Source organism: Callithrix jacchus, chromosome 2 (assembly GCF_049354715.1).
Source record: "Callithrix jacchus isolate 240 chromosome 2, calJac240_pri, whole genome shotgun sequence".
Taxonomy (NCBI): Eukaryota; Metazoa; Chordata; class Mammalia; order Primates; family Cebidae; genus Callithrix; species Callithrix jacchus.
Genome location: NC_133503.1, coordinates 71,146,297 through 71,409,911, shown reverse-complemented (window position 1 = coordinate 71,409,911; position 263,615 = coordinate 71,146,297). Strand labels below are relative to the sequence as shown.

At 45.7% G+C, this 263,615-nt stretch overlaps 2 protein-coding genes, 2 long non-coding RNA genes, 1 other non-coding gene and 1 pseudogene across 25 annotated transcripts; 3 read left to right on the top strand and 3 right to left on the bottom strand.

Moving 5' to 3' along the window:
• Positions 1 to 15,940: 15,940 nt before the first annotated feature.
• LOC118151715 (U2 spliceosomal RNA) lies at positions 15,941 to 16,040 on the bottom strand (annotated as a pseudogene).
• Positions 16,041 to 21,357: 5,317 nt separating this feature from the next.
• MAPK9 (mitogen-activated protein kinase 9) lies at positions 21,358 to 76,117 on the bottom strand. Of its 19 annotated transcripts, XR_013532049.1 has the most exons (13): positions 75,858 to 76,117; positions 64,474 to 64,642; positions 53,420 to 53,549; positions 49,806 to 49,864; positions 45,704 to 45,842; positions 36,255 to 36,420; positions 34,904 to 34,969; positions 34,679 to 34,750; positions 29,950 to 30,132; positions 28,662 to 28,786; positions 27,560 to 27,623; positions 25,564 to 25,635; positions 21,358 to 24,199 (listed from the first exon to the last, which is right to left on the bottom strand). XR_013532049.1 is itself a non-coding variant. In XM_008989592.5 (12 exons), exons 2-12 carry the CDS (start codon positions 64,593 to 64,595, stop codon positions 24,188 to 24,190), a joined length of 1,149 nt encoding a protein of 382 aa, XP_008987840.1. In that variant the 5' UTR covers positions 64,596 to 64,642; positions 75,858 to 76,117; the 3' UTR covers positions 21,358 to 24,187. The 19 variants fall into 19 exon arrangements, 18 of the variants coding, with proteins under 18 accessions (XP_008987840.1, XP_002744512.1, XP_008987835.1 ...); XM_008989592.5 differs by lacking the exons at positions 34,679 to 34,750; positions 34,904 to 34,969 and adding an exon at positions 35,090 to 35,161 and having other exon boundaries at positions 21,358 to 24,204; XM_002744466.6 differs by lacking the exons at positions 34,679 to 34,750; positions 34,904 to 34,969 and adding an exon at positions 35,090 to 35,161.
• Positions 76,118 to 78,048: 1,931 nt separating this feature from the next.
• Positions 78,049 to 87,615, top strand: LOC118151367 (uncharacterized). Its single transcript, XR_013532050.1, has 2 exons — positions 78,049 to 78,202; positions 86,072 to 87,615. It is a non-coding gene; the product is annotated as an uncharacterized LOC118151367 (long non-coding RNA).
• Positions 83,746 to 132,300, bottom strand: GFPT2 (glutamine--fructose-6-phosphate transaminase 2). Of its 2 annotated transcripts, none has more exons than XM_035290723.3 (19): positions 132,201 to 132,300; positions 116,767 to 116,874; positions 115,086 to 115,184; positions 114,098 to 114,223; positions 109,976 to 110,034; positions 109,195 to 109,329; positions 107,018 to 107,079; positions 103,480 to 103,634; positions 102,923 to 103,040; positions 98,784 to 98,947; positions 97,233 to 97,328; positions 97,034 to 97,131; positions 96,617 to 96,737; positions 94,116 to 94,273; positions 93,040 to 93,154; positions 90,537 to 90,664; positions 88,136 to 88,303; positions 86,091 to 86,252; positions 83,746 to 84,650 (listed from the first exon to the last, which is right to left on the bottom strand). In XM_035290723.3, exons 1-19 carry the CDS (start codon positions 132,205 to 132,207, stop codon positions 84,606 to 84,608), a joined length of 2,124 nt encoding a protein of 707 aa, XP_035146614.1. In that variant the 5' UTR covers positions 132,208 to 132,300; the 3' UTR covers positions 83,746 to 84,605. The 2 variants fall into 2 exon arrangements, with proteins under 2 accessions (XP_035146614.1, XP_002744513.3); XM_002744467.6 differs by having other exon boundaries at positions 103,555 to 103,634.
• Positions 131,734 to 160,706, top strand: LOC118151368 (uncharacterized). Of its 2 annotated transcripts, none has more exons than XR_004739585.3 (5): positions 131,734 to 131,891; positions 156,652 to 156,735; positions 157,079 to 157,142; positions 158,828 to 158,925; positions 160,572 to 160,706. It is a non-coding gene; the product is annotated as an uncharacterized LOC118151368 (long non-coding RNA). The 2 variants fall into 2 exon arrangements; XR_004739583.3 differs by having other exon boundaries at positions 131,734 to 131,902.
• Positions 160,707 to 227,320: 66,614 nt separating this feature from the next.
• Positions 227,321 to 227,425, top strand: LOC118151874 (U6 spliceosomal RNA). The gene has a single exon (XR_004740277.2). It is a non-coding gene; the product is annotated as a U6 spliceosomal RNA (small nuclear RNA).
• The last annotated feature ends 36,190 nt before the right edge of the window (positions 227,426 to 263,615 follow it).

The window sequence follows — 263,615 nt, the reverse complement described above, 5'->3', positions numbered from 1 at the left end:
CCTGTGTCAGCTTTGAGGATGGAGTAAGGTGCTATTTATTCCTAAAAAGGCTGTTTCTGGAACAATGGACAGGTTAAAAACAACAGAGTCTAGCCCATTTCTTGAACAGTTAGGGAAACTAAGGCCTGGAGAGAGTGGGCATCTGCCTAGGGCATACAGGTGTATTAGAATCAATGTGGGCCAGGTAGGCTGAGCGGGAAGGTAGCAGGGCTTGGGCCAAGGCCAGGGCCAGAGGCTGGCCCTAGGGAGGGTGATGTCTGAGACCAAGGGTCAGCTATGGGGAAGGGGAGGGGGAACAGGCGGGCACACTTGGTTGGGGGTGAGGGGTGTGCTCCCAGCAGAAAGAGGCACCTCACTCTCTGCATCTTCTCTGATTATCACCCTGTGCCCCCAAGCCTAGGGTCTAGTCCCAGTGTGTCCCCGGGAGGCAGCTGGAGGTCTAGGAGGAGAGGCTGCAAGAGGGACCTCAGAAGAGCTGACCCACTCAGCTGTGTCGTTCTGGGTTCTGGGCAGCACTGAGAGACTCTCCTAATCAAGTGCAGCTCAGCAGGGAGAGGCCAGTCCCCTGATGAAGTACTTTCTCCAGCAAGTGGCTGGGCCACTGAGGCATGATTGCCCTGCTGGGAGCAGGGTAGGGGTTGCTTGGATGAGGCCAGAGCACCTGGAACATGGGCATGGACTAGCTCCTCAGTGTCCCACAGGGACGAGGGTGGCAGAGCTATGCTCTGGGACAGGGGAGAAGGCCGTGTGCCCTGAGGTCTCCTGCATCCTCTCCCTGCCAGGCCCACCACTGCCGAGAGGTTGGGCCTGTGCTGAGGAAGAGCATGAGCTGCCATCATGGCCACCACTGGGAAGCTCTCTGAGCCTCGAGGCCAGCATGGAGTTCTGCCCTGAGCCATCTGCAGCTTTGTGGGACCCCAGCTGCAGGTGCTGTGGCTGGGACCTAGGAGGCATTTGGCCCCAGCCCCTCATAGTCTACCTCATAGTCTACCCAGGAGCACCCTCTACCAAGGCCCTTCAACTGTCCAGCCCCTGCCCTGCCCAACTTCTCATTCCAGAACATACCCAGGGGCTAATCCATGAGTGAGGGCATTGGGACAGAGGGTGAGCCATCCCCAGGGCTGTCAGCTCTGCCTCCCCTCACCCCACCACTGTCCTGAGACAACTATCGGGTGGACACTTACCCAGGGCCTATGTATGCTGGGCACTATGCTGGGTGCTGGGAATATAACAGAGAGCCCGACACGGGGTTCTTGCCCCTTGGAACTCACAGTTTAGAGAAAGGAGGCTGAAAACTAACCATACAAACAAAAGAGTAAAAACAGTCATTTCAGAGAGCACTGAGTGCCATGAAGGAACCCATATGGGGGACGTGGTTGAGTACAGTGAGCCTGCTTTAAAAGGGAGGGCTCAGGAAAGGCCTCTCCAGGCACATGGGATGAGGAACTGGCCACACAGGGTCTGGGAAGAGCACTCTGGGCAGAGGGGACAACAGGGGCAAGGCCCTATGGCTGGCATGGACTTTGCATCTTTTTTGGAAAAAAGAGGCTGGAGAGCAGCTGGAGACAAGGTGGAAGGGAACAGGTCCAGGCAGGGTGTCCAGGAGGATGAGGAGCTGGATCCTGTCCTCCAGAGGCAGGTGTGGCCGCAGCTCTCCCAGCAGCATCACCAGCAGGAGGGGGTGGTGCTGTCCCCAGATGTGGGGGTCTTGATGCCCATGAGGCCTTTCCCAGCACCTTCAGCCCCTGAGTAGCTGCCCCTGGCCTGGGTGGCACATCCTGCACACGTGTGACTCTGGGAGACCTAAGGGTGTCCCACCAGCTCAGCACTGGGTTAGTGGGGCTGGAGTCCTTGATCACTAGGTGTGGCCAGGAGGGACAGGCAACAGGCCCCTGAGGAGGTGGTGGGCAGGGGAGAGCTGATGAGTACAGACCCAGGCCGGAGGCAGGGAACTGGCAGACCTAAGGGCTGTTTCTGGGGGGGAAAGCCAAAGGATTGGATGATGGGAGATGAGGAGAATGTGTGAGAAATAGGGATGGCAGGGATCCTTCCAGGGTGAATGGGCACCTTTCCCAAGAGGGTGAGAAGCCCCTTCACAGCAGACAGCACCTGCTGGGACTGTGAGGCCAGGGTCATTTGGAGGAGGTCTGGAGGCAGTGGCACCTGTGGGTGCCTGCCTGGTGTGGGTCCTCAGGGAGGGAGGAAGGAAGGACAGTGTGGGCTCCAGCAGCTGCAGGCACTTAGAGCAGGAGCCTGTGAGGCCTGGCAGCACGTCTGTCCCGGATGCTTGGCACGGCCACAGCAGGTGACTCGGAAGGGGCACCAGGCAAGGCTGCTGAACAGGATCACCAATAAAATCAGGAAACAATGAGGACAGAACTTTGGGCTCTGGCCAAATCATTTTATTAGCCAACTCATAACTCGTTCATTCTTGGTCTGGTGAAAACCCTCCAAAGTTACTGCAAGGGCAGAGCTCCAGGAGCAGTCATATTATAAGCAACCACTGGAGGGGGCCACATTTAACCATCCTTTACGGGCCAGGGCTGCCAACCCACTGAGCCTGGGCTGGGAGGAGCAAGAAAGAGGGTGTGTGTGTGTGTGTGTGTGTGTGTGTGTGTGTGTATGCATGTGCACATGTGTGCATGCATGGTATATGCAGCATGTGTATGTGTATTTGTGTGAATGTGGGCTGGTGTATTCTATGCATGTACATGCAGCACATATGTGTAATATGTGTGTCGTGTGCTTGTGTATGTAGTGCTGTTTTGTGCATGTGTGCATGCAGTATATGTGTGATGCTGTGTGCATGCATGTGTGGTATATGCATGTGTGTGCTGTGTGCATGTGTGTGGTCTGCATGTTGGTTCTGCATGCATGTGTGGATGCTATATGTGTGGTGTATGTGTTGTGTGCATGTATGTGTGTCTGTGCACACATGTGGTGCTGTGTACATGTGTGTGGCGTATGCATGTGTGTTAATGTCCATGCGTGCTGTATGCATATGTGTTGTGTATGTGGGTGTCGTGTGTGTGGTGTATGCATGTATGTGTGCTGTGTGCATGTGGGTATGTTGTGTATATATGTGTGGTACTGAGTGCCTGTGTGCTCTATGCATATGTGTGGTGCAGTGTATGTGTGTGGTATGTGTTTGTGATGTGTGCATGTGTGTGTGATGTGTTATGTGCATGTGTGTTGTGTACATGTGATGTGGTGTTTACGTGTGTATGGTGTATGCATGTGTGTGTGATTTGTGCTGTGTGCATGTGGGTATGCTGTGTGTATATATGTGGTACTGTGTGCATGTGTGTGCTGTGTGCATGTGCATGTGGTGTATGTATGTGGTATGCTGTGTGCATGAATGTGCTGTGTGCATGTGTGTGTAGTGTATGCACATGGTGTGCATGTGTGTGGTGCTGTATGCATGTGTGTGCTGTGTGTTGTGTGCATGTGTGTGTGTAGTGTATGGATGTGGTATGCTGTGTGCATGCATGTGGTGCTATGTGCATGTCTGTGCTGTATACGTGTGTGCTGTGTGTTGTGTGCATGTGTGTGTAGTTTATGCATCTGGTATGCTGTGTGCATGTGTGTGGTGCTTTGTGCATGTGTGTACTGTATGCACATATATGGTGTATGCATATATGTGGTGCTATGTGCATATGGTGTGCTGTGTGCATGTGTGTATTGTATGCATGTGTGTGGTATCACACATGTGATATCATACACATGTATGGGGGTAAATGTGGGTCTGATCTCCATCTGGGCTTGGCGCAAGGATGAAGGAAGGCATCACAGATGGGATCCCCTGGAAGCAGGGCTAGAGATATGGGTGCAGGTTATTTATGTGGGAGGGGATCCTAGGTGGCCAGCCTGGTGGCGCCCCTTTGGGAAACTGTGCAGGAAGTGTCTCAGAATTCTGCTGAGCAGAGCATTTCCCTTTGTCCCCTGTGCTTTCAGGTTGCTCCTGTATGAAGGCTGAGCAGACTTCCAGGACTTAAACATTCCTAAAGCAGAAATGCAGGAGCTGGAGGTGGTCACTGTGAGGTTCCACCACAGAGCCATTGCTCACTGTGCCGAGAGCAGGCAGGGAGCTTGAGGTACAGGTGCAAATGTTGCCGGCTGCGGTGCACCCCTCGGAACACTCAGATTCCTCTGAGTCCTCGACGTCACCCATCACCCAGTTATGCCACACCACGAGGAGGCAGGACTGGGCATCCCTGCTGGCAGTGACTCCTGGCCCCACCTGCAGAATCACTGGCATGAACAGTCCCAACTGTCCTGGAGCATGGGTTTAGGTCTGGGGAGTCCTCCTGGGTCCTGAGGGAAGCCTCCAGCAGAGTGACATCTGTAGACACAGGAAGCACCTCCCAAGGGTACTCAGTCCTAAAGCTTTGGGGAAGTTGTGACTCAGTGGGGCCATCCAGTTCTAGCTGGAGGCCAGGGATGTAACCCTCCTCTTTCCTACAGAGAACCCCAGGTCACCTGTCACACCTGCAGAGGTTTCATCTCTCCAGGGCTGTCAGATGTCACTGTGTGTGGATCACCTGAAATGCTTAGGAAAGTGAGATCTGGGTGGCCCTGCACTTGGTGTCTGTAACGAGTGGCCCAGGTGAAGCTGATGCAGGCCAAAGACGGGCAAACTCAAGAAATGCTGGTGTAGAGGGATCCAGGCTTATCATCCCCATCTGTGGCAGGCAGAATAATGACCCCTAAAGAAGGCCACTTGTTAATCTCCAGAACTGTGGATATGTCACCTTAAGTGGCCAAAGGGACCTGGCAGGTGGGATTAGGTTAAGGATCTTGAGATGGGGAGATGATCCTGGATTATCCCGGCGAGCCCAGCATAATCACAGGGGTCCTTACAAGTGGAAGAGGGAGGCAGTAGGCAATCAGGGAGGCAGCAATGGGAGCAGGGGCTGGGAGATGCTACCCTTCTGGCTTCGGAGGAAGGGGCCATGAGCAGAGGAATGGGTGACTGGAAAATGCTGAGAGAAACAGATTCTTCCCAAGGGATTCCAGAAGGAACTGGCCCTGCTAACACCTTGCTTTCAGCCCATTGAGACCAACATTGGACTGCAACCCACAAAACTGTACTGCTTTGAGCCACTAAGTTGGTGGTAATTTGTGACAGCAGCAATAGGAAAGGAAGACACCATCCCACAAGAGAGGCTGGGAAAATCAGGTGGCTCGTGCAGGTGTTGCCCAAGCCGTCCACACCTCTCACTGGCTGCCCTGTGTTGTGGGGGAACCTGTGGGATTGGGCTTGGGCTGCCCCCCTCCCCAGAGCCTGTCTGGGCAGAGTGGTCATGAAGCAGTACTGGCCTTCCCCGGGAGCTGGCTTACGGCACACATCCCTTAGGGCCCTGCCCAGACTTCTGACTCAGAGGGCTCAGGCAGGGCTGGGGAATCTGAATTTGTTAGCAGGTGTCACAATGGTTCTGAGTGCAGCCACGTTTGGGAGCCATTGCCTCAACTGTTTCCTTCTTGTACATTATAGCTGGACCTGTCCCTCTTCTCAGAAGGCTCACAGACAACTGGAATGTGCCACAGGCTGTCAGGGAGCAAGGGCACCCACGTCCTCGTGGGAATTGGCCAGGGGTGCCCAACTGTGTTTGCTCATTTAGCACATGTGAATCAGGCACCTTAGTGAACAGGCTGAACACCTGGGCATACCTGTCCACAGTGGCAAAGTTTTTAGGTTCACAGAACAGAAAACCTCCAAGCAAGAGTGAGTGGCTGCAGTGAACGTGCCACATGTGCGCCATGTGTGGAGCACTGGTGGGGGCCGTGGGCAGGAGACCCTCCAGGACTGCAGAATCCTTGGCTGAGGCAGGGCCCCTGCAGGGCTGAGACCTGGGTAGGTGCACAGGCCCTGGGTATGTTTTCATGTGAAAGTTCTAGGTAATTTAATCTGTGTGTGTGTGTGTGTGTGTGTGTGTGTGTGTGTGTGTGTGTGTGTGTCGGAGTCTTGCTCGGTTGCTCAGGCTGGAGTGCAGTGGCACAATCTCGGCTCACTGCAACCTCCGCCTCCTGGGTTCAAGTGGTTCTTCTGCCTTAGGCTCCCAAGTAGCTGGGACTAAAGGAGTATGCCACCACGCCCGGCTTTTTTTTTTTTTTTGGTATTAGTAGAGACGGGGTGTTACCATATTGGCCAGGCTGGTCTCGAACTCCTGACCTCATGATCTACCCGCCTCGGCCTCCCAAAATGCTAGGATTATAGGCACGAGCTACCATGCCCGGCCAGTAATTTGATCTTTGAATTCATGTTTTCTAAGTGAAGTTCACTGGAACCACAGCGTATGCTTGTGAAGAAACACATTCACCCTATGTGTCCACGCGACTCCTTGCTACCCATTCACACTTAGGGCTCAGGATGCCCCTGTACACAGGGTGCTGGTGGGGCGACTGTTTGTCTGCCCAGACTCAGGCCAGTTCCAGGTAGGCACATTACTGGACAACTGAGTCAGCAGGGCACTCACAGCCCCAGGATCAGAACTTGCTTCAGACAGAGATAAGGCAACGGTGTCCTAAAAACCACAAATGACCAAGTGACCTGATCATAGCCTTTCTTCTTTCCTTTTCCCTTTCCAACTTTTATTTTAGGTTCAGGGATATAGTGCAAGTTTGCTACATGGATAAATAGTATGTCATGGGGTTTGGTGTGCACTTTTATTTCATCACCCAGGTACTAAACACAGTACTTAAGGATTTTTTTCCACCCTTCTCCCACCCTCCATCCTCAAGTAGGCCCCAGCGTCTAGTGCTCCCTTCTTGGTGTTCATGTGTACTCAGTGTTTGGCTCCCACTTATACATGAGAACATGTGTATTTGGTTTTCTGTTCCTGCATTAATTCACTTAGGATAATGGCCTCCAGCTGTATCCATGTTGCTGTAAAGGACATGATTTCATTCTTTTTTACAGCTGTGTAGTATTCCATGGTGAACCACATTTATCCAATCCGCCATTAATGAGTACCTATGTTGATTCCATGTCTTTGCTATTGTGAATAGTGCTGTGATGAACATCTGCACGCATCTGTATGGTATTTTCCTTTGGGTATATAGGGATTGCTGGGTCGAATGGCACTTCAACTCTTAGTTCTTTGAGAAATATCCAAACTGATTTCCATGGTGGCTGAACTATTTTACATTTCCACCAACGGTGTATAAGCATTCCTTTTCTCTGCAACCTCGCCAGTATCTGTTTTGTTTCCTTTGGTTATTGTTTTGAGACAGAGTCTTGGACTGTCGCCTGGGGTGCTATAGTGCAGTGGTGCAATGGTGTCCTGCAACCTCTGCCTCCCAGGTTCAAGCGATTCTCTTGCTTCAGGCTCCCAAGTAGCTGGGATTACAGGCACCCACCACCTTGCCTGGCTATTTTTTTTCATATTTTTAGTAGAGACAGGGTTTCATTATGTTGGCCAGGCTGGTCTTGAACTCTTGACCTCCTGATTTGCCCGCCTCAGCCTCCCAAAGTGCTGGAATTACAGGCATGAGCCACTGCACCTGGCCTATCTGTTATTTTTAATAATAGCCATCCTGACTTGTCTGAGATGTTATCTCATTGTGGTTTTGCTCTGCATTTCTCTAACAGTGATGTTGAGCATTTTTTCATATGCTTGTTGGCCATGTATATCTTCTTTTGAGAAATGTCTGTTCACATCGTTTGCCCATTTTTAACAGGGTTGTGTTTCCCTTGTTAATTTGTTTAAGTTCCTTATAGATTCTGGATATTAGACTTTTGTCAAATGCATGTATTGTCTTCCATTCTGCATTTTTTTCTGTTTACTCTATTGATAGTTTCTTTTGCTGTGCAGAAGCTCTTTAATTAGGTCCCACTTGTCAATTTTGGTTGCAATCATTTTTGGAGTCTTTGTCATAAAATCTTTCCCGCAGCCAAAGTCCAGAATGGTATATCCTAGATTTTCTTTTAGGATTTTTGTAGTTTTAGGTTTTCCATTTAAGTCTTGAATCCATCTTGAGTTGATTTTCGTATATGATGTAAGAAAGGGGTTTTAATCTTCTGCATATGGCTAGCCAGGTATCCCAGTGCCATTTATTGAACAGGGAGTCATTTCCCCATTGCTTGTGGTTGTCAGCTTTGTCGAAGATCAGATGGTTGTACATGGGTTTATTTCTGTGTTCTCTAACATGTTCCATTGGTCTATATGTCTATTTTTATAGTAATACTGTGCTGCTTCGGTTACTGTAGCCCTGCAGTATAGTTTGAAGTTAGATTGTGTGCCACCTCCGGCTTTGTTCTTTTTACTTAGGATTGCTTTGGCTATGTGGGCTCTTTTTTGGTTCCATATAAATTTTAGAATAGTTTTTTTCCAGTGCTATGAAAAATGTCATTGGTAGTTTGATAGGAATAACACTGAATCTGTAAATTGCTTTTGATAGTATGGACACTTTAATGATATTGAACACATAATGTTTTGTGTCATCTCTGACTTCTTTGACAGTGGTTTGTGATTATCGTTGTAAAAATCTTTCACCTCCCTGGTTAGCTGTGCTCTTAGGTATTTCATTCTTTCTGTGGCTATGTGAATGAGATTGCATTCTTGACTTGGCTCTCAGCTTGGATGTTATTGGTGTATAGAAATGCTATTGATTTTTGTACATTGATTTTCTATCATGAAATTTTGCTGACGTTGTTTATCAGATCCGGGAGCCTTTGGGCAGAGATAAGAGGTTTTCTAGGTATAAAATCTCACCTTCTAAGAAAAGAGATAATCTGATTTCTTCTTTTCCTCTTTGGATGCTTTTTCTTTCTCTTGCCTGATTGCTCTAGCTATGACTTCTGGTACTATGCTGAAAAGGAGTGGTGAGAGAGGGCCTCCTTGTCTTGTACCAGTTTTCAAGAATACTTCCATCTTTTGCCCATTTAATATGATGTTGGCCATGTGTTTATCATATTTGGCTCTTATTATTTTGAGGTATGTTCCTTTGATGCCTAGTTTGTTGAGGATTTTTTACATGAAGTGATGTTGAATTTTACCAAAAGCCTTTTCTGCATCTATAGAGATAATCGTGTAGCTTTTCTTTTTAGTTCTGTTTATATAGTAAATTATATTTATTGAGTTGTGTATATTGAATAAACCTTGTATCCCAGGGATAAAGTCTATTAGATCAAGGTGGATTAGCTTTTTGATATGCTGCTGGATTTGGTTTGCAAGTATTTTGTTGAGAATATTTGCATCTATGTTCATCAGGGATATTGGCTTGAAGTTTTCTTTTTTTGTTGTGTCTCTGCCAGGGTTTGGTATCAGAATGATGCTGGCCTCACAGAATGAGTTAGGAAGGAGTCCCTCCCTTGGCCTTGATTTTAGGGAATAGTTTCAGCAGGATTAGTACCAGTTCTTCTACATGTCTGGTAGAATTTGGCTGTGAATCTTTTTGGTCCAGGAATTTTTTTCTGGCTGATAGGTTTCTTATTACTGATTCAGTTTCAGAACTCAATACTCGTCTGTTGAAGGTTTCAATTTCTTCCCAATCAGAGCCCTTCTTACTCGGGTTGCTTCCCTGTATCAGTCAATCACAGAGCCAAAAATAGTGACAGAAAAGGTAAGAGGAAGATGGGGCCACCTGTCCTTCCATTCCGTCGGTCTTCCATACCCATCAGTAAACTGCAGGTGGAGAGAGTGGGTAGAATGTGTATGGGTCAAAAAGTGACAGTAATGCCTCCCTTAACACTGGGGACACATTCTTAGAAAAGTGTTGTTAGGTGATTTTTGTCATTGTGAGAACTTCATAGAGTGTACTCACACAGACCAGATGGCACAGCCCACTACACACCCAGGCTGTGTGGCATAGCCTATTGCTTCTGAGCCACCACCTGTACAGCAAGTTGCTGTACTGAATACTGTAAGCAATGGTAACATAGTGGTGTCTATGTATCTAAACAAAACATATTTATTTACTGAGATGGGGTTTCACTCTGTTACCCAGCCTGGAGTGCAGTGGCAGGACCACAGCTCACTGCACTAGAACTTCTTGGCTTAAGTGATCCTCCCACCTCAGCCTCCTGAGTAGCTGAGACCACAGATGTGTGCCACCATACCCAGCTAATTGTTTTATTTTTTTGTAGAGGGGGGTTTCACTATGTTGCCCAGGCTGGTCTCGAACTCCTGGCCTCAAGCGATCCGCCCACCTCGGCTTCCCAAGGTGTCAGGATTACAGGCACGAGCCACCACAACTGGTCTTGAAACATGGAAAAGGTAGAATATAAATACAGTATTATAATCTTATGGGACCTCTGTCATACATGGTCTGCAGTTGACTGAAATGCCATTATATGGTGCATGACTGTAGCTGAGTTAGCCTTATGCAGCGTTGCCCTGGTAAGAATGAAATCCTTATGCATGTGTAAGCTACACAAGACACGTTGTATAATTTCAGTGATTCTGCAGAGGCATTAGATGCTTTTATATTTGTGTTTAAAACAAGCATTGAACAATGTAAAAACAGTACAGTTCATCTTACATTTTAATCATAATCTCATATCCTAAGTTTTCTTTACTTAGAATAACATTAAAAGGCACATAGAAATGCCAGGACAAGGGGAGACAGAGTGAGCGAGAAAGGAACAAAGTGCTTTAACAGTAACAGCACGACTTCCCTGATTTTCAAACCCTGCCTTTTCATTTCACTCTGGGCCCCCCAAAATTATGTAGCATGATGAAGCATGAAGTGCCTTTGCCTGGATTTCAAGAACTGCCCAGGTCTATCATGGAGGTAGGCTGTGAGGGGGCATCTGTGAGTGTGTTCCCCGACTGTGTTCCATTTGAGAACAAGCCATGAGTAAACACAGTCCAGGCCAGAGAGCTTGATGCCTTCCTATGAGAGTGCCGTGGGGTGGATGGCCTTCCATGGCCCTCCTCTCCTTCTCCCTGCTTTGAGCTTGGTAGGGTCTGAAACCAAAGAGGAGGAAGTGGCATGGGAACAAAATGGGGCGGGGGGTGAAGGACCCTCTTTATGCGATATTGAGCTGTTGTCTCTTGGCTTCAAGTCTCGCTTCTATGTGCAGCCCCGGCTGAACTACACATCTCTCCATTGTCAGCCGACTCTTTGTTGACCTTGAAAATGGAAGATTTTAGAAGGAGACAAGAAGGCACTTGCTCCTTCCTGTCATGCCGACTGTCTTGAAGGTGGCATGTGAGCAGTGGCCCTTCACGCCAACAGAGGTTGCTGGTTCCAGGCTCGACTTCATTCTGCTCTCTCACAGGGGCTACCAGCAGCCTGGCCATGCTGCTCTTCCCAGATCTGGTTCCCTCTCCGTGGGGCCCTTCTCTGAACTTTCAGGCTCTGATAAACCCAAATTCACTCTTTCCTTTATTACTTAACCCCAAGTTCCTACATTTACTTCTTTGTTGAAATACCTACTGTGGGTCCTGTTTCCCTGACTGGTCCCTGCCTGGTGACCCAACTGGTATCAGGAGTGGGGTCCTGGGAAATAGATCCTCAAAGATGGGGGAGCTCAAATCTATAGTGTTGATGAGCCAGTCAAGTGTGGGACTTTCCCAATCCTTCTTATCTCCTGCTCCCCACTTTGACCCTAGTGGAATAAAAAATTCAAGCTAGTAATAAAAGAGAGGAGGGATAGAAGCAAAATATGGGGAAGGGAAGGAATATCCCTGCCACCTTCTCTGCCTTCCTGTATATTGACTACCCCAAGCAGAAAAGGTAGAATATTGAACTCTGAATGAATATGGCAAGTTTGAATGTAACACAGCACTAGCCATTTTAATTACTAAAATGAGACAGAATTTTTTGCTTAGACTGAGTTTTCTGTTTTTTTATGAGAGACCAGAAAGGTCATGGGATCTATCAGTGTTTTCAATCAATTCCTCCCCCACTGACTGTTAAGGAGACAGGGAGTAAAATAAAATTGCCTATTAATTATGTCACATAGGCCCTGCTTATTCAACATACCGGTTATACTTGATTTTATGTTCAAACATACCTAAATTAGATGATAACACAAATAATTTAAAGCAGTGATGAGATTTAGTACAACTGTTTTTCTTTAAAATTTTTCTGTAATTTAGGAAACTTGAATATAGACTTGGTATTAACTTTAGTTTTTAAAGATATATACTGGAAAATTTAGGGGTAAAATTTAATAATGTCAATAAATTATTTAGTAAAGAAGATATATTAGTCAGCACAGGCTGCCATAACAAAGTACTACACACTGGGTGGCTTAAACAACAGAAATTTATTAAACAGTTCTGGAGGTTGGAAGTCTGAGATCAGGGTGCTGGCATGTTTGGGCTCTGGTGAGGAGATTCTTCCTGGCTTGCGGATGGGTGCCTTCTCCCTATGTTCTCACATGGTCTTTCCTCAATGTGTGCATGTGGAGAGACAGACCTCTCTCTCCTCCACCCACCCTTATAGCCTCATTGCCTCCTAAAAGCTCCAACTCCAAATAAAGTCACATTGGGGGTTAGAACTTCAACATAAGGATTTTGGTGGGAGACACAATTCAGTCAAAAGCAAGAGATATTAAAAAAACTGTTAACAACTGTTAAGCCAAGGAAATAAAAAAGAGTATTCATTATTCTATTCTCTCTTTCCTGTATGAAAGAACATTTTCATAATAAGTCAAAAGGGCCTTTGCTTCTGGGCAGGAAGTTGTGGCAGACCAGCATTCCTTCTGAAAACCAGAAAAAGCTGAACACATTTTCAAAAATCCTATTTTCAAAGGCACCAGAGAGTCATGGAAACACAAAGACTAGATGGACTAAAATTCCAGAGGGGGAAAACCCTTCCAAGGTGAACTTGGTTCTAGGCATGGACTAGGGAAAGGTGGTTAGAGAAGACAAAGGGCTACTTTTGGGAGGAAGAAAACAGCAAAGCTTTTAGCAGGTGCAGAAGATTGGAGAGTTGAGGCTAATTTCTCCCTAAAGCAATTGCTGAATTCTGAGGCTCTGGGGTGGGTGGAACCTGGAGTGGGGATGTTTAGCATACAGTAAAGAATTACTATACACTATGTACTAAATTACTGTACATTATACAAGGCCACATAACAATAGATGTCAACCCACCAATGACTCAGATACTGAAATGAGCAGATAAGGACTTTAAATAAAGTACTTTGAAGAAATAAAATAACTATGGTTCAAGAAAATAGAGGAAAAGATGACCAAACTGGTAAAAGGAGAAAAAATTTTACAGAGAATTTGAATCTCTGAAAAAGAATGGTTATAAGGCTTGAACAGGAACTTCACAAAGGAAGATATTCACATGTCAATAAACATGAAAATGTGCTTAACTTGAATAGTGTTCATGGACTGCAAATTATAACCCTACCAAGACCATTACACACCCACCAGAGGGGTGACCTTACCTTAAAACAGGAAAAGTTAGACAGCATAGGCAGCAACCTGAATTCTTATCTACCACTGGTGAGAATGTAAATGAAAAAATGCGTTGGAAAATCACTGGGCAGTATCTACTGTGGTAGGCAGAATAATGGCTCCTCAAAGATGTCCACTTCTGAATCCCTGTAAACCTGTGATTATGTTATGTTACATGGCAATGAGAACTACAAAGATGTGAAGTTAAAGACTTAAAATCAGGAGATTATCCTGAATTATATGGGTGTGCCCCATCTAATCCCATGAGACTTTAAAAGCAGAGAAAATTATCTGAGCAGAATATATGCAGTAGAAGGGAAGAGAGATTGTAAGCATGAGAGAGACTTGACATATATCTGCTGGCCAAGGGACACTTGTAAGGACTGGAGAGAGGGCTCTAGAACCAACAGTGGCTTCCAGCTAACAGCCAGCAAGGAGATGGGGACCTTAGTCCTACAACAGCAAGGAACTGAATTTGGCCAATAACCCAAAGGAGCTCCGAAGGAAGGGAACTGTGGGAACTCAGGTTCTCTTCCTGCCTCTCTTTCCCTGACTTTAAGATGGAGCCAATAATACTAACCTCATAAAATTGTCGGTATTACATCAAACATGTTCAAATATATGATGTGCATAGCTATTCTTCTTGAGCCAATTTTGGTACTTTGTATTTCTATGAATATCTGCTTCATGTAGATGATCACATCTGTTGGAACCCTGTACGCCTAGATTTATTTCTTTTCTGTTTTGCATATTACTTGCACAGATTATTTTCTTTATCAGTGCTGCTAGAGATTTGTCTAAGTTATTACTCTTTGGGGTTTTGCTAATTTTTTCTCCCAGTTTGTCTTCTGGTTTCTTGATCCTGGCTCTTTTCTTCATTATTCCTCCTTTTTTGCTTCTTTGGGCTTGCTATGTTGCTCTATTCTCTGTCTCCTGAGTTGAATGCTGAACTCATTTTTTTTGTTTGTTTCGTTTTTCCTTTATTTTCTATTTATTTTTTTAAGACAGAGTCTCACTCTGTCACCCAGGCTACTGTGCAATAGTGTGGTCTCAGCTCACTGCAACCTCTGCCTCCCAGGTTCAAGCGATTCTTCTGCCTCAGCCTCCCAAGCAACTGGGATTACAGGGGCTCACCACCACACCAGGCTAATTTTTGCATTTTTAGTAGAGTTGGGGTTTTGCCATGTTGGCCAGGCTGGTCTCAAACTCCTGACCTCGTGATTTGCCTGCCTCAGCCTCCCAAAGTGCTGGGATTACAGATATGAGCCACCTTGCCCAGCCTAAATTTTTTTTTTTTTAACAGAACAATGAACACCTTTATTACATGGGTGGAGACAGGGATGAGGATTTATTTGCCTTTCTGGGCCTTGATTTGCCTAAGATAGAACTCTAACTCCTTGCCCTCTAGCATGTAGCCATCCGCTGAGACACACTGTCTGGCCACACTGTCCTGGCCTTGATGTGATGCACACAAGAAGCTTGGCCTGCTGGAACTGCTCCTCTGGAAGACTGATGATTCTGGTGTTCTTTTTCATCATATTTCCTCTGATTTTTTTAGGTCATTTTTTGTTTAAAATTCTCTTTTTTCCTCGGGAATCAGCTTGGCCCCTTCCTTGTGGCCCAGGAGCAGCACACAGTAGGACTCATACAACCCTTGATACGGTGTGTTGTCAATGAGTATGAGGCAGTTCTTCACCAGGGTCTTGAACAGACCCTGGCCATTATTGGATACATTGTAGACAACACCAATGATGCTTGCTTTGCAATTACAACGCTCTGAGCCCCCTCAGGGCACAGTATTTTACCCCCCTGCACACAGACTGTGTGGATGTGGCGGGGGCTCAAACCTCTACTTCTTGTGGCAAGGCTTTCTCTCGCCCCTGGTCTTGTGGTGCTTGTGCCAGCTGTCCCCAGATGCCATTCACTCAGTACTGGCTGGAAAGACAAATCTGTCTTATTTCTGATAAATGTATTCAAGCCTTAGCAGGTCTTACGAAAGTAGCCACATAGTTTGTTGAAGCCACAGACTTTTAGGAATTTCAAATTTTTCCTTATTTCCTCTCTCACCTAGATTGCTTAGTGTATTGTCAGTCTCCAGATGTGTAAGATATTTTAAAATTTATTTTGAATTTTATCACATTATCCCATGATATCGATTTTGGGACTTATTGAGACTTCCTCTGTGGACTGATATAGGTGGTATTCCCCGTAAGTTCCCTGTGTTGAAAATAATTTGCCTGTTGGGTCTAGCACTCTCTCTGAGCCCAGGTGGAGCCCTGGCATTCCAGTCTTCTAGATCTTTGCTCCTTTTTCACTGGCCTGATCTGTCCATTTCTGAGAGGGGTGCATTCAAATTTCAAAACACACTTTTTGGTATTTTGTTTCTCCCCATGGTACTATCAATCATCACACACACACACACACACACACACACACACACACACACACACGTTATGTATTATACTACATGGGTGCATGTTTTGTAATTTTATATATTGTTAGGTTTTCTATTCGCTCACAGCCCTTAACTCTTTTTGATTGTGTGTTTTGGTCATGTACATTTATTTTAACTACTGGCATGTTAGGGCTTACTTATGCTTTTATTTCATTTTTCCTATTTACTATATTTTCTGGTAAGAACAGATACTATACTTGATCTTAGCCAAAAGGCCAAGAAGCAAGGATGATATATATTTTTCTCCCCTTTTCCTGAATTTCCTTCTGGCTCAAGTAATTAATTTTTATTTTCTCTATTGGTTTTAACAATTTAAAATGTTAGGTGTCCATCCCACAAACCCAGGTATGGCCCTAATCTCCTCTCACATTCCTCTGGTCTCTTTCCCTGTTTCATCTCCACCTCCATCAGCAGAGTTGGTATCATTCTTGGAGCTTTATAATTATGAAGTCTTGTGGCCTAGAAAAGTGTCCAAAGTTTCATGAGTTACTCCTTAGGCTTCTCAGAAGTCACACTGACTTGCTAGTAGTTTCTCTGAAGTCAACACAAACACATTCAGCTGCATGCAGGTAGCTCATTACAAACACTATTACGTGGCTATGTATACTTGTGTCTGTCTATAAAATACATGAGTATACATCACGTATACATGAAGTTGAGACTTTTAAAAGCCTGGTTGCTTGCAAAACATCAATGGGGAAATTAATGACTACATATCAGTATAAAGGCATGTATGTACTTAGGCATGCATGTAGACAGGATATAGCTGGTGGTGAAATAACATTTGGGGAATCTGGGTGAGGAAGAATTCTTTGTACTATTTTTGCAACTTTTCTGTCATAAGTTATTTCAAAATTAAAATTTAAAATGTAATGAGGTCAGCCAACAGGACATGGGACTCAGTTTTGAAGAGCTTCCCTGACTAAAGTTTTGGCAAGTCAAGTCTCAAAAAGAGGAATGAAAACATCAGAGAGATAAGGTGTGATGCCACCTGAAGCAGGTATGAAACCAATACCACACTTTTAGCCCTGACCACTAAAGGGAAAGAACAAGGTACGGGGCTGCCTTTTGGCTGAGGCTTACCTCAAGGCCACCAAACAGCCCTGGCTGACACATGGGAGCTCTCACTGACAGCAAAGTGCCAGCACATGATGGCAACAGGACAAATTAAGGAAATCACTCTTCCCCAAACACTCAAGAATTCTTGCTCATGGCCAGGATTGTCAACTGAGGCCAACAGCATGAAAATGGTGGATGTAATACCCCAAAGGAAGCCCACATGGACAACTTCCTCTTCACAGGGAAGAAAATGTGACTGTGTGATGGAGGCCTGGACTGTCATCACCCTAACCGGTGGTCAAGTTTAGTATCATTGGCCAGGTGTGGTGGCTCACACCTATAATCCCAGCACTTTGGGAGGCTGAAGATGGAGGACTGCTTGAGCCCAGGAGTTTGAGACCGGCATGGGCAACATAGCGAAACCCTGCCTCTAAAAAATATTTTAAAAATAAAAATAAAAATTTTGCATCACCGGCAGTGGGTTAAAAAGATATGAAATGTCCTTTGGTGTGAATAGGAAAGACACAATATCACTTAAATGCATTACAACCAAAAGATGCACGAGAACCTAGCAAAGCTTTAGCTGTACCTTCCAGACTCCAGGAAATCCTGGGGACAGGGAGCAGGTCAGGGCAAACTCTTAGAAGCAGCCACACAAAGCTGGAGGGTGCACATCCTGCAGGACACCCTACCTAGTGCTGTAAGTTGGTTCCAGATCAACCAGAAAGCAGGCGCTATGAATGCATGGGTGTTGACTAGGTCCCGGAAAAAAAGGCAAGGGATGCTCAAGGTGATAAATGTCTGAAGTTACACCCACCATGAGCCAGGTTCTGGCATGATGGAGGAATTTTTGTAGTCATCAGGCAACAAGAGAGCTGCCTGGTATTGGCTGTATGGTCTTTTGTGGAATCACAGTCACACAGCCTTCAAAACACATCACTTCTTTATTCAAGATGAAACAAAACAAAGCCAGTAAGTGTTCTGCTCTTCCCCACTCTGACCTATGGACACTGAGACAAAACTAATCATGTTTTCTAAGTGGCCACAGGATAGCAAAAGTGTGGCTATCAAGGGGGTGGCTGGCGCTCCTCCCAAGTAAAAAGAATGTACTCTGAGGTCAAGGGCATGGTGCCAAACTCATTTCTTTTTCTTGAAACGTGACTAGTAAGTGGAGCAGAGAATGATGCTGAACTGTGTTCATGCTTTCTGTGATCCATCCATCAAGCTCCTTGGTGACCTTGCAGAAAGACATCACTTCCTGTGGGCTACGTGGCGAGGCTGCTGAGCTGAACTGCCCTGCTGACAGGGGAGGCAACAGCCACATGAACCTGTCCTGATGACTGCCTGAAGGCGCTGTTATCAAGGTTGCTCATCACCATGGAGATGAAGGTTCAGGAGACATGTTCATGCCATCGGACCACAGATGTCAGGCTGGCAATGTTCATGATGATGACAGAACTGGAATTGACTGCAACACCACAAAATTCAGAAACTGAGATGGACCTAGACACAGAGTATGACATGGCTCTCAAGGATAAGGCCACCTGAGTGTGTTAATTAATGGGGGCCCTTGGAGGGTGCCCTGCTCAGGCTGTATCTGGAATACTGTGTCTACTTCTGGGCCCATATTTTAAGGGTGAAGCTGACAAGCAGGCCCTCAAGGTGGGAGGCTCTTGGAGATTTTTATTTTTAGAGAAGGGGTCTTGCTCTGTTGCCTAGGCTATAGTGGTGTGATCAATGCTCACTGCAGCCTCAAATTCCTGGGCTCAACCAATCCTCCTGCCTCAGCTTCCCCAGTAGTGGGCTTTTTTTTCATATGAGAGAGGGTTGGATGAACTCTGAGTTTAACATAGAGAAAGGAAGACTTGGAGCTTACTTTTCCAACTAACATATTAAAGCCTGCTATTAAAAGCAGGTCAGACTTGCTCTATTTTACGCAGAGGAAAGGTCTAGGACCCATGACAGAAGTTATGGGAGCCAGGTGTCAGTTCAATTTAAGAAAGAATGTTTTAACAGTTAAAACTACAAATGACTCAGTGGGAAAGGAATTCCCTTCATATGAACAGGGGCTGGGTGACCAGCTGTGAGGAACTCTTCAGGTTGATTCTTACCTGAATGGGAGTGTGACCCAGAGCGCCCCTCTGTGCATTGTACTCTAGATGCGCAAATGAAGCTAACTTCAAAGCATGCTTTAAAAGTGTGTGAATGAAATTAATTTCAAAGCACATTTATAAAAGTTATAAGAAAATCACAGGGAGTTTCAGGGGAAGAGGAGAGAATATATTTTTGGAGAATTAATTTAAAATAGGATTTTAAGTGAAAAGAGTTTATTTCAAAGCTCAGCACAGAAGTACTCCTTTGCAAGTAGGAGATTGGTTTAATGATAGCTGTGTCTTTGTACATTTCCATTTAGCTCCTGAGTTGCACATGGAGGAAGTGACGGAAATGACCCAGTTCACTGGAACAAAGTCCTTATCTTTTCTTTCTGCCATCAAGTAAGAAGGCCAATCAGTGCTGGGTCTGAGTGATGATGCCATGTTTACACTCAAGATTTGTGTACAAATAAGCCGGGGCCAACAAGGGCAGAAAAGGCAGCAGAACCCTCCTGAGGCTCTGCTCCCCCTGAGAACATCCAGGAGCTATGTCTAGAAAGGTGCTCTCTGGCCGGGCACAGTGGCTCATGCCTGTAATCCCAGCACTTTGGGAGAGCCAAGACAGATGGATTACTGGATCTCAGAGTTTGAGACCAGCCTGGCCAACACGGTAAAATCATGTCTCCACTAAAAATACAAAACTTAGCTGGGCGTGGCGGGGCATGCCTGTAATACCAGTTACTCGGGAGGCTGAGGCACGAGAATAGCTTGAACCTGGGAGATAGAGGTTGCAGTGAGCTGAGACTGCGCCACTGCACTCCAGCCTGGGCGACAGAGTGATTCCATCTCACAAAGAGAGAGGAGAGGAGAGGAGTGGGAGTGAGAAGGGGAGGGGGAGGGGAAGGGGAAGCAGGAGGGGGAAAAGAAAGAGGCTCTTTACATGGTATCTGCTGGGGTCCTGGGCTCCTCTGAAACCTTGGCAAAAATTTTGTGTTTATGGTGTTTTTCTCAGGAGAAAGTCCAGATGTCAGCGGATTCTCAAAAGTGTTTATGACTGAGAAAGACAGAAGAGTGAGATTTACAAGGACCTGCTATGAATGGGGTAGGGGCAGATCTACCACTCCTTCTTGGTGCTATGAGGTGCCCAGGCACCCCTCTTTTCTGGGGCTCAGGCCTCCTCACTGTTGTAGGGTGAGGGGTTAGACAAAATGATTCTGGATTTCCCTTCCAACTCTAAAACACCATGAAAGAGAATGGAAGAAGCAAACACTCTTGTTCACAGTGACCCTTGGGAACCCACAGCCTTGGTCATTCTAACTTCGGAGGAGCATGCAGTCTCCAGGCCTTGAAAACTTAGCCTATAAGCAGCTCCCAAAGGACTGAGACACACATACATCCCTCTTACATCTCGGTCACATTCAGCTGCAAGGAGATGTGACTGACCACTCTGTCACTGTTATTACTGATCTAGTTACCAACTTTCCTTAATAAAACAATATTGAAGTACTGCCTTATTGTCAAAGATAATCACCTTATGCTAAATTCAGATAAGTAGCCACAGAATTTTCAAGATAATGCCAAGTAGCTAATTATAAACTTATTTTGAAATATGGGCACTCTCCCTGAAAACGCCCACCCCACCTATGTGTATTACTTTAGTCAACAAATAAAAAGCATTTCAGTCCTGCCTACAGTGAGAGAGGAAAGAGCAGACAGGAGAGAGAAATGGAACTCAGACCCAGACCCCAGTATCTCAAGAAACATCTTCCTTCTCTAGAGACCTTGAAAAACACAACTGATACTCATCTCTCTGGAATGATTCTAGTCCTTTCAGGCAGAGAAAAGAAAGTGAGCCACCGAGGGTCCTTCTACTCCTGTGGTCTTAAGTACTGAACAGCCTAAAGTGCTTCAAAAACAGATGTCAGATGAACTTGGCTCACCCCATGCACAAAGCCACAAGCACCATGAATAACGTTAAGTAACATAACAAGGCTGACTGGCGAATTCTCTTGGCCACACCTCATGAGCCAACAATTACACCAGTACCCTGAATTGTACTTGCATATTGGTGAAGTCAAAACTTACTGCCATTACTTTTGAAAACACAGAGTTAGGAATCTGCAGAATATTTTCAATAAGAAAACAAACACATGTTTCTGCCTTTCAGTGTGAAATCTCTTGCCAATGTTGATTAAAAGCATTACACTTTAACATCTATCCGTGTTCATGTTAAGTCTGTCATCAGAGATGGTGATGTAGAAATATATAACTGTCCTTTAAAAAACACACAAAAATTGAACATGCTATATGTTATCTTTTAAAAATGTAGTCTGTATTATTTTTACCAACCAAAACACACATAATATATTTTATTATAAAACATTAGGCAATGTTACTTTTGAAATATGCAACCTGAAAGGTCACACTTGTATTTATTACCAGTAGGAAATACCGGAGAAGTTACATTAGAAATCAACCAGACAGACTTGTACGTCGTTATCGTGACTTACACAGCATTAAATGCAGGTTGAAGCAGCACCCACTCAGTGTTTCAGACACGGACTCCGTATGGGCAAGGGGCCCTGCAAGAGGGCTTTCATCTCTCAATACTAGGACTCTGTGTTTCACATTCCAAAGACAAAAGCAGAGCCCCGTTTCCATCTCCAGACCCATGGCTGATACAGTGTGCACAGCCAGTGTTTCTAGACTGCTGTCCTGCTCAGATGTAACTCTGTCTGCTCTCTGGACTTTGCACTTGAAATTAAGACCCGGACATAGGGGAGACAGTCACTTCCTTTTTGACTGAAAACTAAGGCAACAAATGAAACAAACCTAGTCTAAATTCCAGGATAATAATAAATTACCTGGTTTATAAAAATACATGTCCAAAATAGTTACTTCCTGGGTTGTGTACAATATAAATTACAAAAATAAAATAGAAAAGATGAAAACTTGAGCACATTTTTCAGTTCTTTAACCAACATCAGCATTTATCCATAGAGATCAGCTTGAAACCATTTGCATGGCATTAGGACCCTGGCAAATCTAGGCTCAGCAGGGAGAACCATGAAGCTGGGGTGAGGTATTTCTATGGAGCTTGTGGCCTGTCCTGGGTACACTCACCTCTACCTGGTGGAAGAGGGCTTTTCCAGGAAACCCTGTCCACACTGTCACAGGCTCCATCCGTGGCAAGTGGCTTGATGAATGCCCAGAGGAGCGAGTGAGTAGAAAGCTAGTCTGCAGGTGCTTCGTCCCCCAGTGCAGGGCAGCTCCTGCATTTTCAAATCTCTCCCTTTCCTTTGTTTTTCCTTTTAAAGATAGATTTAGTAAAGTCTTTTTAAAAAATGTGTATTAGAGAGAAGGCCATTTTAAGATGTTTATATAGATAGATAGATAGCCATGTAATATGTGTTTCCATCTCAATCCAAGTTATTATTACCGGTTTGTATTTGAAAGTGTCTAAATGATACAATATAAAAGAACTATTTCTTATTTCATATTAATTTTGCTAATCAGGGGTTCCAGTTTCCAGTGATATGACCAAACAATAAGACATAACTGGTGCAGAGAGAACCATATATTTTAGATACTATTTAGAATAAACTTCCTTATCACAGTTCCTCCTCAGACACATTCTATAGAATGTTGACCAAAAAGCTTTCAAAATAATTGAACACAAGATATGAATCAGCAACAAAATAAGCTCAAGGGAAAAAACATGGGCACAGGTAGGCAAAACGTGATCATCATAGCTCCATTTCTGCAGTGACACTTACATACTCAGTATCTTAATGCATTTTGAATAATTTACATATCGTAAAGTATCAATTTCAGGTGAGCAGTTTTAAGTCACAAAATATTCAATAATTAATCATTACTCTTTGCGGTATTTCCTTCATATCCTCTGAAGAGTTTCCCAGAACATTCATGGATTTCCCTTAGGAAAAGGAATGCCCCCAAACAATGGAAAACAACTATAGCAAATAGGCGTCTGAATCTGCCTGGCATCTGAAAACAGACCAAAGAGGAATTTATCTGCTTCTTCCAATGAAGAAAGAAAATCAAGAACGTGGTATTGGCAGAGGGAAACTGAATGAGGAAAGGTAAGTAAAGGCGAAGGAAGCACTTAGGATATGACTGCAGTGATCTCTAGTGACCATTTTGTAAAATTCTACTTCAACGTTAGGCCATGAATGCAGAAATCTATCTGCCATCATATTACTGAGATGGAGAATTATGTGCCTAATACAGAAGGTGAAGTTCTAGGTAGCATTTTAAATTCATATTAAGTCTAAAAGACTAAGAGGAAAAGAGATAAGGTAGCTAGGATTTCAAGCAGCACTAAGCAAAACTTAAAATTTTATCATGCAGTAAAGCTGAATATACAACCATCCCAGACAAGACAATTTAGAGAAAACAAGGTGTCCACATAAGTGTCTTGGTTTTAGCTGTGATAATTCTCAGCCCAAACATCACAAATATAGGAAAAGCTATATATTTTATTTATTAAATAGATTTAATTATATGTCTTCTGAAATACAAAAGAGAATAAATCATAACATAAAAGGGAGTAAGATATAATAACATCATGATGGACGATTAATAAACATAAATCAACTTTTTCTGGACAGACACCAAATTACTTAAGAGGATTAAGAGATAACTTCAGAAGCAGCACTACCTGGAAAATTATTTGGCATTTAAATACTGATTTCCAAAGTGCTAGATGGGCAAGTCCAAGCAAGCATTTGTGGTAACATGCACATATATCTCAACAGTTACAGATGATGAGAAACTGTCACTACTATTACCATACAACTCTAAACAAATTCACCTATTCTAACTGCTCACCTGAAATGATCTTGAACAAAATCTCTAGAAATGTGGCTTGCACTTTTTTTCTTCAGACATATTCTGCCTCATTTTATAATCTAAGCAGGCAATCCTATTAGATCTGAGTAGGGCAAGGCATTGTGTTTCTTACATGCAGAACATGGAGTTTTTCTGTTTGGTTCCATCAACTCCCAAGCATTTCAGGCCCATGGAGGTGAGAGTTCCTTCAGTGATGACAGGTTTACTATTTCTAACTTATCATCGACAACCTTCAAGGGGTCCCGTCGAGGCATCGAGACTGCTGTCTGTGTCTGAGGCCAGTGTCTGCTCAGTGGACATGGATGAAATGTCATTGATAGATGAAGACTGAGAAGGAGTGGCGTTGCTACTTACTGCTGCATCTGTGCTAAGAAAACCAAATATAATAAAATCTGAGGCACGACATTGCTGCAAATCCAGGCAACGAGACTTCAGGCCATTTCTTGGCTCTGTCCTTTTGCAGTTTCCCAATCCTAACTATGAGTATAAACAAGAGGTTACTTGGCTGGACTTTATAAGCTTTTCCTTGAGTCTTTCTTTGGGCCCAGAATCCCATATTTCTATGTCTTTCCTTGCAAGATTCTTGTTTTCTTCTCGGTGGCTAAACATGTGTTCATGTATAATCATGTTACCTACTTAAAAAAATGCCTGCTTCTTTCAAGTAGACATCAAAAGGAAACAGCTATATTTATCTGAAAATGCAGTATCACAAAAGGCTTAAGCCTGAATAGGATTCAAGTGTCACTAGATACTTGAATTTATAACATAAACACTAAATCTACAGAAAAAAAAGCACCAATATTCAAAGAAATCTTTTGCAATAAACAGACTGCATACTTGAAAAAGGAAAAAAATTAGTGGCTTCATATTTTTTATTGTTTTATAACTCCAGAAAACTGATATTTTAATATTTTAAAGCAAATGAAACTATCCTACTTCCTACTATCAATGTTTTAGTCTGTTTTGAATAAAAATACAACATGCAGACTCTCTGAGATCGACGTCTACAGTCTTAAATTTGTGCTTAATTAACAAGCACTTAAGTTCTTACTGAAGTTATGTAATCTCTAGATGCTTGACACATACATCATGCTGAATATAATAACATTCAAGAATACAAAGTAAGCTGTGCTCTCTGCACATCTTCACACCTGTGTGTGCATGCTTTCCAGTGGGAGTGGGAGTGAGACAATAAATATAACTTGAGCGTTTCATTTAGTAAACAGGTAGAACCCTGCAGACGTAAGTGAATACCACTAATATCAGAGTCTCTCATTATCATACAACTACCCAGGCATTAGGATTCTACAACTGTATATCAGTAGATGAAGCAGAAAAATGGGAGAATGATATGAACAATTTTCTCAAAAGAAAATCATATTCCATTTTATCTAGATTGGCATTTTGGGTGGGACCAGTACACAGAGGGTTATCAACACTGAAAAAGCTTTTCTTTCAATTTCTTCATCTGTAAATGAAGCTGACCGCAGTTATTGCAAAGATGAAAGAGGAATGTTTATAACAAAGTTCAGTGCCTGACATTATCAGTAAAACGTCATCCACCACCACCACCACCACCACAACAAGCCAAAAAGGGTAGCTATTCATAAGTGGTTTTTAAATCTGATGCTAGCCAGGCTGGCATTTCACATGTTGCTGCCATTTATAAAAGTTGAACTGAGAAAGAAAAATATCATACAATCAAACTATTAAAGCAATCACTAACCTGAAGTCTGATCTTTTACAACACCATTCTTGCTTCTTTCTTCCCAATCCATGACTTCTTTGTAAATTAGCTCTTTAATAAAAATACAAGTTAAAATGCTTACTCAGTTTCTAAACAGTTTCATTGCATCTCTAAACTCTGCTTCCAAATCAACTGGAACCACTCCAAGGGCACCATGATATGTTATTTTTAATTGTAAGACAGAGTCAATTCAGTAATATAGTCTACCTGGACCAAAATATTCACTAAAAAGTTTTTTTTTTTTTTTTTTGAGATGGAGACTTGCTCTGTCGCCCAGGCTGGAGTGCAGTGGCATGATCTCAGCTCACTGTAACTTCCAGCTCCCGGGTTCAAGTAATTCTCCTGCCTCAGCCTCCCTCAGCCTCCCGAGTAGCTGGGAATACAGGCAAGTGTCACTATGCCCAGCTAATTTTTGTATTTTTAGTAGAGACGGGGGTTCACCATGTTGGTCAGGCTGGTCTTGAACTCCTAACCTCGTGATCCGCCTGCCTCAGCCTCCCAAAGTGCTGGGATTACAGGCGTGAGTTGCTGTGGCCCATCCTATATTATATTCATGTTTGATACATTGTATGTTTTCTTTTCTTTTTTTTTTTTTTTTTTTTGAGACAGAGTCTCATGTAGTCATCTAGGCTGGAGTGAAGTGGCACGGTCTTGGCTCACTGCAACCTCTACCTCTTAGATTCAAATGATTCTCATGCTTCAGTCATTCAAGTAGCTGGGATTACAGGTGTGCACCATCATGCCTGGCTAATTTTTGTAGTTTTTGCAAAGATGGGGTTTTGCCATGTTGGCCAGGCTTGTCTTGAATTCCTGGCCTCAAGTTATCTGCATTGGCCTACCAAAGTGCTGGGATTACAGGCGTGAGCCACTGTGCTCCGACTACATTACATTTTTTCAATGACTAGTAAGGTAGCAAAACATGGAGGGAGGTTCTGGATCCATAACAGGGTTTTATGAAGTGGAGTGGCTCCCACAGAACACTATAAGGGATTGGACATTCTCACACCCATGTTTGTCTCTGGTTACTCAGGGTTCTCCAGAGGTAATCAGCAGCCACATGTGGGCTAGGAGCCCCCCACACTGGCTGAAAATGAATCCACATGTTCTAAGTCTTTTCTTAGTTTCAACTTCAGTTTTCCTCAAATTTCATTTGTAAGAAAAACTAATTACCTACTAAGTAAGTTATTAGGGATTCCTAAAATTTCAGCATTCATGAACTAACATCAGCACATTGCAAGCATTTACTGAGACCAATGAGCATGCTGTGTGTATGTCTTGCTAAGCATGGGCACACAGGTAACTGGCACTCCCACATCCCAGGACGGCCCTGGGTCAGGACCCATCATCAGTGTTGACTCACTCTAACTGTGGTTCTCAGTTACTACTGATCCTGCTTTTTAATGAAAAATTGTTAGTTCAACCTCTTCATTACATGTATAGTTTGTTGTGGGTTGTTTGGTTAATATTACAGTGGTAATAATACCTACCTGTACATTTTCAATCTGCAATTTCCCCCAAACTGGATTTTAAAACATATATACAACTACATGGCTTAAAAGAACAAGCAGAAGTTCACATGACCCCCAGCCCTGGCTCCCCATTTCTGCATATACTGGGAATTCTATAGGTAACATGCAGCCAATGAATTGGTCTCACCTGACAATTTGCAACATGTTATCAATATATGTGTGATACAATTACCAAGCTCCATTTACAAACTAATATGTGAAAAACCATGAAAAAAATATTTTTTCCTCTTGAAACATATGATAAGAAATTCATACATGTGCCTCTCTTAATTCTGTTCTCTTCAAGTTCTTTTTCTACTGGAAACTGGAAGAAAGAGGCTAAGTGGACTGCAGGGTGTTTTTTTTTTTCCCCCTTCCTGAAGAGAAATGTTACAAAATGTAAAGTTTCTGCTTTATAGGATTGGAAGAAATGTCACAAGGAAGAACAAAACAAGCTCTGTCTTTACCTTTCCATTCTTCAATTGCATGTTCTCTTTCTTCCAGCTGGGCATCATAAATTTGAGGTGGTGGCTAAAAATTAAATCATATGCAAAGTCAACAGTAATGCCTCAAAAAACAATGAGGCATTAAAAAAGGTAGAATCACTTGGAAGACTTCTAGTCTATTTATGATATGAATTTAATGTAATTCAACACATGGTTTAATAAAGATTTCTGTCATGTGATATCAGCTTTTAGAATCAAAATAGTTACGATAAACTTAACCAAAAAAGAGTTACTATGTTCCTCTTAATAATCACCTGACCTCAAAACACAGACATCTGCCCAGATGTCATTAGAAACAGCACAGGCTGTTTCCTAGAGACCCATGATGGACAAGGCACTGGGCTGGCAGCTATGGAATATCCTGTTGTTTCTTAGAACAAGTTTTACATTTTCTTCATGGGAGAACTCCCAAACTCAATGTCCAACTCATAAATGGACTGTTACAAAAGTCTGCTTATAAATTGGATTATTTCTCTATAAAACAATGTTTAAAGTGATGGTAAGATCACTGGTCATGACATAAACATGTATTTCACTAATGGCCTGAAGGAAGCCTGCTACTATGCAGTGATTTCTCTCACAGCTAAAGCTCACTCACACCGGTGCTGATACGGAAACAAGCACACGAGCACCAAACTCAGAGTGGAGCTACTCCAGAAGGGGAACCAGGAGGCATGATGCCTTTAGGGAAGGATAAACAGACGTGTGATTTTTCAGCAAGTTGTTCAGCCTCTCTGGTTGAGTGGCCTAAATAAGAGGATGCAACCAAAGCCCATGGCATAGAACAGATCCTTAATAAACTACGAGCACAAAGCAGCATTTGCAAAATGGAAATAATGGTATCACCAAAGTGTAAGTTCATTCCCGAGGTACTCTGAGCTGGAGCTCCAGCAGCAAAAGAACAAGCGACCCAGGTCTCAGACAACACTTGGCCTTTTTGTAACTGGGAGCCCCCATATGGAGAACCTGCTACCTGTATATAGTCGCTCTGGATGAACAGAAAAGAGCCAAGGAAATACAAGCCTGGCCTCTACATATAAACCTTTTCAAAACAGATACTCACTGCTTCTGCTTCAGCAGGATCATACCAAACAGTGATGTATGGGTGACGCAGAGCTTCGTCTACAGAGATTCGCTTGTCAGGATCAATCACTAACATTTTTGATAAGAGATCTCTGGCTTGACTTGCTGGGGTGAAAACAAATATTAGATTAATAAATTAATGCTGTTAATATGAAAAAAAGAATCATACAATAAAGAACTAAGTATAAAATATGAAAAAATGAATCATACAATAAAGAACTAAGTATGACAGCACATATAGAACAAAGATATATTAATTTTGAGAAATGTTTGATAGGTTCAAGATGAATCGAACCCAAACATTTTTAAGAAAAAGTCAAGTGGCCACTTTCATGACAAGCCAGGTTTCCAAATGTAGTTTTACACCTCTGGATCTGCGAGGGGAAGGGAAACCTGGGTAATGGGGAAGAGCACCAGGCAGCCTCAGACCAATATCTGGGCAGGGCCCAAGGCTGGGAAACCACAGCAAAGAAAGTGGCAATTGCTGAACTGAGGGTGGCACTGCCCACAGTGCAGGCATGAGGCAAGGGGGAGTATTTTTCTCTATGTCACATCAAAATGAAATTAGAACAGACTTTTAAACTACACAACAATCTCACATTCCCACAGTATAAAACACTCACAGATGCTTCTGGCTGGCCTAGCTGTATACAGTATTGGCAACACACTTCTTTTTTTTTTTTTTTTTTTTAAATCCACAGATTGGTATTTATGAAAAAAACCAAGTTAAATAACTTAGTTAAATATAAGTCTCACCTAGATTTTGGCAATTAAAGTTCACAACCTGAATAAGCAAAGGAAAGACTGGGGCTTTTCTGATTAAGGCATAGTTTACCTTAATGTAGATAGAATAAAATCACTTCTTTTTCCTTAAGAAACCACATTGTAGTAAAGGGTGCAGGAGAAAAGGGAGAGAACCTTTTTTATCAAATGACTATCACATGGCTTCTGACTCTAGAATCTGCAGTCAAGTTTTCTTTTTAATCTGAAAACTTTTTGAATTCCTGTTGCTGTAACTGTAACGTAAGATTATTTCAGACTGATTTGCTTATTTTTATTTTGGCCAAAGGCTTCAATTAAGCCATCTTATAGAGTATAAAGCTTCTAGACCTTTAAGCTTTCTGTCCTCAGTACCTTCACACCTCAGACGTCTGGCCTAAAATGACTTTCTCTCCCAAAGCTCACAGGTTTTTAGAATATAAACATGAAAGAGTGCAAATATCAACCTGAATAACAAAAACAAGCATAAGAAAAAAAGGATATTTTACTTTTTATTTTGTCTCGTTCAGATTCTGATGGGAATATCCAATCTGGAAAGAGTTCTTCGAATTTGATTCCAGGATACTTTGGTCTGTTTTCTACATAATTTCTCACAGTTGGCTGAAGTTTCTTCATGAACTCTGCTGATGGTGTTCCAAGTTGCTCAATAACTTTATTCCACTGATCGATATCTAAAGAGTCTCTTGAGGAAAATACAACTGAAATGCCTTGTATTCATAGTACATGCAGCAGCATCATTTGAAGAAAAGTGATATTTATACCTACCAACTAGGCCACCCCACTGGGATAAGCAGAAGAATTTTGAAATAATATTCAAATAAGATTTGGGTTTCCAAATTACACTATTTTTTAAAACTCTTACACTCTGTATCTTTGTAAACTGTGATCACAGTTTATTAAGTCAACATAATGAAGTCTATGCACCTTCCCACTCTAGTTCAAAATAAAGTTTATCTTATAACTAAAAATACCTATGGCAAAAATGATCAAACATGAAATTAGATAAACATTACATAAGCAAATTAAAATCAGTTTTCATACCAATGCTACCTTAGATTCCTTCATAGCCCTCTAAAGAACAGAGGATCTCGAGGAACCTGTGGAGAAACCTATCTGATCTCAGTTTACAGCTGGGGAACCAACCAACTATGCTTAGACTGAATCTAGTGACAGCTTTCAAATGCTGTTGTTTTATTTGGAATTGACTCTTCTCAACCATCCCAGACCTGGCTGCAATACCTAGGTAATGAATTTTATTTTCTTTCAAAGTGCATGACCTGGGTTTCGGACTCAACTCTGCACTAAACACTCATAGGCGTCAGGAGAAGTCAAGCTTCTTTGGGGGACCATTTTCTTCTGCAGACAATACCAGCTTTGCCTATTCCCAGGGTATTTGTTAGGCTTGGGATAATTGGGATTGCATGTGGGAAAGTGATACTGAAACTGTACTCAACTACAGAAGAGAATGCAAGACAGAAAAAAAAAAATAGCATAAACAGCAGCTTAAAAAAGTGGTCACTGAGGCATGTCTTAGAAAAATGAACTTACATCACCATGAAATAACCTAGTGAACAGGTACATGAACTCAGTTCTTCCAAAATGTTATGCTTCCAAAGACCTGCTTGGGTATTCAATTCACTAGTGAATTCTCCTTACTCCTATTTCATACATACTGTCAAATCAGAATTATGCCCACATTTTATTTACCTATTTAACCAAAATGTGAAAACTGTCTCATACTTTTCCCTTCTTCCATATACATGGAAGAGTCTCATTCTGTCGCCCAGGCTGGAGTGCAGTGGTGGGATCTTGGCTCACTGCAACCTCTGCTTCCCGGGCTCAAGTGATTATTGTGCCTCGGCCTCCCATTAGCTGGGACTATAGGCACCTGCCACCACGTCCAGCTAATTTTTGTATTTTTAGTAGAGACAAGGTTTCACCATGTTGGCCAGGCTGGTCTCTAACTCCTGCCTTCAAATGATTCGCCCACCTTGGCCACCCAAAGTGCTGGGATTATAGGCGTGAGCCACCGCACCCAGCCTGCCTTATACTTTTGATACCTCTTCCGCATACTCATTCCCACAGACTCCCCAGGATGCACCCACCCAGCATCTGTGTGCCATTTGCAACATAGCAACCATCTCTGATCCCCACTACACCAAGCCTGCCCAGCTCTAGACCCTAACCCTCATGCTTACCCAAAGATGAACTTCCTCAACTCTTCCTTCTCTGACATCATCAACATTTTGCACTTTACCAGTACATTCCATCACCATTCATAAATGATGGTGTTTTCTCCTATGTAAACACAACAGCTGCTTTCTTTTGGCCCCACTGCAGTCTGACTTCTGCAACTTTTTTCTATCTCCCAAATTTCAATCTAATATTTTAAAGAATTGGCAAATTTTTGTTAAACTCTGTATGACTTTTGGGAATAACATTAGGTGACCTTATAACACCATTAATTAATGACATTAATGTTAATATGTAAAGCAGGAATTTTAAGTTACTTACTAAAATGCACCAAAATGTACTCACATTTTTCATTTTTGTATTTTTTTGAAGAATCTAGCTATCACTCCATTTCGTATTCCTATTTGCAGCAAAACTTCCATAAAGACCTGCCTATACTGTGTCTGTAATTCCCAGCTTCTCATTTTCTTCAAACATATTCCCACCAGGCTTTCTTCCCTCTACTCCATAAATGCTTTGCCCATCATGGCTGCCAGCAGCCATCACGAGGCCCAGCAGCCAATCCTCTGTCCTCAACTCATGTGAATGAGCCTCCCTCAGTCACAGTCTCTAGGAGGAGGGGTCACTGGAGTGCCTTCTCCATTTCCTTTCCTATTCCTTTTCTCCTTCAACCTCAAGAAGGCTAAGTCCTGGGTCCTTGTCTCTTCCTCTCCTGCAAGCGCTCGCTACCAGTCCTGAGGCTTTAAGGTTACTGACAGATGGATGACAATCACTTCGATCTCTCTATCCCAGACCTGGCTCCTGAATTCCACTGTCTAACAGACATCTCCAAACCCTAGCAAGGCTCCTTGAAGGGTCCAGCTTCAAAGCAGATGCAGAGTACAAACCTATCTCCCTGAGCACACCCCTACCAGCCTGCTGGGGGCCTCCGCCTCTCCTCTGAATGATGGCAGCCTCTGCTCTGGTCTCTTGCTCTGCCCTGCCTTGATGAACCACCCTTAATTCAGCAGCTAGGGGGAGCCTCTTTGCACCTAAGTCAGATTAGTCACCCAGAAATGGGCAGGAAAGAGAAATATCTGCTGGGTTAATGATAAAGGACTAGAAACTAAACCAGTTGTGAGAGAAGACCCACAGATGCCCTGAGAGGTCCCCAATCCAGCATCCTATAGATGAGAGGGATGGGACAGATGAGAGGGACAGGGGAAGGGGAAAGATAATTCTGTCAAGTCCGGTGAACTTTGTTGTCTAACTCTTGTGATGCTGCAGGCAGACCATAGGTCTCCCATTTTACAGAAGGGGAAACCAAGGCTCAGAGAGGCCCTGAATTTCTCAAGGATGCATGGCTGGCAAGGGGAGGAGTCTGAGCTGGGGCCTAAGGTGGTCTGGCAAAAGTTTTCTCTTTCTCACAGGTCAGGGCAGGGACAGGAATTCCTTTTTTACCCCAGCTCACAAATGTAAAGCAAATCTCTGAGACCCTCAGTCTGACTTCTGCAACTTTTTTCTATCTCCCAAATTTCAATCTAATATTTTAAAGAGTTGGCAAATTTTTTTTAAACTCTGTGTGACTTTTGGGAATAACATTAGGTGACCTTATAACACCATTAATTAATGACATTAATGTTAATATGTAAAGCAGGAATTTTAAGTTACTTACTAAAATGCACCAAAACGTACTCACATTTTTCATTTTTGTATTTTTTGAAGAAAACATTTCTTAATAAAACAAGGAATGGCACAAAATGAATAAGAATTGAGACAAACTGAACATTAAGTAGATACTTCTAAATGATTAGCCCTGATTCCTCAACTTTTCCCTTTTTAATTAAGTTAACTTGCAAAATAAAGACTTCCTTATTTATAGGTTGAAACAAGTGAATCTGAGTTAAGGCTAAGGAAACTGCTAGAAAATTTACTAGAACAAATAAAATACTATATTTAACTTGACATATAATCTGCGATAGATAAAAATGTAAAGGAAGGTAAATGAGAGAAATAAAAACATCTTCATTCCAAGTCTGTGTTGTGAAGAATTTATATTATAAGGAGACCATCCTGATAAAATTATTAAAATCTGAAATTACTTTCCTAAAATACATACAAACACTGACTACAGAGCTTGATTTCCTTAAAAGCAACTATCAATCTGCCTAAGGATGGAGACCAATTTAAGCTTTCATAATGAAAACAAAGTCAAAGACTAATGAAAAACTAAGTGGTTAGAACACAAATGAAAAAGGGAAGATGTGAAGAACCATGTTAGGGTAAAAAATACTGAGGATGGAAGAATGGAAAATGAGGAAAGAAGCTTATTTTAATGATTAGAGTAGTTATTCTCCTTTCTGCTGTCTCTCTAATATGACTTGCTGACTACAGTATGAGTTCATCTTTTTCATTTTACATTTATTTCAACTTCCCCAGCATGTCACAAAATAACCCACCAGACAGATTTGTTTTTAAAAAATTCTACAAAATGTTAGTGCAGTAACAAACAAGAAAGTTTAACATATTGTTCCTCACAAAATTTTCATTTTAATCTTTCACTTAGGTCCTTTGTAATGTGCTTCAGTTCTTACTTTGGGGAAAAGTATTTCAATGCATAGCAATAACTAACAAAATAGTATTTAATTAAAGCACACAGGCCTATTAAATTCAGCTAGCATCTTTCCTAGTTAAATTAATGAAATAAACTAAATAATACAATATTTTCATTTAAATATCAGAATATACTTATCAAAGAGTAAATAATTTCTTCTATATGTCTAGCTATTTTTGATAAAATTAAGAGCGAATATAATTGGCTTAACTCTAAGTCTCAAAATTGTTACAGGTAGTCAAGTTAAAAATAAAGTATAAAATTGACAGTTGGTGTCTGACACTAATTAACAAATATAATAAAGCCCCCCTTAGAACACAGTCTGGAGTGGATTATGACATTGTCCTTGTGAGTGCTCGTGTAAGCAGGTGGTCATGCTGCCTGAGACATTATGGAAAGCATGGCGGGGCCAAGGTCGCGGGGAAGGATACGGTCAGTGCCTTGGAATATCACACAACCTTTCACCAGCTCTCCCATGATGCAACCCACTGACCAGATATCAACTGAAAATAAAATGAAATGATAAAATTATGAAGTGCCATGAGCAAAACAAAGGTGAGGAAAAGGAATTCTAACAGTGCACTAAACACACAAATATGGAAAAATAAATTGCTAGCTAAGGGTGAACTTTTTACACAATATGAATGATTGCTGACCTCTATTTTAGCCTTCAGTTTGTAGCAATCTGGGGTTTTAGTGCCAAAGAGTCCAATACTTTAGAGCTTAAAACAAACAAAAAACCAGAAACAAGAAGTGCCTGTGAACACAAAGCTTTTCAGGGTCATATGCCCACCCTGCCCCCAGCCTCCATGGCCAAGTGCCAGGTCCCCTGTGAAGGATACAGTCTCTTCCTGGGAACAGGACTTTATGGAGGACCATTTCTGCCATGATGCACCCGACAGACCAGATGTCCACTACCAAACACCAGGGGATTAAAAACCAGCTACAGCCCCACATCTCTTTTCTCCAAACCCCCTCCCAGAGACAAACCCAGTAAATGTCACCAGCTTGCCAGCAGGAGCTTTTGTGTACTGTGGACACCACACCAAATGAGCAGATCATTTTCTAGACTGCCCTATCAGAAAGGCAGCAGCACTCGGTGGGGGAATATGCAGCACACAGTGGCTGGCTTGCAGGACTGCAAATGTGACCCTGCTATAGGGGCCCAGACTTCCCGCCCTCATCTGTGATGCCATGCTGGTCCCCCTGGCCTCAGACAGACAGCAGAGCCCTCTAAGTGCTCTGCTGGTGGGCAGGGGGGAGAAGTGAACAGGGGATCTAGTTTTCTCTCCCTTCCACAGGAAGCACATGAAGCTGTGCCTCTCAGGGTGGGAACACATGCTACAATGCAGCAAGATAAACCTGGAGTAAAACTTGTTTCAGATGACCTGGGTAAATTTCAGTCTTTTTAAAAATAAGTTGAGAAAATACCAAATATTTGTTAATAATAATAAAAAAAAGTAAGTGTGATTTAGTTATTTTCATCAAATTTGCTAAAAGCCAAGTTTCAAAGAGCTCTGATATTGCTAGAATAAGCTAAATTTTGATGTAAAAAGATACCAATTTTACATGAAAGAGAACATGTATTAATCCATTTATATCACAAAACCAACAAGAAAAACCAATTCATGGTGCTAGAGATCAGGAGATTGGCCAGCTTCGTGGGCTGGGAGGAGGAGGGGCTATGGGGAGGCCAGAGCTGCTGGTCCTGTAGGTGTGCTCGTATCAGCTCAACTGCACACTCAGGATCTGCACACTTGGCTATAGGTAGATTAAATGTCGATAAAAAGTTCAAAATACTAATTTTAAAAGCAAAATTTTAAAAGGGAATGATTTAACCAATGGAAAAACACAATTAATTATTTATTATCTCTGGATCATGCTATTCTATATGTAACAGTTCCCACGGTCTACACCATATGGTTCAAAGGAAAGAGAAAAAACTCAGGACCACCACTAGAGCAATTTCTAAACATCTCAGCCTCTTCCAGTCCTGCCTTTACTCACCATTCTCTTTGTAGCCCATACCCAGGATGACTTCAGGTGCCCGGTAGTACCGTGTCACCACATAAGGAGTCATCATAAAGTTAGTGCACGCTGTGCGTGCCAGGCCAAAGTCAAGGATCTTCAGGGTGCAGTCTGATTTCACAACAATGTTGCTAGGCTTCAAATCCTAGGAAAGAAATAGTTTAAATCAGTAAAAAGAACAGAGCATGCTAAATAAACTGCTACATATCCGTAAGGGTCTGTGAAGCCAGTGTGAGAGTGTAGGGAGTAAACTGAACTCTGGGATTTGGGAACAATTTTGAAAAATCTTACTCTGAAATTGAAACTAAAACAAATCAGTCTAAAGAGGTCAGATGGTACCCCTTACTCCCAATGAAAACGTTCATGGCCTTCCTTTGTCCTTTCTGTGGCCTTGCAGGCCCTCAGGCTACTCAGTCTACCCTCCGTCTAAGCATCCACATGTCCCGTCCTCCACACCTGGACTTCAGTTCCCCAATACTCTGATTCTCTTCTGCTAAGGTCCTCGTGCTCACTGTCAGTCTAGGGTAGTGCTGTTAAATCGACAATGCCATATAATGTGAACCATGTGTATAATTTACATTTTCTAGTAGCCATGTTCAACAGTGTGAACAGAAATAGGTGAAATTAATTTTAATAATATATTTTATTTAACCCAATATATCCATATTATAATTTCAAAATGTAATCAACATCAGAAAAACCTTGAGATATTTTATATTCTCTTTTTGGTACTGAGGCTTTGAAGTCCAGTATGTATTTGACAACTGCAGCATGGCCACATCCTGAGTACTCTACAGCTTCCTGTGGTTGGTGGCTGCCATTCTGGACAGCACAGGCCTAGAATCCTCTAACCCTGGGATGTTCCCATGGCTCTTTCTCTCCTTGGACGAACAATTCCATCATCATCCACCTCAAGTCTTCTCACCCCCACGACTTGGATAGGGTACGCTGAATGAAGACATGCATCCTATTCCACCCCACTTGCAAAGCCTTAACACAACTTCGGCAACCTCTTCCCTTATAACTAAGGGATGTTTTTCCTGCTGATCCACCACCCTAGCCTCCTTCCTTAGGACTCAGGAATTTGACTTTTGCCTGGGGACTTCAGCCTGCAAACTCACGCTAGAGACTGCGACTTGTAAACAACTCACATCCATTCTTTTCACAAGAGTATAAAATGTGTACCTGCAATGTCAAATTGCCAAGCCACTGACACAGGGTAAAGCCCAAGGATACTTTACATGGGGAGTTTCACGTTCCATAAAACTGCCTAGCACCTGACTTTAAGACATCCCAATTGATGGGCCACAAGGGGGTTTCAGGTATGCCTCAGTGAAGGCTGTGGAACTGTTCTCAGGGCAAGCAGGAAGCCGTTTGAATATTTACAACAGTTACAATTACATTTCAATGCTGCTAAATGCTCTATTTCTAGGCTGCCTAGATTCTGTAAAATTTAAATTATAAATATATAATGTTTAAAAATGCAGTGACAATCTCTACCTGGCCCCCAAAAGAAGCCCCTAGCCCCTCCATTCCACCTCAGGGTACTGTGCAGACACCCCCAGTTCCCAGAGAGGCCTGAGAGAAAGAAGCTGGGCTGCTGCTCGACAGGAAGGAAAGCCAGGGGAGAAGCAGCCCAAGTTCAACCAGGGACTCTCCGCTGTGAGGACTTGGTCTGGAGCTAAGACCAAATGAAGCAATTTGCTTCTCGTTTCCTTTTTTTTAAAATCAAAGAATAAGTTAAGAACAAGCATTTTATGCCCATTGATAATAGACTGGATTGGAAAAATGTGGCACATATACACCATGGAATATTATGCAGCAATCAGAAATGATGAGTTTGTGTCGTTTGTAGGGACATGGATGAATCTGGAGAACATCATCCTCAGCAAACTGACACAAGAACAGAAAATGAAACACCGCATATTCTCACTCATAGGTGGGTGATGAAAAATGAGAACACATGGACACAGAAAGGGGAGTACTAAACACTGGGGTCTATTGGGGGGAAAAGGGGAGGGCCAGTGGGAGGGGGAGGTGGGGAGGGATAGCCTGGGGAGAAAAGCCAAATGTGGGTGAAGGGGAGAAGAAAAGAAAGCACACTGCCATGTGTGTACCTACGCAACTGTCTTGCATGCTCTGCTCATGTACCCCAAAACCTATAATCCAATAAAAAATTAAAAAAAAAAAAAAAAAAAAGAACAAGCATTTTAGAACACAAATTAGTAACAGATAAAATAATGTCCAATCTCACAAAAATCTTTTTTAAAAACCCAAAATGAACGCCTATTTTTAGTCTATCGTGTGGCAGCCATGGAAAGCAAGCAGCCTCAGTAATAGTGGGAGAGGCAGAAAGAGGCACCTTCTCAGGCCACAGGGAGTGTGCAGTGGGTACTTTCTCTCCAGGAAGCTGATTTCTGAGGTGTGAAATGCACACACTTCACCAGCCAGCAGGCCCTGAAGCCCAGTTCACCCAGAACTAACAGCACAGCTGCAGGAGCAAGGATGACAAGGACAGCCTAGTTCTACCAAGGACAGAAGCACCAGCGGAACCATCTCCACAGGATGCCTGCCAGCTCTGTGAACCCTAGTGTGCCAGAAAATACACTCATCTGAAGACACTGCCATCTGTCAAAAAACTGACATCACATACCGATCTGGTTAGAAAAGCACACTTCACTGCCATCTGCTGGAAGACCATGATCATAAAATCCCAAGCTTGTGTGGGTGCTCTGTGTGGCCAGTGGGGAGGTGGCTAAGGAGGTCACACGGCTTCTAGAGCTCTCCCCGTACCCTGGGACCCTCTCCAGTCACCCCCAAAATACAACCCGAGGCAGCTTCCCAACACCTCACTTCAATTTCGGGATGAAAAGAGGAAACATAGTTCTGCCCCTTCAAGTCTTGAAAATTACCAAGAACAAAGAAAACGAGAAATGCTAAGATCCAAGTGATGCCTGCATTGGGGCTGGCTCCCAAAGAGCCTGGAGCCCAACGCTGCCCTATCAGCAGTGAGGGCACCCACAGCACAAGTGGAGCAGGTGCTGGCCTCCTCCACTGCCTTTTTGACTCTGGGATCCAGACCCATTGCTTGAGAGGTATTCTAGGAGGAAGCATGTCATGACAGATATCCACTGTCTGGCCTTCCCTGGTCCTTCCCCACAGGTCCCTGTAGCCTTCCACTAGGGAACAGCCAGACATTCTGAGGATGAATGGACACAGCTCTAAGTGGACACTGAAACCTGAAGACCCCAAGCACTACCATGGCTCCTTCACTTGCAGGGTTTGTGGGGCCAGGTCTCTTCTGGCCGTGTCATGGAAGGGTGGGAATATTAGCAAAGGCTTAGAACAAAGCTGTAAGAGAACCTCACTTCCAGCCTGCATGAGTATGGGTGCAGTTTGGGCCTCTCTTCTGATCAGTGTGGAGGGTGCATTTGCCCAATCAACATGCTGGACCCGAGGCCTTTTTAATCTGCTCCAGCAACTGCACCTCGACCCACACAACAGCTGCAGCCAGGACTGCCAGTGCAGTAAGCCTGTGGCTGTCTAGAAACATTCACCAGAATCCATGAAGTTTCTTCTAGTGAGTCAGACTGGGATGCAAGAGAGACCACTGTTTCCACTCCCCTGAGGCTTCCATGGTGGCACCAATCTCCTCCACCCACCTCCAGTCCTGCAGGGTGTGATCTTGTTTTGATTTACTATCTTTGGGGCAGTTTCAGGTTTCCATTTGGTCTTCCCATGGTGATGACTCTTACTCGCCAAGCAACTCGTGTGGGGGTTACTCCAACTGCCAAGGACATCCGCTCCAGCCACACACTGAGGATTGGGGAGATGCTCACTGGGTGGCCTGAGACCCCGTGGCCCACTGAGAGCCACCAGATGCAGATGGCTTAGGAATGAAGGTCTGGGGCACATACCAGGTAAGCCAGAGCCCTGCTAATGTGAGAGCTGAACGTATGAATAACAGAAAAGCGTAAGGGAGAGAGCCAGTAGAGAGACCACAGTGGCAGGGACTACAGAGTGTCCCACTAACCTGTCTTTCAGATTTCCCCTGAGGAAGAAAGAACCATGGGCGCCACAGGAAAGCCGTTCTCAACCTATGTAGAGAAGTGGACCTGAGGTGGCCAGGGTGGACTGTGGGGGCCAGAGAAACGCGCTTCTTAGTCTCCCGCCACAGGAATGAGAGTGACAGATAGCTCAGTGCAGTGTTGGCACCCATCCTCTGTCCCTGCCAGGGCATACCTCTCACAGAGCCCTCAGCCAGGATCTGAGCAGGCAGGGGTACTGAGGTAGGCCTGTTCCTGTGTGACACTGGAGGTCCTCAGAGCTGCACCTCAGTCTGGACCAGCCCTCTGAGGGGCCAGGACTGCACTGTGTTTGACTGGCATTCGCTGCCTCCTCTGGCTGCTCCCCCTTCCTTCTCACACAGGCCTCCTCCCATCCAGTCCTTTGCCTGTCTAACCCACCACGGCATACTGAAACTGCCCACAAAAAGCCCCCACTGTATGGGGATGGGAAGCTGCAGGGCTACATCAAATGCCATGGCAGAGTGAAGGGAATGCCAACCTTCACAAATGGCCACAGCAAGGCAATTTTAACCATGACACTCAGGAAAGGCTCAGCTACTGAACCACAGGTGCTGTGGAGGTGGAACAAGGCAAGAGCAGCACTCTGAAGAGTTTTCTTTTTATTCAAAGTCCAGGTATGGAGCAGGTAGATGTCCCAGATCCCCACCTCCATCTCAGAAGTGAGGCTCCACTCCTTCCTCACTCCTGCTGGCCCTTTATGCAGAGAAACTGATGCCCGGCTTCTAGGTGTAGGGCCACAGGTGCAGCATGCACAGACCTGTGGGTACCAATAGAGAAGGTATGATGAAGCCTGTCTAGGAGAGGGCTGCTCAGTGAGTCTGTGCTCTTTCATGTGAGAAGCCCAGCCTCACCCCATGGCCCTGTACCCCATCAGCAAGGCTTACATCTCTTCACCAAGGGATTGGAGGGGCCCTTTCCAGAGAAACTAAATGGTGCCCAGAGCAACACCTGTGGCTGCCTGTGGCCCAAGAGATACCCATTCTTTAACAATCCACCCATTCTCTCAGCACTTCCAGTCAGCCTTTAATGTGTCAATCTTTCCTTTTTTCTGAGCCAAAGTCTCACTCTTGTTGCCCAGGCTGGAGTGCAATGGCATGATTGTGGCTTACTGCAACCTCTGCCTCCTGGGTTCAAGTGATTCTCCTGCCGAGTAGGTGTAATTACAGGTGCCCACCACCACACCCAGCAAATTTTTTGTATTTTTAGTAGTGACGGGGTTTCACCATGTTGGCCAGGCTGGTCTCAAACTCCTGACCTCAGGCGATCTACCTGCCTTGGCCTCCCAAACTGCTGGGATTACAAGTGTGAATCCCCAACTGCACCTGGCCGAATGCTTCAATCTTAAACATGATCCAACCAGACATTTGGGGAAAGCCTTGCATGTGACAGGGAGGGACCTAATACCCTAAAAAAGAAACTCTAGGTAGCGAAAGACAATGCAGGGAATAATAAAACCCTTTGACAACAGTTTATCCTCAGAGATGATAGTACATCCACGCAACAAGAACAGAATGATGTAAAAAGGAACTTTTAAGAGTAAATGAGGCCGGGTGCAGTGGCTCACGTCTGTAATCCCAGCACTTTGGGAGGCTGAGGCAGGTAGATTGCCTGAGGTCAGGAGTTCATGACTAGCCTTACCAACATAGTGAAACCCCGTCACTACTAAAAATACAAAAAATTTGCTGAGTGTGGTGGCGGGCACCTGTAATCCAAGCTACTCAGGAGGCTGAGGCAGGAGAATCACTTGAACCCAGGAGGCGAAAGTTGCAATGAGCCCAGATTGCACCATTGCATTCCAGCCTGGGCAACAAGAGCAAGACTCCATCTCAAAACGAACAAACAAAAAAAGAGTAAATGAGTGCCAGTTAACTCGTGCATCAGAGGAAAAGAATAAAGAATAGAGTTAAGAGCACATTCTGAAAGAAACAGTATAAATTTCTCAGACCACTACAACATATGCTTCCAGGCTGAAAGCCAAGTGCCCAGCAAAATTAATGAAAAAATGTCCATATCAAGGCATACATCAAAACATTTTAGAATCAAGGAATAAATAACTGAGTTTTAAAGTTTATAGAGATAAAACCAAACCAAAACCCAAAACCAGAGCACTTAAAAAAGGTTAGTCATCAGATATCACTAGGGCACTCTGGAGCCACACTAGATCCAGGCACTGCATCCGCCATTCTGAGCGCAACTGATCTGTAACTGAGAATTCTACACACAACCACACTACTCATCATGGGAGAGGGCAGAATAGAGTTTCAGACATTTAAGGCCTCAAAAAATTTCTTCCCCTGTGCCATTTTTAGGAAGCTTTTGGAGGATGTGTCCCACCAAAACAAGGGGGTAATCTGAGAGACAAGGATAGCAAGTAGGGAATCCAACATGGGAGGGAGAAAAAGGAAACCCCCAGAAAAACACCAAGGGAGACCCAGGACAGCCCCTCCAAGCAGGTGCAGGGACAGCCAGTACAGAAGAGAACAGTGCTGCAGGAAAGGTTCCTGAGAAGACAAAACTAATGAAATGCCCAAGACATCTCCATGCACTGAGAGATTTAGATGCCTGATAGAAGAGTTAGGGTTCAATTAGCAACAAGAACATAGAACACTAGCCCTCTAAAACAAACAAACAAAAATCTCAAACAAATAAAAGATAAGTGTTTGTTAACTCCAGGGACCAAAAGTTGAAAGGGGAAGGTCTGCTGTGCAAAGCAGTTACATGATCATGATGATGCAATGAGCCAAACACACCATCACATCAGCCAGCCCAGGAGGAGAGGGGGGAAGGCTGAGGGTGAGGGCTGTGTTGGTAAGAGTCTAAATCAGCATCTTATGCCCCAAACTGAGAAAAGATCAATGAAGAGAGAGCTAAGCATATTATTTCAATATGAAAATGATACCCAAAATAATCAGCTAAATGAACTGAAGGAGTCTGTTTCTCGGGAGAGATAAACAAGGGAGGAGGTGGCAGAATCTGTTTTTCATAAATATTTATAGAACTATTTGATCCTTGATAAAAATAAACAAACCAAGCTACTTATTCAGCTACAGTTATATACAAGATTATCCTGTCTTTGAAGAATAAAAGTTCAAAAGGACATAAGTACAGATATGTTCGTGTTAACATCAGTAAACAGAGAGGTGCCATGCAGAGCGAAGCAAGACATGCACCAGCGTGCTCTCACTGGCCATCTCCAGGTGCTGACAGAAGGCTGGGGTACTTTCATTTAGTGTTTTGAATTATATAAAGTAAAGTATATTCTTTGGTGAGATATGGGTAAAACTTTATCTTTCAAATACTTAAAATTTATGTTTTGCATTAAACCATTTTAATAAGCAAAATTAAAAGTGTGTCTATCTCTGTGCATGGCACTACAGATGGGACAAACGATGGGTGCAGTCCACACAGAACAGTTAACTTAGGGCTCCTCCCCTCCTGGGATGTGGGCAGGGGTGGGATGGCGGGGGCAGGAGGCAAGAGGGGGTTTCCTTCTTTTCTTTATACACATGTGCAATGTTTGGAACTTCCCCACAGTAAGCGTGCATCACGCTCCCACATGGACACAGATTCGGGGAGAGCCTGGCAGACCCATGGATGTGGGAAGCAGGAGGGAACAAGGTGACAGGGAGGATGCAGCAAGATGCTGGGCGGATGAGAAGTGGTGAGTAGGAGGCAGGGATGGCAATGGGGTAATTTTCTGAAGCCTTCTTAGGTTTCTAAACCTTGTGCTGGGCATACCAAATGCTTCTTTTGGCCTCATCTGACAGAGGCGGCAGGGACCCACTAGTCTGAAGCTGCAGCTCTCACAAGGTCCCCAGTGACAGGAGACCATTGTTTCTCACTTACCTCAGGGCCCAAGGGGGAAAAAGTCAGGCAAACCATTTCCCCTTATAAAATGTATAAGGCATAATGTAGTAAGACTAATAATCTGGGAAATCATTCTAAAGCATGAATTTAATAAAGTATTTAAGAGAGATTAAGAGTGCCTTAAATTATATGAAGGTCTGTGGAAATTTCAGGAAAAGAAATAGAATGGTATATCAGAAAATCTTACTTTTAATTCAGTGTTACTATTTTTAAAGCAAAGTTGCCAACATATTATTTTAACTGGCCACCTGGTGGCAACAAAAGTTATATTTCAAATAACAATACACTGGATGGCAGATTGGAGGCTGTCAGCTACCTGGGAGGACAAGAGTTATCCCTGATGCTGACCTTGGGCCACAGACCTGAGGCTTGAAAGGAGGCAAGCCTGCCCTCTGTGGGTCAGTGGGCTCTGTCCCAAAGAGAGGCCTTCACTGGCTGTGATGGAACAAATCTTTCCTGGCATAAGAGATCTGAAAAAATTAATACCACTCCACCATCTAAAACCTATCTGCTCATTTCTGTAATAACAGGCTCCACTGTTCTTGTCGCTCACCAGCTTCTTCCCCACACAGATTTCAGTTCAGCAAAACTATGATCTTTTGCTGTTGGAACATAAAATTTAATGGCAATCTGTCAATATAATTAGTATAGTAATAATTCAGGGAATGCTAAGAATACCTATTTCCGATAAAATTATATTATCTCTGCCTCTAGTCTCACTCAATATTTTAGTTGTTTTTTAAAAAAACTTTATCATGATAGTCCACTTACACAGCCCTACAAGTAAAAAACTAACAAACACTTGTAAAATTAGCTTAGAGAGAATTATATCATAGTTCCCTAGTTTATTAAATGTTTTTTTCCTGATAGTACAGTCACACTGTCATTCAAATCCCAGCCTCTGCCAAGCCCACAGGCCCTCTCTGAACCCTTGCAGCACAGGGCCAGGCCACTCCCACCAGTGATGCAGTGAAGCTGGCATGGCAGAATTTTAGGATAAGAGAAATAGATATTTGGGTCGTGATTTAAGAAAGAGAGTTCTCAAGCAGTGGTCTCACTGACTGCTTGGCCTCTAAAGTCCTTGCTCATTAAAAATGGGATTTCAAATATGGCAAAAAAATAAAATAAATAAGTGAATGTAGATAGATGGCAGTTGGAAGTTCTCCATCCTATTCTTACATTTTTTCTCTAAGTTTTACTTTAAAATTAAAAGTTTAAAAAAAAATGTATTCTTGCGCAGTATCTGACTGAGAGTGGCAGCTCACTCAGGCTGTGTTCACAGCAGCTTACCTAGCCTGACAGGTCACGTGGCTCCACAGACGCTTCCTAGAATGACTCTTAAAACACAACATGATTCCATCATTTATTTGGATTGTCAACACCAACAATTTTTTTAAAATGTTATTTTGTATGTAAAGGATTATGACAACCAAATGATTGTTTTAAAAATAAAATTCATAGATTACTACTTACTCTATGAATTATACCAGCTGAATGCAGATGTTTAATACCACAAAGCATCTGGTAAAGAAGATAGGACATTCTTTCATGATCCAACTCCATGTGAATAACCTGACATAAGTTAGCATCCATTAATTCCATAACCAAATACCTGAGGAAGAAAAGGTCATTATGTATTTGAATATTATCCAAAGTTCCTTTATGACTAAATTTCATGAAACAATAACTTACTATCTAATCACTGCACTGGCTAAAGTAAAGATAACTTGGTACAACGTAACTTTCTAAAAATTTTCCAAATAATATACACTAACAAACTTAATGTCTTACAAGTTAAAAATTAAAAAAAAAAAAAAAAAAACTTCTACAGCATGGTAAATAGAATCTCAAACACACAAATTTTCCTACTTCTTTTTTTTTTTTTTGAGATGGAGTTTTGCTCTTGTTACCCAGGCTGGAGTGCAATGGTGTGATCTTGGCTCACCACAACCTCCACCTCCTGGGTTTAGGCAACTCTCCTGCCTCAGCCTCCTGAGTAGCTGGGATTACAGGCACGTGCCACCACGCCCAGCTAACTTTTTTTTGTATTTTTAGTAGAGACGGGGTTTCACCATGTTGACCAGGATGGTCTTGATCTCTAGACCTCGTGATCCACCCGCCTCGGCCTCCCAAAGTGCTGGGATTACAGGCTTGAGCCACAGCGCCTGGCCAAATTTTCCTACTTCTTACATTTTTTGCTACTGAAATCCTTCTTACCAGCCTACAACCATGCTGTTACAAAGTTCATATGGTTCATCAACCATAACACATGTACCCTCTGGTGGGAAATGCTGATAATAGGGGAGACTCTGAATACATGGGGCAGGGGAGAGACTGGAACTCTGTACCTCCCGCTCAATTTTGCTATGACTCTAAACTGCTCTCTACTACGTGTGTGTGTGTGTATTTTATACATATATATATATATATATTTAAAAGTGATCATAAAACAGCAACAAAAAGAGCACTTGGCCCCACCCCCCAACTCCCCCATTTTTTGCTCCCTTTGCAAGCAAAATTTCCAAAGAGGTGTCTGATGTGCTATCTCCAATTCTTCTCCCGCCCTGCCTTTTTTTGAGAGCCTCGCTGTCACCCAGGCTGGAGTCAGTGGCACATCTTGGCTGTTGGCTCACTGCAGCCTCCACCTCCCAGATTCAAGTGATTCGCCTGCCTCAGCCTCCTGGGTAGCTGGGACTACATGTGCACACCACCACGCCTGGCTAATTTTTGCATTCTTAGTAGAGACAGGGTTTCACCATATTGGCCAAGTTGGTCTCGAACCCTTGACCTCATGATCTGCCGGCCTCAGCCTCCCAAAGTGCTGGAACCACAGGCATAAGCCACCAGGCCTGGCCTCCACTCGCCCCGTTTTTTTTTACATTTTCTTTTGAGACAGGGTCTCACTCTGTTGCCCAGGCTGGAGTACAGTGGCGTGACCTCAGCTCACTGTGACCTCCACCTCCCAGGTTCAAGGCATTCTCATGCCTCCGACTCCCAGAACTGAAAATTAAATACAAGAGAAAAAAAAAAATCAGCCACCATGCCTGGCTAATTTTTGTATTTTTGGTAGAAACAGGGTTTTATCATGTTGCCCAGGCTGGTCTGGAACTCCTGACCTCAAGTGATCCACCCACCTTGGGCCTTCCAAAATGTTGGGATTATAGGCGTGACCTACCACACCCAGGCTTCTCCCATTTTTTTCTTAATCCCACTTGGATCAGGCTTTTGCAGCTGCCATTCTACTGAAACTGTCCTCCTCAGGGCCACTGATGGCTTCCATGCTGTTAAATCCACTGGCCAGTCCTACAGTCCTAGCTGGTCCTGCCCTGTCCTATCTCTAACTTCTTGCTGTCAAAATGCCTAGTGACTGGTCTGTGAACCTCTTCTCTTCTCTAACCATACTCACGTCTCCTTGGTAATCTCAGTTATAGGCCATCAGCTCCTAAATGCCTACCTTCAACTCAGACCTATCTCCTGAACTCCAGGCTCATTCCTCTGCCTGCCTATTTCCAATTCCACCTCGATGTCCAACAAGCATCTTGAAGCCATGTCCAAAACTAACTCCTGATCCCACCCCCAACCCAGTTTGCTCTTCTCACAGCCTTCCTCATCTCAGTTGAGAGCTCCTTCATCCTTCATGTGCTCAAGCCAAAAATCTAGGTGTCATTCTCAATTCCTCTCTCTTATACCACACAACTTATCTATCAGCTAATACTGTGGCTCTATTTTAGAACCATTTCAGCATCCAATCTCTTCCCCTTTCACCCTTACTGTTACCTCTCTGGTCCAAACTGACCCTCCATACATAATCCCTTACCAGAACTGATGCAATAGCAGTAATTGATATTTTGTGTCCCCACCCCTTACAGTGGGTTACCAACCCAGAAGCCAGAGTTATGCTTTTAAAGCAGAAGGCATGTGAGCTCACTGCTCTGCTAAGACTCTTACTCTGACTTGCCTTAGAGCCAAAGACATCCTTACAAGGGCCTAGAGGCCCTACAGTGTCCACCCTCTTCTCTTCCCCTGCTCCCTCCTCTCGAGCCATGCTACCTCTTGATGGTCTTGGAAAACACCAGGCTGGCATCCACGGCTGTCCTGAGCCTTATCTGTTCCTTCTATCTCTATTCTACCTGTCCCCAAGTATCTGTAGGGGAATAAGATACTTGTATGTATTGTATAGATAACTTGTATCTGTTGTGTCCCCAACTTCTTTATCTCCTTCAAGGCTTTCTTCACATGTCACCAACTCACAGAGGTCTTTCCCCAGCCACCTTATTTAAAACTGCAGCCTGAAGCCCAACCCCCAGCACTTTTGATCCCCTGACCAAGCTTAACACTTTGTCCACAGCACCTAGCACATTTTAATGAAATACCCACTTTCCTCATTTATCATGTTGACTATCTATCTTTCTTGACAGGCTCCAGGGAAGCCAAGCATGGCAAGTCCAAAAGAGTGCCAGCACACAGGGGGCACTCAGATACTTGTTAACGACTAAACAAGGATGAAGTTGGACATTATGCCTCTCAAAAGATTAACATTTCATTTCACTGTTCGAAAGATGATTCTACTTAAGATTCTGGAAATAAAGAATCTTTTTTTAGTAGAGTTTCACTCTTGTTGCCCAGGTTGGAGTTCAATGGCATGATCTCAGCTCACCGCAACCTCCACCTCCCAGGTTCAAGCGATTTCCCTGCCTCACCCTCCCCAGTAGCTGGGATTATAGGCATGCGCCACCATGCCCAGCTAATTTTGTATTTTTAGTGGAGACAGAGTTTCTCCATGTTGGTCAGGCTGGTCTCAAACTCCCGTGATCTCAGGTGATCCGCCTGCCTTAGCCTCCCAAAGTGCTGGGATTATACGCAAGAGCCACTGAGCCCAGCCAAATACAGAATTTTTTTTTTGAGACAGAATCTTGCGTCTTCCCCCAGGCTGAAGTACAATGGCACAATCTTGGCTCACCGCAACCTCTGCCTCCTGGGTTCAAGCGATTGTCCTGCCTTAGCTTCCCCAGTAGCTGGGATTACAGGCATGTGCCACCAGACTTGGTTAAATTTTGTATTTTTAGTAGAGACAGGGTTTCACCACGTTGGCCAGACTGGTCTCGAACTCCCAACCTCAAGTGATCTGCCTGCCTTGGCCTCCCGAACTGCTGGGATTACAGGCATGAACTACTGCTCCTGGCTCAAATACAGAATCTTAAATAAAATTAATGACTTCATCATTTCAAATAATACTCACAAACACCTGAACCCTAAAATCCTGGCTATGAGGGACTTGAGAAAAACATTTTATAATTCAGCAAAACACAGCAGTGACATCAGTGATCCTTGTCTGCTCTGAAGAATTCTTTCCAGTCATCCTTTATCTGTTTTGAAGATGATAACCAATGAGGCACAAATAACTAAATATTACCATCAAATTTTCTAAATATTTTTCTGCAACAGAGAAAGTTATCTGTAATGTGACAAAAATGTATTGCCACCTACATTTCCTAAGTATAAAAAGCAGTTACTGTCTTTTCTAGATGTCCATTCTTTGATGTACAGTGTATTACTGAATAAAAATGATACTTACACATCTTGAAATTCTTCTAGAGTTTTTTGTGGTGTAAACACATTTAACAAACTAATTATCTGAAAAGAGAAAATTAATTATACTTCAATACGTCAGATGACTACTTGATTACAAAAATTAGGTTTAATATTGTAATATACTAAAATTGGGGAAAAAATCACAGCAGAATTCATTAATCATGATTACTGCTTTTACCAATTACATGGCATTTAAAAAAGTTAAACATCAATTAAAGGAAAGACTACTTTTAATCAAATCACTTTTATGTGTCCCTAGTAACTTAATTATTACAGAATTTAAACACATAATGTATTTTTGAACATAAAAAAGTAGAAGTTATGGGTGAAAAAACACTAAATAAGAATGTGTTAACTCTGAAAACTTAAATACTATGTACGAATTTCTAAAAAGTTTTGAAATATGAAGGCTAAGCTCATATTTTTGGCGTGATAAAGTGAAAGGACTCATGGCATCATATTTTTACTTAAAGAGGGTTAAAGAGCTGATCCTGCTGCAGGCCTCTATCCTGGCACCCTGACAAGGTTTGGGTGTCCCCACCCAAATCTCATCTTGAATGGTAATCCCCATAATCCCTACATGTCTAGGGAGAGACCTGGTGGGAGGTGATTGGATCATGGGGGCAGTTTCCCCCATGCTGTTCTTGTGATGGTGAATGAGTTCTCATGAGATCTGATGGTTTTATAAGGAGCACTTCCCACTTTGCTCCTTACTTTTCTCTCTCCCGACGCCTTGTGAAGAAGGTGTCTGCCTCCCTTTCGTCTTCTGCCGTGATTAAGTTTCCTGAGGTCTTCCCAGCCATGCAGAACTATGAGTCAATTAAACCTCTTTCCTTCATAAATCACCCAGTCTCGGGTATTTCTTTATAGCAGTGTGGTAACGGACCCCATGATGTAAACAGCGAGTCCAATGGCTTAGGCATCAAACACATAACCTCAGTTATTTCAGATGACTGAGAGAAAGATGAATTATCCAGTATATAGGATTGGGGTGATTGGTTAGTTAAAGACAAAAATAAAACTGCATCCACATTTCAATCTTTATACCAAGATAAACTCAAAATGGAACAAAGTTTTAAATCGAAAACATGAAATGGTAAAACATCAGAATATAGATAAACATTTATATAATCCTGCTGTAGAAAAACCTTTGCTAAACATGACAGGAAACCTAAGAGATCTGATTATATTAAAACAAACAAAAAGGTCGGGCACAGTGGCTTATGCCTGTAATCCCAGCACTTTGGGAGGCAGAGGCAGGTAAGAGAGACCTCGATCACAAGGTCAGGAGATCGAGACCATCCTGGCTAACACGGTGAAACCCCATCTCTAATAAAAATACAAAAAAGTAGCTGGGCATGGTGGCACGCGCCTGTAGTCCCAGCTACTTGGGAGGCTGAGGCAGGAGAATTGTGTGAACCCAGGAGGCGGAGGTTGCAGTGAGCTGAGATTGTGCCACTGCACTCCAACCTGGGCAACAGAGTAAGACTCCATCTCAAACAAACAAACAAACAAAAAATAGGTGATAAAAAAATCAGTAGGTCAACAACATAAATAATGTCAAATGGAAAAAAAAAGTAAAGAGCAATAGTTTTAATATTGCAGAAGAGACCAGAAATCCAAAAGAAAAATGGACAAAGGCCATAAAAACTCAATTACAAAAAAAAACGAAAAACTCACAAATAAAAATAAAATATCATTTATCATCTATCAAATTGACAAAAGTAAAACAAAACAAAAACAAATCAGTATGTAGTGCTGGGGGATTATGAAGTAAAAGACATTCTCAGATATCGTTGTTTTTTTTTTGAGATGGAATTTCGCTCTTGACGCCCAGGCTGGAGTGCAATGGTGCCATCTTGGCTCACTGCAACCTCCACCTCCCAGGTTCAAGCAATTCTTCCTCATCAGCCTCCTAAGTACCTGGGATTACAGGCACCTGCCACCACACCCAGCTAATTTTTGTATTTTTAGTAGAGACAGGGTTTCACTACTTTGGCCAGGCTGCTCTGAAACTCCTAAGCTCAGGTGATCCACCCACCTTGGCCTCCCAAAATGCTGGGATTACAGGAGTGAGCCACCACGCCCGGCCAATACTTTTTTTTAAGAGATGGGGTCTTGTTTTGTTGCCCAGGTGTGCCTTAAATTCCTGGCTTCAAGCGACCTTCCTGCCTCAGCCCCACAAGTAGCTGGGATTTCAGACAGAAGTCAACGTGCCCAGGTTCTCAGATACTCTTAATGAAAATATCAAACTAACAGTTTTCCTTGAGATCAATTTGTCAGTATATATTAAACCAGAAGTGTGCATACTCTGACCCAGCAATGCTGGCCAAGAAATTAATCTGGACAAATGTGCAAAAATTCGGGAATAAGAATGTTCATTGCAGCACTGCTTATAATAGTGAGAAACAAAACAATCTATCCAATAACAGGAGGCTGGCAGTCTCTTAAATTATTGTGCATCTGTGCCAGGCAGTCATTTAAAAACTGGCTTATATCTATGTTCATTAAAGTATATGAGGTTTATCAATGTGGCACAAGGAGAAAAGCAAGATGAAGAATAACATGATCAATCTTGTTTATGTACTTGTACACACATATGCATAAGAATGCTCACCAAATTGTTCATGCTAGTAATGTGTGGGTGGTGGTATTTAGGAGTTTTTGCTTTTTAAAAATATATTGTTTGAATTTTTAAAAATAATATATATTTTTTGTAACCTGAAAAAAATTTAAATAGGTAAGTAAAATAAAGCATGCATTAGAGAAATAAATTAAAACCAACTCAAGGCACAGGCTCAAAAGAAAGAAGCTCAGGAGTTTAAGACCAGCCTGGGCAACATGATAAGACCCCACCTTTACAAAAAAATTTAAACATTAGCCAAGCATATGGCATATGCCTATAATCTCAGCTACTTGGGAGGCTTAGGTGGGAGAATCACAGCCTAGGTAAGAGAATGAGACCCTGTCTCAAAAAACCAAACCAAACAAAACAAAAAAACAACAACAAAAAACCCCAAAGCTCCTTCCAGATTTAACATTTTATAATTGCCATAACATGGCAAGGTTAAGGTAATGCTCACTTACCACCAGTAGAACATACAATGTACTTCAATGTGCTTGACTGAGCACAACTTCACTTTGTAGAAACATTATTTCTCCTTAAAATTTAGTGTTCTTTGATTTCTTTGGAGCAATAGCTACTCTAAATGTAACATCATCTAATAATATGTATTTGAGACTGAGATGTTATATACAAGGTAAAAAGCTACTTATAGAACATCTTTCCACAAAATATTTACTTGTTTCTCAGTCTGATAGGTCAATACTGTTCCTATTTTACAGAAACAGAATATCAATTGATACTCCTACTTTAGTTGAGTGACCTAAATTCCTATGCACCATAATGATGTCTCTTTCTAGCTTTAATTTCCTCAATGTTTATTAAGAATTTTATCAATAAAAATAATATGTTAATAGCCACTTTTACCCTCAGTTTATCCTAGGTCTGAACTCAATGTATCTCCAGAAGACCCTGAAGATTATCACATTATTGACAATATGAAAGTACACAGACAAAATATATACATAACTTACATTTTTGTGATTGACACATTTTAAGAGGACAAGTTCACGATAAGCTCTCTTTGCATGAGTTTGATTCTGAAAAGGACGGCTTAGTTTCTTGACTGCAACATTTATCCCAAGAACTGTATCAAATGCAGCACTAGAATTAGGAAACATAATACACAATCCATTAGAATGGTTTTGGATAATACAGCACTGCCAGAATGTACACTGAATATATTATCTTTTTAATGAGTAACAAGGAAAAATCTGCTTTTTCCATTCAAAGTACTTGCACATATGAAGAGCAGAGTGAGTTGGTGAAGATGACAGGATGGAGTGACAGTTAAGATGGGGTTCAGCAATCCTTCATAACCAAGTTTTCAGAGTTTAGATTACATTCAAAACCAGGTAATTTAATATAGAGCGCATAAAACCAGTCAAGAAATGAAATCTTCAGTTTAAACAGGATAAGAAGTTGGGAAAAAAGCCGCTGGTATCCCATCTTAAAATATACGTGTATATTTTAGAATATCACAATAGAGGAAATGGTCGAGTTCATGAGAAGAATACAATAAATCTAAATTTTCTCAGACAACAGCATCTAAAAAGAAAACAAGCCAAAATTTCAGTTTAGGGGGCTCAGTCACAATGGTGGAAAAACCATAGGAAAAGGACGACAAACTTTCTGAAAGGTTGACAGGTTTTGTGGAGCCCCAAGGGAGAATAGCTGAAGGTAGTTGTTCTCTAACCCTGAGGCAGAGGACGAGGAGTAAGTATGTGCAAGTGAGTAAAGGGGAAGTTATCTTGATCAGGCTTGTTTGTTTGAAGTTGTCCAGGACCTGACCTTTGAACATCCCCTCACCTGGAGAACAATAAATGTTAATTACCTGCAGACTGTGTTTGCTCCAGGCCTTTGGCATTGTGCCTGCACCGAATAAAAGAAAGCAGCTGCAGCTTCTGGGGCTGCTCTCTGGCCACTAGAGTCAGGCAGTCACCTAGCTGCTCTTACACTGCATACCTGTGTCTGAATACTCATTTCATCCGCTGGCCAGGGTCTGTGGGACAGACTTAGCATTTCAGTTCATGGTAAATGATGAAGATACAAAATCTGTAACATAAGCACCTGCTATATAAAGTCCTTTTAGAAATATCTCCTCCTACTATAGTAAGAATAAAATTTAGAGGCTGTGTTTCCAGCATCTCAAGTTTCCTGTTGATACTGTCTTCATTTTCCTCCAGAAAACAGACATGAAAAATCAAGTAGCCTGACTGCACATTTTTAGGTTTTAAACTGGTACTAAATAGTACCATGTGTGTTATTATTAACAGCTACTAAAGGCCACCTGAGAACCTAAGTACTGATTTAAATACTGTTTCTATTTCTTTATTCTATTGAGTTTACAACATTGTTTACATTTATTCTCTTCTATTAATGCTTTTTACCAAAAATCTTGAACTTACTTCAATCTATTTTGAAGTTGAAAGCTGAATGCTGTAGCATTTGGTTAAGAAGCTATCTTACTTTAATTCAGTTCATATTATGTGTATGTCTATATACGTATGTAAATCTACACGCTCATATGCAAATTGTGCCATTTATACAAATTATAAAATGATGAGGATACATCCATTTGTGAAACAAGTCATTAATATAAGCATACCCACATATGTATTTATATTTATATATTTCTCAGACTCAAGAATTTGAAAACAAGCCAGGTGTGGTGGCTCATGCCTATAATCCCAGCACTTGGGGAGGCCAAGGCTGGCAGAAGTTAAAGACCAGCCTGAGCAATATAGTGAAACCTGGTCTCTACAAAAAATACAAAGATTAGCCAAGTTGGTGGCACATGCCTGTAGTCTCAGTTATTCAGGGGACTGTGGTAGGAGCATTGCTTAAGACTAGGGGTCAAGACTGCAGTGAGCAGTGATAGGTGACAACCTGGGTGACAGAGTGAGACCCTGTTGCCCAAGGTCTCAAAAGAAAAAAAATAAAATTTGAAAACAGATACTCTTTTTTGGTCTCAAAAGTTTTTGTCCAAAATTTCAGTTAGACAGGAGGAATAAGGTCAGGAGGTCTACTGTGCAATATGTTAATAACAATGTATTATATTCTTGAAAATTGCTGAGAGTATATTTTAAGTGTTTTCATCACAAATTTTTAAAAAGTATGTGAGGTAATGCATATGTTAATTAGCTCAATTTAGCTAGTCTATAATGTATACATATTTCAGAACAATATGCTGGACATGATAAATATATACAATTTTTGTCATTTAAAAAAAGTTTTTGGCTAAAACGAGCCAAATGGACCACGTCTAAGCATCTGAGTAGGCATAAGCTTACCCAGTTCTAGCTCCAGCTCCATGCGCAAACACCTTCAATTATTCCTGGTTTTGGTTACTGTGGTCACTTAAAGAATATATTTTTATCAGTATGTCTTCATTTATCAACTTTAGAAATGATCTATTTATCCCATTATGAAAACTGAGTAGCCACTTCCTCAAAATCCCCAATACCTATTTTTTTTTTTTTGTTCTGCTTTTTGGGTTTTCCCTTGGTTACCTCTTTAAGTAATATGCCTAATCTTCATGCTTCATCAGCTGTGAAGGGAATGTCTTAACTCCTGCATATAGGAAAGGAGACTATTCCATCATTTCTCCTCCATTTATCATATATTTATAACTAAGCCTTCTGTGTTTCTTCTTCAGGATGAGTCTAGAAGTTGAAAATCAAGACATGGAGCATGGAAGTGTGTGTGTGTGTGTGTGTGTGTGTGTGTGTGCGCGCGCACATGTAAATATCATTAACTGTCAGAGCTTAAATTTCATTTTCTAAAGATCACATGGCTCTTGCTGCCACTCATCAGAGGGTGAGACTGTTTCCAAAATCAAGGAAAAAGGATTCTCTTTTCTTACATTTCATCAACTGCTCAAACATCATGTCCTTTTTGTTTTATAATTAGACCATGATTTTTTCTAGTTTCCCCCATTTCTAATAAATAATAATCTATTAGATTTTATTAGATTTATTATTTTTTACCAATAAAAAATACCAGCTTTAGCCTATCACTAGTATTTCCTAGCTTCATACATTATCTGTTGTTTGGCTTCTATTCCACATTATTTGCAGACACTCTTCTTAAGGCCTGCCATGCAGCCACCATCCTGGGATTTCTTTTTACAGCCCCTACTCCTTCTTGTATTACACTCTTGTATTGACTCTCTTGCTGGAGTACATCCTTAAGGAATTTCCTCAGAAAAAGTGCACGGAAGATAAGACACTATTGCTCTGCCTTCACCCTTGATAATGTTTTCTGAGTTCAAAATCAGTTTTCTGACCAGGCGCAGCAGCTCATGCCTGTAATCCAGCACTTTGGGAGGCCAAGGTCAGCAGATCATGACGTCAGGAGTTCAAGACCAGCCTGACCAACATGGTGAAACACTGTGTCTACCAAAAATAAAAAAATTAGCTGAGTGTGGTGGCATGCGCCTGTAATCCCAGCTATTTGGGAGGCTGAGGCAGGAGAATCACTTGAACCTGGGTGGCAAAGGCTGCAGTGAGCCAAGATCACACTATTGCACTCCAGCCTGGGTGACAAAGTGAGATTCCATCTCATAAAAAAAAAAAAAAAATCAGTTTTCTGTGAGAACTTTGAAGGCATTGTTCCACAGATTTCCACCCTGAGTACTGCTGGTGAGAAGGCTTATGCCTGATACTGTACTGATTCCTTTGCTTCTTTTTTTGTTTCCCAGCTCAATGATTTATCAGTCAAGTTCTCTCTGTATCCCAAAAGCCTCTCTCACACCCCCAACTAATTACTGTCTTTCCTGTCCATCAGTGATAACTGCTTCTGACATGTATGATAATCATCTTCTTTTTACCAGCTAAAAGATGCACCCTGGAGGCCCCAGTTTATTTTTGCCTGTTTTTTGAAATCTTCTGTGCCTGACTTCTTTGGCTCAATATTATGAGCCTCATCCATTGTTGCTGTATGTAGCTATAACTCATTCCATCATTGCTATACAATTCCTTTGTATAACTATATCATATTACATTGATAGATATTTCTATTGTTTTTGGTTTTCGAACAATTACAAAAAAAACATGGTCATCAATCTTACTGTACACAGCTTTGGGTCCCCTGGTCATGTGTTTCTGATGAGTAAACAACTAAGAGTGGAAATGTATCCATTGTATTTTAATAGGTAATGTTGAACTCTTTACCAAAGCAGTTCTACAAATTTGTAGATCTGCCAGCAGTGCATGAGGGGTCATATCTGAGAGCTGCCTCTGGGTGGTTCCACATCCTCACCAGCACTTGGTATCACCAACAGCTTAGCTTCTAACCATTCTGCTGAGTGTGTAGTGGTATTTCATCACAGTTTTAAATTGCACTGTCCTGATGAATAACAACATCGAGTACTTTATCCTGTTTATTGGTTATTTGGGTATCCTCCTGTGACAACCTATTGACTATTTGTCTGTCTTCTTGACTGTTCTTAACATATTCTGAACAAGAGATTTTTTTCTTCAGTCATGTATCTTCTCAAATTCAAAAGTTATCTTTGTAGTTTCTCGTATTTTTTGATAAACAAAATTTCTTATTTTTAATAAAATTTTATCAATCTTTTATGATAAATTTTTTTTTTTATTAGAGATGGGGGTCTCATTATGTTGGCCAAGCTGGTCTTGAACTCCTGGCCTCAAGTGATCCTCCTACCTTGGCCTCCCAAAGTAATGGAATTACAGGTGTGAGCCACCATACCCAGCAGATGTTTTCAATGTTATGTTTAAAGAAGTCCTTTCCTACTCCAAAGATCATGAAGAAATTCTCCTATATTAATCTTCAAAGAGCTTTACCGGTTTTACGTATTTACAGCAATTCAACTGAGGTTGATTTTTGTGTATAATATGAGGTTGGGTCAAATTTTACTTTTTTCCATATGAATATTCCTATGTCCATTTATTTAAAAGACTATCCTTTCCTCATTGCTCCACAAGGCCACCACTGTTGTAAGTCCAAAGCCCACATGTGCATGATTCTGTTTCAAAGTTCTTCATGTATTCCTTCAGGCCACTGTTTCTCCTTGTACCACACAACACCATCTTGATCACCAGTTTTCCAGTAAGTCTTCCCATCTGGCAGAGGGAGTCCTCCTCCCTTCTTCTTAATGGGTGTCTTCACCATTCTAGGGTTTTTATTTTTACATATAAATTTTAGAACCAGTTTGTTCACTTACTTGTTTTTTAAGACTGTTGAGATTTGATTGCAATCACTCTAGACAAGTCTGAAAATTGAACTTCAGGGTATTAAATATTCTAAATCATGAAAATCAGATTACAGTTTTATTTCCTCCAATTTTTTTTAGCTTTTTGTATACAAGTCTTTCACATTGTTCGATTTTTTCCCCCTAGATATGATAATTTAAGTTTTTATCCTATTTTAAATGGTATCCTTTTCAAATTTTCATTTTCTATATGCTGCTAGTATATAAATATGCAATTTTTGGGGGAGGGGGTGTGTATATTGACCCTGTATCTTGCAAAGGGGCTAAACATACTCATTAATTTAACAAAAGGTGGTTTGTCCAGGTGGGCCTAATCTTAACAGAGAGCTCTTTAAAGGCAGAGTTTGCTCTGGCTCATAGAAAGAATAGGAATTCAGGGAGATGTGAGTCACAGGAAGGACTGGTCATGCCATTTTTGCCTTTAAGATGGAGGGGGTCACTTGAGAAGGAAAACAGGCAGCCTCTAGGAGCAGACAGTGGCCCCTTGCTGAAAGAGATCAAGAGATTGGGAACCACAGACAGCTATAAGAAACTAGACTCTACTAACAACCTGAATGAGCTTGGAAGCAGATTCCTTCCAGAACCTCCATCCATGAGCCAAGGTGAGCCCAGCCCAGTCAAAATCTTGACTTCAGCTTTGTGAGATGCTGAGCAAAGAACCCAGGAAAACCCACCCAGTTTCTCAACTACAGAATTATGAAATAAACAGTGGGTGTTGTTTTAAACAACTAAGTTTGTGTTAATGCATTATGCAACAATAGAAAACTATATACCTCTCTTATGTGCTCTTCTACTATTTTTGTCTCTGCAGCTTTCATTCTGGATATTTTATGCCAATCTATCTTCCAGGTCACTAATTCTCTCTTCAGTTATATCTAGTATGCTGTTAAACACATTAAATTCACAATTCAATTACTATAGTTTTTTTATTACTATAGTTTTTCTAGAATTTCTATTTAGTCCTTTTAAAAAAAGTTTTCATTTCTCCACCCAAACTTTTCATCTTGCCTTCATTATCTTGCTAGTTAGAAATGTGGATCTAATAATGCCTATATCTCCTCCTATGGATCTGTTTCTTTTGTCTGTTGTTTCTGCAAGATTTTATTCATATTGTCATATCTCCTTGTGTGCCTAGTTATTTTTGATTGTGTACTGGGCCTTGCACTTATAAAACTGTTTGCTATCTAGAAATAATTTTATCTAATATGTTGTCTTCCTCCACAAAGAATTTAAATTTATTTCTACTAGGTATCTGGGGACACTAGCAATTTTTGTTTACCTCCATACAAGTTCAGCAAATGAGATGATAATCTGAAGCTGAGTGGCAGTGCCTATATAAGGGCCAATCTCTGAGTTACCTTTACTTCTAGGAAGCAGCCTTTTATTGGTCCCAATACAAGGCAAAAGAAATTCACTAAGCACTATTAGAAAGCCCTGAACTCGAATCCCTGTCTCCTATCACAAGGCAATCCAAAACACTACTCAGTCTCTTAGCAGCCCGTTCCAGAATTTTCAAATGCCCCCAAGGAAAAGAGCCCCATATGCTGAAGCTCCCCACACTAGGCTTTTGTGCTTCCCTAGATCTTGACCTAATAACTCTTCACTAACTTACTGGCTCTCTAGGGGCAAATGCAAGCATGGGAATGTTGGGAGAAAACTGGTACAGTTGTTTCATAGGCACACTTTTAATTAACACCTCTAGTTTTAGCCACTCATTTCATTCTCTTTTTCTTTGTTGTCATCTCTATGCCCACAGCCTCTTTAGAGTTTTACTATAGCTAGGTTCTCTTCCTCACACAAATACTCTAGCTACATATTCTCACTCTACCTGCTGTATTATCTGTATCACAAGATTCAAGCTACTTTTATATTTCATAAAGTTGTTAAAACTCTCTTCCACCAATTAACTGCCCTCTTGTTATCTTTGTATAGGTGTTTGAGCCATCATCCTACATGAGAAGTTCCAAGCCACTCATTTTACAGGTGAAAATATTAAGAACCATAAAGAAACTGATTTGCCCTGGTCACAAAGAAATCTTGCTATGAGGAATAGGGCTGGACCCAGAACTCAAGTCTCCTGAATCACTGCCATCCTATGCCTCATACCATATGTCGCCTTTATCACAGAAATTTTGTTGTGAACATTGTTATGTTTTCATTTATTTATATTAATAGAAAATAAAACAATATTAAAAACCGGCCAGTACTCATGGTTGTACAGAACTTGAGGAAACAAAAAGGAATAAGCTATACCAATTATTTCATGTTAAGGCTGTAACTGTTACTTCTAAGTACTGCCAGACTTAATATTAAACACTTTTTAAAGGTTAAACATTTCATGGAATGGTTTCACAAAACAAATAATCTTTACTATTTTGTCAAAACAACTTGAGATTTTTGAAGGAGAAAGAAAAACTGCTTATATGTATGAAAGAACTGTATACATGTTTTCCCCACTAGAGCTTCAAAACCCTAACGATTATTTAATTTTACTGTAACATAGTTGGTATTTATGAATACTAAAAAATTTTCTTTTAAAATTTATTTTAGGCCAGGCACGGTGGCTCATGCCTGTAATCCTGGTTCTTTGGGAGGCCAAGGCAGGCAGACCACGAGGTCAGGAGAAGAGCCCATCCTGGCCAACATGGTGAAACCCTGTCTCGACTAAAATACAAAAAATTAGCCCTGTGTGGTGGCATGCACCTGTAGTCCCAGCTACTCAGGAGGCTGAGGCAGGGGCCTTGCTTGAACCTAGAAGGCGGAGGTTGCAGTGAGCCAAGATGATGCCACTGTACTTCAGCCTGGTGACATAGCAAGATTCCATCTCAAAAAAAAAAAAAATGTATTTTAAACTTAATTCCTAATAAATTTTACTAACATTTTTAAAGGAACAAAAACAAAATAAAAAAAAACAAAGACAACTATAAAAACAATTCAAAATTAGGAGCCAGAATATTTTCTTCTGGTTCCAACTCTTCCATTTAATTCTGTACAAGTCATAGGCCCTACCTGTTCCTCATAAAGCTCTAATTTAAATAGAAGATTAACTAGTTGTATAAACCATATACTGTTGCTATAGTTTATTTCTCAAAAATGTAAAAATACATGTGCTTGTGAATTAGTTTCCTATTGCTATTGTAATAGCCACAAACTTACTGCTTTAAAGCAACATAAATTTACGATCTTACAGTTCTAGAGGTCAGAAGTCCAAAATGCATCTTATGGGTCAAGAGGTAAGCAGGGCTGCATGGTTTCTTCTGCAGGCTCTGGGAGGAATCTGCTTCCTGCCTCTCTCAGCTGGATGGAGACTTCTTGTATTGCTTGGCTGTGGCCCCACATCACTCCAAATTCTGCTCTGTCATTACATGTCTGACTATGACCCTCCTGTTTCCTTTTTGTAAGAAGAACTCACCCAGCTAAACCCAGGATAAAACTCCCATCTCAAGACCATTAATTTAATCACACCTGCTAAATTCCTTTTGCCATGTAAAGAAACATATAAATTCCAATGATCAGGATGTAGACATCTCAGGTGGGGCCATTATTCCACATGCTACACCCCCAAAGAATCACTGACAGATGATTTTCAAGTATAATAGTGACAAAAGGAAGTTTCAGAACATACAAATCAATTAACTATACAATGGCAATGTTTTAATATGGAATATGACAGACAATCCAACTCCTCTTGTCAAAGCGTTAGCTAATCTATTGTTGAGCTTATTTTAGGAAAACCAAGCTTTTTTTCTTTTTTGAAATGAGAATGTGCCATGACTGGATTATTTCCCTATTCTACTTTGTGCCTCATAGCCTCGTGAAGGATGGAGAGAAAAGAGAAAGGGGGAAAGGAAGCTAAAATCACTTACAAAGTGTTTACTTTCCCTATTAGAACATAAGATAGGAGGATACCATAAAACTTAAAGTAAGTTATAGCTATGAAAATTGAAACTGTTCTTGAATATAACAGTTGTCTTATAGAGATAAATACAATTAACTGAAAATTGTTGAATAGGTGTTTAGTGAATATTTGTTCATTATTACTAAGATTCTAAACAGAGGTTAGGTCAGAGTCCTTGTCCTGTCAAAGTATCAGTGGTTCGAAGTTTTCAACAAGTCTCTCCATGGTACAGGCAATAAAGTGCCAAAGGCCCACATCTTGTTTTGGTCCCAGGGCTACCACTAACACCCTGTGAGATGGGAGAAGCAAGTGAGCCTTCTTCATCCTTCATTGCACCACTGATGCAGTGAGAGTTATAGTGGAGCTCATGGTGATTCTATAACATACACTATTCACATTACTACCAACCTTCAAAAGCAGGTGAATGATATGTCAGCTGGGATAAATGAAGCACATATTTAAAATGGTTACCTGTCTACAGCTACAAACAACTCCCCAAGACCTCTGATATTTCTCCCTTCTTGCTCCCTTTCTCCTTTCTCTCTCTCTCTCTCTCTCTCTCTCTCTCTCTCTCTCTCGAATGCACACACCAAATTATCTGTGTCAAATTATCATCTAATTCCAAATAGGAGATGGATTATGAATCAGAAGAATGTTTCATTGTTTATAACTTTCCATTACCATCAAAGTTTTCTAATTTGAACCATCATCCATTGACTTTAAAACTTCTTCCAGCACACTGGCTTTAAGTATGAATACAGCATGTGTCATTGGGAAGTTAAGATCACCACTACTGTAGATGCAAGCTGGGCATTCCTTCCAAACAGCCCCTTCTCCCTCCTTAGTTTCTCAAAGAAACTCTGGACTGCAATTTACTCTTAGTTACCAGGGACTTCAACCCCCTGGGCTGAACTGTTTCCCTTATCATAGGTCTCCGCAACAGAGGATCGGTTAGAAATCATTGATAAAGATTCTCCAAACCCAACATCTCTATAAGTAAACATTAACTTCTCTACCAGACCATCCAAAAGAGTTTTCTTTTTATTTCAAATCCCCTCTGTCTGCTAGCTGTAAACATTAGATGTTTAACTTCATTACAGTTTCTTTAGGCAAAAAGGTAATCTTGTTTTCATTGACCAAAAATAAAAAAAGAAAAAGAAAGAAAAATGTTCTGCTCAGAAAAATAAGGGGTAAAAAGTGTGGGAAGTGCTGATAACTGCAGTCTAGGAAACGTGAAGAGCTTTACCTTGAGCTGGCCCGTGACGCCGCAGCAGCTGACCGTCTTACCATGCAAGAGACTAAGGTTCAGGGTCAGACTAATGATTCTGACGTCCTGGGCTGGACACACAGTTGAAGTGAGACACCAAGGAAGAGACGGCCAGCCCAACCCCTCACACAGCATCCCTTCCTGGTTAATCCATGGAGTGACAATGACATTGACTGGCCTCATCCTGCCAATGAATGGCAAGGCACTGCAATGATGGCGCCTAGAAATGAACAGGAGTGATTGGGAATAAAAGGGGGAGGGGGGAAAAGGTGGCCATGATGAAGAAATGAATAAAACTCAATTTTCTGTTACAACTCACTGTCATCCCTATTACTCTGATTTCATAATGACAGGAGAAATATAAAAAAAAATGAAAGAAAAAAGAAATAAACAAAAAAGAAAACTTGCTACCTATTTAAATTCCTGCAGCATTCTAAGAATATGGGTTTGTACCCTATAGCCTGACTACAAAGAACTAGAGCAAGCAGTTGATTCAATTTAGCTCATAAACCTATAACAAAGAATTTTTTAAAAAATCATCAATGTTTCTAAATTCTGATGCTTTAGTTTTACTTTTTATTACAGCAGAAACTCAATCCACGCTATTAAAACAGACCATACTTACCAAACAATCCCTTGGGCACCAGAGCCAATCGATTTCAGCTGCTGGTAACGTTTTAGGACAGTGAAAGTTGAGTCTGCCACTTGCACACTGTAAAACTGACTGTCACATTTACTGTCGCTCATGATGTAGTGTCATGCAATATTCTGAAGGGCTGGCAAGTTTCAGATTCCTTCAAAGAAAAACAGAATGAACATGCATTCTTACTGAAAGTATACATACACAGCTCACTTAATAGTGTTCCAAACTTATTGGTATATAAGACAATGTGGCTTTAAGTTGATAAAGTCAATTTGACCAAGTTCTGAACTTGAGCAAGACACACAAAAAATGCAGACATTTCAGTGGTACCAGACCACTATGAAAGGAAGGAATTCTGAGGCCCAATAAGACCATATTTTAAGGGACTAGACTAGAAAATAACCACCTTTGTAGAGAAGAATTTATGCATTACTACTGGCTGTGAAAAGACTACATCACTCTATGCTTCTCATCAGCTTTCCCTCTGTGGAACCATTTATACCAGCTGTCTCAACTAGAGATGGGGGCATTGTTTCAAAATGATCACTTCTAGAATGCCTGAAGAGAAGTAAATGGGCCAGTCTTCTGCTCAGTGTACAGATTCAGGTTGAAGTGATGCACCAGAAAGCAAGATTCATATGCCAAAGTAACAGGCTGTTAGAGGCTTGCTGACATCAGTGTGCTGTGTGTACCCAAGCGTGTGCTCCTGCCTCAGGAGGTGGGGCCCAGAGCCGGCATCAGCTGGTACAGCCCCAGAGTCCCACATCACCACCGGGCTTCAGGGTAGATATCTGTATATGAAGAACTCTGCTGTTACCTACAGTCCATAATATTAACAGTATGAAGTCTATTCACTATGTCTGAGTGTAGACCAGCAGACCCAGAAGAAAGCAGCCTTTCTGTGGTTAAGGTATAGGCTGAGATTCCTACTCTGTAGGAGCCTGGATGATTTTCTACAGAAAACAAGCAAACAGAAATTGGTGAGTGGTTCCCAAGCTCTTATCTGATGATGCTTATTTAAAACTCAGCAAGCTATTTATTTTAGTCTTTTAAAACTATATAGCCAATAGGCCAGGAGCAGTGGCTCACGCCTGTAATCCCAGCACTTTGGGAGGCCAAGGCAGGTGGATCAGAAGGTCAGGAGCTCAAGACCAGCCTGGCCAACATGGTGAAACCCCATCTCTACTAAAATAATACAAAAATTAGCTGGGCACGATGGCGTATGCCTGTAATCTCAGCTACTCGGGAGGCTGAGGCAGAATTGCTTGAGCTAGGACCTGGGAAGTGGGGGTTGCAGTGAGCCGAGATCGTGCCACTGCACTCCGACCTTAACTACACGGTGAGAGTCAGTTTTTTGTATTTTTTTTTTTTTTAATAAAAGGGCCCCGGGTGCAGTGGCTCATGCCTGTAATCCCAGCACTTTGGAAGGCCGAGGCAAGGGGATCACAAGGTCAGGAGTTCAAGACCAGTCTGGCCAACCTAGTGAAACCCAGTTTCTACTAAAAATATTAAAAAAAAAGTTAGCCAGGTGTGGTGATGTGTGCCTGTAATCCCAACTACTCAGGAGGCTGAGGCAGAAGAATTGCTTGAACCTGGGAGGCAGAGGTCGCAGTGAGCTGAGATTGCACCGAGCTGAGATCGCACCATTGCACTCCAGCCCAGGTGACCTTGCGAGACTCCATCTTAAAAACAAAACAAAAAAACAAAAAAACCCAACGATCTAGCCAACAATAAAACCATACAGGAAAACAGGTAAACATTCTGTATTTTTTAAGACTTTAAAGTTTTCTATAGCTCCGTCAAATCCCTTGCCTTTATGTTCTAGTATCTAATATTTAATGTCAACCCAATGAGATTTTTGTGGTGATGATTTGTATTTCAACACGATGATGTCTAGGATTTTCCTTAAACAGTGAAATAAATGGATTAATAACAAATCTAAATAAAGAACTGAGTCAAATTAGTACTTTCTCCAAGTGACCACTACCCCACAGTCTTCTCCCCATCCTCCAGGTGGTGGCTGCTAGTCTGACCACTCCTGCTGAGATGTGTTAGCATGCTGGCCAGGAGTGACTCCAGGGACACCATACCACTTTAGATGCTGAACAAACACAGCTGCTCAAATAACCTGCACAGCAGGAGTATCTGTCCCATGTTACCTGGGAGCAATCTGTCTAGGGCTGAGGGAGCTAGAACACCTGCCTAGGCCACACTGCTGTGAGAAGGGGATTCAGGAGCACCCCAGGCTGGCAGGTCATTGTGCCCTGAGCTGCAGGAGGTGCAAGGCAGGTCTGTCTTGCTCACGACATCTCACACTCCAAGGACAGAAGGACAGAAAGGTGCTGGTCTTTGGGACAGCATGAGCATTCAATAAACCTTTGCTGGTCTGATTCCCCACAATGCTGCTCCATTTTACTGACATCTAAAGGTTAGCTTAATTTTCTAAAGATTAACTTATTTACAGTTTGCAAGAAGCTGAAACAATTCCACTCAACATTTAGGGGGTGCCTTTATGCAAGAAAGTGGTAAGTATTGCAAGAGATATGCCATAGTTAGCAACCAGTCTTAAGCAGCATGTAATTTACTATTTGGGGGAGAAGTGTGAGCAATGAATCCATTATCTACATTACAAGACAAGTTACAATGAGGTAAGAGTCATATAAGCAAAATGTAAACAAAATCAAAAGGCAAAAGAGATCCTACCCACTGGCAGGGGTGTGGAAGACAGGGATGGCTTCATGGAGGAGGCGGCATCTGCCCTTAGACTGTTTTGCCAGAGATGGAAGTAGAGGCACAGAACTCAAACTGACTGTGTCCAGACATGGCGAACTGCTCAGCTTAGCTAGCAGGGTACAAGTGCAAAGGATTAGAGACAACTCAGCAAAAAGGCAGGCATCCTGCTCTACTGGGGGGTGGCTGTTCCTCTGCTATGCTGTAAACAGACCAGCAACATGGTCACTTGCAAACATTTACTGAGCACCTACTGTGGATGATGAGGTACCATTCCATGACATATTGCCTGCCCTCAGTGAGTGCACACTCAGGAAGAGGCCCTATATACCAAGGGTCCTAAACCCAGTGGGATGAAGAAGATTTGGGGGAATGAGGAGAAGCAGCACAGGTAGAGGCATATTCGGAATGTGAAAAGTCACTAGGGACTTTGCTGGGTAGAGGGCGAGTGAAGCTGGAGAGAGAAAAAGAGGCCAGATCACTATGAGCCCCAGAAGCCATGCAGAGCCATCTGGCCTCAGTCCTGAGGGCTGTGGGAGCCGTCAAAGCATCACAGTTGCGGCATACGTGCTGAGGTGCTCCAGGATCCATTCCTCCCTTCTTCACTTTCATAAGAAAAGCCTCCCATTCCTGCTGGATAAATGGCTGCCCAACTAGAGATGATGCCTGGCAGCTTTCCCAGTAGCCACGTATGGCTAGATGACCAAGTTCTGGCCAGTAAGATGTGAGTAGAAGTGATGTATGCAACTTCCAGATCACTTTTATTATTTTTCTTTACAGAAAGCTGCTTGCCTTCCAATCTTTCTCCCTTGCTGCTGGCTGAGTGATCAGCTGTCACAGACCTAGAGATGGAAGTCACATGCTACAGTTGTCAAGCTGCCCACCAGCTGGATTCTTCAACGACCTTGTGGCACACAACCACCCCCCATTCAGACCCCTTGCCCACTCTGGGACTGACAGACCAATCTCAACCCTGCTGACCAACTCTGGAACTCTCCCTGCTATAACTGCTTGCAACTTATACTTGGACTACGACAAATTAGATTAGCTTCTTTAAATTTGGGGAGTATATTCAATCGTATCAGGTTTTAGAATTATTAATATAATTCCATCTCAAGATTTAAAATAGTCCAGGCATAATGGCTCACACCTGTAATCCCAGCACTTTGAGAGGCCAAAGTGGGTGGATCACTTGAGGTCAGGAGTTCGAGACCACAAACATGGTGAAACCCCATCTCTACTAAAAATACAAAAATTAGCCAGGTGTGGCAGTGCGTGCCTGTAATCCCAGCTACTTGGGAGGCTGAGGCAGGAGAATCATTTGAAACGGGAGGTGGAGGTTGCAGTGAACTGAGATCATGCCATAGCAGTTCAGCCTGGGTGACAGTGAGACCTCCATCTCAGGAATAAAAAAAAAAGATTTAAAATAATTCTAAAATTAAAATAAGGTGCCTTTATTAGGCAGAATAAAAAAGTCACCTAAGTGAGAACCTGTCAAAGCCACCTTCTCTGTCAAGCTTGGGCTTTGTGAGAGCAAGAGGAAGAACCTCAAGGCCATCTGAGAGAGTATGTAATTCAGCTATTCATGAGTCAACTCTACGGAGATATTTCAACAAAATGGACAATCAACTAAGGCTCAGAAAACAGTTTTACAAATTGGGAAGTACAAGAATTCTTCAAGAAACCACATTAGCAATACATCCAACCCTGCATTCGCTGCTTCCACTTCCCACACCAGCTGGTGTTGGCTCTTCCCCCTCAGCTCCCAGGCTATGCTGCCACTGTGCGACCAGCGCAGGGCTCCTTCTTTGCCATTTGTACACTCAGCAGTGCCCGCCAGGCTGCACTGTCACAGTCTTTGTAAGGTCTACCTCCTTTCCAGGTTATGAGTGCCTCAAAAACTGGGAGGGAACACTATAAGGAGGCTTCCTGGAGGAGGCAAGACCTGAGTTCAAGTTTGTTCACAGTATCAACCAAGGCATGAGGAAAGAGGCACTTTCATACACATCAGTGGGAGCTGTGAAGTGGTAAAACATTTTTTTTGATGGAATATAGATAATAGCAAATAAAAATGTTAAATGCACATCCTAAACTGGCAAATACAATTCTATAAATGTATCTGATGAATATGTGTTTAAGTATCCAAACATTTGTGCAAGGATGTTTGTAACACTTCTTGAAACAGGCAAAAAACTAGAAGTAATCTAAAATGTACACTGTGGATAGACTGAATAAATTATGGCACAAAAGCACAAAAAGGCCATTCAACAGAATGCAAGGACTTTATGTAAAATGTGGAAAGATGTCTAAGGTACAGAAAGAAAATACAGCAAATTGAAGAGAGCATATAATGCCTCTCTATGTAAACACACATGCACATACATACAATGCTAGCAAGTAGAGAAATAGTGGGAAATGAGAAACTGTCATTCTTCCCATTATAACTTTCTATTCTGTTTTTCTAATGTACATATTTCAAATTTAAAAAGATTAAACAAAAATGTTAAATGAAAAGCTGCAGAATGATTATTTGACACATGTATGGAAGATGGGCTTGAGGCAGATAAGGCTTGAGGGTGGGCCTGGCTCTGAGGTACACATTTATAAACACCCTCATAAAAACTAGTGAGGAGCATATTACTATCCTCACTCTGCAAATGAGGAAACTGAGGCTTAGAGACAGTAAGGAAGTTGTCAAAATTCCCAGTATGGCCCAGATTTGAATTTAGGTGTGTTTCACAATATTCAAGTTCCTCCCAAAGCACCATTCTGATATCCCTTTAGAAAGTGAAGCCATGCGTACATGGGCTGGCCAGGACCAGAACACAGGCCTGCACATTTCATCCTGCTGACTTCCCCTACCAAATCACTTTTTCTTTTAATAATGACAACGATTCAGTGATCCACAGACTCAAGTGAAGCTTTAATGTGATTAAAGCTTAAAATACCCAGGACATTCGACATTTAAATCAATTGACTGGTGTGATTAAAATCAGATTCTCACAATCACCCTCTGTTTCATTGCTTGCCACCAACATTTTTTCATTAAATTGTTCTGTTTTCCAGCTGGGCACGATGGCTCACACCTGTAATCCCAGCATCATGGGAGGCTGAGGTGGGAGGATCACTTAAGCCCAGGAGTTCTAGACCAGACTGAGCAACACGGTGAGGCTTCATCTCTATATTAAATAATAATAATAATAAAAATTTTTTAAGTTGTTCTATTTTCCTACTATAAATCTTATGGAAAAATAGCTTGGTATGGCAACCTTTCTTTGATAATCAAGAACCTTGTAGCTCTCACGACAATCCTGTGTAGTTCTTAAGCCACGATACAGAACAACTAGCATTTGATTATCACCTCACCCACTGTTGGATCCACAGGACGCTGCAAGGATCCTCACCACCAGCCCTGCTTCCAGACACCCAGGCATGCCTATTTGCCCCTCTCTATCCCCCACCCCCAGGGCCCTGGGTAAGGGCTTCTCATCACTCCTTGGACCCAGTGACAGCAGAAGCATTCTCCCAGTTCCCATTTCTGTGACTTCCAAACCACTGCACACATGCCACTTTAGAAAGAAAAATCACTTCATGTGAGAATCTGTACACAAATGTTCACAGCAGCTTTATTTTTAATAGCTTGAAACTAGAAACAACCCAAACATCCTTCAATGGGTAAATAGTTAAACTAACTGCTGTATACCCATACCATGAGATACCACTCAGCAACTACTGAAACATACCACAACTTGGGTGGATCACACGGACAGTTATTTAACGAAAAAAGTCAATCTTAAAAGGTCATATGCTGTATAACTCCATGTATATAACATTCTTGAAACGACAAAAGTATAGAGATGTAGACTAGATTAGTAATTGTTGGCAGTTATGAATGGTGACGAAAAGAGGGTGGTATGGCTGTAAGGGGGTAGCACAAGGAGATATTTGGGATAACATAGTTTTGAATCTTGACTGTGGAAGTGGTTATATGAATTTTCACATGTAAATGAAAATGAACTGTATACACACTGTACCAATGCCAAATTTCTTGGTTTAGATACTGTATTATAGTTTTGTAAATATATAACCATGGAGAAAGCTGGGTGAAGGGGACTGGGACCTCTCTGTGCCTTTTTTGCAACTTCTTGTGAATCCATAAGTATTTCAAAATAAGGAATTGAAAACAGAGAGATTTGTTGAAAATATGCAGTGATCATACCATTCTCCAGTTTGAATTCCTTCAATATTGACTGAATGCTTTGAGAATAAGATTCAGTTCCCTAGTACAGCACAGTAGATGGCAGTCCTCTGGCCCGCTCTTGGGCAACATCAAACCACCTGGGATCAGCAGATACATCCAGCTACTGCACACCTTCAGGCCTCTGCCTAAGCTGTTCCATCTGCTTGATCTGCTTGAAATGACTTCCTTCTCCTTTTTGTTCTCCTGGTCAACCTTCATCCTCCTTCAAAATCTAGTTCAAGCACCTGCTTCTCTTATATGTTTCCCCCTACAGCCTTTCCCTTCAAACTGTGCAGGGCGTGCCCCCATTTTTGCCACTTTCCCTGCATTCTTTTTAGAATGCATTGCGAGTCTACTTACACTTCTACTCTGTAAGGACAGAAAATGTGTCTGATTTATTTCTCAATCCTCTACTGATTACACAGTGGGTGCCCAGTAAATATTTGTTAAAGAAAAAGCTGAATGGGAGAATACATGTGGTGGGGCAGCTGGGAGCAGTGGTTAAGATCAGGACATTGAATCCAACTTCCGGTGGGTCTGCTACTTATCTGGGTGATGCAGGGCAAGTGATTACACTCATCTGTAAAATGGATAGGCAGAGAACCTGAGGGTACCCCTAGATAAGAAGTGCACAGCCCACTTAGGAAGGCATCTTGATGCAAGAATGCACCCTAAATCTGACCAAGCCTTGTCTAGATCCAATTATTAATTTTCAGGAAATACAGAGGAAACATATTAATTACACTGCAGAGATGCAATCAGTCAAATTCCAACTATGGAAATTCCATTGAACAACTCAATTGTGTGAACAAATAAACTACCAAGAAAACAAAGAAATAGTTCTACAGATTAAGAGAAACTTAAAAAATGTATCAACTGATCAACAATGTATGGACCTTATCTAGCTCTACCTTCAAACGATTAATGAGACTTAAAATTCATAGGGCAACTGGAAATTTGAATACTGACTGGTTATTTGATGATATTAAGGAATTATTACTTTTCCAGCTTTAAAAGAGTCAGTACCTTTAGAGACCTACCCAAGTGCAGGCTATAACTACTGTAGACCAACTGAACACCCTAAGGTTGTGCCCATCTATTTTACAGATGAGTGCAATCACTTGTTCCACATCACTCAGATAAGTAGCAGACCCACTGGGAGTCAGACTCAAAGTCCTGATCTTAACCACTATTCCCAGCTGCCCTACCACATTTATTCTCCCATTTAGCTTTGTCTTTAACAAACATTTCCTGGGCACCCACTGTGTAATTAGTATACTGAAAAATTAATGAATGAAATGACATGATATTTAGGGTTTGCTTGACAATAATTATGGGTGGTAAGTGTGCAAATCGATAAAATTAGAGATGAAACAGATTGGACAGGAGTTAAAAACTGTTAAAGCAGAACACTATTCTGTTTATGTTTGAAAGTTCCCATAATAAAACAGTTAAAATAGAAAGAATGATGTTTAAACTAGTTCATACAATCAAGTACAAAGTATCAGGAATTAATTATTTTAAAGGCAAATTATGTAAAAATGGCACCTTCCTAACCAAGTGTGAGGTATAACTACTTTATGTATTTAGACCAAAAATAGTTGCCCTACCGGCAAATCAACAGTCTTAAGAAGAAAAAAATCTGGTCTCTGTTTTATCTTATGTCTCATGAAAACAACTGGTTTACTCACTATTAACTGATTTGTCTGGTCCTTTTAAGAAAACAGGACCAGACAAATCAGTTAATAGTGAGTAAACCAGTTAAAGAAAATAAAGATTTTATTTTAAACAGACACATTCAAGTATTCCCTCTAATATTTATTTAGGGCACCAAATAAACATATTTTAATCTGTGAACAAATTAAAGTCCTGGCATCCTGAAAATTAAATTACCAGGAAAATCAAAGCTGTCCAGAGAAGACTATGCAAAAATAATATTATTTTTAACTCTGCAGGATCCTTTTGAAGGAAAAAAGTTAAATGGAAGAAAACATTAAATAGACTGGTTGTCATTCTTCCACAACAAGATAAAAGCCAGAAGAGAATACTCTGAGCTGAGGGACCCAGGAAAGAATGCTTATCTGGGGAGCGACCTGGGTTCGAATTCCACTCACCAGCTGCTTGCTTAGAAGTAGCTACTGAAACTCCTGAGCTTCCATTTCCACAGGGCTCCAGTAACAATCAAATAAGTACCTGGGCTGGTACCTGAGCAAACAGGACCTGGCTCCCCTGGCCTTAGGCTACATTTCCTGCTCCTCACAGTTCCTCCCTCCCACACAGCCAATCATGGAGGAGGACAATCCTGCGAACAAACTGAATGAATCTGTATTTGGCTTTACTCACAGCGTTTTTTACAAAAATTAATTAGCTATTGCCAACATTTAAAATCAGAATAAATATCAAGTGCTGCCTTCTTTTTTAGAGACGGAGTCTTGCTCTGTCACCAGGCTGGAGCACAGTGGTATGGTCATAGCTCACTGTAGGCCCAAAATCCTGGGCTTATGGGATCCTTCCACCTCAGCCATCCAAGTAGCTAGGACCACAGGTGCATGCCACCACACCTAGCTAATTTTTAAAAAAAGTTTTTGTTGAGACAGGGATCTCGCTAGGTTGCCCAGGCTGGTCTTGAACTCACGGCATCAAGTGACCCTCCCACGGCAGCCCCCCAAAGTGTCTGGGATTACAGGCATGAGCCATGGCACCCAGCCAAATTCCACCTTCTTCTAGAAAACTACTGGGTAAGGTTCCAGTTCTCTGGGGTCCCCATGACTCTGTGCCCTTACACCTGGCCCTGCAGACGGATTCTCAGCTCTGAAGTGGGCTACAGTCCTTCCTTGGCCATGCTCTTTCACACCTCTGTGCCTCTCCCTGCCTAGCAAATTTCTCAACACCCTCAAGCACCGCCCCGCCCCCACAACCTTCCATCTCCTTCACATTTCCATGGCATAGCCCCTGAACTACAGCAAGTGATGTACAGTCCTGGAACTAAGTGTCTGCATGCCTGCCTTCTCTACTGGGCTCCCAGGCTCTCTTGGGAAAGGGACCCTGTTGCTATCTGCCTTGTCCCTAGGGCCTGGCAGAAAGCATGACCTAGATAATGCAGAATTCAGTAAATGTCTACTGTATGTGTAGAAGAAAGCTAGAACTAACCTGTTATAAAATGTGGGATTTTTCACCACAGCTTGTTCCAACAGTTAGCAATTAAAGGGGTCAAGGACACCAAAATGTTTCACAAAATAGAACAAGCTTCCATCTGTTTACAAGTTTCACAAGTTAATCAAAAGTCACTAAATGAACAGATAAAGCAGAGACAACAGGGAGGCTGGGCCATTTCTTTGACCATTCATTCATTCATTGAGCTGATACTACTGAATACATACTGTCTGCTTTCTAAGCACTGGGGATAAAGCAGTGGATAAATCAGACAGCTATCTCTTTTCACAAAGTTACATCCTAGTGGGGGAGACAGAAAATAAACAGGCAAATAAATAGAATAGTTTCAAACCAGGTGAAAGCCAGGAATGAAATTTTTAAAATAATGAAATAGTATGACTAAGGGAAGAAAGAGGGTGGTCGGGGAGGGCCTCACCCAAAACAAGACATGTCACCAGAGGAAGAAGCAGAAAGGGCTACTTGTACCAAGATCTCGAAGAAAACTCCGAAGATGGTGAAACAGCAAATGCGAATGTCTTGGGGCAAATGTGGGCTGGCATATTCAAGGCGAGCAAGATGAGTGGGATGTGGCCGGTCTTCTGGGGTAGGGGTGTGGTGATAAGGGATGTGGGCTGGGTCCCCTCTGGCACTGCTGGACACTGAGTGTGCAATGACAATGCAAGGGAGAAGTTCGCGGGAGGCAGGAGGCTGGACGGATGGGGAGGGGGTTCCTACTCCACTCACACGAGCAAGGGTCAGCACCCCGCCCAATCTTCCACAAATGTACACCCGAGCCCTGCCCAGGCGTTTGCATACAGTCACACAGCCTGACAAAAACCGTGTCCAGAAGAGACATTTCCCCCACTTTCCCGAAGGCGAAACCGCGGCAGAGGGAGGGTCGGTGCGTTGGCCAAGGTCGAGCGGTCGCGACCCCCGGGCCCCTGGACACCCGACGCAGAGAGCAGCTGCTAGCCCCACCACCGGGAGGGATGGCGCCCGCAGACCCCACGGGCATGTTGGCCGGGCCAGGCCGGGGAGCAGGCCCGCAACCCAGGGTTGTTGACAGTAGGGCAGGAGGCGGCGACTGCGGCATCCCAGAGCACAGGGGCGACAGCCGCGGCTGCCAGGGCCCCGCAGCCCCCGGCCTGCCCCGAAGCCCCGGCCGAGCGGCTCCCCCGCCGCCCCTCCCGGCGGGCCCGGTTTGAGTAGCAGCCGCCAGGCCTAGCCCGCCCGCCGGGCTCACCTCGCCTCCCGGCCGCCGCACCACGGGGAGAGGGCGGGCGAGCAGACTGGCGGCGCTGCGTTCTGGTCACTCCAGGCTCCACGGCCCCGGCTCCGGCTCCGCCGCCGCCGCCGCCGCCGCCGCCGCCGCCCCGCCCCGCTCCGCAGCCGCTCCGCCCCGCCGCCGCCGCCGCCGCAGTAGATGTGAGGGGCGCCAGGGCGCTGCGACCCTTCCGGTCCAGCTCCCTTCGCCTCAGCTGCCGCCGCCGAGGCGCCTGGTCTGACCGACCCTCGGGCAGACCAATCAGCGCGCGGAGAACGAAGCTGATGCGGCCAATGGCTCCCGGTGGGCGGGTCGCTGGAGGGTGGCGGGGGCGGGGCCAGGGGCCGGGGGCCAGACTGGAAGTCCCAGGCCGGGGTTCCGTGGGTTCCGCGTCCACGGGCCTCTCAGCTGACAGGCCACGGCGCTCCGGTGCGCGCCGTACACGCGGTGAGCTGTAGACGTAGGCACTGCCCGGCCCACCCGCTGAGCCCGCGCTGTCTGGGCGAGGGGGCCACGGCTCGGTGGAAGAGGAGGTGGTCCACAGGACCGGGAATCAGGGTGGAGGCGCGCGGGGTTTATGCCGCGGTGTCCGCGGGGAGCCAGGCCTCAGACTGCAGATGCAGGCTCGCGGCGGCGAGGCGGCCTGGAGCGGCCCGGGAGCTCGCCTGCTTCGGGGAGAGCCCGGGGCGAGCGCTGGGGGAGGCAGGCCTGGCGTCCGGGAAGCCTCGAGTCCGGACTCGGTTGCTTGCTGCAGCGCGGCAGGAATGGGTCTATAGGGGTGTGGGTGAGGGCAGAAGTTGGATTGTAGAGGTGGAGGTGGTGCGAAGAGATGGCGGTAGACTGGTGACCCGGTGGGTCGGTGACGCAGGAGGAGAGTGCGCTTGGTGGTGGGGTGACTTAGTTGACAACATTTAAAAAGTGGGACGTGCTCAGTCAATCCTCTGAGAAGAGTGGGGGGCAGGGCGAGAAGTGTCTTGTTCAGGGCCTCCTAGGGACTGGGACCCTTTGACTCTGAGCTGCTTTTGAGGCCGGATCAGGTACTAGTGGCCTGGGGCCGTACAGGATGGGAGAGGCCGAGGCTTGGGATGTTGCCAGATCTGCGGTGAAAAGTAAAGCAGGAATCGAGGCACGGAGACTGGGCACATGGGGAAAACCGCGGAGAGCCGGACTTTGGGGACTGGAAGATGGGGACAGTGGTTGACAAATGTTGAGTGTGGGGGTAGAACAGCAATCACACAATACCAGGATCTACGGAGTGGCCAGGGCCAGCGTGGGGAGAAGGAACAAGACCCTGCAGTTGGGGAGGGGCAGGGGCTGGGTGGCGTGAAGGGTGGTTGCGGAATTTGGGGAGGGCAGCAAGCCTGTGACCCAGGTTCCAAGGGCACTGAGGGCTGGGCCAGGCCGCCTGGAGGCACCAGGGGTAGAGGAAGGGATCCAGCGTGGTGTCGCACCCCTTGGCCACCAGAGGGAGTTTTCTAAATTTGAGGATGGCTCATCGCTGCTTAAAATTCTAGCTTTCAGTGTGGCCTGCATTGAGGAGGGCCCACACCTGTCCTTATCTCAGACCCACCTGTTACGTGCCCCAGGTGCATGAGAGAAAAGAGGAAACCAGAAAATGCCAGGATCAAGGATTATAGGAAAAGAGTAAAAGCCTAGCTGTCAGAGCTGAGGTTCCACCAAGGAGCACTCATGGGTACTTCTCCTCATTAGGAAGGCGGCTGAGTGCAGTGGCTCACGCCTGTAATCCTAGCACTTTGGGAGGCCGAGGTGGGTGGATCACCTGGTGTCAAGAGGTCAAGATCAGCCTGGCCAACATGGTGAAACTTTGTCTCTACTAAAAATACACAAATTAGCTGAGCGTGGTGGTGAGTGCCTGTAATCCCAGCTATTCGAGAGGCTGAGGCAGAAGAATCACTTGAACCCAGGAGATGGTGGTTGCAGTGAACCGAGATTGCTCCGCTGCACTCCAGCCTGAGCAACAAAGCAAAAACTGTCTCAAAAAAAAAAAAAGAAAAACCCACAGAAAAACGGGACACCAGTTTCCAGCACTCCAGGTCTTGCCTCATAGCATTCATGTCATGCTCAGTGAGTAACCAAAAATCAGTGTACACATGTACACACCTATGCATATTTCACACCAAGTTTTCTGTAAGTGTTCTTTTCATTGCAGAGACACTGCTTTTTTTCTGGTTTATGAAATACAGTGAACATTTATGGCCAGAAAGCTGAGGTGACAGGGTGGAGAGAGGGGCTTTGGAACAGCATCAAGCATCCTAGTTGAACCCTCCAAGTGAAAAGATCCTGCCACAGCATACATTAACCAGGTGGGACATGTATAATACTTCTCATCTGATCTGGCTTATGGTGGGAAGAAGCAATTGAGGAAAGGCTTCCTGGGCAGGAGGAAACTTGCTGAGGCTGCCAAGCAGGTTGTGTTGGGCCTGTGACTTAGGCAGAAAGGGCATTCGGGCCCAAATTTTCAGATGAGAGGACCTGCTTGCTGTGTTCAGGGAGCCAAAAATCACCTGGTCTTACTGAGGGAAAGGTGAGGGGCCTGGAGAGTTCTGAGGACCTTGAGGCAGATTATACTGCCAACAGGTGGCATGTAGGCTGGCATTAGCTCACTGATATGCCTTGTTTAGCCCAAAGAGGTTTTCTTTTTTTAATTGACTTAGTTGATTTAAAAAACATTTAAAAATTAGGAGGTGTTATTTTGAATTTATTCTCTGTGAAACTCATGTTCATACTCAATTTTCAATGTGGGAGTACTGAGAGGTAGGGCCTCTAAAGGTGGTTGGGATCAATCTGTTGATGGATTCATGGATTAAAGGGTTATCACTGGGGTGGGACTGGTGGCTTTATTAGAAGAGGAGAGACCGGAGCCAGCATGTGAGCATGCTCAGCCCCCTCACCATGTGACACCTGCACTGCCCTCAGGACTCTACAGAGTCCACACCCGCAAGAAGGCCCTCACCAGATGCACCCTCTCAACCTTGGACTTCTCAGCCCCCAGGGACATAAGAAATTTCTTTTTTAAAGTAAATTACCCAGTTTCATGTATTCTGTTATAAGCAACAGAAACTAAGACAAGAGCACAGGGAGACTGGAGGAGCTAGGGGTGCCTGCGGCATCTGGGGCTTGTCTGAAGGCCAGCTGTGTGTGCAGCCACAGTTCCAATAGGTTTCTGTGGTCCTGATATGCCCTATCCTTGACTGGCATGGATCCAACTCATTTGTCAGCTGTGCTCCTCTGGGAAGGGATTGACTTCTGCCTGCCTTGGTTCTGTAGGAAGTGGCATGGAGAAGGAGGGAAGTAGGAAGAGCCGGGTGCAGACCATGCAGCAGGGATGGTGTAGGTCCTTATGCTGACTGCCTCTGACACCTTTGCCTGCCCTTCCCCTGCTCCACTAACCCACAACTTCCTTTCTCCCCAACCCCTACAAGGACCCAGATATGTGCTGAGGGGTGTAAGTCAGGGCGGTCCTAGCTGTGTATTGTAGAAAGCTAAACTGCACTTAAACCAATGGGGACATTTATTGGGATGTGCCTTTGACATCACACCTGGGGAGGGAAAGGGTAGAGCTAGCCTGGAAACCCTAGGGCCATGGAGGCCACTGCAGGCCCTAATGGAGTTTGAAAACCCACAACAATGGACTCTGATGGCCTCCTGACAGGGCTTCCATCCTGAGACTAGTCAGCCATTCTGGGCAGTCAGGCTTATGTGAGGACGTGGCAGAGAAGGGCAGAATTATTGGGAAAGGTGGAAGTCTGGAGGTTTCTTCTACGGTGATGATAAGAATGAGGGCATCTGAGCTGGGACACAGTTGAGGGTGTGGCACTATGGAAATAGGGTTATTTGGGGGCTGTATAGCTGAATGCTGAATGCAGTGGCCCTTAGCCCCGCTTCTCTGGGAATCCCCAGAGCCATCAGCAGCTGGGCCCATTCTCTCAGGCAGGGAGCCAGGAAGCTGTTCTCCAGAAGTCTGACCAGCCCTAAAGGGAGGATCTGAGATATGAACATTATGACACCCATGCCCCCTGCCAGATTTCCCAGCAGTGAATCTTGCATCAACCAGCCCTACCATGTGCTGAGAACTTCCAGTCACACTTTGAATCTGAACAGACACCTCAATGTCATAGGACTAAGAAAAGTAAGACAAAAAACTGCATCTTGAAAGAAACAGACTCTGTGGAGAAGGAAATTTCAAAAAATAAAAATAAGACTATTGCTGGCTTCAGAGAGAATGAAAAAATATTACATCCTTAAAACAAGAACCAGCCATTTAAAAATTATTCAGCACAGGTATATGCAATATGGCCTTGCTCTGTCAGCTGAGCTGGCCTAGAAGCAGTGACATCTCAGTAACAGCGGGCATACCCAGAGCCCAGATCTTGTTCTCTAATGTTTATCACCATAAAAGGAACCAGGGATCCCTGGAGAAATGGCTGATTCTAGGGCTGGGGCAGGGTATGGACAAGACAAGCCTAGAGAATACTGTAGTGCGCACATGGGTGCATGTAAACACACACACACACACACACACACACGGGGCTATGTCAAAGAAACGAGAATATTGGAGCAAAAAAGTAACATAGTAATGGATATGACTCAAAATACAAAATAAATATGGTTCATACCAATATAAATAAATGGGTAAGAATAGACAAGTCTGTGCAGAAGAATTCCAAATAATTTGTGTAGATAGTCCTCTCTCAAGGAGGTTAAACATAACACCCTACCCTTTAAGTGTGGGCCAAGCTTAAGGACTTCCTTCCAAAGAGTGCAATATGGAGAAGGAGGAAAGTAGAGGACCTTTACAACAGAGAAACCTGGCTCACACCTTCTCAGCCAGGTGGTCAAGGCCACACACCAGTGATAAGATGTGGTTAATACTGCACCCATGATATGAAGGGATGAGAAGGGCACTTTCTTCTGTGATCTTCCTCCCCAAAACTCATAACCCCAGTCTAGCCATGAGAAAAGCATTAACAAACCCAATTGAGGGGTAGTCTACAAAGCACCCACCAGTAGTCTTCAAGGCTATCAAGGTCATTAAAGACAAAGTCTGGCAAACTCTCACAGCCAAGAGGAAACTAAGGAGACATTAATGTATCTCAGAACAGAAAAAGGCCATTAGATAAGAACTAAGGGAATACAGAAAAAGTACAGACTTTAGGTAATTAAAATATATATATATTCAATAGAGCAAAGAAAACCCTCAAAAATTAAATCATGTTGGAGCCAGTGAAAAATCTTAGTAGCAGGTTGGGAGATAAAAATTGAAATCTCTCAATTAGGGCAAAAAGACAATGAAAGAACAATAGAAAAGAAATTAGAGGCCAGTCCAGCAACTTCACACTCGGAATAATAGACACTAGAGAGACAACAGTAATTCAAGAAAACGTCCTAGATCTGAAGGGCACAAGTTACCAAACTAAATCAACTCTAAATGAAAAGTGGCTCTAGGCAACTTGTGGTATTTCAGAACACAGGAAACAAGGACACAAAAAGGTCACCCACAAAGACATCAGACTTTGGACTCCTCAATAGCGATACTGGGAACAACAATGAAGCAATAAAAATTAAAATTCTGCAGGAACACTTTTTTATGACATCGAATTCTATGTTTAGCTAAACTGCCTATCTAGTATAAATTAAAAAAACAATTTCCACACCTGCAAATTCTCAAAAAACTTGCCTTCTGCTATGGCCTGAATGTTTGTGTTTCCCCACATTCATATGTTGCAATCCTAAACCCCACCCCATGTGATTATTAGGAGGTGAGACCTTTGAGAGGTGATGGGGTTGTGAGGGTGAAGCCCTTATGATTGGGATTAGTACCCTTATCAAAGAGGCCCCAGAAAGGTTCCTTGCCCCTTCTGCCATGTGAAGACACAGCAAGAAGGCTGCTCTGTACAAACCAGGAAACGGGCCCTCGCCAAGAAGACTCCAGATCTGCCAGTGCCTTGTTCCTGGACTTCTGAGTCTTGAGAACTGTGAGAAATAAATGTCTGATTTTTATAAGGCACCAGGGCTGTTACAGCAGCCTGAACTAAGCTGTCAAACACCTTTTATCAAAGGAGAATGTGCTTCACTGGAACAATAGAGGAAACTCAGAAGAAGGAAGACAGATACAGAAAGCAGGAGCCTAACACAGAAGACCTGGCCCAGGAGGCCCACAGAGGATGGCGAGAAGTGATTCTGGGGTGATGGCTCTGCGCCAGATGTGGAGGGTAACTGAGCCATACTGAGCAGTGCAACCCACAAGGTGAACTGTCTTCACCAGGACCCCACTTCCATCAGGCCATCTTTAGCCTGAGGACAGAATGCCCAGGAGAGCCAGGCCTGGTTCTTGGCAGTACTTGGCTTGGCCATGTGCTGATAAGGGGCTCTCCCCTACTCTGCTGAGGATGCTCATCACTCACAGAAGTTTCCAACTTTCGCCCCACCGAGAGCTGGAGGCAGGCCACGGTGAGCTTGGAAGCAGGAAGTATAGGGCAGCCCCCTCCCTCTGACTCTATTTCTGCTGCAGGTCCAGTGCCTAGTCCCCACCTTGGCCTTGCCAGGTGCCTGACGGTGCTGAGCCCTGTATTTCCCAAGACTTCCTTGAGACCTTGCTCATGACTTCCCCAGGAGGGGCCTTGACAGCTCCCAGAGGAGCAGGAGTCAGACCATGCCCTGGAGACTGATCCGCTCACCTCCTAGAATTTCCGTCTGGCAGGGCTGCCCTCTCCTTGTTCAGCCAGCATGCAGTTGCCCTCCACTTTCAAACTAGATAGGGTATTTGGGGATGGATACACAAGTGGAACTATAAAGAAAAGCAAGGGAACAATGAGCACAAAAGTCAGAATGGCTATCACCTCTTGGGCATAAGGATGAAATACACTTTCTAGGTCTTGTCCAGAGAAAAATGTTATGGCTAGTTTGAAGTCTCTAATCTTGGAAGTTGTATTGCTCATGGATTGATCAGTAGGACAGAAACCGTTCTAGGCATTCCCCTGAGACTGACCCAGGGCCGGGAGGACAGAAGTCAGGAAAAGCCCTGCAGTGCCTGGTTCCTGCCAGCTCTCCAAAGTTGGGATTTTGGAGGAGCCACAGGAAACCTCTGTTCATGGTCATCACTGCCTGGGATGCTGAGGTGGATGCATTTTGGGGAGCACCCAAGGGCCATAGCAGAACCCTCTGTCTGCTAAAGCCATGTTTCTATCTGCTTCTGCCAGAGAGATACAAAATATGATTTCTGCCATTTAACTATCTTCCAAGTCTCCCATGAGTGCCTCTCACTGATGGATAACCTGGAAATGTAGTTCCCAGGCTTCCAGCCCCTGTGATGCAGGGGAGGGCACAGGAGGGGATGAAAATTTGCTGAGTAGCTCATAGGTAATCCTGAACAGGGTTTAATGAGATACTCATGCTACACACATCAATTGTCATGAATACATCATTCAGGGTGTGTGTGATAGCACTTATGTAGGGAACCTAAATTCTGACTTTACAAAACTTAAAAACTCTCTCTGGCTTTCAATCGTCCTGCCAGATTGTATTAATAAAACCAAGAACTATAATAGGTTTATTGGGAAAAAAATACAAATTTGAGAGTTTTACCCCTCTATGCTATCTCCAGGCTCTGGCCAACCCCCTCCAGGTTTAGTGGCCCCTCTACTGAGTCCCAAATCTCCTGCATTTTTTGTATCCTAGAAAACAGCCCTCATTTTCCTACTAAAAACCCACAGGTCTCAGGTGTGGAAGAGGCCAATGGCTACCAACAAACAGGGCTGCCCCTCCAAACACTGCTGAGCTCCTGCACAGTCCTCAAAATCCAGAGTACACAGAATGAGGGTAACAAAATGCAAACACACAAGACAAAAAAAATTGGTATGTTCTTTATTGTCCTAACATTGCATAGTACTTTGATTGTGCACGCTTTTAAATAGAGAGCAGAGTTGCCCACTTGAAACTACTCTCTTGCATGGGATATTTCAAGCTGTTTTATTATGGGCAAGGAACAGGGACCAAAATGCTGCCTGGACTTGAAAGGAGCCAGGATCAGATTAAACAGAAGTTGGAGAGTTGGAGAGATCTGGGCCACACACAAGAAGAAAATGTTGCAGAGGCTGAGATTTCAACTTGACTTATAAGAGGCATAGGTGGATGGCTGGAGGGGCTTCGTGGATGTCAGGGAACAGGATTCAGGAGCAGCCTAGAGAGGAAAGTAAAGGAGAGAGGAGTCCAGAGGGCCAATGCGTTGTGCTCAAATCTGAGATGAATGCCACCTGCCAGGAGCAAGCCTGGAGATAGCACATGGGTAGCTGGGATGAACAGTTTGGCCATTACCATGGCTACAGAAAGCCACATACTAGAAAAATAACTTAAAAGCTATACAATCATCATTATAAATATCTTGTGTTTTAAAACTAACTCTAGTGTTGGTTATAAAAGGTTCACAGTTACTCTGAAGAGAGCTGTATCTCTATTGCACGATAGTGGAGAAGTCTGCTCTGATCCCCATGTGTAAACAATGATTCCCTTCTCCTCTGGCGACTTCAGGACACAGAGAAACAGTATCTGCTGTAAGCAAAAGCACTTGGGTAGAAGGCACATGGAAGCTGTCAAACTCTACAGGAACACGCAGAACATGTTGGATGCCCACTTCTCTTCCCATCACTGCTGTTGGGACAGGTCTGGAATCAGATTAAAGGTGGTGATGGTCTTGTGACAGTCTCATCCTTATTCCACAGTTACAGACTTGGCCAGATTTCTGGGAAAGTCAACCTAAAATATAAGAAAGTAGGTGTTCAGGACCCCACAGATCTCAGCAACATGCTACATCACAAGGACAATTTTCAGAGTACTTGAAAATAAGTAGACAGATGTTCACCATGGCAACCTCCAACCGATCTGGAGACCTACTTCTTTACTCCAGAAGTTTCATTTAACTGTGTAAGGTTTAGTTCACCAATAAACATTCATTGTGCACCTGGTGTCTGTCATGATTTGTTAACATGATTTAAAAAATACAGCTTATGTTTTTAAACACAGGTAACTTGATGTGTACTATTAAAAATTCACTTTTCTTGAAAGAATTTATGTGAATTCCATTGTGACTTGTTTAGGGTGGAGTGGGAGGGAAATGTGGAAATGGTTCATAGGCTTCTACTGTATCTGCAAGGTCTTATTACATTTAGATATTTAAAAAGATGAAACATGACAACATATTAGCAAACATCAGCTCTGGATGATACGTACATAATCAGATACTCATTATATTCATTGTATTGTTGTGTTCTTTTAAAAGCTTCTCAAAATAAAGTTGTAATGAAACTTGTATTTCTTTGGACTATGAACTGTGTGTTCAGTGGCTTATAACTGTAATCCCAGCACTTTGGGAGGCTGAGGCCAGCAGATCATGAGGTCAAAAGATTGAAACCATCCTGATCAACATGGTGAAACCCAGTCTCTATTAAAAATACAAAAATTAGCTGGGTGTGGTGGTGCTTGCCTATAGTCCCAGCTACTTGGGAGGCTAAGGCAGGAGAATCGCTTGAACCTGGGAGACAGAGGTTGCAGTGACCCGAGATTGTGCCACTGCACTCCAGCCTGACAACAGAGCGAAACTGTCTCAAAAAAAAAAAAATTGGTTCTTTTCTGGAACATAATTTGGCAATACATGTTAGGAGTCCAAAATGTTAGATCATTTGTTAGACTAAGGACAAATCTTAAATGTGGGACAACGTTGTATGTATAAAGATGTTTGCTGCTGTTATTTATGAAGGCAAAAAATTGAGAACAGTTTAAATAGTAGAAGATTGGCTAAGTAACCATTAAGAAAATCATGTTATAAGATTGTGATGGAATATTATGCAAAAAATTTTTTGTAGAGGTGGGGTCTTGCTATGTTGCCCAGATTGGTCTCAAACTCCTGGCCTCAAGCAATGCTTCCATCTTGCTCTCCCAAAGTGCTGGGATTACAGGCGTGAGCCACATCACCAAGCCAGGTTGTAATTTAATGTCATAATCTTTTCTACACATTTTGCAGTTTCCAGCTTGTTTTTTTGGAGGGGGTGGGGGTGGTTTAAGCTACTTTAAAAAGAAAGCTACTTTAAATGAAATTATTTCTCCTATGACTGTTTACTCCAAGTATTTAAAGAACACAAAGGAACTTTGTGGTTATGTCTCTTCCCCTCTGCTGGTAGGTGCAGTTTTTAGACATACGTCATATCCTCGGAGGACAGCCAGGTGGAAGGATAGAAGCTGCAGCGGAATCACGCTCAGGATGCCCTGGAGGCAGTCCACAGTGTGGGGCAGCTCAATCGTCTTATACGCAAACTTGGAACTTTCAGTATCATCCTTGGAGCACAATATAATGGGGCGACCCTAGAGCAGAGAAATAGGATCATAAAATAGATCATCTCTGAAAGAAGCAGTCCCTGACACATGCGGCATATCTGGAAGCTACATTACTGTGATGAGAACAGTCCTCTTTTGTATTTGCTGAATCATAGGTGAGGTGGTATGTGTGGGACACAAATGCTTGGAAAGGACAAAGCGTCTGATGCTTTTTGGTGTGTTTCTGCCCTTTCCCTGATACGGACATCACCATCCTGCTGCATCATTTGGCACCCATTTGTACCTTGCCGAGAGCAGAGCAGACTCACTCCTAACTCTAGTGGGGCTCATAGTCTAGTGGTGGAAAACAAAAACCTAGACAAGCAAGTCAATAAATACAGATGCATGCCACAGAAATGCCACCAAGGCAAGAAAACAGGATAATCACATTATCCTGTGATTGGGAGACTGGTGAGGTCTCTGAAGCTCTCTCAAAACAAGAGTCATCTGAATTGAGCCCTACATGAGAGGGGCCAACTCTCAGCAAAGCATTCTGTGGGAAGGGCATCCGAGACAGCAGGAACAGCCAGCGCAAAGGCCTGGAGGCAGGCTTGAGCACAGCACAAGTGGGGAACAGAAGGAAAGCTGGAGTGCCTGGAACTCTGAAACAAGAGGAAAGGGCCAGATGACAAAGGCCTGTGGGCCTCTGTGGCTTGACAGGAAGGTATGGGAGGGTTTTCAGTGGGGAAATAATGCAACTGTGATTTATACACTCACTCTGACCACGGTACTGAGCCAGCTGTGGCAGCATCTGGATGGGGCACCTTATTGAATTTCACCTTCCTGAAACTTCATGAAAACTGCCCTCCCACCTCAGAGCAGCTGCTGTGTACAAAGCATTTGGTTGGTCTTTGTGGCTGTTTTCAGGGAGGGAGCTCCTAGCCTCTGGACTTTCCCATGTGACAGACGCATCTTTGTTATCTATGAAGGATCCCTTGGACTATACCTGACTTTATGCTGAGGAAGTAACTCATGATGTGCCTGCAGATAGTTCCAGGATGGGGTCTCACCCTGCCAGAAAGGCCAGCCACATGATTAGAGGGTTAGGGCTTTGGGACACGAGCCAGTCAGCCTGAACTTCCAACCTCCAAGGACAAAAGTGGGGCTGGTCACTGAATTCAATCATATGGCCATTGGTTCACTCCATCCTGCCACTTAATAAAACCACAATACAAACTCTGGGCGCTGAAGCTAGCAGCTCACGGGAGCTTCCTGGTGATACATGGTGATGTTTGGGACAGTGACACATCCTAAGGACACAAGCTTCACATTTGGGGCCCTCACACTATTGGTTCCTTTTTCGGGGTTGGCTGTGATTTTTGTCTTTTATAATAAAACTGTAATAGTATAGTGATTTCCTGAGTTTTATGAGTTCTAGAAAATTACTGAACTTGAGGGGAGAGTGGGAATCCTTTGATTCCTAGTCAGTTGCTCGGATGTGTGGGTGGACCCGTGGCTTGCAGCAGGTGCCTGAAGTGAGGCCAGTCTTGTGTAAAGTTGTGCCCCTGCCCTGTGAGATCTGACCCAACTCCAGGTAGTTCACATCAGAGCTGCTTGGCCACAGAACCTGGGGAAACCCTACCCCAGGGATCTCCACCAGGAGTACCTCCCCTGAGCTCCAGGCCAGGATCTGTCACTGCTCATGGCAGTTTGGGTTCCTGGGCCCTGCCGAAGAGCCATGTGGGACAGCTGCAGGCTGACCAATTCCTTTCCAGTGTGTGTACTCCTCACAAGGGGGCTCAGGGGAGTGTGTGGTCACAGCTACTCACTGGCCAGACTATCCATCCATCACTGGTACTGGCAGACAGTGGTGAGGTGGGCATGTATGGAGAAAAGGAGAGAGCTGGCCCAGTCCAATAGAGACCCCTTACCTGGCGGGCCGTGACCTGCTGCAGGGCATTCTGGCATTTGGCAAAGCAAGGATCCTTCATGATGACCATGATGACGGGCATCTGCTTGTCAATCAATGCCAGGGGCCCGTGCTTCAGCTCCCCAGCCAGGATGCCTTCTGAGTGCATGTAGGTTATCTCTTTAATTTTCTGGGGAAACAGGAGGTGAGATCAGAGTCACACTGGAGCAGATCAGCCAGAGGGGAAGAAGGGGAACCAGGAGAAGGATGATTCTGGAAGGCAGAGAGCCAAGGGTCACAAGGCAGGCAAATGCCTGGAGTGGTTGACAGCACTGAGGACACCAGCAAGGGCCTGGGGAGAGGCCTGACTACTGTCCAGGTCATGCACCAGCCCAGGACACAAAGTCTGTGTCCCCACACCATCCCTGGGCACTGCTGCTCTCTCTCCAGTCCCACGCACAGCCACCCCTTAAGACAGATAAGTCGGAGTCAGCCTAGTGCACCCTCTTCTCCCTAGCCAGCCACATTTATGATGACAGCATTGTATTCTGCTTAGCTATACCTTCAGTTAATTTGATTAAGCGTTCTCCTATCAATAACTTCTGAAGAGTGGTTCCAAGCAAAATTGCACAAACTGGGGTGTTAACTGAATTTTTCCCATGTTCAGGTAGATCCATCTCTATTCAGTTATCACAAATCCACGTCATTGAAATGGTGAGACAAAGAAATCATCTCTTGACTCTCCTAACACTGTTGATCTGGGTCAGGGCAACACAATGAGGAGAGTGGCTCCACTCTAGAGGCTGCAGACAGCTGGAGTGCTGGCCTCCCAGTGACCACGGAGGGCCATTGGCTTGTGCCAGCAGCCAACTAAACACTTTTTTCTTCTCTAGACTCATGTGGTGGCTCAGTTGAATGTGTATCTTTCATGCATCTTTCGCCAGCACATTCAGCTACCGCAGCTGAGACCCCCACCCATCAGGCAGAGTCATCTGGGGGCTGACAGTGCACCCCCAGGCCTTGCCTCTACTGCATCCCCAGAAGCAGCACCTGCCTGTCCTTGGCTTCCTTTAACAGGAGTCAGAACCTCCAGGGGACAGATGCAGGAGACTGAGCTCACTGAGGTCAGGCCTGTGCTCCCCACCAAGACCAGGGAAACCAACTCTGCTTCCGGTAACCAGTTGCAACTGGCATTGTCTTTTTTTCTTTTTCTTTCTTTTTTTTTTTTTTTTTTTGAGATGGGAGTCTCGCTCTGCCACCTAGTCTGGAGTGCAATGGTGCCATCTCGGCTCACTGCAACCTCCTCCTCGTGGGTTCAAGTGATTCTCCTGCCTCAGCCTCTCAAGTAGCTGGGATTACAGGCATGCACCACCACGCCTGGCTAATTTTTGTATTTTTAGTAGAGATAGACTATCACCATGTTGTCCAGGCTGATCTCGAACTCCTAACCTCAAGCGATCTGACTGCCTTGGCCTCTCAAAGTGCTTGGATTACAGGTGCAGGCTACTGCACCAGCCTAGCATTATCTTTCAAATGGGGATAGTGGAGAGGAGATGGGAGAGAATGGCAGCCCAGCTGGGTCATGGTTAATGCCCTGGTCTTGGTGGCCAGTGTGGCCTTACCTGGAGCACTGTCCCTGTTACCTGGGCTGAGCATCTGCTCCATGCATGGCACGCTGACAGTGAGGAGAGGGGAAGCCCTAGACACAGGTCCCTGCATGGCTCTCTGTCCACCCTCTGGGCAGCCCCATGGTCCTGGCACTTTGTCCCTGCACCAACAGCTTTCTCTTTGCTGGCGTGGATCTTTATTACTGCAGGGACAAATGGCCTTTCACCAATTTTTGAAGATGCAGGGCCTTCAAAGTTCATTCCTTCAAGATTTCAAACTCCCCTTGGAAGTCTGAGGGGTCACAAGGAGAACCCACCCCACAATTTTGGTGGTGGTGGAAAAAAGCAAAGGCCACATGGACTTGGGTCCCCAAGGACTCAGGTCTGATTCAGGTCCTCTACACATCATCTTGAGTGAGATACTTAAGCTTTTGGAGGCTTTGTTTCCTCCTGGATGAGAGGTGAATAGCATCTGCCAACCCCTCAGAAGAAGCTCACGAGGTCTGAGTGAGTTGTCCAAGTGGACCCTGGCAGTGGCTGGACAGCTAGAGGTGCACACCCTAAGTGCCCCATCCCTTTCTCTTCAGTAGATTGGGAGCTCCCTGGGAGCGGGCACCTGCCATGTCACCCATCTCTATGTGCCCAGGGCTAGAAATGTGGTGTAGAGCTGGTGCTTAGGGCAGGCTCACAGGGGTGGCCAAGGGGTCCTCAGGCCTGGCTCTCCCCAAGCCCAATGCCCTGCCCTCCTTCCTGCTGGTTCTTCCGGGACTCCTGTGCCTGTCTTCATGGAGGTGGGGGCTGGGTGTGGTGGCTCACCAGGGCTCCTTCCAGGCAGGTGGCATAGTTGTAGCCCCGCCCCATCACCAGGAGTGACCTCTGCGTGTAGAGCTCCAGGGCTAAGTCATGGATCTTCTCATCCAGTGACAGCACTTCCTTGATCAGCTCTGAGCCATGCACAGAAGAGAAGGAGAAAGCCCATCACACCAATTTTAAAGCAATATTCATGAAGACAAATGCTGGGGTTTAAGAGGAGGTTTTGAAACTCATATCACTTAGTACACGTTGCTTCTTTGCATTCGTTTAAAACTTAGATTATAGGAAATAACTCGGACTCCTGGCCAGGATTTTGTTAGGGTAGGGATTCATATTGTGTGAATACTTCTCTTGAGCACCAAGAAGGTAGGTGGGAAAGCATCATTTCTCACTCCGTTTTGCAGGTAAGGCAACTGAGACTCAGAGAGGTGAAAGCACCCTCTGAAGACAGAGCTGACACCGCCAGTTAGCACCCCTTGCCTGCTGTGTCTCAAGACAAGGCCCCTGTAAGTGGGACCACTGGTTCTCTTTTTGGTCTCAGGACTCCTTTACGCTTTTGAAGATTAATTGCAAATCCCTCAAATTATTGCACATCCCTAAAAGCCTTTGTTTTTGAGTTAAATCTGTCAACATATACCAGATCAGAAAATAACACTGAGAAATTTAAAAATATTAATTCACTTTAAAATAACAACACTAAATCTATTACATTACTATATTTTCAAAAAGAATTAGAAGAGTGGCACTGTTTTTTGTTCTTGCAAATCTTTTTAGTGTCTGCCTTTTTTTTTTTTTGAGACAAGGTCTCACTCTTGACCAGGCTAGAGTGCAGTGGCATGACCTCGGCTCACTAAAACCTGCTCCTCCCAGTTTCAAGTGATTCTCCTGCCTCAGCCTCCTGAGTAGCTGGGACTACAGGTACATGCCACCATGCCCAGCTAATTTTTTGTATTGTTAGTAGAGATGGGGTTTCACCGTGTTAGCCAGGATGGTCTCAATCTCCTGACCTCATGATCCACCCACCTCAGCCTCCCAAAGTGCTGGGGTTACAGGTGTGAGCCACTGTGCCCGGCCATCGAGGCCATTCTTAAGCGAAACTAGGTGTGTGGTAGTGAAGGACACAATTACCAGTAGGCCTTCTAATGTGCTGGAAGCCAGGCACAGCCACCACTGCCTTTGCAAATGTAGACACAGGCAAAAAAAAAATTACTATAAAAATGTATTACTATGTATTTCAGTTTTGCTGAAAGGGCCTTGTAGACACCCAGGACCTGTGGACCACATCTTGAGAACCACTGACTTACATGTCAGAATTGGGTCCTGTTTTGCATCGTTACGTCCTGGCTTAAAGGAAGAATGCCTTTTCTCAGAAATAAACCTTCAGCATGCTGTCTCGGCCAGTGTCAGGCCCCGAGGGCCTGGAATTGACCACTCTCTATGGTGGCCTTTCCCCCACTGCCTGCTCTGGGGTTTGGCCCTGGTTCCCAGGAAGGCGCCAGCTCCCACTGTCTCTGGAAGAGCATCCCCCAGAAGCCCCATGATGTCTTGCCCCCAGTGAGAGCTCCATGCCAGCCTGAAGCAAGGCCGGCTCATCTCCCCCTCAGAGCTGCACACAGAGGTCTCTTCTACTCTGGATTGCGAGTGGCTGAAGGAGGTGAGCCGCTGCTGAAGGAGGTGAGCCATAGGCCAGGGATGGCATATGGGGCAGGGCATGGTGATGGTCCTAAATATATATGTGGTGGATGAATGAAAGAAGGGGAGGCCATGGTCCCCAAGGAGGTCATGATTCAGTCATTGTATCTCACCAGCTACAATAGCTGGGACTGTGCTGCTGCCCAGCAAATGGGGAAAGTATGGTGGGGCTGCCAAGGAGTGCCTAGCATAGGAAGGGCCTGGGGCCAGCCATTTGGTCTTTCTTGGGTACTTATTGAACACCTACTGTATGCCCACCTTGTGCTAGACACCAGCTGTCCAGTGGTGGCTCTGGTAGACATGGCTGTGTACTTGCTGAGCTGACACATTAGTTGGGGGGAGACAAGCCAGTCACTAGGTGAACAGGCAATTTCAGATCATGAGCGGTGTTATAAAGAAAACAAACAGGCTAAGGTTTCACACAGTGCTGGGGCGGAGGCTGGGGCCTCTGTTAAGTGTGCAGGGAGGGTCTTAGGAGGTGACATTTGAGCTGAGCTTTGGGAGATGAGCTTTGGGAGATGAGAAGCTGTTGGTTGTATGCAGAGCTGAAGGGAGATGGTTTAGCAGAGGAAAGAGCCAGTGTGAAGGCCCTGTGGTGGGAAAGTGCTCGGCCCCAGCACTGCTGAGGACCAGAAGGTCAGGGAGGCAGCCCAGGGTGGGGCAGTGCTGAGCAGGATGAGGTCAGAGGCAGCAGGGGCGGCTAGAAAGTTTTAGGAAAAGGGACTAATGAACAACATCCTGTACAGTCAAGGGAGAGTGGCCGGCAACAGTCCATTAGATTTGAGAACATGGACAGCTGAATTCTGGAACATACCAGGTAAAGATCTCAAGCCACGGATGATCTCTTGCCTCCTGTTTTGTAGTGAAATTCGGTCTTCAGACATCATCAAACCAAACATCACCAGAGAGATGAACTGACTGGTATAAGCCTGTGCACAAAGAAGGAGGTGGCAAGGGCCTTACTTTCACTTTTTACATCAACTTCGCTTTATTTTATTTTTTGAGATAGGGTCTACTCTGTTGCCCAGGCTGGAATGCAGTGGTAAGATCATGGCTCACTGCAGCCTCAACCTCCTGGGCTCAAGTAATTCTCCCACCTCAATCTCCCGAATAACTGGGACTACAGGCACCACCTGTAGTGTGTATTATCTGCCTGGTTAATTTTTAAGTTTTATTTATTTATTTATATTTTTATTTTGTTTTTGAGACAGAGTCTCATTGTCACTTAGGCTGCATTGCAGTGGCACGATCTCGGCTCACTGCAGTCTCCACTTCCCAGTTTCAAGCAATTCTCCTGCCTCAGCCTCCCAAGTAGCTGGGATTACAGGCATGTACCACCACACTTGGCTACTTTTTGTATTTTTAGTAGAGATCGGGTTTCGACATGCTGGTTTCAAACCCCTGACCTCAGGTGATTTGCCCGCCCCCTTGGCCTCCCAAAGTGCTGGGATTATAGGTGTGAGCCACCGCACCCAGACTTAAGTTTTATTTTTGAAGGGATGGGGTTGCCCAGGGTGGTCTGGAACTCCTGGGCTCAAGGGATGCTCCTGCCTTGGCCTCCCACAGTGCTGGGATTCCAGATGGGAGCCCTGTGCTGGGTCTAAAGGACTTTAAAATAAGCGTCTCTAAGGTGCTCAAAGATCCACAGGACAACATGGATGAAACATAGTAAAACGACATGGGAATAAAATGAAACGAAATGAAGAGATGGGAATCCAAGACAGGAGGGGAAAGGGAGGGGAGAAAAGGGGTGAGGTGGGAAGGGGAAAGAGCAGGGCGCAACCGCCCAGAGCATCCAGGCCAAAGGAGAGCGGCCTCTGGGGACCTTGCAGCCTCTGGGGACCCCCCTGCCAGGCTCTCTCTGGGAGGGGGGCGCGTGGCTCCTCCTACCTTGGTGCTGGCCACACCGATCTCTGGCCCTGCGTTGATGTGGACGCCGCAGTCGGTCTCTCGGGAGATGGAGCTGCCCACGGTGTTGGTAACACCCACAGTCAGGGCGCGGCGGTCTTTGCAGTAGCGCAGCGCCAAGAGTGTGTCCGCCGTCTCGCCTGCCACACAGGGGCCTTCTCAGTGCCGCACTCCACCAGCCTAAGCCCTAACCCAAACCCCTTCCTCCTTCACCTCTGGCTCTTATGTGGAAATCAGTGCCCAAGACACAGCCAGTAGGTGTTCAGAAAGGCAAACACATGCTCAACAGTTTTTTTGGTTGATTCTTAGATTCAAGATTTGTCACTATTTATGTGGCAAGCATTTTTTCATTTAAATCTCGTAACAATCCCATGGGGACCATCATCCCCATTTTCCTCTTGAGGACAAGGGCTGAGAGACAGTGCTCTGATCAAAGCTATACAGCTGGTGACAGGTGGGCCTGGCCCCCAGCGCCGTTTCTGCAACTGAAAGCTGCCTTATTCAGAATGTGCTGACATGGAACAGATTTCACATTTGAAAAGCAGGAATGTCCCCAAGTGGTGTTTCTCAAATAGATCCTGTTTGAAAGGAAATAATTCTTGCAAGCCTGTCAGTGTGGACTCAAATTGATTTTAGAATAAAGCTAAACAGCTTTATGCATAAACCAGCACAAACTCCCTCAGTTTCCCCCTCCTAACCAACTCAAATTAAATTCAGCATAAGCCAGACTATAAAATCAAAACTGTTGAAATCCTTATGAGTCAGGAGGCTGTTCTGTCTGCAGAGCCACTGCTCCTGACTGTATCTGTCCCAGCTTTGCAGGCAGGCAGGTGCCACCCGGTGCTGGGTGGCCCCAGTTCTCCCCTGCTTTTCTTTCTTCAAAGCCCTGAGTTATGGCACTGGAGTGTCATGGGGTACTGTGGTGGTGGTGGGGGAGGGGGGTTCGATCTTTTATTACCCTCGCCCTAGGGTTTGATGGTGTTTTTTCAACCTCATTAAAGCTGACTTCTATGCATACAGGGACTTGGAAGCTGCCACTGCATTATTTTCACATTAAGTCCACCTCTGTTCTTTTGTTAATGTCTCCCACCAATTTATAAAATATTTTTACACTCTGATGGAATCATAAACCCAAAGGTGAACGTAGGCCTAAGGTGGTGGGCCGGATGATCGGTGTGTCTGTACTGGTTTTTCTTCGCTTGTCAACAAAATGGAAATGGTATTTAAAATTGAAAATGGAAGCAGTACTAAAAGTCCCAATAGAGGCCAGGTGCGGTGGCTCACGCCTATAATACTAGCACTTTGGGAGGCTGAGGCAGGTGGATCACGAGGTCAAGAGATTGAGACCATCCTGGCCAACATAGTGAAACCCTGTATCTACTGAAAATACAAAAATTAGCTGGGCATGTTGGGGCACACCTGTAATCCCAACTACTTGGGAGGCTGAGGCAGGAGAATGGCTTGAACCCAGGAGACGGAGGTTGCAGTGAACCAAGATCACGACACTGCACTCCAGCTGGGCAACAGTGCAAGACTCCATTTCAAAAAAAAAAAAAAAGTCCCAGTAGATAATAGAGCATTACAATCAATATTTTAATTGTGGTAATGACAATGACACTGTGGTTAGATGTTTTTCTTTTATCATTTTAATCATACATCCTGAAGTATTTATATGGATGAATATCATGATGTCTGGGATTGGCTTCAAAGTAACCCCATGGAGAAGAGGGCTTAATGTAAGTGTGTCTGACCAGCACCAGCTGGGCTGGTTGATCAGTGCTGAGGCTAGGCAATTCATTATATGAATATCTCTACTTTTATAAAGGTTTAGAATTCTCCAGAATTAAAACATTTCAAAAATCCTCCATGAGCTCAAGGAGATTCCAAGCCTATGGCCCTGATCACCTCCCTGGGGCAGCTGAAGAAAACATCCAAGCCTAGTGTTGGGATGGCACCAGATGGGGTGCATTTAGCTTGGCCCTAAAAGGGAGTACTATCTCCCCACACCTCCCCCTGCTGGGAGGCATGGGCACTGCATGCCACAGGCAGCTCGGCTTGGGCACTTGAGCACAGAGCCCATACTGGGTCCTCCACGTGACTCTCAACCTAACAGAATGTTAAAGGAGATTTTTTTTTTTAATTAACATAAATCAGCAAACATTTATAAGCACCTTAGTAAGTGGTCCCTGAAGTACTGGACAGGCAAGAAGAGAGAAGCCACAGGGCAGGGGGAAAACTAATAGGCGTGGATTTCCAGCCCAATTCCAGCTCAGTCACCCCCTGGCTGCATGGCATTAGACATTTCTTGCCCTCCCCGTACAACAGTGACAGTAATCCACAGCTCTAAGGGTTAAATGACCTGCTGGAAGAGAGGGATTGCAGCACAGGGTGGCCATGCAGAGGACTTAATTGGATGAAGGTGAAGAAGAGACCCCAGAGCTGATCTGACGCAAGGCTAGCCACGTGACTGTCTCTCTTCTTACCTGACTGGCTGATGAAAAAGCAAACATCATCCCTGAACACAGGTGTGTTTCTGTCCAGAAAATCGCTAGCAAGTTCAACCATCACAGGGAGCTCAGTCAGTTCCTCCAAAACTTGCCGCGTCTGAAGCCAACAAACATGGGGACTAAAGTCAGTCACAGGCACGACAGGGACATGGGGCAGCTGAGCTTCTAGGGACAGTTTCTGACATGAAACCTCACTGTCCAGGTGGCAAGGGGACTTCAGTTATCCACAGGGTACCTCAAATATAAAAGGGCTCTGTGTCATTTCTCACGCTAGCTCATGGGAATGGGTTCAAGGGCTTAGCCAAATTCAGAAGGCCAAATGAGTGATAAAATTGAAGCCCAGTGTCTGGCCCTAGACTGCTGTTGATTTCCCCGTGCATGTATCACACTTACAGCCACAGCAGCATGGTAGCTGGTTCCACAGCCAATCACGATGAGCCGTCGGCATCGTCGGATCTCCTTCAAGTGGTCCTTCAAGCCACCCAGGAGCACTGCAGGGCACACGGCAGGGCGTTAACGCTGAGTCTACACAATGACCATATTCCCTGGGACTACGCATAGGCAGAGGCTCCCCATTGAATGTAGGAATTACCTGTGTTGGTCTCAAAATTCACCCGACCTCTCATAGTATTGAAAACGGATTCTGGCTGTTCGAAGATCTCCTTCTGCATAAATGCACTGAAGTTACCTGGTCCAATAAACATCTGGTCAGTTTAAATTTCATTATGTTTCCTGCTTTTCATTAGGAATAGTTCACCTCTTCTCCTTATGCAGTAGTGATAGCAACTCCTGTAAAGTTTATTGCAGATTCCCAAAGGCATCCCTAGGGATCATCCTGCCTGACATGGACCTTCAGAGGGAAGCAGGTCAGGAACCATGACTATCATCTCCAATTTACATATTGGACCCTGCAGGCTGAGGAAGGGAGGGGTTTGCCAGAGGCATGCAAGTAACAAATGGCTTGGCTGGCCCTCTGGGCTGTGCTCCCCTTAGCAAGACCAAAAGAAAGTAAAGTGCTTTAGTTCCAAAAAGCCACCAAGTTAGGGAAATACAGCTAAGCAGGCCCAAAGAAATAGGCAATTTTCCTTTTAATAAATACCCTCCTAGCTTCTGTAATAAAAACCTTTCCAGCTGTACAGGCATTTCCAGGGCTTTGCTTTGAGTGGGACTGGATGGTGCTGATGGGACAATGGGGCTGCAGGGTGTTTTAGATCCTGATGCAGTAGCTGTGCCTGATGCTCTGGAGGCGCCCACAGGCGGGGTAGACAGTGTTCTCTAGGATACACACACTCATTATGCCAACATCGCCAGTGCTCCCAGCCTGCCACCCATGACCTGGCACTGGTGCGACAAGCAAATGAAGCAAGTAAGGGGAATCAGGGGTGACCACCATAGGGGAAGGGCTGGGGAGGGACCATGGCAGACACAGGAGCAGAGAAGGACTCTCTGAGGGGGTGACATATCAGGGGAGCTGGAGATGATGAAAAAGAACCAGTCCTATGAGAAGAACAGTGAACGCAAGGGCTGTGGCACAGCACATTGGGACAGAGGGTTGAGTGTGGTGGGACCAGGTTTTGGCTCTGGTGGGGGTGTGAGGGTTTATGGGCTGCGGCAGGGAGTTTGGATTTTATTCCAAGAACAGTAGGAAGCCACTGGAGGGCCTTAAGCAGGGGGATGATCACAGGGGCTGATTCATGTTCTTAAAAGTTTGATCAGGTTGCACTGTCGGGTAGAGGTTGCAGGGAGATGGAAGTGGATGCAGACAGAGAGGCTCTCCTAGTAGGGAGAAAGTGTGCCCCCCACCCCCATTACTGTAGACTTCCCACCCAGAGAAGAAATGATGCCTGAGGGTGGGAGTGTGTCCCCCAGAGTTGGTGAAAGAAGGCAGCTGACACACTGGGCTCAGTTCTAACAGGAGGACCTGGCACCTGGCTGCAGACAGGAGACCCCCTTGGAGGCGTCAGGCCAGCCTCCCCACATCCCCTCAACTGTGCAAGCCATAGGCCACCTGCAGCTCTGTCCTGGTGGCCACAGAGGGTGGGAGGGCTGTGGCCTCTACCGGGGCCAGGCAGAGAGGGTCAAGAGTGCTAACAGGAGGGTCAGCTCCCAAGGCTGCTACACATGGACTCTCAAGGACACCTGCCTTTCATGATTTGCTGCAGTTCCATCTGCAAGGTCTGGATGGCTCGAGATGGGTCATCACTAGCCGAGCGCTTGACCCGGTGAATGGAGAGTTTCCCATCAGCCACTGCAGCGATGTCATCATCCTCCAGGAAGATGACGCGGTTGGTGTGCTCTATGATAGCGCTGGGGCAAGGGAAACACAGGCATCATCATCAGGACCCTGCCCTGAGCAGTTTCAAGGCAGCAGCCCCTTGCTGTTCCCCATGTGTGGGGGCACATCATTGGCATTTTAGGAGGGGCACAGACAACACACTAAAAACATTGATTTGCAAGTGAATCTTCCTCTTCTCCACTCTTCCCTCCCCTCCCCAAGGAATTATTTTGAAGCCAGTCCCAGACATTATATCATTTCTTCTGTAAACACTTTAGCATATAGCTCTAAAACTATTTTAACCTATAATGCCACAATCATAGCTAAAATTAATAGTTGTTCCTTTATATCATCAAATATTCAGTATGTTCACATTTCTCCAATAATCTCATGGCTGCCTTTTTATAACTGGTTTCTTCAAATCAGGATCCAAACAATGTCATCTTTGGAGGATCCTCAAGAACCAACACATTATTCTGAATCATGGAGGGAAAGAATCTAAACAATCTGTCTTTCAGAACAACCACATACTCTATGAAAGCAGGTTTCTCTAAGAAGTGATATAGCTAGTAATGAAGAAATAATAGAATTAGAATAATCAACTTATGAACTCCTAATTTTAATAGTTCTAATCAGGGGCCATCCATGGCTATTGAAACCAGGAGGTGAAAAGCTGAACGAAGCTTTATCATGGATGGATAAGGCAGGCAACACTCAAACTCCTGATGGCTCTTAGTACAAAAAGAGAGATGGTGAGACATTACCTGCCTCCTGATGGAAGGACACACCATCAACTATGTAGTCTTGCCAAAAGAGAATAAACCTAAATAAGATCAAGCTTTAACACTTATAAACTCCAGTGTGCAGAAAACATAGGGGACAGAGGAACATGGTAAATGACACCAGGGGATGCACTCTGCAAAATCCAGACAATGGGAAACTCATCAGGACAAAAGACCTAGTTTCTTAAACACATGCATACCTGCACACAAAGGGGCCCTAAAAGTAATCTGCAAGCTATGTTTGCCAAAGAAACACAGGGTCATTGTGTTTATTATTATAACTTTCTCTGTATGGAAAGTAATAATGACTTTTTTCCCTTGAGATCATAATACAAAGTGTCTTTTTAAATGATTTTAAGTTCGAAATGTTGCTAAATGAAAAAGAAAGGTGATTAATGGTACATAGTTGTGGTATAACCCATCAGGTTGGTCTTGAATGACTCTTAGAGAAAATACTCTCAGCCAAGCATGGAGGCTCACGCCTATAATCCTAGCACTTTGGGAGGCCAAGGTGGGCAGATCACCTGAGGTCAGGAGTTTGAGAATGGCCAACATGATCAAACCCTGTCTCTACTAAAAATAAAAAAATTATCTGGGTGTGGTGGCAGATGCCTGTAATCCCAGCTACTCCGGAGGCAGGAGAATCACTTGGCACAAAATCACACCACTGCACTCCAGCCTGGTGACAGAATGAGAGACCATTCAAAACAAACAAACAAACAAAAAAAGAAACACTTTCATTCTATCAAGAGCCACACCCACATGTGACTGCCAGAAAATGAACACCTGAACTCCTGGTGCAAAGGTCAGGAGAGAAACTATCAAGGTCTAAGGCTCTAAGAGAGGTGTATCCAGCCAGATCCTAGGGAAGAAAGAGAAAGAAGGATCACAAGCCACTGTACCGCAAAAAATATTTTAAACAAAACATACCTATTGTATAAAAAGTACAAATATGGAGTGACAAGAAGTAAAAATGGCCCTATCCTGTCTCCAAGAGATTAACACTGCTTACGTTGTAGCATTAACCAACCAACAATGTATGGTGCATGTGTGTTTATATTTATGCATGCATGTACATATGTTTGTTTAAATGTAATTATTTTACTTACAAAATGGGTAGTAACATAATCTGGTCATTAAGACCACTGGCCCAGGAGTTAGGCCTGAGGTGGACTCAGGGCCTCTGTCTCTTACCAGTCCTGTGCCCCTGGGTAATAGAGATGACCCCCTGGAATTCATGTCTCAGGTTCCACCTCTGTAAAGAGGAGAGAGCTGTGCCTTTCCCAGAGGTCTGTAGTGATTACTGGATGGGATCCTGGCAAGGCCCACATACCATGCCCCACAACACACTGGTCACCGTTGCCCAAGAGCTGGACAGTGTGCTCACATCTGGGAGGGCCACCCACCATTCCTCTTTCTCAGCACGTTCTGGCTTGCTTGTCTCTCTACTACATGTGATAGAATCACTTCCCTAAGTTCCAAAGGCATAAACAAAAGAATCTGGAGGGTCCTAATTACAGCACGGAATTCACAGATTAATTTGGGGGAGAATCAATATCTTGAAAATATAACTTGTAATCATTAAATTAATTGTAAATGTTGAGTCCATTAATTTTTGAAAATAGCTATTCTGGAGGCTGAGGTACGAGGATCCCTTGAGCTAGTTAAGTTAGCCTCGGCAACTTAACGAGACCCTGTCTCAGAATAAAAAAAAAAAAAAAAAGAATATTAAACCTTCCTACTGAAGAATGTGGAATCTCTTCCTATATTCAAATCTCTTACTTTCTCATGGAAAATTTCTGTAGTCTTCTCCAAATATGTTCTGGAGTAGTTTTGTTAAAATTTACTTTAAGGAATTTAATCAAAGCTTTTTTTTTTTTCCAGCTGTGGTGAGTAGTATTACTTTTTTGGTTCACCTTACGTTTGCAGACAGCCTGGTGCCTGGTCACATGAGGTGACATTGGAGAACAAGGTGAACATGGTCCCACTCATGCTGGACTCAGGTCAGAAGCTAAGGCTAGGATATAGGATTTCCACACCTTTATTCCCAGCTGTCAGTACTATCGGTTCTAACAGACTTTTGGCTGGATTTAAAAATGTATAATAGTATTGCCTACAAATAACTATTTCCTCTCCTTTCAGGCATTCATGCCTTTTTTTTTTTTTAAAAAAAGAAACATCTACCCTATTTCACTGAACATAAGTTACTATTGATCGTTAAGATCACAATTATTCGACAAACTTCTAAGAAATAAAAGCTTCAACAAATTCCAATGGCACAATGCCAATAACTACAGTTCTGTGTGTTTAAGAATCACTGAAAAAATACCAACCTCTCGTTGAAGGCATGTTCTAAGGAGCACCATTTGGGAAGCGCTACCCCGACCTCAGCGTTAAGTATGATGCTGGCTGTACACTTAACCAGGCCTTGCCTCCCTGTCACTCCCGTTACCCAGGAGACCTGGCTTGGTGTCCTCCCTGCCTCACAGTGAGACCATATTAAAGGCTGGTTGGGAAAGAGAAAATCCATCAAGAACGGAAATATATAACAAAGGCCCAAGCCTTGGGTCTTTGAAGAAGGTACTAGAGGTGATTACAGGGGTTTTCTACTTCAAATAGCAGGAAAGTGTTCTCTTTCTCTTTCTCTCTCTCTCTCTTCAAAATCATTATTTGGTGGACTGATGAGAATATGGACTTTAGAATCAAATGAAATATTCCCTACATCTTGGCTCTGTCTTTCACAAATGGTCCCACATCAGGCAAAGGCAGGGAGGGGCGTGGGAGGGACTGAGGTGTGGAGACACTTGACCCATCTAAAGGGAGCAGGCTTTGAGCAGATCCAGACACCTGCTGCCTGAGAGAGGGTAGCACAGTGTACCCACATCAGCTAGTTCTTCCAGAGAAGCTAGAGATCCAGATTTTCCTGTGAAATCTCCCAATTTTCCAACATTGGCAACTAACCCATTTATTTTGTGCAGGCTCAAAGCATTGTACCCACCAGTGCACCTGGCCTTTGGCGATCAGGGCTGCCCGCCACAGTCACACAGGTGCTCCTAGGACAAGGACTCCAGGCCCAGGGCCAGGGACAGCTGAACTCTGCTCTGGCCCTGAGACTTATTGAGCCATGACAGCTCACATGGAAGGATGAGTAAGAACCTGCAGTGTTTAGACAAGCATTCTTTGATTACATAATCCCAGGAAGGGAAGAGAAGAAGGCTCAGTTACCTTGCATCAGAAGCAAAGAAGAATTCCACGGCCTTGTCACCTACAGCGTGCAGGCAGGCGGAGCTGTCCAGTCTCTTCATCCGTGTCTTACAGATATTCTTCACATTCTCCAGAGTGCCTAGCAAATGGAGGAATGAGTTGCAAATCCCATTGGGATGTTTTGTTTGTATAACATGCAGCAGGGAACCAATTTCCCCTCTGAATATATGTGGGAGAAATTTGCAATTTTTAGCTTTGGCTGCGTCAGCCAAATCCTGTAAAAGATCCCCAAATAGCACAGTACCACTGCAAAAGCATTTAAATGGCTACAGTGTGAGAGGAATGCAAACAAACACAAACCAAAGAAGTACTCAAATAAGACACAGTTACTGTTATACAATGGCACTTTTGTCTATGTTTGACAAGATACAAAATCATGATACAATCATGTCCACAATAAAAAGCTTAAAAAAAAATGGAGCCAAGTCTCAGTTGCACGAAAACCTTTTAGACCTGGAGCTGTGCGCCCGTTGGGTCTGGCTCAGAGTGGGGCATCCTTGCCTCGGAGGGGAGCTGACCGTGCCAGAGCAGCTGCTGAGTCCTGCGACGCCGGGCAGCAGCTGCGCTGTTCCAGTCCTTCTTGAGAAACTTACACGTCCTGTATAAGATGGGGATCTGTTCTGTAGAGAGCTTGTATTTGCTGCGGACTCCAATGAGCAGGGGGCTGCCTCTCCTGTAGGGAGGAGGCATCCAGTTACCCATCGCCTTTGACGCCCAGGGCTGCGTGTCTGCCCAGCATCTGAGGTGGGATCCCCAAATCTAGCCCTTTCCCAGAGATGGAGGATCCTGTTTAGGTCCCACAGGATGGATGCCTGGAGCACAGGACCAAAAGGCCAAGTCCTGAGTCCCAGGACCCTGACTTGGCATCACCCACCTACCCAGTAAGCCTGGTAACCTTTCCACCCCTGCCCTCCCAGGCCAGGCCTCCTCCAGTCGAGTCCCCACACATGACCAACCCACATGGTTAGATGGCACAGGCTGAGGGTTCAGCAGTGGAGGAGGTGCTGGTGGGGCGCAGGGTCACTCAGGGTCTCCACCCAGCCTCGGCAGCAGCACATCCCTACAACAATAGGGCTCTGCACCCACCATCTGCCCAAAAACCCCCTGTTGTTCCTTCCCTTCCTCTAGCCCGGTTCTCTGGAATTAGTGGGCACTAGACTGATTGACTTGTATATTCTCTACTTTGTAGGGGACATAAGGCAATTCCCTGGGTAGTTTTTGTCTCTGCCTGAGTGACACCCGTGGATGAAGTTTAGAATCTTCACCCTGTACCAGGTAGACTTCATCATAAAGGAGACAGTGACTGTCACAGGCAAAATCTTGGGAAGTCTACAGCTGGCCAAGGTGAAGGGCCCTCACTCAGGCCTCCTGTCCAGAGTCTCTGTTTCAGCCACCGGAGCCCGGCTTTCTGAGTACCTCGGCAGGGAATCTTCAGGAAAGAGCCTTTAGGATCTTTCCTTCTATTTACAACTTCTAATGGTGAATGTGATTAAGATCTCACGATTTTAATGACATCTTGCCTCCAAAATCTGACCCTTTGCTCATTCTTAGAAATTACAGTGTGCAAATAAAATTTACCATGGGTATGTACAGAAATAAGCGTCTCACTCTGGTAATGCATGCGCTCTAAACCTGCAGTTCTTAGAACCCAGGCAGGTAAAATTCTAGCAGTTAATAAAGGATGTGTGCCATTCTCCCTCTATACATTAATTTATTAATAAGAAGAAAACACAGGCAAACACTGTAATAAGACAACTTAAGAGAGCTGTTTCAAACACATGAATTAGAATACAACTGGGTAATATTTTACCTTAAGCAATGTCTTGCTAGATCAATGAAACTAAGTACTTGTTCATCGGCTTGAATCTAGCCCACATATATCCATGGTCTGTCAGCCTGACTCACTGCAGTTCCTAAATTTTTCTTCAACAATAACAGACCTTGCTTTCCAATCATGTTGTCCTGTTTGGATCCCACCTATGACTTCTCAAAGCGGGGAACAAAGTCTGGGGCTTTGAGGAAGGTGCTATGAACACCTTGAATATTTCAATCATTTATTGTGTAAAGCAAATCTGAGACAGTTCTGGGTCCAGTGGGGACCTAGCACAAACAGTTTATAATGATAGCAGTGAGAAAGTACATGGATATCTAATTTTCTTGGCAAATGACTCCCCCAAATTTTATTGCTGTAGATTGAGCTCTGCGGTTTCTCTAGACCTTGAGACATATAATTCTCCCAAGACAACCCAAAGATGGTCCTGGAGGTTATAGAGCCCTCAGTTACAAGCAATTTAAAAAAATAAAACTTTATTGCTTCTTCACGCTGCTTTCTTCTGAGCTCATTTAAAATAGTAACATCATGATAAAATTAGATTTTAAAAAGGGCTTCTAAATTTGATAGGAACCAACTGGTATTTTATAATTCTATGAACTGAAGGAATTAAATTCCAAATGGCAAATTAGTTCCAGTCTTAGAAAAGATTTTAAAAATCATGATAAGTTCCTGCTGTTTACTGCCAAGATACTATGATAGTCTGGGAGAAACAGCCTCACCCTCTCTGGCCCAGTCTCTCAAAGACACAGGTTCATTCTAGATGTCTCCCCTGGAGCTTCAGAATGAAGCCTGCAGGCCGCAGGGCACTGAGGCCATATAGAGCCGGCCTCTGTCTGCTTCTCCACTCCCTGCAGCCTTTGAGGCCCTGGAGCAGTGTCCACACCACCTTGCTCACCACTGGCTCCCATGCCTGGCACACAGCAGGTGTCAGTAAACACGCACTGAGCCTGGACGCCTCCGTCCCACCAATGCCCTTGCACGATACCCCCACCTTGCCAACAGGGATCCTGGGAGGTCCCACTCCCTCTGGACCCCTTGCCTTTGCTCATGCTGGCTCCTCCCCACTGCCTGCCTGCCCCAGGCAGCCTCCTGCCTAGGGCTACCCACCACTGCCCCTCTGCCAGGTAAGATGATGTCCTGTACTGGGGCCTGGCATAGAGCATCACCATCCTCTGCCCTTCTCTGCCCTCCTGCACAACTGTTTAGCCCTTCAAGGCAGGGACCAGGTCAGATGGCACTAAGTCCCTAGGGCCCAGCACATAGTAAGTGCACGTCAAATATTTGTTACATGGTTGGATGAATGGATGGATGGGTGGGTGGATGGATGGATGATCAACCCATTTGAATATAAACAGGATGGCACTTAATCTGCTTCTGTAAATCCACACAGCACTGGAGGCCCACCATAATAGAGGGACACATGGGCTGAACTAGGCCTCTAAGCTGATTCTTGGGATGCTCCTTTGTGAAGGTGAAGCTTCAGCTCTGGGCCTTCAAGGCCTCTTCTGTACTGAATTCAAATCAGTATTCACTTTTCTTCCTAGTTTTGTGTTCATGATTTTGCATGCTTTTTCTTAAAGGGGGGCCCCATATTGTACAGGCTTCAAGCCCCACAAAACCTGGATCTGCCCCATCTGTACAAGTTTACTTATAACTGGAATTTGTTGCCTACCTCTGAAAATCTGGAGATTTCAAATAAAAATCCAACTTTCTGGTTTCTTTTTAAAAAAATTCACAAGTGTAGCACCACAGGCCATAGAGATAGTGGGGTGAAGTCCCCCGGGCTGAGCCACAGTTGTTCTTTAGATACCAAAGGTATCTTCCAGCGTGGCAGAGGCCCTACCTCTCCCTTCTCCTTCCAGCTATATGTTTTTATTTTCTTTTCTTGTTTTTTTTTTTTGAGATGGAGTCTTGCTGTTACCAGGCTGGAGTGCAGTGGTGCGATCTCAGCTCATTGCAACCTCCCACTCCCTGGTTCAAGCAATTCTCCTGCCTCAGCCTCCTAAGTACCTGGGATTACAGGCACATGCTACCATGCCCAGCTAATTTTTGCATTTGTAGTAGAGACAGGGCTTCACCATGTTGGCCAGGAAGGTCTCGATCTCCTAAACTCGTGATCCGCCCACCTTGGCCTCCAAAAATTCTGGGATTACAGGTTTGAGCCACCGCCCCAGCCACTATTTTATTTCTTTCTTATGGGAAATGCCAGTGTTTTGCCTTACCGTGTGGCAACAGCTTCTCCTGGGTAGTGGATGCTCTTGAAAACCAATGCAAATGCACCTTCCTGAAAACACACAAACAGTGAGAGTCAACTCATTCCATCAGCCATGCTGCTGCAGCCTGGCCACACCCCAGATGGGTCTCCCTGGGCCCCTCTTCCTGGTGGAAGTCCTGGGGTCCCTCAGGGAGCTGAGTGCAGGAACAGCGCATTTGGGGTAACGTCATGAGGGAAAGCAAAACAGACAGTGTCACAGGAAGTACCACAGGCCAAAATGTGTGAATTCCACAGTGAGCAACATGCAGCATGCTTGCCCAGGCCCACAGAAAGCACAGTGGGGTGCCAGCTGGGTGGACAGGGGCAGTAAGAGTCACAGGAAATGACAGCTGGGACCAGGCTGCCCTGCCCTGCTTAGGGACTGCACCTACTCAGCAAACCCCTGTGAACTGAACTTTAGCTCAACACGTGGTTGGTTTGTGGAAAGCCAGAACTAGAATCCAGTTCCAACACAAGACTCCAGATGCTTTTTCTACTTAAATTCTTGGTGCAAAATTCTCCCCTAGGTCTTAACCATCCTGTACTAATTTACCACAACCCTAGCTGAGCTCAGTTATATATAAAAAGCTGCAAATCTGAATTTCAACATGAAATCCTCCAAGTGTGGGAGCCGCGGGCAGCCCCAGGCCTGTGTGGTCAGCGTGTCGGGTCTAGGTTGCCAACTCAGCTGCAAGGCCAGAGGAACCTGAGTTGGCGTCCCCAGGCCTCAGCAGGGCTTTCAAACTGCCCCAAACCAAGGGGCTTCAGGCAGATCCTGCTGCTTTTGTCAATTAAAAAAAAAAAAAAGCTGCTCATTCTCTGCCAAAAAGAGCCCTGTACTCTCCCAGACAGGAAAAGTCTTAAGTTCAAGTGTCATTATGAGAGAGGTATTTCTGAAATTTCAAAATAAAAATGGAAAAGAAAAAATAGCATGCTATAATACCTAACTGGCTCAATGTACATTATCCAGTGCATTAAGTGTGGGATAAGCTGTTATTTATAAACACATCCTCTAAATGATGGACCTCCAAAAACGGGAGTTAGAGGACAAAAAGGGTTTCAACAATAGACTTACTTTTTAAATCAGACCCTGAAAACACCTGCTCAAGAATAATATATTTTAAACCACAAGGTGGTGCCTGCCAGATGTTCTGGACTCCAGGCCAGTGTCCAGGCTGCCACGGCCCTGGGGGAGCTATTGGATGGCACTGCTGCCTGGGAGGATGGGCTCGGAGAGGCCTGGAGCCCTCTCCTCCTCCCTTGCCCCACATGGGCCTGTGTCTGCTCCACCTCCTCCCTAGTGTGGGAGCCTCCCCTTGGACAATACCCCCAGTATGTGCTCCCTTCTTAGGGACTTCAGCTTCCTGGGCCCTGTACTCTGGGATGTCACCAATCTCTCTCCTTCTCTCCCTCTTTTGGGCCATTCTGTTCCACATACAGACATGGTCTGATAGGGCTATCACAAAAACAGGCTGGGCATGGTGGCTCATGCCTGTAATCCCAGCACTCTGGGAGGCCAAGGCAGGTGGATCACTTGAGGTTAGGAGTTCGAGACCAGCCTGGTCAACATGGTGAAACCATGTTTCTACTAAAAATACAAAAATTAGCTGGGCATGGTGGTGCATGCCTGTAGTCCCAGCTACTTGGGAGGCTAAGGCAGGAGAATTGCTTGAACCTGGGAGGCAGAGGTTGCACTAAGTGAAGATTGCACCACTGCACTCCAGCCTGTGTGACAGAGTGAGATTCTGTCCATCTCAAAAACAAAAACAACAACAAAACTGCACAATGACATCCTCCCTTGTTACCACAACCCTCTCCTGCACACCACCACCAAGTTCACGTGTGCATCATAAGAAGTCATAGACTCTATGCCAGTCACAATTTAAGAAGTGTCAGAATGAAGCAGGGCACCTTCTATTTGATGTCGATTAACCAAACCACAGAGTGTCTTCCAGGTCTACAAGAGTGTAATATCTTAAGGCCAGACACTGTAAATGAGCTGTCTTTTATCCTCAGGACTGTGTGCAAGTTTGTCTAATAAGGGTTTACAAAAAATAAAGGATTCATTGCCACTTGCTGCTTGAAAAAAATGTTTTTAATGAAAAAATGAAGGAATGAGTCAGACAGACGGGATTTGTAACTCACCAGCTGCTGAATGACTCTCTCAACCAATGTTGAAAACGTAATGTCCTCAGTTTCTCTGTTGTCGAACACATATTTAATCAGCTTGGCGATGGTCTCTGTATCTGTTTCTGACTCAAACTCGTAGCCCTTGCTTTCCTGGAATATGCAGTCGACATAGTGTGAGAGAGTGGTCATTGTGCAATGCCTGCCTGGCCAACTCCCTCTCCTCCCTGATGATCTACGCTTGGAGTGACTTAAGTCAAGAACAAGGAAAACTGGGAAGGGACAAAAAATGTTTGCCAGCATCACACAGCCAAACACCTCTGAGTCATGCCAGGATGCCCTGAGATCATCCCACCTCAGAAGCTCGCCCTTGCCACTAATCTAGACATTGCAAAATAGTAGCAGTCAAAGTGATAAAATATGTTGAGTCAAATCCACCCACATCCCAACCATTACCACAAAGCCATTCAAACTTTAGACACTGTCTGACTTCCCGCCCCAACTCCGAGGCTGTGTTATATAATGCAGACATTTTAATAAAACTAAGTTCCTGTTATTTTGATTCTGGGAATCTGCAACGCCCCTTGAGATAAATACTAATGCCCTGTTATCTCCTCAAATGAGATCTGCAGGGCCTGGCTCAGCCAAGGCAGAAGTTTCTGCTCAACATGGTGACGTGGCTGAGTGTGGGTCTCAGTTCCCACACTGGTTTCCTTCCGTGAGGAAATGAGCTGGCTGGAAAGTTTCTGGGGAGACCAATATCATGGAATTGAGACATTACCTAGGGGAAGCATCTTACCAGAAATTTCCTCAGATCTTTGTAATTTGTGATGATCCCATTGTGGATGACAACAAATTCTGAAAGAAAAGTTAAGAGAGAAATGCTATTGAGAAGGAAGTTCAAGTCAGATGTGAAGAGAGATGATTTCAAGGCTTGAGAACCCTCTGCAAACTCCAGGCCCACAAAGACTTAAGTGCACTTTGTTTATAGTGATTAGCACTGATATCTACTACCATGGAAACAGGGATTAGCACTGATGTCTAGACGGCAGCAGCTACTACAATGTGAATCCTAGGAAACACACATCCCTCTTTCAGTGACTGACAACCACCAGCCTGACCATGCAGAGAGCTCTCCCCTGTGTGCTACTGTAATATCAAACAGGCTTTGGGGTTCATGTCCATTGGGGATGATGAACCGTTCATTCCAGAAACAATTCCAGACATTCCCAACTGACTTTAGGCATTCCCAACTGACAGTTCAGCCACATGCTTTGTTTGACCCACACTATGTTGTAAAAATATTTGTGCTTTTTTTTTTTCAAGACAAGAGTCTTGCTCTGTTGCCCAGACGGGAGTGCAATGGCATGATCTCGGCTCACTGCAGCCTTCACCTCCTGGGTTCAAGTGATTCTCCTGCCTCAGCCTCCCAAGTAGCTGAGACTACAGGTACCCGCCACCATACCCAGGTAATTTTTGTATTTTCAGTAGAGATCGGGTTTCACCATATTGGCTAGGCTGTTCTCAAACTCCTGACCTTGTGATCCACCTGCCTCGGCCTCCCAAAGTGCTGGGATTACAGGCATGAGCCACCACACTTGGCCCAATATTTGAGTTTTTAAAATTCTGAGTGTTCACTTTAAAATCTTGGTTTTCTTGGGGGAAAAATCCCAGAAGTTCTGGCATCCCCAGGCTCAGCCACATTCCTGCACAGCAGGATCTACTGGCTGCAGCTTCTCCCACCTCCCCCAGGCCTGCCACACACCCTGCTCACATGGGCGGCTTCCTGTACAGGTGGCAACCCTGCTGACCCTGGGGTGCAGTGAGGGATGTGTCTGCCTCCACCCCACTGCATTTTCTCAATGAATAGCATGTGCATGAGTGCCTTAAGGGAAAGGTCCAAGGCCAGCCTGATAATTTTTCTGGCCAAGGAGCCCCTCTTCCCTCTGCTCCCAGAGGACAGAAAGATTCCATATTGCCCTTGGGGTTCAATAATTCCACCAGGAGGTATCTAGATGTTGGATGCACTTCATAAATATTGACAATTATTTTTTTCAAAGCATCACTGTAAAGTCTTATTTATTATTATTTTTTTGAGACAGAGACTCGCTCTGTCACCCAGGTTAGAGTGCAGTGGTGTGATCTTCGCTCACCACAACCGTTGCCTTCCTGGGTTCAAGTGATGCTCCTGCCTCAGCCTCCTGAGTAGCTGGGATTTCAGGTGCCTCCTACAATGCCTGGCTATTTTTTGCATTTTTTAAGTAGAGACAGGGTTTCCACATGTTAGTTAGGCTGGTCTTGAACTCTTGACCTCAGGGGACCCCCCACCCCCTGCCTCGGCCTCCCAAAGTGCTGGGATTGTAGGCATGAACCATCGCTCCCCGCCTACTGACTATTTTTGATCCCTTCTTGAGATCTCCAATTCAAGTTTTCCTTCAGTTGAGCAAAGATTTCTCCTACAGCATCTTTTAAAACCTTTTCCACTATCCTTTTTCTTTATTCTCACCATGGTTTCCTCTACTAAAAAAACAAAAAACAAAAAACAAAACATATTGTTTGTTTTGTGAGGTTACACCCAAAAATGGGAAGGCTTGAATAAGAAAAGCCCAGTTTCAACAGACATGCTGACCACTTCTGTGCACACTTCTCTGTGCTCTGATTGCTTCTTGTGCACACCAGTTACTCATATGTTGGATTCGTATTAACTGGCTCCCGTTCCCCATTTTTTTCATATCTAGGGTGATAGTTTCTTTACACTATTCTCTTATCTCTTACTTCTGTCACATTTTATCTATGATCCTATCATTAACTTGTTTTCTAGAATCCATGTTGTCTGTGCAAAATCTTTGTGTAATATCCTCGTGTAGTATAGTTCAGCTATCACTGCAGAGCTGTTCATGAAATTTTATGAATCTGCTTATTGCTCTGTTCTTTTCTCTTCAATTACTCATCCTGAGTCAGGGCTACAGTGTCCAAGTTTGGGTGTGGGTGGGTCTTCTTGGAGCTTCCCTGCTTTGGGGACATACCCAGACATTGCACTGAAGTGGGGGGTTTTCTGATGAGGTTCATTTTGTCACCTGGGAGAGCAGGAAGCTATGGCTGAAGTGGCAACATCTCAGGGCACATGGTCTAGGTGCAGTGTTTTCTCAGCCAGCATGACTGCTCCAGGGACCAGCTTCTGCATCTGACCTGGGCTCTGGCCAGATGTACATTCTAGGTCCTCAGCACCGTGGGATCTGCTGTCCTCCTCGTGGATACAGGGTATGTGCTTCAGTCATGAAATGCCCTGTGGTTCAAGGCATGGGCCAGACCCAAGGAACAGGCACCAGCAAAAACCTCACTCCCTCAAGACTCTGACCACATGGATACATGAGTAGCACTGACTCCTGTGCTACTACCAAGCTACTCTGCTGAGCAGGGTGGGTGGGGCTCTCCTTTCATTCTCTGGGGGACGCCTTCACTTCCAAATTGGGCAGGGTGAGCTGGTAAAGCCCTATAGAATGCTTTGGGGAGAAGCTGTACCACCGTACTTTCTGTTGGTGGTGGGGGTGGATGCTCATCCCCCCGTTACATCTGCAGTGAGTAGGGGACGCCAAGCAGGGTGGTGCTGTGCTCCTGTGGCCTGACTTCCACAAGGATTAACTGCAGTGGGACTTGTCAAGCGTCAAGGCTTAGTGCCTGCTAATAAGCCCCCAGTAACTGCTCTGATGTATTTGGTGCTATCTAACATTAGGCTTAGCAAGAACTTACACTATGCCAGAGGATGTCTTGGGGGAGGGGTCTGGCTGACTCCAGAAATCACTCTCTTTGCTATACACCCTCCCCTGGCATGTCCAGGTTGGGGGCTTCAGGGGCTTAAGACCAGACCAGGTCTCACCCTGGAAGGCCCAGGTTATGTCCTAGACTGCTGCCTGCCCTTGAAGGCCTCGGAGGAGACAGGGATTAGATCCTCTCTCCTGTTGCTCCATGCCCACTGCATCCCACTGCAGGAGGCCCAGTGCCCTGGGGGCTGACCACAGACCCCTGAGAGCTGCCACCAGGAGCTGCAGACCTACCAGTCTTTCCCCCATGAGAGGGGACAAGGGTGTCATTTAAAAGAATCGTGCATGGAGAACTGTCCTGGGGATCCAGGCAAGTGACATGGACCTGTGAGCTGACCTAAGGAGGTGACTGGGAGAACAGGAGAGCCTGAAACCCACTGAGGACAGCAGTAGCAGCAACCTTGGCCCGCTGCCAATCTGTGGAGCTCCGAGGCGCCGTCAGCTCAGTGTTTCCAGATCCTCCAGTTTTTCAAGGAATGCCAGGAGTCTGGACTTTCATGCACAGTGATTCTCAATTTTTAAAAACGTGAAGCAAGCTGAGCTGGGGGCTCAAGAGCCCTTGGGCTTCTGGCTGTAGCCCCTACTTCTCCATACCTTAAGCCCTGGCTGCTGAGGTCTCCTGCTGGGGCCCATGGTGCTTCAGACACCGAGACCAGTATAGCCCCTGCCCTCACCTGGACCACTCTGTGGGGAAGAGGTGGGTTTAGCTGCACGAGGACAGAACCCATCCTTCCCTGATGGGCACAGCCTTGGGGAACATTTCCATCTTTTGGGGAGGAACAGTGCCCAGGTCCCTCAGTCCCTCACGAGGCCTCATCCCACTCATGGCCTGGGTTCCAAGGAGCCAGCAGCTCTCCTGGTTAAGTGCCATTATTTTCCTGCACATTCTCGGGAGGCCAGCACCACCCTAGGACCAAACTGCCTGCCTCCTGAGGCCACCAGCAGAGCTCTGGGATATGGGACACCTGCATTCTCTTGGGAAGATGAAGCAGGCTGAGCAGTCAGTTACAGGTGGGCATGGAACTTGCTCTGGCAGGGATTGGCCCTGACACAGCTCAGGGTGAGGTGGAACCATGGGGACAGGGAAGTATGCCACGTACCGTTGCCTTTGTCGGAGCGCTGGGGGTGGCTGTTGACAGCACTGGGGACCCCGTGGGTGGCCCAGCGAGTGTGGGCAATGCCGAAATGCGTTTCAAACTCCACTTTTAAGTCCATGCTGTCTTGTTCTAAATGAAAGGAAAATCAGTTTGCTGCACTTTAACAACAATCCTTGACCTGGGACTGTGAAGTCGACCTGGTGTTGTTACACCAAGTCACATCACCCGCCAGGTAGGTGCTCTTGCTGGTGTTGCACCCCGGACTCCTGGGGTGAGGTATGGCAGGTCCCACCACGGGAGTCTGGGTTGGCCCACAAACCACCTGTGCTGAGGACTGTTTACTACTTCTCTGTAATTTAGCTCACTTCTTCACAGAAATAAATTTCCTTTAAAAAGAAAATGATTATATCCTTACTACAAACAGAAAAGCAGTATCATTTGCCAGAATGATTAAAAGAACTACGGCATATAACTATTAAACACTTAGAAAAAAATTATCTGGCCGGGTGCGGTGGCTTACGCCTGTTATCCCAGCACTTTGGGAGGCTGAGGCAGGCGGATCATGAGGTCAGGAGATCGAGACCATCCTGGCTAACGTGGTGAAACCCATCTCTACTAAAAATACAAAAAATAAGCTAGGCATGGTGGCAGGTACCTGTAATCCCAGCTACTCAGGAGGCTGAGGCAGGAGAATCACTTGAACCTGGGAGGCGGAGGTTGCAGTGAGCCAAGCTCGCACCACTGCACTCAAGCCCGGGCAACAGAGTGAGACTCCGTCTCAAAAAAAAAAAATTATCCATGTGCTGCCACCACCTAAAATAAACCATCCCACATCCTGTGAAGCACAGTTTTACAGCATGGGCTTAATGCTCCTTCTGTTTATCTGAACTGGGACAAGCGTAGAATTTTGGTCTCCCATGCTTTTGGAATATAATCCTATAAAGCAGCTCCTGCTGCACTCGCTCCTTCGACTCAGAGGTCTTCTACTTACTGTAAAGTTCTTCATCAAGAGCTTTAACTTTGCCCCTTTTCTTGACCAGCTGAATGTGTCTTTCTTTGACTTCATGATTATTCCCATCGATTGCCACACCTGTGAAGTAGACATTATTTGTTATTTTGGGACTTAAGCTTTGTCTCACACAGCTGGCACAGGTGCTCTGCAGGGTCAGGGCTGCATGCCCCGGGCTGTCTGTTTACGGCAGGTTGGAGAGCTGTACAGTTTTCAGGAAATCTACTTTGAAAGAAGAGGCTGTGACCGTGGCCATGCTTAACAGCAAGTAGAGAAGCTCCTGCCTCCTCCTGGGCCACAGCTGCCTCCAGCCCTGTTCCTGCCCAGGGTGAGCCCCTTGGGACGCTTCCCCACAGCAGGCACTACCAGGCCCCTGCTGATGGCAATGTCCCAGGCAGGGTATTTATCCCAAGGGTTCTCCGAATTGTGATATTGTTGCCAGTATCTCCACTGCTTTAGTGTTCCTCCCATCAGACTTGCCTCCCATTAAGTGTTGACAGGGATCTAAAATCATCTGGCTCCCCCTCTCTCCTTGGGCTGTGTAATTAAACAGGGTAAACAGATTAAACATCCACCTCTGTAGTGAATGGAGGCCTGAACTCTGAGACAGCCACCCAGTGAAGCATTGTGTAGCCACTGAGAAAGCTACTTAGAAAGAGTTTAGGATCATAGAAACACTAAGTGAAAAGAGAAGAATGTAAAATTACAAAACCACATAATTATCATTAGGTAAAAACAAAAAATGTCGGTGTATAACACCTCTACCCTCCTCTGCCACAGACCATCCCAACAGACAACAGCAACCAGAGGAGGGACTCAAAGACTGACAGGGGTCCTTTTTTAATGAAGCCACCTCACTGAGGTAGCGCTGACATACACAAAGCTGTGCATAATGTCTACAACTTGATGGGCTTGGAGTCCAGGGCACTACCATGAAACCATCACCACAGGCTACACCATAAACCTATCACCTCCGAGAGCTTCCTCCTGCCCTCTTAGGTATTGTTGTGTGTGATAGGAGGACTTAACATAAGCTCTACCCTCTTGACTGGGCTCGCTGGCTCACACCTATGATCTCAGTGCTTTGGGAGGCAGAGGCAGAAGGATCGTTTGAGGCCATGCGGGGCAACACAGTAAGACTTCATCTCTACAAAAAATAAAAAACCAGCTGGGTGAGGTTGTGTGCGCCTGTAGTCCCAGCTGCTGAGGAGGATGAGGATGGCATGAGGTCACGAGTTTCAGGCTGCAGTGAGCCAATTTCTTGGAACTGTACTCCAGCCTGAGGGACAAAAAAATAAAAAATAAAAAATCTACCCTTTTGGCAAATTTTTATGTGCACAATACAGTGTCATTATGGTCAGGCGCCGCGCTACAGAGCAGCTGTCCAGGACTTACTCATGCTGCATGGCTACAACCTTGTACCCTCTCTGCTTTCTGATGGGGGAACTTTTGAGGAAGGGGCTTGCCTGTTTTTTTTTTACCCTTGTTTCTTCTTTCTATTTTTCTATAGGTTTCAAATTTCTTTACCAGACAGTGTTATTTTTATATTGAAAAGAAACATAAAGAAGTAGCAGAAAAAGGCCTACCTCCTACAGAGGAGATGGGTGAGGGCAGAGCAGGGAAGCCCCATCCCCAGAAACAAGGCAGGCAGCTACAGACCCACCTGCCGAGTCGTAGCCTCTGTACTCCAGCCGCTGCAGGCCCTTGATGAGGGTTTCAAAGATCTCCTTCCTTGTCCGGGGGACTCTATAGTTCATGTAGGCAAAGATTCCTGTTCAAAGAGAAAAAAAATGGAGCATTAATAAAATAGTTCCTGTTTGGAAGAAAACGCTTCTGGGGATGCACCAAGGTGGCATCACAAAGGGCTCCCAGGTGCTTGCAGGGGTGGATGTGGCCCTCCCCGGGAATAGCTGAAGAATGGTGCACCCTTTCTTCCCCCGTGACAAAAAAAAACCCAGAAAGTCTGTGTCACATGTCTTGGGCTGGCAGTTCCACCGCTGGGAACTTATCCTGTGCTGTACTTGCAGGAGGCAGCTTTTACTGTGGCAATGTCCATAATAGCAAAGGCCTGCAATGAAACTCAACCGCCTTGGGACATCCAGAAGTCCCTACCTCTATGCACTCCATGATTTGCAGAGCACACATCTAGGAACACCATAGGAAGTGACAGCAGCCCCTGGGGCAGCTGGGACAAGTGCTGGGGTCTTTGCTTCCACAGGCTTCCTCCATACGGCAGGAGCTTGACCTTCAATAAGCACTACTTTTACGACAGCAAGAATAAAACCACCTCATGCCCCTTGGCCACTGCAGAATCCTTTTGTTGAAGGTAGGCCTATGAGTCAAGAAGACTTCGTTCCACTTGACTTTCTGTATTTGTATTTCAAAATAATATTTTTCCAAATAGGAAGTTAGCTGTTGTGTTGGTTCTGCCTTCCAGAGTCCTCCACTCCCAGTTTGTGATAAGGGATCCTTGATTTCCTCTCTCCTGCCCTGCGCACATCCCATCCCGTCATCCCTCTGTCCTTTCATCCTCTCTCCCACCGCTTAGGAAAACCTCCCCACCTCAAAGTCAGCTCCAGTCCCTGCCTGGGGCAGATGTGCCTCCTGCAAGTACAGCACAGGAGGAGGTTTATTTTCCCACCTCAGTGGTCTCACATCATGGGACACCCACAGTCCCCACCAAGGGCAGGCTGGTGCTTCTATCTTTGTATTCCTCAGTGTGTGTGCACCCAGTCCTGTTCAATAAATGTATGTGGAACAGAATAAGTGATGAGTGTGTATCCATATCCATGGAGGGAAGCAATAGTATGGATCATAGAAACGTCACTGGGTTTCAGGCACATTCACAAGAACTGTCCTAGTTGGCTTGGGCTGCTGTAACAAAATACCACAGACACCTGGGTAATAAGCCACAGAAATTTATTCTCACAGTTCTGGAGGCTATAAATTCCAAGATCAAGGTGCCGGTAGATTCAGTGTCTGGTGAGGGCCCGTTCCTCACAGACAGCAACTTCTCATTCCAACCTCACATGGCGGAAGGGGCGGGGTCTCTCTGGAGTTTTTAAATAAGGGCACGCTCATCCTATTGGTGAGGCCCCTGTCCCCATGACCTAATTACCTCCCCAAAGCCCCACCTCCTAATAACATCACCTTGCAGGTGAGGATTTCAACAGATGGATGACGGGGGAACACAAACTCTCAGATCACAACAGCAACTCGCCTGATGGAGAACTCCCTGTGGGCCGGGCACTGGGCCACCACAGGGTCAGCCTATGTTTGAAACAGCCTCCGAGGGTAGTTCATGGCCCTCCACCTACCTTCTGGACCAGAGCCTGGGGAGCCTGTGACTCATCCAGAGCCAGAGTGGAACCAAGAAACTCCGACTCAGGACTTCAACACTCCTATCCACTGGCCAGCGCCCCGGGATGAATGCTGCCAGGGTTACAAGAAGGTTTATCTTCCCAACTACATTCTGCTGGGATGAGAGAAAGGTCTGACCAGGATTGAAATTCTTCCAGAGGTGAACCCCAGAGAGGACAACCTGCCCACAGATAATGGAGGGCTGACTGTCATTACACAAGAAACCACTTGGAATATCTATGGCGATTGAGAAGATCAGATTCATGTTAACATGCTACATCTGAATAAATGATTAAACTTCAATGAAATGAATACTATATTCCTAAACAGTGAGCAAGGTCCCATCATACAAAGTTAATAAAATTAATCTATAAACAGTCAAAAATAGGCAATAAAATTAAATAGTACTATAAATTATACTTATTCTTTTACTTTTTAATTTAAAAAATCCATTTCTTTTTACTGTATGGCAGATGCATATACTTAACATTCTCACTGTAACCTACTGTACACAGGATATGTTCGCACATATGTATTAAGGTAGGGGATTTATATATAAAAATATGTAAACTGTGCTTTCTAAGCAGTTACAGGCATTTTCTTTTAAAATCAGCAAAGGGCAATTTTCTCAGTAGGCTATTTTATCCTCCTTGCTGTCTTTAGGTAAGGTGAGAGGAGCTGAATCTAAGAACTGTGTGTGCAGTTCAGGCCCTTCTCTGGCTGGGCTGAAGTGCCCCAGTGAGGGCCGCCGCAGGGCTGCTGCTAAGTGTTTATGGTTCCAGAAACTCACACGATAACCCCTAAACATCTGGGCATGGGAGGTACTTTTGTCACCTTATTTTTTAAAAAGATAGTTATTTTTTAATATGGTTTGGCTGTGTCCCCACCCAAATCTCATCTCGAATTGCAGTTCCCACAGTTCCCACGTGTTATAGGAGGGATCTGTTAGGAGGTAAATGAATCATGGGAGCAGATCTTTCCTGTGCTATTCTCATGGTGGTGAATAAGCCTCAGAGATCTGATGGTTTTATAAAGGGGAGCTTCCCTGCACAAACTCTTCTCTTGTCTGCTGCCATGTGAGATGTGCCTTTCACCTGCCATGATTGTGAGGCCTCCCCAGCCATGTGGAACTGTAAGTCCCTTAAACCTCTTTCTTTTGTAAATTACCCAGTCTTGGGTATCTCTTTATCAGCAGCATGAAAATGGACTAATATAGGGCCAGGTGCGGTGGCTCACGCCTGTAATCCCAGCACTTTGGGAGGCCAAGGTGGGCAGATCATCTGAGGTCGAGAGTTACAGACCAGCCTGACCAACATGATGAAACCCTGTCTCTACTAAAAGTACAAAGTTAGCTGGGAGTGGTGGTGGGTGCCTGTAATCCCAACTACTCGGGAGGCTGAGACAGGAGAATAATTTGAACACAGGAGGTAGAGGTGGTGGTAAGCCAAGATCAAGCCATTGCACTCCAGCTTGGGCAACAAGAGCAAAACTCAGTCTCAAAATAAATAAATAAATAAACAAGAAAATGGACTAATATATCTTTTAATGTCGATGTTTAAAAATTTTGGCTGGGCACGGTGGCTCACACCTGTAATCCCATCACTTTGGGAGGCCAAGGTAGATGGATCATGAGGTCAAGAGATTAAGGTCATCCTGGCCAACATGATGAAACCCCGTCTCTACTGAAAATACAAAAATTAGCTGGGCGTGGTGGTGTGTGCCTGTAGTCCCAGCTACTTGGGAAGCTGAGGCAGGAGAATGGCTTGAATCCAGGAGGCAGAAGGAAGTTGCAGTGAGCCAAGATCTCACCTCTGCCCTCCAGCCTGATGACAGAGTGAAACTGCGTTAAAAAAAAAAATTAACAGCTTTTTTAGACAAAAGTTTTGAGATGCTATACACCATAGCATCCTCCCATCTAAAGCATGTGATTCAGTGGTTTAGTATATTCAGAGTTATGCAATCATCACCACTGATGTTTGGGTGAAACTTTTTTCTTTTTGAGACAGGGTCTTGCTCTGTTGTCTAGCCTGGAGTGCAGTGGTGTGATCTCGGCTCACTGTAACCTCAAACTCCTAGGCCCAAGCTATCCCTCCTGCCTTGGCCTCCCAAAGTGCTGGGATTCCAGGCATAAGCCACAGTGTCTAGCCTAGGTGAAACTTTTCATAACATCAATTTTTCCCTGCACAGACCAGAAAGTTCCCTGTGGGGACATGGTCAAATTCTGGTCAATGTAAAGACCACAGAGCCATGGGAGACATTAAGCGAAGCAGGGAACAACTCAATGAAATCTTTGTTGGAGTCTTTTACACTAAACTTTCCTGGCATCCTGGGCTGGGAATGTTCTAGAATTATACCTGTACCTCCCTAAGGGAAGCAGACAGGCAAAGGTCCAGAAATGTACCCATCACCAACTCTGAAAAGGTCTTGCGTCTGAATGGTGTTCCCGAGTGCTCCAGGAGTCAGCTCTGCAACTCTCCCCTGCAGCTCCCCCTCTTCCCAGCCATGCTTCACTCCTGCATACACATCAGGCACAAACTCAGTGAGACGATTCTCACTTTCAGACCCACGACAGATTCCTGGACAGCAGCGGAGATGTAAGCAGTCCTTGTCCTCAGGACCACCAGTGTGTTTGCACTCAGCTAGGAGGACCGGTGGCCACTCAGGCACAGTGTGGGAGCTGACTGCAGTGAGAAAAGCTGCCAAGGAGTGGTTTTCATCATCTTTGTGCAAGAACGCATAAATCTCATTTTCACCATGAGCCCTCTTGCATAATGACATCTCTTCAGTAATTTCTTTCATGAAGGAAGCTCTGTTTCTTTCCTTTTGCAGCTCATCCTCTTGGCTGGATTCTCCCTGAGCTCTACCACACTGAAGTGAATAAAGCAGCATTCACACTATGCTCTTATTATCTAAAAATGAAGCACAATAAAACGAAGCTCCCTCCTTTCCCAGGAATTTCTCCTGCTATTTATATCAGAATTCCCTTTTGGAACCTTTCCATCCATAAATAAAATCAACAATGAGAATCTGTTTTTCAAACCTATGAGGTCGGTAAAGATCAAACAGTTTGACAGTAAGTGAGAGTTTAAATTCATATACCCTCTTTGGAAGGCAATTTGGCAATCTCTCAAAATTAAAAATATATACATCTGCAGACCAGAGCTGTTGGGCTTCTAGGAAGGTACCCAGTGGACGTCTTTGCAGGGATGAATGCACACACGTATGAGGATAGCTGCTCAGGGCCATTGTGGTTGCCAAAGACTAGCAGCAGCCCGATGTATGGCAGGGCTGGGCAAGGGACAGTGCAGCCACACAGTAGGGCCTTCTGCAGGCAGCCCTCGACAGAGCAAGGGAAAGCTGTGCATTCTCTTGGAAGGCAATCTGAATCTCTAAGCTGTGTCAAGGGAAAAAGAAGCTTGCAGAACATAAGTATTTTATGTTCTGCAAGTTCAGAACCGGCCCCACCTGAACATAATTACACAAGGGCTGGGGGAGGAGTATGGAGCATTTCTAGAAGGGCACCATGACCAGAGGGCAGTCAGTGGTAGCCTCTGAGGTTACTGGACATCAAGCAGAAACTTCCTTTCCACCGCATATGTCCTGCGGTATATATCACCATGTGCCAGTATAATATGTGACCATGTGCCACTATGTGAATTAGGTAGTGGTGAGTATATGATCCTTATCTAGATGCTAGATAATGTATAAATAAGCAAAGACTTCATTTTATCCATGGGGCGATGTCCTAGCCAAGCCCTGAGGGTTGACATGGACCAACTGTTTGGACAGTGGGGTACATGACACAGACCTGCCTGGTTCACCCTGATTTCTTGTGGCAGCTGTGTTCTGGTGAGGGGGACCTGACAGCTTCTGGGGATAGGAGGAGTGATCATGTGGCACCTGGGACCTCCGGCCAGGCCAGACCTCTGTCTAGTTCTGCTTTTCACTTGTGCTCTAACCCTCCTGGCATATCCAGAGCACCAGGGCTACAACAGCCCTTCCTTCTGCAGGGGATGCCAGCCCTGCCCTGGCCAGGCCCTCCTGCCCCTCGACCTCTCCAGCCGGACCGGCCCCACCTGACTTACCTGGTCCCCAGTTCCAATCCCCTGGAGAAACAGCGGCCATAAGAGGGTTATAAGAAGGGCCGACTAGAGCACACGCCCGAGCCTGAAAACATGGGCCCAGGGCCACCACGTGGGTCAGCTTCCTCCCTGCCACTGTCATTCACCAGCCAAGGCATAGCCAGAAGCACAGATGCTGTGGCCAGTGCCAGGACCCACCTCAATCCCCACTTCTGCCCCTTGATTTTGGTGCAGCCTCCAGCAAGTCACTAAATGTTTGTACCTCAGTTTCCCTGTCAGTCAAATGGGGTGATGGCTAGAATAGTCCCTGCCACATAGCAAGTGTCTGTTAAAATAAAATGAGGCAAGGAGCTTGAGAAATGATCCCTTGAGAGATTATCATTCAATAAAACCAAGGGGGAAATAGAACCATTTACTGTCATTTCATCTTGGCCTTCTGCCTGGGGAAATAATGGTTAAACCAAATGTGTTATGTGGCTGTGGCTTGATCAAGATTTAAGTAATCTGTAAACAGTTCTCAGGCCCGAAAGTCCTCATTGCTGTGCTGGGTGCTACTGGATAGACTCATCAGGGGCTCACTGAGGGCTCCAGACAAGGACAGTGATGCACAGGGACCTCCCAAGCCCACAGGGGAGGTGGGAAAGTGCTTCCCGCTGGGGTGGGAGTAGATGGTTCTTTGCAAAGCTGGCTCTTGCTAGCTCTTTGCAAAGCCAGCTCTGACCCATTGTGCAGGTTTTGGCCGAAAGGTTCCCTATGCAAGAATTTCCTGTCACTTTTTCCAGCTACGTAGCCCTGATTATTCGATGCAGCACTTGCTTCCTTGTCTTTTTCTTTGGCTCCCTGCTGGATTGTAACCTTCTGGAGGATGGGATCACATCTGTCTCATCCGTTTCTGAGTCCCCAGCACCTGCCCAGGGCCTGGCACATCTTAGGTGCTCAATAAATGCATGAGTGAATGAATAAATGAATGAATGGAGGAATGCCAGAGAAGATAGCCTTTGAGCTGGGCCTAAAACAGCCACACTCTCCAAGCACAAGCAGCTCTGCTCACTGGGACCCACAGCAAGGACAACAGGGACACAAAGGCAGGATGTCCCTTTGTGCCAGGCCCTTACAATGGAAGCACAGCACCACCTGAACTCTTGGTTAACCCCAAGACATTCAAACACAGAGGTTTACATCCCCCTGCACAACACCTCTAGCCCCATGTACCATGAGGACCCCAGGACTAGCATGAGGACAGCATTCTAACCAAATGAGCCAGGGCCTAGGGAAGCCACCCAGAACCCTGCCAGGTGGGCTGCAGGGTAGATCACCATCACTGCCATCTACAGTGGCTCCCCACGTGCCAACCCTTCCTGAACCTCACCTCCTCTAAGCCTCATGACATCCTGTGCCAAGAGACTGTGGTTCCCAAGGATAGAGATGGCATCTGAGGCTCCACCCCCAAAGACTCGAGTAATTGACAGCCAGGTCTGCCTGATTGCAAGCCTGGGTTCACCACTTCTACCCCCACCTCCCCACAATCAGCATAGAAACCTATTGCAAGGGGTGAGAAATAGCTCCTGCAGAGGGTCCCTGGCTTCTGGGGAGATGCCCAACTGGTACCAGATGGGTCCAGGACAGATGCTGCCCCCTGAGAGATGAGCCCCATCACAGGACACTCCAGCTTCCAAATCCACCTTTCTCTTCCTGTTCAGCCCCCTCCCCATCAGGGCCTCAGTGACCAAGGCAAGTCAGGTTCCAGCTACATCCCTCTCTTGCCTTCTCTGCCCCAGAGGCCCACAGCCTGACGTCAATCTCTCTTGCTGTCTGTCCTGAGCTCCACCTTGTTCGCCATGCCACCCTGCAGCGTCTGCCCTCCAGGTCCCACTCCTGCAGCGTGCCCGCAGCCCAATACATGTACCCCTTGGACCCCCAGGCATATGCACATATAATGCCTGCTCAATCCCCCCCTACCCCAAATGAAGATCTTTTTCCCTCCCTGAACCCCTTTTTCCATCTTTCCATCCCCTTTTTCAAGGCAGCTGTCACTTCCTACCTTGATCTACTGCTCTTTCCTAGCCTCCATTTCTAGGGCTGCCCACAGGGTACAGAGGCATCACTGGCAGGTGACAGGATTTTAAGTGAGCCAAGAACAGGGCAGCAATGATATCAAACTTCTTTGGGGAAAGTCCTCCCCTTTGTGTTACTCTCCTTAGCTTGGAAATCTCCCTGCAGAACTGAGAGGGAACAGTCATCAGGCCTAAGAAACCTGGGAGCGGTCTTATTTCTCAAATTGAAGTGATAGGGGATGGCCTCAGCCAGGTGGGGGATGCTGTGCGCCCAGACGGCTGGACATGGAGGTGCCTTCAGGTTCCCAAGAGGCTACAGAGGGTTGGGATTGAGAGGCCAGGAGAGCAGAAGGCAGGAGGGCCTGAAAATGTGGGCTTCATGGAAAAGTCTAAGACACAAGAGGCTGGAGTTCTTTTTAAAGAATGGGAGCACTTTGCAATCTCTGCAAAGATGGCCCTGGGCCAAGCATCCCTCCCATGGGCAGGAAAGCCCAGGTGGCTCGGAGAAAGGCCCGGCCTGGGGGCAACCAGTTTGGTCATGTGCCCTGTGGTTATCCACCCAGAGCTTCCAGACAGCCTTTCAGGGCCCTACCAACCAGTTTGGTCATGTGCCCTGTGGTTATCCACCCAGAGCTTCCAGACAGCCTTTCAGGGCCCTATTCTCAAATTCATAGATTAAACAAACCGGCAAAGGTCCCAGAAGGAGAGGGACCGAGAAAAACTCAAAGGGATTCCAGAAGGGACTCTACATGAGCCCTCTGAGAGGAGACTGTAGCCCCTTGGCCCTGGCTCACTTCTAGGATCTGGGGCTTAGAGCACTTTCTCTGCGCAAGGCCCCAGAGATCACACAGGAAGTCAGGAGCAAAGACACCATGAAGGTCCACACAGGCAGGGGCCTCTGAAGCTTAGGGTTCAACCCCCAGGTGATGGATAGCAACAATGGCCAGCTCAGGGAGGTGACATCCCGTGGACACCCAGGCAGAAGGTAAGCCACACTGGGGCACAGAATTCCTGGAATTTTCTCTACACCCCCTGGGGTGCTGAGGGTAGGGATGGAGGGGAAGGATGATTTACAATCTGGGGGATGAGGAAGACACAACTTCTCAGTGGCCAGGCTGGGCTCATGTTCTGATTCCAGTGATGCTGTTTTGAAAAATCTCTCCAACTGGCTAGGCGAGGTGGCTCATACCTGTAATCCCAGCACTTTGGGAGGGCCAGGTGGGCAGATCATCTGAGGTCAGGAGTTCAAGACCAGCTTGCCCAACATGGTGAAACCCTGTCTCTACTTTAAAAAAAAAAAAAAGTACAAAATTAGCTAAGCCTAGTGGCTCATGCCTGTAATCCCAGCTACTTGAGAGGCTGAAGCAGGAAAATCACTTGAATCCAGGAGGCAGAGGTTGCAGTGAACAGAGATCACGCCACAGCACTCCAGCCTGGGCAACAAGAGCAAAACTGTGACTCAGGAAAAAAAAAAAGAGAAGAATCTCTCCAACTTTCCAAGCATCAGCTTCCCAACAAAAGCCCAGCCCTCACTGTGAGTGAGGGGACCGTTCCAGGGAGAGGCCCAGCCAGTGCTCCACACAGGAGAGGCTGGCTCTGGGAAGCTCTTTAACCACCCACTCAGGCCGGGACTCTCCCATCGTAAAGGCCATCTTTCTCCCACCATCTGCTGCTTCTCAGAAGTGAAGGGACTGAACTTTTTAGTCCATGAGCCTCATAGAGATTAGACATTATCCCAAGTCGCAAACTGGTTTACTTCCTGTCTCAATGGAAGAGTATGGCCAAACCGAATGTCTGCCTCAATGACTGCTCATGAAATTCCCCAGTGTGTGCACGTGTGTGCCTGGGCCTGCCTATGTGTGTTGGGGGAAGAGGGACACGTCCACTCTCCTGGGTGAGGCCCACAGCTGTGGGGAGTCCCCTGGGCCTTGAGCAAGGGCTGCTGAGGAGCTGTGGCCTCTCTGACCACCCAGCCCTCATTCTCATACATTGGGAAAGGTCACTTGTTGGTGAAGCGGGGATGACAATTCCTGCCACCTCCTTGCAGAAAGGGGATCAAATTTGGAGGTGCTGCAGACGTATGTGATTCCATGCCAGGCTCTTACAGAAAGGCAGAGGAGTCTCAGGCCTGGTGGGGGTCCTGAGCAGACCGAACACCCAGCTCAGGGTAAGAAGGGGACTTGGCTCCCCTGGAGACAGCCCTATCCTTCCCCAGGCCTCTTTGGGACTGCAGGGCTTAAAGTTACCTCACTGCTGTAATCCATGAGATAATAGACTCTGCTTCCTGAGATAACCTGGACAAGGTATTTCTATTTTTTAATAGAAAAGTTGCTAGTGTTCCAGTCATTCTCACAGTTTCACCAAAAACAAAGTGGGAAGCTACATATACTCTAAATTTTATTAAAAGAAAAAAATTCCTAAGAAAAGGGGACAGGTACAGTGGCTCCTGCGTTTATCCCAGCATTTTGAGGGGCCAAGACAAGCGGATGGCTTGAGTCCAGGAGTTGAAGGATGCAGTGAGCCATGATCGCATCACTGCATTCCGGCGTAGGTAGCAGAGTGAGACCCAGCCTCTAAAATAAAAATAAAATACCTAAATAGCTTAATTGTTTTATTGTGGAATTCATTTTCAGAATTTTCTCTCAAAATTATAACCTCAAATTAATCTCTCTTTATAAGCGAATTTTGCTAGATACAAAAATAATCTCTCCATTTAAAAGCACTGTTTACTGATGCTATACCATAAAGATATAAAAATAAGGTTTTTCTGAAATTGGGAAAGCCCTGAGGAGACAGTGGAGGGCTGCCGCCAGCACTGGAACTGGACCGACACTGCCCTGAGCCAAGGAACAAGGCAGCCCCCAGGAGCTGGGAGGGGCCGGCAGTGGATTCACTCCTGGAGCCTCTGGAGGAGGCACAGCCCTGAAGGTACCTTGATTTGGGCCCAGTAAAACCGATTTTGAACTTCTGGTCTCCAGAACTGTGAGAGAATACATTTGAGTAAAGTCCCCAAGAAATATGGGACTATGTGAAAAGACCTAATTTACATCTGATAGGTGTACCTGAATGCGACAGAGAGAATGAATCCAAGCTGGAAAATATTCTTCAGGATATTATTCAGGAAAACTTTCCCAACCTAGCAAAGCAGGACAATACTCAACCCCAGGAAATACAGACAACACCACAAAGATATTCCTCAAGAAGAGCAACCCCAAGGCACATAATCGTTAGATTCACCAGGGTTGAAACGAAGGAGAAAATACTAAGGGCAGCCAGAGAGAAAGGTCAGGTTACCCACAAAGGCAAGCCTATCAGACTTACAGCAGATCTCTCAGCAGAAACTCTACAAGCCAGAAGAGAGTGGGGGCCAATATTCAACATCCTTAAAGAACAGAACTTTCAGCCCAGAATTTCATATCCAGTCAAACTAGGCTTCACAACTGAAGGAAAAATAAAATCTTTTATGAACAAGCAAGTACTCAGAGATTTTATTACCACCAGGCCTGCTTTACAAGAGCTTCTGAAAGAAGCATTACACATAGAAAGAAATAACCAGTATTAGCCTTTCCAAAAATATACCAAAAAGTAAAGAGCATCAACATAAAGAAGAATTTACATCAACGAATGGATAAAACAGCCAGTTAACATCAAATAGCAGTAATCCTAAATTTAAATCGACTAAATCCCTCAATCAAAAGATATAGCCAAAACCCAACAGTATGCCACATCCAGACCCATTTCACATGCAAGGATACACAAAGACTCAAAACAAAGGGATGGAGGAAGATTTACCAACCAAATGGGGAGCAAAAATAAATAAATAAATAAAAAGTAGGAGTTGCAATTCTCGCATCTGATAAAATAGATTTTAAAGCAACAAAGATATAGTGGTAAAAGGATCAATGCAACAATAAGAGCTAACGATCCTAACACCCAGATACATAAGACCTATAAAGAGATTTAGACTCAACGAGACAGATAATTAATAAGGATATCCAGGACTCGAACTCAGATTCAGAACAAGTAAACTTAATAAATATTTATAGAGCTCTCCACTTTAAATACACAAAATATACATTCTTGTCAATACCACATTACACCTACTCATATGTTTAAATGAAATATTGATTGGCCATTACTAATACCCATTTTTTAGAACAAAGCAACATTTCCGTTCTCTCTCCCTCTTTTTCTTCCTCTCCTTCTCTCCTTAAAAAAAAAAAAGAGAGAATACATTTCTGTTGTTCAAAATCAGCAAGTTTGCAGTCATTTGTTACAACAGCCAGAGGAGATGAATACACCAACCAAGATAAAAGATGGTGATGTCAAGGTAAGTGCTTCACCTTCTGGCAAGAACTAATAATTCTCCAATTCTTCACTGTGATTGCTTTTTTTTCCTCCCTCACAGATGACTAAGTGCAGTAAGGAAAGCACAGGGATGGTTTACGAATTCGTGATGGGAAGCACAAATCCTTTCTGCCAAATCCCCACGAATGCATTGTCCATGCTGCCACACCCCGGCTCATGCTGTCCCTAGCCCAGCATGCCTGCCACCCCCCTTCTCTCTGCAGGGCTCATACTTGTGTCCAGGTCTTTTTGGCACTGCCCCAGGTCTCTCCTTTTCTTCCTAGGAAAGTCAGTTCCTGCCTCTGTTGTGCAGAGTCCCATCAGTGAGTGAAGCAGCTGGGAGGGGCTGGGAGAACAGGGGAGTTTGTGTCCATCACCCAAGGGGTCACTAAGGCCCTATTTGGAAATAAGGACTCAGGGTTGCTCATCTTCAGATTTTATCAAGGGAAGCCAAAACTCCCACCTACTTACATGAAATCTCCCAATTTTATACTTTGGTAACTAATATAAGAAAAGGTTTAAACCCTATGCACCAAACAAAAAGATGTCTGTCTTCCTGGATCAGCCAGTCTTCTAACAGGCTGTAGCCCGTGCTCAAGCCTTTCTTGGCAGCAGCATCCCGTCTGCTGATGGGCATCCCGTCCCTGCTGGTGACCAGTCTCTAGACTGGCCCTGCAGCTCACCTGCCCCTTCTTTGAGGGGAGGATCACACCCATGAGATCTTCAAGTCCTCTAGGGCCTGGAAAACACAGGACATTTCCACTAGTGGCTGAATGAAAAAGGAAGAAAAGGAGAGAGAGAGGGAGGAAATGCTGGCAACTTTCAGATATCTATAAAACCTGAGTGTCATGGTTTTTGAGAATCATCTGGTGTTTGTAGAGGATCAACTACTGTCCTGGCTTCCCATGGGAGAAGCAGCAGGATAAGAGAGAGCAAGACATAATCTCTGCAGGGTCACTGGCCAAGTGATAAGGAAGGGCCTTTGGTCTCTGTGCCTGTGGGAGCAGCCCAGGAGATCTGAGACACGAGGCCTGCTCAGACACCAAGTGTGCACAGACTTCGCAGGGCCTCAGCTTCCCCAGCATGAAGTGAAGAGCTTACTGGGTTCTTTCTAGGAGCATCTTCATGAGTCTCGAAGTATCCTTGTACCAACAGCACAATCATTACTCCTTTTTTTCTGTAGAAATTGATTAAATTTTCAAAGATGTAAATGAATTCATGATGAAAGAAAACAACCATAAAAGGAAAATCAGTATCGCTTATCATACATTCTCAGACCATCATCCCTGCTAAAACAGATCAATGTATTCAATTCTAGCCAAATGCTGCTGCCTGCTCTGAGCCAGGAACAGCTTCCCCTGTGCAAAGGATACTTAGCAAGTGTCACAGAGATCTTAAGGACACAATACCACCAAGTTGAAACTTTCTCCTGATGTTCTTGAAAAGGAAATAACTTTCCCATGCCGGGATTCAGTGACTTCCTGCTGAGCTGCGCCCTCCCCACTCCCCTACCCTGCCCCCAGCCTCAAATCAGCAAATCTGGGAATTCTAAGAAGGAACCTATCCCAGCACACACTCTGATTCTGGCTTCAAGTGGGCACCCCCATGGACTGCAGCCACTCCTGGGCTCTGAGTGTCCTTTGGGAACTCAAGCTCTTTCTCACATACGACCACAAGTCAGTACCAGAAGATGTGAGGATACAGGTGGTCACACCCGAAGCTCAACCTTTCCCTAGGAGACAACATGTCTGTGGCCCTTTAAGAAGCAGAACAAAAACACTTGTGATTTTGTGAGCTAGAGGAGGTAGAGCCCCCCCAAAGCTCAGAGACTTGCGAAACAGCCAGATGCTACTAGGAAGGAGGATGGCAGGCAGGGGTGGCAGTCGGGGCAGAGGGGCATCCGAAAGGTGGGGGAAGGGGAGCCTCTGGTGCAGGGGGACAGACCCTCCTGTTCAAGGGTCTCCGGCACAAGTCTGGCTCCAAGGCCACCAGTTTTGGCCAAGAGTCTTGAATGCCATACTGAGAGGTTTGGAACCTGCGGGGCTTTGAGATCTGGCAAAACTGCCACCTTTGCCTCATCTCTATCCCCAGAAACACCCCAAAGGTGGCCCTATACATGGCGAATGACGTCCGGGAGTACGAGATTTTAGCTGAGGGTTCAGGAATTTCAGTGGATGCCTGTTGGGCGTGGGAGCGGCTGCCTCCCCAAGCAGGCAGTCCGCTCCACCTAGGTCATTCCCTTCTGTTGAGCTGCTGGCCTCGGAAACAAGGCCTGCACAGACCTCGGCCAGGGCTCACCGGGGGGGCGCACCCCACCCTGGCCCTCAGCAAAGTCAGAGAGAAGCCTTTCATGGTTTCAAAAGTTCCTCCAGGTCCTCCAGCCACAGGAGGCTGTAATGGGTAACTGAATCCTATTCAAGGGGGGAAAAAAAAGAACACAGTGACCTTTTGTCCCAGCAGAAGTTCCCAGCTCTCTCCCGGCCAACAGAGGCGGCCCAGCCAGGAGAGTAAAGAATTGCAGATGTGCACTCAGGGCTGCGGCCACCCTCCCCACCGCCCCGCAGCCAAGCGGGACAGCACTGGGCCGCCGCGGGAATCCGACGCCCGGCCCCGCTCCTCGCCCGGGACTCCCTCTGGTAGCTTCGGGCCAAGGTTCGGGCAGTGACTGCCTCTTCCCCACGCAAAGAGGAGGCAACATCGCACCAACCCTTCTGGGGAGGAGAGGTTCATATGGGGTCGCGAGGAGGACGCGCAGGCACTGCCCCAGAACACTGACGCCGCGAGGGCGACCCGGTGGGCTGCGGGGACGGTAGGGCGGGGTCGCCTCTCCTCTCCTCGGTGGGCGCGACGGGCTTAGACGGGATGGGCGCCCCGCACCCAGATGCGCCGGCCTGCGCGTGTCTGTCTTTGTGAGCGACTGGGAGAAGTGGAGAAAAGCGGCTTCGGTGAGCATAAGGTAGGGACCCCTCTGTTACGGGGTCCAGGCCGGACCGGACCAAGTTCCTCTCTCCGTGAGGACCAGGCCTGGGTCCCCTTCTCTATGTCCGAGACCGAGAGTCGGGCTGGGCATCCGCCTCCCACACCTCCGAGACAGCCGCTGGAGGAACGGGGGTGAGGGACAGGCAGGTCCGGCGGACAACAGCACCTCGGTCGGGGCCCGGGGCGGATCCGCTTCCCCAGCCAGATCTTCGGCGCCAGCTGGGGGGCGGAGGCGCTGAGGCTACGGCGCAGGGACCCGCGGGCGCGGTACTCACCGCACATCGTGGCTGCTGCTCAGGCCCCTTCGTGGCTCGGGGGATTTGCTGGCTCCAACGCTGTGGCTACTCCGTGGCCTCCCTGTGCTCCGCGGGCTCCAGCTCTCGCCGTTCCGCCTCCCGACCTTATAGCGCGGAGCCCCTCCGAGAGGGGCGGGGCCTGTTCCGCCTGCCTGCTCCCATTGGTCCCCCGGTTGTCGTGACAACGGTGAGACCCGACCCCCGGGAGACTTGGAGGGGGCCGAGGGGCGGCTCCCAGGCGCCAGTCGGGCGTGTAAGGCTAGGGCGCCCGGCGCCGGATTCCGGAGGCGGGCTCGGGGCCACAAACGGCCGAGTCCAGACCCCGACCCAGCCACAGAGTTAGCGTGGAAGCCGGGCACGGCCCGGTTCGTTCTGTGCCTCGGCTTTCCCATCTGTGAAACGGGGCTACCCAGGGAAGCGCCTTCCCAGGGAGTGGGGAGCCTTCAGACGGTCTGCGTAAGGCGCAGAGCGTGGGGTCCCGCATCACTGGCGCGCTCAGGAAACCCGCGTCAGCCGCTAGCTGTTCCTGCCGCGCTCCCATCTGTGTGACAGGCTTTTTTCAGAGCTCCGGAAACCTATAAGCCTGGTTTCTCACCCTGCATGGAGAGAACTCCTGGGGTTGGTCGTGAGATGAGAAAACTGAGGTTCCTGGAGACAGAAAAGGACTTTGCCAAAACCGGACCGCCGCGGCGGTGGCAGTATTCAAACCTGAGATTTACCTCAGAGCCCGAACTTGGAGGCCAGGGTTCCGCAGGTTGTGAATAAAGCTGGAGGGGGCCCAAGAAGCCCCGACCCCACCCGCGCCGAGCTGCCCCGGCTGATCTGTCCTGCACTGCAGGCCCTCGAGGGACCCGGGGGCTCCTCCGCCTGGGGCGGGAATCCGACCCCCCAGTGAGTCACCGAGGCCGGCGTTTCCCCGCCCTGGTTCCCGGCCGTCCCTCCTCGTCCCCTGCACTCTGGGCCCCTAGTCTCCCGGGGAAGGTCACGAGAACTGGCCCAACGTTTGCGCACTTTGAAGCCATCCGTTTTTGTTTGTTTGTTTGTTTTTTTAACTTAAAAAATCCTGAAATTCTAAACAGATCCTCCTCAGTCTTGTCACACACAAAAAAAGATTTTTATATCTCATCTAGAGAATTTTTTTTTCATCACCCTTGCAGTGGGGTGGAGAGAGGAAGCCATTGAAGAGTGGAGCAATCGGAGCAAGGCAGGTGGTTCTAGGATGGGGACGATACACATCAGAGCCCCTGGATTCAGCCAGGTCTGAAGCCAGGATTTATCCCCGGACTTCTTAGTATTAGGGCTCAATAAATTCTCATCTTTGCTTGAGGTACTCTGAAGTGACTTCTGTCATTTGCAACCAAGTACAGTCCTGACTCTTTGATTGTGCTGGAACTAGAGTCTGAGGCCCAAGGGAGTGGTTAAGAAGGCAGCCAGAGGAAGCCAGGAAAGGAGGCCTGGTCTGGATCAGGGGGCCCAGGCTCTGCCCTTTTGGAGGAGTGAAGATGTGGGGCCATGCCTAGGTGCCTCTCTGAGCTGGTCCCCATACCTGTGCTTACAGGGGGAGCAGGGTGCTGACTCTACTCCCAATGGTCTTGGTGTCCACAGCCCAGGCTGCTCTCCACAGCTGGCCCCAGCCACACTTTCTAGACGTGCCTCAACCCCGATGGCCAGCAAGTGAGCCAAAGACCTGGCTGCTTCACCTACACAGCCTTTTCCAAGCACTTGATAGTTGGGAGATTTGCTCATTGATCTGGCTTCTCCCAAACAACCCAGAGATCTGCTCACCTTTCCCAGGCACTACCACCAACACAAACTGCCCAGCTGGGTCCCATGGCTGTCCTGGTAGCTGAGGAATGTACCTGCCATCCTCTGGCCACAGGCCCTGTTGGACTGCTTTTCCCTGTGACATTTTTGCTAGGATCTGGGGAGGGTTATGGGGCCCACAGTGGGGTGAGGGCCTCCTCCAACTCCTATGGGGTCCAGGCTGGACTTTTGCCAACTCTCATGCTGTCATCAGGGTCCTCTCTCTAGCAGTTTCCACCAGCCCAACTCTGCCGGAATCTGACTGGGCTATGGCTGCAGGGTGACCTGGGTTTGTCACCTGTTCTTCCTGATTCCCTTTTGCCCTTCCAGATGTAAAAATGCCAGGCACATCTCAGTGTGGCCCTGAGACAGCCCAGCCCAAGGACCGCAGGGCCTCCTGAACTTCAGCAGAAGGCCCAGATGATGCTATTAGGAGATAGGGCCTTTGGGGAGGTGATTCGGTGGTGAAGATGGGGGGTGCAGGGCACTGAGGCCTGCAGCTGGGAGTCCTGCACTGGATCACTCCACGGCGTGGAGAGGGAGATTCTAGGGGAACCACTTAGTGATGCCCATAGTGGGGAGTGCGTGGGGTTCAGGGAACCCAGGGGAGACATCACAGGTGTCATGACTCAGACGAGTGTCCTGCCTCAGGGAGGCCAGTCCTCAGCTCAGATTTAAGATGATGGGGCACTAGGAGTAGCAGGGATTAGGGCCAGGCCTGGGTGTGGGGCAGGAAGCCATACTGCTCCACCCACCCCCCCACCCCCGCCCCTCTTGAGAGGCTGGGATAGGGTGGATGGGGCATGAGTAGGGTACACACAAAAAAATCCCCAGTTAGGGAAAATCTGAGAAGACTGATCTGGGGTCAGGATTCAAGGACAGCTAGAAGTGGAGAGACAGGCAGGAGCTAAGGCAGGAATCCTTCCAAGGAGTAAGAAGCTTGTCTGGGGCCTGGGAAGGGGGCAGGGTCATGTAGCTCAGGTTTTGTCCCGCAGATGGCTTGGTCACCAGCCCCCACCACAATACCAGGGCTGAGGTGAGAGAGGGCCACACCCCACCCCTGTTTTCAGGGCAGGCTGGGGTGCGCAGTGTCCCTCTCTCAAGTTCCTGGGTAACATGGACCTGTTTCACCTTCTTTCTCTCTCCTGTGGGAATTTGGGAGAAGGTCTGCCACAAAGCTGAACTGATGCATTCTTTTATGACTGTAGGGTGTTTTTTTTTTAAATAGGGCTAAGTATACATTTTATAACATTTTTCTATTTTTCTTTCTTTTTTTTTTTGAGACAAAGTTTCACTTTTTTCTCAGGCTGGAGTGCAGGAGTGCAATGGCAGGATCTCAGCTCACTACAACCTCCACTCCCCTCAGGGTCAAGCAATTCTCATTCCTCAGCCTCCTGAGTAGCTGGGATTATAGGCACCTGCCACTACGCCAAGCTGACTTTTTGTATTTTAGTAGACACATGGTTTCACCATGTTGCCCAAGCTGGCAACCCACCCGTCTTAGCCTCCCAAAGTGCTAAGATCACAGGCATGAGCCACCACGTGCAGCCTGAGCTGTCGTGCCTGGCCAACTTTGTTCTTACAGAAGAAATACATGTTCATTTCAGGAAAAAGTTGAGTTATTAACCCTTTAAAAACAAAGTTTTTAAAGGGTTAATAACTCAAGAAATGTTTCTTGTTTTTAAAGGGCTAATAACTCAACTTTTTACCCCCAACAAATGTTATTCTCCACATCTATAGTCAGTATTTAAACTTGTAGCTGGAGTTTGACCTCTGGTTAGAAAGAACTTCAAATCATGCTGCAAAGCTGGGATCTGACCCGGGGTCACCAGCACCATCCCTGATGCACATCTGTACCATGGCATCCTGGGAAACTTGGGCTTTCAGCTCTACTTGGCCAGGAGAGGGTCGGGGCTTGCATGAGATGAGCTCTAATCTGATACTGCACCAGGCATTGGCTGTGAGACAGTGGTGGTGGGAAGGCGGTAGGCTGCCCCTGTCTCTCTGTTCCTGTTAACTCTCTGGCCCAGAGAAGGGGGCTAGTGCTGTGGGCTGAATGTTTGTGTCCCCCCAAATTCATATGTTGAAATCCTAGCCTCCAAGATGATGCTGTTAGGAGATAGGGCCTTTGGGGAGGTGACTCGGTCATGAAGATGGAGCCCGCGTGATGGGATTAGTGCCCTTATTTAAAGGACCCAAGAGAGCTGCCTTGCCCCTTGGGATGCAGTGAGAAAGCACCACCCATGAACCAGGAAATGAGCCCTCTCGAGACACCACATCTGCCGGTTCCTTGATCTTGGACTTCCTACTCTCCAGAACTGTGAGCAATAACCCTGTTGTTTACAGGCCACCCAGTCTGTGGTATTCTGCTGTCACAGCCAAATGGACGAAGACAGCTGATGAAGGTAACGCCTGCCTTTCCTCACCTGTGTGGCACTGCCTATGCTCACTACATGCCAATAACTCAGTTATTTCAGGCAAAGCATTTTCTCAGGGACAAAAAGGTATATGCTGGGGTCCCTGCTGGAGCAGGGGGAGGCCTCACATCCACGGAACATGTGGGGAAGTAAAGTGTGGCTGTTCATTTATTTTCTAAATGTTCTGGACACTTATCTGTGCCTGCCTTATGCTAGGCCAGTGTGTGTAGAGAGGAAACCAACCCAGTTTCCACCCTGGAGCAGCTCGTAGCTCATCATCTAGCAGGCAAATATATACACATGCACGCACACACATGGAAAATAGGGAGTGGTATTCCAATTCTAACTGAAATTTTTAAGTTGGAAGGCGTTCAACTACAAATCAGGTAGGGAAAGGCACGCTACTGTAAGGCCAGCTGAAGCAAAGGTAGGTAAGAAAAGCAGGCCAAGCCTGGTGTGGTGGCGCACACGTGTAATTCTAGCACTTTGGGAGCCTGAGGCAGGTGGATCACTTGAGGTCAGGAGTTCAAAACCAGCCTGGCCAATATGGTGAAACCCTGTCTCTACTAAAAATAAAAATTAAAAAAATTAGCCAGGTGTTGTGGCGGATGCCTGTAACCCCAGCTACTCAGGAGGCTGAGGCAGGAGAATCACTTGAACCTGGGAAGCAGAGGTTGCAGTGAGCCGAGGTCACACCACTGCACTCCAGCCTAGGTGACAGAGCAAGACTCCGTCTCACAAAAAAAGAAAGAAAAGAAAAGTAGGCCAGGCAAGGGAGTGAGCAGTGCCAATCCTGCACACCTTGTCTAGGACCAAACGCCCACAGGGTCCAAGTGGGTAATGTAAGGAAGGAAGGTGAGTGGGAGAGGAGGCAGTAGGGAGTGGTGGGAAATGAGGTCATGTGCCCCATTTGAGACTCTTCCTGGTACCAAAAAAAAAAAAAAAAATGGCTGGAGGTTGGTCACTGAGTGGAGACCAATGTGGTGCAGCCTGCAGTGTGGGGTGGGTAGGAAGCCTACAAAAGCCTCTTTTGAATAATTCAAGGTAAGTGTTTCAAGTTGTGTTTATTTGGCCATTCTATAAACGTGCCTTCCCTGAAAGGCCAAAGCCTAATAGCAGAGCTTTGCAGCCCAGCACTGATGGAGGGCTCAGATGTGCTGTGGGTGGGAGGCCCGCACTTGTGGTCACCTTGGGCCCTCTGCCCCATCAGAGTCTCTTCTGTTGTTTGGGACATCTCCCTGTAGAACCCCAGGGGGAGTCTGCCCTGGGGCACTTGCCCGGGACTTGAAGGTGGGGCAGTGGCTCACAGAGTGAGATGACATGGATTTGATGGGTAAAGAGTTTCAACACTGTGGGTCACATAAGATCTCTTCTCTGTTGCATTTTCTTTGTGCATTTTTTGTTTTTGTTTTTGATTTGTCTTTCACAATCCTTTAAAATTATGGAACCATTCTTAGCTGGCTGGGCATATAAAAAGAGGCCAGGGTGGTCAGGATTTGGCCTTGTGGGCTGTGGTTTCTGGTTCCTTTTTTTAAAGCAGTGCTCGACCCAGGGCTGGCTATGGAATTCAACCCTCAGTAGAGGGTGTCTGCTCTGGGCTGCTTGGGGGTTGTATATGATGGACCTGTATTTGGCTGCTGTTGGCAGAGGGTGAGGAGCTCACACCCTCAAAAGGACCTGAGAACCTGGCTAAGGAAACCAGCAGGGCTCCAGGGCAGCCTGGTGTCCACAGTCCTTCAGGACAGCAGCCGAGGTGGGGGGCCCTGGCTGCACAAGGGCTACTATGGCCAGCAAAGGGCCATGTCTCTGTGCTTTCCCAGGAAGATGCACAGGTGCTCTGAGGTTACAGCAGCTCTGGCCAGGAGCCCTGGGGGAAGCCCCGAGTATTAGGAACTCCCGGTTTCCCAGAGCACATGCCTCAAAGGGGCTGTTGTAGTGCAGACCTGGTAGCGCAGAATCGCCTGGGCCACTCACTTGAGCCACCTCAGTGATTGCAGAGGGGTGGGCCCTGCCTTGGCAGGTTTCATTCCTCTGAGGGGCCTACTTTTGGCTCTCTTGACCTAAACTTTACCTCTGTGCCAATGTTTACCCTGCACCCCTGCAGATCCCCTCTCCACCCACTCCTCCTGTTCTGTGCCCTGTGAGTTTGGCTTCATCAGGGGTCCAGGGCCCTCTGGCTTCTGGTGGGCTTTGGCTAATGAATGACACCCAACAGGAAGTCCAGGAAGAGTGGGGAGTGAGGTCAGGATTTTGGCCTCTAGGAAGCTACTTAATCTCTTCCATGGGCCTCAGGTTCTGTCTGGCTTTCTGTCCTGCAAGCTACACTCTTGGGGTCCAGGCCCTTCAGGTCTAGGAGTGGCCTTGCTCCAGCTGGGTACCCCCTTACAACTGCACTCTCCCATCAAGGAATGCTCCTCAATCATCCTGTCGAAGGCCTCAGCTTCGGGACACTAGCTGTCTTTGTTTGTCTGGGACTGTCCTGGTTCTATCACTGAAATTCCCACATCCCAGGGAACCCATCAGTCCTGGACAAACTGGGACAGTTGGGCACTCTGGCTGCCACCTGTTTCTTTGCATTCTTGTCTACTAAGCTGAGAGTAAGAAAGGCCCAAGGTTGGACTCCCAGCTTCTCAGGACCAGTGTGAGAAGTGCAGCAGTTGCCAAGCACTGAGTGTGGCTGTATCTTTGAAGGGGTTGCCTCTAAGTTCTCCCCATCCCAATGCCTAGACTGGGTGCTGGCTGTACTACCTGCCTGGGGTTCCTGCCTGGCCTCATAGGCAGCTGAGCCAGCAACTCCACATACTGCAGATGTCCTACACGTCCAGGACTGGTGGGCAGGTAGGAAGAGCAGGAAGCGCTCCGAGTGTGGTGGTGAATGACTCTTCTGAGTCTAACAGTGGCATTTGGCTGTAATTCTTAGAACCCAGGGCAGGGACAGAGGTTGAAGGTTTGGGACCCAGGACACGTCTGGTGTCTCTCTCCAGATGGGTACTGGGTGAGCCATGCAGGCAGACAATGGGCAGCATCCCAAGCAGGCATAAGCCCAGCACCAAAGGACATGGGCCGGACCCCAGAGTATTCCTGGAGCTGCTTGCTGCCCACTTCGTGGCCTTGTTTCCTTGTGCATCTAGGCTGTTGGGTGGGACATGAAACTCTCCCAGCCTCTGCTGGTGCAGGAAGGAGGCTTCAGGGAGGACCTGCCTGGGTGTCTACTATGTGAGCCAGTAATAGCACCTTCTAGAGTGACCAAAAGGCAGGGGGGTCATCTGTGCCCGTTTCTCTCTCCACTGGGGACAGCACCCTGACTTCTTCTGTGGAATTACCCCTTCTCTCCACTCAGCCTGCTGGATTGTGAGGGGCTGCCAATCAACACAGTCTGGCTCCAGGTTGGGCGGGGAACCTAAATCACCCTGATGAGAACTAGCACATGTCATTGTGCATCTCAGAGGAGTTTTGCTGGACTCATCAGAAAAGAGAGAGTCTCTTTCCCACAAAGTTACTAAAGTGTTAGAAAGCAAGACCGGGGTTTTGCTGGTGCGGTTTCAACTTGATCCAAGTGGAGAGACTCTGAGAATGGGGACAAAACAGAGGCAAGAAGATCTGTGTGCCTGGATCCAGCCCTTCCTGTAGCCACACTTGCACAGACTTCTCAGGCTTTTTTGTTTTTTGAGATAGGATCTCACTCTGTCACCCAGGCTGAAGTGCAGTGGTGTGATCTTGGCTCACTGCAACCTCCGCCTCCCAGGCTCAATCGATCCTCCCATCTCAGCCTCCAGAGTAGCCGGAACCACAGGCACACACCACCACACTTGGCTAATTTTTCTATTTTTTGTGGAGATGGGGTTTCTCCATGTGGCCCAGGCTGGTGTCAAACTCCTGAGCTCAAATGATCTGCCAGCCTCAGCCTCCCAAACTGCTGGGATTACAGGCGTGAGCCTCCATGCCCAGCCTTGTCAGGCATTTTGTTCCTTGCTTGGATGGGGGTCTCGGCTTGCCTGGCAAGGTTGACCCTTGTCCCCAGGGACTTCTGCACCATATGCCCTCTCCTCTGGCCTTTGCTGCCCTTAGCTTGGAAGTGTTTAGGGGTCTTCCAAGCAGCCTGCCCAGTCACTTAGGCATTCTTTATCTTCATGCACACTGCATGGTGGAGGTGGGCCCCTTGTGATATGGTTTTCAAGCACAGATCTTTGTGAAATTCCTTGAGGTTTCTCATGGGATGCTGGTAGCACTACCACCTGTTTACATAATCTGTGAGATAACTGATACCATAACTTTGATTTTCCATGGAGCTCTGAGAGTGGAGGTCTCGCAGCCCATGATGCACCTGGAAGCCCGTTGCCGGAGAACCCACGAGTGCTCACCAGGGTGTCTTCTCCATCCCTTCACATCAGTGAGTGGCACTGTTGCTAGGGGTGGAGATTTCCTTTACCCAGCCTGAGCTGGGTAAAGAAATGACATAAAGGGAGGTCTTAATGGCTCTAGCAGGGAAAACACCTCCCAGGTGTATTCATAGACAAGCCAAGCCAAGCCAATAAAACAGGGATTCCATTTCTGCAGACATGGCAGCGTGTTGCTTATGTTTGGAAATAACTAGACCCATCTACAAAACCCGCCTTCCTTCTCTTGTAAATGGAAACCACTTTTTGACTTTCTTCTCTCAATAATATTATCTTTAGAAAACCTTTCTGGGCTAGGAGTGGTGGCTCATGCCTGTAATCCCAGCACTTGGGAGGCCGGGGCGGGCAGATCACGAGGTCAGGAGTTTGAGACCAGCCTGGCCAATATGGTGAAACCCCATCTCTACTAAAAATACAAAAATTAGCCGGGTATGGTGGTGGTTGCCTGTACTCCCAGGTACTTGGGAGGCTGAAGCAGGAGAATCACTTGAACCTCGGAGGCAGAGTTTGCAGTGAGCCAAGATTGTGCCACTGCACTCCAGCCTGGGCCACAGAGCAAGACTCCATCTCCAAAAAAAGAAAAAAAAAAAGGAAAAAGAAAATCTTTCTGCAGTGAGCCAAGATTGTGCCACTGCACTCCAGCCTGGGCCACAGAGCAAGACTCCATCTCCAAAAAAAGAAAAAAAAAAGGAAAAAGAAAATCTTTCTGATATTAAAGGATATGTATACACACATATATTTTTGTTATGGAAAATTTTCAGCATACACAAAAATAATCTGATGAGCCCCCATGAGTCAGCCATTATCAACATTTGGCCCGTCTTGTTCCACCTGTCCCTACAGTTTTTGCTTTGTTTTGTTGGACCAAATCCTGATATAGTTTGATTTGCTAATACAGGCATACCTCATTTTATTGTACTTTGCCTTATCACATTTTGTAAATATTGAATATTTTACTAAATTGAAGGTTTGTGGCAACCCTGCATTGAGCAAGTCTATTGGCACCATTTTTTCAACTGCATGTACTCACTTTGGGTCTCTGTGCTAGCATTTTTTAGCAATAAAGTATTTGAAGATGAAGATATGTGCAATTTTAAGACATAATGCTTCTGTGCACTTAAAAGACAATAGTAGGCCAGGCACGGTGGCTCACGCCTGTAATCTCAGTACTTTGGGAGGCTAAGATGGGCAGATAAGGAGTTCAAGACCAGCCTGGCCAACATGGTGAAACCCCATCTCTACTAAAAATACAAAATTAATTGGGTTTAGTGGCACACATCTGTAGTCTCAGCTACTTGGGAGGCTGAGGTAGGAGGATTGCTTGAACCTGGGAGGCAGAGGTTGCAGTGAGCTGAGATTAAGCCACTGCACTCTAGCCTGGGCAATAGATGGAGACTCTGTCTCAAAAAAAAAAAAAAAAAAAAAGAAAAGAAAGAAAGTAGACTATGGTATAAACATTAACTTTTGTTTTTGTTGTTCTGAGACAGAGTTTCACTCTTTCCCTCATGCTGGAGTGAAGTGATGCAGTCTCGGCTCACTGCAACCTCCGCCTTCCAGGTTCAAGTGATTCTCCTGCCTCAGCCTCCCAAGTAGCTGGGACTATAGGCACGTGCCACTATGCTCAGCTAATTTTTGTATTTGGAGTAGAGATGGGGTTTCACCATGTTTGCCAGGCTGGTCTTGAACTCCTGACCTCAGATGATCCACCCACCTCAGCCTCCCAAAGTGCTAGGATTACAGGTGTGAGCCACCACACCTGGCCTAAACATGACTTTTATATACACTGGGCAATCAAAAAACTTGTGTGACTCACTTTAATTTGATATTCACTTTGATGTTCTGGAACCAAACACAAAGTATCTTCCAGGTGTGCCTGTGATTCATTAAGTGGATTTTAAAGTAAAGACTCTTATGACCACAATACCAGTATCACAGCAAACAAAATTCACAATACCTTAATAGTATCTAACACTCACTTCTTATTCCTACTTCCTCGATTGTCTCAAAAATATCCTTTTACAGCTTGTTAGTTTAAATCAATGTATAAACAGCATCTGCACAAGCTAGTATGTTTCTAAGACTTGTAAAATCTGTAATCCGTGAAAACATTCACAACTTCGCCCTGCCATTTGCTCTCCCATCTTGGGATGGTCTGAGAGTAGAAAGCGTTTTTACAGCCTGCAAAGCCCTGTGTAACTGGGCTCCTGTGAATGTCCATTTCCTGCCTGGCCCAGGAGCAGGCGCTGAGACTCTGTGGGGACCACGTGCTGCTGGAAAAGCAACAGCCCCAGGGCCCAGAGTCCAGAGCCCAGAGCAGCAGGAGATATGAAGACAAGGGAGGGACGGGTGGAAGTTCCAGTGCACGCAGGAGGCTGCAGGGTGGGGACAGTCCTGGCCCCAGAGTTGGGCTGGCCAGGGCCTAGCCTTGACTTCCTACAGACTTCCTCCTCTTCCATCAGACGGGGGCAACTGGCACTCTCATACACTGCTAGGGAGAGTATCCACGGGTACAACTTCCTTTCTTTTTTTTTTTTTCAGAGACAGAGTCTCACTCTGTCACCCAGGCTGGAGTGCACTGGCATGATCTTGGCTAACTGCAACCTCCACCTCCCAGAGTCAAGTGATTCTTCTGCTGAGATTACAGGCATGTACTACTATGCCTGGCTAATTTTTGAATTTTTAGTAGAAACAGAGTTTTGCTAAGTTGGTCAAGCTGGTCTCAAACTCTTGTCCTCAAGTGATCCTCCCACCTGGGCCTCCCAAAGTGCTGGGGGTACAACTTTCTAGACAGAAATTTGTCAATATGTATGAAAGACCTTAAACACAGGATTCTAATAGGATAATGAACAAAAAATATTCAAGATATTCACCTTGTGTTGTTTATACTTAGCAAACACTGAAAATAACCGACATCCATTAATAGGGATGGGTTACTCGAAGAATGGAACATGCCCACCTAGAAATGTCACGTGGCTGTGAGACTCAGACACGGGTTATATTGCTAAGCAGAAAAAGAGGGCTACAGCGACGTTGTTGTATTGTGTAGTCCTCATTGTGTTTTTGTTTTATGTTTAACAGCTTTATTGAAATATAATTCACTTACCATACAATTCACCCACTTAAAGTGTACAAAATGGGGAGTGTTGGTGAGGGGGTACAGTTTTGTTAGGGGAAATGTGTGCTGGAGAACTCACGTACAGCATGTGTGTACCGGAAAATGGCTAAGAGAGTAATTTTCCAGTACACACATGCTGTGCGTGTTAAGATTGCCAGTGCTCTCACCACAAAAACAAAACAGAACACCACAAAACCCGATAATGCTGTGAAGTGATGGATACATTAGCTTGTTGGTGGTAGCCGTCTCACAATATATATCCATATCAAAACATCACTTTGTACAACACAAATATGTATAATTCTCATTTGTCAATTATGCCACAGTAAAACTGGGGGAAAAATAAAGTATGCAATACAAGGTCATCTAGTATATGACCAGAGTTGTGCAACCATCATCACCATCAATTTAAGAACCTTTTCATCATCCTCCAACCAAAAAAAACTGGGAGCCTCTGAATCTAGAGAGAAGGCTTCTTGACCATGATGCTCCTGGAAGAAGAGAGGCTGGCCCCTTGCCTGGGAGGGGCAGCATAGTTTTCCTGTCCTGCCTGCAGAGTGAGTAGTAGCAGGCCTGTAAGCAGGGCCAAGGAGTGCCAGGGGGCCATGGAGGCATGTGTCAGGCTTGCGTCCTGTGGCCCTCACAGGCTGGACAGGACCACACCCACAGAGGTATAATGAGCTGGACCTCCCCTTTCACCACCAGCTCCTCTCAGGGGTCCCTGGTGCTTCCTCCATCCACCTAGCCTGCTGAGCTGGAGTCACGGGCCTCTTGGCACCAGTCTGTCTGGCTAGTCCATTCCTTGGCAGAGAAGTCAGGGCAGGGAGAACAAGGGGCTCTGTGTCCTCTAGTGGTGCAAACTGTCCCACGTCACAATCTCAATCAGTGGAGTGAAATGATTTGGATCTTCTCATGAGTCTGCAGACATTGGTGAGCAAAAATAACTGAAAACAAGCCAGTATCCAGACTCCTAGCCTTCCAGCCTGGCATGTCCAAGTGAACCAAGTGCATAGACGGAGTCACAGCAGATCCTGGTGGCAGGAGCCACTTTCCTGGAAGGGACTCGCCAATCCTGCACTGGCTCCCACTGACCCTAAACATAGGCAGGTCACAGCAACTGCCCACTCAGGGGTCCTAGCTCCTGACTACCATGGGACTTCACACCAGGTGTCTCTATACCTGCTGTCTGGAAAGCCACCTGAGGTGCAACACTGTTCTCTCACTGGCCAACAAGAAAATCCCTGTAGTCTGTGACTGGAGTGCCTCAGTAGATCTCAGTGATGGGCCCTGAGACCTCCACTGAGCACAAGGCTCTCCTGGCCCACTCCTGCCTTCTCCTCCCAGCTTCTGTCCCCTGACTCCGAGTCTAGCCTGGAGTCCTGCCCAGCACAGGCCTCAAGGCTGTGGGGCAGAACTCACCTCAAATCAGTTGAAGCAAAAAATAAAGGAAATGGACTGGTCCTGAGAGTGGGTACAGGGACTCAGGTAGTTCTTCCTGGGGCTTGTGGGGAGAGCCACCCAGCGTGCTTAGGAGTGAAGGGTCACTGGAGCCAGTCTTGATGCTATGCAGCTGGGAGAAAAATTTGAAAGTGGTATAAGTCAAAAGGGGACTTACTGGTTCACATTACTAAAAAATTCATGGGGCGTGGGCAGGCACAGCTGGATCCAGGCACTAAGATGTTGAAGACTCCTCCTCTCTCCGTGTCTCAGCTCTGCTTTTCTCTGTGCTGTTTCAGACCAGCTTTCTTTGCCTGGTGGCCCTGGAAGTTCCAGGCTTGTATTCTACTGACTTAGCAACCCCAGTGGACAGGGAGTGCCCATCTCCAAAGGTTCAGAGGAAGAGCTGGGATTTCCTCAGGCTGTATTGGGAATCATGCATCCCTGAGTCAGTCACTGTATGGTGAAGCCAGGTGTGGGCTTCGGGCCCACTGTGGGATGGGGTGGACATCTCCAAGACAAATCTGAGGTGCTGTTAACAGACCAAGGCATGGACAATGGGTTGTAAAAACCTTTTATCCATCACAAATGTTTAAGTCTGCCTGGGCTTGGGGGTGAAAGGTAAGGGTGGGCAGGGACAGGTGGAAGGGAAGGAAGGGACAGGTGGGGAGGGGAGCCCAATGGGTTGAAGCAGAAACTTCAGGGGGTCCTGCAGGTAGAGTCCAGGAGCCTGGGGGTGGGGCCCACAGACAGGGCAGGCAGGGCAGTGCCTCCCCGTGCCCTCTGTTATGGGAGACTTAGCAGAGAGCCTTAGGCAGAAGTGACCTGGAGGGACCTGCACTTTAGGAAGATCTCTGGGGCAGTGGGAGGCTGGGTGGGTGGGAGTCTTTGGGGGAGCACAAACAGGGTCCCAGAGCTGCTGGTGAGGGGATGGAGGGAGGGAAGTGTGGCATGCCCCATAGATCCAGCCCTGGAGGGTACCAGGAGCACTGAGGCTGGCTTTCAGAACAAAGCAGCAGGCTGGGGAGGTAAAAAACACTTGCTCCTGGTTGAATTGGTGCCAGTGGACACCCCATTCTGCAGTGGAGGGGTGCATGGGTAGTTGAACATGTATCTGGGGCTTAGAAAGGGAGCTGGGCTGGAGGCTGGTCAGAGTTGGGGGACCTGGATGGGAAGAGGTAGAGGTGGGGACAGGGGGAGGATGCTAAGGGACCCATGCCAAGTGGCCTGATCTGTGCTCGGGTGCCTGCTTCTGCTGGCCTGTGACCCTGGGCAAGCCCCCTTATCTCCTAGAATCTTGATTTCCTCATCTGTAAAATGGGGCTGGGAAAGCCTAGCTCCTGGGCAGTCATGAGGACAGAAGAGAACAGCCTCTGTAAAGTGTGTGGCACAGCATGGATGCTCAGAGGTTGGTGAGGAAGCCTGAAGGCAAGGGAGGGGCCAGGCCAGAGAGGGTCCCAGAGCAGGGGCAGGCCATCCATGGGGGGTGGGTGCTTCTGGTTCCCTGTGAGTTAAGCTTAAGTGTCGCTGGTGGAGTCTGATGGGTGCAGCTCAAGCTGGGGAAGGGTGCTCCATCAGTGGGGGTCCTGCAGCAGGGTCACTGGCAAGGACAGCTGCAAAGCCACCCTGGTGGCAGCATTCGGAGCCTTCATTATTTTCTTCAAAACACACAGCTGGGAAATAAATGATCACTGTCTGCAAGGATGGGTGTTGGCCAGATGGCCTTTCTGTCACCTCTCCCAGCTGAAAGGGATTTTGGGAAATTGTCTTGTCATCAGATGAGGAAAATGAGCTGTGTGCTGCCTGTTTTTGGAGTGTGAGTGAGTTAGACTGTGGTGGGGCTATGAACACTTTCAGACCTTTGGACCAATCCACCCATTGGACAGATGGAACAGGGGCCTGAGAGGCTTGGTGCCTTGTCTGGATCATCTGGCAGGTGAGGGCCCTTGAGGAGGCCACCAGCTGGTGCGGACTCCTGCCCTTCAGGTGGGGCTGCACTCCTGAGTTTGGTATGAGCTCCAGCACCCCCTAAACTTGCCCATGGCCCACTTAGTTAGGGATGCTTCCAGAGGGGCCCAGTGTATGGCCAGTTGTGGAGTGAGAGGTTGTGTGTGTGTGTGCACAAAAGGTGAGCTGGAGGTCGGGCATGGGTGATCTCCAGGGTCATGAGCGGTGTGTGAGCTCCATTCTCTGATGGCAGGGAGAGTGAATGGCACAAAAAACTGCTGCTCCTCTTCAAGGCCTTGGCCCTCGCTATTTCCCGTTTGAAGGCTTCCTCCCATCCCAGTTGGCTCTTGTCCCCACTTCAGAGAAACCTTCCTGACTGCCCCATTGAAAGGAATCACCTAATTCAACCTGGCTGCTTGCCTGATATCCAGTGTCCCTCGGGTGTCCCCTTGCAGGCCAAGCCCCAGCTTCCATCACCAGGTCTTGGTCAAGCTTCTACCCTGTTTCCAGTTCCCTCTGGGAGGATCCAGGCTGAGTGAGCAGGGCCTTAGTAACCTCCCTGCTTGGCCCCTTGCTCACTCTGCTGAACTAGAGGGAGGGACAAGCTGGGGGTCTGGGGCTGCCCCTAGGATCTGAGGAGTGGGGTTGGGCAGAGGCATTCGGGTATCTTATTGGGCCTGACAGAGGCACTGCACAGCCTTGTTCCTTTGCTACCCACCCACTGAGATGGTAGCAAAGCTCGGGCCAGGGCTGAGAAGCAACTGCCCAGCAGCCTCTTCCTCCAGAGAGCCCCATTTCTGTGGACTCCCAGGCATGGCCTCCATACCTGGAACCCTCTCGTGGCAGGGAACAGGGCTGCTTCGAGCCTGCTGGGTTAGGGTTTGGATCTCTGCTCTGCCCCCAGGGATCTTCACTGCTAGCTCTCTCCAGACCCCAGTTGTGTCATATGTGAAATGGGAATTATACTCTGTAGCTCAATACCTTGTGAGGACAACATAAGAGAAGGTAACAGGAATGTTTATAAAATTGCATAATAAATTTAAGTATTTTCAAAAAGATAGAAACCAAGCAAAAATATTTTTCTGGTTACAATACGAGGATAGTTTAAAAGAAAAATATCGACAAGTTCTTAATGACTTATAAAGAGACTTAGACTCCCACATAATAATAGTGGGAGACTAACATCACATTGTCAATATTAGACAGATCAACGAGACAGAAAATTAACAAGGATATCCAGGACTTGAACTCAGACCCAGAACAAGTAAACTTAATAAACATTTATAGAACTCTCCACCCCAAATACACAAAATATACACTCTTATCAGTACCATATCACACCTACTCTAAATGTGACTACATAACTGGAAGTAAATCACTCCTCAGCAATTGCATAGCATTTCACAGGTTTAAGTGAAGTATTGGTTGGCTGCTTATTTGTTATTTTCCTCCCTTATTCCTTCCTATCTCCATTGTTAAGCACAATTATTGGCATAAAAGAGGTTTTCAATACCCATTTTTAGACTGCATTCTAGCCTGGACAATAAAGCAGCACTCCTGTTCTCTCTTCTTCTTTCTCTCTCTCTTTCATTCTTTTTTTTTCTTTCTTTCTCTCTTTCATTCTTTTTTTTTTCTTTCTCTTTCTTTAAAAATAAAAAGAAAAGAAAAATCTCCTTGGAAATAAATAAAAAACAAAAGCTTTCTAAATAAGCCTAAAGCAGGCCGGGCACAGTGACTCATACCTGTAATTGCAGCATTTTGGGAGGCCAAGGTGGGTGGATCACCTGAGGTCAAGAGTTCAAGATCAGCCTGGTCAACATGGTAAAACCCTGTCTCTACTAAAAATACAAAAATTAGCTGTGTGTGGTGGTGCATGCCTGTAGTCCCAGCTATTCCGGAGGCTGAGGCAGGAGAATCACTTGAATCCAGGAACCAGAGGTTGCAATGAGCCTGGGTGACAGGAGTGAAACTTGGTCTCAAAAAAAAAAAAGGAAGAAGGAAAAAAGAAGAAAAAAGAAAAAGCCTAGGGCAGAAGAGGACATTAGAACTGAAATTATGTAAGAACATATATATTAAAACCTGTGGGATGTGGGATGCATACAAAGTGATATTCAGAGGAAAGTTCATAGCCTAAAAACATATTTTAGAAAATATAAAAGAAGAAAACTCCTTTCAAACAGGCTATTTTTTTCCTTTTCTGTTTTGTTCACTGATATATGCCAAATGCCTAGAGCTGAGAAGGGCAGAATGGGGCAGACTCTGTGGTTAGGAGAGGAGGAGGAGGCTGCTGGAAGCCTTGAGGACTGAAAACTCAGGGCCAGACTAGTTAAGAGCCAGTGTGGCTGGTGCCAGCTGGATATTATGAACAGAGAACACGATTATCCCCCTAGACCAACCTAGCATTTTCTACATAGGGTCACCACATAATTTTCTGTCTAAACCAGGGACTCTGAGTGTAAAGAGGGGTGTTGTTTAAAACTATGCCAAGACAACAGCAGTAAGCTGGGATGTACCCCACAAATCAGTTGTGGGGGCCACTCTATTCACACGAAACTCCAGAGAAGGCAGAGGCAGACGTGATGCAAGAAATGCTGAACTAATGGAGATAATCAGAAAACTAAAATCGAACTCTGGTGGGATAGTGCACAAAATTCAAATTAAACTTAGTTATAGGCTTACTTATGGTGGTTCATGCCTGTAATCTCAGTAGTTTGGGAAGCTGAAGCAGGAGAATCACTTGAGCCTAGGAGTTTGAGATCAACCTGGGCAACATAGCAAGACCCAATCTCAAAAAAAATAGGTCTGGCGCAATGGCTCATGCCTATATTCCCAGCACTTTGGAAGGCTGATACAGTTGGATCACCTGAGGTTGGGAGTTCCAGACCAGCCTGACCAACATGGAGAAATCCTATCTTTACTGAAAATACAAAAGTAGCTGCGCGTGGTGGCGCATACCTGTAATCCCAGTTACTCAGGAGGCTGAGGCAGGAGAATAGCTTGAACCCAAGAGGCAGAAGTTGCGGTGAGCCAAGATCACGCCACTGCACTCGAGCCTGGGCAACAAGAGCAAAACTCCATCTAAAATAAATAAATATGGCCAGGCTCAGTGGATCTCGCCTATAATTTCAGCACTTTGAGAGGCCAAGGCGGGTGGATCACAAGGTCAAGAGATCAAGACCATCCTGGCCGACATGGTGAAATCCCGTCTCTATTAAAGAAAGAAAGAAAGAAGAAAGAAAGAAAGAAAGAAAGAAAGAAAGAAAGAAAGAAAGAAAGAAAGAAAGAAAGAAAGAAAGAAAGAAAGAAAGAAAGAGCTGGGCATGGTGGCACATGCCTGTAGCCCAGCTACTCAGGCAGGAGAATTGCTTCAGCCAGGAGTCTGAGTTTGCAGTGAGTTATGATCGAGCCTCTGCACTCCAGCCTGGGAAACAGAGTGAGACTCTATCTCTAAAAAAAAAAGAAAAAAATAAAGTTACATTTTATATTCCTGCAGGATATAGGTGGCACTCTGAAAATAGGTAGTTTAAGAGGATTTTAGTAGAAGACCCTTTGTGAAGGTGTGGAGAGGGGGTGGGGAAAACAGGCAGTACTCTGGTGCTAATAAGAGCAGGGAACCATTGCTGTTCCTGGGCCTTAAGGAGCAGTGGGAGGGAGAAGTTTCTGAACTCTGAAGCTGAAAGGGCTGTGTGGAGTTTGTCTGATAGAAGCTGTGACCTTCAGCTATGGGATGCAGGAGACCCTGCAGGAAGGACCTTCTTCTTCTCTCTCCCTTCAACCTTCTGCTAAATATCTCCCATGGGCTGAACCCCACTAGAAGTGAGAGGAAAAGAGAGCCCTTCCATGTGTCCCATAATCAGCCTCCTGGAATACAGAACAGGACGGAGAAAAGTGGAGGGTGCGTCGGGAAGGACAGGCAGAAGATTGCCAAAACAGCTCACCCCTTTTCTCCTCAGCACCCAGTTCATTCGGGTAAAACTTTATGTCCCCAAAGGGGGGCACAATAATTCCTGATAGCCACAGCCGGGGTTGGCCAACATTTTCCAGAAAGTATCTGATAGTAAATATTGAAGTTTTGTGAGCCATATCATCTTTGTTGCAATTCAACTTGGCTGTGGCCATGGACGATCCATATGTGAATGAATGTGGCTGTGTCTCAATAAAACTTTATTTACCAAAGCAGGTGGCAGAGCAGATTGGGTTCATAGTTTGTTAAACCCTGAGCTATCGTGTCATTGTGGGGTGGATTTGGCTCCTCGGTTTGGTCCTACTGGAAACCAAAAACGTTAGCTACCACCCATGTTTTTCACATGTGATAGTAGGAAAAAAAGTGGGTGGTGGCACAGAAGAGAAACAGCAGGTTAAAACATGGCTGCCCAAGCCTTTGCTTTGCTGGGAGACCAGGGGTGAAAATCTCAGATTCAGAGGCAGTGGTAAACAGTTTGATTGCCTGCCTGGGCAGGAAGCGAAACGAATGCAATTGGAAATGTGGGGGCCCGGTGGTCTGGAGGCAAGTTGTTTGGGTGGGTCACTTGAAATGGCCACAGAGCATGATACTGGCAGCTTCTGTGAATACCCACCTAAGGGTATCGACAGTAGAGGAAGTGCCCCAAATGCCTACTTTCCAAGGCCTCTAGACTCCTTGCTCAGTGTGCCAAGACGTTCCAACATTTCAGCCATGTTCTGTCTGCCAACCCACAGACCGATAGCCTCTCTTCCTCATCTCCAGCCGGCACATCAAATCCAACAGGACCAGCTGGGCACAGTGGCTCATGCCTGTAATCCCAGCACTTTGGGAAGTCAAGGCGGGCAGATCTCCTGAGGTCAGGAGTTTGAGACCAGCCTGACCAACATGGTGAAACCTCTTCTCTACTAAAAATACAAAAATTAGCCTGGCATGGTGGCACTTGCTTGTAGTCCTAGCTACTCAGGAGACTGAGGCAGGAGAATCGCTTGAACTCAGGAGGGGAAGGTTGCAGTGAGCAGATGTTGTGTCATAGCACTCCAGCCTGGGCAACAGAGCAAGACTCTGTCTCAAAAAACAAAATAAAACAAAAATCCAGCAGGATCATAGGGTGTATCCATATCAATGACTGTGGGCCGACTCAATGTCACATTTCATCCCCTTGGCCAAATGCGCTGGAGTCTGTCCTCCCTCCCCTGTCCACTCCCCATAGTCCCTGGGCCCCTGACACTCTGGATTGGCAAGGTCGTAGAACACCTTTGGGGTCCTGGCTCTGTCCTGTGCAATCAGAGACTCTACCTCTCTGTCTGGCTGTGGCAGATGTAATTTGCACTGTGGGCATAGCAGCTCCGAGGGGAATAGGTATACACAGGCAGGATCGTGGAATCATGGAAAGGCTCTTCCTTAAGGGAGGCCAGTTCCCTGGGCTGGAGGACTGCCTCTGTTGTCCAGAGAGACTCAGGAAGTCTGAGATTTCAGGGTTCTAAGTCTCATTTGTGCCTATTTGACTTATCCCTCTCCCACGTCCCAGGATCCCATGTACTTCCCATGTGTAATGGACCCCAGCAACACTGAGCATTTAATTGTCACTGCAATGCTGCACCTTTGCAGTTAGGCCCTGGGCTTGGTGTTGAGCCACATCTGCCTTGCTGCTCAGGAGATGAAACCTCCGTCAAGGCTGCCATGGAGCTTTCCAGCCTCCATTTGCATGTGCACTTGGATGTGCGTAGCTGTCAATTTCTCCTTATTCCTAGGGACACTCTAGGAATAAGGGCCTAGCATGGTGCTTCTCAAGCTATCTGTGTGGAAGGGTCATTTTAAAAAGTTTCTAGGCCAGGTGCAGTGGCTCATGTCTGTAATCTGAGCACTCTGGGAGGCTGAGGCAGGTGGATCACCTGTAAAATACATTAAAAACTAATTACTCATAAGTGGGTGTTGAACAGTGAGATCACATGGACACAGGGAGGGGAGCATCACACACTGGGACCTGTCAGGGAGTGGGGGGCTAGGGGAAGGATGGCAGAGGGTGGGAGGATTGGGGAGGGATAGCATTAGGAGAAATACCTAATGTAGATGACGGGGTGGGGAATGGATGCAGCAAACCCCCATGGCATATGTATACCTATGTAACAAACCTGCACATTCTACACATGTACCCCAGAACTTAAAGTGTAATAGCAATAATAATAAAACTACTAGACCAGGAGCAGTGGTTCATGCCTGTAATCCCAGGACTTGGGGGGCTGAGGTGGGTGGATTACCTGAGCTTAGGAGTTTGAGACCAGCCTAGGCAACATCTTGAAACTCCGTCTGTATTAAAAATACAAAAATCATATGGATGTGGTGGTACGCACCTGTAGTCCCAGCTACCCAGGGGACTGAGGCAGCAGAATCCCTTGAACCAAGGAAGTTGAGGCTCCAGTGAGTTGAGAACACTCCACTGCACTCTAGACTGGGTAAAAGAGTGAGACCCTGCCTCAAAAAAAAAAAAAAAAACTAAACTAAAAAACAGGGTGGGCACAGAGGCTCATGCCAGTAATCCCAGCACTTTGGGAGGCCAAGGCAGGTGGATCACCTGAGATCAGGAGTTTGAGGCCAGCCTGGCCAATATGATGAAAACCTGTCTCTACTAAAAATATAAAACTTAGCAGGGCATGGTGGTGCCTGTCCGTAATCCCAGCTACTCTGGAGGCTGAGGCAGGAGAATCGCTTGAACTCGGGAGGCGGAGTTTGCAGTGAGCTGAGATCACGCCACTGCACTCCAGTCTGGGCAACAGAGCAAGACTCCATCTCGAGAAAAAAAAAATAATTACTAAAAAAATTTTAAAACAAGACAAACAAAATACAAGCAGACAAAATATCAGATTGGACATATATAAAATTACTTTTCCATAAATATAACTAGAATAAATAGCACAGGAAAAAAATGGTTAAAAGTTATAAAAGCAATACAATCACTGGAAACGTACATTAGGTTACATTAGTAACTTTTTGTTATTTTGCAACTGTAAACAAAAAGGAGTCCAGCAGAGATTCCCATTTTTGGTGACTGTAAGAGATAATGTGATGAGTTTGCTCTTTGCTTGTTAACTGATCTAACCTAGGCTGAATCATCACAGCACCACCCTGGGGGATAAAACATATCTAAGTTTTTCTATTCTTGTTTTAGTAATTTTGGTGGTGCAGAAGCCAGCCACACAGAAATGTGCTGACAGAAATTACTGCAGAGATTTTTTAATTGACCTCGGCAAGCTTGGGAATTCATTTTAAATTTTTGTCCAGAAGGGAGCGGGTGACGCTGTCTTTTCGCAGTTCATCTCTCATGCTTCACTGATAGTCACTCCCAAAAATTTGTTGCAGAAGTCAAGAGTTAAGCTTAAATTATCTTTCAATGGAAAAAATGGATTCTGTACTTTAAATACTTTGGAGTCACAGAAAAGACTGACCTTAAGACCTCAGATGTAGTAATACCACAGTCCTGTTGTGTGTGACGAGGGCTGGCCTGCATTGCAGGAGCCTCAAACTGTGCATCTCATGCAATAAGATGAGAACCTGGTGATGAGAACGCTGGTTATGCTCTTGGATGCACCGAGATGTTGCAACTGAACCAAAATGCTACAAAGGTTTCCAAATTGAATCCATTTCTGAACTTGTCTCATTTCTGACCAACAAAAAGCAGTTAGTGGATGACACTGGCCTGTGGATGGGGCCACATTTAGAAAAATTATGCTCTAGGGTAGATACGATTCCTTGGCCCATGGCTGCTATAGCAACTAGGGTGGCAGCCACTTGCTGTTCCAAAGCCTTGGCCTCTTATCTCTTGCTATTACCAGCCATCCTTTGAGTAATCATGATGCCACCACAGGCCAGGTGTCCCATGTCCCATTTCTCTCTGGCCACGAGGTGTGATCTGTGTGTTCCTCAACTACATGAGCAACCAGATCCCAGAGACTATTTTGAGGATCTGTTTCCTGGGGCACATTCAACTATGGTAAGTTGAGGAGAGTTTGGTTCGTTTGAAAGCTCTATTGAGCTATAACTGATATACAAAAGTTGCACACATTTGATGTATACATCTTGGTGAGTTTGAAGCTATAAATATACCTGGGATACCATTACAGCCAAGGTACTAAACATATCCATCACCTCTAAAGATTTCCTTGTGTTCTTCTATTTTTATTTTTGTAAGAACCCAACATGAGAGCCACCCTCCTAATGTATTTTTATTTATTTATTTATTCTTTTATTTTGAGAGGGAATCTCACTCTGTCACCCAAGCTGGGGTGCAGCGACATAATCTCAGCTCACTGTAACCTCCACCTCCTGGCTTCAAGCAATTCTTCTATCTCAGGCTCCTGAGTCACTGGGACTACAGGCACATGTTACTACACCCACCTAATTTTTTTGACTAACGTATTTTAAAGTGTACAATTCTGAATTATGAACTCTGGGCACTACGTCATACAGCTGATCTCTACAACTTCTCCATCGTGCATAACGAGGCTCTGTAAGCCATTGAGAAACAATTCCCCAGTTTCCCCAGCCCTGGCCCCTGGCAACCACTGTTCTATTCTCTACTTCTATGAGTTTGACTATTTTAGACACCTTATATAAGTGGAATCCGGCAGTATTTGTCCTTCTGAGTGGCTTATTTCACTTAGCAAAATGCCCTCCGGATTCATCCATGTTATCAAATATTGCAGAATCTCCTTCTTTCATGGGGAGTTTAATAAGAGACTCTACTAAGGTGTGCGGAGGGTACAGAAAAGCCCAAGGGAGAGTGCAGTGCTCCAGGGCTGTCCGGCTGGGGTCAGGGAGGAGCTGAGACCTGTAGCAAAGGACTAAGGCCAGCCCAAGGTGACCCTGCAGGGCCACTCCCTATCAGGAAGGCCTGTTGGTCCCCCCTGTTGTCGAGCTCCTGGGGCAGGGTGCAAACTGCACTTGCAAGGCACACCAAAGTCACCTGGCACTCATTTCTCGCAGTCCTGAATTCCTGGCTTGAAATTTGGGTCTCCTACAATTTCATGCTGTTTGATGTAAAGAAGCTTGTGTCTGAACCAGACAGCTATTTACATGGTGCCCTGTGTCCCTCCTTTTCATGGGCCCTGGAGCCCAGCCACAGGAATCCCTCTGAGGCACAGTGCTGTTTTGGCTCTGTGGGTTGAGAAATTCCAGTTGGAGTTAGTGCATGTGACTTAGAAACTGTGCAGGGCAAAACCGATCTGCAACTACGTATTTGTGCTCTTCACTTTCTCTCTCAACATTAAAACTACCAACCAAAGTGGGCTCATCATGGGACTGTCTCCACTGTCCAAAGGGAAAGCTCACACCAATTTCAACCATTTCTTCACAGGGATCTCCTCTGGGATCAGCTCTGGGTCCTAGCCTGGCTCCTGTGGCTTCCCCCACCCCGACTCCCCAAGTTTCCTGATACAAGGTAACTGCCTTCTTCCAATCTCCCTAGGGCAGCAAATCCCTCCCCTACCCCATTCCATCATGGAAACACTATTCCGCATGCCTCAGTCTGAACTTTGCTGGATTTAGTGCACCAACACCATCTATGTATGCTGGTGTCATTCGGAGTCACTCTGGCTGGGTCAGCTGAGGCTTGGGGACCTTGGCCTTGAGGGCTGTGCTGTCTAGGTGTGGGCCCTAAAAAGTGGGGGTGTGGTTGACCTTAGAGGGTATAGTGACATGGAGTTACATGGCAGGAGAATCTCTCTTTGATGCCAATTTGCCATTGACACTTGTCTGACACTTGTCCTATTTTATGTTTTTAGACTCAAGAGGAGGCTGCAGACGCAGAGACCTTGGCAGGGTAGCAGGGTGTGTCATTAGAATGGAGTAAGTTTTGTTTTCATTGAATTAACGTTCATGGTTCCCTTCTATTTATGGGAGATGAATCTAGTTTTATATTTAACTTAGTGATATAATATTACATTTTAAAATGTTTATTTAAATGAAAGCAGAGAGACACATTTTTTAAAAATTCAGGTGGTGAGTAAATATGGCAAATGCTGACCATGGCAGGCCTGATGAACTCGGGTGTCAGTTGGGTGGCTGTGTCTTGTAGCACCCCTCCCCCCATGATGGTTTCCCCACCTGCACGCCCATCCCTTGCAGTGAGTGTTAATTTCCAGTGGCTGCCATAACAAGTTGCTTCAAATGGATGGCTCAATGGCAATACCCATTTATCTTTGCAGTGTTCTGCAAGCCAGAAGTCCCAAATCAGGGTGTCAGCAAGGGCCTAGGGGAGAATCCTTCCTTGTCTCTTCCAGTTCTGGTTGTTCCAGGTGTCCCTTGACTTGTGGATGCATAACTTCCATTGCTACCTTAATGGTCCGTGACAGTCTCCTCTTTTCCCTGTGTCTCTCCTCTGTGTCTGCTATAAGGACACATTCTTGCATTTAGGGCCTACCTGGATAATCCAGGATGTTCTCATCTTGAGATTATTAAGCTAAGATCACATTCACAGGTTCTGAGATGTGGACATATCTCTTTTAGCGGGGGTGAGAGGGTCATCATTCAACCCACTACAAGTGTATTCGCCACATGAAGACTTGGACTCCAGGTCTTGTCTGGCCTCTGCTCAGAGCCACAAGCTCAGTGCCTCCCCTCCTACTCCCCTGCCACTTTCCTGTTCAGTGGCTTCAGTGCAGCTGCACAGAACGGCTGGCCCTTACATGTTTCTGCTCCATGACAGGCCTTTCCCCACTCTGCCTGGAGCTCTCTTTCCTCCCCGGGGATCCTGTAGGCTGCTCCGTTACTGCTTTGGGTCTTTGCTCCTGCATTGCCTTCTCAGTGAGACTTTCCCCAAACACTGAACACTGTATATACCACAGCCCCTTCCCCAGGTCCCCACACCTCCCTCCTTCCTGCGCCCTCAGCGCACAGTGTGTGCTTCTGTCTGCCTCCCTCATTGGAGCCTCAGCTCTGTGACGGTGGGACGCTTTGTCTGTTCTGTCCACTGCTATCGTCCCAGATTCTAGACCAGTGCTGGGCCCACAGTGGGTACTCAGTAAGCACATGTTGACTGAGGAGTGTGTGGGGGTGGGAAGAAGGGTAGAGTGGGGGTCAGAGGGTACCTGGCTCCAACCAAGTCTGATGACTCTTGGTGGAGCCTCAAACCCTGGACCTGCAGAGGCTGGAGGGCTGCCAAGTCTGAGAAGGGGAGATGGGCCTGTTTAGGCGTAAAGATACTTCTGAATGGTTTATCTGCTCTCTATTTTAGGTAAAACTCCAAATAACACCAATTGGAAACATATCTTTTTACATTGCTTCTTTATTGTATATTTTTTAACAGCAGCATGATGTTTCTGTCTTCAGGGTGGTATCTGTGAGCCAGGGAGGTGGCTTGGAGGGCCTTGGAGCCGTCTTGGTGACACACGGGAAGCTTCCCACCCTGAAAACTGGAAGCCAGTTCTTGACAAAATTTTGAAGATGAACATAGAGACCAGTTCAAAACTTGGAACTTGTAGGCCCTGAAACAGAGAAGGCCCCTGGTCTGAGAACTGCTTGCTCTCTTCCAGTGTAGCTGATGGCTGGGCCAAGCCCCTCCTTCCCTGGTGGGGAGCCACAGTATGGCCCTCAGTCTTTTCCTGGAGGAAGAAAAGAAACTTTGTTTCAGGTTTGTTGCAGAGTTCCAGCACCTGGTCCTTCCAACTGAGCCTACCTTCTGTGCCCAGACCTCAAATAAGAAGGCACAAGGAAAGCTCCACCTCCGGGGGTTGGGAACAAGGATACTTACCCCAAGAGTGTGTTGGCGGGGAGGGAGATGGATGGGAGTGGGCTTCCTATGGGGTGAAGGCCCAGCAGGCTGGCCCAGCCCTTCTCACTTATTCTTAGGCCCCTCCCATTTATCCAGGACTGAGGGAGCCTGAGGCAGGAGAGCCCCGGTGGCTATAGTCCTCAGATTGTGAACTTGCATAGGTGACTTTGTTGCTGAGCCACAGTCTCCTGTCTGTAAAATGGGCTAATGCTACCCCAAATGGTGGTGACAATTCAGTAAGCCATGGGTACAAGGCACCTGCTTGGGCTGGCCCTCCAAGCAATGCCAGAGCCTGACTCCAACGCTTACTCCTGTAGACACGAGCTCAGTCTGACAACCAGAACCTCAGATTTCTTGGGTAATGATGGAGTCCAAGCAGTGCTGTTTCTGAGAACAGTAAGAGGGTCTGAGATGGACCCCCAGGCTCCACCCACCCTGGGCCAGCCCTTGGCATTCCTCCTTGTCTTCAGTAGGGCACTGCTTCCACAGCTGCCTCTCCACTCCAGCCTGGATGGGTCACCTCCTCCCACTGCCCCCGTGTTATCATAATGGCCAGAGGAGGGTCCCAGAAAGGCCAGGGGAGCCCTGCACATCCCATCGAGGCCCCTGAGGTGCCCTTTCAGCTCTCTGAGCCTGAGTGTCCTCCTCTGTGAGGACAGAGCTGTGGCCATGGTGACCCGTAGGCACCTTTGTCACTGCTGCCTCCTTTCACTTGCCTGCTGAGCCCAGTTCAGATCCCTTTCTACTCTGCAAAGAAACCATAGCCCCCAAATCTGCATGTCCTCTCAGTTCCCTTCCCTGCTCTCCAGCGTAGGTCTTACTGCCCCGCCCCCCTTTGCCTTTCCCAGCTGTCTCCTTTTCAGGGCCAAGACTGGGGACCCTTTCATGCCCTTGACCCCCAGCTCTGTTTGTTTTCCTGGCTGGGTGCAGATAGCAGGAGCCCTCTGCTGTCTGCTAATGACTTCCAGATGTGGCCTGGAGCACAGCTGAGCAGCTGGACCAGGCCGGGGTGATGGGAACAGGGCTGGCAGGGCTGGAGGGAGACAGGGTCCCTTGGGAGGAAGAAGCAGCTGCAGAAAAGGCCGCGTGGTCAGGACACAGCCTGCCACAAGAAAGATCCAGGTCTGCTTGCCGAAGCTGGGGCTTGTGAGCCCCTCCCTGCTGACACTGTCTTGTTCCCTGTGGCCCCCCCATGGGCCCTGTCTTGTCCTGCCTGGCAGCCATGTCTCTGGCTTGTCCCTGCATCCCACCTTGTGCCTCAATCCCCCATGCCTTTGCTTAGGCTGTACCCTCATAGGAAACACTCTTCTTCACCCCTCAGTTAAGGCTACTCCAAGAAGCTCTTTATGTCTGCAGGCTGTGCCTTCCATGGCCTACTCTCCAGGCCCAGGGCTCCTGCAGGCCAGTTTGGCCCCAGGATGGGGCCCTGAGCAGGGATGGGGAGGTGTCTATGAGTGGAACCCTCACCTCTGCAGTTTGTGAGGTCAGCCTCTTTTGAACCACAGGGGAAAGAACCATTTCCCAAAGGAAAACCAGGAGGATGCTGTCATCATGGAAGGAAGAGCAGAGATAAAGAGTTGGGTTCTCGGTGATAATTGAGCAGCTGGAACAAGTCTCACCTGAAGTCCACCCTGAGCTTTTCAGGTACATGGTTGAGTACATTCCTTTTGCTATTTAAGTCTGTGTGATGTGATTTTTTGCCGCTGGCATTTCAAAAATTCCTGAGGGACAGATGAAGAGTGAAGGAGAATCTTTTCCTCTTGCCCTCCCAAATCAGGAGCCAAAAATGGGCCATGGCAGGAAGCAGGGTGTGCAGGAAGCTGGATGAAGCAGAAGCTCTCACTAAGAAGTGGAGGGTAGAGCCAGCACTACTGGGAAACACCTGGCAAGGGAGAAGAAATCTTCTTGGTGAGGATCAACACCACAACTAGAAGGGGGCAGTATCTCTGTGCAGATGCAGAATGGAATGATCTCCCAGCCAAAAGCATGTGTGAGGCATCTAGGGTTGGGATAGGAGAGAGCAGCCCCCAGCCACTCAGGCTTCAGAGAAAAGGCATCTCTGTCTTGTGGTTTTGAACACCGAAAGCAAGACATAGGAAGCTCAAAGAGGGCACATAGGGCAGTCTCCATTCTGCCACGGGCCAAGCTTCCTGGGCCCAGCAGCTCTGGCTGCAGATGACCAACCTTGCTGTCCTGGGCCTCAGGGCTGGGCTGTCAATTTTGGGCAACTGTTCCCCTAATGGAATGCCGGTCACACCGAAAAGAGGCTGGGATTTTAGGGAAGTGCCCACTGCAGAGATAGGGGCACTGGCCTTGGTTCAGGGGCTGGTTGGCCAGAACCTGGGCACAAGAGGGTCTTGATTTGAAGACATCTGTGGCCTTTAGGTCCCAAAAAGATTAGGTTTCAGATGTCTGGGGCAATCCCCTAATGATGACAGGTGTCTTGTACAGCCCAATGGTGCCCAAAATGGCGTGGATGATGCCCACATGCATCCTCATGTGGGTTACATGATACCCTCTCTACAAAATAATACAAAAATTAGTCAGGTGTGGGGATGTGCCCTTGTAGTCCCAGCTATCCCAGAGGATGAGGTGGGAGGATTGCTTGAACCAGGAAGTTGAAGCTGCAGTGAGCTGAGATTGTGCTACTGTACTCCAGCCTGGGCCACAGAGCAAGACCTAGCCTCAAAATATATGTAAGAAAATAAAAAATAGGCCGGGTATGGTGGCTTATGTCTGTAATCCCGGCACTTTGGGAGGCTGAGGCAGGTGGATCAACTGAGGTCAGGAGTTCGAGACCAACCTGACCAACATGGTGAAACCCTGGGTCTACTAAAAATGCAAAAGGTAGCCAGGCATGGTGACACGCACCTGTAATCCCAGTTACATGGGAGGCTGAGGCATGAGAATTGCTTGAACCTGGGAGGCAGAGGTTGCAGTGAGCCAAGATCACCCTATTGCACTCCAGCTTGGGCAACAAGAGTGAAACTCTGTCTCAAAAAAAAAAAAAAAAAAGAAAAAAGAAGTAGAAGAAAATAAAATAATTAAAAAAAGTGGAGGGAGGATGGGGGAGAAAAGAGTCCAGAAGAAAAGGGTCGGGAAGAAGACGGTGGGGTGGGATGGGGAGACGGAGTGGAAAGAACATGGCAGCAAAGAAGATGGTGGGGAAGAAGAAAGTTGGACAGGGTGAGGGAGTGGGGGAAGAGACGGTGGGGAGATGGGGTGGAGAAGATGGGGGAAGAAGACAGTGGAGAGAGGAAGTGAGGAGAAAGCGGGGAAGAAGGTGGTGCGGAAGACTGTGGGCAGTCGGGGTGGGAAGTTGCTGGGCAGAACATAGGGAGGAGAAGCCTTGTGGACAGAGAGTGGGAGGGGATGGTGAGGTGAGGGGTGAAGGCAGTGGGGAAGAAGATGGTGGGATGGGAGAGAAGGTGTTGGGCAGAACAGAGTTGGGAGAAGAAGGAGAAGGAGGGGAGAAGAAGGAGAAGGAGGGGGAAGAAGGAGAAGGAAGGGGAAGAAGGAGAAGGGGAAGAGGAGAAGGGGGAAGAAAGAGAAGGAGGGGGGAATAAAGAGAAGGAGGGGGAAGAAGGCAAAGGAGGGAGGAAGAAGGAGAAGGGGGAAGAAAGAGAAGGAGGGGGAAGGAGGAGGAGGGAGGAAGAAGGAGAAGGAGGGGAGAAGAAAGAGAAGGGGAAGAAGGAGAAGGAGGGGGAGAAGGAGGAGAGAGGAAGAAGGAGAAGGAGGGGAGAAGAAAGAGAAGGGGAAGAAGGAGAAGGAGGGGGAGAAGGAGGAGAGAGGAAGAAGGAGAAGGAGAGGGGAAGAAGAAGAAGAGGGGACGGGAGGAAGAAGACAGTTGGGGGAAGAAGAGAAAGGAGGCTGAGAAGAGTTTGGGGAAAGGGAGTGGATAGAGTACATTGTGGGGAGAAGATTCTGGGGAGAAAATGATGGGGAAGAGGCTCTGGGGAAAGAGAGTGGGAGTTAAGGAGAGCGAAAAAGAGCAGGAGTGGGAAAGAAGATGATTGGGAGAAAATGCTTAGCAAATTAAATATAGAGGAAGTGTAGCTCAACACAAAAAGGTCATATACAAGAAACCTTTAGCAAACATTATTCTCTACAAAAAAGTTAAAGGTTTTTTTTCCCCTCTAAACTCAAGGACAAAAGAAAGGGTGCTCACTCTCATCACTTCTTTTCAACATGGTAGTGGAATTCCTGGCCAGAACAACTAGGCAAAAAAATTGTTAGAACAGATGCCCACATTCAGCAAAGTTGCAGGTACAAAATCAACTTAAAAAATCAGTAGTGTTTCTATATATCAATAAAGTATCTGCAGAACTTTTAAAAAATCTCATGTAGAATATCAATGAAAATTTAAATACTTAGGTGTAAATTTAACCCAAATAACAAAAGGCATGTATAGTAAAAACTATAGAACACCAATGACTTTGGGAGGCCGAGGCGGGCGGATCATCTGAGGTCAGGAGTTTGAGACCAGCTTGGTCAACATGGTGAAACCCTGTCTCTACTATAAAAAAAAAAATACAGGCCAGGCGCGGTGGCTCAAGCCTGTAATCCCAGCACTTTGGGAGGCCGAGGCGGGTGAATCATGAGGTCAAGAGATCGAGACCATCAACATGGTGAAACCCCGTCTCTACTAAAAATATAAAAAATTAGCTGGGCGTGGTGGCGCGTGCCTGTAGTCCCAGCTACTCAGGAGGCTGAGGCAGGAGAATTGCCTGAACCCAGGAGGCGGAGGTTGCGGTGAGCTGAGATCGTGCCATTGCACTCCAGCCTGGGTAACAAGAGCGAAACTCCATCTCAAAAAAAAAAAAAAAAAAGACACAAAAATTATCTGGGTGCGGTGATGTGCACCTGTAATCCCAGATACTCTGGGAACTGAGACAGGAGAATAACTTGAACTCAGGAAGCAGAAGTTTCAGCGAACTGAGATTGCACATGCCACTGCACTCCAGCCTCGGTGACAGAGTGAGACTCCGTCTCAAAAAAACAAAAACAAAAAACAAAAACCAATGAAAGAAATTTCTAAAATGCAAGTAAATGAAAAGATATCTCATGTTTATGAATTGGAAGAATTAATATTGTGAAAATGTACATAATACCATTAAGAGATCTAATGCAATAAGTATCAAAAGTCCAATGTCATTTTTCTGCAAAAATGAAAAAAAAAAAAGCTTAAATTTGTATGGTACCAGAAAAAGCCCCAAGTAACCAAATGAATCCTAAGCAGAAAGAACAAAGCTGGAAATATTCTACTTGATTTCAATACATTATTATAAAAAATTGTAGGTTGGACTTGGTGGCCCACACTTGTAATCCCAGCACTTTGGGAGGCCAAGGTGGGTGGATCATGAGGTCCAGAGTTCGAGACCATCCTGGCCAGCATGGTGAAACCCCTTCTCTACTAAAAACACAAAAATGAGCCAGGCATGGTGGTGCATGCCTATAGTCTCAGCTACTCAGGAGGCTGAGGCAGGAGAATCACTTGAACCCAGGAGGTGGAGGTTGCAGTGAGCCAAGATCATGCCATTGCACTCATGCCTGGTGACGGAGTGAGATTCCATCTCAATAAATAAATAAATAAAACAATTGTAATCAAAACAGCATGGTATTGGCATATAAACAGACACATTGGCCAATTGCACTGAATGGAAAACCCAGAAATAAGTCCACACATTTACAGTCAACTTATTTTTGGCAAAGGTGATAGGAACACACAATGGAAAAAAGGCAGTCTCTTAAATAAATGTTGTTGAGATGACTGTATATCCATATGAAAAATAAAATTTGACTCTTACACCATACACAAAAATCAACTCAAAATAAAGACTTAAGCAAAAAGGGAAGTCATTGAAGATTAGAGAACATTTAACAAAGGGGAAAAATCATATGGCTATATCAAGTAGGTACCAATGCAATTCAACACAACTTAATAGTTATTCCTAATAAAACTGACAAGAATAGGAGAGAACAATTTTACTAAGACAAACATGCCTCAAAACCAAAAGCAAATATGATACCAATTTTAGTAGGTTGAAATCACTTTCATTAAAATTACTAACGAAAGTGGGTGTTTGTTATTACTACTAAATTCAAGACAGTTTTAGAGGTGCTAGCCAGGGAAATAGTGGAAGAAAATAATTGATTAGCTGGGCATGGTGGCTCATGCCTGTAATCCCAGCACTTCAGGAGGCCGAGGCAGGTGGATCACCTGAGATCAAGAGTTCAAGACCAGCCTGGCCAACGTGGCAACACCCTGTTTCTACTAAAAAATACAAAAATTAGCTGGGCGTGGTGGCACTCACTAATAATCCCAGCTACTCAGGAGGCTGAGGCAGGGGAATCACTTGAACCCGGGAGGTGGAGGTTGCAGTGAGCCAAGATTGTGCTACTGCACTCCAGCCTGGGTGACAGAGTGAGACTCCATCTCAAAAAGTAATAATAAATTTTAAAAAAGAAAACAATTGGTTAATCAGTATATTTGTGGAAAATGAAATTATTGTACACCCTGAAAAGCCAGGACATTTCGGAAACAGACTAGTAGGATTGATAGAATTTAAGGTGGCTGGAAATATAATATACTAAAAAAATAAACTTTTCCCTCTAAAGTTTTTAGAAACAAAAACAAAAAATTATTCAAAATAACCATAAAATCTTAAGGACGGGTGCGGTGGCTCATGCCTGTAATCTCAGCACTTTGGGAGGCTGAGCCGGGCAGATCACCTGAGCTTAGGAGTTTGAGACCAGCCTGGCCAACATGGCAAAACCCCATCTCTACTAAAAACACAAAAATTAGCCAAGCAGGGTGGCACATGCCTGTAATCCCAGCTACTCAGGAAGCTGAGGCATGAGAATCACTTGAACCCGGGAGGTGGAGGTTGCAATGGGCAAAGATAGCGCCACTGCTCTCCAGCCTGGGTGACAGAGCTAGACTGAGTCTCAAAAACACAAAACCAAACAAAATAACTATAAAATCTTAGCAATAATTTTAAAAATAAAGATATAAAATCTAAATGAAAAACTGTGAACTTGAATGGAAAGATTCAAAATAAAATTTGAACAGAAGTAAAAAAATCCTTTTCCCCAAATCAGAATTTAAATTTAATGTGCTTTGGCATTTTGTGGGTATGGGGAGAAAGATGTGGAGAGAGCAGGGAAGCTAGACAAGATGATAGAAAAATGTATAGCAAAGTGTAAGCTTACAGGAAATTATTAAAGTAAACTGGTTAGGGGGAATCGACCTACCAGATGTTAAATATTTTAGTCACTTACATTAAAATAGTGTGTTGGGAATGGCCTGTGTTTACAGCCTGGCATAGCAAGATGCGTGAACGTCCCATGGGCCGCTGGATCTCTGAAAGGTAGCTGGCCTAAGTTGTCAAGTCTCAAGAGGTCTTGCAATAATCTAGTCTGTTTTCTGTTGCTTATAACAGAACATCTGAAACTGGGTAATTTATAAAGGAAAGGGACTGGGCATCGTGGCTCACACCTGTAATCCCAGCACTTTGGGAGGTCGAGGCGGGCAGATCATGAGGTCAGGAGTTCAAACCCAGCCTGGCCAAGATGATGAAACCTCATCTTTACTAAAAATGCAAAAATTAGCCAGGAGTGGTGGTGGATGCCTGTAATCCCAATTACTCGGGAGGCTGAAGCAGGGACTTGCTTGAACCCGGCAGGTGAAGGTTGCAGTGAGCTGAGATCACATCACTGCACTCCAGCCTGAGTGACAGAGCAAAAATCTATCTCAAAAAGAAAAAAAAGAAAAGGAACTAATTTTTTACAGTTATGGGGGCTGAGAAGTCCAAAGTTGAGGGGGTGCATCTGGTGAGGGCCTTCTTGCTAATGAGGATACTCTGCAGAATCTTGAGGGGGCATATGCATCACATGGTGAGGGGGCTAAGTGTGCTCACATGCCAGCTCAAGTCTCTTCTTCTTATAAAGCCATCAGTTCCCACTCCTGTGATAACCTGTTAATCCATTCATCCATGAATGGATGAATCTATTTACGGGGCAGAGTCCTCATGACCCAATGGCCTCTTAATACTGCCACGCTGGGCATTAAGTTTCATCATTTGTCTTGAAGGAGACATTCAAACCACAGCACAGGTAAACGTCCAGATTGGGACAGAGGGAGAGTCTTTCTTAGCCAGCCAACGAGGCATTCCCAGCATCAGGAAACTGCAGCTAGAAGTTCCCTGTTATGCAACTAGAAGTGCCCTGTCAGGAACAGACTGGGTACTTTCCAGAAGCACTTAGCCAGGGAAAGAATTACATTTGGATATCTCCCACTCCCAGAAGGCATCAACACTAAGTAAAAATGGCCTCCTCTCCTACTCCTCCAACCACCGAGAAGCCAGAAGAACGTGGCACAGAACAGTGAAGTAATGGACCAGCCCCGCCCCCTTTTCCTTGCAGAATCCCAGCATGAGACTGACCCTGCCAAAGTTCAGGGATTCAGCTTGCTCTTGCTGGAGTGGCAAAGGGACAGTGGCCACAGCAATGGGCACAAGGTGTGGTGTTAAAGGAGGCTCCCTGCCCGCACCCTCTGGAGGGCGGCTCTCCCACTGAGTGAGGTGTACTAGTTGTAATCACCCATCAGCTCAGAGTGTTGACTGTGCATCAGCTATTGGTCTATAGAGATACTAGTTCCCCGTGGCTGCTGTAATGAACAATCACAGACTGGATGGCTTAAAACAGATATTTATTCCCTCAAGTTCTGGAGGCCAGAGTTTGCAATCAAGATGTCAGCAGGTTGGTTCCTTCCGGAGGCTCTGAGGGAGAGTCCATCCTATGCGCCTGTCCTTGCTTCTAGTGGCTGTGAGCAGTCTGTGGTGTTCCGTGACGTGTGGATGTACTGCTCGAGCCCCTGCTGCCGGCTTCACATGGCCTTCTCTTCTCTGTGTCTCCACTTCCTTTCTAGATTTTATAAGTACATCCATCATTGAATCTGGGGCCTATCCTAATCCGGGATGATCTCACAGATCTTCACCTTAATTTAACTACAAACATTCTTCTTTGCATTAAGATCAGATTCTGAGATTCTGGGCAGACACATCTTTTGGGAAGACATCACTCAACCCACTACAGAACTGTAGTGGACATGGTGGTCACGTGGCTGCCACACATAACCTCTCTGTCCTGTGGAAAAGTACCTGGAGTCATCTGCTCAGGGAAGAAGGGCTGTGCTGTGCTCAGTAGTGGGATCAGGTTGGTCCCAATTAAAAGCCAGCCATCTGCTTAGGGTGATTGTTTTGTTGAATAGACCAATCAGACCGGCAGTTTAAAAAATTTGGATTGAGCTGGGCACTGTGATGTGTGCCTGTGGTCCCAGCTACGCAGGATGCTGAGGTGGGAGGATCTCTTAAGTTCATGATTTGAGACCAGCTTGGACAACATAGATCCCATCTCAAAAAAAATTATTTTAATGAAAGATGTGTAATGTCTCTACACCGGTTGCTACAAAACATTGCTGAAGGGAATTAATAAAGGTCTCAATAATGAAGTGGGGTATACCAAGCTTATGGATGTTGGACTTAACATGGTTAAGAAGTCAATTCTTTCTAAATTGTTCTATAGCTTTAATGCTATTCATATGAAAATTCTAGCAGGCTTTTATTTTTGTAGAAGCCAACAAGTTGATTCTAAAATTCATGTGAGATCGAGACCATCCTGACCAACATGCTGAAACCCTGTCTCTACTAAAAATTCAAAAATTAGCTGCATGTGGCTGGGCGCAGTGGCTCATGCCTGTAATCCAAGCACTTTGGGAGGCAAAGGTGGGTGGATCATGAGGTCAGGAGTTCAAGACCAGCCTGACCAATATGGTGAAACCTCATCTCTAGTAGAGATTTTGTATTTTTTAGTAAAAATACAAAAATAAGAATTAGCCGAGCATGGTGGCACATGGAATACAAGCCTGTAGTCTCAGCTGCTTGGGAGGCCGAGGCAGGAGAATCGCTTGAGCCAAGGAGGCAGAGGTTGCAGTGAGCCAAGATCACGCCACTGCCCTTCAACCTGGGCAACAGAGAGAGACTCCATCTCAAAAAAAGAAAAAAAAAATAGCTAGGTGTGGTGGTGCACGCCTGTAGTCCCAGCCACTTGGGAAGCTGAGGCAGGAGAATCGCTTGAACCCAGAAGGTAGAGGTTGCATTGAGCCGAGATCGTGCCACTGCACCCAGCCTGGCAACAGAGTGAGACTCCATCTCAAAAAATAAAATAAAATAAAATAAAACTTACATGAAACTATAAAGAACCAAGACAAACCTGAAGAAGGACAAAGTTGTAGAATTGACACTATATGATAGCAAAAGTCCTGTAAAGCTCCAGTGGCCAAGACATTGTGATGCTGGTGTAAGGAGAGACAGCAGACCAATGGAGAGAATACAGAGTTCCGAAACAGACTCACACATGTGCAGTCACTTGATTTGCAAGAAAGACTCCGGTACAATTCAATGGGAAAGGATTCTTTTTAATAAATGGAGTGGGAACAGCTAGAAACTTAAATAAAACAACAAACCTTAGGCCAGGAACTGTGTCATGCCTGTAATCCCAGGACTTTGGGAGGCCAAGGCGGGCAGATCACCTGAGGTCAGGAGTTTGAGACTGGCCTGGCCAACATGGCAAAACCCTGTCTCTACTAAAAATGCAAGAATTAGCTGAGTACGGTGGTAAACACTTGTCATCTCAGCTACTCAGGAGGCTGAGGCAGGAGAATTAACTGAACCCAAGAGGCGGAGGTTGCAGAGAGCCAAGATTGCACCACTGTACTCCAGCCTGAGTGATGGAGTGAGACTCCATCTCAAAAAAAGAAAAAAAATTCACCACCCGTGTACTTAAGATATATTCACTGTTCAGACACAGTGACTCATGCCTGTAATTCCAGCACTCTGGGAGGCCAATGCAGGCAGATTGCTTGAGCTCAGGAGTTCAAGACCATCCTGGGCAACATGGCAAAACCCTGTCTCTACAAAAAATACAAAAAATTAGCCAGACATGGTGGCATGTACCTGTAGTCCCAGCTACTTGGGTGGCTGAGGTGGGAGTATGGCTTGAGGCCAGGAGACAGAGGTTGCAGTAAGCTGAGATGGTACCACTGCATTTCATCCTGGGCTACCAGAGCAGACCCTGTCTGAAGAAGGAGGAGGAGGAGGAGGAAGAGGACGAGGAGGAGGAGAAGAAGATTATTTGTGCATTTTACGTTTGTAAACTATATCTCAAATAAAAAAATAAAAATAAATCAAGAGCCAGAGAATAGTTAGAATAGACCAATAGACTTCCCTATGCTATCTTTGCGGTAAATGTCTTATTTTTTAACGTGGCCTGGCCTAGGCTCTGACCCTGGCAGATAAAAATAACTCATTCTTGAGGTGTGAGGACTTATCAGACTTTTTGCCAAGAACCACAAAGTGGCCATGCCTGCACCAAAAGGGACAGCGCTCATGCCTTCGTGCTGCTGGCTGCTTGCCTGGGCCTCAGACTCTAGTTCCAGCAGGTGAAGGTATCATGACTCTACTTGGTTGTAAATGGCAGAATCCCGGGGAAAGGAGTAGAATTGGGCTCCTTTCCACTTCCATCGGGGAATTCTAAGGCCCTCTTGCTCCACCTCATTCCTGTGCTGACCCCTGCCAGCTGGCCCTTCTGCCACCTGGACCATGGGGCAGGCTCCCCAGCACCCTCTCCCTCACTGCTGCCCTGAACCTATGTTCGTGGCCCTCCCACTCTCTCTCTGAGGCCCCTCTGGCACTCATTCCTTGGTACCCACTTCCCTGGGCCCCGAGGGCCCTTCTCTGAGAGGCCCATGAGCAGTAAGGGTGGGACAGGGCCACCAGGGCTGGCCATCCCCACTCTGTCTCTCTGGCCATTTCCTTTTGGGAGCACCCTTGGGTGGGCTCTCTACAAGTCTGTCCCCATCCCGCAGAGATGCTGAGCCACAGTGGGGCTGTAGGACAGCTGCTAGGAGGGCCTCTCATCCTAAGGCCAAAGTGCTTCCCGGATGCTCACAGTCCCAGATTACAAACAGCTCTGACCCCATGTCGTGGTTGAAGCTAGCGTGCAGCAAAAGCGACGGTGAGGGATGCCAGAGAGTAAGTCAGAGGCTGACTGAGCCGGGAGGAGGGCTGTGCGGCCCAGTAGGGAGGAAATGACCGGTGCTGTGTCAGAGCCTCGTAAACAAGCATGACCTCACTCTCGTCCTGCACACACCCCTCTGAGGTCAGGCAGACCCCTCCTGTCCCCTGGGCCTGCTGCACATGGGTCCTGACGCCACAGGGCCTCGCTCCTGGGGGTGGGCCTGCAGCTTGCGCAAGGAGTACAAGCCAGCCCCACCCTGTGGGCCTTGGGTGAGAAGTACTTCGGTATACCAGGCCTAGGCCTAGGTACTGAGGACACAGGGGTGGCCCTTGCCTCTGGGATCCCGGGGCCTGGTGGGGACATGGTCATGTGAATATTTTATTACAACACAGAGCAGCCAGGCAGCAGCAGAGTGGGGAACATTTAAGGCACAGGGCACCCGGAAGAAAGAGGGATTTATTCTGCCTATGGGTCAAGGGAAACTTCTGGAAGGAGGACATTTTTCCACTGTGTCTTGAAGGGGCTTGCCAAAGAAAGATAAGGAAAGGGATTTCAGGCTGGGATGCCAAGAAGGGCTGTCTGAAAAAGGCCAAGTGCAAGGGCCAAAGGACTGGGACCCTGGTCATGCTGACCCGTCGGCCTCCAGCTTCCTCTGTTTCTCCTCCCAGAGGGACCCCAGGAACCGCACAGATTCAATGCAGCTGAGTACTCCGCATTCCAGGTCCTCAGTGCCAGCTTCCTGATGGGGACCCCTCGCCACCAGGGAGGTACCTGAGAACACCTGGCTCTGACAGGGAGGAAGGCTCCTTCCCGTCCCTCCTGGCCCACCTGGCCCCTATGTCTCTCATTTCCAAGTGCTCTCCACTCTGGCAACAAACCCCAGGCCAGGAGGTGGGCTGCCAACCTCTCTCAGGTTGCCTCAGGGGCTCCATTACCCCCAACCTGGGCATGAAGGGGAAAGGTAAGGACCCAGCAGTGTGTCCCCCCTCAGGGCCTCTGCAATCACCCCCTCCCATCCCCACCCATCCTGCACATGTCCACAGCTCGATGGTGGGAGGGTGACTTCCCTTGTGCAGGATCAGGGCACAGTTGAAACTTGGTGGAGCCTTGACTGGAGCTGGGGAGGCTTTGGTGTGACCTGGCTCTTCTAGCACCTGTGGAGAGAGTCACCATGGCGGCCTGTGCTGGAGAATCAGTAGCTGCTGGGGCTGTGGCCAACTGGGAAGGGAGCTCCTTGTCTACAGGGGTGACTGCTGCCCAGCACCAGCTACCTGTGGCTTTTGTGGAACTACAAGTCACATGTGGCCAGACCACAGAGCCGGCCCCACCCCATCTTTAAAGAGAAGCTGCAATTCAGATGTTAGGTAAATGCTTTCTAATTTTAAAATGTGGCAACCAGTTCAAAATGTTAAAATGCTTCATCAGGGCCAGTTACCACAAGTCTGTGGGTTGGCATGGCCTCCAATGGCCATCTACACTCTGCTTTTCACTGGAACATTTACAAATGAGGCTACTGAGGCCCAGAGATGCGCAGTGACCACCTACAGGAGGCAGAGCCATTCGTAGACATCCTCCACTCCCTCTGCCTGAGTCGAGCTGCCCCTCTGAAGACTGAACAGTAGCCACCAACCTGGCTGCTCAGTGAGCTACCACCCCTTCTGGGTGAGCCATGCAGAGGATCTCATTGGAGTTCTGCCCCCAGTAAACACCTGGGGACACACTTCCAAAGCCCAGGCTTGGGCTTAAGAACAGTTTGCAGGTCCTGGGGACTGATTCCCCTGTTGGGCACAGGAGAACAGACCAATGGGGGCCCAGGCTTCCCCAGGCCCAGATACCCTGCATGTATTCGTTGAGCCCTTCAAGCTACTCTTCCCCCTACCAAGCCCCCAGCCTTCTTTCCTTGTGGATCCCATCAGAACTGACATGCCAACAAGCCAGGACCCACAGCCTGGACCTGTCCCAAGGAGGTGGTCATGATCCCTTCTCCAGGACCCATCTGCCATTCCTAACATAGTGGGGAGGGGCTCTGGGGGGCTGGAAGCGAAGGTGCATATCTTGCCACTTCACAGAGCATCTTCTATGTTCTGGTGAGCAATTTCACCTCCTCATCCCTTTCTCCTTTCACATCATCATTGCCACAATCCTGATAGCTCATATGCGTGTGTCACTCATACACAGTGTTCCATGTACTGCACTAAGCACCTCCACTGCACTCTTTCTTTCCTTCCATTTTAATTGTTTGTTTGTTTGAGATGGATTCTTGCTCTGTCATCCAGGCTGCAGTGCAGTGGAGACATCTTGGCTCACTGCAACCTCCGCCTCCCACGTTCAAGCGATTCTCCTGCCACAGCCTCCTGAGTAGCTGGGACTACAGACACACGCCACTATACCCAGCTAATTTTTAAATTTTTAGTAGAGACAGGGTTTCCAGAGGTTGGCCAAGCTGGTCTCAGACTCCTGACCTCAGGTGATCTGCCCTCCTAAGCCTCCCAAAGTGCTGGGATTATAAGCGTGAGCCACCACACCTGGCCTCATTGAACTATTTCATGCATTCCTAGCAACAGTCCTCTGAGATAAGTCTTATTTTTATTTTTGTTATACAGATGGGCTGAACACTGGGCAATATGGGGATTCAGAGCAGCACCAACTCTAGGAACCAGACTTATCTGTCCTCCGAGTCCAGGCTCTTAACTATTATATGCCCTCCCCTCACGGCCCCAGCTTCAAGTTGCACCTGTAACTTTGTGTTCCCCAGCCTCAGTTTCCACATCTGGAAAGAGGCTAATAATCTTCCTAGCAAGCTTGTCGTGGTGCTGTGAGGAAGGACTTAACATAGCATGTGTGGTTGCTGGACACTTGTGTGTTTCCAGGGGGGCCTGGAGCTAAAACTGACCCTTGGGCAACCCCTGGGTATGTGGCCCTCAGAATCTGATGCTTTTGTGTATGTCCAGATCAGTAGACATGGCTGAACGATATTAGTTTCTCAGTACTTGTCAGGATCATTTTGGGCAAACACCAAGAAAGTGGATGGATGTATCTGGCCTCACCTCGGGTGTCCTGAGTTTTGGTTACCACAGCAGGAGGTGCTTATGTGCACAGTCCACTGTAGGAGCCTGGGATCCTGAGTCCTGAGTGGGCTTCCCTGGACAGAGATACTTTCCCTGCATCCCTCCAGCTCTCTGCTGTAGAGAAAAGTATGTTTGGTGTGACCCCAAGTGGGGGAAAGGCTTGTGAGCCTGTGCTGGCCTTTCTGGACTTCCTGGGCATGTATTTTCACTGTTGCTTTGACTTTGTATCCTTTTCTGTCATAAAGCCTAACCATGAATATAATCTGTTATTGAGTCTTGTGAGCTCTTCTAGCGAAACATCAAACTCATGGGTGGTCTCAAGACCCCCAAAACAGCCACTTGTGGGGGAATTTATAAAGCATCTGCCAGCTGAGCACAGTTGCTCATGCCTGAAATCCCAGGACTTTGGGAGGCTAAGGCAGACAGATTGCTTGAGTCTAGGAGTCTGAGACCAGCCTGGCCAACATGGTAAAACCCTGTCTCTATTAAAAAAAAAAAAAAAAAAGAAAGGAAGGAAAAAGAAAGAAGACCATGAGTGGTGGCTGACGCCTGTAATCCCAGCACTTTGGGAGACAAAGGCAGGTTGGATGGCCTGAGGTCAGGAGTTCGAGACCAACCTGGTTAACATGGTGAAACCCCATCTCTACTAAAATACAAAAATTAGCTGGGTATGGTGGCACATGCCTATAATTCCATCTACTTGGGAGACTGAGGCAGGAGAATTGCTTGAACCCTGGAGGCAGAGGTTGCAGTGAGCCAAGACAGTGCCATTGCACTCCAGCTCAACGACAGTGAGACTCCGTCGGAAGGAAGGAAGGAAGGAAGGAAGGAAGGAGAAAGAAAGAAAGGGAAAGAAAGAAAGAGGAAGGATGGAAGGAAGAAAGGGAAAGAAAGAAAGAAGAAGGATGGAAGAAAGAAAGAAAGAAAGAGAAAGAAAGAAAGAAAGAAAGAAAGATGAAAGAAAGAAAGAAAGAAAGAAAGAAAGAAAGAAAGAAAGAAAGAAAGAAAGAAAGAAAGAAAGAAAGAAAATAAAACATCTGCCCACGGCAGGCACATGGAGTGGGCCTTAGCCATGGTGGCCAGAATTGCCACCTGTGGGGCTTCAGCCTGTTCCTGCTTTCCCTATTGATCCCGTCCTCTCTTCTGATCAGGGATGGGTTTGACCTCCACACTCAGTTCTGCCCTTTGCTTCCCTAACAGTGTAGCATTCTTTCCCCATGGCTTCTTCAGAGCTGACCTCCCACCAGAACCTTCCTGATCAGGGCTGAGCCCTGTCCCTCACTAGGGACACAGAGTAAAGAGGCTGACCTTGACCCAACAGGTGAGGTCGGCCAATTCCCCTGTCCAGCCTACTCACTCATCTGAGTGAGCAGGTCTCAGATAGGGGTTCACACCTGGAAGCCTGCCAGGTCTGACTGGTCACGCCACCCTTTGCATGTGCTGAGGAGCTTTGGAAGCTGCCCCTCTGGCCAGTGCTAAGACGGTGCTTCCCCATCTCGGGAGGCCCGTGTAACTAGGCTAGTCCTACGGGGCCAGAGTGCTGCAAATGGAGTCAGACCCTGGGAGTGGCAGCTTAAAGCCTTGGGAAGAAAGGAAGAAGTGTGGGTCAGACTGCAAAAGTCGTTGAATAAAGAATGTATGAACACATGTTGCCCCAGCACCCCCAGCTGAGGACCACCAGGACCATTCTGTCATTTAAGCTTGGGCTGCCACTAGAAAGCACACACAGACAGGAAGGACTGAGTTGGGAGAGGCCTCTAGGATGTGGGCTCATGCTGGGTGAGCCAAAGGAGGGTTTCAGGAATGCAGGTAGGTTCTGAATTGGGTGCCATCAGGAAACGGGAAGTTTGATGAATCTTCATAACGTTTACCTAGGAGATAGGAAGAACAAGAAAGGTTAATGTTGTCATTGAGTTAAGAACCAATTGTAGGCCGGGCCTGGTGGCTCACACCTATAATCCCAGCACTTTGGGAGACTGAGGCAGGTGGATCACTTGAGGTCAGGAGTTTGAGACCAGTCTGGCCAATATGGTGAAACCCCATCTCTACTAAAAATACAAAAGTTAGCAGGGCTTGATGGTATGCACGTGTAATCCCAGCTATTCAGGAGGCTGAGGCAGGAGAATTCCTTGAGCCCAGGAGGCAGAGGTTGCAGTGCGCTGAGATGGCGTCATTGCACTCCAACCTGGGTGACAGAGGGAGACTACGTCTCAAAAAAAAAAAAGGTGGGGCCTGGTGGCTCATGCCTGTAATCCCAGCACTTTGGGAGGCTGAGGCAGGAGGATCACGAGGTCAAGAGTTCAAGACCAGCCTGTCTCTACTAATAATAAAAGATTAGCTGGGCACGGCATTGCATGCCTGTAGTCTCAGCTACTTGGGAGGCTAAGGCAGAAGAATCACTTGAGCTGAGGAGGCAGAGGTTACAGTGAGCTGAGATTGCACCACTGCACTCCAGCCTGGGTGACAGAGCAGTACTCCATTAAAAAAAAGAAAGAAAAAAAGATTGGCCGGGCACGGTGGCTCACACCTGTAATTCCAGCACTTTGGGAGGCTGAGGTGGGTGGATCACCTGAGGTCAGGAGTTCGAAACAGCCTGACCAACAAGGTGAAACCCCGTCTCTAAATAAATAAACAAACAAACAAACAAATAAATAAATAAATAAATAAAGATCAAGACCATCTTGGCCAACATGGTGAAACCTCATCTCTACTGGAAGTACAAAAATTAGCCAGACATGGTGGCACATGCCCGTAATCCTAGCTACTTGGGAGGCTGAGCCAGAATTGCTTGAACTGGGAGGTGGAGGTTGCAGTGAGACAAGATTGTGCCACTGCACTCCAGCCTGGTGACAGAGGAGGACTTCATCTCACCAAAAAAAAAAAGAAGAAGAAGAAGCAAAAAAAATAAATAAATAAAAGAGCCAGAGAGAGACTGGTGTTTATGTGGTTGTGTGGTTGTCTCTGTCTAGCTCTGCCATGCTCATGGGATGGCCTTGCCCAGTTATTGTGATATTCTGCAATATTCATTGGGAACATTATGGCCCCTGTGGCAGTTTCCAGCTGCCAGACCATTTTTCACTTTCTCAATGTGTAATCCAAGTAGCTCCATGTTTTTCTACTCTCTGGGGTCAGCTTCTCCTTCATCTTTTATTTCCAAGTGAAAAAATCCAGAATGGTCTCCAATAGCATAATTGTAAGTATTCCTGGGAAACATGGACACATTTTGCAACATCGATGGTCCCCAGTGAGTCATGTCTCCCAACATTCACACCCTCATGTAGTCCTCTCCCTTAGAATACGTGCTGAGCCTGTCACTTGTTTTAACCGACAGAATGAGTCAGAAGTGACACGGGGTCAGTTCCTGTGGTAAGCCTTGAGAAGGCCTGGCAGTTTCCACTTCTGCACCTTCGAGAGCTGTCATATCAGAAGTTACATGTAAAAAGTATGGCTCCCTGCTGGAAAGATGACCCAGAAAGGCCGCTCAGAGAGAGAAATGTCCTGAGACCATGAGGAAGAGAACCAAAGAACTCAACTAACAGTGGGAACCAAGGCTTCAGAAGTACTACTGCAGCTGGGCCACCCCTGGCAATTGGAGCAATCCTAGCCAAAGCACCAAAGAGATGAATGAAGACACGGCCTCAGGCATGCCAGCCTCAGCAGACATCACATGAAGCAGAGATGGGCCATCCCGCTGGGCTCCGTCTGGACTTCAGACTCTCAGTCTTTGCTGTCCATTGGTGGAGGCTGGCATTAGTGTTTCGCTTTGTCTTAACATTCTCCTAACTGTACCATAAGGTAGAAATGCAATAAGCTGCAGCTGACATTTGGCCTCAGAAATGGGGACAATAAGGAGCAATGTTTATTGTTTTTTGTTTTTGTTTTTAAGACAGAGTCTCACTCTGTCGCCCAGGCTGGAGTGCAATGGAGTGATCTGGGCTCATTGCAACCTCTGCCTCCACAGTTCAAGCAATTCTCCTGACTCAGCCTCCTAAGTAGCTGGGATTGCAGGCATCCGCTACCATGCCCAGCTAATTTTGGTATTTTTAGTAGAGACGGGGTTTCACTATGTTGACCAGGCTGGTCTCAAACTCCTGACCTCATGTAATCCACCTGCCTTTGTCTCCCAAAGTGAGGGGATTACAGGTGTGAGCCTATGCACCCAGCCCAGAGCAGTGCATTTTATGACAAGCAGGAGAGTGCCTGTCCAAATTCAGCACAGCACTATAAACCTCTGCTGGCAGTTGCCATACTGGAATGAGGATCACAGTTGCTCAGCTTCCAGTTTGCCAAGGGAGGCCAGCAACCTTACTGTGCCTGTGATTCTCCCGAGTTCTAAATGCTGGTGCAAAATGTTTTGACACAGTGTGCAGACCGTCCCATGTCCAAAGGTGGGAAAAAACCCAGCAAACCCATATCCAGGTTGATTTTGGCTTGTGAATGACCACTTTTTCTCCTCTCATCTAGAGCAAATCTTCTCAACATTTAATATTCAAAAATATTTTCATTTTAGAAACAAACCCACAAGCTTTTCATACTCCCTCAGTTCTTCTTAGTTATCTACTGCTGTGTAACAAATGACCCCAAGGCTTGGTGGCTCGACTGGGGAGGGATCTACTTCCAAGCTCATTCACATGGTTGTTGGCAAAATTTACAGGCGGTCAGACTGAGCGGCTCAGTTCCTTGCTGGTTTTTGGCCACAGGCCATGCTCAATTTCTTAGCACATCAGCCTCTCTTTGGGGTAGTTCACAGCACTGCTGCTGGCTTCACCCAAGTGAGCCCGCGACAGCTGGCAAGAGAGGAAACTGCAAGTGAGGTGGAGCCACCACCTTTACAGCCTAATCTCAGAAGCAGCACTCAGGACTTTGCCTTGTTCCGTTTTTCAAGTGTACGATGTAGTGGTGTGAGTTGCATTTACCCCGGTGTGCAGCACCACCACCATCTGTTTCCAAAACTTTTTATTCTCCAACGTTTTAATTTATTTTTTATTTTTATTCTTTTTATTTTTATTCTGTTGCCAGGCTGGAGTGCAGTGGCACGATCTTGGCTCACTGCAGTCTCCACCTCCTGGGTTCAAGTGATTCCCCTGCCTCAGCCTCCTGAGTAGCCAGGACTACATCTCCAGCATTTTTATTATGGTCAAATGCAAACAACAAAATTTGCTGTCTTAGCCATTTTTTAAGTGTAGACTCACTAGTATTAAGTACATTCATATTGCTGTGCAATCATCAGCACCATTCAGCTCCAGAACTCCAAAACTCTTTTCATCTTGTGAAACCAAAATTCTATACCCATTAAACAGTAAATCTGTATTCCTCCTCCCCCAGCCCCTGGAAACCACCATTCTGCTTTCTATTTCTGTAGATCTGATTACTCTAGGTACCTCATATAAGTGGAACAATACAATATCTATTCTTTCATGCCTGGCTCACTTCACTTAGCATAATGACTCAAGGTTCATTGAGCCTGTGTCAGAATGTCCTTCATTACTAAGGCTGAATGATAGTCCACTGTGGTTCTGTGTTGCCTTTTGTTTATTGGTTCACCTGTTGACAGACACGTGGGCCACTCCCACTTTTTGGCGATGGTGAATAATGCTGCTGTGAGCACAGGCTTACAAATATCTTTTAGCTCCCACTTTTAATGCTTTTGGTCTATATCCAGACATGAAATTTCTGAATCATATGGTCACTCTATTTTTAGTTTTTTGAGGGATCAAAACCACACTGTTTTCCACAGTGGCCATACCACTCTACCTTCCCACCAGCAGTGCACAAAGTTCCAGATGCTCTGTGTCCTCAACGGCACTTGGTATTTTCTCTTCTATTGCTGGTGCCCATCCTGGTGGATATGAGGTGGTATCTTACAGTGGTTTTGGTTTGCATGTTGATATGGTTGGAATGTTTTGTCCTCTCCAAATCTCATGTTGAAATGTGACCTCCAGTGTTGGAGCGGGGGTCTAGTGGGAGGTGTCTAGATCATGGGGATGGAGCCCTTATGAGTGGCATGGTGCTGTCCTCAAGGTAATGAGTGAGCTCTCACTCCATGAGTTCGTACAAGATCTGGTTGTTTAAATGAGGCCTGGTGCAGTGGCTGACGACTATAATCACTTTGAGAGGCTGAGGCAAGTGGATCACCTGAGGTCAATAGTTCGAGATCAGCCTGGTCAACATGGTGAAACCCCATCTCTACTAAAAATACAAAAAAAATTAGTCAGGCAGGGTGGCAGGGCACCTGTAATCCCAGCTACTCATGAGGTAGAGGCAGAAGAATCACTTGAACCCAGGAGGCGAAGGTCGCAGTGAACCAAGATCATGCTACTGCACTCCAGCCTGGGCAAAAACATAAAATAGGTCAGGCCCAGTGGCTCACGCCTGTAATCCCAGCACTTTGGGAGGCTGAGGTGGGTGGATCATCTGAGGTCAGGAGTTCAAGACCAACCTGGTCAACATGGTGAAACCACATCTCTACTAAAAATACAAAAATTAGCTGCGTATGGTGGCAGGGTGCCTGTAATCCCAGCTACTTGGGAGGCTGAGACAGAGAATTGCTTGAACCCAGGAGGAGGAGGTTGCAGTGAGCTAAGATTGTACCACTGCACTCCAGCCTGGGCAACAGACCAAGACTCCATCTAAAAAAAAAAAAAAAATTGAAATTAAAATTAAAAAATAATAATAAAATAAAAGAGCCTGGCATTTCCTCCCTCTCACTCTTGCTTCCTCTCTTGCCATGTGACACACTGCCTTGCCTTCCTTTGCCACCAAAATTGTAAGCTGCCTGAGGCCTCACCAGAGGTAGATGCCAGTGCTATGCTTCCTGTACAGCCTACAGAAATGTGAGCCAAATAAACTGCTTTTCAGTATAAATTATCTAGACTCAGTTACTTCTTTATGGAAATGCAAAATAGACTAACATACATTCCCCAGTGATTCATTATGCTGTGCGTCTTTTCATCTGCACATCTTCTTTGGAAAAATGTCCTTTGCTCATTTTTTCATCAGGCTTTTGGTGTTGTTGCTGTTGTGGAGTTGTAGGAGTTCTCTTATGTATTCCAGATATTAATCCTTTACCAGCTGTGTCTTCTCCCATTTGGTAGGTTGCTCTTTTACTCTGTTGATAGTAGTTTTTGATGCACAATTGCTATATTCTATTTTTATAAGTAAATTACTACATCCAGCTTTCTCATGAGCTGTGGGACTATACACACAACCAAATCTACCATGCAGAGATAGGAGGCAGCAGTGGCAGCAACCAGCAGCTGCCACATGTCCAGAGAAGGGGCTTGGGGCAGAGTTGGGTCCCAGAGCAGCATCATTCATAACACAGGTGGTGTGGAGGCCGACATGGCCCAAGTGCCCTGCCTCCGGAGGGCTGGCATACTGCCTAGGTACTATATCTGCTTGGGATGTCACCAGAATTCAAGCCAAGGTCTCTGCTGGAAAATGGAAGCAAGTGACAGTCACAGCACAGTGACTGTGGTGGGGTGGGGTGGGGTAACACATGCATGCAAGTGCACATTAATGTAACATTTTGGGATGGTAAAACGTATCAACCTCAAATGTGACCATAACCTTTGCCCTATTAGTCCCCTTCAAAGATTCTCAAGTGTAAGGAGAAATCAGAAAATGGCACAACAGTTTATATTTTTAAGCGATCTCACTTTTATTTGTAAACAAATATGTGGTGTATTTATGTATACCCATCTTATTAGCTCTAGAAGGTAGAAAAACAGATTTTAATTTTCTTTTTTTCCCCATCTTCATTTTCTGTGATAAAAATTGGTCACTTTTGTGAGAAGGAATAAAATTTATAAACATATAAGATTGTAGTCGTGATTACTTGTTTAAAAACCCACAAATGCGAAGCATTTAAAATGTTAAAGAATAGAGACTTGAATAAAGTAATGGTTATATAAGTATATGGTACACTTTTATGTGGTCATTACAATTACACTTCTAAGGCTTTTAGCAACTACAGAAAAATCTTCCTTATAAAATAAGTTTAAAATATAAATTAGATATAAGACATACACTTACATATGAAGTGAGATGTTGGATTCAACTTTCATAGCTGGCCAGGTGCATGGCTCATGCCTGTAATCCCAGCACTTTGGGAGGTCAAGGCAGGTAGATCACCTGAGGTCAGGAGTTCAAGACCAGCCTGACCAATATTGTGAAATGCCGTCTCTACTGAAATACAAAAATTAGCCAGGTGTGGTGTCAGGCACCTGTAATCCCAGCTACTTGGGAAGCTGAGGCAGGATAATTACTTGAACCTGGGAGGCAGAAGTTGCAGTGAGCTGAGACTGTGCCACTGCACTCGTCTGGGCAATAGAGCGAGACTTTGTCTAAAAAAAACAAAAACAAAAACAACCTTGCATAGTCAGATCTGGCATACAGGAGGTGCTCAACAAATGTTGGACCAATTGATCTGCTCATCCAAATCAGTGAATTGTTTTGGGCAACTGTTTTGGAAGGTCTGGGCCTGGCTGCGTGGTTGACTGGATCATCTGATGGAGGCTGGAATATGTGGATTGCTTAGATTACCTGGATTTTCTGGCCTGGGTTTGAATATTTGGATTGATTCATGCAAAGTGTGATTAGACAAATACTTTTATTTACATATGTCTAGAAAAATATTAGGAAAGCTATTCACCAAGAGGTAGATACCTTTGCAAGTGCAAAGTAGTTATCTCTGGGTGATGGGATGGTGATTTTTATTTATTATTTTTAATTTTTGAGACAGGGTCTTGCCCTGTCACCTAGATTGGAGTGCAGTAGGGCAGTCATAGCTAACTGTAGCCTCAATCTCCCAGGCTCAAGCAATCACCTCTTCTACCTCAGCCTCCCATATAGCTGTGACCTCAGGCATGCACCACCACACAATTCAATTGTGTTCAGCACATGTTTGTGGGCTCCCATTGTGTTCCATTTTCAGTGTTCCTTTGGAAAAAATGGCTAATTTTAAAATGTTTTGTAAAGATGGGGGTCTCACTATGTTGACCAGGCTAGTCTTGAACTCTTGGGCTCAAGAGATCCTCCTACATCAGCCTCCCATAGTGCTGGGATTACAGGCATAAGCCACCGTGCCTGGCCACTTTTCTTTATTTTGCAAGTTTTTTGCAAGTAATATGTATGAATTTTATAGTCGGTTTCTGTAAGCTCTGAAATTACATATTCCTCTAAGGGTATCCAGCACATTACGGCAAGTCTTTGATCTGTCCAGAGTCTGTGTTATGAAAACAATTCTTGAATATTCTCGGTAAATTAGATTTTCGTGGATACTGGCATCTGGAAGTTACTTGGGAATAATTTAAATAAATCCAAAGTTGCTCTGGGCCCTTTTGCCAGTACAACCCGCGGAGGTGCTTGGTGTGTGTATGCTGGTCCTGGTGAGGCTAAGCGGGAGGCCAGAAGCGTGACCTGGGGACTAGCAGTCTGTGTTATTTTTGCTCACCCAGAAGCCATTCCCCTCTCTGGGAAAGGTGTCCTGATTTTCCCATAGGGGAGCAGCCCTCCTCCGCAGGCAGGTCACGCAGTCTGATGGGGCTGAGCTGCTCCCTGGACTTCAGTGGTGAGCATGAAGCCCAGGCCTGGTCTATAAGAGCAAGGACCTCCTGATCTCAGTGATCAGCTCAGGGAGCCCCATGTGGCCCACAGCAAGATATGGCACGAGGTGTTTCCCAAGCCATGTGATTCTCCTCCTAAGCCAGCTCTGGCCCATGGAATGTGGGCAGAAGTGATGCATGCTATGTTCAGGCCTGCACCTCGTGATATCTCCCAGATGTGACATTGTCTCTTTTGCCTTTCTGGGATAACCTTGAGGCCTCACACTGAAGATGTTAGGGTCACAAAATGGGAGGAGCCCAGACATGTTAGTGACTCCTTGAAGCAGAGCTCCCATCCCCCCCACATTAACTATGATGTGAGCGGTAACATTTTATAATGTTAAGTCACTGAGATCTCAGGATTTATGTGTTACCATAGCAAAGTCTAGCCTATGCTGACAAATATATGACCCAAACCCATGCCAGACTAATTAGAGTGGGCCCTAAGGACTTGGGTTTGGAAAGTTACCCTCTTTTCCCTGAAGTTGCTAAGCTATTAGGATATAAACCTGGAGTGCTAGGGGCCATGATTTATTGCACATGTATTTCATTTATCGTAAGAGTATTTATTGAGCCCTTTCTATGCTCCTGGAGGTGGCCTGGACTCACAGGTCACGGCTTCCAAGTGGGGAGGAACCAGTCTGAGGATGAGGCTAACGTAGAAGAAAGCCAAGCAGACAAGCAGAGCATGGCTTTAGACTCCTGGATCCAACCATACCTGGAACTATCTGCATTCTTTCTTGTGAACCATTTTGAGACTTGCATGCAACAAGTCAAACTAATTCAAGGATAAAAACGGAAACAAAAGCAAGGTCATAGGCTTGTGGTGTCATCCAGAGGGGCCGATTAGAGGCAGGATGTAGATACTGGCTCAGACAGAACTTTCCAGAACCAAACAAGTGAATGCAGTGGTGTGCAGGACTAGGCATGCCCTGGCTCACAGGGATTCAGCTGCAATGGTGCCTGTTGTACCTTTACTGAGGGCAGGGAGGGACCCTGGCACCCAACCTAGCGCCAAGGTTTGCCCTGACACCCAGGCTTGTCTGTGGTCACTCAGGCCAACCCTGTGTTCTGACTGCTCAGGTTGGCTCCATGAGCACCAACCACACACCTGACCCCAGGCTTTTGCAGGCACGACACAAAACAAGTCACAATTAGGAGACACAAATGAAAGTCAATTCACTTGTGTTCAGCACGTTTATGGGGCTTCCAGTGTGTTCCATTTTCAGTGCTCCTTAGGAAAACCATCTCCAACACTTTTTACACATCAAACATTCTTTTCTCTTTCCCTTCCTCCCTCCTTCTTGCTGCTCAACAGTAGCTGAACATAATGACAGCAAGGCCTGTGCTGGGCAGTGATCATAGAAAGATCAGTGGGACCTAGGGCTTCAGATTCACAGAAAGTGTGCTGTCATTAAGCTGTTTACAAAATATGTATATACAGGGTCTCACTCTGTTGCCCAGGCTGGAGGCCAGTGGCACAATAATGGTTCACTGCAGCCTAGAACTCCTGGGCTCAGGTGATTCTCCTGTTTCAACCTCCCAAAAGTAGCTCAGACCACAGGCGTGCACCACTGTGCCTGGCTAATTTTTATATATTTTTGTAGATATGGGGTTTTGCCATGTTGCCCAGGCTGGTCTCAAACTCCTGGGCTCAAGCAATCCTCCCGCCTCGGCCTCCCAAAGTGCTGGGATTATAGGTGTGAGCTACTGCACTCTGCCTTACAAAACATTTTTAGTTCTTCAACTTCTGAGCACATGATAGGATCACACTTCCCAGCCTCTGTGTTTGGGTGTGGTTGGATGACTAATGAGTCAGACAAATGAGCTGAAGCATTTAATTGCTTATGCAAGATCTGCCAAAGCTCTCAGTTTCCCTCTGCCATGGTGACGATTGAAATGACTGTTGAAACGGTGGCTGCCTTTTTAGCCTGAGTTCTGGAGAAATAAAACATGGAGGGATTTCCCCCTCTGGGATCCCCTCTCACAACAGTGTTGGAGCTCTCTCTCTCTCTCTCTCTCTCTCTCTTTCTCTTTCTTTCTCTCTCTCTCTCTCTCTCTCTCTCTCTCTCTCTCTCTCTCTCTCTCTCTCTCTCTCTCTCTCTCTCTCCTCTCTCCTGCTCTTTCTCTCTCTCTGCCTAATAAATTTTTTAAAATGGAGCAGAAGCCATGGATAACCTATTGTAAACATGTAACATGAAGAAGAAGTAAAGCTTTGTTGTTACACTTCATTAAGAGTTGAGAGTTCTCTCTTCATTAAGAGTTGAGGGCATGGCTTCTCTTATCCTGACTGAGGCACAAATTTGCCAAAGGATGGAATGTTGAGTAACCTGCACAACAGAGAGGTTTTCATAGCATAGCCCATAGGTCTCCCAAGAGTCCCTGCTCAAAGCACACTGTGCTCCTCCATGGTTGAGGTCTTGGTGTCCTGCTATGGCTCCTTCCTTTACACTTCTGCTCTCCCACCTCAGATTGGAACAACTTTTCATCGGTCTGTCTGGGGTCTGACTTCTGGACTGAGCTGGCCTGGGCAGGATGCCATACCGATGGTCTTGGCTCTCTGAAGCTATATTAGCTTCTTGTTGTTGCCTTAGCAAATTGCCACAAACTTGATGGCTTCAAACAACAGACGTTTACTCTCTCACGATTCTGGCCAGAAGTCCAAAATCAATGTGTTTCAACAAGGTGCCTCAAGGTTCTAGAGAATAATCCATTCTTTGCCTCTTCTTCTTCTTTTTTTTTTTTTTTCTGAGATGGAGTCTCACTCTGTCGCCCAGGCACAGTGCCATGATCTCAGCTCACTGCAACCGCGGCCTCCCTGGTTCGAGAAATTCTCCTGCCTCAGCCTCCCAAGTAGGTGGGACTATAGACGCTTGACACCACACCCAGCTAATATTTTGCATTTTTAGTAGAGAGGGGGTTTCACCATGTTGGCCAGGCTAGTCTTGAACTTCTGACCTTCTGATCCACTTGTCTTGGTCTCCTAAGGTGCTGGGATTACAGGCGTGAGCCACCACACCCAGCCTATTCTTTGCCTCTTCTAACTTTTGGTGGCTGTGGCTTCCTTAGCTTGTGGCCACATCACTCCAATTTCTGCCTGAGTCTTCACACCCCCTTCTCCTCCATGTGTGTATTCTCTTATATGTCTCTTAAAAGGACACTTATTATTGGATTTAGAGCCTACCCAGACAATCCAGGATGACCTCCTCATCTCCTGATCCTTAACTTAATCACATCTACAAAGTTCCTTTTTCTAAACAAGGTACCACAGGTTCCAGGGATTAGGACATAGACATATCTTTTTGGAAGCTAGCACTCAGCCAATATATGTGTCCCCAGGGCCAATTAATGAGGTGGGGGTATGGGACCCTTCACAAGAGCCCATGGCAATGACTAATGTATTCAGTTTTTATATTTCTATCTTAATGGAATATTTAGGCAATATAAAATAGACAATGAAAAGCAAAATAAAGCCTCAAGTCCCCATTGCTTTGTTGAGCAGGGACCAAGATCTGTGCTGGTTCTCTTCCTTCTGCCTGAACTGATAAGATGTCCAAGGCTGGAATGAGGATGTTCACAACATTTGGGCACTGCCTTTTCCCTCTAAGAGTAATTCACGGGAACTCTCCATCTGTCCAAGTAATCTGACCACTGAATGTGAATTCAATACTCCTAGGTGTTATTTTATGAGGTTTAATGATTTTTTTCCTAATTATATAAGTAATAATGTTCATTAGAGAAAAGTTGGAAATTATCTAAAAGTGAGTAAGAAATCTCCTCAAATCCCCCCAGAAATAACTGGTAGTTTTTTTGTTAAAATATCCTTTCAATATTTTCTCTAAGCATATACTTATTGCATTTTGCTTCAAAAAACAAGTTGGTTTCTGCTGAGAAATCTGCTGTTAATCTAACAGGTTTTCCTTGACAGGTTACCTGATGCTTTCGCTTCACAGCTGTTAAGATTCTTTCCTTTATCTTGACTTTAGATAACTTGGTGATTATGTGCCTAGGTGATGATCCTTTGGGGATGAATTTCTCTAGTGTTCTTTGAGCCTCCTGTATTTGGATGTGTCGATCTCTAGGAAGGCTAGGGAACTTTTGCTCGATTAGTCCCCCAAATAAGTTTTGCAAACGTTTAGATTTCTCTTCTTCCTCAGGAACATCAATTCGTCTTAGGTTTGGTCATTTAACATAATCCCAAACTTCTTGGCAGCTTTGTTCATTTTTTAAATTCTTTTTTTCTTTGTCTGTCAGATTTGGATTAATTTGAAAGCCTTGTGTTCGAGCTCTGAAGTTCTTTCTTCTACTTGTTCTATTCTATTGTTGAAACTTTCCAGCACGTTTTGCATTTCTCTAAGTGTGCCTTCCATTTCCAGAAGTTGTGATTGTTTTTTATTTGTGCTATTTCTCTGGAGATTTTTAAATCCCTTCCTGTATTATTATTTTTTAAATGTTTTTAGGTTGGTCTTCACCTTTCTGTGGTACCTTCTTGCGTAGCTTAATAATCAACCTTCTGAATTCTTTTCCTGGCAATTCAGAGATTTCTTCTTGGTTTGCATCCATTGCTGGTGAGCTGGTGTAATCTTTTGAGGGGTGTTAAAGAAACCTGCTTTGTAGACCAGGTGCAGTGGCTCATGCCTATAATCCCAACACTTTGGGAGGCCAAGGTGGGTGGATCATCTGAGATCAGGAGTTCCAGACTAGCCTGGCCAACATGGCGAAACCCTGTCTCTACTAAAAACAAACAAACAAAGCCAAATAAACAAAAATTAGCTGGGCTTGGTGGCGGCCACCTGTAATCCCAACTACTGGGAAGGCTGAGGCAGGAGAATCACTTTAACTCAGTGGGTGGAGGTTGCAGTGGACCAAGATCGAACCACTGCAGTCCAGCCTGGGTGAAAGAGTAAAACTCCATCTCAAAAAATAAAAAAAGTAAAAAAGGAGGGGACTCAAGATGGCGCTGTGAGAACAACCCAGGATTGGAGCCCGCGTTGAATTCGCAAACGAGACCCAAACGAAAAGTCAGCAAACACGCAGACGACCAGCGGACAAATCCACAAAGATGGGAAGAAACCAGCGCAAAAAGGAGGAAAACACCCGAAACCAGAACACATCGCCTCCTAGAAAGGACCGAAACTCCTCACCAGCAGGGGAACAAAGCTGGACGGAGAATGACTGTGACGAAATGACGGAATTAGACTTCAGAAGATGGATAATGAGAAACTTTTGTGAGCTAAAAGATCATGTATTAAATCAATGCAAAGAAACTAAGAACCTTGAAAAAAGATTTGAAAAAAGATTCGAGGAAATGATAACAAGAATGGATACCTTAGAGAGGAATATGAATGAATTAAAGGAGCTGAAAAACACAATACGAGAACTTCGCGAAGCAAACGCAAGTTTCAATAGCCGAATTGACCAAGCAGAAGAAAGAATATCTGAAGTCGAAGACCAACTCAATGAAATAAAACGAGAAACCAAGATCAGAGAAAAAAGCGCAAAAAGGAATGAACAAAGTCTCCAAGAAATGTGGGACTATGTGAAAAGACCTAACCTACGTTTGATAGGTGTACCAGAAGGGGACGAAGAGAATGAATCCCAGCTGGAAAATACTCTTCAGGACATCATCCAGGAAAATTTCCCCCACCTAGCAAGACAAGCCAACACTCAATTGCAGGAAATACAGAGAACACCACAAAGATATTCCGCAAGAAGAGCAACCCCAAGGCACATAATCGTCAGATTCAACAGGGTTGAAATAAAGGAGAGAATACTAAGGGCAGCCAGAGAGAAAGGTCGGGTCACCCACAAAGGGAAGCCCATCAGACTCACAGCAGATCTCTCGGCAGAAACACTACAAGCCAGAAGAGAGTGGGGGCCAATATTCAACATTCTTAAAGAAAAGAACTTTCAACCCAGAATTTCATATCCAGCCAAACTGAGCTTCAGAAGTGAAGGAAGAATAAAATCCTTTGCGAACAAGCAAGTACTCAGAGATTTTGTCACCACCAGGCCTGCTTTACAAGAGCTCCTAAAAGAGGCACTACACATAGAAAGGATCAATCAGTACCAGCCATTCCAAAATCACACTGAATGCTAAAGAGCTTCAACATAATGAAGAATCTACAACAACTAACAGGCAAAACAGCCACTTAGAATCAAAATGGCAGTATCAAATTCACACATAACAATATTAACCCTAAATGTAAATGGACTAAATGCACCAATCAGAAGACACAGACTGGCAAATTGGATAAAAATCCAAAACCCATCAGTGTGCTGTATCCAGGAAACCCATCTCACATGCAAGGATACACAAAGGCTCAAAATAAAGGGATGGAGGAAGATTTACCAAGCAAATGGAAAGCAAAAAAAAGCAGGAGTTGCAATTCTCATCTCTGATAAAATAGACTTTAAAGCAACAAAGATCAAAAGAGACAAAGAAGGCCATTACATAATGGTAAAAGGATCGATACAACAAGAAGCGCTAACGATCCTAAACATATATGGTCCCAACACAGGAGCACCCAGATACATAAGGCAAGTTCTTAATGACTTACAGAAGGACTTAGACTCCCACACAATAATAGTGGGAGACTTTAACACTCCACTGTCAATACTAGACAGATCAACCAGACAGAAAATCAACAAGGATACCCAGGGCTTGAACTCAGACCTGGAGCAAGCAAACCTGGTGGACATTTACAGAACTCTCCACCCCAAATCCACAGAATACACATTCTTCTCAGCACCACATCACACCTACTCTAAAATTGACCACATAATTGGAAGTAAAGCACTGCTCAACAAATGCAAAACAACTGAAATCATAACAAACAGCCTCTCAGACCATAGTGCAATCAAGTTAGAACTCAGAATTCAGAAACCGACCCAGAACCGCACAGCTTCATGGAAACTGAACAACTGGCTCTTGAATGTTGACTGGGTAAACAACGAAATGAAGGCAGAAATAAAGAAGTTCTTCGAAACCAATGAGAACGAAGACACAACGTGCCAGAACCTCTGGGACACATTTAAAGCAGTCTCTAGAGGAAAGTATATAGCAATAAGTGCCCATATGAGAAGAATGGAGAGATCCAAAATTGACACCCTATCATCAAAATTGAAAGAGCTAGAGGAGCAAGATCAAAAAAACTCAAAACCCAGCAGAAGACAAGAAATTACTAAGATCAGAGCTGAGCTGAAGGAGATTGAGACACGAAAAACCCTTCAAAAAATCAATAAATCCAAGAGCTGGTTTTTTGAAAAGATCAACAAAATAGACAGACCACTAGCCAGATTGATTAAAAATAAAAGAGAGAACAACCAAATAGATGCAATAAAAAATGATAAAGGGGAAATCACCACAGATTCCACAGAAATTCAAACCATCATCAGAGAATATTACAAACAACTCTATGCACATAAACTAGTAAACCTGGAAGAAATGGATAAATTCCTGGACTCCTGTGTCCTCCCAAGCCTAAACCAGGAGGAAGCTGAAACTATGAATAGACCAATAACAAGGTCTGAAGTTGAGGCAGCAATTAAGAGCCTACCTCACAAAAAAAGCCCAGGTCCAGATGGGTTCACAGCCGAATTCTACCAGACACACAAGGAGGAGCTGGTACCATTCCTTCTAAAACTATTTCAAACAATCCAAAAAGAGGGAATCCTTCCCAAATCATTTTATGAGACCAACATCATCCTGATACCAAAACCCGGCAGAGACCCAACGAGAAAAGAAAACTTCAGGCCAATATCCATGATGAACATAGATGCAAAAATCTTCAATAAAATATTGGCAAGCCGATTGCAACAGCAAATCAAAAAACTTATTCATCATGATCAAGTAGGATTCATCCCAGGGATGCAAGGCTGGTTCAACATACGCAAGTCTATCAACGTAATTCACCACATAAACAGAACCAAAAACAAAAACCACATGATTATCTCAATTGACGCAGAGAAGGCATTTTACAAAATTCAACAGCCCTTTATGCTAAAAACCCTCAATAAACTCGGTATCGATGGAACGTATCTCAAAGTAATAAAAGCTATTTATGACAAACCAACAGCCAATATCATACTGAATGGGCAAAAACTGGAAGCATTCCCTTTGAAATCTGGTACTAGACAAGGATGCCCTCTCTCACCACTCCTATTCAATATAGTACTGGAAGATCTAGCCAGAGCAATCAGGCAAGAAAAAGAAATAAAGGGTATTCAAATAGGAAAGGTGGAAGCCAAATTGTCTCTATTTGCAGACGACATGATAGTATACCTAGAAGACCCCATCGCCTCAGCCCAAAAACTCCTGAAACTGATAAACAACTTCAGCAAAGTCTCAGGATATAAAATCAATGTGCAAAAATCACAAGCATTCGTCTACACCAATAACAGACTTAAAGAAAGCCAAATCAAGAGCGAACTGCCATTCGCAATTGCTACAAAAAGAATAAAATACCTTGGAATACAACTCACAAGGAACGTAAGGGACCTCTTCAAGGAGAACTACAAACCACTGCTCAACGAAATCAGAGAGGACACAAACAGATGGAGAAACATTCCATGTTCATGGTTAGGAAGAATTAATATCGTGAAAATGGCTATACTGCCCAAAGTAATTTACAGAATCAATGCTATCCCCATCAAGCTACCATTGACTTTCTTCACAGAACTGGAAAAAACCACCATGAACTTCATATGGAACCAAAAGAGAGCCCGCATAGCCAAGTCAATTCTAAGCAAAAAGAACACAGCGGGGGGCATCAGACTACCGGATTTCAAACTATACTACAAGGCTACAGTAATCAAAACAGCATGGTACTGGTACCAAAACAGAGATATAGACCAATGGAACAAAACAGAGGCACCGGAGGCAACACAACATACATACAACTATACAATCTTTGATAAACCTGACAAAAACAAGCAATGGGGCAAGGATTCCATGTTTAACAAATGGTGTTGGGAAAACTGGCTAGCCATGTGCAGAAAGCAGAAACTGGATCCCTTCCTGACACCTTACACTAAAATTAACTCCAGATGGATTAAAGACTTAAACATAAGACCTGGCACCATAAAAACCCTAGAAGGAAATCTAGGCAAAACTATCCAGGACATAGGAGTAGGCAAGGACTTCATGAACAAAACACCAAGAGCATTGGCAACAAAAGCCAAAATAGACAAATGGGACCTAATGAAACTCCACAGCTTCTGCACGGCAAAAGAAACAGTCACTAGAGTGGATCGGCAACCAACAGAATGGGAAAAAATTTTCGCAGTCTACCCATCTGACAAAGGGCTGATATCCAGAATTTACAAACAACTCAAGCAGATTTACAGGAAAAAAACAAACAAGCCCATTCAAAAGTGGGCAAAGGATATGAACAGATACTTTACGAAAGAAGACATATATGAGGCCAACAATCATATGAAAAAATGCTCATCGTCACTGGTCATCAGAGAGATGCAAATCAAAACCACATTGAGATACCATCTCACGCCAGTTAGAATGGCGATCATTAAAAAATCTGGAGACAACAGATGCTGGAGAGGATGTGGAGAAAAAGGAACACTTTTACACTGTTGGTGGGAGTGTAAATTAGTTCAACCATTATGGAAGACAGTGTGGCGATTCCTCAAGGCCTTAGAAATAGAAATTCCATTTGACCCAGCAATCCCATTACTGGGTATATATCCAAAAGACTATAAATTGTTCTACTATAAGGACACATGTACACGAATGTTCATTGCAGCACTGTTTACAATAGCAAAGACCTGGAATCAACCCAAATGCCCATTGGTAATAGACTGGATTGGAAAAATGTGGCACATATACACCATGGAATATTATGCAGCAATCAGAAACGATGAGTTCGTGTCGTTTGTAGGGACATGGATGAATCTGGAGAACATCATCCTCAGCAAACTGACACAAGAACAGAAAATGAAACACCGCATATTCTCACTCATAGGTGGGTGATGAAAAATGAGAACACATGGACACAGAAAGGGGAGTACTAAACACTGGGGTCTATTGGGGGGAAAAGGGGAGGGCCAGTGGGAGGGGGAGGTGGGGAGGGATAGCCTGGGGAGAAATGCCAAATGTGGGTGAAGGGGAGAAGAAAAGCAAAGCACACTGCCATGTGTGTACCTACGAAACTGTCTTGCATGCTCTGCTCATGTACCCCAAAACCTATAATCCAATAAAAAATTAAAAAAAAAAAAAAAAGTAAAAAAATAAGTGGGAGTTAAGCTATGAGGACACAAAGGCATAAGAATGGCACAATGTTTTGCAGCAGGACTGTTCACGTTTAAAAAAAAAGAATGGCACAATGGACTTTGGGGACTCAGGGGGAAGCATGGAAAGCAGGTGATGGATAAAAGACTACACACTGGGTACAGTCTACACTGTTGGGGTGATGATGGGTGCACCAGGATATCAGGAATCATGACTAAAGAACTTATTCATGTAGTCTGGGTATGGTGACTCACGCCTATACTCCCAGTACTTTGGGAGGCCAAGGCCAGGAGTTCAAGACCAGCTTGGCCAACATAGTGAAACCCCCATCTCTACTAAAAATACAAAAATTAGCTGGGCATGGTGGCTCACGCCTGTAGTCCCAGCTACTCAAGAAGCTGAGGCAGGAGAATCACTTGAACCCAGGAGGCAGAGGTTGTGGTGAGCTGAGGCTGGGCCACAGCACTCCATCCAGGGCTACGTATAATGGGAATGAGGAACGCCTTTGATGGGACCATTAGTAGATTACACATAACTGAGGGAAACATCTCTGAGCTTGTAGATATCAATAAAAACTTCCCAAATTGAAATGCAAGGAGAAAAGAGAACCAAAAAGAGTGGAACATAATATCCAAGAACTGTGAAATAGCTACAAAAGTTGTAACATTTGCATAATGGGAATACCAGAAAGGGAAGAAATAAAGAAACAAAAGAAGTATTTGAAGCAATAATAACTGAGAATTTTCCCCTATAAATGTCAGAGACCAAACCGCAAGCAGAGAAACTCAGAGAACACCAATCAGGATAAACCCCTCCAAAACCCAGAAAACGACCCCTCAGCATATCACATTCAAACTGCAGAAATCAAAGATAACAACACAATCTTGAAAGAAACCAGACAGGGAAAACATCTTCTCTACAAAGAAGCAAAGATAAGGATTACATCTGGCTTCTCAGAAACCATAAAAGCAAGAAGAACAAAGTGAAATATTTTAAGTCTTAAGGGGAAAAACTCACCAACTTAAAATTTCATATTCTGTGAAATTATTTTTCAAAAGTGAAGGAGAAATAAAGACTTTCTCAGACAAACAAAAATTGAGGGAGTTTGGCAACAGTAGACCTACCTTGCAAAAAATGTTAAAATAAGTTTTTGAAAGAGAAGATAAAAATCAGATTTATATAAAAAAGGGAAGGAAATATAGAAGAAATAAGTGAGGGTAAAAGAAAAACTTTCATTTTTCTTAATTGTTCTAACAAATAACTGTTCAAATAATCACAGCAACAACGTATTCAATGATTATAGCATATGTATAAGTGAAGTGAATTACAGCAATGATACAAGGGTCAGGAGGGAGGAATTAGGAATTTTTTTTATTATAATCTACTTGCACTACCTGTGAAACAGTATAGAGTTACTCTGAAAGTGAATTTGGATGAGTTGTAAATGTATATTGAAAACTCTAGGACGACCACTAAAACAAAGGTTTTTAAAAAGTATAATTGAGTAGGCTGAGCACAGTGGCTCATGCCTGTAATTCCAGAACTTTGGGAGGCCAAGGTGGGTAGATTGCCTGAGCTCAGGAGTTCAAGACCAGCCTGGGCAACATGGCAAAACCTCGTCTCTACCAAAACTAGCCTGGCATGGTGGCCCATGCCTGTGGTCCCTGCTACTTAGGAGGCTGAGGTAGGAGGATTGCTGGAGCCCAGGAGGTCAAGGCTGCAGTGAACCGTGATCACAACTGCACTCCAGCCCAGGTGACAGAGCAAAATGCTGGCTAAAAAAAGAAGTATAATTTATATCCTAAGAAAGATGGAAAAATGGGATCATATAAAATGCCCAGTAAAAACAAAACAAAACACACAAATGGCAGAAAAAGAGCAGAAGAAGAAAAGAGGAGCACAAGCACCATTAATAGAAAACAGTAACAACTGTGGTAGATATGAATTCACTTATATGACTTTAAACACCTATGGTCTAAATATACCGATTAAAAGGCAGAGATTCTCAGAGTGGATCAAGAAACAGACCGAACTATATGTTGTCTACAATAAATCTGATTTAAATATATAGATACATTCAGATTAAAAATAAACAGATGGAGAAAAATATACCATGCTAACTAATCAAAAGAAAGCTAGGGGCCAGGTGCAGTGGCTCGCTCCTGTAATCCCAGCACTTTGGGAGGCCTAGGCAGGTAGATTGCTTGAGGTCAGGAGTTTGAAACCAGCCTGACCAACATGGTGAAACCCCATCTCTAAAAAAAAAAGCTACAGGCTGTTATCAAAAGCATTCTTATCTTAGAGACTTAAAAAAAGCAAAAAAGATAAATAATTAGTAGTTGGCATGGGGTAGTGATAGTGATAGTGAGTAGTGGTATGGAGAAAAGGGAACCCTTGTACATTGTTGGTGGGAATGTAAATGAGTATAACCATTAGAAAACAGTACAGACTTAAAAGATTAAAAATAGAACTATTATATGACCCAGCAATCCTACTTCTGGATATATATCTATCTAAGGAAATAAAGTCAATATCTTGAAGTGATATCTCCACTGCCATGCTCATTGCAGCATTATTCACAATAGTCAAGATACAGAAACAATATAAGTGCCACTAATAAATGAATGAATGTGAAATATATGAACGGATAAAGAAAATATGACACATACACACATATAATGGAATATCAATCAGCTATAAAGAGAAAAGATATCCTGTCATTTGCAACAACTTGAATGAACCTGGAGGACATTGTGCTAAAATGAAGTAAGTCAGGCACAGAAAGACAAATATTGCAGCCGGGTGTGGTGGCTCACACCAATAATCCCAGCACTTTGGGAGGCCGAAGCGGACAGATCATGAGGTCAAGAGACCAAGACCATCCTGGCCAACACCGTGAGACCCCGTCTCTACTAAAAATACAAAACTTAGCTGGGTATGGTGGCGTTCGCCTGAAGTCCCAGCTACTCAGGAGGTTGAGGCTGGAGAATTGCTTGAACCTGGGAGGCAGAGGTTGCAGTGAGACAGGATTGCATCACTGTACTCCAGCCTGGCAACAGAGTGAGAATCTATCTCAAAAAAAAAAAAAAAAAGACAAATATTGCATGATTTCACCCATATGAAGAATCTCAAAAAGTCAAACTCAGAGAAGCCGAGAGTAAAACAATGGTTGCCAGGGACTGGTATGGTAAATGGGGGAAATGTCATGGGCATAAACTTTCAGTCATAAGTTGAGTAAGTTCCAAGGTTCTAAGATACAACATAATAGCTATAGTTAATAATACCGTATTGTATACTTAAAATTTGCTAAAAGAGTAGATCTTTAGTGTTCTTCACACACACACACACACACACACACACACACACACAAAATGGTAACTTGTTAGGTGATAGATGTGTTAATGATCTTGATTATGATAATCATTTCACAATGCACACGTATATCAAATCATTGCACAGATGCTTTAAGTGTACACAATCTTCATTTATCAATTACATGTCAGTAAAGTTGAGTGGAGGAGAAATGTGAGTGGCTATACTAACTTCAGACAGACCAAACTCCAGAGCGAAAAAAAAAAAAAAAGCTATCAAGGATAAAAGGGGCCATTCTATAATTATAATGAAGCCAGTTCAGAAGACACAACAATCCTTAATATGTAACAACAATGCATAGATAAATCCACTATGGTGGCTAGAGACTTCAACACCTCTCTATCAGAAATAGATCTAGCAGGTAGAAAATGATTAAGGACATGGTTGAACTCAACAGCACCATCAGACAACTGGATATAGACTGGGCATGGTGGCTCATGCCCGTAATCTCAGCACTTTGGGAGGATTCACTTTTTTTGGGAGGCAGCTGGATCACTTGGGGTCAGGAGTTCGAAACCAGCCTGGCCAACATGGTGAAACCCCGTCTCTTAGAAAAAAAAAAAAGAGAAAACAAAATTCGATATAATTAACATCTATAGACAACTTCAATCAACAATAGCAGAATATTCTTCCTAAATTCATGTGGAACATTCATTAAATAAACTATATTCTGGGCCAAAAATGATGCAATGTATGCTCCTGGACCACAGTGTAGTTGGTTTTTTTTTTTTTAGTTGGAGTCTCACTCTGTCACCAGGCTGGAGTGCAGTAGTGTGATCTGGGCTCTTGCAACCTCCGCCTCCTGGGTTAAGTGATTCTCCTGCCTCAGTCTCCCAAGTACCTGGGACTACAGGCATGTGCCACCACACCCAGCTAAATTTTGTATTTTTGATAGAGATGGGGTTTCACCATGTTGGCCAGAATGGTCTCAGTTTCTTGACTCGTGATCTGCCCTCCCAAAGTGCTGGGATTACAGGCGTGAGCCACTGCACCTGGCCCACAATATAATTAAACTAGAAATCAATAACAGACAGCCAGAAAACCCCAGGATACATGAAGATTAACTAACTTCTAAATAATATATAGGTCGAAAAAGGAATCTCAAGAGAAATTTAGAAATATTTTGAGCTAAATGAAACTAAAAAATACAACTTAACACTTGTGGGATGCAGTGAAAACAGTACTTAGAGGGAAATTATGGCATTGTATGCAAAATATTAGGGAAGCAGAAAGATATGAAATCAATAACCTAAGCTTCTACCACAGGAGAAATCCAAGGAAAACAGAAGAAACAGAAATGAGAAGACTCACCTGTAGTCCCAGCTACTCTGGAAGGTCGAGGCAGGAGAGTCACTTGAAGCTGGGAGGCAGAGGTTGCAGCGAGCCAAGATCACGCCACTGTACTCCAGCATGGGCAGCAGAGCGAGACTCCATTTCCAAAAAAGAAAAAGTTTAAAAATTAGCCAGGCATGGTAGCATGTACCTGCAGTCCCAGCTACTTGGGAGACCAGGCAGGAGAATCTCTTGAAGCTGGGAGGCGGAGGTTGCAGTGAGCCAAGTTCATGCCACTGTACCCTAGCCTGGGTGATAGAGTGAGACTCAGTCTCAAAAAGAAAAAGAAAGCACCATGCTAGATGGATTCACTGGTGAATTCTACCAAACATTCGGAAAAGGAATTAAAATTATCTACAATCTCTTCCAGAAGTTAGAAGCAGAGAGAATAATTCTCAACTCACTCTGTGAGGCCAGCATTACCCTAATACAAAAACCAAAGGCATTATAAGAAAATAAAACAGCAGACCAACATTTCTCATAAATATGTGTGCAAAAATCCTCAACAAAATGCTAAGAAATCAAATCCTACAATGTATAAAAAGTTACACACATTGACCAAGTATGCAAGACCAATTGAATATTCAAAAACTAATTAATGTAATGTAAGGTATTATATCAACAGACAAAAGAAGAAAAATCGTATGATCATCTTAGTAGCTGCAATAAAAAAGCATCTTTCTCAACTTGATGAAGAACATCTACCAAAAACCTACAGCTAACATCATTCTTATGGTAAGAAGTTACAAGTTTTCCCATTAAGATCAGGAACAAGGGCTGGGCACATGGTTTATTTCTATAATCTCAGCACTTTGGGAGGGCAAGGTGGGTGGATCACCTGAAGCCAGGAGTTTGAGACCAGCCTGGTCAACATGGAGAAAACCTGTCTCTACTAAAAATACAAAAATTAGCCAGGCAAGGTGGCACACACCTGTAATCCCAGCTACTCAGGAAGCTGAGGCACAAGGATCACTTGAACTCAGGAGGCGGAGGTTGCAGTGAGCTGAGGTCATGCACCACAGCACTGCTGCCTGGGCAACAGAGTGAGACTGTGTCTCAAAAAAAAAAAAAAAAAGGCCGGGCGCGGTGGCTCAAGCCAGTAATCCCAGCACTTTGGGAGGCCGAGACGGGTGGATCACGAGGTTAAGAGATCGAGACCATTCTGGTCAACATGGTGAAACCCCGTCTCTACTAAAAATAGAAAAAATTAGCTGGGCATGGTGGCGCGTGCCTGTAATCCCAGCTACTCGGGAGGTTGAGGCAGGAGAATTGCCTGAACCCAGGAGGCGGAGGTTGCGGTGAGCCGAGATCGCGCCATTGCTCTCCAGCCTGGGTAACAAGAGCGAAACTCCGTCTCAAAAAAAAAAAAAAAAAAAAAGATTGGGAACAAGGCAAAGATGTTTCCTCTTACCATTCCTTTTCAATATCATACTGGAAGTTCTTGTTAATGCAATAAGACAATAACAGAAACTAAAAGGAATACAGATTGGGAAGGAAGATAAAACTATCTTTGTTCACAGATGACATGATTTTCTATGTAGAAAGTCTAAAAGAACAAACAACACAAAACCTCCTGGAAACAAGTGATCATAGCGAGACTTCAGGATGCAAGGTAAATATACAAAAGTTAATTGCTTCCTTATATATGAGCAATGAACAAGTGGAATTTGAAAGGAAAACCGCAATACCATTTTAATTAGCACTCAGAAGAATGTAATACTCAGATATAAATCTAACAAAATATGTACAGGATCTATATAAGGAAAACTGCAAAACTCTAATGAAAGAAATACGAGAACTAAATAAATGGAGAGATATTCCATGTTTATGGATAGAAAGATTCAATATTGTCAAGATGTCTGCTGTCTTAGTCTGTTCAGTCTACTATAACAAAATGCCTTAAACTGGATATTTTATAAATAGCAGAATTTATTGCTGACAGTTCTGGAGACTGGGAAATCCAAGATCAAGACACCAGCAGATTTGGTGTTTGGTAAGGGCCTGATCTTCACAGATGGCACCTTCTCTTCATATATCCTCTTATGGTAGAATGGGCAAACAAGCCTTATAAAAAGAGCTACAACCTCTTTTATAAGGATGTTAATCCCATTCACAAGGGCAGAGCCCTCATGACTTAATCACCTTCCAAAGGCCACCCATTTTAGTGTGATTGCATTGAGGATTAGGTATCAATATATGAATTTTGTGGAAACACAAACATTCAAACCATAATAACAGTTCTTCTCAACATGAGCTATAGATTAAATGCAATCATAATGAAATTCCCAGCAAATTATTTTGCAAATACCAATGAATTGATTCTAAAATTTATATAGAGAGGCAGAAGACCCAGAGCCATTAACACACTATTTAAGGAGAAGAACAACGTTGGAGGACTGACACTATCTGATTTCAGGATTACCTTAAAGCTGCAACCATCAAGATAGTGTGGTGTTGGTGACAGAACAGACAAATAAATCCATGAAACAGAACAGAGGGCTGGGACAGAAATAGACCCACACAAATATAGTCAACTAATATTTGACAAAGGAGCAAAGGCAATGCTATGAAGCAAAGATAGCCTCATCAAATGGTGATGGTCATCTGTATTAGTTCGTTCTCACACTGCTGATAAAGACATACCTGAGGCTGGGTAATTTATAAAGGAAAGAGATTTAATTGACTCACAGTTCCACATGGCTAGGGAGGCCTCAGGAAACTTACAATCAAGGTGGAAGGGGAGGCAAACACGTCCTTCTTAACATGATGGCAGCAAGGAGAAATGCTAAACAAAAGGAGGAACCCCTCTTATAAAACCATCAGATCTTGCAAGAACTCACTCATTATCATGAGAACAACAGCATGAGGGTAACCACCCCTGTGATTAAATTACCTCCTACTGGGTCCCTCCCATAACACATAGGGATTATGAGAACTACAATTCGGGCTGGGCACGGTGGCTCATGCTTGTAATCCCAGCACTTTGGGAGGCCAAGTCAGGTGGATCACCTGAGGTAAGGAGTTTGAGGCCAGCCTGACCAACACGGTGAAACCCTGTCTCTAAAAAATAAAAAGAGAGAGAACTACAATTCAAGAGGAGATCTTGGTGGGGACACAGCCAAAGCATCAAAGCATATCAGCATATATATGGGGGGGGAAATAATGTAGACACAATCCTTACATCCTTCACAGAAATTAAGTCAAAATAGGTCACAGTGTTAAACAAAATGCAAAACTATAAATTCCTAGAGGATAACACAGGAAAAAACCTAGATGACTTTTTAGATCCAATACAAAAGGCATGATCTGTGAAGGAAATAATTGTGAAGGTGGAATTCATTAAAAATTAAAACACGTTCTGAAAAAGACACTGTCAAAAGAATGAGAAGACGAGCCATAGACAGGAAGAAAACATTTGCAAAAGAAATATGTGATAATTAAAACACGTTCTGAAAAAGACACTGTTAAAAGAATGAGAAGATGAGCCATAGACGGGAAGAAAACATTTGCAAAAGAAATATGTGATAATTAAAACACGTTCTGAAAAAGACACTGTTAAAAGAATGAGAAGATGAGCCATAGACGGGAAGAAAACATTTGCAAAAGAAATATGTGATAAAGGACTGTTATCCAAAATGTAGCAAAAGACTCTAAAACTCAACAATAAGAAAAGTAACAACCCAATTTTAAAACTGTGCAAAACACCCAAACAGATACCTCACCTAAGGTTATACTGGTAGCAAATAAGCACATGAAAAATTGCTCGAAGTTACATGTCATTAGGAAATTGCGAATTAAAACAGAAAAGAGATACTGTTGGAGATCGATCCAAGATGGCCGACCACTAACAGCTCAGGATTGTAGCTCCCAGTGAAAGCCCAGAGAACGAGACGACGCCACACTTTTAGACGAATTTTCGTCACTCACCGATCAGCCGATTCCCAGTGGAGGAGCCCCACGGGTCGCCAGCGCGACTCTTGTGGCCGCCGCAGCGGTTTTGCCGGCGTCTCGGCGCAGCAGCTCTTCATGCAGAGCCAACGGGACTGCTTCCCCTACTGACCGGGGTTTGGAGCTCCGGGAAGTCAGAGCCGCTTGTTGCGGACTCAAGAAGGAAGCCAGACCAGAGATTCCTGGGCAGAAGAGCACCATCAGTCTTACCGCTGCTATTTAGGCTGCCACAGTGGGTTGCTCGGATCCCAACACTGGGAATCAATAAGTCGGACGTCGACTCAGAAAACTAATTAGAAAGGCGGTTCATCTACAATGAAGGGAAAGAAACAGCCTAAGAAGGCCGAGTATACTCAAAATCAGAACCCATCAGCAACGGAACAAGCCCTGATGGAAAAGGACTGTGTTCCATTATCTGAAGTAGGCTTTAAAAGGTGGACGATAAGAAACTTCTGGGAGTTAAAGGAACTTGTTCTAAACCAATGTAAAGAAACTAAGAACTTGGAAAAAAGGTTAGATGAAATGTTGAAAAGAATAGACAATATAGAGAGGAATACAAATGAACTTATGGAGTTGAAAAATACAACACGAGAACTTAGTGAAACATGTACAAGCTTAAACAGCCGAATGGATCAAGCAGAAGAAAGGGTATCAGAGGTCGAAGATCAACTTAATGAAACAACACAACAAGACAAGAATAGAGAAAAAAGGATAAAAAGGAATGAGCAAAGTCTCCAAGCAATATGGGACTATGTGAAAAGACCTAATATACGCTTGATTGGTATACCTGAATGTGACGGAGAGAATGAATTCAAGCTGGAAAATACTCTCCAGGACATTATCCAGGAAAATTTTCCTAATTTAGCAAAGCAGGATACTATTCAACCCCAGGCAATACAGAGAACACCACAAAGATATTCCTCAAGAAGACCAACCCCAAGGCACATAATTGTTAGATTCACCAAGATCGAAACGAAGGAGAAAATATTAAGGGCAGCCAGAGAGAAAGATCAAGTTACCCATAAAGGTAAGCCTATTAGGCTTACAGCAGATCTCTCAACAGAAACCCTACAAGCTAGAAGAGAGTGGGGGCCAATATTCAATATACTTAATCAACAGAACTTTCAGCCCAGAATTTCATATCCAGCCAATTTAAGCTTTACATTTGAAGGAAAAATAAAATTTTTTAGGAACAAGCAAGTACTCAGAGATTTTATTACCACCAGGCCTGCTTTACAAGAACTTCTAAAAGAAGCACTATACACAGAAAGGAACAACCAGTATGACCCTTTCTAAAAATACACCAAAAAGTAAAGAGCATTAACATAAAGAAGAATTTTTATCAACAAAAGGACAAAATAGCCAGTTAATATCAAACGGCAGCAACCCTAAATTTAAATCAACCAAATCTCCCAATCAAAAGATACAGACAAAATCTAACGGTATATCCAAAGATATACATAGACTCAAAATAAGGGTTGGAAAAAAAAAAAAAACGTACCAACCAAATGGAGAGCAAAAATAAATAAATAAGCAGGAGTTGCAATTTTTACATTTGACAAAATAGATTTCAAAGCTACAAGGATACAAGGATAAAAGGATTAATGTAATAATAAGAGATCTTAACACCCAGATACATAAGACCCATAATGAGATTTAGATTCAACGAGACAGAAAATTGATAACGATATCCGGGACTGGAACTAAGATCCAGAACAAATAAACTCAATAGGGCTCTCCATTTTAAACACACAAAATATACATTATCCACAAAATCTAACGATATATCTAAAGATATACAAAGACTCAAAACAAGGGGATGGAAAAAAGCTCACCAACCAAATGGAGAGCAAAAATAAATAAATAAAAAGCAGGAGTTGCAATTCTCACACTTAATAAAATAGATTTCAAAGCTACAAGGATGCAAGGGTAAAAGGATTAATACAACAATAAGAGATCTTAACACCCAGATACATAAGACACATAATGAGATTTAGATTCAACGAGACAACAAATTGATAACGATATCCAGGACTTGAACTCAGAACCAGAACAAATAAACACAACAGAGGTCTCCATTTTAAACACATAAAATATGCATTAACCACTTTAAACACTCAAAATATTGTTCGGCCATTATTGAAACCCATTTTAGGAATGAAGTAATATTCCTTTTTCCCTCTTTTTCTTTTTTTCCCCTTCTTTTTCTCTTTTTCCCTCAAAAAAAAAAAAAAGAATCAACCCACCCTCACAAAACTGCATTAATACATTTAAGAGGGTAGCCCCATGACCCAAACCCCTCTTAAAGGCCCCGTCACCCCGGAATACTGTCACATTGGCAAATTTCAACATGCGTTTTGGCAGGAACACACCACATTTAAACCACAGAATAGAGTTTCTCATTTCTTTGAAGAGAACTAGACTACTTCCTTCTGTGGCCCTCAGAGGAATAAAAAAAAAAAAAAAGAGATACTGTTATATGCCAATTAAAATGGCCAAAACCCCAAAACACTAACAATAAATGCTGATGTGGATGTGGAACCACAGAAAATCTCATTCATGGCTAGTGGGAATACAAAATGGTATAGCTACTTAGGAAGACAGTTTGACAATTTCTTATAAAACTAATCCTATCCTTACCAGATGATCAGCAATCACACTCTTTAATATTTATCCAAATGGGCCAGGCATGGTAGCTCACACCTGTAATCCCAGCACTCTGGGAGGCTGAGACAGGTGGATCACCTGAGGTCAGGAGTTCAAGACCAGCCTGACCAACATGGTGAAACCCTGTCTCTACTAAAATACAAAATATTAGCCAGGCATGGTAGAAGACCCCTGTAATCCCAGCTAATTGGGTGGCTGAGGCAGGAGAATCGCTTAAACCCAGGACGCGGAGGTTGCAGTGAGCTGAGATTGTGCCTTTGCACTCCAGCCTGGGCAACAGAGCAAGACTCCAACTCAAAAGAAAAAAAAAGATGTTAATAGCAGAGCAGCTGTGCAAAGGGGCAGGTGGCAATGATGCAGGGGATACACAGGAACTCTCTGTACTTTCCACTCAATTTTGCTGTTAGCCTAAAGCTTCTCTTTAAAAAGATAGTCTACTTTTGGCTGGGTGCAGTGGCTCATGCCTGTAATCCTAGCACTTTGGGAGGCCAAGGTGGGCAGATCACCTGAGATCAGCAGTTCAAGACCAGCCTGGCCAACATGGTGAAACCTCATCTCTCCTAAAATACAAAAATTAGCCTGGCATGATGGTGGGTACCTGTAATCCCAGCTACTCAGGAGGGTGAGAAAGGAGAATCACTTGAACCTAGGAGACGGTGGTTGCACTGAGCCAAGATTGTGCCACTGTACTCCTGCCTGAGCGGCTGAGTGAGACTCTGTCTCAAAAAAAAAAAAAAAAAAAAAAGTCTATTTTAAAAAAAGTGATAGGAATTGGGCAGAAAAACAGATCGCTGATACCACTGAGCCAGCCTGAGTCTCCTCTCCCCTTTTTTTCCCTTTGGTATTGCCTGGCATGTACTCACAGGCTGCCTGAAGCCCAGATGTAAGTGCTGGATATGAACAGAAAAAGCTCTAAGAGAAGCCCTTGATGCAAAGAGTGGGCACAGGGGCCACTAGGTATAAGAGAGAGTGGGGAAAATCTGCTTTTCCATCTCTTTCACCCCCACAGGCAATCTCACAGTGTTGCAGCAATGGTAGCCTCCGGGAAGGTACCTAAAACTCCGAGGGAGGAAAACCCCTCCTGACCAGAGGAACTGGGGTCCCAAGAGGATAGGGGGAATCCTCAAAGCTTTTGTTTTCTGTGTTCTCACACTGCCTGGCTGCATAGGCAGACACAGCTGCAGGAAGTACATGACAGAGCAGGAAAACTAAAGTCCCAGCATTCTAGTTAGAAACCCAGGAAGTTTGGAGTGGGTGGGGCGACTGGATGCAAAAAAGTGTTGGAGAGATTGCATAGAGGAAGAAGCTCAAAAAAATCCATCTGATATGAATACAGTTTTGTCTGAACTCTTGCACTCACCTCTTAGCTGGCCAGGTGCATGCATGGAACTGAGCCTAAACATCAAATTGATGGCTTTGAGATCTGAGCTACAGGGTAGACCACCATTCAGATCCCAGATTAGCCACTGGGTGCCACAGATACAGGACAAATATAAATATCACTGCAAAGGCTTTGAAAAGTAAACTGAGAGTGGAATCACAGTTCTCAGAAAGCAGGTAAGCACTTGACTGCTGAAACATGCAAACAAAAACTCAACATTCTCCATCAGAGTCAAGCGAGACTTAGAGTTTCATAATGTACTATTCTAAATGCCCAGGATACAAGAGTGTTCAATATATGAAGAACAGGGAAAATCTTGACAACTCTCAAGGGAAAAGACAGTCAACAGATGCCAACCCAGAGATGACACAGATGCTATTGGAAGAAGATTTTAAAGCAACTATTACAGTCATGTTCCAGGAAGTTGGGGCAAACAACTCTTTGAAATGAGTGGAAAGGTAGAAACTTTAAGCAGAGAAATAGAAGATATTAAAAAGAACCCATTGGGAATTTTAAAACTTAAAAAAAAAAATAACCAGGCCTGGTGTGGTGGCTCACACTTGTAATCCCAGTGTTTTGGGAAGCTGAGGTGGGAGGATCTCTTGCCACCAGGAATTCGAGACCAGCCTGGGCAACATAGTAAGATCTCCTGTCCACTGGGTACGGTGGCTCATGCCTCTAATCCAAGCACTTTGGGAGGCTGAGGCGGGCGAATCACAAGGTCAAGAGATCAAGACCATCCTGGCCAACATGGTGAAAACCTGTCTCTACTAAAAATACTAAAATTAGTTGGGCATGGTGGTGCGCACCTGTAGTCCCAGTTACTCGGAAGGTTGAGGCAGGAGAATAGCTTGAACCTGGGAGGTGGAGGTTGCAGTGAGCCGAGATTGTGCCATTGCACTCCAGCCTGGCGACAGAACAAGACTCAAAATTAATTAATTAATTAAAACACATTATCAGAGGAAGAGAAACTAAGATAATTTGTCACTGGCACACTAGCTTTCAAAGATTTTAGAGGAATTTTTTTCAGACAGAGGGAAATTATATAAAAAGGAAACAGAACAGCAGGAATAAAGGAAGAAGAACAGAAATTGTAAATAGGTGGGTAAATATATAGGCTATTCTTCTATTAGGTTCTTTAAAATACTTTAAAACATGTTTGATGTTAGAAATAAAAAAACTGGCTGGGTTTGGTGCCTCATGCCTGTAATTCTAGCGCTTTGGGAGGCTGAGGCAGATGGATCACCTGAAGCCAGAAGTTCAAGATCAGCCTGGCCAACATGGTGAAACCCCTTCTCTACTAAAAATGCAAAAAGTAGCAGGATAATCACTTGAACCTGGGAGGCAGAGGTTGCAGTAAGCCAAAATCGAGCCACTGCACTCCAGCCTAGGCAACAGAGACTCCATTTCAAAATAAATAAATAAGCAAATAAATAATAAAAAACTATAAATAGTGCTGCAATAAACATAAGTGTGCTTGTGTCTTTATAGTAGAATGATTTATAATCCTTTGGGTATATACCCAGTAATGGGATTGCTGGGTGGGTCAAATGGTAGTCCTGGAACTTAAAAAATAATAAATAAATAAATACACTAAAGCATTATCTGGTGTGCATTCTAATGCACATAGATACAACACATAAGACAACTACAGTGTCAAAGGGCAGGGTGTGGTGAAGGTCTCTGCATTCTATTTGAAGTTAAAATATTGACTCTGAGCAGACAGTGAAAAGTTGTGTATGTATCTCACAATCCCTAGGAAGATCACTAAAAAACATGGGAAGATAAACATCAGAAACATAGAGATAAAATGAAACGAAAAAATTCTCAAATAACTCAAAAGATGACATCAGGTTGATAACTATGCTGTCTTGATTATTGTAACTTTCAAAGTCCTGGAATCTGGTATGGGTTAGTCCTTCATTGTTCTCAAAAGTTATCTGGGCTGTTGTAGGTCTTTCAAATTTCCATATGAATTTTAGAATCATCTAGTCAATTTTCACAAAATAGCTTCCTGGGATTATGACTGATACTGCACTGAATCTGTAGATTAGCTTTGGTAGAGCAAACATCTTAGCAATAGAAAATCTTCCAACACATGAGTGAAGTACATCTCCCCATTTATTGAGATATTCTTTCATTTTTCTCAGACATGGTTTGTAGTGTGATTACACAGGCCTTTCTCACATTTTCTCAGATTTGTCATATTTTAATGCTATTTTAAATGATGTTTACTTTTAACTTCAATATCATTTTTCAATTCTGATATATAGAAATATAATTAATTTATTTATTTTGAACTCTGCAATCTTGCTAAACCCACTTTATGAATTCTAGTAGGGTTTTTTTTTTTTTTTGGTGGATTTCATCATAGTTTCTCCATAGGGGGTTCACGCGTCTGTGAATAAAACCATTGTTTTTTTTCTTCTTTCCCAATTTGGATGACTTTTATTTCTTTTCTATGCCTGACTGCACTGGCTAGAGCCTCCAGTACAATCCCGAGTGGAGGTGGTGAGAGTGCGTATTTTTGTTATGTTCCTGGTTGTAGGGGAAGGTATTTAGTCTTTCACCACCAATATTATGTTAGCTAGAGGTTTTCCATATGCTCTTTACCAGGTTGAGGAAGTTCCCTAGTTTGCTGAAAGTTGTTTTTATGAGGAGTAGATGTTGGACTTTGTCAAATGTTTTTTCTTTATTGATTGAAGTGATTATATGAGTTTTATTTTTTAGTTTCTTATGGTAACAGATTACCACAAACTTGGTGTCTTTAAAACACAAAAATTGATTCTCATGGTTGCCGAGGCTAGAAATCTGAAATCAAGGTGTCAGCAGGGCCATGCTTCAAGCTCCACAGCAGAACCTTCCTGCCGTTTCCAGCGTCTGGTGGCCCCAAAGCTGCCTTGGGTGGTGGCACCGTAACAGTGATCTCTGTCTACCTCCACCTTCACGTGGCCTTCTTCCTGTTTGTCTCTGTGACCTCTTCTCTCCTTATAAGGGGACCAGTCATTGAACTTAGGAGCCACCCTAAATTCAGCACAGTTTTATTTGAGATCCTTAACTAATTACATCTAAGAAGACTATTTCCAAATAAGGTCATATTCTGAGGCTCTGAGTGGACAGGACATTTTTTGTTTGTTTGTTTGTTTGTTTGTTTGTTTGTTTGTTTTAGACATGGCTTCACTCTATTGTCTAGGTTGGAGGGCAGTGGCACGATTATAGCTCACTGCAGCCTCAAACTCCTGGACTCAGGCAATCCACCTGTCTCAGCCTCCCAGGTAGCTAAGACCACAGGCACATACCACTACACACAGCTGATTTTTAAATTTTTTGTAGAGATAGCATCTCACTATATTACCCAGGCTCATCTCAAACTCCTGGGCTCAAGCGATCCTCCCACCTCAGCCTCCCAAGGTGCTGGAATTACAGACATGAGTTACTGTGCCCGGCCAACATATATTTTTGAGGGACTCTACTCAACCCACTAAACATGACACATTTCATTGTTTGATTTTTGAATGTTAAGCCAAACTTGTCTTCTTGAGACAAACCCCTGTTGGTCATAATGTATTAATCTTTGTATATACTGAAGAATTTGATTTGCTAAACTGTTGTTTAAAAAATTCGTCTATATTCATTAGAGATTTTAGTCTGTAATTTTCTGTTCTTGTAATGTCTTTGTTTTTTGTTTTGGTTTTTTTTGTTTTGTTTTGTTTTGTTTTTGAGATGGAGTCTCGCTCTGTTGCTCAGACGGGAGTGCAGTTGCAGGATCTTGGCTCCACTGCAAGTTCTGCCTCCTGGGTTCAAGTAATTCTCCTGTCTCATCCTCCCGAGTAGCTGGGACTAGAGCTACACGGCACCACGACTGGCCTTGTCTTTGCTTTTGATATCAACCTAATAGTAGCCTCATAGGAATAGTAGGGAAATACTCTCTTCACTTCAATTTTATGGATTAGTTTGTGTAAACGGTTATTATTTCTTCCTGAAATGTTTAATAGAATTTCCCAGTGAAAGCATCAGGGCATCAAGTTTTCTTTGTGAGTGAGTTTGTAACTTTAGGCTCACTGCAACCTCCACCTCCCGGGTTCTAGCAATACTCCTGCCTCAGCCTCCCAAAGTAGCTGGGACTACAGGCACATGCTGTAGCTTATTTTTTGTATTTTAGTAGAGATGGGGTTTCACCATGTTGCCTAGGCTGGTCTTGAACTCCTGAGCTTGGGCTTTCCATCAGCCTTGGCCTCCCAAAGTGCTAGGCTTACAGGCATGAGCCACTGCACCCAGCCTAAGTTATCTGTTTTTTCTTGAGTCATTTTTGGTAGTTTGTGACTTGCAAGGAATTTGTAAGTTTCACCTAGACTTCCAAATTTATAGACAAAGTATCTTTTTCTTTCTTTTTTTGAGATGGAGTCTCGCTCTGTTGCCCAGGTTGGAATGCAATGGTGCTCTCTGGGCTCTTTGCAACTTCTGCTGCCTGGGTTCAAGCAATTCTCTTGCCTCAGCCTCCTGAATAGCTGGGATTGAAGGCACCCACCACCACGCCTGGCTAATTTTTTATTTTTAGTAGAGATGGGGTTTCACCATGTTGGCCAGGCTGGTCTTGAACTCCTGATCTCAGGTGATCCACCCACCTCAGCCTCCCAAAGAGCTAGGATTACAGGTGTGAGCCACTGCACCCACTCGATATTTTTCAAGATATTACTTCGTTATCCTTCAGATACCTGTGGAATTTGTAGTACTGTAACCTCTTTCATTTCTCCTCTTGGTAATTTGTATCCTCTCTCATTCTAATCAGTTTGGCTAGAAGTTTAACAATTTTTAGGTCTTTTCTTTGTTTTAAATGGTATTGATTTCCTCTCTGACTCTTATCTTTCTTCTGCTTCCTTTGCATTTAATTTGTTTCTTATGGTATAATCTGAAGTCATGGATTTGGAGTATTTTTTCTTTTCTAATACAGGCATATAATGCCATAAATCTCATACTTCACCTGCATTCTACAAGTGCTGAGGTTTTGTCTTTTCACTTTCATTCTGTTCAGAAGAATTACTAATTTGACTGATTTACTTTTGATTTACTGTTTTACCCATGAGTTATTTAAAATTGTATCACTGAGTTTCAAAATATTTGAGGATTTCAGAGCTATCTTTCCTTTGTTTGTTGTTTTCAGATGAGGTCTTGTTCTGTCACAGGGGCTTTAGTGCAGGTATGATCATGGCTCACTGCAGCCTTGACCTCCTGGGCTCGAGGGATCCTCCAACCTTAGCCCCTGATAGCTGAGACCACAAGCACAGACAATGGCATCCAGTTAATTTTTTAATTTTTAGTAGAGACAGGGTTTTGCCATGGTGCCCAGGCTGGTCTTGAACTCCTGAGCTCAGGCCATCCACCCCCTTGACCTCCCAAAGTGCTGAGATTACAGGTATGAGCCACCTCATCTGGCCACTGTTGTTCAATATTGCCCAGGCTGGAATGCAGTGATACAATCATAGCTCACTGCAGCATCAAACTCCTGGGCTCAAGGGATCCTCCTGCTTCAGCCTTCTGAGTAGCTAGGACTATAGGTATGCACCACCATGCCCACCTAATTTTAAAATATTTTTGTAGAGATAAGATCTTGCTATGTCGCCAGAGTTGGTCTTGAACTCCTGGCCTCACAAGATCTTTCCCCCTTCACCTCCAAAGTTCTGGGTTTACGGGTGTGAGCCACCATGCCTGCTTATCACTTTTGTTTTCACTATTCCACTATCTGCTCCAGACAAGAAATCTAGTGTCATCCTTATGTTTGTTATTCTGTATGTAAGTTTTTCTCTTTACTACTGGTTTTAAGCATTGTGATTATTATGTGATTTTTCTTCAGGTTTCTTTCTCTTGGGCTTTGTTGAGCTTCCTGCATCTGTGAACTTATTCTTAAATAACTTTGGGAAATTTAGGACCATTATGTCTTCAAGTATTTTTTTCTATTCATTTTCTTCTCTCTCCTCTCCTTTGATGATTCCAAATTACACATGTATTATGTTGTTTGAAGCCTTCCTGCAAATCGTTTACGCTCTTTTAATTTTTTTACTTTTTTTCTCCTTGTGTCTCAAATTCACAACCCCTTTCCTCCTAAAATGTTTGATCTGCCCTTAATCCCACTCAGTGTATTTTTTATATTATGTATTGTAATTTTCATATCTGTAAGTTCTATATCCAAATTAGCATACTGAATGTAATCTGGGCACAATAACTGTCTTACTGTTCTTGCCTGCTGATTCTAACACATAAGTCAATTCGGGGTAAGTCTCGATTGATGACTTTTCCCATTATGGTCATGCTTTCTGGCTTCTTTGTATGCCAGGTAATCTGACTGGATGCTAGGTTTTTATCTTGCTGGGTGCTGGATATTTTTGTATTCTGTAGGAATTATTGAACTTTGTTCTAAGATGCAGTTAAATTACTTGGAAACAACTTGATCCTCTCAGGTCTTGTTTTTGTGACTTGTTATGCAGGTCCACAGCAATGCCATCTAGGGATAATTATTCCCTATTATTAAGGTAAGACCTCCCTGAACACTGTACCCAATAGCTTGTGACTTATGCATTTTTCCTGAAAGCCAGTGAGAACAGTCAGTGTTCCTGGCCCTGTTTTAGTTTCAGACTGTGTCCAGGCTGTGCTCTGTAAACATTCCATGAGGTTCTTGCCCTGGCCATGGGTAGTTTCTGCATATGCATGTAGTACTGATCAGTGCTCTAGTGACTGACTACTCAGGAGGGCCCTCTACACATCTCCCCAGTTCTCTCTCTGCACAGCTCTCTCCTCCCTGGAATTCTGTCCTGTGACCTTTAGTGGCCTTGTTCTCTCACTCTCAACCACATCTTCTCAACTCAGGGAGGCTACTGAACCTACCTCAGTTCCCCCTCCTGGAAACCTTCTCAAAGCAAGCTGGGGTAATTGTAGGGGGCATCATGTTTGCTTCCCATCTGCCAGGGATTCGTGTCCTACATTGTCCTGTGTCTTGAAAACCATTTTTTTACATATTTTTCCTGGTTTTGTTTATTTGTTGCTGTTGTTTTAGGAAGGAGGGTCAGTCTGGTCCCTGTTTATCCATCTTGGCCAAAAGTGGAAGTCCATGACATCTGATTTTAAGACATTATAAAGTTACAGTAATCAAAACAGCATGGTGCTGGAGAGGGGCCAGACACATAAATGAATACAAAGGAATAAAAAGTCCAGAAATTGACCCACACAATTACGGCCAATTGATCTTTTAGAAAGGTACAAAGACAATTTGACAAAGAATGGATAATATTTTCAACAATTTAGTTGCAACAATAATGAACCTCAACCTAAACCTCACGTGATACAAAAATTAAGTCAAAATGGATCATACATCTAAATATAAAATGAAAACCTAGAAAACTTAAAAGAAAGTATGGGAGAAAGCCTTCATGATCTTAGCTCAGGTAGAATTCTTAGTTATGATATCGAAAACATGACCCATACAAGTAAAACTTGATAGAGCCAGGTGCAGTGGATCACACCTGTAATCAATCCCAGCACTTTGGGAGGCTGAGACGCGTGGATCACTTGAGGTTAGGAATTCGGCCTGGCCAACCTGGTGAAAACCTGTCTCTACTAAAAACACAAAGATTAGCTGGTCATGGTGGTGGGCACCTGTAATCCCAGGTACTTGGGAGGCTGAGGTGGGAGAATTACTTGAACTAGGGAGGCAGAGTTTGCAGTGAGCCAAGATCAAGCCACTGCACTACAGCCTGGGTGACAGAGTGAGACCCCATCTCAAAAAAAAAAAAAAAAGACTTTATTAAAATGGAAACGTTTTGCTCTGTGAATTAAAACCAAAATGAGATACCATCACATACCTTTGAGAATGACTAGAATTAAACAAACCCTCAAATAAACTCTGTCAATACCAAGTGCTGGATACAAAGTAAGTGGAACTCACATCCACTGCTGGTGGGAGTGTAAAAATGGTGCAGCCACTCTGGATAAGTTTAGCAGCTTCTTACAGAGTTAAATATGTGCTTGCATATGACTCAGTAGTCCTACTCTTAGGTGTTTCTGAGAGAAATGAAAACATATATTCACACAAAAATCTTACACAAATGTTTATAGCAGCTCAATACGTAATGGCCAAAAAATCAGAAATAACTCAAACAAGTGAATGGGTAAACTGTGCTTCATTCATAGCATGAAAGACTACTCAGGAATAAGAACAACAAGCTATTGATACATGCAGTAACATGCACGAATGTCAGAGGCCCTCTGCTGGAGTCGGACTTAAGAAGTTATATGACATTTAGGAAAAGGTAAATCTATCAGCCAGAACCAGGAGTTAAGCATAGGGGCTGGGTTTTCTTTTCTTTTCTTTTGAAACAGAGGCTCGCTCTGTCACCCAGGCTGGAGAGCAATGACACCATCTTGGCTCACTGCAACTTCCGTCTCCTGGCTTCAAGTGATTCTCGTAACTCAGCCTCCCAAGCAGCTGGGGCTACAGGCATGTGCTACCATAGCTGGCTAATTTTTGTATTTTTAGCAGAGATGGGGTTTTAGCATGTTGCCCAGGCTGGTCTCAAACTCCTGACCTCAGGTGATGCACCCACTTCAACCTTCCAAAATCCTGGGATTACAGGTGTAAGCCACTGCACCTGGCCAAGGGGCTGGGTTTTCTACAAAGGGGTGGCATGAGGGAGTTTTTGGGGGTGTCTAAACTATTTTGTATTCTAATTATGATTGTGGCTATCCTTCCCCAAGGCTAGAAGCTGGACTCTCTTCTCCAATTATATAGCCATTAAATACATCCTTATTTGGCTCCTATAATGTGCATGACGCTGGCAGGACAGCGTGGGGGTAAGACAAACCTGGACCTTGCCAGCTGTGGGACTCCAGATGTGAACAAGTGGCAAGGCAGGGCATGAACTCCACAGTTCTCAAGCCAGATGTGCAACAGCCATGACTCCAGTATCTCTGGCCCAAGATCTGTGCTGCAAAATCCTTGCTGAGCCACTCTCTGTAAGTCCTGTTCAATTTTATGATTTCTCAACTATCTCGTGTTTAAAAATCAGTCCTGTCACAGTTCTTCTCCCTGCTCTTCTTCCAGTCTGAGTTCTAGGCACTCAGAGGTAAGAGGGGCTGGGGAGGGGACCTGGATGGAAGGCACTGGCTGCAGCAGCCTCTGTAGGTGGCTCCCCAGCCTTGGTGCGTCCTGCTGCTGCTGGGATGCCCACACTTCCACCATCCCAGCCACATCCTGCCTCACTCAGCACTTTGGAGGTTCCTTCAGGCCTGCTCACCCTGTCCCCCTCCTGGCACCCATGAGCTCTGGATGGTGGCCCACGTGCTTCTCTAGAGGCTGCACTCAGGTCCACCCTCCTGGATGGGTCCAGAGCCCTGCTGCACTTTAGCCTGCGGTACTAGACCTGGCCTTCCCAGTGGAGTCCGGGCTCCTGGGAAGATGCCCTCTATTCTGGGTCCCCTGAGCCTTTCTGGATCCTGGTCCTGCCTCAACCTCAGGGGGTGGGGGGAATTGAAAGCAGGGTCCCTTCTCAGAGGCTCAGACAGGCTGGTCTCGGCTGTACTTGCCCCAGTCCTGGGAGGCCCCACACCTGCCCAGGGAGCCTGGCTGTCATAGCATCATCAACATAGAGCTCACTCTCTGCTTTGGAATTCAACATTCCCATCTCTCATAAAAGCTTTTCCTCTAAGAGTGATGGATAATCTAAGCCACGGATCTCTAAAGCCTCCCAGCAAACACCCAGCTCTGCTCTGTGCCCTCCTCCAGGCCTTTCTCCAGGAAGCACCTTCCTCCAAGGGGCCTGAGGATAGAAAGCTTCCTGGACAGGGGATAGGCAGGGAGCAGGAAGTACAGAGAAAGAGATCCAAAGTGGCTTTGGATGTGGGTTTGAGTAACACCTTCCTTACTTCCTACCTGTGTGGTCCTGGCAGCTTTCTAACCCTCAGCCACTGTTCCCCAGAGACTGAACACAGAATGAAGGCAGGGTTGGCTCCAGGACTGCTGGGAGGAGCCAGGGAGAATGTGGGTGATGCGCTTAGCACAGGGTGGCACCAGGAGGGGCATGCTGCATTGGCAGTCTCAAGTGGTGGTGAGGCCTCACTGGGGGACACACAGCACAGCAAACTCTGGAAAAGTCAGTACAGTGGGGAAGTCGGGACAGTGGAAGAGGCGGTGTGGTGGGGAAGGCAGTATAGTGAGGAGATCAGTACTATGTCAGTTTCCCCCAGGCAGTGAGCGTGATCCGAGCTCTAGCCTGAGCAAGCTTGTTTTAGACTGGGAGCAGATGTGTGGCTATAACCCTAGGTGCTGCTACACCAGTGGTGGAAAGCATGGCTCTTCCATCTTGGTGGCCAGGGCTAGACACTGCTCCAGACTCCTAGGTCACCCGAATGTACCATCTTGCTTCAAACCAACTCCTCTCCATGGCCTTGGCACTCCTGGAAAGCCAGCAGATGAGTGCTTGGGCATCATCTGGGCCCGTCTGCCATGAGAGGTGGCAGCCTGGGGCCACGAGGCCATCCCAGGTGCAGCAGAGGAGAAGGACTCCACACGTGAGGAGCTGCCCAGATCTACAACCCATGGGATCAGAGACCCTTCCATGGAGCCAGGTGACCTTGCCCTGCCCCCAGCATGAGTATCAGTTTCTTAATCTGTAATACAGGAATAGCAACTCATAACTCATAGGGCCATTCTGCAGATCAAAACAGATTAGGTGAACAGATCCCTGCAGCATCATCAGCATCATTATTGCCCCTGCCTTGATAATGGTGCTGACAACAGGATGACAATAATGAGGAAGGTGATGATGATGTCACTGAAGTCAATGATGACAAAGGGATTTGATGAGCTGGGGTAAGCGGCTCCTAAAACCTAAGAGGCTGAGCCATAGGGATCCCACCTCCTTACATGTGGTTGCCCTGATGGGTATCTCATCCAGCACAGCCTTGGGACTCTCTGGGGAAAGAGAGGCAAGGAGCCCCTGCCCCATTGTCTCCTGGAACCGAGCTTCATGACCAGCTGGGGACCCATGATCAGGGTGGCCTGCGCTCCCTTGTTGGGCTTGTCTGGAGCACTGTCAGTGCTGTATCTGAGCACTGATGTGGGGAGGAGGGACTGGAAGATCACTGGGGCCAGTGGGAGGACCTCTCGCTCTGCACTGGGAAGTCTGGATCAGATCCCCAAGATGACAGGGAACTAATTTAAATATTTTTTGTACAATGTGTTCATTGACACATTTATAGAGACATTATATTAAATTAGAATTCTCTACAGTTAACTAGACATATTTATATATAAGCAAATAGAAAGGGTGTGGGTGTGGCCTGGATTTGTCTTGAGGCCCACTCCCTCACCTGTGAAGCCCTGGAAAGGATCTGAAGCAGCTCCTCACCTGTCCCACCTGGGCTACTGGGCAGGGCCTCTGCACATGTGACAGGATGGCCCTGCACAGCTAGAGGTCCTCGCTGAGCCATTAGTGGCCCATGGAGGCACTGTGCCAAGGTAGGGTTATTGTTCCTCAGAGACTCCTGGCCCCTGCCTCTCCCTACAGGGACCCAGAAACCAGCCCTAAGTGGGGTTCCCTGCATCCCTGTTCTTCTCTTATTTTTTCTCTCCCTCCTCCCTCCTCTCCTTCCTGCTCCAGGCATCTATTTCTAACCTCACGGTGTATAACCCTACCTTTCTCTCACATTCATATAATCATTCACACACACATGGAGTTCCTGTTGGTTTTGTTTGGGGATGCTATGTTTACTTCTCTGCATCCTGGTTAGAAATGCGCTGTGGAATTCCTCCAAGTGAGTTTGTTCGTGTTTAATCTATTCTTCCCGGCTGCCTAGTCTCCATGGAATAGCCGTCCCACAAATTACTTGGTTTCTTGCCTATTGAGGCAATCTCTTTTCTCCATGATTTTGCCACTGCTTGTGCTGCATTAATTGCTGGGTGGGGACCTGGTGGTACTTGAAGGTGCTGGAGGGAGGAGGTAGAGTCGTTGGAGATTGACTATTGATGGCAATCATGTGCCGCATGTACCCACTGTGTTGGTTCAATTGTACACCTCGCGGGTCACCTCGGATGAGCCCACACTAGGATACAGCCAGATTGCTGGGCCAGTAGCCCTGTGCACTGACTTGTGTGGGTTCCTGTCTTATTTGCATTTTATGGTGGTTGCTGTGAGGGTAGATGCTTGCAGTGGGAGGATAGAAACGAAGGGGAGGATGCAATGAGTGGGAGGATGCAAGAGGTGTAGGGAACCCCACGTAGGGCTGGTTTCTGGGTCTCTGTGGGGAGAGGCAGAGGCCAAGCCACTGTCTTCAAAACATGTTCTGGGTTAAAGTGCATGCTTCCCGAGTTTCAGGTGTCCAGTGAAGGGACCAGAATGGAAACAGGGGTTGCAACATGGCAATGCTCCCCACTGGCAGGAGACAAGGGTGCCACACAACTTACATCAAGCACAGGTGCCACACACCTTACGTCAAACACAGGTAAGATGCTCCTGGGGACCCCCAGAAATGCAGAGGGCTAGGGAGAGAGGAAATGGGGGCCAGGATTTCTTTCCATTCACAGGAGCCTGGCTTGCTTGCATGGACAGGGTGATGGAAGCCCAAGGGACAGCCTATGGAATTGGCAGGAAGGCTTGGGACCAGGACTGGGCAGAGCAGAAGCCAGGTCTGCTAGAGTAGGGGCTGAGAGGTGAGTAGGGGAGCACCACAGGCAGCCACACCAGGGCACTGAGCTGTCTGTCTTCACTGCATGCCTTGCAGGGCTCACAGCCCAGGTGGGCTGCCCTAGTTGGCTTTGCCTGGCTCTTGCTCCTCTGGGCTTAGGGAGGCCTGGGCACCAGAATGGAAAGTGCCACTAAGACTGAGCATGGCGCATGGTGAATCCCACAGATGAGTTGAGTGCTGTGGTCTGAAGCAGGCGCATGGGCACTAACCCTCATGATTATTCCCCCTTTACAAATGGGGATACTGAGGCACAAATGGGGATGTCACTTGCCTGAGGTTGCTCTCTTAGTTGGGATCCCAGAAACAGACTCTGAGATGAGGATTTATGTGCAAGCAGTTAACTGGGTGCTGAAAGTAGGTTATTTGGGTGCAAGTTCCCAGTAACAGTGTGGGGGCATGGGGAAGGGAGGCAGGGAAGGGAGGGAAGGCCATGAGAGTGTGTCAAGGAGCAGGTTACCTCTGGGGCAACTGAGGCTCTGGCCCCTGGGGCCTTCTAGAGACTTGGTGGCTCATGCCTTGAAGGGTCCTTCCGAGTGGAAGGAGATGGGGCATTTCCCCACCCACTTCTACCCAGGGGCATGAATTCCCAGCACCCAGGCCCAGCCTGCCCTGCCGAGAGAGATGGCAAGTGTCATGTGACCTTAGAGCAGCCCTGGACTCTGGGCAGGGCACCACCGCAGTATCTGTACAGCTTTACAGCTAGGGAGGCAGGCCAGGGACCCAGGATGGCATCCTCCTCGCCGTCTCATCAAGGGTTTTGGACAGAGCCCTTCCCCAGGAAGGGCAGCATGCTGGTGCGTTTTTAGCAGGGTTACGGTTTGTACGGCTTCTTGCAGGGCAGTTTGGCAATGGGCAATTTGTGAGGAACAGAATGCCCACCCTACATGCTAAACAACAGCAGTGAGCGGAAGAGAGGATTTCAGTACCAGGGCTGGTCCCCTGCCCAGCGATGTACTGAGGACCTGGGCTTTCTCTTCTCTTCTCCTTTCCAGGTTTGTCTAGTTAGTTGGCCTCACCTTGGCCTTCCAGGGCCCAGGGTCCAGAGCACAAGGCAGGAGAAAAGAGGCCTCTCGGGAGCTTCTCCATCTTCTGAGGGAAGATAATCTTCCCCAGGCTCTGCCCCAGCAAGGGCCCCTTTCACCACCTTGGGCAGGTCTGAGTGTTCTGACCAACTTGGTGGTGCTGGGTTAAGGACGGTGGCACCTCCTCTCCCTCCAGCCTTGACCTTGAGGGGCTTTGGAGCTGGGGAGTGACCACAGACCAGGCCTGGATGACTAAGACTGGGTCAGGGCATCCAATGGCCCAGCACCACCAGCCCAGAGCGGCCTCAGGTTCAGGACCTCACATTTCCATAGAACAGGGTTGAATCCTCAGCACACAGCCAGCTGGAGTCTAACCCCCAAGGTCCCAGCTTGTCCCCACCCCCATTAGTCAAAGGAAAACCAGGGAGCCCGGGCACAGTGGCTCACACCTATAATGCCAGCACTTTGGGAGACCAGGAGTTTGACACCAGCCTGGGCCACATGGCAAAATCCCATTTCTAAACAACAAAAAATCAAAATAAAATAAACAAGGGAAGGTTAGGGAGACTGCCCAGGACGGTGGCCCCAGCCACTATGCATAAGGGCACACTGTGGGGCTGGCCTGGTGCTGGGAGCTACGCACATGTCTCCTCCTGCATCCTTCAGTGCTTCGGTGGTAGCCATGACCTGGCTCCCAGGACTGTCTGTGCTGCCTTCTCTCTGTGCCTGGAAGTGTCCATGAGCCTTGGCAGCTTCCACATCGTCTCAGAACGACTTTCCATCTGTATTGTTAGATTCGTTTTAAATATCTGAGTCATCCATGAATTCATTTTTCTTATCTATATGAGCAATTTTGGTAAAGCTGGGGACCCCTCAACCGCCTCTCCTGCCTGAATCCTAGGCCCCGGGTAACAGTGGTTGGGTTCGCTCCCTTTCCTCACAGGCCTTTGCTGTGTTTATGCCCACTGGCAGCATGCATAGTTTCTACTGGCTAGGCGCGGTGGCTCACACCTGTAATCCCAGCACTTTGGGAGGCTGAGGTGGACAGATCACCTGAGGTCAGGAGTTCCAGACCAGCCTGGCCAACACTACAAAACCCCGTCTCTCCTAAAAATACAAAAATCAGACAGGTGTGGTTGCAGGCCCCTATAATCCCAGCTACTCAGGAGGCTGAGGCAGGAGAATCACTTGAGCCCAGGAGGCAGAGGTCGCAGTGAGCCGAGATCACGCCACTGCACTCCAGCCTGGGCGACAAGAGCACGACCCTGTCTTAAGAAAAAAAAAAAGAGTTCCTATGAGTGTGTCACAAAGCGCGTGATGTGATCACATGGCTCTGCCCCTTGACTTTTCACTGCTTGCCTGTCCTGCTGAGTGAAACCTTTGCCAGTGTGTGGCCCCTGTTTGTTTTGATGGCTGCATGTTCCCCAGTGTGAAGAGATAGCTGGTGTGGTCTTTCTCCTGCTGATGATGTGGAGGTTCTGGGCAACATTCTGCAGCTCCCTTCTGCTGTAGACCGAATGTTTGTCCCCAACCCCGTCAATTGATATGCTGAGGCATAAGCCCCAAAGTGACAGTATTAGGAGGGCCTTTGGGAGGTTATTAGGTCACAGGATGAAGCCCTCATGAATGGAATTATGGCTTTCTGCCATGAGACGACACAGCTGGAGAAGCAGAAAGCAGGCCTTTGACAGACACCAAATCTGCTGGTGCCTTGACCTTGGACTTCGCAACTGTGCAATTTCTGTTGTTGATAAGCTCTCCTCCAGTCTATGACATTCTGCGGTGGCAGCCTGGATGGACTAAGATGCCTTCCTAGGAGTTAGATGATTCCTCTTCCATTATTCTGGGCTGTCTCGAAGCCCCATGACCACTCACCCTCTACACAGCCTGGTCATCTCCTGCACTGCCTGGTCCCAGCTCCCATCTCCGTGCCAGTGTTCCCCACAGCTCCATCTCCAGGTGAACCTTCCTTGGTCACCTCTGCTGGACAGCCCATGGGCACCCGGACTGGCCTCAACGTTGCACAGGGACTGTGGTCAATAAACATCTGCTGAGCCAACGACACTGTTGGTCATGCTTGTGTCTTTGTAGCAGAAAGTTCTAAGCACAGCGTTAGGTGGGTCTGTGTACGCACTGACCCTGTCCGGGTTGGCTCTGTCTGAGAGCAGCGAGCACTGAGGTGGGGCACCGCTGCCTGTGCAAACAGGAGGCTCACTGCAGAAGAGAAGAAACCTGTGCTAACCCTGCCCCGCCTCCCGCTGGCTCTGCGCCCTGGGGCCAGTCAGTACCAGATCCCAGCCCTGCTTTCCTCACTGGTAGATTAGGGCTCTAACACAGAGTCTGCGTCGAGGGTGGGATTGATGAGATGAGGCAACTTGGGTTACTGGCTGTGATTTCTGTCATAATCCTATCTATTTTCTTCTTCTGCAGGCTGTTCTGAAGATTAAAAATAACAACCAAGCACAGTGGCTCACAACTGTAATCCCAGCACTTTGGCAGGCTGAGGTGGGCAGATCACCTGAGATCAGGAGTTTGAGACCAGCCTGGCCAACATGGTGAAAGCCTGTCTCTACTAAAAAAAAATACAAAAATTAGCTGGGTGTGGTGGCACATGCTTGTAATCCCAGCTACTCGGAGACTGAGGAAGGAGAATCACTTGAACCCAGGAGGGGAAGTTTGCAGTGAGCCAAGATGGCACCATTGCACTCCAGCCTGGGCAACAGTGAGACTCCACCTAAAATAAATAAATAAATAAATAAAACAGAATACAGCACAGCATCAGACACTGCGCCAGCACATTAATTAGATGGTGCTCCATGAACACCGACTTCCTTCCTCTTTCTGATTTATCTTCAACTGGAAAGAGTGAGATGGAATCACTGCTCCCTGGGGCACTGAGCTGAGGAGTGGATCCTTGCTGAGTGCTAAGCCATAGGCACTGATCAACACCTAAAATGTCGATGGGGACAGTTATGGTGGAGGGGCGTTTGACTGTATCACCAAGACAAGAACAGCCAGATGCCTGTGCCTCCAAAAGAAATGTGTGAGGACGCTCCCAGCACTGTCTCTGAGACTTTCTGCCAAAAAAGTTGAGCCTGAATCCACGCATTTGCTTTACAACTGACTTCCAGTTTCAAGGAGAAAGGGGAGATGGAGAGTCCCATTAGATGACACCTCAAGGCAGCCCAGATTAGGAGGGAGGGTCCCTCTGCCGGACAACCAAGCCAGTGCGGGCAGCAAGTCAACAGCGAGAAGGGAAGAGAGGGCGCTCTAGGTTAAAAGAGAATTAAGAAGCACAACACCCGATTATATGTGGCCTTTGGATTCTATTTGAACAAAGTATATGAAAAGAGACTTTACTATTCAGGCAATGGGGAAATGTGACTATGGACAAGGTACTAGATGATCTAAAAGACTTCCTGACCCCTGAGTGTTGTAATAGTATTACAATTATGCAGGAAAATGTCCTTACGAAGTACGTGGGGTAAAATGGGATTTGCTTTTTAGGAAAAGCTATAATGGCAGACCAGACATTATTTTTTTGGTTGTTTTGTGTAACGTTTGTTTGCCAGAGGCCTTCGTATTTGTCTATAGTATAAGAATATTTTGACAAGCAGTTTTTATTTATAGAAACAAAAATAAAGCTGTTTGTAATCCCAAATACTCAGGAGGCTAAGGCAGGAGGTTTGCCTGAGTCCAGGAGTCCAAGGGTGCATTGAGTTATTATTGTGCAACTGCATTCCAGTCTGTGTGACAGAGTGAGACCCTGTCACACACACACACACACACACACACACACACACACACACACAAAGCTATTTGCAAAAATTTTGAAAAGTTGATAACAATCAATGAGGCCAGGCGCAGTGGCTCATGCCTGTAATCCCAGGACACTGAGAGGCTGAGGAGGGATGATTATCTGAGGTCAGGAGTTCGAGACCACTATGTCAACATGGTGAAACCCCATCTCTGCTAAAAATACAAAAATTAGTCAGGCATGGTGGCCACATGCCTGTAATCCCAGCTACTCAGGAGGTTGAGGCAGGAGGATTGATTGAACCCAGGAGGTGGAGGTTGCTGTGAGCTGAGATTACGCCACTGTACTCCAGCCTGGGCAACAGAGTGAGACTCTGGCTCCAAAAAAAAAAAGAATCAATGGCAGTAACGCTATAGTAAATCAGTCTATTCACTTATTCATAGTAAAAGCATACAAGCCTGTGGGAAAATAATTTGGCAACAAGTAGTGAGAACCAGATTCATGTTCTCTTGCTCAAGACTCTGACTGCTGGGAATTTACCCTGATGAAATAACCTCAAAGAAGGGGAAAACCTCTCACAGCAAGGGTGTGGCTCTGGAGTTAGATGCTTTGGCTTGATGGCATTAGAAAGCAAAGTTCCGAGGACGGTGTTGCAACTTGGAAGCCTGTGCAAGCAGCTGGAAAGGGTGCTGTGATTACAACTGCATGAAGGCATGTGCGCTGGGGCCTGGCCAGCAGGGAGCCTGGAGAGGTGAGTGCGGCAGCTGGATCTGGGGGAGAGGCATGTCTGCTAGGAAGCAGGGGGTGGCGCAACATGTATTTGCAAGCTGGTATTGTGCTGCCATGGCCACAGGTACAACTTCAGTGCAAATGGATTGTGAGTCGGAGTGAACCCTGAACATGTGGTGGAAACCCAGCCAGGCTTACAGTGGGCAAAGCTGGGTTGTTAGGGGCCCTGGGGAAACCCTGTCTTCACCCCAGTATTGGAGCTCTGTGCTCATACACACACTGGCTTGTAAAGTAATATCAAATTGTGATTTTGATTTGTATTTCCCTGAAGCTTAGTGATGCTGAACGTCTTTTCATGTGCTTGTTGGCCCTTTGTGTATCTTTTTTGAATAACTCTATTTAAGTTCTTTGTTCATTTTTAAATATGGTTATATGTCTTTATTGTTGTTAGGTTGTAAAAATGCTTTATATGTTCTGGATAGATTTTTATCAGATACATGATTTGCAATTTATTTTCTTTTTCCCTTCCTTCCTCCTGTCCTTCCTTCCTTCCTTCCTCCCTTCCTCCCTCCTCCCTCCCTCCCTCCCTCCCTCCCTCCCTCCCTCCCTCCCTCCCTCCCTTCCTTCCTTCCTTCCTTCCTTCCTTCCTTCCTTCCTTCCATCCTTCCTTTTTTCTTTCCCCCGAGACAGAGTTTTTGCTCTCTCTGGAATGCAGTGGCAAGCTCTTGGCTCACTGCAACCTCTGAGTCCCTCGTTCAAGGGATTCTCCTGCCTCAGCCTCCCGAGTAGCTGGGATTACAGGCACATGCCACCACACCCAGCTAATTTTTGTATTTTCAGTAGAGATGAGGTTTCACCATGTTGGCCAGGATGGTCTCAGTCTCCTGACTTAGTGATTCACCTGCCTTGGCCTCCCAAAGTACTGGGATTACAGGCATGAGCCACTGTGCCCAGATGCAATTTCTTTCTCCCATTCTGAGGGTTGTCTTTTCACACTTTCTCTCTCTGTCTTTCTCTCTCTCTTTCTCTCTCTGTTTAAGAAACAGGGTCTCATTCTGTCTCCCAGGCTAAAGTGCAATGACATAATCACAGATCACTGCAGCCTCACTCCTGAGCTCAGGTGATACTCTCACTTCAGCCTCTCAAGTAGCTGGGACTATAGGTGTGCATCACCACACCTGGCTAATTAAAAAAACAAAAAGTTTTTCTAGAGAAAAGATTTCACTATGTTTTCCAGGCTAGTCTCAAACTCCTAACCCTAAGCAATCTTCCTGCCTCAGCCTCCAAAAGTGCTGGGAGTACAGGTGTGAGCCACTGTGCCTGGTCCACCTTTTCACTCTCTTGACAGTATTCTTTTTGTTTTTAATTATTGTTATTTTGAGAGAGTCTCGCTCGGTCGCCCAGGCTGGAGTGCAGTGGCATGATCTTGGCTCACTGCACCCTCTGCCTCCTGGGTTCAAGTGATTCTCATGCCTCAGCTTCCTGAGTAGCTGGGATTACAGGCATGCACCACTATGCCTGGTTAATTTTTGTATTTTGTATTTGTAGAGACAGGGTTTCACCATGTTGGCCAGGCTGGTCTTGAACTCCTAACCTCAAGTGATCCACCTGTCTCGGCCTCCCAAAAGTGCTGGGATTACAGGCGTGAGCCACCATGCCTGGCTGACAGTGTTCTTTGATGCACAAAAGTTTTAGCCTTGATAAATAACAAATTTAACTATTTTTGTTGTTGTTGCCTGTGACTCTGGTGACATCTGAGCATCCATTGCCAAATCCAAGGCATTTAGGATTTGCCCCAGTGTTTTCTCTAGGAGTCTTTTTACCTTTAACTGTTATACTTAGATCTTTGGTCTCCCTTTTTTTTATTTTTTATTTTTTTGAGACAGAGTCTTGCTCTGTCACCCATGCTGTAGTGCAGTGGCGTGATCTTGGCTCACTGCAACCTCTGCTTCCTGGGTTCAAGTGATTCTCCTGCTTCAGCCTCCCAAGTAGCTGGGACTACAGCTGCGCACCACCATGCCTGGAAAATTTTTGTATTTTTAATGGAGACAAGGTTTCACCATGCTGGCCAGGCTGGTCTCAAACTCCTGACCTCGTGATCTGCCCGCTTTGGCCTCCCAGAGTGCTGAGATTACAGGCATGGGACACCGCGCCTGGCCCTTTGGTCCCTTTTGAGTTAACTTTTGCTTGTAGTGTGAGGAAAGGCCTCAGCTTTATTTTTTTGCATTTGGATATCTGTTGTCCAGCATCATTTATTGAAGAGATTGTTCTCCATTAAATGGCTTTGAATTATTATTGGCTGAAGAATTGTTTTTCTGTGCTTGCTTCAGTATCATATATATTAAAAACTGGAATGATACAGAGATTAGGATGGCTCCTGTGCAAGGATGACATGCAAATTTGTGAAGCGTTCATTTTATTAGAAATAAAATTTAAATTACAATTTTTAAGAAATTATTTTTGGATATAGAATTCTTAGTTAACAGGCTGTTTTTTTTATTTCACAATTTTAAATATGCCAACTTTCTGGCTTCCATGGTTTCTGATGAGAAATCAGCTGTTAATCTTATTGAGGATCCTTATATGTGATGAGTTTACCTCTCTCGTGATGCTTTCTTTTTTTTTGAGATGGAGTCTTGCTCTGTCACCCAGGCTGTAGTGCAGTGGCACCATCTTGGTTTATGGCAGCCTCTGCCACCCGAGTTCAAGCTATTCCCCTGCCTCAGCCTCCTGACTAGCTGGGACTACAGGTGCGCACCACTACACCTGGCTAATGTCTTTGTATTTTAGTAGAGACAGGATTTCATCATGTTGGCCAGGATGGTCTCAATCTCCTGACCTTGTGATCTGCCCACCTCGGCCTCCCAAAGCGCTGGGATTATAGGCATGAGCCACCGCACTCGGCCTCTCTTGATGCTTTCAAGATTCTCTCTTTTGCTGGATAGGAGTGAAGCAAGACAGCAAAATAGGACATTACAGTGATTGTCCCAGCACAGAAACATCAACTTGAACAACTGTTCATATTTGAAAATATCATTATACAAGCTAAGGAAACCAGGTGAGAGATCACAGTCCTGGTTGTAGCACAATAAGAAATCATATATTGGCAAGGGTAGGAGAGGCAGTTTTAAATTACCCACATCATCCTTCCCCAGCCTCAGGCAGCACAGAATTGAAGAGATGCCATCCTCTGGGGAGGAAGAGAGAGAAGTAAGCATAGGACTTTTCCTTAGACCCCAACACAAGGCCCAGAACCAGGCAAACCCCCATGTCCCATATTCCAGGCCAATAACCATGGACTGAGCCTCTACACCTGCCCTCAGATCACAACATATACAAAAATTAACTCAAAATGAATTAATGATTTAAATGTAAGAACCAAACTATGAAACTACTAAAAGAAAATATAGAGGAAAATCTCCATGGCATTGGTCTGGTTAAGGACTTTTTGGAGATAAACCCCAAAGCATAGGCACCAGAAGCAAACATAGATAAATGGGATTACATCAAGCTATAAAGTTTGTTTTTCTTTTTTATTTTTTGAGACAGGGTCTCACTCTGTTGCCCAGGCTGGAGTGCAGTGGTACAATCACAGATCACTGCAGCCTCAACTCCAGGCTCAGGTGTTGTTTTTTTCTTTTTTAATTTACTTTTATTTTTGTATGTATCTAAAATATTTAAAAACATATAAAATGTATATTCAGACATACTGTTACATTTTTTCCCCTCAACCTTACTATGACCATACCATGTAGTTAACCATTTAGTATGTTAAATTCTATATTTTTTATTTTTCCTGGGTGTCTTTTTAAAAATTATTATTTTTTTTCTGTTAGCAATTTCTTTTTATTTTTAATTTTTTATTGCATTTTAGGTTTTGGGGTACATGTGCAGAACATGCAAGACAGTTGCATAGGTACACACATGGCAGTGTGTTTTGCTGCCTTCCTCCCCTTTACCCACATTTGGCATTTCTCCCCAGGCTATCCCTCCCCAGCTACCCCCCTCACTGTCCCTTCCCTATTCCCCACAATAGACCCCAGTGTTTAGTACTCCCTTCCCTGTGTCCATGTGTTTTCATTTTTCATCACCCGACTATGAGTGAGAATATGCGGTATTTCATTTTCTGTTCTTGTGTCAGTTTGCTGAGAATGATGTTCACCAGATTCATCCATGTCCCTACAAACGACATGAACTAATCATTTTTGATTGCTGCATAATATTCCATGATGTATAGCTGCCACATTTTCCCAATCCAGTCTATCATCGGTGGGCATTTGGGTTGGTTCCAGGTCTTTGCTATTGTAAACAGTGCTGCAATGAACATTCGTGTGCATGTGTCCTTATAGTAGAACGATTTATAGTCCTGTGGATATATACCCAGTAATGGGATTGCTGGGTCAAATGGAATTTCTATTTCTAAGCCCTTGAGGAATCGCCACACTGTCTTCCACAATGGTTGAACTAATTTACACTCCCACCAGCAGTGTAAAAGTGTTCCTATTTCTCCACATCCTCTCCAGCATCTGTTGTCTCCAGATTTTTTAATGATCACCATTCTAACTGGTGTGAGATGGTATCTCAACATGGTTTTGATTTGCATCTCTCTAATGACCAGTGATAATGAGCATTTTTTCATATGTTTGTTGGCCTTATGTATGTCTTCTTTTGTAAAGTGTCTGTTCATATCCTTTGCTCATTTTTGAATGGGCTTGTTTGTTTTTTTCCTGTAAATCTGTTTGAGTTCTTTGTAAATTCTGGATATCAGCCCTTTGTCAGATAGGTAAACTGCAAAAATTTTTTCCCATTCTGTTGGTTGCCGATTCACTCTAGTGACTGTTTCTTTTGCCGTGCAGAAGCTGTGGAGTTTCATTAGGTCCCATTTGTCTATTTTGGCTTTTGTTGCCAATGCTTTTGGTGTTTTGGTCATGAAGTCCTTGTCTACTCCTATGTCCTGAATGGTTTTGCCTAGATTTTCTTCTAGGGTTTTTATGGTGCCAGGTCTTATGTTTAAGTCTTTAATCCATCTGGAGTCAATTTTAGTGTAAGGTGTCAGGAAGGGGTCCAGTTTCTGCTTTCTGCACATTGCTAGCCAGTTTTCCCAACACCATTTATTAAACAGGGAATCCTCTCCCCATTGCTTGTTTTTGTCAGGTTTATCAAAGATTGTGTGGTTGTAGATATGTTGTGTTGCCTCTGATGCCTCTGTTTTGTTCCATTGGTCTATATCTCTGTTTTGGTACCAGTACCATGCTGTTTTGATTACTGTAGCCTTGTAGTATAGTCTGAAATCCGGTAGTGTGATGCCCCCTGCTGTGTTCTTTTTGCTTAGAATTGACTTGGCTATGAGGGCTCTCTTTTGGTTCCATATGAAGTTCATGGTGGTTTTTTCCAGTTCTGTGAAGAAAGTCAATGGTAGCTTGATGGGGATAGCATTGATTCTGTAAATTACTTTGGGCAGTATAGCCATTTTCACGATATTAATTCTTCCTAACCGTGAACATGGAATGTTTCTCCATCTGTTTGTGTCCTCTCTTATTTCGTTGAGCAGTGGTTTGTAGTTTTCCTTGAAGAGGTCCCTTACGTTCCTTGTGAGTTGTATTCCTAGGTATTTTATTCTTTTTGTAGCAATTGTGAATGGCAGTTCATTCTTGATTTGGCTCTCTTTAAGTCTGTTATTGGTGTATAAGAATGCTTGTGATTTTTGCACATTGATTTTATATCCTGAGACTTTGCTGAAGTTGATTATCAGTTTCAGGAGTTTTTGGGCTGAGGCAATGGGGTCTTCTAGGTATACTATCATGTCGTCTGCAAATAGAGACAATTTGGCTTCCACCTTTCCTACTTGAATACCCTTTATTTCTTTTTCTTGCCTGATTGCTCTGGCTAGAACTTCCAGTACTATATTGAATAGGAGTGGTGAAAGAGGGCATCCTTGTCTAGTGCCGGATTTCAAAGGGAATGCTTCCAGTTTTTGCCCATTCAGCATGATATCAGCTGTTGGTTTGTCGTAAATAGCTTTTATTACTTTGAGATACGTTCCACCAATACCGAGTTTATTGAGGGTTTTTAGCATAAAGGACTGTTGAATTTTGTCAAATGCCTTCTCCGTGTCAATTGAGATAATCATGTGGTTTTTAGTTTTGGCTCTGTTTATGTGGTGAATTACGTTTATAGACTTGCGTATGTTGAACCAGCCTTGCATCCCCGGGATGAATTCTACTTGATCATGATGAATAAGTTTTTTGATGTGCTGTTGCAATTGGCTTGCCAGTATTTTATTGAAGATTTTTGCATCTATGTTCATCATGGATATTGGCCTGAAGTGTTCTTTTCTTGTTGGGTCTCTGCTGGGTTTTGGTAACAGGATGATGTTGGTCTCATAAAATGATTTGGGAAGGATTCCCTCTTTTTGGATTATTTGGAACAGTATCAGAAGGAATGGTACCAGCTCCTCCTTGTGTGTCTGGTAGAATTCGGCTGTGAACCCATCTGGACCTGGACTTTTTTTGTGTGGTAGGCTCTTAATTGCTGCCTCGACTTCAGACCTTGTTATTGGTCTATTCATAGTTTCGGCTTCCTCCTGGTTTAGGCTTGGGAGGACACAGGTGTCCAGAAATTTATCCATTTCTTCCAGGTTTACTAGTTTATGTGCATAGAGTTGTTTGTAATATTCTCTGATGATGGTTTGAATTTCTGTGGAATCTGTGGTGATTTCCCCTTTATCGTTTTTTATTGCATCTATTTGATTGTTCTCTCTTTTCTTTTTTATCAGTCTGGCTAGTGGTCTATTTTGTTGATCTTTTCAAAAAACCAGCTCTTGGATTTATTGATTTTTTGAAGGGTTTTTCATGTCTCTATCTCCATCAGTTCAGCTCTGATCTTAGTTATTTCTTGTCTTCTGCTAGGTTTTGAGTTTTTTTGATCTTGCTCCTCTAGCTCTTTCAATTTTGATGATAGGGTGTCAATTTTGGATCTCTCCACTCTTCTCATATGGGCACTTATTACTATATATTTTCCTCTAGAGACTGCTTTAAATGTGTCCCAGAGATTCTGGTATGTTTTGTCTTCATTCTCGTTGGTTTCAAAGAACTTCTTTATTTCTGCCTTCATTTCATTGTTTATCCAGTCAACATTCAAAAGCCAGTTCAGTTTCCATGAAGCTGTGTGGTTCTGGGTTAGTTTCTGAATTCTGAGTTCTAACTTAATTGCAGTATGGTCTGAGAGGCTGTTTGTTATGATTTCAGTTGTTTTGCATTTGCTGAGGAGTGCTTTACTTCCAATTATGTGGTCAATTTTTGAGTAGGTGTGATGTGGTGCTGAGAAGAATGTATATTCTGTGGATTTGGGGTGGAGAGTTCTATAAATGTCTATCAGGTTTGCTTGTTCCATGTCTGAGTTCAAGCCCTGGATATCCTTGTTAATTTTCTGTCTGGTTGATCTGTCTAATATTGACAGTGGAGTGTTAAAGTCTCCCACTATTATTGTGTGGGAGTCTAAGTCTCTTTGTAAGTCATTAGAACTTGCCTTATGTATCTGGGTGCTCCTGTATTGATTGGGTCCATATATGTTTAGGATCGTTAGCTCTTCTTGTTGTATCGATCCTTTTACCATTATGTGATGACCTTCTTTGTCTCTTTTGATCTTTTTTGCTTTAAAGTATATTTTATCAGAGATAAGAATTGCAACTCCTCCTTTTTTTTTTGCTCTCCATTTGCTTGGTAAATCTTCCTCCATCCCTTTATTTTGAGCCTTTGTATATCCTTGCATGTGAGATGGGTTTCCTGGATACAGCACACCAATGGGTTTTGGCTTTTTATCCAATTTGCCAGTCTGTGTCTTTTGATTGGAGCATTTAGTCCATTTACATTTAGGGTTAATATTGTTATGTGTGAATTTGATACTGCCATTTTGATGCTAGCTGGCTGTTTTGCCCGTTAGTTGGTGTAGATTCTTCATTTTGTTGATGCTCTTTAGCATTTAGTGTGTTTTTGGAATGGCTGGTACTGGTTGTTCTTTTCTATGTGTAGTGCCTCTTTCAGGAGCTCTTGTAAAGCAGGCCTGGTGGTGACAAAATCTCTGAGTACTTGCTTGTTCGCAAAGGATTTTATTTTTCCTTCACTTATGAAGCTCAGTTTGGCTGGATATGTAATTCTGGGTTGAAAGTTCTTTTCTTTAAGGATGTTGAATATTGGCCCCCACTCTCTTCTTGCTTATAGTGTTTCTGCCGAGAGATCTGCTGTGAGTCTGATGGGCTTCCCTTTGTGGGTGACCTGACCTTTCTCTCTGGCTGCCCTTAGTATTTTCTCCTTCATTTCAACCATGGTGAATCTGACGATTATGTGCCTTGGGGTTGCTCTTCTTGCGGAATATCTTTGTGGTGTTCCCTGTATTTCCTGGATTTGAGTGTTGGCCTGCCTTGCTAGGTTGGGGTTTAAAATTATTATACTTAAGTTCTGGGATATATGTGCAGAAAGTTCAGGTTTATTACATAGGTATACATGTGCCATGGTGGTTTGCTGCACCCATCAACCCATCATCTACATTAGGTATTTCTCCTAATGTATCCCTCCCCTTGCCCCCCACCCCCAGACAGGCCCCAGTGTGTGATGTTTGTCTCCCTGTGCCCATGTGTTCTCATTGTTCAACACCCACTTATAATGAGAACATGCGGTGTTTGGTTTTCTGTTCCCATCTTAGTTTGCTGAGAATGATGGTTTCCAGCTTCATCTATGCCCCTGCAAAGGATACAAACTCCTTTTTTATGGCTGCGTAGTATTCCATGGTATATATGTGCCACATTTTCTTTATCCAGCATATCCTTGATGAGCATTTGGGTTGGTTCTAAGCCTTTGCTATTGTGAATAGTGCTGCAATAAACATATGTGTACCTGTGTCTTTATAGTAGAATGATTTATAATCCTTTGGGTATGTATCCAGTAATGGGATTGTTGGGTCAAATGGTATTTCTGGTTCTAAATCATTGAGGAATCACCACACTGTCTTCCACAATGGCTGAACTAATTTATACTCCCACCAACAGTGTAAAAGCTTTCCTACTTTTCCACATTCTCTCCAGCATCTCTTGTTTCCTGACTTTTAAATAATGGCCATTCTAACTGGCGTGAGATAGTATCTCATTATGGTTTTGATTTGCATTTCTCTAATGACCAGTGATAATGAGCTTTTTTTTCATATGTTTTTTTGCCACATAAATGTCTTCTTTGGAAAAGTGTCTGTTCATATTCTCCAGCCACCCTGATGGGGTAGCTTTTTTCTTGTAAATTTGTTTAAGTTCCTTGTAGATTCTGGGTATTAGCCCTTTGTCAGATGGGTAGATTGCAAAAGCTTTCTCCTGTTCTGTAGGTTACCTGTGCACTCTGATGATAATTTCTTTTGCTGTGCAGAAGCTCTTTTGTTTAAGTAGACATCATTTGTCAATTGTGGCTTTTGTTTCCATTGCTTTGGGTGTTTTAGTCATGAAGTCTTTGCCCATGCCTATGTCTTGAATGGTATTGCCTAGGTTTTCTTCTAGGGTTTTTATGCTTTTAGGTCTTACATTTAAATCTTTAATCCATCTTGAGTTAATTTTTGTATAAGGTGTAAGGAAGGGGTCCAGTTTCAGTTTTCTGCATATGGCTAACCTGTTTTCCCAACACCTTTTATTAAATGGGGAATCCTTTTATTATAAACCAATAGAATCTGTTCTATTGGTTTATATATCTGTTTTTGGCACCAGTACCAAGCTGTTTTGGTTACTGTAACTTTGTAATATAGTTTGAAGTCAAGTAGTGTGATGCCTCCAGCTTTGTTCTTTTTGCTTAGGATTGTCTTGGTATATGGGCTTTTTTTTGGTTCCATATAAAATTTTAAGTAGTTTTTTTTTTTTAATCTGTGAAGAACATCAATGATAGCTTGATGTGGATAGCATTGAATCTATAAATTACTTTGGGCAGTATGGCCATTTTCACAATATTGATTCTTCCTATCTATGAGCCTGGAATGTTTTTCAATTTGTTTGTGTTCTCTCTTATTTCCTTGAGCAGTGGTTTATAGTTTTCCTTGCAGAGATCCTTCACATCCCTTGTAAGTTGTATTCCTAGATTTTTTATTCTCTTTGTAGCAATTGTGAATGGGAGTTCACTTATTATTTGGCTCTCTGTTTGTCTATTATTGGTGCATAGGAATGCTTGTGATTTTTGCACACTGATTTTGTATTTGAGATTTTGCTGAAGTTGCTTATCAGCTTAAGGAGTTTTTGTGCCAAGATGATGGGGTCTTCTAAATATACAATCATGTCATTTTCAAACAGATAATTTGACTTCCTCTCTTTCTATTTGAATACCCTTTATTTATTTCTTTTGCCTGATTGCCCTGGCCAGAACTTCCAATACTATGTTGAATAGGAGTGGAGAGAGAGGGCATCCTTGTCTTGTACCAGTTTTCAAAGGCAATGCTTCCAGCTTTTGCTCATTCAGTATGATACTGGTTGTGGGTTTGTCATAAATAGCTCTTATTATTTTGAGATGTGTTCCATCAAAACTTCATTTATTGAGGGTTTTCAGCATGAAGGAGTGTTGAATTTTATCAAAGGCCTTTTCTGTGTCCACTTTCATCATTAGTTCTGTTTATGTAATGGATTACTACATTTATTGACTTGCGTAGGTTGAACCATCTTGTGTCCCAGGGACGGAGCCAACTTGATTGTGGTGGATAAGCTTTTTAATGTGCTGCTGGATTTGGTTTGCCCGTATTTTATTGAGGATTTTTGCATTGACGTTCATCAGGGATATTGGCCTAAAATTTTCTTTTTTTCTTGTTTCTCTGCCAGGTTTTTGTATCAGGATGACACTGGCCTCATAAAATAGTTAGGGAGGAGTCCCTCTTTTTCTTCATACCTCTGGTAAAATTCAGCTGTGAATCCATCTGGTCCTGGGCTTTTTTTGATTGGCAAGCTATTAATTACTGACTCAATTTCAGAACTTGTTATCGGTCTATTCAGGGATTCGACTTCTTCCTGGCTTAGTCTTGGGAGGGTATATGTGTCCAGGAATTTAGCTTTTTCTTCTGGATTTTCTAGTTGATTTCTGTAGAGATGTTTATGGTAGTCTCTGATGGTAGTTTGTATTTCTGTGGGATCAGTGGTGATATCCCTTTATCATTTTTTTATTGTATCTATTTGATTCTTCTCTCTTCTTCTTTATTAGCCGGCTCAGGTGATTTTTCCACCACAGCCTCCCAAGTAGCTGGGAGGACAGGTACACCACTATGCCTGGCTGATTTTGGTTTTTGAGTTTCTATTTGGTAAAGACAGAGTTTTGCCATGTTGTCCAGGCTGGTCTTGAGCTCCTGGGCTCAAGCAAGCTGCCCACCTCAGCCTCCCAAAGTGCAGGGATTACAGGTGTGAGCCACCGCATTGAGCCCTAAAAAGCTTCTGCACAGCAAGCAAAAAACAATCAACAGAATGAAGAGACAATATACAGAATGGGAGAAAATACTCACAAACTACACATCTGATACAAAGTCAAAATCTAAAATATATAAGGAACTCAAACAACTCAATAGCAAGACAATAACCCGGTTTTTTAAATGAGCGGAGGACCTGCATAGACATTTCCTAAAAGAAGTCATTTATATGTATGCTGGATAGTAGATTTTTATGAGATATGTGATTTAGAATTTGTTTCTCTCTGGGCGCGGTGGCTCACGCCTGTAATCCCAGCACTTTTGCAGGCTGAGGTGGGTGGATCACAAGGTCAAGAGATCGAGACCATCCTGGCCAACATGATGGTCTAAAAAACGATCTAAAAACACGATCTCTAAAAATAAAAAAAATTAAAAAAAAAAAGAAAGAATTTGATTCTCCCATTTTGTGGGTTGTCTTTCACTTTCTCACTCTCTCTCTCTCTCTCTTTTTTTTTTTTTTTTTCTTTTTCCTGATATGGAGTCTTACTCCATCACCCAGGCTGGAGTGCAATGGCACAATCTCAGCTCACTGCAACCTCTGCCTCCTGGATTCAAGCAATTTTCCTGCCTCAGCCTTCCGAGCAGCTGGGACTATAGGCACACGCCACCACACCCAGCTAAATTTTTGTATTTTTAGTAGAGGCGGGGTTTCACCATATTGGCCAGGCTGGTATCAAACTTCTGACCTCATGATCTGCCTGCCTCAGCTTCCCAAAGTGTTGGGATTACAGGTGTAAGCCACTGGGCCAGGCCTTCCCTCTCTTTTTTTAGATATATGGCTAACAAATGACTAATAGGTATATGAGAAAATGCTCAAATCACTAAGCATCAAAGAAATGTAAATTACAACCACAATGAGATATCACTTCACACCAATTAGAATGGCTATAATCAAGAAGACAAATGATAACAAGGGTTGGCAAGAGTGTGAAGAGAAGGGAACCCTAGTGTGCTGCTGATGGGAATGTAAATTGTGCAATCCTTATAAAAAATGGTATGGCAGGTCCCCAAAAATTTAAAAATAGGCTGAACAGAGTGGCTTATGCCTGTAATCCCAGCACTTTGGGAGTGGGGTGGGAGGATTGCATGAAGCTAGGAGTTCGATAGCTGCCAGACCAGCATAGTGAGACCCTAATCTCTACAAAAAATAAAATTAAAAATCAGTCAAGCACAGTGGCATGTGTATGTAGTCCTAGCTACTCAGAAGGCTGAGGTGAGAGGATCACTTGGGCTTAGGAGTTGAAAGTTGCAGTGAGCTATGATCATGCCACTGCACTCCAGCTGGGACAATATATAAAAATAAATATATTTTAGAGACTGTCTCTAAAAATATATTTTTTTAAAAAAATAGGCCAGGCATAGTGGCTCATGTCTGCAATTCCAACACTTTGGGAGGCTGAGGCAGGTGGATAACCTGAGGTCAGGAATTCAAGACCAGCCTGACCAACATGGTGAAGCCCCGTCTCTACTGAAAAAAAAAAAAAATTAGCTGGGCGTGGTGGCACATGCCTGTAATCCCAGCTACTTGGGAGGATGAGGCAGGAGAATTGCTTGAACCCAGAAGACGGAGGTTGCAGTGAGTGAACCGAGATCACACTACTGCACTCCAGCCTGGGCAACAAGGTGAAACAGTCTAAAAAAAAACCCAAAAAACAAAAAAACAAATTGATCCAGCAATTTCACTATCAAGTATATAACCAAAGGAAATGAAATCAGTATCTGAACTCCCGTGTTTTTTGTGGAGCTATTCACAATAGCCAAGATATGGAATCTGTAAGGTCTTTTAGGCTGACTGACGGCCCCGTAGATGCCATGTGACCTGCACAGACTCTCCAGATGAGTTCCTGAAAAATTTAAAGTAACTGGAAAATAATGAAAAGAGGAAGAAATGATCAAACCCTGCCGTGCCTACTTAATTTTAAAACATACTCTATTGTTCCTTATGCCTGCCCCAATTGATAAAGCCATTAGACTTTGTAATCGATCCCGGTCAACCTTGTGACTTCACACCCTACAACCCCCTCCCAGCTTGCAAAAAACTGCCCTAAATTTACTTCTGTAACTTTCCACTGTTTACCCCAAACCTATAAAACCAACTCCTATCCCTCCATCCTCCACTAACACCCTTTCCAGCCTCAGCCTGCCAGCACCCAGGTGAATAAATAGCCATGTTGCTCACACAAAGCCTGTTTGGGGGCGTCTCTTCATTCACAGCATGTGTTTTAAAGAATCCCCCTATGTGTCCATCAACAGATGAAAGAGTAAAGAAAATGTGGTATATATACACAGTAAAGTAGTATTCCTCCATGAGTAAGAAGGAAATCCTATCATTCACAACATGGATGAACCTGGAAGACATTATGCTAAGTGAAATAAGCCAGACACAGGAAGACAAATACTGTGTGATCCCACTCATTTGTGGGAGCTAATAGAAATAGAAAGTAAGATGGTGGTTACCAAAGGCTGCAGGGGATGGGGGGAGCTTGAGAAGGTACAAAATTCATACAAAATTTGTTATATAGGAGGAATAAGTTTAAGCGATCTATTGTACAACATGATGATTATAGTTACAGTATATTGTATTCTTTAAAATGCTAACATAATGGATGTATTCTCACCGCAGAAAATAACTGTGAGATTATGCAAATGTTAGTTATCTAGATTTAGTCACTCGACAATGTATCTATAGAACATATCTGATGGAATCTACAGAAAAGCCACTGAAACTAATAAACGAATTGAACAAAGTTGCAGGATACAAGATCAAGGTAGTAAAGTCAATTTTATTCCAATGTAATAACAATGAATTGCAAATTAACATATTAATTCTCCCCTAATTGTTCTATAGATTTAATGCAATTCCAATTAAAATCCAGTAGGTTTTTTTAAAATATAGAAATTGAAAGGCTGTTTCTAAAATTCGTGTGAAAATTAAAAGCACTTATGAGAGATTAAAGCTTCTCAGGAAATAAAAATGAAAAAAATGAAAATTAAAAGCATCTAGAAGAGCCAAAGTCATTTTGAAAAGGACACAGGGCTGGGCATTGTGGCTCATGCCTGTAAACTCAGCATTTTAGGAGGCCAAGGAGGGTGGATCACGGGGTCAACTGATCAAGACAGTCTTGGCCAACATGGTGAAACCCCATCTCTACTAAAAATACAAAATTTAGCTGGGCATGGTGGTGCACACCTGTAGTCCCAGCTGCTCGGGAGGCTGAGGCAGAAGAATCACTTGAACCCGGGAGGCAGAGGTTGCAGTGAGCCAAGATTATGCCACTGCACTCCAGCCTGATGACAGAACAAGACTCGGTCTCAAAAAAGAAAAAAGGGAAAGGAAAAAAGCCGATCAAAGTTAGAAGGGTAACACTACCTAATTTCAATACTTATCATAAAGCAATATAATCAGACTCATGTGGAATTGGCATAATAGAAAAATAGATTAATGGAAAAGAGAGTGCAGAAATAGACCCACATATTTTTGGAGAACTAAATTTTGACAAATATTTGAAGGCAACTCATTAAACAAAGGACAATCTGGCATTGTTTCTCTTCATACTGAGAAATTATTTAATATTTCCTGTAATGTAGATCTTCTGTTGGTTAATTATTTCAGCTTTTGTTCATTTAAAAACATTTTATTTCACCTTCATTTCTGAGGGTGTTTTCAATGTGTAATTCTGATTGATGGATTTTTTTTTTTTCAGAACTTTAAAGGAACTATTTCATTTTCTATGAGTTCTATTATTTCTGACGAGAATAACATGGTCATTTCTATTGTTTATCTACTGCATCCTTTTCTTCTAGCTTCTTTCAAGAAATTCTACTTATTTTTTGTTTTCAGCAATTCTACTTTAATGTGGCTAGGGGTGCTGTGTTCATACTGCTTGAAGTTTATGAGATTCTCAGGTATATGGATTGTAATTTTCATCAAAATTAGAAAAAATTTTCTACCATTTTTTCAAATATTTTTCTGCCCCAATATAACATCTCTCTTTCTAAGGCTCTAATTCCATTTGTTTTAGAGTGTTTCATATGTTCCTACAGACCACTGAGGCACTATTCTTTTTGTATTTCTCTGTGTGCTTTTTTCTTTTTTTATTTTTTTTGAGACCAAGTCTCGCTCTTGTTGACCAGGTTGAAGTGCAATGGTGCAATCTCAGCTCACTTCAACCTCCACCTCCCGGGCTCAAGTGATTCTCCAGCTCAGCCTCCCAGGTAGCTGGGATTACAGGTGCCCACCACCATGCCCGGCTAATTTTGTATTTTTAGTAGAGATGGGGTTTCTCCATGTTGGTCAGGTTGGTCTTGAACTTCCAACCTCAGGTGATGCACCTGCCTCAGACTTCCAAAGTGCTGGGATTACAGGCATGAGCCACTGCACCCAGCCTCTGTGTGCTTTAGATTGGATAGTTTTTATTGACCTGCCTTCATATTTGCTATTCAAATAGTGCTTTCTTTGCACTATTCATTTTCCTAAGTCCATCCTGTGATGTTTTAATTTCTGATATTGGATTTGTTACTTCTAGAATTTCTAATTTTTCTTTTTCATGCTTTCATTTCTGCATGGAGTCCCCATCTGTTTACGGTTTCCAAGCTTTTGTTTAAATCCTTGAATTTCTTGTGACAGCTGGTCAAGAAACTTCGCTGCCAATCCTATAATCCTTGTCATCTTTGGATTTGTTTCTATTGGCCCTTTCTTTTTATCTTCATGGGCCTCTGCTACCTCCTGTGTGTAGTAAATTTTTATGGCATGTTTAATGCTATGCTATATTATTATGAGTCTAGATTATGGTGTTTTTCTTTAAAGAGTGGTCTTTGTTTACCTTTATGGTATCTCATATGAATGCTTGGCATTCTGCAAATTCTTTTTATTTAAGCTGTTTGAAATACAATTTTTTCCAACATTATGTAACCTCAGAAATCAATTCAGCTCAGTTTCCCAGTAGTTTTTCTCTCGTTGGCCTCACAGAATATCATCCTGAGCATTCCAGCTTAGCATTTGGCCAGAGTCAAGGGAACCACTATGCATATTGCAAAGTTTCTTCTTTGCACCACTCCTTCCTCTCTGTTACTCTGCCCCAAAAATTCTAGCCGCTGCAGCAGCTCTAAAGTCTAATCTCCACGTCCTTTACCCAATAAAACCAGTGCCTCCTATCTCAGCCACAGTTTATGGTTTGAAGAGTTCTCCCAGGCAGAAAGCTGGGATTAATACGGAACTTAGGACATGTGTTTCTCTTCTTTCAAAGTCACATTTCTGTAGTTTTACTCCATATATTTTCTACAGTATTATTGCTGTCTAAAACACAAAGCTGAATCCAATTCTTGTTTCTCTGTCATGGCAAGAACCGAAAATCCTCCATCCTATTTTTCCCCATTGTTGAATGTAAATGGATTGTTAAAGATTACCACACATTAGAGGAAAGCTTCTTATGTCAAGTCCAGAGAACAAAACTAACAGGCAAACAAACAGCTTGAATGAGGCAGAAACCACACATGGAATGAAAGGCTTTAAAAATCAACCTCTTAGTAGTATCCCCAGGGAGATAGTGCATCCATGATTCAAGAACAGAATTTTATATTTTATTAAAAGAGGGAGGCCAGGCATGGTGGCTCACACCTATAATCCCAGCACTTTGGGAGGCTGAGGTAGGCAGATCACAAAGTCAGGAGTTTGAGACCAGCCTGGACAACATGGTAAAACTCTGTCTCTACTAAAAATACAAAAATTAGCTGAGTGTGGTGGTGCACACCTGTAACACCAGCTACTTGGGAGACTGAGGCAAGAGAATCACTTGAACCTGGGAGGCAGAATTGCAGTGAGCCAAGGTCACACCACTCCACTCCAGCTGGACAACAACAGCAAAATTTCATCTAAAAAAAAATTAGGCTGGGTGCGGTGGCTCACGCCTGTAATCCCAGCACTTTGGGAGGCCGAGGCGGGTGGATCACGAGGTCAAGAGATCGAGACCATCCTGGTCAACATGGTGAAACCCCGTTTCTACTAAAAATACAAAACAAAAAATTAGCTGGGCATGGTGGCATGTGCCTGTAATCTCAGCTGCTCAGGAGGCTGAGGCAAGAGAATTGCCTGAACCTAGGAGGTGGAGGTTGCGGTGAGCTGAGATCGCGCCATTGCACTCCAGCCTGGGTAACAAGAGCAAAACTCCGTCTCAGAAAAAAAAAAATTAGCCAGGTGTGGTGGCACACGCCTGTAGTCTCAGGTACTAGGGAGGCTGAGACAGGAGAATTGCTTGAACTTGGGAGGCAGAGGGTACAGTGAGCCAAGATTGTGCCACTGCCCTCCAGCCTAGGTGAGATACAGCGAGACTCTGTCTCAAAAAAAAAAAAAAAAAAGGAGAGAGACAGGAAAGAAAAACATGATCACAAAAATATAAAGTTCAACAGAGAGATGGAAAATATGAGGGCAGAAAGGATTTAAAAATTTCTAATCCAGCCCAAGAAGTCTAACATCTGAATGAAAGGAGTTTCAGAGAGAACAGAGAAAACAGAGGAGACAGCTATACCAAAGAAATAGTCAGAAATAGCCTGGCGCTGTGGCTCATGCCTGTAATCCCAGCACTTAAGGAAGCCAAGGTGGGCAGATCACCTGAGGTCGGGAGTTTGAGACCAGCCTAATCAACATGGAGTAACCCCTCGGTGCCTCATGTCTGTAATCCCAGCTACTCAGGAGGCTGAGGCAGGAGAATAGTTTGAACTTGGGAGGCGGAAGTTGCAGTGAGCTGAGATCATGCCATTGCCCTCCAGCCTGAGCAACAATAGTGAAACTTTGTCTCAAAAAACTACCAGAATGAACAAAAAGTACTGCCCAGAACAAGTGTTCTGCACATCTGATTAAATACACCAACACTAAAGTACATCACTATGAAATGTTAGCACATTGAATGAAAATCACATATTTTATATGCTCCCAGATAGAAAGAAAAAAAAACAAGTCCTATAAAAGAAAGATCAATCAATATGCTTCAGATATCTTCATAGCAGCTCTGGAAGGAAGCAAGCATCTTAGAATTATGGGGAAAAACAGCACTTCCAACAGGTGTGTATATCCCAGAAAGCCACCAATCATGTATAAGGGTAGATTAAATACATTTGTAGATATATAGGTTCCCAAAATAATTATCTCCCATGCTTCTGGTTTCTAGAAGCTACTATGGAATGTGTTTATAATACAGGGGAAAGAAGCAGAAAAGAGGAGTCAGAGTCCAAGAAAGAGAGGCTCTAGCTCAGGAGTGAGGCAATGTAGAGGCCCAGGAAGACGGTGACAGCAGGTGCCTGGGTGAAAGCTGGTACCAGGCACCAGGGTAATCTATCCAGATGAGAGCAGAGCAGAAGGCCTCAGGAGAGTTCCTCAAGTAGTTAAATCTGCAAAGGCATCTAATGGAAGTTTGAGGATAAAATTAGTGATCAGTGGCTGGGTGCAGTGGCTCACACCTGTAATCCCAACACTTCAGGAGGCCGAGGCAGGTGGATCACCTGAGGTCAGGAGTTTGGGACCAGGCTGGCAAATATAGTGAAACCCCATCTCTGCTAAAAATACAAAAATTAGCTGGGGGTGGTGGCAGATGCTTCTAATCCCAGCTACTCAGAAGGCTGGGAAAGGGGAATCACTTGAACCCGGGAGATGGAGGCTGCAGTGAGCAGAGATCACGCCACTGGCCTCAAGCGTGAGTGACAGAGTGAGACTCCATCTCAAAAAAAAAAAATTAGTGATAAGTACACAAAGAAATAGATGATACTCATTGCCTCTAGTGCAACAAAAGCTGTTCTAGGACATGGAAAGTAATTCTAGTATCACATGGTTGAGATTCGAATAGTATTTACATAGTCATAATGCCATTACTCCGGAATAGCAAGCTAGCCAAAATGCTATTAAAACTGCATATATTTGGGAAGATGAGGGATTAAAAGTGGGTGTGGGGGCTGGGAAGAGAGAAGGAAAGAGAGCCTAATTTTCATCTTGGATTGTGGAAACACAATAAATGCAGCTTAAAATGAAACAAACAAGAAGTGGAATAGGCCAGGTGCAGTGGCTCACACCTGTAACCCAGCACTTTGGGAGGCCGAGGCAGGTGGATCACCTGAGATCAGGAGTTCAAGACCAGCCTGGTCAACATGGAGAAACCCCAGCTCTACTAAAAATACAAAAAATTTAGCTGATGTGGTAGTGGATGCCTATAATCCCAGCTACTCGGGAGGCTGAGGCAGGAGAATTCCTTAAACCTGGAAGGCGGAGGTTTCAGTGAACCAAGATCATGCCACTGCACTCCAGCCTGGGCAACAGAGTGAGACTCCCTCTCAAAAAAAAAAAAAAAAAGAAAGAAAGGTGATTGTGCTTACGGATGCTAGACACAAGAGGCATGGAATATGCTGCAGGGCCACATGAAGACCATGTTTTGGTCGGGAGACAGAAAAGAGAGGAAAGGGCAAAGTCCAGGCCAGAGCCTTAACTGGGAGAGGCCATGCAGAAAGACGTGAACAGTTTAGGATTGACTAGTTTGGCTCCAAACTATAGTGTGGGGGTCCCTCCACACCTGGCCTGCCCCTGGGATGATGAAGGCAGAGGAACGTTGCCTCTTGGGTGTGCCGGCCTGAGGGAGGAGGCCTGGCTATGGCTGGTTAGTTTGCATATTGAAGGCCTGCTCTGGATACGCTTTTGCTATCTCTAGAAATTGGCCAGTTAGAGTGCATTTCTCCTTCTCCCCAGCTAGAAATATCCTTTTTTTTTTTTTTTTTTTTTTTTTTTGAGATGAAGTTTAGTTCTTGTTGCCCAGTCTGGAGTGCAATGGTGTGATCTTGGCTCACTGCAACCTCCGCCTTCCGAGTTCAAGCGATTCTCCTGTCTCAGCCTCCTGAGTAGCTGGGATTACAGGCACCCGCCACCATGCTCAGCTAATTTTGTATTTTTAGTAGAGATGGGGTTTCTCCATGTTGGTCAGGCTGGTCTCAAACTCCTGACCTCAGGTGATCTGCCCACCTCAACCTCCCAAAGTGCTGGCATTACAGGGGTGAGCCACCACACCCAGCAGAAAGGTCTTTTTAAAGATGTCAAAACATTACAGTATACAGAAAATGAAAAATACAAAAAAAGTTGGCTCAAAAGCCAACTCCAGTTAGTTGTAGGACACAGGAAGGGCAGGGGGAAACAGCCTTAGGGACAATGGGAACCCGTGCCTGAACTGCCAGAACTCCCTCTTCCCCCTGCACTCCATCTCTTTCCAATTGTATGTTGGCTTCATTCACTCAGGCTGGCCTTCCCCTGGCTGAAGACAGGGCAGGCTCCACCAGCAGACAGGGGGGAAGGAGCTTCTCCCCACTCCAGCTGGAAAGAATACCCAGTGCCTGGCTCATGGGACTGTCCCCTTGCCCCTGCAGATCAACTCCTGTGACGGGGCTGGACACATCCACTGGACCAGGAAGCATCAAGGGTCTAATTTGGTGGCAGCTGAGCATGGTCCTACTTGGGGCCTCTGAATTTGTCCTTGGCCTTCCATTTGCCTACAGGGCTCCTTCCCAGAGGCTGGAAGCTCTCCTTTCTGGCTCCCCCCGGCCCCACCGCCAGTCTCTGCTCAAATGTTTCCATTTCAGGGAGGCCCTCTCTGGCCTTATATAAGGTAGGTCCCTCCCCATCTGCAAAACCAGACTTTCGTTTCTCCACAGCAGGTACCACCATCTGGCTACCATAACTTTCTTTGTGTGAAAAGACAAATTTAGGCACAACAAATTTTTTTGGCGGCATGGTGGTGAAACTGACCCAACTGTCCCAAAGATAGTTTTTTAGACAAACATAGAAATTGATCTTTCTGAATCTTACATTTGTTTTATCTGAGTTCTTTCCTTGGGAAACACCTTCAGGCCTCTCAAAAAAAAAAAAAACTGAAGTATCAAAGAACTGAAACTCACCAGATCACCACATCTATACAATGAGATTCCAGGCCTGTCATGCACCAGGATTGCTCCCTTACCCTCCTCAAGTTCCTCTTCCTTACATTCCTTTCCAGTTCCTAGTTTTTTCTTTTGTTGTTGTTGTTGTTGTTTGAGACAGACTCTCACGCTGTTGCTCAGGCCAGAGTGCAGTGGCATGATCTCGGCTCACTGCCACCTCTGCCCCCCAGATTCAAGTGATTCTCCTGCCTCAGCCTCCTAAGTAGCTGGGATTACAGGTGCACACCACCACGCCCAGCTAATTTTTGGATTTTTAGTAAAGACAGAGTTTCACCATGTTGGCCAGGCTGGTCTCAAACTCCTGACCTCGTGATCCTCCTGCCTAAGCCTCCCAAAGTGCTGACATTATAGGTATGAGCCATTCTCCCTGGCCCCCAGTTCCTATTTTCTTATACATTATTACATTTCTTTCCTGCTATACAGACCCCTAATTTTAGTAGGTCAAGGAGATAGAGCTGAGAGTGAACTCCCATCTCGCTGGCTACAGCACCTGATTAAAGCCTTCTTGCTTGGCAATACTCGTCTCAGTCTTTGGCTTTCTATGCGGCGAGCAGGAAGACCTAGAGCGAACCCTTGGTGTTCTGCTAACAGTGGCTGACACGCTTTGGGAGGCTGATGTGGGAGGATTGCTGATGTGGGAGGGAGCCCAGGAATTTGAGTCTGCAGCAAGCTATGATCACCACTGCACTCCAGCTTGGGCGACACAGCGAGACCCCATCTCATAACAACGATGAAAACGTTCATTAGTTTGAGCATTCAGCAATTTGTGAATTAGGCAGCACCAGACCATAAGCAGCTCAGCACTGCAGCCGGCCTCTTGAGGGGAAAACTTTACGAAGGCGTTGGCCAAAACAAGACAAAGAAGATACTTGACAGATCAAAGTGGAAAGTCCCCAGTGAGAGGTGCGTTGGAGACTCCTGACGGGTTAAGATTTGGCTTTGTTCTCTCAGGCTGTGGCTGTTCACACTGAGCTTCTGGGCTGGGTTTCCATTTGCTCACAGGAGAACTCAAGGTTCTGGAGCATCTCAGCCTAAACAGCCTCCCAATTAACCATGTTTTAACCACATGTGTACTAGAATCTAAGCCCTACCAACCCCTATTCTTGGCCTCCACTAGAATATAAGGTCCGTATGGCAGAGCGTCTGGATTGGTCACTGCTGTACTCAGAGTGCCTAGAACAGCATCTGTTGCATGGGAGGTGATCACGACACTCAGATCATGTGGCTACCATGATGGGAAGGAGAGACTGTCCTCCAAAGAAACAGGAGTGACACAGATGTGGTGCTGGGTGTCATGGAGGCGAGGAGGCACTCTAGGTGTTGTCTCCTGTGGCTGGGGTCCTGAGCTGTAGGGCCCTCGTGGGACTTCAAGTCCCAAGCCCGCATTGGGAAGCTCTTTCCCTTTCTTCACCCTCCCCAGGACAGAAGCTAGTGGGGCCCTGGGTGGAGAGAAGCATGGTGCCTCAGCCTATGGAAGGCAACGGACGGCCACTAGGCCGGCCCCCAGCAGGAGTCAGTGGTGAAGCACAAGGACTTCCAGCCCGCTGCTGTGTCTCAGGCCTCCCTCTCTCATGGGCAAGGAGCTGGTGCTTGTGACCTGACTGGGGAAGAGATTATAGCAGGGAGACAACATGCCCTTGGGACTTGGAGAGGCCAAGACGGAGAATCCCGAGGTGAGGCGGGCGAGCCTGAGCAACTGTGGAGCAGACACCACTTGGGGCTGCAGAAAGTGGGTGGCACCCAAAGCAGGTGAATGACATTGTTCGTCCTCTGCCCCTCCTGCTTCTGGCAGTGAGCTGGGCTTTCACCTCTGCTCTGCTGACACAGGATGGAGGGGCTCGGTCCTCCCTAGCCCATCCTCAGAAGGTCAGCTCCTTAGTGATGTGGTTTTTGTCCCTTATTCACAGAGGTGTCCCATGCACACATAGCAGTGCCTGGCATGTGGTGGCCCCTCATCGATACCTGTGGGACTTGGAGAGCATCAGCCACTCTTGAAGCAGCCATCCTGGAGGGGCAGCTGAGTCTCCGAGGGGGGCCACTGTGTCGTCTTCACAGGAGTCCACGTTCAAGCCACGGGGCTTCCTAGAGCTGGAAGAGCCACCTTGATGGTAGTGAGACGCTGCCTCTGGGTGAGTTTGGGGCCCTCCCACCTGGGAAGACTTCTCCTGGATGAGCCCAGTGCTGTGGCTCTGGAGATGCTTTTGTCTTCAGGGCCTGTTGTGGCAGCGGCAGATGCTGCTGCCCACCCAGCTGGAGAGAGCCCACGGGCCTCGCCCTTCTGTTCCCTGGACTCAGAGCCTCACAGCCAGATTTTCAGAGGAAGGAATTGCTTCAAATGTAAACAGCTCCCAGGACAGTGATTCTCAGAGGGACCCTATGCGCATCAGCAGAGAATGGCATCCCAATAGTGCCCAGGCCTCAAGAGCACCTGAATGCCAGGGGAGCTTCTGAAAGTTCTAGGTTACTGGACCTGGGAATGTGCATCCCTAGCCACCCCTTCATGCTTTGGGAGAGTGGGTTCTTCCAGGCCCCGCATTATGGGGAGCCCCAGCCAGTCTCTGGGAGCCACACAGCCCCTGCTGCCCCAGGGGTGGTTCACCAAGGTGGGGGCCTGCTTAGCCCTGGAGGCTGGCAGATCCTGGGAGCGGCCTTTTCTCAGGAGGCCAACCATGAGTGCCTGTGGAAATGAAGGCTGAGGCTCCTCAGGGAGGGAGAGTGTGATCAGCTGAATGATGGCCCCAAAGACATCCAGTCCTGGTTCCTGCAACATGCAAACGCTGCCTTATGCGGCATGAAGGAGTGCTGCAGGTGTCATTAAGGTAAGGATTTTTTTTAGATGGAGTTTTGCTCTTGTTGCCCAGACTGGAGTGCAGTGGTGTGATGTTGGCTCACTGCAACCTCCACCTTCTGGGTTCAAGTGATTCTCATGCCTCAGTCTCCCAAATAGCAGGGACTACAGGTGCACACCACCACGTCCTGCTCATTTTTTGTATTTTTAGTAGAGCCAGGGTTTCACCATGTTGGCTAGGCTGATCTCAAACCCCTGACCTAAGGTGATCCACCTGTCTTGGCCTCCCAAAGTGCTGGGATTGCAGGCGTGTGCCACTGCGCCCAGCCAGGGTATCTCGTTTGCCTTGTTTCTGTTTTTGAGACAGAGTTTTGCTCTTGTTGCCGAGACTGGAGTACAATGGTGCAATCTCGGCTCACCGCAACCTCCACCTCCTGGGTTGAAGAGATTCTCCTGCCTCAGCCTTCTGAGTAGTCAGGATTACAGGCATGCACCACCACACCAGGCTAATTTTGTATGTTTAGTAGAGATGGGATTTCTCCATGTTGGTCAGACTGGTCTTGAACTCATGACCTCAGGTGATCTGCCTGCCTCGGCCTCCCAAAGTGCTTGAATTACAGGTGTGAGCCACTGCTCCCGGTCTTTTTTTTTTGAGATGGAGTCTCGCTCTGTCACAGGCTCAAGTGCAGTGGTGCAATTGCAGCTCACTGCAGCCTCTACCTCCCAGGTTCAAGCAATTCTCCTGCCTCAGCCTCCCTAGTAGCTGGGGCTACAGGCTTGCACCACCATGCCCAGCTAATTTTTTTGTGTTTTTAGTAGAGACAGGGTTTCACCATGTTGGCCAGGCTGGTCTCAAACTCCTGGTCTCAAGTGATCTACCTGCCTCAGCCTCCCAAAGTGCTGGGATTACAAGTGTGAGCCATATCTGGCCAAGTTAAGGATCTTGAGATGGGAAGGTTGTCCTGGGTCAGCCAATTGGGCCCTAAATGTAATCACAAGTGTCCTTACAAAAGGGAGGAAGAGAGATTACACACAGAAGAGAAGGCAATGTGACCAGGGAGGCAGACTGGAGGATGTAGCCACAAGTTAAGGAATGCTGGCAGCCCTTAGGAGCTTGCAGAGGCCAGGAGCAGATTCTCCTCTGGAGCTTGCAGAGGGAGCTAGCCTGCTGACACCTTGCCTTAACTGCATGCAACTCACTTGAGACTTGTGGCCTTCAGAACCTCAGAGAATAAACCTGTGTTAGCCACCAAGTTTGTGGTAACTTACATCAGCCATGGGGCATCTCCTCTTTCTGGAAGCTGCAGCCTGGTAGAGATGTCTAGCAGGGTCATATGGGGGTCGAGCCCAAAGTTAGCAGCCCCAAAAGCTGCCTTTCCCTCTCTGCGGGGGTTGCAGCCATGTCTGCTCGGTGTGGTTTCAGTTCTCTGACAAGACAGGGCCTCCCAGCCTGCCCCGGAGTGGGGTCATGCCTGCTGATACAGCTGGGGCCCCCTCTGCAGCCCAGTACAGCCTGAGGGATTGCTGAGAAGTCCAGGTGAGCTGGAGACGTGAGATGGGGCTCACAGCAGGTACTCAACTTCCTCCAGCTCCAGCTCCTCCCACCCAGGTCCATCCTGCTGCTGCACCTTTCAGGGTCTCCACATCTGTCCCTAGACAGATCCTGTCCTTTCTGCAGCAGAGGGAGTAGAAACAGACCCTCACCATGGAGTGGTCAGTCCCAGCACAGCTGGGGCAGAGCAGGCTTCCGAGCCTTTGGCAGAATGCCGGCGCCTGGTCTGAGGACCAGGCCTGCCTCTCCTTCCCCTCTCGGGCCCTGGAGGGCAAGGTCAGAACTGGGCCTAACGCAGCTCTCACGCTCACAGGGGTGGGCACAGGTATGAGGTTTGTTGAATGAATGGCTCCTGCAGCCCCTGAGAAAGCTGGCATCCTCGGGAAAGTATCAGGGCCATCTTCCCAGTCTCCCTCCTGTCTCCAGCCCACCCCCAGCTGCAAATCCTAGCATTAGGTGGGAGGTGGAGGCTCTGAGATCTTGACTCTGGAAGACCCCCGGCCCTTCCCAGCACCTGTCTTCAGGGCCTCAGTCTCATTGACAACATGGTCCCAGGCCCCAGCCTCCCACTCTCCCTGCCCCCACCCCACACACCTCTGTGGCCGCCCTCTGTCCACCTGCCTCCACCTAGAGCCTCCCTGTGGCCTCCTGCTGCTGCACTCTGTCAGGACATCACATTCCACCCTCAGACTGCTGGGCTCTGAGTCTCGCTGGACTCTTCTTGGTGGAGATGGAAACCCAGTTAAAAATGGAATCCTAGAAAAAGGACCCCATGTGTAGATGCTGGGCATCCCTGCCCATCCCCTGCTCCACCGCCTTTCCCAGCTCAGCTGTAGTTCGTGTCAGCTTCACCCTCTGCAGATCCTAGCACTTCTGACTTTCATGTGCCCAGCTCAATAAACCCACAGAAAGTCCCTCCAAAGTGCCTGAATGCTGTCTGTCATCCTGGGTTGAACTGTGCCCACCTCAGCAGCAGGAATTTTGGCAGGGAATGGAATTCTTTGTGTCAGCCTTCAGGCCTCAGCCCCAGGCCTGCTGTGGGGCACAAAGGGGCCATCTCATTGCAACCCCATCTACTTTGAGTGGGACAAGGGAGAGCCCGAATAAAGCCACCATAAGAGGGAGTGGACAGTCACCAAAGATGTCCACATCTGCTGCAGCTCCTGCAGGTGCCCCCAGGAGCACCCAACCTCCCTGCTGCAGACAGGTTGCCTGTCCTGGCACTGGTGTGCCTGGCTGCTGAGAGTGCCATGTGGGCTTCTCTGCCCTATGTAGCATGCTGGCTGGCATTTGCCTCAGCCCCAGCCTGGGGGCCTTGGCCCTTTGTAGGGAGTCCTGCTGGGAAACCCTCCTTGCCTTCCCCAGGGCAGGGCAGGGACAGGCAGCAGGGGAGTGAGACACGTCTGCCACATAGCACCCTGGAGAATCAAGTGCCAGCCTCTCTAACCTCAGTTTCTTCATCTGCAAAATGGGGGTGGGTGATTCCTACTCACCTGCCTGGGCTAGGGGGAGGCTCAAGGCCCTGTCCAGGCTGGGTGTGGTGGCTCACACCTGTAATCCCAGCACTTTGGGAGGCCAAGGCAGGTGAATCACGAGGTCAAGAGCTCAAGACCAGCCTGGCCAAGGATGAAACCCCGTCTTTACTAAAAATACAAAAATTAGCAGGATGTGATGGTGGGCGCCTATAATCCCAACTATTTGGGAGGCTGAGGCAGGAGAATTGCTTGAACTTGGGAGGCAAAGTTTGCAGTGAGCCAAGATCGTGCCACTGTACTCTAGACTGGGTGACAGAACAAGACTGTTTCAAAAAAAAAAAAAAAAAAAAAGGCCCTGTCCAAATGTGAGCTGGCCCACAGGCCTCCAGGCAGTTCCCCATACATGGCACTGAACTAAGAGAAGGTGCCTCAGACTGGGGTGTGTCCCCAGCTCAATAGCTCCGGGCTGGATTTGCCCATGCTAACCAGATGGCCACCTGGTAACTCTCAGTGAGGTTCATACCTCCAGGAAAGCCACCCAGGACACTCTGGGGCCTGGGGCTCAGGGGTGGAGGGAGACTTGTCTAAAAGTGGCTCAGCCCTAGGAGCTCCAAGTCTGATGAGCACAGCACCTTCCCTACAGCTACTGGCATGCTCTCCCCAGACAACGCCCATCAAGAGCCCTGGGGCTGCGACAGTCCTGGCCAAAGACACCATCATGCAGTCCTCTCTGCCTTGCCTCTTTCCCCAGGCAGGGTGGGGGTGCAGCATTTTCCGTGGCTGCCCAATACACAGCTCAGGCTTCTGCATTCAGAGCTTCAGGCCTAATCTGCTTCCAGGGCTCCCAAACCCATTCCTCAGACACGCGCAGGCTGGTGTGGTTGCTCCCAGCTATGCCTGCCTGACCCTGTCCGAAAAGCGAGCGGTCTAGAGCTCAGCCAGGCTTCTGTTCTGTGTACAGGGAGCAGAGGAGGGGCTCACAGCAGCCTCCAAGCACTGGACACCTGGCCAGAAACAAAGGGGAGACCCTGCACCCCCAAGCGTAAATATGTAAAATAAGTTTTAGGCCGAGTGTGGTGGCTCGGGTTTGTAATCTCAACACTCTGGGAGGCCAAGGCAGGTGAATCATTTGAGTCCAGGAGTTTGAGACTAGCCCAGCCAATATGGCGAAACCCCATCTTTACTAAAAATACAAAAATGAGCTGGGTGTAGTGGCATGCACCTATAATCCCAGCTATTCAGGAGGCTGAGGAAGGAGGATTGTTTGAGCCCAGGAGGCAGAGGTTGCAGTGAGCTGAGATTGTGCACTTCAGCCTGGATGCAGAGCAAGACTCTGTCTCAAAAAGAAAAAAAAAACAACAACATTTAAAAGTTCTGCATATAGTTCAATGCTATTCATTCCTAGGGATTAGGGGTCACCAGGGAGGCTTCCTGGAGGAGGAAGCAGGGCTGAGGAATGGATGGCAGCAGAGGGTGCTTGTGGGTGAGGCTGTGGTGCTGTTGGGAAGGCAGGGTGTGGCAGCTTGGGCTAGGGCCAGCAGTGATCTTGGAATTCCCCAGGGCTTTCCAGAAGCCAGAAAGCAGGGCGGAGGGGGTTGTCCCTCTTGTCTTGTCCTCCTACCCTGGCCACAGCTGGGAAGTCCTGGGCAGGCGCCCGAGGAGAGCTGGCATGCTCAGCCTTTGGTGGAGAACTGAGGTGGCGGGAGGACTAATGGGAGGGAGGAGAGGTGTCCTGGGGCCCTGGGGCAAGGCCCTGCTTTGCACTCAAGGTAAGAATCCAGGGCTTTAAGGGGAGGTGGGCTACCGGCTGTATTCAAGGAGAAAGACACATCTAGGGTCAAATTAGAGAGTTGGTGGGGATTGTTTTTGGGTCCTGGGTCAGCCCCAGGAGGTCCCTTCTTCCCCACTGGCCCAGAAGGGCTGAAGCAGGAAGATGGGAAAACATTTCACATGCTCAGAGAGGAAGTATCCTCACCCCAGTTAAGCTCAGAGTGTGGCTAAAGTACCCCAAGGGCCAGGCAGGGCATTATCATGGGAGTGGGGTTGTTATCAAAGTGAGTTCAGCCTCTTCTTGCTCTCTGTCTTTGGAGCCCCCAAGCCCCTGTCCTTCCATTTAGTGCCATAGGATGACACAGCAGCAGGGCCTCACCAGATGCTGCCCCTTGATCTCAGCCTTCCCAGCCTCCTTCACTGTGAGCCTAACACATTTCTCTTAGTTGTAAGTTACTCATTCTGTGGTATTCTGTGGTAATAACAGAAAACTGACGAAGACACAGGCCAAAGTGAGCTCAGATGGGAGAGGGGCCCAGTATGAGTCAGGATAGGGACTGGCCCAGCGTGCAGAGGTCAGGAGCAGGACACCGGAGCCAGAGCTCAGGGTTACCTGGCCTCTCTCGGAGGCCTCTGGAGTCTGCTGGGTCTAGCCCTGCCACCTGAGGTTCGAGGCCCTCTGCACTCCCATCCTGACCCCTGCCATCGCGCCACAGCCCCTGTATCCATGCTGGTCTCTTTCATCTGCTGTGAACACTTCAGTCTCGGTCTCACCCTTGACCCTACCCAAAACAGTATGTGCTTACAAACAGCCTGCCCCTCTTTCCAGCTTTACCTCAGGAAGGACCTTCAGGAAGATTTTCCCAACTACTTTAGCCCCAGGGACCTGGGATTTCTCGGATTCTGGAACATGCTGGAGGGTCACTCAACACCAGTACTACAGGCGCATGCCCCCACACCCGGCTACTGTTTGTATTTTTAGTAGATATGCTGTTTCTGTATGTTGGCCAGGCTGGTCTCAAACTCCTGATCTCAGGTGACCCACCTGCCTTGGCCTGCCAAACTGCTAGGGTTACAGGTGTGAACCACCACACATGGTCATTATATTGTACTTTAGTCTACTTCTGAAAGCTGTGGATTTCAGAATGGTCTCTGAAGAATACTCAGCCAAACTCTTCATTGTTGTTTAGTCTAATCTTGCTTTGTGTAAGGCATTCATGGTTCTAATTTTGTGAGAAAACAGCTGTAAGCAGATACACTGTGGAGGCTAGGTGGGAAGTGGGGGTAACATTTAACTTTGAATTATGGATAGAATTTAAGTGTGACAATTGTATCACTAAACGCTTGGAGATAGGGAAGTATAGAGCATATCTGAAGGATAGCAGTTTGTCTGCCAGTTGCATCAAAAGATAACAAAAGGAAGTATTGTGACAATAGCCTGGAAAGTTGGGATATTTTGAATTCTCACCTGTGGAGTTTGAATTTTTCTCAGCAGTAGAGATCTTAAAGGGGAAGAGAAGGGATGATCTAGGATCATCATTTTAAGTGGGACTAGGACCAGAAACCATTCCAGCTAAATGTTCAAATTTTATTTTTATTATGATTTATTGAGATGGAGTTTTACTCTTGTTGCCCAGGCTGGAGTGCAATGGTGTGATCTCAGTTCACCACAATCTCCGCCTCCCAGGTGGAAGCAATTCTCCTGTCTCAGCCTCCTGAGTAGCTGGGATTATAGGCATGCACAACCATACCCAGCTAATTTTTTGTGCTTTTAGAAGAGATAGGGTTTAACCATGTTGGTTAGGCTGGTCTCAAACTCCTGACTTCAGGTGATCCACCAGCCTTGGCATCCCAAAGTGCTGGGATTACAGGCGTGAGCCACCGTGACTGGCCAAAACGTATTTATATAGCCATTTTGTGCTTGCCAATGCTAGCTGATTTCTTGGTTTTTCAACTTAGTTTGCTGAAAATTCTGTATGTTATATCTGCTTTAAATGAAGGCTATTTCTGTAGCTGACACCTTCAAAGAACATAGGAAAATAATTTTCATGGGTGATAGGGGAGAAGTGGTGGGGATAGACTAATACGGAGTGGTAGTTAACAGTATAGTAATGATATCAAAGATGTTTTTTTTTAATTGCATTTTAGGTTTTGGGGTACATGTGAAGAACATGTAAGATTGTTGCATAGGTACACACGTGGCAGTGTGATTTGCTGCCTTCCTCCCCTTCACCTATATCTGGCATTTCTCCCCATGGTATCTCTCCTCAACTCCCCACCCTTCACTGTCCCTCCCCTATTCCCCCCAACAGACCCCAGTGTGTAGTGCTCCCCTCCCTGTCTCCATGTACACATGGACAAAGATAGTTTTTTTTAAGAAAGGCAAGAGAATGTTTTGTAAACAGCAATATAAATAAGAATTGAGACATTTTTAGTACAAAGACTCTAGGCATAAACAAATACAAACACAAAACAAAAGTCTCCCGATACATTGTGTTTCTTATAAATCCCTGGATAATAAAATTAGCATAAAAGAATAAAATGTCAACATTCATCAAATTGTATGTTTTACAATTAGGTGAATCCCAATTACAAAAAGAATAGGTAACACTGGCATGACTAAAGACATGACTTAACCCTAAAAGAAAAAAAGAAAGAAAATGAGGACTTTTTACTTTTATAGCTGTGTCCCACTTGGAATCGCTTTTCATCTAAAAAAAAAGAAGAAGAAGCAATTTCATGAAGTGCTAATTTTAATCAACTTACATCTGCATAAGGACTTCCAGCCTTCTCCTGCATATTCCAGTACGTAATTCTTCCCTTTCAGGCTAGACAGCACTGAAGAGATTTACAGCTGGACTCACAGTTGCACATACCAGTGAAAACATTAGACTGCCCTCTCCAATTTTGAAGACCTTCTCTTTTTCTGATTAGTATTTATACAGAAGGGCCTCCCTTAGCATAGCAATACATGTTACATGAAATTAAAAATCAGAGTAAATTTAAGGCTCTTCCTGCCTTTGAGAAAAGTTAAAAAAAAAAAAAAAATGAAGGCTATTGTACATGAAACGGGCAGCTGCAAAGTCCACACTAGGAGCCTCAGCCTCCTCTGCCATCCAAAGCCGCAGAGCTGGAAGAGAAATAGAGCTCAAAAAGGAAACCAGCACTCCGCCATCTCCTGCAAAAACAGCAAATCCCGAGCCAGCCTCGGCTTTCTGGGATCCCTGGCTCTTCATCCACGCCTGCCCAGAAAGGGCTGTCCTGTTTGCTTCAGGATGCCGCTTTGGCGCTGGAGACCTACGCTGCACGCCGACTGCCTGCCAGTGCGCTCCCAGCTGAGGCCAGGTGGCCAGTGACTGCAGCCGGCTGCCCAGCGCAAGCAGAAAGGCGCTTCTCAAAGCCTCGGTTCCAGCGCTTGGCACTCCAGGCCACCTTTGCGCTGGCCTGTCCGGGAACCCGCAGCCAGCAAGACTTCTCTGCCTAGCAGCTGCGGCAGCACCGCACCGCATGTCGCTTTTACCATCGCCAGTGCGTGCTGGGGCCACGGCCGGAGGGACAGTGACTCTGGCCAGCAGGTCTCGGTGGCAGGGTGCGGTGCGAAGCCTGGCCGCCCCCTGTCGTCCGGGTGTGGCAGACGCGGGAGTGTCATCTCGGGGTAGAGACTCCGGAGCACTCAGCCGCTGCGCGCCCTGCTCGGATCACTGTCGAGCCAGGCGGTGCAGGCTGCTCTGGAGGAGCGGGAAGAGGCAGCGCAAGGCAGCGGGTGAGAGCCGGGCAAGGCCTGGCCTTAGCTAGGAGCAGGGCACGGGTAGGAGTGGGGCGTGGGTGGAGTAGGGATAGGAGCAGGGCACAGCAGGTGCAAGACGCAGGCGGAAGCGGGGCGCCGGCTGGCAGGGGTCGAAACAGGTCGCGGTAGCAGCAGGGCGAGCCTGGGCAGGGGTAGGAGTGTGGCAGTAGCAGCCAGGTGCCTGGGAGCCGGGCGGTGCTGGAAAGGCCACCGGTAGCCTCGGTCTGCAGACCTCTGCAAGCACAGCAGCTCCTTTCACCAGGTGTGCCCTTTCCACAGAGTCCCTGGGTTGCCCCTTTCCAACCCAGGGGCACAGAGGGCAGGGAAGCCAGGCAGGGATGCAAGATCTGAGACTGCTGGGGTTGAGACCCAGAGGGTTCTGAGAACAACGCTCTCCACGCAAGCCTCCACCCCCACCCCAGCTCCAGGTTCCCCCACAAAGCGCACTCCCAGCCATTTCTCAGAGGCAGAGGTGCAGTGGAAATTGCCCTCTGTTCGAACAGAGCGGGGAGGAGGGGAAGAGCTGGGTTGGGAGGGGCAGGAGAGCCTTTGTCAGCATCCAGGGCAGTGCAGAGGGTGGGGGTCCTGGAGGCCTGGCCGGGAAGAAATGTAACCAGGTGTTGGAAAACAAGAGTTAGGGAGCTGGAGGCAGAGGCCTTGGTCAGCAGGCAGCAGTGGCTTAGGCAGTCAGGTGGGGGAGGGGCAGGCCTCTCACAGTCAGGCCCAGAGCTGGTAAGTTTCAGCTCTCTGGGAGGTTTCCTGAGAAGCCAAGACCATTGAGACAAATGTAACTTTCTTTAAGACTGTTATGATCAATTTCTATGTTTATTCAAAGAAGCAGTAAACTTCTATAGGAGAATGTGGCCACGTTCAGCCTCATGGGGGGAGTGTGGAGGGGGTGCCCTTCCTCCCTCTACCCAGGAGAACACAGTCTTAAAAAAAGCTACGCCGGGCGCGGTGGCTCACGCCTGTAATCCCAGCACTTTGGGAAGCCGGGGCGGGTGGATCACGAGGTCAAGAAATCGAGACCATCCTGGTCAACATGGTGAAACCCCGTCTCTACTAAGAATACAAAAATTAGCTAGGCAAGGTGGTGTGTGCCTGTAATCCCAGCTACTCAGGAGGCTGAGGCAGGAGAATTGCCTGAACCCAGGAGGCGGAGGTTGCGATGAGCCGAGATCGCACTCCTGCCTGGGTAACAAGACCGAAACTCCGTCTCATAAAATAAATAAATAAAAAAAAAGAAAGTAAGTTACATTTGTCTCAATTGCATTGACTTCTCAGGAAACCTCCCAGAGAGCAGCAGCAGGGAGCTGAAACTTACCAGCTCCAGGCTTGACAGTGAGAGACCTGCCCCTCACCCCTCCTGACTGCCTAAGCCACTGCTGCCTGTTGACCTTCAGTCTCCCAGGAGAATGAAGAGGGAAGGGGTGGGCCTGAATAGCCCCCTCCCCACACCTCGGAGGGGCTCTTCTGGCCAGACCCTGGCTGACGCTGGACAGGCTGCATGCCTGATGTGGCTGTGCTCTGTTACCAGCCTCAATCCCGTCAGCTCGAGGAGCTGAGGCCATGAGGCCCAAGTGGCCGGTGTACAGTGCTTAGGTGGCACAGAACGTCAGGGGGCCCAGACCCAAATAGTCTGGGCTTCCCATCTGCACAGGTGACAGCACATACCCACGGGTGACAGCACACACCTGTGTGCTGTGTGGGGCTGATAGCCAAACACTAGACTGGCTTGCCAGAGCCCACACCTGTCTTCTGGGTCCTGGCTCAGCCACAAAAATTCTAGTTCTCCCCAGGGAACAAAAATTAACTGGGCATGGTGGCTCACGCCTGTAGTCCCAGTTATTCAGGAGGCTGAGACAGAAGAATCTCTTGATCCAGGGGGCAGAGGTTGCAGTGAAGTAAGATCACGTCACTGCACTCCAGCCTGGGTGACAGAGGAGGAGTCCATTAAAAAAAAAAAAAAATTAGCCAGGCATGGTGGCACGTGCCTGTAATCCCAGCTACTCAGGAGGCTGAGGCAGGAGAATCACTTGAACCTGGGAGGCAGAGGTTGCAGTGAGCCGAGATCGCACCACTGCACTCCAGCCTGGGCAAGAAAGTGAGACTCCATCTCAAAAAAAATAAATAAATAAAATAAAAATAGAGATCAGGTGCAGTGTCTCAGATCTGTAATCCCTGCACTTTGGGAAGCTGAGGTGGGGGGATCACCTAAGGTCAGGAGTTCAAGATCAGCTTGGCCAACATGGTGAAACTCCATCTCTAATAAAAGTACAAAAATTAGCCAGTGTGATGGCACACACCTGTAGTCTCAGCTACCAGGGAGGCTGAGGCAGGAGAATCACTTAAACCTGGGAGGCAGAGATTACAGTGAGCCAAGGCCGTGCCATTGCACTCCAGCCTGGGCAACTGAGACAGACTCCATCTCAAAAATAAAAAATAAAAGTAAAATAAAACAACTTTATATGAGGGCAGCATTTATTGAGGAGAAAAAAAGACTCTAGAATTATTCTGGTTAAATATCAAATTAAAGCTTGACTCAAGAAGGAGTAATGCAACCAATCTGAAATGGCATTAGGAAAGCAAGTGTTACTGGATATGGTGGCTCATGCCCATAACCCCAGCACTTTAGGAGGCTGAGGCGGGTGGATCACTTGATGTCAGGAGTTCAAGACCAGCCTGACCAACATGGTGAAATCCCATCTCTACTAAAAATAGAAAAATAAGCCTGGTGTGGTGGCAGATGCCTGTAGTCCCAGCTACCTGGGAGGCTGAGGCAGAAGAATTGCCTGCACCTGGGAGGCAGAGTTTGCAGTGAGCCGAGATTGCATCACTGCACTTCAGCCTGGGAAACAGAGTAAGTGTCTGTCTGAAATAAATAAATAAAAGCAAGTCTTTCTGTTAATGTATAAAGGTTGCATGCCCAGTAATGCAGCTTCTAAGCTGTCCACAGGTGTGTCAGTCATTCCTGGGAACTGTCAGATATAATTTTGTGTGACTATAGGATCTCATTTGCCCTTGACCGAAAACGCAGTGTGGAGGGTATGTATATGAAGACTTGGAGGGGCTGCTACAGCATGCCAAGACCCAGCCTGCAGCCTGGGAATGCTGTGCCACTGTCTGGCAGGGCATCTAAAGATGTAGCTTTGGGGCCATGGGAGGGCTCAGGACCAACACTTATGGTTGCATATTTTAGGGCTGGGTGTCAGGGGCGAAGGGTGCTGCTGCACTGAGGATGGGATGCAGTGTGTGGCACTGGGTGTCAGGGGGCAGGGTTGCTACAGTGCAGAGGACAGAGGTGATGCAGTTGGGGGTGGTTCCTGGGCATCAAAGTCAGGGTGACAGAGCAGGAGCACCATCATCTCAGACAGACACCGCCACTTTAAGTTCCAGCTCCCTTTCTAGCCTCATGCATTTCAAGGAAATCACTTCTCTTCTAACTACAAGCAACCAGAAAGAGCAGACAGTAAAACACAGAGGAGACAACTTGGGCACAGAGGGAGGTAGGGGGAAAGTCTCTTGGGTAACTGCCAAACTTCACCCTTATACAATGGATCCCTGTAAAACAGTGGGCCTTAATAAGCACAGTTCTTTTCCTTCAGGTGCGCTAAGATAGGGAAGCTAAAAGCAGATGTGGGGGCATGCCTGCAGCTGCAGAGAGATGCATGGGAACAGACACACAACTCTGCCTCCCAGATAAGCACAACAGAGACACAGAAGCAGTGCAAGCTGCTGATAAACTCTCCCACCCTGAATTTTTTAAAACTTTTTTTTTTTTTTGGAGATGGAGTCTGGCTCTGTCTCCAGGCTGGAGTTCAGTGGCGTGATCTTAGCTCACTGTAACCTACACCTCCCATCTTCAAGTGATTCTCCTGCCTCAGCCTCCTGAGTAGCCAGGACTACAGGCATGCACCACTATGCCCAGCTAATTTTTGTCTTTTTAGTAAAGACAAAGTTTCACTCTGTTAGCCAGGATGGTGTCAATCACCTGACCTCGAGATCCACCCACCTCAGCCTCCCAAAGTGCTGGGACTACAGGGGTGAGTCAACGCCCCCGGCCCCAAAACTTTTAATCTGTAAGAGAGTGGGCTCTGACCTAACTCAGCCAGATGCCCCTCTGGGTTTGTTTTCTCTAAAATAAACCTGTATTGACTGGCGAAGCACCTTTTGTGTTTCTTTCCTCTTTCTTTAATTCTTACAAGGGGTGCTGCTGTGCTGAGAATAGGGAGTACAGGTTTGGGAGCTGGGTGTCAGGGGTGCTGCTGTGCTGGGGACAGGGGATCCAAGGTGGGGGTCTGGTTGTCAGGGAGCAGGGGTTCTGCTGTGCTGAGAATGGGGAGCAGGGTTAGGGTTTGGGTGTCAGAGGGGAGAGTTATTTCTATGCTCAGGACAGGGGGTCCAAGGTGGGGGTCTGATTGTCAGGGGGCAGGGGTGCTGCTGTGCTGAGAACAGAAGGAGCATTGTTGGGGGCTGGGTGTCAGGGGGCAGGGTTGCTACGGTGCTGAGGATAGAGATGGTACAGGGCAGGGATCCTGGGCATTAAAAGGCAGGGATCCTGGGCATTAAAAGGCAGGGATGCTGCTCTGCTGAGTCCAGGGGGTTCAGGGTGGGGTTTGGCTATCAGGGGACAGCGGTGCGGCTGTGTGAGGATAGGACGTGCAGGGCATTGGCTGGGCATTAGGGGGTGGGGTTGCAGCTGTGCTGAGGACCGGGTATGCAAGGGAGGGGCTGGGTGTTAGGGTACAGGGGTGCAGCTGTGCTGAGGACTGGGTACAGGATGGGGGGCTGAGTATTGGGGCAGGGGTGCAGCTGTCCTGGGGACAGGAGGTACAGGGTGAAGTGCTGGGTATTAGGGCACAGGGGTGCTGCTGTGCTGAGGACTGGGTACAGGATGGGGGCCTGAGTTCGGGGTAGGGGTGCAGCTGTGCTGTGGACATGGGGTATATGGTGGGGGCTGGGTGTTAGGGCACAGGGGTGCTGCTGTGCTGAGGACCAGGTACAGGATGGGGGCTGACTGTCAGGCAGGGGTGCAGTGTGCTGGGGACAGGGGGTGCAGGGTGGGGGCTGGGTGTCAGGGGCTGGGAGTGCAGTGGTATTGAGAACAGGGCATACTGGGCAGGGGCCGGGCATGGGGGCAGGGGTGCATCTGTGTTTTCTTCTTCAGGACAGGGTCCTCCGGCACCGCCTGGGGGAAGGAAGCCAGAATAAAGGCGGAGTAGAGCGCAGCCCAGGCCCTCAATTCCCTCTGTCCCTGGAGGTGGCTGCGTTTGGATAGTGGATGTCTTCTGGACGAGGAAAGCAGTTAAGGCCACTTTCTGGTGCTGATGCTGTGCTACTCACCCCAGCTGTGCCCTCTCTGTGCATCCCACTTCCTTTTCTACCCACAGCGGTTTCCCTGTGAGTGACTTCAGAGAATCCTGAACAGCAGCCATGGGCAGCCCAGGAGCACTCCAGGGGGAGCCTCAGCTCTTGCCTGGCTGCTCTAGGGCTGGGGGTGCAGTAGGGAGACTGCCGCAGGGACCTCAGGAGCTGTCACATGGCAGGGAGAGGCCCCAGTCAAGACCCTGTGTCATGATTTCTTCCACACGTGTGTGTGGCCATGTGTGGGGGACTAGGCAGTGGCTGCCAGACAGGGAGCGTGTCCCAGTCCCAGCTGCGGGGGACCACAGCAGCAGGGCCATCTCTCCCTGCTCATTTGTGCCTGGGCCTGCCAGGGCCGTCTTCCATGCTCCATGGGGCCTCCTGGGAGGCTGCAGGTCAGTGTGACTCAGAGAGGTCAAGCTCGTGTTGGGGGGCCCTGAGGGCCAT

What these genes read in the sequence shown, in the direction of transcription:
- MAPK9 (XM_002744466.6), bottom strand. Translation starts at nt 64,595, where the DNA reads ATGAGCGACAGTAAATGTGACAGTCAGTTTTACAGTGTGCAAGTGGCA. An exon ending in AATGTGTCAATCACAAAAAT is followed by an intron (nt 49,865 to 53,419) that starts GTAAGTTATGTA and finishes TTCTCTTTTCAG; the next exon opens with ATAATTAGTTTGTTAAATGT. An exon ending in ATCCTGCTGAAGCAGAAGCA is followed by an intron (nt 27,624 to 28,661) that starts GTGAGTATCTGT and finishes TTTAATTTTTAG; the next exon opens with CCACCACCTCAAATTTATGA.
- GFPT2 (XM_035290723.3), bottom strand. An exon ending in TCGGTGTGGCCAGCACCAAG is followed by an intron (nt 93,155 to 94,115) that starts GTAGGAGGAGCC and finishes CTTTGTGCACAG; the next exon opens with GCTTATACCAGTCAGTTCAT. An exon ending in CCTGCCTGGAAGGAGCCCTG is followed by an intron (nt 88,304 to 90,536) that starts GTGAGCCACCAC and finishes CTGTTTCCCCAG; the next exon opens with AAAATTAAAGAGATAACCTA.